Source organism: Corythoichthys intestinalis, chromosome 3 (genome assembly GCF_030265065.1).
Source record: "Corythoichthys intestinalis isolate RoL2023-P3 chromosome 3, ASM3026506v1, whole genome shotgun sequence".
In the NCBI taxonomy this organism is placed as follows: Eukaryota; Metazoa; Chordata; class Actinopteri; order Syngnathiformes; family Syngnathidae; genus Corythoichthys; species Corythoichthys intestinalis.
The window spans coordinates 19,731,455-20,019,812 of NC_080397.1; the positions used below are offsets into that span (position 1 = coordinate 19,731,455).

General features: G+C 39.4%; 3 protein-coding genes and 1 non-coding gene across 8 annotated transcripts; 1 reads left to right on the top strand and 3 right to left on the bottom strand.

The window, feature by feature from the left end:
* Positions 1 to 801: 801 nt before the first annotated feature.
* Positions 802 to 25,861, bottom strand: hsd17b3 (hydroxysteroid (17-beta) dehydrogenase 3). 5 transcript variants are annotated; one of them, XM_057833067.1, is made up of 12 exons: positions 23,969 to 25,581; positions 13,006 to 13,157; positions 12,888 to 12,934; positions 10,951 to 11,026; positions 10,760 to 10,867; positions 10,571 to 10,638; positions 8,082 to 8,126; positions 7,466 to 7,500; positions 6,490 to 6,571; positions 6,354 to 6,419; positions 1,412 to 1,561; positions 802 to 1,156 (listed from the first exon to the last, which is right to left on the bottom strand). In XM_057833067.1, the coding sequence occupies exons 2-12, from the start codon at positions 13,028 to 13,030 to the stop codon at positions 1,031 to 1,033; spliced, it is 828 nt and encodes a 275-aa protein (XP_057689050.1). In that variant the 5' UTR covers positions 13,031 to 13,157; positions 23,969 to 25,581; the 3' UTR covers positions 802 to 1,030. The 5 variants fall into 5 exon arrangements, with proteins under 5 accessions (XP_057689050.1, XP_057689051.1, XP_057689049.1 ...); XM_057833068.1 differs by lacking the exon at positions 23,969 to 25,581 and adding an exon at positions 19,369 to 23,962 and having other exon boundaries at positions 13,006 to 19,155; XM_057833066.1 differs by lacking the exon at positions 13,006 to 13,157 and having other exon boundaries at positions 25,432 to 25,861.
* Positions 25,862 to 32,639: 6,778 nt separating this feature from the next.
* On the bottom strand, positions 32,640 to 32,755 carry trnal-caa (transfer RNA leucine (anticodon CAA)). The gene is made up of 2 exons: positions 32,718 to 32,755; positions 32,640 to 32,685 (listed from the first exon to the last, which is right to left on the bottom strand). It is a non-coding gene; the product is annotated as a tRNA-Leu (tRNA).
* Positions 32,756 to 36,005: 3,250 nt separating this feature from the next.
* ipo11 (importin 11) lies at positions 36,006 to 230,580 on the top strand. The gene is made up of 30 exons (XM_057833064.1): positions 36,006 to 36,152; positions 46,495 to 46,644; positions 47,592 to 47,692; positions 54,841 to 54,913; positions 65,722 to 65,925; positions 69,826 to 69,958; positions 74,831 to 74,889; positions 81,693 to 81,741; positions 84,369 to 84,439; positions 84,527 to 84,719; positions 86,640 to 86,792; positions 89,480 to 89,523; positions 92,283 to 92,373; positions 95,826 to 95,873; positions 99,647 to 99,752; positions 113,518 to 113,644; positions 129,175 to 129,208; positions 136,183 to 136,223; positions 136,307 to 136,423; positions 137,942 to 138,055; positions 141,590 to 141,705; positions 142,340 to 142,416; positions 159,583 to 159,662; positions 160,085 to 160,165; positions 164,298 to 164,393; positions 165,453 to 165,566; positions 166,047 to 166,168; positions 174,114 to 174,209; positions 179,752 to 179,836; positions 229,953 to 230,580. Exons 2-30 carry the CDS (start codon positions 46,507 to 46,509, stop codon positions 230,115 to 230,117), a joined length of 2,928 nt encoding a protein of 975 aa, XP_057689047.1. The 5' UTR covers positions 36,006 to 36,152; positions 46,495 to 46,506; the 3' UTR covers positions 230,118 to 230,580.
* On the bottom strand, positions 202,893 to 204,807 carry LOC130914022 (uncharacterized). Its single transcript, XM_057833070.1, has 2 exons — positions 203,704 to 204,807; positions 202,893 to 203,258 (listed from the first exon to the last, which is right to left on the bottom strand). Exon 1 carries the CDS (start codon positions 204,769 to 204,771, stop codon positions 203,989 to 203,991), a length of 783 nt encoding a protein of 260 aa, XP_057689053.1. The 5' UTR covers positions 204,772 to 204,807; the 3' UTR covers positions 202,893 to 203,258; positions 203,704 to 203,988.
* Positions 230,581 to 288,358: the final 57,778 nt, after the last annotated feature.

The following is a 288,358-nucleotide window of genomic DNA, read 5'->3' on the forward strand; positions in this document are numbered from 1 at the left end:
CACTGTAGCTAGGTCATATCAAGCAAGCCAGCGGGGTCCACATTTAAGATGACGGTTTGGCAGAGAGCCATATGTGCTCATCAAAAGAGCCATATATGGCTTGCGAGACATAGGTTCCCGACCCCTGATCTAGTGGTATCTGTAGCAGACTAAAGGGTGTCAATTTCTCGTGCGTTTTTAATATTCAAGGGTTCAGTTATAACTCTAGTCGTCATTGGCAGTGATATACGTTTAATGAATTAGAAGTCAGAAGGTTGGATGTGAATGTTAATGTTTCAGTGCATTGATGGCGATGGGCCTCCAAGCTTGTTAAATTGTGAGGGCTGGAAATGAAAGTTCTTGACAGCCCTTTCAGTCCAAATGGATTTAATGTCTATTGCAGTCAATGGCAGCCAATGAGTTAACCACAATTAATGCTACCAATATGATACTCATGTAAAATAGCAAGCAACTGAAAGCTTAGCAGTTGATGAAAAGCATGAAAATGTGTAGGTAATCTTGTCAGATTTCTTCAAATGCAAAGTACTTTTTTATTCTATTTAATTGTTTTTTTCTCATTACCTTACCAATAAATCCAGCACATGATGGTTTCTGTGCCAGCACAGTTCTGATGGATTTGTTGTGTTTTGGTTCGAGTCTTGCTGGGTCAAAAACCAGCGTGCTAGCTTTCTTAGTAAGGAACTTCGGTTTATTCCAGTTTAAAAGAATGTTCATTAATACATTTTCCTTACAATTAACAAGGATTCAAATAATTAATTTTTTCACGTTTTACAGTTGACAGGTCCTAATTCCAGATTAATAATGAGGATGGATCAGGAATGACAACCTGTGTAAAATGTGTGTCAACTGTTAAAATGTGCGCACCATGGTGACCTCTTGTGGGACAAGCTGAAAGCTGCAACAGTTTGAAATAATTTCAAATGGGAAACATTTTTTAAACCTACAACAATCACTGACTGGGTCTGATTTTTGACATTGTGCAACACATGAACCACAAACTACATGGCGTTGTTATTGCAGTCATCTTCCTTTAAGCGTCCCTTATTACAGAGCTGCATCTCTTTTCTGCTTGCTGTCTTTCCACATAGTTCTGCAGGCCTTGAAATACAGCCTCAGTGTGGAGAATCTTGAGTGGGATACAGAGTAGTAACCAGCCCTGTGTGTGCACACATTAACAATACACAAATTAATTTTATGTACACTGCATCCAGAAAGTATTCACGACACTTTTTTCCACATTTTGCTATTTCACAGCTTTACCACGACCCCCCCCCAAATCAAACAAATTGTCAACAACAACAATAAAAATAAAAGTGTTGTAGATGGATATCAATTAATAGTGAAAATTATAAATGATTATCTATTTGTGAGGAGCTCTTGAATTTAACTCGCAAGAGTGAGTCTTCCTTACCAGGAACATGTGACAGATGCTGCCGTATGTTTTGTCCCCAGCTCGGATATACTGCAGCGAGCTCCTTACAAAGTCTCGTGGAGACAGCATGAATGCATTTATTTGCTGGTAGCCCACCATACGAGTGGACACCCCGAAGGGTGCCACTGCCTGAGAAAGCAAAAAAATAAAATAAAAAATAAATAAATAAAAAAACATGAGGTAAATGTGAAGCCGTCCCTATGCATTTTGTGAACTTAAAAGTTGGGTGGGAGATCATTTTAAGGTATTGCTGAATTTGGAATCATTTAACAAAAAACATAAACCAAACGTGGTCATAATTGGATCAGCGGTTGACAACGTTTAATACTCAAAGATCCATTTCTCATAGATTCCACAGAAAACAACACTTAGAGTCACATTCACTTATTGACAATTTGAAATTATTGTGTCAGTTCAATATATTTATGGCGGAAAACACTCCTATTACTTGAAATTCCGCTGTGAGACCCCCAATTTGGCCCGATTTCAAAATTGTCCAATATGCATTTGTGATACATCATTAAAAAGCTTAAAATCTCAGTTTTCTGTGGGAAGACAAATTTTGAACGGTAGGAATTAAAAAAAAAAAAAATTTTTTTAATTAAACAGCAAAACCCTATCTGTAGGTGAGAGCAAGCGTGAGCAAAATTACAGACGCAACGACTTTAACGAGATGTTTTTGCATACTTGCCTTGTTTCAATCCAAAAACTCCATGTAGCATGTATCGCCGAGTGTCAAGACACGGCTATGAATGGCCATAGCTGGATTTTTGGGGGATTTTTATGGGTGGAACATGGTCATATAACAAGGGTCGCGATGTTCTTTTTCATATACTTACCCTTTTAAATGTTTTTTTTTCCAGTTTTTCTTTGTTTGGATCGATTATTTATCATCTAACATATCGGAGAAAATGCGACAGTAACAAAAAAAAAAACAAACAAAAAAAACAATTAAGCGATAGTTATGAGGTAGATATCCGTGACTTTTTATACTGACACCATTTTTTTCATTGTGACATCATTTGTTTAAAAGTTTAAAATATGAGAGTGAATAATTTTTTTAAGTTTTTTTTTTTTTTTGATAACAAAATATTAAACATCAATTGATGATTCTAAGCTAAAAATGACAGACATTTTGAATAATAAATATAATTAATTACATTCGTTTTAGGGCTGGGTTGAAACAAAAGCGGTTGCACGACGTCTGTAAACGGGGGGGTTTCGGGGGTAAAACGTACAAATTAAAAATAGTTGATTTTAGCTTAGAATCATTAATCGATGTACAATATTTCGTTGAAAAAAATACTTTAAAAAAATTATTCACTCGCATATTTTAAACTTTTAAACAAATTACGTCACAATGAAAAAAATGGCGTCTATAAAAAAAAGTCACGGATATCTACCTCATAACTATCATTTAATTGTATTTTTTTTTTGTTACCGTCGTATTTTCCCCGATATGTTAGAATTCAGGGGTTTTCAACCCAGTCCTCAAGGCACACTGTGGGTCCTGGTTTTTGTTCCAGCCGATCCAGCAGAGACAGTTGAACCAATGAGGCTTCTGCTAAAACAAGCCACACCTGACTGCAATCAACTGATTGCACTTGTAAAACACCAGATTGGGGAAAAAGTGTTGTCATCTTGTTTGGTAAGAATGAAATCCTGCACCCACAGTGTGCCTTAGTGGAATAGGTTGGGGACCCCTGTGTTAGATGATAAATAAAAGATCCAAACAAAGAAAAATTGAAAAACAACATTTAAAAGGGTAAATATATAAAAAAGAAAATCTCGACCATTCCTTGACGTCTGCGATTTCTGCATCGCGACCCTTGTTTTATTACCATTTTTCACCCATGAAATACCCCAAAAATGCGCCTCTGGCCATTCACAGCTGTGTCTTGACGCTTGCTGACACGTGCTACATGGAGTTTTTGGATCGAAAAGAGGTAAGTACGCGATAATATCTTGCTAAAATCGTGGCGTCTTTAATTCTGCTCTTGCGTGCTCTCACCTCCAAATAGGATTTTGCTGTTTAAATTTATTTTAAAAAAATATATATATATATATTTATATATATACAGTGCCTTGCAAAAGTATTCGGCCCCCTTGAACCTTGCAACCTTTCGCCACATTTCAGGCTTCAAACATAAAGATATAAAATTTTAATTTTTTGTCAAGAATCAACAACAAGTGGGACACAATCGTGAAGTGGAACAAAATTTATTGGATAATTTAAACTTTTTTAACAAATAAAAAACTGAAAAGTGGGGCGTGCAATATTATTCGGCCCCCTTGCGTTAATACTTTGTAGCGCCACCTTTTGCTCCAGTTACAGCTGCAAGTCGCTTGGGGTATGTTTCTATCAGTTTTACACATCGAGAGACTGACATTCTTGCCCATTCTTCCTTGCAAAACAGCTCGAGCTCAGTGAGGTTGGATGGAGAGTGTTTGTGAACAGCAGTCTTCAGCTCTTTCCACAGATTCTCGATTGGATTCAGGTCTGGACTTTGACTTGGCCATTCTAACACCTGGATACGTTTATTTTTGAACCATTCCATTGTAGATTTGGCTTTATGTTTTGGATCATTGTCCTGTTGGACGATAAATCTCCGTCCCAGTCTCAGGTCTTGCGCAGATACCAACAGGTTTTCTTCCAGAATGTTCCTGTATTTGACTGCATCCATCTTCCCGTCAATTTTAACCATCTTCCCTGTCCCTGCTGAAGAAAAGCAGGCCCAAACCATGATGCTGCCACCACCATGTTTGACAGTGGGGATGGTGTGTTCAGGGTGATGAGCTGTGTTGCTTTTACGCCAAACATATTGTTTTGCATTGTGGCCAAAAAGTTCAATTTTGGTTTCATCTGACCAGAGCACCTTCTTCCACATGTTTGGTGTGTCTCCCAGGTGGCTTGTGGCAAACTTTAAACGAGACTTTTTATGGATATCTTTGAGAAATGGCTGTCTTCTTGCCACTCTTCCATAAAGGCCAGATTTGTGCAGTGTACGACTGATTGTTGTCCTATGGACAGACTCTCCCACCTCAGCTGTAGATCTCTGCAGTTCATCCAGAGTGATCATGGGCCTCTTGGCTGCATCTCTGATCAGTTTTCTCCTTGTTTGAGAAGAAAGTTTGGAAGGACGGCCGGGTCTTGGTAGATTTGCAGTGATCTGATGCTCCTTCCATTTCAATACGATGGCTTGCACAGTGCTCCTTGAGATGTTTAAAGCTTGGGAAATCTTTTTGTATCCAAATCCGGCTTTAAACTTCTCCACAACAGTATCTCGGACCTGCCTGGTGTGTTCCTTGGTTTTCATAATGCTCTCTGCACTTTAAACAGAACCCTGAGACTATCACAGAGCAGGTGCATTTATACGGAGACTTGATTACACACAGGTGGATTCTATTTATCATCATCGGTCATTTAGGACAACATTGGATCATTCAGAGATCCTCACTGAACTTCTGGAGTGAGTTTGCTGCACTGAAAGTAAAGGGGCCGAATAATATTGCACGCCCCACTTTTCAGTTTTTTATTTGTTAAAAAAGTTTAAATTATCCAATAAATGTTGTTCCACTTCACGATTGTGTCCCACTTGTTGTTGTTTCTTAACAAAAAAATTAAATTTCATATCTTTATGTTTGAAGCCTGAAATGTGGCGAAAGGTTGCAAGATTCAAGGGGGCCGAATACTTTTGCAAGGCACTGTATATATATATATTTAAATATATACTATGATGGCACTAAATGCGTTAGTAGACAGCCGCCATCTTAAAGCAGTAGACTTTTTAGGACGGCTCTGTTGTAGAGAACCTTCCTAGCGAACCTAAGTAACTTTTTATCTAAAATACTTCTAAATCGGCAAAATCTTGACTTGAATCTATCTTTAAATGATGAAACAGTTTTAAAACTTTCATATGTCGAAAGTAGAGAGAAGGGAACAAATGCAATAATGGGAGCAATTTTGACAACTTTTAACAGTTGATTCAGGGTAAAGGGTAAATTAGGGTAAAGAATTGGGCTCGGGCCAATTGTACCAAAAACCTTCACAAAAAACTTCACATAGTGTGGCCAATTTTTTTTTTTTTTTTTTTTGAGGGAAAAAAAAAAGAAGTAATTATCACCAATTACTTTGCCAAGTAACTAATTACTCTTACATTCAGGTAATTGAGTTACTAACGCAATTACTTTTTGGGAGAAGTAATTTGTAACTATAATTAATTACTTTTTTTCAGTAAGATTAACAACACTGACTGTACATATGTATATATACTGTACATATATATAAAAGGGTTTTGGTGCATTTTAGACATTACAATGTAGTTTAATTTCATTTTAGGAAGCAGAATAAGTGCTCACTTTTTAACAGTTATTCGCAAAACACTCACGCATGTAATGAATTCATCTACTATGTCAAGTCATGATTGCTACTTAGAAGGTGTGCCCACAAGTCTTTGCACCTGTGAATGGTACTCGGAAGGTGTACACACAAGTGGTGCAAAGACTTGTAGGTACAGCTTCCAAATGGTAACCACGACTTTACATTGTTGGTGTAATCATGACCTGCCTGAGTGTTCTGTTGATAAACTCTCGCAACGGCCAGCCTGCCTTGATATGCCTACAAAAGGGAAGCATGCACCAGATTTTAATCAAATATTAGTTTATTCAATATAAAACAGCCGCAATAGAGAGTTCAAAGAGCCTCGTGAGGCTCTGGAGCTGCAGGTTACCTACCCCTGGGTTGGATGTTGTGATGTTAGCCAAATAACAACAACTGTGTTAAAAAAATGATGGGATTGCTTTTTTTTTTTTTTTTTTTTTTTTTTTTTTTTTTTTAGGCATTCCTATGATGTTTTCCTATGTTTTTTATTTTTTTAAATTTTGTATCATGCTGCCTAAAGAGATTAGATGATCTTAGTACCTGTATAATAACACCTTTATCTTTGTATTCTGCCTGAAGACCTTGAGAAAACCTCTCCACAAAGATCTGAAAAGGTGATAAGTTAATTTAATTAACATTTTAGAAGCCAAAAATGTGATGGAAAGCGGATACTCACTTTAGATGCAGCGTACAGTGAGTACATTGGGAACGGAATGGAGGCAACACCAGATGCAATATTTAGTATCACCCCTTTTCTCCTACATACCACACACACACAAACTCAAAACACACCCTGAAACATGTGGTCACAGCAGCATAAAAAAAACTACTGCAATCAGTTCATGTTGAACAGTTGTTTATACTTTGTACTATCCTGCTATAATTTCAGAAATTGGCACATTCAACAACGCAAGTAAATTGGTATGTATTTTCACAAGACTTCAAGTGATAATGTGTCTCTTTGGCACATTCAACAACGCAAGTAAATTGGTGTGTATTTTCACAAGACTTCAAGTGATAATGTGTCTCTGTGGTTTAGTGAATTTTATCAAAGCTGACTAACAGTAACAAAAGTAAGCCATTATTATTATTTCCTTTAAAAATATTATCGGGTTGCTTTTTTTTTTTTTTTTTTTTTTTTTTTTTTTTTTTTTTTTTTAGCAAAAACAACAACTGCAAATAAAACCAGTTATATTTACGTATGCGAAAAAATGGTTAAAATGTATAAAATTCCCAGTAACTAATTGGCTGCCATTGTCTGCAGTAGACGACCAATAGATTTGAACTGGATGGCAGCAAATGGACAAACTAAATTGAAAGGATGGAAAGAGCCACATAATTGGACATCTATCATCATCATCGAAAGAGTTCAATAAAACTGTTAAAAATATATAAGTCGGTCATCTGTCATGTTAGAATAAAGCATCATATTAGAGAAGCCAGTTTCTCTCGGCTTTTGTCTTGTGTAAATTTCCACTAAATTATAAGCATGTTGTTATATGAATACCAATCCAAATTGTTATCATTATCATTGGGTCGGATCACAGAGGTGAATTCACGTGGAGTAAAACCCAGCGACATTTATCAGTGTTATTAACTACTTGTAATAATTGTTGTTTAATAATAATTTTGTTACGTCAAATGAAGGAAACCTGTTTTCCATGCCTGGGAGGATTATTTTGCACATCTGTTGTAAAAGAAAAACAGAAAAATATATTTCTGGGTAATGCAGAGTGTTATATAACAATAAATAAATAATTAGATGTGGAACCGCCAAAGTTATTAATGTCAAGTTAATAAATAAATATGACCTATAGTTTCATGATACATATTTTATTTACTGTACAGTACAGTAAAGCATATGTTTAACATCATATTTAGTAAGTATGAATAGAAATTTAAGACTGTATAATACTACATCAAATATAATATACAAATGTAATGTTGAGGGAACAGGAGGTTATTTGCAAAACAATGTTCCCATTTAATGGTATGGTGGTTACAAAAGTAAAAGGAGAGGGGAGTCTGGGCAAGGGCCACCACCACAAATGGCATTCTATATGAAGTGAATTTTCTTTTAATGTTAATTTAAAAATTGAATTTAAAATAAAAAACAAAACGAACATATTCAATGTTCCTGATTCAATCATGAAATAGTCGGGGGGAAATTAAACATATTTTTCCCCCCAGAAGATTCTGCTTAATTCCAAAATGTATCACTTTGGAACATTTAACTATGGAGGTTCCACTGAGAAAACAGGATCCTACCTTCACCATGGTTTTCACGTTGCAATTAATCACACTCATGATTATCTGAAAACCAAGATAAGAAGCATACTAATCATCTAATTAATCACACTCATGATTGTCTGAAAACCAAGATAACAAGCATACTAATCATCTAATTTCCAGGGGAGAAAATACTGTCCAATAGACTATTAAAGAGATAGGATTTGCAGCCCTCAGACCAAAAAATGTATATATATATTTTATTTATTCTAATTAATCAGCCTTGAGATCAAAACAATCGAAAAACCCTCTATCCCCACGAGGGTTGCGGGGTGCTAGAGCCTATCCCAGTTAACTACGGGCTAAGCCTGAACTGAATGCCAGTTAACTGCATGGCACATATAGACAAACATCCATTCACACTCACACCTATGGGGAATTTAGAGTATTCAGACAGCCTACCATGCAAGTATTTGGGATGTGGGAGGAAGCCGGGGTACCCGGACAAAACCCACACAGGCACAGGAAGAACATGCAAATGCCGCAAAGGAGAGCCAGAGTCGGGATTGAACCATTGATCTCAGAACTAGGAGGAGGACGTGCTCAACACTTTTCCACCATGGTGCCTCCCTACACCTACGCTCTGATACAAAAAAATCGGATATCAGGTTCCAAGGATCAATAGATATTGGCCCATGCTACATAGCTACCAAGTTTCATGAACATTAGTTCATGAATGACGTAAGAGTAGTGTCACATCTCCTCCCCCCTTACATAACATGTCCCAGAAATAAACACAAAAATACCTCCTGTTTTCCCCTCATTACTTATTACTTATAAATCCAATCTATCAGGCGGTCGCCTGTCGCGTGCAGGATAACGACGTTCAACAGTCACTTCCGATTTCCCACTTGTGGAAACAGGTTCCGATACCGTTTCAGGTTCCGTTTGTGCATTGGTTGAATTAGACACCATTACAGCGGGATTGTTTGGGTTTGACACATCCGGTAAGCTAGACATTTCTGGTATTTTTGGCACATCCGGTAAGCTAGACATTTCTGGTATAATTACACTGCTAGCATCATCACAATCAATAGATAGTTCTGGAGTAGTGTCTGATATTCCCAACATTTGATCCACATGGCGACGCCAAACACCATCAGCTGTCTGAACGGTGTAGGAAACAGGCCCAGTTTGAGCAATGATGGTGGCAGGGGCCCACTTTTCCTTACTCTGGTAACTCCAGGCCAGAACAGAGTCACCAGGTGCAAAAACTCGGTTCTTGGAATGCAGGTCTCTGTACTTGACTTGCTTCCGTTGATCCATTTGAACAATCTCGCTCAGGGTTGGTGGTTTCAGAAGATGCATGCCAGTTCGTATCTCTCGAGAAAACATGAGGCTCGCAGGCGATACTTTGGTAGTTGCATGCACAGATGTTCGGTATTTGAGGAGAAATTCGTGTAGTCTCTGATGGAGTGTACTTTGCCCTTGTGATGCTTTGAGAGCATGTTTGAGGGTCTGCACAAACCTCTCTGCCAAGCCATTGGTTGCCGGGTGATAGGGAGCCGACTTAATGTGTTGAACCCCATTGGCTTGCAGGAATTCAACAATTTCTTTTGACACAAATTGGGGCCCATTGTCTGACACGAGTTGTGCAGGGGCTCCGAAATGACTAAACATCTCCCCTAACTTCTCAATTGCCTTTTCCGATGTGGTTGATTTCATGATAGCTACCTCTGGCCACTTACTATGGGCATCGATAGCAACCAGAAACATTCGATTTTCAAAAGGCCCCGCAAAGTCAATATGAATGTGGTGCCAAGGGTCCTGAGGAAAATCCCAAGGATGAAGTGGGGCTGAAGGTGGATTGTTGTGAATCTTCTGGCAAGATGAACAACTTTTTACCGTCTCCTCGATCTGTTTATCTAATCCTGGCCACCAAAAATAACTTCTCGCCATTTCTTTCATTTTAACAATACCACTGTGACCTGCATGCAGTTGCGCAAGCATTTTAGCACGCAATGACTGTGGCACAATCACTCTCACTTTTGTGATGTACTTCCCTGATCTAAGTACATGTAAGGCCGAGACTTGAATGGAACAACACTTCTTTATTCAGTGTGCTTCTCATCATATATGTCACAGAGACATAACAGAGATTCCTTTTTATACTGTACTACCACACCCACAGGAAGTGCACACTATGGCAACAGCAGTGTGACATAAATATGTCACAAGTAGGACCTCAAAGTGAATGTCCACATGAACAACAACAACCCGCGTAGCGACTTGACAGGCCTTCAGCTTGTAACAAAGTTGAGCGAGAGCTTAAGAACTCACTTGGAGGTGGGGGCGTCAAAAATTACTGAAAGAATAATTTCCCTCTTTATAAACTTACAGTTAGCTTTCGTACCGAGATGAAGCAAATATGAAAAATATTTAGGGACAAACAACTGCACAAGTGTCACAAACGCTACTCATCCTGAGTTATATGATTTATAGATATAAATCTTTGGGCCACCACTAACCTGGTCCAGATCTTCTTCTTCAAGGAATCTGCGAGGGACAGTACTGGGCACCATGCCTACGTTGTTAACTGGCAAAAAATAACAAGAATCCAGTTTTGATTGAATGTGCTTGGTTGTGATTTTGCTCCAATGTACAGAATGTTCATTCTGTCTGAGCACATGATGTATAATAGACTCTGAGAGTAGTACCTAATACTCCAATGTCCAGGTACTTGAGCTGCTCCTCAATATCCGTGAAGATGTTGTCCTTCGTGAAGTCTGCCACTACCACTTTTACCATCCGATGTGTAGTTTCGCCTGTGTATGCAAACACAATAATCAGTGCACAAGGTAAAATGGTAGATTTAAAAATCGAGAAATAAAAAAAGTGTCATTCTTACTTATTTCCCTGGCCACCTTGTCCAAATTCACTTTTGTTCTGCTCATGATAACCACGTTCATCCCATGTTCAGCTAGCTAATAATAGCACAAAATACGGCTACAGTTAGAAAAAAAAACAAAAAACACAGTAATCTTTCTATATTTATACATGGTTTTGGTTCCATCTTGTAGCATCTTAAAGGGAACCTCGGACTTAAAGACTTATAGGCTTTAATAAGCCACAATTGTTCTCTTTTACTAAAATATGTTATTAGAAACACACATAAAATATTGCAATTGATTTAAAAATCTATCATATTTAGTACATGTTTTGACCTAAGGAGGGCACCATGTTTTGTGTGCGCAATGGACGCTCGGGGTGATGACGTAATTTGTCACTGTCATGAGACGAATCGATCGCATCGTTGCTTGCCTTGGTTTTTTACGCAGCGAGACGTCCAACACTTGCACATATAGGTTATAAGCGGTGAGTACTTACTGTTTGTGTTTTTATTGAGTCTTTTATTAGCTTTTTATTGGACTAAAATACTTTTTGCATGTGTTTCCCTCTCATACTTTTAAACATTGTGTTTTCTTGTGGAAGCTTTAAAGCAGCTTGTTGATCACATTAGTCACGCAGCATATTTAAACCACCCTTTTTTGATATTCCTATGTTGAAATATTTTCTTATGGCATCTGTAGTATGTTCTGTCTGTATGGTACACACGGTAGTACTTTTGGTGTCAAATTCATCTCTTGTTGGACGTTTTGCCGGTGCAGCACATTTTGGGTGAACAGCGTTTTTTTTCCCCCTACTCTCCTCTCGTCTCATCCCGTCTTTCCTGGTCATTTTGCTTTTGCTGCTCATTTTGTGAAATATAGACATTGCTGTCATGCTTATTAATGTTCCTCGCGGGTTCAAATTGAAAGGGTTAGCAGATGACATGTTTATGTCGCTAGTCATACTCTGGAAGGCCGGCAGCGTAACCATGTGACGACGACAATTTTACAAATTGTAATAAAACAGAAAAATCAAGAGGGGTTTCAATATCAAATTATTTTAACTCATAAAAACGTTTATCTTTTAAGAACTACAAGTCTTTCTATCCGTGGATCCCTTTAAGGTGTTTTGGAAAAATTACACAAATGCAAATAGATAGGGCTTTCAATAATGGGTGCCACATGAAAAAAATGTGAACAACATATGAATGGCGAAACACATATATATGTGAGAATTATCATTTCGTTGTCCATTACAATATAGTATGCACACTCAAATTTTTGGATCCAGGCAACATATTTGTCCAGGGACCGTCTCACAATCAAACTAACACGAAGAGGAGGTAACAAAAACGGCCGTGACAGCAGGCTGACAGGATCTCAAAACCGATGGTAACTGAGATAATGGGTGGAGTGCCGCAAGAGAAGGGTGTAAGTAAAACATAGCAAGTAACATAAGGTAGAGGATCACAAGTGAGGATCGGAAGAATTAAATCAAAGTAAGACCAACACGCATAGAGCGAAGAATGGCAACTTGCACGAGATTTCAACTTGACAATAGCGACTAGCAAGTCAAAATCTCGGCACCCTTCTTTTAGCTCACTCGCGTCTCGATACCCTGCTAATGAGTTGGGGCGAAGGTACGAGACGGGAGACTCTGCCCACCGCCACACACCTGGGCTCTGTAATACATGAAAAAACTAAACCAGTAGCACTGAACAGAATGTGACATAATTTTTAAGAAAAATGTAAAGATTTTGTTAGAAATAATCATGAGAATAATTTCACTAAAAAAGTGAATTTGTCAATTACTTGCCAGATCAAATAAATGTTATTTGATTAAAAAAAAAAAAAAAAAAAAAAAAAAAAAAACCTTACAAGAATAAAATAAAATGAAATACAGGATTAAAAAGTAAATATTACATTACTTGTTATGTTATGAAAACTAATTACTTACTGCAAAGGCGTATTGTCTTCCAATGCCCTCTGACGCACCCGTAACCACTGAAAAAACAACACAATGTCAAAGTGAAGGCTCACTGACTCATCATGTTTGGATAACGTTCGGTACTTACAGCATGTTCCTCTGATAAAGTTCATGCTGAGAATAAACAGGAACAACTCGCATACAACTGTTCACAACTCTCATGATCATCTTCTTCAGGACCAAATACTTACTGGATAGTAGATACCAGATTATCAGTAACGAAGGAGAGCTGGACTGTCACTGGAATAAAGTTTTTTTTTTTTTGGTTTTTAAATCATAATTTAGAAGAAAAACAATAAAAGAGTGAAATTGTCATAATTTGATAAGAATATGTATGTTCATATTTTCTCAGTTAAAACACACAAAAACAGCTTCAGCTACATCACCTAAAATTTGGGGGGTGGGATTTAAAGTTGAGTTGTCTGTTTTTAGGGTGTCCCACAGGACATTTGATATTTCTCAGGCCAAATGAATTATGTAAACACCATTTTAATAATGTTTTCATGATGTCTTAATCTAGGTATTTTGTCCATGAACAGGTTTCGAGATGATTCATAAGTGATTTTTTTGAATGGTAATAATAAGTATAATTAGCATTTTATCCCCTATTTTGATGTACTTTAAAGATATAATGCAAACATTTCAAAATAAGCTACATGTATAATTATGCCTTCTTAAAATAATTGTCTAAATCATTATTTTTCATTTTTGATAGCATTTTTAGGAAACAAAATCTTAACCAGTTGCTGAATTTTGGATATTTATGGAATTTTTTCCCCAAAATTTTTGGAGGGTGACAATATACAATATATTAAATGCATGACATCAAAAATTTCCAGAATTATTTCCACCTCATCTAAAAACCCTCTGTCTTTCGAGAGTCCCACAGGGTACATTTCTGAGTCCACATCTTAGTTCACAGGCATGCTTTGATCGGTTTATTAGCTAACAAAAAGCAAACAAATAAACCGTAGACCTGCAAGGTGCTCAACAGCATAGGGTGAATGTCACTTTTATTGTGTTACCACCATGGTAACACAATTAAAGAGCATTTCACCAGCTGGGCAACAGCAGAGGGGAGAGTAAGCTGAGATTCAAACTGCCAAGTCTTTCCTTAATGAATGCAACTGTCAAGTCTTTCCTAAATGGATGACCTATTGCCACTGCTAGCTAATGTGCCAGCCCATGATAAGTCAGTCACCTCACCAGTAGACGTGTAATAGATTGGAAATATCCCATGATTGATAAAATTCATATAAATGTTAATTAAAAAAACAGATGAAAAAAAAACGTGGTAAAATGTTAGTGTTAAAGAAGGGGTTGAAAACGGATTTTGAAATGGATAACATTATTAGCATTCATTGAAATCATTTTTAAAATAACTGAAACGATGTGAGACCTGCTCTCCTAGTTTAGCCTCAGTGAGAGAAGTGATCGGCGATCGACTAGTAGTGTCTGCTGAATGAAGGAAAAGGGAAAGCTCGCCACTTTGCCTCATTCTCCTTTGAACTATTGAAGGCAAAACATCGTGGTTTGAGTGTTCATTCTGATATCCCTATCCAGGTATGAAACACTGCACAAAGCACTTACATATACATTTGTAAATATTTCGTTTTGATATATATTTGTATTACTTTTCTGTGAATGTTAAAAATGCCACTTTTCTCTGTATTGTCTTTGCTAGTTCGCCAGTTAAGGGGTAAAATGGCCATCATTAACGGCCGATAAGGTCAATTGTTTGGTCGTTCGTGTTTATATTTATCTTCTTTGACATATTTTGCAACTTTGTATTACATGTCTAACAGAAGCTTGAGAGAAATTAACATGTTTATGATTTTTTTTTTGTCCGTAAAACGGACTATATGAAAAAGCCTTTGGGAAAGTGCACATTATTTAGAATGCTAATGATATATTTTTGATACGTTTTTCCTGTTTTCTTGGACATTTTATGTTAAATACAATTCTCCTTTGAGCTATTGAAGGCAAAACATCGTGGTTTGAGTGTTCATTCTGATATCCCTATCCAGGCTGCAACATTTTGGGGGCTCGTCCGGGATGGATGTGACAAGGACCTGCTATCTGGAATAGAAGTCCTGTTTTCATTCAACCCATTACACATCTACAGCCTGAGGGGTCCAGAACGTGTGGTGGTTTAACGCCTGCAGAAAGAAGCTTGCGATCTGAGGTTAACTACGAGTGCCAGGAGAGCCAAGGTGTCCAATCTGCAAAGAAGTTATTGCACCACATCAGCATTGGCCACGAGTTGGAGATTGAAATGGCGTCTATGGAGATTGAGGACTTGAAACTTCAAGTTGGTGGTGCTCTTTATACATTACCAAAGGACAGTTTAATTGAAATTTGTGATTTTCTATGTATTACTGGTCCTGAGCTTGAAATGGTGTCGGCAAAAAGTCGTCCGTCTATTGTAGCATATATAACAATGTATTTAGAGACAAAAGACTTCAGCGAACTTGAGGATGAGGGCATGGCAGAACTTTTGGCCCTAAATGATAAGGTTATTGAGCTACAACAACTTGCTAAAACACAAAAAAATGCAGCTTTGCGTGAACAACAGGTGGTGGTTGAAAAAGAGCAAACCAATCAACCTTTAGAGGAAATGCGCTTAGAAGAACAAATTAAGGAGTTACAGCTAGCATTAGCATTGTCACGGCTGGAGAAAACAAAGACTGACGACACCAAAAATACAGCCAGTGAGGAAAATGACAATATAAACCGTAATTATGCATCCGCTAGACAGATTCCACAGCCCCGGCTTTCATTGCAGTGGGGAAGAGAATTCAAAATATCAGGTCAAATTGGTGAGCCCGGCCAGAAAGATACTTACTTTTTTTAGTCTCGCACACCAAATTGAGCAAGGTATCAGCAAGGGATTTCCTGAACTAGAGATAATTGATGCAGTGATAAGGGCAATAGCACCAGGTTTACAACTTCGTAGCTATTTAGAAGGTAAAACCAACCTAACTTTACCTATATTAAGGAGAATTCTCAGATCTCACTATCAAGAAAAAGGTGCAACAGAATTATACAAACAACTCACGTCCGAAGTTCAAAGTAACAAGGAAACGGCACAAAATTTTCTGATACGTGCGTTAGATTTGAGGCAAAAGATTTTGTTTGCATCACAAGAAGCTGAGTCTGGTCTAAGATATGATCCCGTCCTCGTGCAAAGTATGTTTCTCCACACTGTCCTTACTGGTCTGCAAAGTGAAAGTGTTAAGAGTGATCTTCAGCCATACCTACAACAAACAACAACAAGTGATGAAGTACTATTCGAGAAACTTAATATTGCTTGTGCCAACGAAACAGAGAGACAAAATAAGAAGAAATTAATTTCCCAAATGCAATCAACCACTGTGCATTCAGTTCAGTCAACTGACACATCTACGGATAAAGAATGTAAAAATATAATATCAGAACGTTCAAGTAAAATTCAGTCTGATGTCCTAAATGAACTGAAGGAAATGCGCTCCGACATGGCCACATTGAAAAATTTAAGCGTTGAAGTGGCACAAATTAGAGAATCAATGCAACAATCAAACTCATTGCCAACACAGTGTCAGGCTTCACCTGTCGCCCAAGAATATGCCCCACCCTACATGTTCCAGCATCAACCACAAATGTACTGGCCTCCCAAAGGACCAGGGCAAAGAGGAGGGACGGCTCAATATCAACAGGGGTTTGCTCCACAGCGCCATCCGCCTGTGACAATTCGCTCACGTTCCAGAAAATGTATTGGCTGTCGACAGAATGGAAGTGAGAATTGCAACCATTGTTATAGGTGTGGCGGTGATGAACATTTTCTCGCAGGTTGCAAAATGAGGGTGGCGAGACAGGACCAGGACAGTTCTTTAAATGGAAGAGGGCTACCCCCAAGGGACAGAGAGTAGCCTGCAACAGATTGTCCCAACAATATTGCACTTATTGTGGTATTACTGGAAAAAAATCTAAGACTAAGAAAATGTGCCTCTTGTAATAAAACATATTACTGTTCCAAAACCTGTCAAGTTGAACATTGGCCAACACACAAAAAACAATGTGACGATCATCCACGTTCTAAGAAAAATGGCATCGCCAAGGAAGAGGATGACAAATCTCATATCATCTCTTTGGTAGGGAAACGATGTGTTGTTGAGTGCTACATACAAGGCCACAAGACTCATGCATTGTGGGATACGGGTTCTCAAGTGTGTATTGTTGATGAAAAGTGGAAAAGCGAGAACTTGCCTAAAGAAAAGCTCAGAGATATTTCTGAACTTCTTGATATGTCTGATGATTTTACAATTACAGTTGCTAATGGACAAAGTATGCCTTATGAAGGGTTCATTGAAGTCACTTTTGGATTAGTTGCAGAAGATGCCAATTTAAAAAAAATTATTGTTCCCATCCTGGGTTACAATGTCATTGAGCAGCTGGTAAAAACCTATACAGCAGAACAATTGGATACTGTAAGAAAAGAGCAATTCCACGAAACTTTAAAGACAGCTTTCCCCAGCCTCGAGAATGACTGTGTTCTAGCTTTTATCGACCTGGTGACCAGTGAACAATCGTGTGAGTATACTGTAAAGACAACTAAAGAGCGAACACTTGTCCCCAAGCACACCTCTGTTCGGATTGACTGTAAAGTGCAAAAAGAGCCATTTAAGGAGAACACAACACTTCTCTTTGAACCAGACATAAATCCAAAGTGGACTGAAGGTCTTGAATTCTGTGACACCCTAGTAACAGTCAGACGGGGTGTTAAACCTTATGTTGTTATTGATGTACAAAATCCAACTGATCACGACATTGAGTTATCAGGAAGAACTGTTGTGGGCACAGTGCAGCAAATCCAAGCTGTTCACCCAGCATCCATTTTGGAGAGGTCACCCATCGTCTCAGTGAGTCAAATAAGTGTAGATGCTGAACCAGTCGCGAAATGCTTATGGGATCCATCAATTGACTCAAACCATCTGCCAGAACTAGAGAGAGAAGTGGTAAAAAATATGCTCCGCGAAGAGCGCTCCTCTTTTTCTAAATCGGATGATGACATTGGGCAAATTGAGAAATTGAAATTGAGAATCTCCTTGAAAGATGTAGATCCAGTTGCACGGACCTGTCTGTCAGTACCAAAGCCTCTGTACAAAGAAATGAAAGAATACTTGCACAATCTCATTGTCCAAGGGTGGGTGAAGAAATCAAACTCATCTAACGCCTCACCAATTGTCTGTGTCAGAAAAAAAGATGGAGGTTTGCGTCTTTGTATAGATTACAGAGCATTAAATAAGAAGACACATCCTGACAGACAGCCAATTCCCCGTGTTCAAGACATCCTTGACAGTCTTGGTGGAAACTCATGGTTTTGCTTACTAGATCAAGGAAAGGCCTATCATCAAGGGTTCATGGATGAGGACAGTACACATTTAACAGCATTTGTGACTCCATGGGGCTTGTATGAATGGATAAGGATTCCATTTGGACTGATGAATGCACCTGCAGCCTTTCAACGCTGTATGGAAGAGTGTCTGGAGGAAGTACGAGACACCATCTGTGTCCCAGAGGTTGCGCTAGACATTTTCGTTGTCTGTCATTTTGACTGACAGGGTCATAAAAATCCGGTCATAATCTATTTTTACCAGTCACTGAAATTTTTAAAATGATAATGATGACATATTCAATAGTATTTAGTTTTCATTCATTTTTAATTTTGTAACGCTTGCTTGGCGGCGAAAAATTAGACACTGAAGTTGTATTTTTCTCCCTCTTTTTACTCTGCTTACCGCCAACAACACCAACAAAACAACTCCACTCCCAAAGAAAAAGAGGCAACCATATAGACCCCAATCACCAACGTCACACAATGATCTTAATTGTGGTTGTCAGCCCAAAATCTTCTAAATATATATTAAATGCATCTTACCAGATATAAAATGACTACTACATAGTCTGTGGTGATCGTTTGGTGCCCCGATTTCTTGTCGAATTACAGCAGTCCATCTCGCTCTCCTCTTCGGTAATTCCAGCTCCAATAGCATATATTTAAAAATGCTACCGTTCACAAGTTCGTAGTTGGATCACGGCGATCTCGGCGAACCACTGTCTGTCACAATTCCTGCCTCTCTCGGCCTCTCCCGGGAGTCGAGCTGTCATCATCATTGTGGAACGCAAACTATATATGTTCGATATATGTCCATCAACATACAAGTCAAGTTGTCTTCTCTTTTATAACAGCATTTCCCAGCTGTAAACAAACGAATAAAAACTTGTAACACTTGGATATATGCGGTGCATTCAAACACGATTAGCAACAGGCGGCTAGCAGCAGTAGCAGAAGCTAGTTGTTGTAAAAATGATTAAACTTCGTAATTACAATCATCATCGTAATATCAATAGCAAAGGCAACAAGTCGTTTCATGCGCCAGATTTTAGGTTTCGTATTTTTAGAGCACATTACCTTCCATAACAGCGGGGGCATGACTGCAGGAGCTGTCAGTTTTGTCCATCTCCTTATGACGAGTACGAGCACCCATGGTTTGGAAATCGACATGGTACGAAGCATGGAGGCCTTGGCTTGGTTCTCCACCCGCCTACATCAAAATAACATTCCCGGGATCTTGTATAAAGACCTTCCAACTTCGATTCCACCGCCATTGACTTCAATGGTAAACAGGCGGAAACGGAAGGGGAAGGAAGACATAAGGATCACGCGCTGGCACACCGGGTGCACCAATAAGAACCTCGCGTTGATGTGTCAATCACGGTGCCGCCGCCAGACCCCGGTTACACTACAATATTCTGACAGAATAGCCAACAACGTCATGCATTAAGAGAGACAATAGCTAATTAATGTGCCACCCTGTGGTCTGGGGTGTGAATTGCAACCTGTCAAAATGACTGACGGACTTCAGTTTTTTCCATCACCGTTTTAAAAAACCGGTCAACGACGGAAAATTTCCGGTTAACGCGACCCCTGCTGTGTCCCCTACTTGGATGACACGTTGGTATACAGTCAGTCATTCGACCACCATGTCACCCACGTCAGAAAGGTCCTCCAGCTGTTGAGAAAATACAGAGTCAAATTGAAACCCAGCAAATGTGAATTGTTTAAACATGAAGTTCGCTATCTTGGAAGGATTGTCTCAGCCGAAGGTAGCAAAATTGACCCAGCTGACACCATCGCTGTGAGAGGCTTGAAAGAAAAAAAACCAAGCACTGTTGGAGAGCTCCGAGCTGTTATGGGCTTGTTGAGCTATTATCGACAATACATCCAGGACTTTTCACGTATAGCGGGTCCACTTTATGACTTGCTGAAAGGAACAGAAGACGCTAATGCACCGCAAAACAGGGCAAGTATAAGACGTTCTACAGGAAAGAAAAAAGGAGTACCATCACAAAAACCAATTGACTGGACTGAGGATCATCAGCGCATACTGTCACAGTTAATAGATTGTCTAACTTGAGCCTCCAGTCCTTGGATTCCCAGACTTCTCACGGCCATTTATCCTGCACACGAATGCCTCAAATCAAGGTCTGGGAGCAGTTTTATACCAGCGACAAGACGACAAACTCCGCGTCATAGCATATGGTTCCCGAACACTGACTCGTGCTGAAAAAAATTATCATCTTCATTCAGGAAAGTTGGAATTCTTTGCATTAAAATGGGCCATCACAGAAAAATTCAGAGATTATCTGTTTTATGCACCAACTTTCACTGTGTTTACTGACAATAATCCACTTACATATATGTCATGTCAAGCGCAAAACTCAATGCCACAGGTTGCCGATGGGTAGCAGAACTGACAGACTTCCATTTTACCATTCGCTATCGTCCAGGGAAAGAAAATGTGGATGCCGACAGTCTGTCGAGAATGCCTGTAAATATTGAAGAAATGATGGAACAGTGCAAAGAGGAGCTATCATCAGACTGTGTGGCAGCGACAGCCTATGCTGTTCAGGTTCAAGACTCCAGTCCACCAGGAATTGGTCCAATACTAGCATCTCAGCATTGGTCAAAAGTGGACGAAGAAACACAAAAGCCTTTTTCAATGGCTGAAATCAAGCTAGCGCAACAAAACGACAAGGACATTGCTCCAATATTGCACTTCAAATTGGAAAACAAGAAACCTTTGGGACAAGAGTTCACAGCCCTTAGTTTCCACAGCAAATGCTTACTACGGGAATGGGAAAGACTACAAATTGATGAAAATGGCATTCTCCGTCGAAAGACAACAAACAGAACCCAGCTGGTGTTACCTGAACAGTACAAGAGCAAGGTATTGAAAGAATTACATGATGACATGGGCCATCAAGGCATCGATCGAACAACGTCATTGATCTGAGACAGATTCTTTTGGCCTTACATGCAAAAAGAAATAGAACATTATGTGGCAAGAACTTGTACATGTTTAAAACAAAAAACACCAAGTAAAGAAACAAGGGCACCGCTTACCAGCATTGTCACGACTCAACCGTTTGAACTTGTTTCAATTGACTTCCTCCGCTTGGACGAATGTAAGGGGGGATGTGAGTATATTCTTGTAATCGTTGACCACTTCACTCGTTTTGCCCAGGCTTATGACACCACCTCCAAGTCTGCTAAAGTAGTAGCTGATCGTATATTCAATGATTTTGCCCTGAAGTTTGGACTACCGGCGCGGATACACCATGATCAAGGGGGCGAATTTGAGAATCAGCTTTTTGCCCAGCTAAAGAAAAATTGTGGTGTACTTGGTTCGCGGACAACACCATATCATCCCCAAGGAAATGGTCAAGTTGAACGCTTTAACAGGACACTGCTTCAGATGCTGAGAACACTTACAGAAAAGCAAAAGACAAATTGGAAAGAATCATTGAACAAACTGATCTACGCCTATAATTGCACTTGATGTGAAGTCACAGGTTTTTCTCCCTTCTACCTGTTATTCGGAAGGTCACCAAGATTGCCAATTGATCTCGTATTTGGTCTCACAACTGAAGTAGGAAATGTAGACCACCGAACATACATGGAGAAATGGAAAAGAGAAATGCAGGAAGCAAACAAAATTGTCCAAGCAAATATAAAAAAATTAACTGAGAGGGGTAAAAGACACTATGATAGCAGAGTGAGAACATCTGTCTTGTGTCCTGGTGACAGTGTTCTGGTTCGGAATTTGACGCCTCGAGGAGGCACAGGAAAGCTTCGTAATCACTGGGAAGAGGATATCCATATTGTGATTCGTCAAGTTGGAGAAAATAACCCAGTGTATGAAATCAAACCTGAAAAGGGCAGAGGAAGAACAAGAACATTGCACCGAATCCTGTTATTACCATGTGATCATTTACCTTTGGAAATTCATCCGCAACCAGCACTTAAACAAAAGAAAAAGACAACCCTTGCAGAAGAAACAGACCAAGAGCAAGAGAGTGACGAAGATGAGTGTGAGTACTATTACAAGCCAGTAGTAGAGTATCAAGCACCCATTACAGACATGACTACTGAGCCAAATCGAGAGACACCAGCATTAGACACTGATGAACGTGGACCTAACACAAACACAGCTGAAAGACAACAAGATGATGTGTTTTTGAGAGATGAAAATCAGAGTGATTTTGAGCCACGGGTAGAGTTTCAAGAGGAAGTTCCGATATCGCTCCACAGAGGTTCAGGAAGAAACGAAGAACATAATTGTAGATACCCAAGAAGAGAAAGACGACCTCCTGAAATCCTCACCTATGACCGGCTGGTAACTCCATCATGCTGTAGCGCATCACACACAAGAAGAGAGCCTTACCAATACCCATCTTTGCAGTACAGAGAAGGTCAGTTGGTGACAGTGTAGACAAAGCCATTCCAAGCATACCAGCCTTACGATATGCGAGCGTATTGATTGATAGTTTATTTAGTGCCATTGTGTTTCAGAAAAATTCCCAGACAAAAACAACCGCTATTTTCTGCAGTTACAATTACTTGGAAAACGGTTCATTTTATTTCGTAAACTTATGATGTCCGGACGACATCTTTTTCTGCAGGGGAGTGTGTAATAGATTGGAAATATCCCATGATTGATAAAATTCATATGTATGTTAATTAAAAAGACAGATGAAAAAAAACGTGGTAAAATGTTAGTGTTAAAGAAGGGGTTAAAAACGGATTTTTAAATGGATAACATTATTAGCATTCATTGAAATCATTTTTAAAATAACTGAAACGATGTGAGACCTGCTCTCCTATTTTAGCCTCAGTGAGAAAAGTGATCGGCGATCGACTAGTAGTGTCTGCTGAATGAAGGAAAAGGGAAAGCTCGCCACTTTGCCTCATTCTCCTTTGAGCTATTGAAGGCAAAACATCGTGGTTTGAGTGTTCATTCTGGTACCCCTATCCAGGTATGAAACACTGCACAAACCACTTACATATACATTTGTAAATATTTCGTTTTGATATATATTTGTATTACTTTTCTGTGAATGTTAAAAATCCCACATTTCTCTGTATTGTCTTAGCTAGTTCGCCAGTTAAGGGGTAAAATGGCCGTCCTTAACGGCCGATAAGGTCAATTGTTTGGTCGTTCGTGTTTATATTTATCTTCTTTGACATATTTTGCAACTTTGTATTACATGTCTAACAGAAGCTTGAGAGAAATTAACATGTTTACGATTTTTTTTTTTTGTCTGTAAAACTGACTATATGAAAAAGCCTTTGGGAAAGTGCACATTATTTAGAATGCTAATGATATATTTTTGATACGTTTTTCCTGTTTTCTTGGACATTGTATGTTAAATACAATTCTCCTTTGAGCTATTGAAGGCAAAACATTGTAGTTTGAGTGTTCATTCTGATGTCCCTATCCAGGCTGCAACAGACGCAGGTGCAAAGGCGTAGGTTTGCATAGAGTAGAGACATAACACTACCAACTATTCAGGATGCTGAAATTGTCCCCACCAACTTTTAAGCAATCTTATTTGCATTACATAATGAGTTCAGTTATATAGGTAATTTAGATTATCTTCCCATATGTTGTAAGGATAGAACAGACCTTACCATTATTAAGTAATTATTTTCATAATTTCAGACTTACATTCATCCTTTTTCACTTGCTGAATGTGCCGGTCCATTGTTTTCCCGTCAAACGCACGTTTGATTGGCTGATGACTTGACCCCGCCCTCCCTTCCTGCCACACAGACACACACACACACAAACACTCACACATCCCTGACGGATTCATGTCGATACACATGCCGCCTACTCCACTGCCTTAGAAGGTGTTTTTTTAGGACAGCAGCAGCCACTGTAAGTAATGTAAAAGAGGTGGGGGAAACACCACTAATTTTGCTATTGAAAGTCCGACCTGCATCAGAGTTAGCATAACATTAAACTGTGTGAACTTGTTCACCTACAAAACTACTGCGGTCTGGCCAGCCTCCACAAGGAACAACAAGTCAAGCTAGCCATATCTCATTTGAATCATTGTTTGCATTATGTGCATTACGGTAATGCAATGTGATGGCTTCAGAGTGCAAGTCCCTTTATTATTTCAAAAAAAAAAAAAAAAAAAAAAAAAAAAGCGGTAGCTATCCAACAATGGGTCAAATTCTGGGGGAAACTGATATGAACATGAACTGACATGAAAAAAAAAATCTGTAAAATGAAATAACTCATCAGAATTTCATGAGAGTAATTTGGTTCAAGTTGAGCATTGATCATTTAGCCTATCAATTAATTAGCTTCATATTCGTGAGAAATGTAGCCCAGTAGACGCCCGTTCAATAATTTGTTTGGTCTTTTTAAAGTCCCGTCCCCAGCAAAAAGTTTACATGCAGGTTATGCTGTTATATCGTCCCTGCTAATGTTGAGACCAAACCTTGAGTAGGTAAGTGGTAGAGTGGGTCATCCAGTAACCAGAGGGAAAATGGTCCAAACCTTGGCTCGGGCTGACAGTCTGATATCGAACTGTCCTAGTGCAAGACACCGACCACTACATTGCTCTCAGTGGGCCTAGCTTCACATTTTTCACTGTTTTAAAAACAATGTTTTTTTTTTTTAAATGATGTGTTTTTGCTGATCGCCTTTCAGTCTTGGGGTCAACAGTAAGTTCAGGATGACGCAACAAAAATGACATAAGCTGTTGAGTGCCTTGGTCCTCTAGGCTGTTTTTTTTTTTTTTTAATGATTGTTTTTTTTTTTTAATTCAGCAAGGGCTATCATGACTCATAGTGTTATGAGACGTCAGACTGTGGATCAGTGAAAAGAATCCAAACCAATCCAGTCTTTATCAGAATTAGTTGCCAGTCATCACTGTAAGCTTCGCACAAAATATAAAGAAAATATGTAGCTACAGCTAAGTTCTGTTTAAAAATTAGTTCATGACCATTGTTTCTTTTTGTTTTGGTTTTGGCTGATACCTTGACACTCTACTCAGTTTTATGACCTTGTACGTACTTTATTGTCGGTAAACTTGATAGTAACACATACACACACCTACACCCCCACACTATATATACATACATACAAACACACACACACACACACAGCATGCTTACCTGCCCACTCTCCCATGGACAAAAAGAAAGACTTTGGCAGTGGAAACCACCTTTTCGGCAGAAGCATCCTACTAAAAAGGAACAGCTTTACTCCGTAGTAGATGACAACCACAGTACCAAGAGATGTGAAAAACCATTCCATTAAGCTCTTCATGCTTTCCCGGCACCTGAGGAACACTCTATTGTTTCCACCAGTGCTGCTTCAGCTGTAGATGTGTTCTGATCAGAATGCCGATGAGTGATCCAACTTAATAAATATAAACAGAAAGCTGACACTCCCTTTTAAGGAACAACACACTCACTCTCTGCCCTCCCTGTCCAGCAACTACTGAAAATATCATTACTTTCAGCCTATATAGCTTTAAATTGTGACTGTCGTTGGAACGAGTCTTAGCAGAGCGAGAGAGAGGAACAACTCGAAAAACTGCTTTTGTCATGCAATGGTGTGTGACTGAGGCATTGTGTACTAATACAAAGGTCGGTTGCTCACTGTTCATTTAGTTGATATAAAAAGGACTACACCTGCAGACATAAGTTTTGAGCCTTTTTGCCTTTAAGTTGAATGAGAAAAAGTCTCAAGCATTTAACCATGGGTCAAAAGGGTCATAGAATGAGACGTGGTTGCCTAAATATTTTATGAAGATTCATAAATACATATTGTTATGGCAGTTGTTATGCGGACCAAAATGCGACCCAGAAGTAGATGAAGAGTGGGGTGACATTTATTGAACAAATGCAAGTTGTAGGGTGGCTGGCGGCGGTAGTGAGTCAGTGAATGGCTGTGGCGGGTGGCTTTGTTCTGACAGGAGGCCTGGCTGGGTGGGTGTCCTGAAAACAAAGACAGAATTAGTAAAGCATTCAACAACGAGAGTCAAAACTACTGGCTTAGTTGGTCGATGTACCAATGTTGACAGGCAATCATTTGGCACCTGCTTGATGCCCAAGCCGGTCCTTAAAAGCAGTGGTGATTGCGGACGAGCTGCCAGTGTACTCCCAGGTCCGCCACACCACATCCAGCCTGCCAAGCTTGAACCAATGCCACAGGTCAAAACAGGAAGTGTTACAAAAATGAAAGCCCAAGTAAAGTGTGGGCAAGGACCACCACACATATACTGTTATCAACTTTGTTAAAATGTAATAAAATGGAAGAAAAAGAAAAAAGGGGCAAAAAAAATGTATCTTTTTTTGTGGTCTTCATCTCTGCTCGACAATGACATCAAACATGGGGTCATTATTTGAGCTACACGTAATTTATTATTATTATTGTTTTGTTTTTTTTGCTTCTACGTCACTGTGACTGCCACCTGCCGTCATAGCAAACTAACCTGTCATATACTGTATATTCCATATTTATTCCAAGTTATGCCATTGAGGATTGTGCACACCCAATAGCGTGCTGCACGAATGCTATTTTTAGACCGTGACGTCACCATCGTAACGCGGAAGTGGGACATTGTAGACATGTCCTCGCATACAATCCATGTTATTTCTGCTTTTTTTCTCCGGTAATCTTTCATAAAACAGCATGCCAATCAAACACTGCTGCTATGGAACTTGTAGAAAGGACTCTAGACATTACGACAAATGAAGGATGTTTTCTTCATACGTTTCCTGAAACCAAATCCTCGGAGGAAAAAATGTGAAGAATGGGTCAACCTGCGCGGATGTCCAAAAGACCGGTTTAACGCCAGCAAGGTGAAGCCATTCACATTTCATTTGCAGTAAACATTTTGTTGGGGGCCATGGTCCTACAGAGGACTAAGAGGTAAGCCATTTTTATATTTTTACTTATTGTTTAGCGTGGCGTTTTGCCGTGCTGCTTCTGTCTGACAATGAATGACCTGAAAAAAATTAAAATAGTATCTGACCGCCACTCTTATTACCTTTTTTGTTGTAAAGAAAAAACTTTCGTAAAGAGGAAGTGTAAATAAATTATAGAATTAAGACTTGTTCTTAATGAAAAAAAATTAAAAGTGTTCGTTGGCTGTCACTGAGTAGCATTTGCGATCGCTACACAAAAATAGCATTGTAAATTGCCCCCAAGAATGGTCAGAGACATCAGACAACCAGAGGATATAATATATAAAAAAAGAAAGGGCATATGGTAGTAGGGGATAGATTGCTGAAACAGGAGAATGTCAGTGGCGAAAGGCAATGCACACAAGAAAAAGGTCTGGATCAGGTCGGCTTTTTTTCCCGTTCTCTTTAACTGAACATTTGTATGTTCTTTCACATCTTTACCTGTGAATTTGGCACCATGGTTGACGCGCCTAGCAACAATTGCTAACGTCATGAATATTAATGGGCAAAAGTGATGCCATTGCGGTCCGCCAATGAAACACAAAACAGCACAGGATAAATCAGAAGTGAGGCCTAGACAGTGTTCTGAGAAAAAAATGTTGATCAATACCGAGACCAAAGAAAAAAATGAATAAAACAGTGAGGTTTACAGATCCCAACCTGGCAATCTATCATCATTTGTATCATTCTCAAATAGCGCTGTGGCAAGCTGTAGCCAGTCGTGTTTCTGCATGCAACAATTTAAACTAAGGAGTAAACATGATCAAAAAGACGCCACTCAGAGTGAATGCACAACTTTTGCATCTGTTATTTCTAATTATAATATTAAAGTGACATGTCAACTTAGTTTTTTCCAAGATGCCCTCTGCAAAAAAGGATTTCTAAAAATGAAAAACATCTTTTAGGAAATGTGTTGTTATTGAATGATTGATTGATTTCCAAATTAGAAAAAAAAATGCCCGGACAAAGACTTCTTAATAGGACTAGCTGTTAAAGATCCCTAATATTCAGGACATCAGTCGAATGTTGGAGATATCTTCTTGGGTGGAATTTGGCAATGATCATGTGGTGCCACCAGCCCACCACATTATCAGTTGTTTGCATCAAGCATCATTGAGTGTTTCGGTCACTTACAACAGGACACCCTCTGCCAAGGATAGCCCACAGGACGACCAGTGTGTTGCATGCGGTGGCACCACGCATTCATTTGGAAGCCCATGTTGCATCTTTACATTTCAGCCACAGCCAGTGACTGATCTGTTCTGCTGTAGTGGCAAGTTCTTTCATTGCCTTTTGTTGGGCCTGTCCTCTTACCCCTACTTCCTTCAAAAGCCTCGTGGTGGACGTGGTGGCTACAAAGCCTCTACAACCGACCTCAACTGGACACACCTTCACATTCCAGCCCCTCCTTTCTGCTTCATCTGCAAGGTCAGCATATCGCAACCTCTTCCATTCAAATGCTTGATCGAGGGCATCCTCCTATGGGACGGTCATTTCAATGATGAAGACACACCGGCAAAACTTGGAACAGAGAGACAAGACAAGAAAAAAATGTTTTATAAAATTTAATAGTTTCAGAGAATATGTATAGAAAAAATATTTAACAGCTAAAATCGAGCCAGAGTTACAGAAAAAGACACAACCGAGGTTTGGACAGATGTGGGTAGTAACGCTTTACATTTACGCCGTTAAATTTGCATGACTAACTTTTTGAGAAATACACTGTATGTACTTCTAAGAGTAGTTTTACTAATGCCCCTTTCCCACTGAAACTAGTGGGTCAACGCGCGTTTTTTCCAAGCCGGTGCAACCCACTACCAATTGGCATTTGGCAACCTTTCCCACTGACAAAAAAAAAAAGCCGTGTCTTTTTTTTTCTTTTCACCCGTCTAACCCCCCACCCCTCCTCAGCCGTGCGTAAGGTTACATGACGTCACCACGCTAAAAATGCGCGTCGACAAGTGCGACCGAATTCATTCAGTTCAAGGAAGTAAACAATGCAGAGCAACATGGAGGCCTCCTTTCCGTTTGTGTTCTCTGTTTTCATGCTTTTTACTGCCCTCAAAATGATCGAAATGCAGAAAAGGATCAACACTCTGCTTATGCTGAGGCAACGTAGGCGACGGGAATTCTTCTTCTTCTACTGGCTTTGTTATGAGCATCGACGTAACTACGGTTGTGGAGCGTGTTAAATGGGAGGCGACTGGCACGTTGTTAGGACGCATCATGTAAAAGCCTACGTCACCACGTAGATTAAGGTGTTGACTTTTGACCCGGGGTTTTGCTTTCACACTGCATAATGATCAGAGCCGAGGTGATTTTAACGCGGGTCGCTTTGCGGGTTGATTGACACGGGTCGAGGCGGGTCGCTGCACCTTTCCCACTGCCACCAAAAGCTGATTGTTAGTGGGTTGACATGGGTTTTTTGGCCAGTGGGAAAGGGGTATAAGTAATGCTTTTACTTTTACTTGAGTAGTTTTGTGCGGGGACAGTGCCTCTGGATTGGCAGACCGGCGTGGTGGTTCCCCTTTTTAAGAAGGGGGACCGGAGGGTGTGTTCCAATTATAGAGGGATCACACTCCTCAGCCTCCCCAGTAAAGTCTATTCAGGGGTGCTGGAGAGGAAGGCCCGTCGGGAAGTCGAATCTCAGATTCAGGAGGAGCAGTGTAGTTTTCGTCCCGGCCGTGGAACAGTGGACAAGCTCTACAACCTCGGCAGGATCCCTGTCCGACCGGTGTCAGAGTTTGGTCCGCATTGCCGGCAGTAAGTCGAATTCGTTCCCAATGAGGGTTGGACTCTGCCAAGGCTGCCCTATGTCACCAATTGTGTTCATAATTTTTATGGACAGAATTTCTAGGCGCAGCCGAAGCATTGATGGGGTCCGGTATGGTGACTTTAGCATTGCAGCTCTGCTTTTTGCAGATGATGTGGTGCTGTTGGCTTCATCAAGCCAGGACCTCCACCTCTCACTGGAGCGGTTCAGAAAAAGGTGGAGTTCCCTCTCCTGGTCGAGGATGAGATCCTGTCCCAAGTAGAGGAGTTCAAGTATATGGGGTCTTGTTCACAAGTGAGGGTCGGAGGGAGCGAGAGATCGACAGGTGGATCCGCATTACTGCAGACGCTGCACCGGTCTGTCGTGGTGAAGAAGGAGCTGAGCCGAAAGGCAAAGCTCTCGATTTACCAGTCGATCTACGTTCCTACTCTCACCTATGGTCACGAGCTGTTGGTCGTGGCCGAAAGAACAAAATCCCGGATACAAGCGGCCGAAATGACTTTTCTCCACAGGGTGTCCGGGTTTTCCCCTAAAGATAGGGTGAGATGCTTGGTCATGCGGGATGGACTCAGCATGGAGCCAGCTGAGGTGGCTCGGGCATCTGGTTCGGATGCCTCCTGGACGCCTCCCTGGAGAGGTGTTCCGGCCATGTCCCACGGGCGGGAGGCCCCGGGGACGACCAAGGACACGCTGGAGAGACTATGTCTCTCGACTGGCCTGGGAATGCTTTGGGATCCTGCCGGAGGAGCTGATTGCAGTAGCTGGGGAGGGGGATTTTGGCCTTCCCTTTTAAAGCTGCTGCCCCCGCGACCCGACCCCGGAGCAAGCGGAAGATGATGGATGGTTTGTGGAGAAGAAACTCTACTCTTACTCAGATACTTTGGTCTACAATAGACGTTACATTTTTCCTCTTTATTCTACAGATTACATTTTACTTCTATTTTTTTATGCCAGAGAACCCAACAGTGACTCAAACAGTTTCACCATTGAGACATGTCAATAATAATCACATGACTCCATTATACCACTCAGACTCAAGTCTGATTTATGCTTCTGCGTTCTGGTGACGGCGGAGCACGGCCGTCATTGCACATTCGAAGTTCTGAGTCAAGGGAACATGTTGCTCTGTAATTCACCGCCATGGCACTCGGGGAGTGTTCTTTGTATGTTTTTTTTGGGGATTCTTGTCGAATTCCTTTAGTTTTCCTCTGGTCATTGACAGTAATGGCAACGGAGATGGAACGTGTATTTTCACCTGCAGTTAATCAATATTTAGCAACAAATGTTGTCAATACAAATGTTGAAGCATAGGCGACACAGAAGACGTTTGCGAATGTTTGAAAACGGCGGTGTTGTTGTGCTGAACCGGAAACAACGTTCTGAACGGACCAATAACTCCTTTGACGTTCACGTCACGTGCGTTGACGTGACATGTAGTCAGGATTTTTTAGAGGTACACGTCACATCGGGCTACAGCGTTGGGTTGTAAATCGAGTCTGTGTTAACTGCGTAGGTCCGCCGTCACCACTACGCGGAAGCATGAATCAGCCTTCAAGCTTGCCGTCCTATGATCACTCCAGCCTTTTCAATCAAGTGGCATCTTTAAAGCACCGTAAAAAATGAAGTATTTAACAGAGAGCGCTGCTGTCAGCATGACTCAAATATTCATCTCTCTCCCAGTTTTTATTTGGCACCGACTGACCACGGAAAACCGGAGATATGAGCCTTTTAATTTCATAATAGGAAAAATCTTTTCTCCACTTGAGGGCACTCATGCTCTTTGAATGAATCATGCTTAATTTCTGTAAATTTTATTCTCTCACCTGAATTCAATGCTATTTTGTTGTTGTATTTCTTTGGCTTAATGTGGCTATGTAATATGTTATAGTACAGTATAATAATATTTCATATAGATAGCTTTGTGCTGAGAAAAAAAACATTGTTTAAAAAAAAAAATCAAACATATTAAGCAGTTATTCACAATGTTACTCATTACTTGAGTATTCTTTTCACCAAATACTTCTTTACTTGTACTCAAGGGCATATGTTTGCATAGGGACGGTAGGGACATAACACGACCAATTTTTTAGGATGCTAAAATTGTCCCCACCACCTTTTAAGCAACCCTATTTGCATTATATGATGAGTTCAGTGATATAGGGATTTTGGATTGTCTTCCAATGTGTTGTAAGGATAGAATTGATTATTAAGTGAATTATTTTCATTATGTTTATGTTTGCTAATAAAAACCAGACATTTATTTTGGAATTTTTAAAAATGTGTCTTTAGTAGTTTTTGAAAACAAGGGTTTGAATCGAACAGTGCCTGAACCAATGCACGTAAAAGTTAGTATCAGTCGATAAGGATTTATTTGGCATTGATCATTTAGCTTATCAATACATTTTCATGAGAAATGTGGCCCTGACTCCTGTTCACCCTATCTGTTTGGTCTTATTAATGTCCTGTCCCCAGCAAAAAGTGTACATGCAGGTAATGCTGTTATATCGTCCCTACCAATGTTGAGACCAAACCTACGCCCTTGGGATAAATAGACATGCCTCACGGTCATTCAAGTCGAAATGTTTACATTAAAGGTGTTTTGTGTCAAAACAGCACTATTGCTTAGTTAGAAAGTTGTCAGGAGTGGGATTTGAACCCACGCCTCCATTCGGAGACCAGAATGCCCAGCTCCAGTGTGTGGAAGGTATTGAACCTTGAGTCTGGCGCCTTAGACCGCTCGGCCATCCTGACATGGATGATAAATTTAAGTAGGGACGGTAGCAACATCACACCAACTTTTCAGGCTGCTCAATTTGTCCCCATCAACTTTTAAGCAACCTTATTTGCACTATATAAAAGGTTCAGTTATATAGGTAATTTAGATTGTCTTCCCATTTATTGTAATGATAGAAAAGACCCTACCAACAGGGCCGTTCCCGACCAATTTGGTGCCCTAGGCAACATATTTGTCTCCACCCCCCCCCCCCCCCCATTTTCACCACATATATTTAAACACACTGAAAAAGCTCGTTATCTCTTTGTAATTTACTATATAAAAAAAAGACAACGAACAAGTGCAGAAATGAAAAGAAAAATGCTCTAATAACTATTCAAAAGCACCAATAAAAAACACTTAAAAAACAATGGCATTAAATAAATTACAGTTGTTATTACAATATGATTAACACCCACCCACACAAACCTATATAAAGACACACAGAACACTTTAAAATGAAACTTTTTTTTCACCTTGACCTATAACCTTACTTACCTTGTCTTCACTGATGCAAAAGCATCTACTGCACTTTCATATGACAGTTGTTTTGGAAGGTGCACTTCTTTCCTGGACTTGGTGGGCTTGGACTTGGTGCTGATGTGGATAAGTTCGCTGTAAAAGATGGCACAGGATGGACAGAGGTAGAAGGAAAATATTTCAGAAGAGCATCTACAAAGAGAAGAAAGTGGAATGTTACATTATATTAGTCAAATAGCTTTTGATTGTGAAACCAGCATGAAATAACCATAATAGCGCCTAAATTCTTGCAGCCTACTGTACCTGTCTATTGGATCCGGTCACTATCTTTGATAGCCGTAGTTGAAAGAAAATAAATTCTTGAAGCACTGCAACTACACAGGACTATCCAATAATAATGAATTAAATAATATATCATAGCAAAAAAAAAAATAAAATAAAATAAATAAATGGAATATTTTTTTTACATGAACGTGATCGCCATTTTAATGAATTAATGACAAATTTAAAAACAAATGTTTGCATTTAAATCCATAGCACTTTTAGTCCCCCATACCACAGAACTTTGAAATTATTAATTGCATATTTAATGGTGTATTTATTTAATTAACCTTGGCACTTTTAGGCAAGGCAAATTTATTTGAAAAGAACAATTTAACACAAGGTAAAAGTGGTTCACATCACATGAAAGTAAGCAAGACAATTTTAGTCCCCCATAGACTTTGTCCAAATTTCTCAAAAATTGGAGGTGGAGTAAATTTAACTGAAACTAAACAACAGCTGGCTGAATACTGAAAATATTTCTAAAACAACAACCTTGCTAATGATACAGTATAATTTTGCTTTAGCACTAAGTCATATAAACTCTATGTAAATAACCGCTAGCTTGCAGTTGCGCTAAGTCTACGTCCTTATGCTGTTGAAAAAAATCATCACAACAAACCTCTGTTTTTCTTCACGTTTATGGTCTCTTTCTTTTTCTTCCGACGCAGAGGGCTTTTGTCTTTTCATGAAGTTGACTTGTCACCATAACGTTGCCCAATTGCGGAGGCTAAAAATAGCACCCTCAGGTAGCTCGCTCGTCTGCTGGGGGGTGAGGGAGACTAGGGTCTGTGGTGAAATTATCGCATCACAGGAAAAAGTGAAACGGGCAGAAGGCACACTAGAAAAATGATTTCATTAATATTTAAAGACTTATTATTAACAGTGTTGTTGTTCTTTTGTTTCATTGTTTTCTTTATTTTTTTGAATACTGCAATCATCAAATATTATTAGAATATTTTTCTTGACGCCCTTAGGACGCTGCTGCGCCCTTAGGCATATGCCTAAATCGCCTTATGGGCGGCACGGGTCTGCCTACCAATATTAAGTGAATTATTTTTCATAATGTTCAGACTTACATTAAGCCCTTTTTACTTACTGAATGTGCTGGTCCATCCTCCCCTTCAAACGAACATTTGGTTGGCTGATGACTTGAAGGCCCCCGTCCCACCACAAAGACACACACACACACACATACTCACACAGCCCCAACAGATTCATCTCAACAACATGCCGCCTCCTCCGCCCCCTTCAGAGAGGGATATGAGCAGTTTTTTTTTTTTTTTCTTTCTTCGGCCAGCAGCAGCCATTGTAAGTCATATAAAAAGATGTCAATCTTGTGGAAGTGGGGGAAACCCCACTAATTTTGCTCCTGAAAGTCTGACCAGCATCAGCGTTAGCATAACATTAAATTTGCATACTTGCAAAACCTCAGGCCAGCCTCTACAAGGAACAACGAAGTCAAGCTAGCCTTCCCTTATTTGGACCATTGTTTGCATCATGTGCATTACGATAATATCGTCCCCACCAATGTTGAGACCAAACCTACACCCTGGCTTGTACTTTTACTTGTACTTTTTTGGATGCCTACTTTTACTTGAGTAATATTATTTTGAAGTAACGCTACTCTTATTTAAGTAAAATTTTTGGCTACTCCACCCACCTCTGGGTTTGGATCTTTTGCGGTTGCTGCACCCAGGTTATGGTATAGTCTTCCCCCTGAAATCTGCACCACTACAAATTTGGGCCTTTTTAAATCTCGTTTAAAGACACACCTTTTTAGACTCGCCTTTTCCCAAGATTAGTTTAGCCTGGTTTTATTTCTTTAGGGTTTTTAATGTTTTCGGATTTTATCTGTTTTATTGTTTTATTTGCTGTCTGTCTTTAATCGCGATGCGTTGTTTCGTTTCTTTTTTTCTTCCTAATGTCATTGTATAATACTTTCCTGCCTTTTATTTACTCTGTGCCATGTTTGTCTTTGTTGTAAAGCACTGTGGGGACCTTTCGCGTTTTGTAAAGGGCTATATAAATAAATTTGATTTTGATTTGATTTGATTTGGATGATGTGATTATTCAGACGATAGTCAAACATTGCCACTACAGGACCCCAAATACCAAGATCAAACCTTTTGCGGGGAATTGATTTTTTCCAGGTACTTAAAACTTTTCTCACACTACATTCAAATTTAAGTATGAGAGGAGGGGAAAACACATATGGTAGTAATAAGCGATGTAGAGCCATATTTGTGGATATATTCCTGAAAATTAAATGTGTTTTCTTTATATCCTCAACCGTGTTTAGTCCAAGGTTGCTGTAGACTTCTGTTCTTTGGTTTTTAAGAATACACGTGTGTTTAAGCATGATTTGTAAACGAATGCTGAGCCCGGTGTTAATAATTCGGAAACCTGCCGCCTTGCTTTGCGGCTGACGTCATCAACGCGCGCCGGATTGTGTTGCTGGCGCCATTCTGACAAGCGTGTGATCCCCATCTCCCTTCCCCGAGTACCGCAGAACTCGGCTTTGCTTGCAATTAAACCTCTTCTCTCTTAATTCTTCTGCAGTCCCTCTTTAAGGTGAGTCTCTTTGCATTTCTCTTAGCTGCGTGTTGTGTTCTTTTAATCAAGGATAAAAACGTAATAGGCAGCTAAACAACCATCGCCCTCTGGTCTGCTATGGAATAAGTTTAGCTCTCTCGCTAGCCTTAAAGAGCATACGACACCAGAAAAAAAGTCTTAAATGGCATTATTATGTGAATTAGAATCATATTTTGAGACGATTCGACTATATACAACAATTTAGCAAAGCGCAGATGACGAGAAATTAGTCTTTTAATCTGCCGGTTAGCCACGCCTACAATTATAGGGCTTTAGCGTCCCCAACAGGTGGATGACGTCAGCGGTAGACTAGGCTCATCGGTTTTACTATTCAGCCCATTGAGGGGGAATTGTTCAGAACGAGGAAAACGAGACGAAGAGAGCTGCAAAATGTCATTGTTTCAGTCTCTCTACTCCCAATATTTTTACAGGATATTTTTTTTATCCAAGTATTTTCCCCAATAGCTATATAAATGGCTTGAGTAGGTCCAGTCAGCCCGTCGAGGGGGAACTATTCACAATGAGGAAAACGCGACGAAGAGAGCGGCAAAATGTCATTGTTTCTGTCTCTTTACTTCAATATTTTTACAGGATATTCTTTTTACCCAAGTACTTTCCCCAATTGCTAAATAAATGGCATGGTCATGACAAATAACTTGTGCTAAATGGAATATAAAATAATAAAAATCCATTTATTCAAGACGACATGGCAAAATTACTCCATAATGGTCAAAACAGTCGACTTTACCTTTACTGTCACACCTGCCGAACGATATTTTATGACACCTAAATCGGACATATCTCATTTCCCTTCCCCGGCTTCGGAGAATGTAAACAGACCAGAAGGAGTGACAGCTAGCCGACATGCTAACCCGAACCGAGGGATGTTTCAAAGTCTTCGAAGTGGAAAATCACACATAACTAGCCTGGATTATTTGACATGACGACCCGGTTGTTGAGTTTCTTTGCGGATCGGCAAACCGCCCGGCGGAGAGCAATTTACAGTTCGTTCCCTGGAGGAGGGTGGCTGGAATTGTTGTGTAGCTAACGTGCTAACAGCTAACTGCTAATGAGCGTGAGGATAGCTTTTTACATGCCTATCAATGTTCAAACGTAAGTAGTCCTTTATTTAAAGGAATTTTATAGTGTTTACTTTGTAATCACTGTATTCGTATTTGACATAATACAAAACAAGATGTTTACTCACTTCCTTGTAAGTCCAATGGTCCCACAGTAAATATCCACGGTGAATGGGAACCTTTTGAAACTCCAAAAAGGCACATACGCCTCTCCCGCATACAGAATGATTTTTCTGCAGCCGTTTGGCTGGCGTGATGCAAAAAATAAAAGTATTAATCCGCAAAATCAGCTGAATCCTTCGTCCTCATACACAACAGTACACTGTAGCGTGAAGAGGACGTCTTCTACCGTACACGTCACAGCGCCCTCCTCCTCAATGCGAGACCGAAGCCGGAAGTCACTCATTTTCCTGGCGCGGGATTCAAAAAACTAAATAAATATAGCGATCGCTTCCACATACATCCAAGCGGTCCATATCATTCAGGAGCATAAAATACCGCATGTATTATGAAATAAACATGCTTTTTCGTGTCACAAGCACTTTAAGGTTAGCCTTGGTGTTTACAATATTGTGTACAATTTGTCAAACTGTATTGCCTACCCAACGAGTAGCACCAATTGAGATCCCACACAAAACATTTGCGAATAACCTTCCGCTATGTGTATATCTTTACTGGTGATCAGGTTAATCGATGATGAAATATACAATTTACTTGAGTTACTTTTTAATTTGGGATGCATTACTCGGTAAAGCCAAATGGTTAGTTTTAAAGGAACGGAAATGGCAGGCCAGTGTTAGGAATAAATAAATACATGGGAAGCATGCTCGGACGCCTTATGTGCCATGACAAGCAGTGGCAGCGTTGACGCCCACATATTATAACTGCAGGGTTAATAGGATGGCATCTACATTTGAAAATGTATCGTATAAAAGATGAGCAACATAGTAGTCATTAGAGCTGGGAATCTTTGGGCACCTAACGATTCGATTACGATTACGATTCAGATGGTCCGATTCGATTCTAAAACGATTATTGATGCACCCCCCCCCCCTTTTTTTTTTTTTTTTTTTTTTTTAAATATTTTGTACATTTGTTCCAAAATTGTTCAAAAATACTCTCAGGCTAAACCAAACTACTATTTCAGTATCAAGTTAACATATAGCAGTAAACAAATATACAAAAATAACAGTAAATAAAAAACTCCAGTCCCCATTCTGTATCAGCAGCTTTAAACTACATTCAATTAATTTAATGTTGTGAATCAACCGTTAAAGTTGTTAAAATTGCTCCCGTTAATCCATAATTTCCCTTTTGTCAACTTTCGACATGTGAAAGTTTTAAAACTATTTTAAAGATAGATTCAAGTCAATATTTTACCGATTTAGGAGTATTTTAGATAAAAAGTTAATTAGGTTTGCTTGGAAGGTTCGCTACAACAGCCTTGCAGAGAAGTGTACTGCTTTAAGATGGCGGCCGTTTACTACGTCTGCATCTAGCTTTTTGTAGATGTGCTGCAAACGCTACCGCTACCGTAGTGCATCTAGTCTTATATAAATGATATCTACCGTAACATTACGTGGATGACGTACTTTTGTAGCAGCTTCAGGTATGTTGTTGTGTTTTTTTATCTCGTGGCATGAGTTGAGCTAGAGCCGTGAGTTGAGCATTGGCATTACCCGAGGGGCCGGGTAATGAGAAGCATGATGTTTAGCTACTCTCGCTCCGTTGCTCATTGACCGCGCGGCGCGCTGAGTGTGTTGTACTTCCGCTTTACTTGGCATATTTCAATAATCGGAATTTGGATGTTTGTGAATCGTTCTCGAATCTTCCACGGCCGAATCGCGAATAATCTAAGAGTCGGAAATTTTGCACACCTCTAGTAGTCATCGTGAAATACAATTAACAGAATAGGCAAGATAGGTGGAAATCTGTCAATCATTTCTTGGCTTGTTGGTCTTCTGGTATGTGCTTGATGAATGTGGTGGCAGGCGGATAGTATATAATACTATTGTCCTTAAATTATATCTCTCTGTACCAGTTATGTGTTTTTATAGTTGTATTTGTTTTGTTTATCCGCAATTCTGTGGAAGAGTCTGAGAAGCCCGGACTAAATCGGCTTAAAATTTGACATTCTGGGCACTTTCAACGCAAAAGATCATGCAAACCTGGTAAAATGGCAATCAATGTCATGAAAAATAATGTAACAAAAAAAAAAAAAAAAAAAAAAATCGAGTGCACCTACTAGTCCTTCCCAAAAAATTGGCATATTGTGATAAAGGTAATTATTTTCTGTAATGTACTGATAAACATTAGACTTTCATATATTTTACATTCATTACACACAACTGAAGTAGTTCAAGCCTTTTATTGTTTTGATATTGAGGCTAAAAGTCAAGAAAAACCAAAAATCTCTATCTAAAAAAAAAATAGCATATTTCATCCGACCAATACAAAAAAAGTGTTTTTTAATGCAAAGAAAGTCAACCTTCAACTAATTATATCATCTATGCACTCAATACTTGGTCGAAATGACTGCTTTAATGCGGTGTGGCATGGAGGCAATCAGCCTGTGGCACTGCTGAGGTGTTATGGGGGCCCAGCATGCTTCAGTAGCGGCCTTAAGCCCATCCACAGTGTTGGGTGTGGTGTCTCTCAACTTCCTCTTCACAATATCCCACAGATTCTCTATGGGGTTCAGGTCAGGAGAGTTGGCAGGCCAATTGAGCACAGTAATGCCATGGACAGTAAACCATTTACCAGTGATTTTGGCACTGTAGGCAGGTGCCAGGCCGTGCTGAAAAATGAAGTCTTCATCTCCATAAAGCTTTTCAGCAGATGGAAGCATGAAGTGCTCCAAAACTCCAGATAGCTACCTGCAGTGACCCTGCCCTTGATAAAACACAGTAGACTTCTGGTTGTGTGGCATTTCCTGCCACACTTTTTCCTTCCCACAGACTTCCCACTGAGGTGCCTTGATACAGCACTGTGGGAACAGCCTATTCGCTCAGAAATTTCTTTGTGTGTCTTAGCCTCTTGCTTGAGGGTGTCAATGATGGCCTTCTGGACAGCGGTCAGGTCGGCAGCCTTGCCCATGATTGCGGTTTTGAGTAATGAACCAGGCTGGGAGTTTTTAAAAGCCTCGGGAATTTTTCTCAGGGGTTTTGAGTTAATTTGTTGATTCAGATGATTAGGTTAGTAGCTTCTTTAGAGTACCTTTTCATGATATGCTAATTTTTTCGAGATAGGGATTTTTGTTTTTTCTTGACTTTTTTTTTTTTTGCCAAAATCACCAATATTAAAACAATATAAGGCTTGAACTACTTCAGTTGTGTGTAATGAATCTAAAATATATGAAAGTCTAATGTTTATCAGTACATTGCAGAAAATAATAAACGTCATTACAATATGCTAATTTTTTTAGAAGGACTAGTATGACATTAGCCAAAATGAGTGTGACCTTATAAAGCATGCCATTTCTGTTTGTTTTGAGTTGTTTGCAAAGTCGAACAGCTCTGAAAACAAGCCAGTACATATACAGAAAGGAGCAGAAGTGTTTGCACCCTTTGTGATTTTGAAGTTCACCCACTTTGAAAATAGGTAGAGGTCTGAAATTTCAATCATAGATGCATTTCCACTAGGGATGCAATGATACAGTTAAGTCACGGTTCGGTATGATTTTCCATACGAGGGACACGATTTTCAATTCGATTCAATACATTTAATGCTCTGAAACAAAAAAATACAAGTGTTATTTTAAAAAAAATGTTTTTTATTTTGCTAACAAGCAAAAATAACATTGCCATCATATAAACATGATTTTAGGGCATAATATTTATGTGCTCACTTACTGATCTGGAGAAATTTTGTATAAAAGTGCTGAGAACAATCTTTACTGTTTGTAAAGTGAGGCGGGGCACGCTGTTGATTGCTACAGCTCTCTTAGCAGCTAGGTTTACCACATGAGCAAAACATCCTATTGGTGGTCCAAGTCCATCTGTGTCACGTACTGAATTAACAATATTTGCAGCATTATCTATAGTCACTGGTATGGATTCATTTGGTCGGCATTTAGTCATGGCGGTTTTTAATTCATCGATGTAGTATATGGACTATGTGTCCCATGATCACTCTGGGCTCACTTAGCCAATGGCATGGGACTTGGGGGAATCTAACGCAGCACATCTAGTTTGGCTGCCGCGTGGCTGTGTACTTCAAATCATTGTCATGTTGGAAGATCCGGCCACGACTCGTCAAGTCTCTGACTGAGGGAGGGAGGTTGTGGCTCAAAATCTGATGATACATTTCACCATTCATCCTCTGCATTATACAGCACAGTCTCCATGTCCCCTTTGCCGAAAAGAAGCCCCAAAGCATGAGGATTCCACCCCCATACTTCACAGTGGGGATGGTGTTCTTGGGATAGTACTCATCCTTCTTTTCCCTCCACACACGATGAGTTTGCACCAAAAAGTTCTACTTTGGTCTCATCTGACAACATTATTTTCTCCCATGACCCCTCTGCATCATTGAGATGGTCCCTGGCAGACTTATGACGGGCCGTCACATATACCGGCTTCAACAGGGGAACCTTCTGAGCAATGCATGATTTTAAACCATTGCACCGTAGTGTTCTACTGACAGTAGCCTTTGAAACTGTGCATCCAGCTCACTCCAGGTCATTGACAAGCCCCTGTCGTGTAGTTCTAGGCTGAGCCCTCACTTTTCTCATCTTGAGTGATGCACCACGAGGCGAGATTTTACATAGAGCCCCCGTCTGAGGTAGATTATCAGCTATGTTTAGCCTTTTCCATTTTCTAAGAATTGCTGCAACTGCTGATTTATGCGCATCAAGCTGCTTTCCAATAGTCCCATAGCCTATTCCAGCTTTGTGGTGCTCAACAATTTTTTTTTCTCTGGTGCCTTTCAAAAGCTCTATGGTCTTGCCCATGGTAGCACTTGGATTATGACTGACTGTATGGTGCACAGGTGACAATATTGAGCTCAAACGGGTGGTGGGTGCGTTGTTACTCATGGGGTAAAGGTGGACTTTTGGTAAGGTAGACTGGCAACTCTTTGAGTGTCATAATTATTGCTGATTGTCAGTGGTACAAAATACAAATACTTATGAACCCCAGTAAATTACAAATAAATTATTGAAAAATCATACAATATGAGTTGTATTGAGGTCATTTTGTGTAAACATACTCTCTGAACACTTCCGCCTTCATCAGAGAGTCTCTGATGAAGGCGGAAGTGTTCGCTGAAACATGTGAGGTAATTAAAACAACCTATAACTATTGTCTGGGATAAAAGAAAAATTCAACCAATCATACAATATGAGTTCAGTTTTTTTTTATTTTTAAATTTTTTAAATAGATTTTCTCTATAAGTGGAAATACATCTATGATTGAAATTTCAGACCTCTACCTATTTTCTAAGTGGGTGAACTTGCAAAATCACAAGGGGTGCAAATAATTCTGCTCCTAACTGTATATGTACATACAGTACATATATGTGATTGTATATGAATATTTATATGTGTGTGTGCGCATATGTATGTATACGAATAAAGTAAATTATTATGCTATTAACAGTCCCAATGTTTGACCCTCTACATTGATTTGGCATAAGACTGGCAGTGCTCTCGTTAACAAGCACACCTATTCTATCAACTTAATCCTCTAGCTGTTCCTAATAGACCCATCCAGAGGGTTAATATTTAATGAACTAATTTATGTGACAAATGTTGATGCAAATGCCCTGGATACTTGTGCTGAATAAGGTTAAAGCAGAACATCTCTATCATTTTCGACTACTGGTCTGATGGTGGCAGTGTTGTTCAATTCATACTTACTTGCCAAACAAGCTTTAACAATTATTGGCACGAGGGGCTATTAAAATTGAATCTGTTTCCTCCATCTCATCTAGAAATGTTTCTACTTCATTTTGTTACTTTTCCTCAGTGTGGATGTTGTTCACCGAACTCATCCAAGCCTTCCTTAATGGACCTTGCTTTGCCGTGCTCTGAAAAGAAAATGACTTTCTCAGTACTCTTTGTTCACATTATGTGCGTCTACCTCAACCGGTCCAAGATCTTGCAGCCTGTTAATAGTCATTAATATTAAATGTTTGGAATTAACTGCCTGTCAACTGATCCTGACATCAGATTCTTCACTAAATGAGGCAGTGGAATAAAACATCAGCCACTCCAATATTAGTCACCTTCACACATTTTCACATGCTTCAAAAAGACATCTTTCCTAATAAGAACTAAAGTTCCATGATTGAAGTCGGCCTCTCTTGAAATGAACAGGGAAGGTGACACACTTATTGCATTTTAAGCTGAGTGCTTGTGGACCTGAGAGTCTTGAGCATAATTGAAAGCAGTAATTGAGACAATGACAATGCACTTGTTGAGGTTAACGGGTTGTTGTTGCTTTAAATTGGGGGCAAACATTTTAACAACTCAATTTTTTTCTATGATACATGTTGACTTCTAAGTCATTGCAATTTCAAAGCAATTTCTCCCTTAGGAAATAAAGTTATGTGCATTTTTGTTTGCTTGTTTGGTCTTTTCTGAAATCTTGCCAAACCTTTAATAAAAATGAACTGGTTGTTTTTAAATAGTCCATCCTTCCATCCATTCCGAATGTTCACTAATATGCATCTGTGTGTTGGTGCGCGATCGCGGGCATTGGCAATAGCAAGTTATAAGTTGGAAAGCCAGCCAGGTGTGGCTTGCCAACTCCCTGGGAAAAAAAAAGAAAAAAAAAAGGCCGGCCCGATACCAGTCATCGTTTAATAATTTTTTTGGGATGTGAAAAGTGATTTAAAAAATATATATTTATAGAACATTTTATTCAAAACTGAATTAGGTACATATTTGAGAGATATAAGCACATGAAAAACAAAATCAGCAATGTATTTTTAAAACAAAACAAACTAGAATAAAATTAACATCTGTCAAGCTAAATTTAAAAGTGTATAATTTAACCCTTAAGGTCCTAAGCCTTTTTGTGTGTGTGTTTTAGTGCTGCAACGATTAATCGATTAACTCGAGTATTCGATTAGAAAAAAAATATTCAAATGAAATTTTGTTGCCTCGAGTATTCGTTTAATTAAAGTGGCGTTGTAATGTTTTCTTTTGAAAGTGTTTACATTTAGTCTATTGATTAGGGTGGATACATTGCCCTCTGGTCTGCCTCATTTCACATGGCTGAATCCAACTGCTCCCTGTTAAGACCAACGTAAGCTAAGTTTTTCTTTGGGCTATTGTTTTTTAATGCGTTCGTAATTTAGTTTATATGTATATTTAGCTGTTTTTTGTGGGAATATGAGTCTGAACCATTTGTTAAGAGCATTGGGAAAAAAAATTAGCATTTTATAGCATTTAAGCTAGCGGACGTTTGCCATGTAAGTTAGCAAATTGTTCTTTTGTTGTACATAGATCCTCATTTATTTATTTTTAATACCGTTTGAGGCTCAGCTCAGATATTTTAATTTTTCATGTTCCTTTTCTGATTACTCGATTATTCGAACTAACTAGTTCATTGATTAATCGACTACTAAAATAATCGATAGCTGCAGCCCTAGTGTGTTTTTTGGCCTTTTTTTGATAATTTTTCAAAACATGCAAACAGTGTTGCTTTCGTCAACGATGACAATAACGAAAATATTTCGTCGACAAACTTTTTTTTTTTTTTTTTTTTTTAAATGACAATGACGAGCTAAAAATATGAGTTGGGAGCCAAAAACCTCACTGTCCGAACGTCATTTTTCATCTGACGAGATGAGAACGAAATGAAAATTTGCCATTGTTTCCGTCATAAGTTTACAATGTGTGACATTTTTTATTATCGTATGTGTAGTTAGCATGCATCGTAGCAGTGTTTGGTCGTATCACTCGTGTGATGTGCTGCACCCCAGCAATAATTTCCCAAATGATCACTCCTAATAAAATGAGAACAAAATTCACAGAACACAAAAATATAATACAAATAGTGAAAATACACAGAGAAGAACAAGAAAACAAATGATCATCATTTTTACTCAAGCTTCACTCAAACTTATTTCCCACACACTTATGTTTTCTTCCGTTTTATTCATTGCAAACAACAGAAGCTCCTCGACCAATGAGATGAGCTGGATTGTCATTGTTCCGTCAGCTCATTGGTCAGAAAGCAGGAGAGGCGGGGGAATGTGTTCCCCAGCATATTCTTGTAAAGCACCATACCAGTATTTGTTAGTTCTACAAATAAAACACTATTTTCGATTTTCATGATATTATGAGACAAAGTGCTTCCCTTGTAAGCTAAATACGGGACGCATACTTTTGTTTCTGAATACTGTACAATTCCGTTTTTCAGGGGGCGGTTGTCAACCCTACTTGCAGGATAATAGTTTGCCGACAATTGGATATAGCGTCTTTTTTGGGAGAAAAATCAGTGTGTCAATCAGAGCACGTTCATGTTGACTGTCTGTGCCTCCATTTGTCAGCAAGACCGACCGCAATGTTTAACTGGTCCACAATGAAATAGTTGGGCGAACAATGTGCCAGGCTGACTGTAATGGCTTTAGTACTCATGAACAGTCTGCAGCCAACTTTTCAATATAAGCCCTTGGCAAAGTGAAAGGAAGCGTCTGTTGATGGTGGGCTAATTGTATTTTACCTCTGTCCTAAAAGTCGAATACTGTGGCATACTGGCCCTGCCTCTCATTTTTGTAGTTGTTCTTTTTAGTAAAATCTGTCTGAAATACTGTACATTACACGACTGGGACTACACGGGCACAGCAGATTAGTAGATTAGGGGCAACTGATACACCTCCGAACCAAGCTATGTATTGCCCAACATACAGCAACAGGAGTAGGACTTAATGCAACATTTTCCTTTTTTTCCCCCCTGGACAAAATCTGTGTTAAGACAATTATTTAAGTGTTGACTCTTATGTATACAACACACCATCACAATAGCCTAGGAAATCGTGCGTACACCTGACATCACAAGCAATGTGAACTATTTAAAAAAAATTGCATTTAAATTAGGTCTGGCGTTTAAAAATGTCAGAATTTTTTTCTCTCCATGATTCTTTCTGGCTGGATGCACTGCAAAACCTTGTCTGTCCCTATAAATACTTTGAGCAACCATGAAGGTCATTTATAGTGTCAAGTGCAGTTGTCTGTCCATTTTAAAACATTTTTGATGACACCACTGAAACATCTACATCTGTCTTCTCTCCAGGCATATCCAACTATGGATATAGACGGTGCCAGTTCAGTGGTGCTGAAGACCTTAACTCAAGCAACCAGTCAGGACACAGCTGTGCTGAAGCCTGCGGAGGAGCAGCTCCGACAGTGGGAGACACAGCCGGGCTTCTATTCAGTCCTTCTGGTAGGCAGGATGTTAAAAATTATACTTAGGTCAATATTTTATTAATGTTTGTCGTTCTGGATATTTGACTTCACGAATAAAATGACTCAGTAGATGACGAAATCGGACATATTTTATTAGGTAGCCCCATCATTCTTGTGCTGCATTCAGAACAACGTTAAACAGACACATGACAATATATTGATCACGTGATGTCCATCGCCAAAAGCAGTTTTGTGCTCACACCAACCTACGTCGCCAAAAGTTGAAGTCACCCTGAACATCTTCTGGTTCACGTAACGTAAAAATAAGTAATATAACGACTTTAATCTCGCAATATTACTTGAATCCCTTAATATTACGCTGAAATCAGTTTTGTGTTCACACAGAATTCCCAGCTCCAAAATTCGAAGCCCATAAAACCAAATAACTTCCGGTTCATGTTTTGTGAAAATAAGCAACAAAACGACTTAAATCTCGTACTATTAGAATTTTTTTCTTGTTTTTTCTTGTTGCGCGATAATTCATCGTGCAACATCGTGGTGTGTGGCCTATCTGGTCAAGCTGGTGAGGCCGCCTGTTGTCCTTCTATGCGCGATTACATTGACTTTGGATGGGTATCCATTGCGCGAAGACCAATAAGGCGGCCGGTGTGAACACAGCATTAACCTTGCTGAAGTTATGGCCTTAATGGCAGATGTGTAGTACATTTCTGATGTTTATCTTTTTTTGGAAGATGCCCGATTCTGATCACAAGATATCCAATTCTCTTTATCTCTTTTGATGTGATTTAATTATTTCACCTAAATAATGCAGAGTATTCCCGCTTCTTGCCCAGCCAAATCAGATGAAGTTGTTTGTCGTGCTTTTGTAAAACCTTGATCTGGCTGAATCTTCTTTTTTTTCCAAAGGCACTTATTTTAGTTTGCCAACATTAGCTAATCACATGTATGGCTTCCTTCCTTTAGAACATCTTCAATAACCACATGCTGGATGTGAATGTCAGGTGGCTCGCAGTGCTTTACTTCAAAAACGGCATTGACAGATACTGGAGGAGGGTGGCCCCCCAGTAAGTACATGTTTTCACCTTTTAATGTCTCCCTTGGTATTGTCTCTTTGCAACAGTCTTTATTTTACTCATTTTATTGCTATTGCACTCGTGTTTGTTTTGGTTCCATTTTCCTGTAACAGCTCTCTTATGTGTATTGTGCCTTTATTACTGTCTTTATAGCTACAGCTTCTTTCTTCCTGTCCTCTCATATTATTTATACATCCCACTCTTTGTGTCTTCTTAACGCATACTGAAGTATGTGGCCTTTGTGCTTTTCCTGAGCCCCATGTGTCTCGGGCTACTTTATAAGATCACTTTTGTTGGATTCGAACTGAACATTAGTCCATAAACCCACAAGACAGTGGCAAGTTCGGGGTCTTCAATTTTGCCTCAGCAATCTTGGTCTATGGCCACTTTGTTTCTGTTTTTTTTTTCTCTAGTCACCTCCTTGACTTCTGTGAAGTTGCCCCCCACTAGATGCAAATTTATCTAAAAATTATGATTTTGTGAACCATTTGTGCTACGTTTGTGCTGCTATAGTTTGTGAGATATTTACAATTCTTTTATAGGTCAATCTCTGGTCAAATTGCCCCTCCATTTTGATTAAAAATACCGTTTGTGCGGTAAACATTTTTGTGTTTGCTGCAATGGTTTTGTAGATATTCTCGCCGCCCCCATTTAGTGTAAAATGGACCCAAAATAGTGCCATTCGTTTGTGCTAGTTTGTGCAGTAAAAATTTTCATTTGTGTTGTCAAGGTTTTGCAGTTATTGCAAATTATTTTATTCTGGGGGGGGGGGCACAGAGTGTTTCTGACATTATCCCTACAGAAAAAACACACACTGTAATATTGCTAAAACAGCGTTCGTTTGTGGTGGTGACGCCATATGTAAAAAATAAAAGGTGTAATATGTATTAAGCCATAGCAGTGCAAGTTTTTAACATGACAAACGAAAGGTAGCATTTCCGGGTTGAGTAGGAGTGAAGGGGGCGGGGGCTAAGTTGAAATCTTAATGACCTCAAAAAATTGTCATAACTGCAATTTCTGGCATCACTTCTGGTCCATTTGCAGTAAATGGAGGGGGGGGGCTGTGTGACGTCATCACTACAAGTTAAAAGCAGAATTTCTACAAAACCGTTGCAGCACACATAACAATGTTTACAGAACAAACAAAGCACAGACGATTGACACAATTTTTAGCCATTTTTAATCAAAATCGGGGGTATTTGACCTCTGATTGATCTATAGTAGAATTGTAAGTATCTCAAAAACGCATGATTAAAACTTTTCACAGCACAAACGTAGCACAAGCTATTGACATAATATTGACATAAATGTTGGGGGAGTAGCAACTTCACGGAGGTTCCTCCTTGTTTTCTCACCAAGCTTTTTGTTGAACACCTGTCAGTGGTTTATTGAAGTGACTTTCATTTTTTTGAGTGCCTTAAAACTCTTTTGGCCATGGTGTAATTTGATTACATTTGGGCTATTTGCTATGAATAAATTTTGGGGTTGAGCTATGCGCAAGATGCCACAATGAATGTAGTGTTGTTGTAAAATGTGCAGGCCATATTATTCAGCTTTTGTGCTCTGTTTGTAAGACTACGGCTACACTAGGAAGGATAAGTTTTTTGCTTTGTAATTCAGACAATATTATATACCTGTCCAGACTACGTTTAAGGTGCGTTTATGAACGCCACGCTCATGCAAGTGACGTCTGCATTTTCGAAGACTACGCCTGCGCAAGCCTCGTGTGAGACCTCATCGTCTATGCAGGTCACCTCTGAACCGGAAGCTTATACTTTGTGGGCGGTGTTCGATGTCTTCTCCGTACATATTCAAGCGTTAAATTTACAAGCTCTTTCAGTTGTAAAAAGAACAGAAAAGCCGTGTCTGTACCATTCGCCTCCATTGTGTATGATGCCATAATGCCACACAAAAAAATGGCGATGGTGCGCCCCAAGACGTAATTTCCGTTGGCTACGATTTTACATGGTGTAGTGAAAAATCGTCAAGTGTGGCCGGCGGCTGCACTAGACAAGGTATCCGGCGTTTAACACATTAGCTGGCTCCCTAGCCCGTGTAATAAAATATCCAGACAAGAGGTACATTAGTGTAGCCGACATGCCGTACAGTATAATAATCTGAACGTTTAAGGCCAATATCCGACGTAGCCTAAGAGTACCTGACAATACATTGTTGTCTTTTTCAATGCGACCTAAATCAAAGGTTGCAAAATTTAACATACCGTAATTTTCCAAATATAAGGCGCACCCGTGTATAACGCGCACCCCAAATTGACTTGTAAAATCTAGGGAAAATTATTGAACCCGTGTATAACGCGGACCCTAATTTTAGCACCAAAAAATACAAGAATACAAGAAAACAGAGCTCGTGTACAGATACAGAAATGTCATTTTACTGACTGGTGAAACACAGCACAAGCATAGCACATTGGTAGTTTAAAACATTACCGTAAACTGACAATATGTATGGTAATAATATGATCTGACAACTTCTTCAACTTACCAGAATCCAGGGGAAAACAAAACAGATGTGACTTTTCTTTTAAAGGCTGCTGTATAACTTGCTCATTTTATCATGATGAATAAATGTTTCTTCCATGGATTGATACGGTAAAATAAAAGTGGTGATTTAGGTCGGAAACCAGAAGAGCGCATCGCTGTTGACTAGAATGTAACAATAGGAACTATTGTTATTTGGATTTGAGTTTCCCGAGGGACAGATATAGTTGACGGACACAGAAAGTCTGTGTTGTGTCACGTTTGTCACGGTCCGAGTTGCGGAGCTGCAATAAACGTTGACTCAAATGAGTTTAAGAAACTAAATTCTGTGCTTTATGAAGAGTGAAAAAAGCAGAATTTAACACAGACGAAATCATTCGACCAATCAGATTGAAGTATTACCGTGTAGCGAGTTATAACAAAATTCATCGGGCGGAACTTATGTTGGCACGTTGTATAGTTCCCGGGGGGAGGTATTTTGTTGAGGGAACAGCAGGAAAGATGGTTATCTTCCGCGGGTTGCATGTGAGACAGACATTGCTACCGTATTTTGTTGCAGCCTAAGTGTCAATAAAGCAACGTGGATTAGCTCCGTTGTTTGATACTCCGCTTCCGACTCCTTCCCTAGCCCGCCACGACCGAAACAAAATGGTGACGTCACGTACCGTAATGGTCGGCAACGGAGCTACGCATACGTTTCATCAACACAACATTGCCGTGTCAATTAAAAAAAAAAAAAAAATCGGTCTTTTTGTAATATATATATATATGTATATGCTGCAACGATTAATCGAATAACTCGAGTATTTGATTAGAAAAAAATATTCGAATTAAATTTTGTTGCTTCGAGTATTCGTTTAATTAAAGTGGCGTTGTAATGGTTTATTTTGAAAGTGTTTGCATTTAGTTTTACTGATTAGAGTGACTGCACTGCCCTCTGGTCTGCCTCTTTTCACATGGCTTAATCCAACTGCTCCCTGTTAAGACCAACGTAAGCTAAGTTTTTGTTTGAGCTAATGTTTTATAATGCATTCATAGTTTAATTTATTGGTATATTTAGACGTTTTTTGTGGGAATATGTGTCTTAACTAGGGCTGTCAAAATTATCGCGTTAACGCGCGGTAATTAATTTTTTAAATTAATCACGTTAAAATATTTGACGCAATTAACGCACATGTCCCGCTCAGACAGTATTCTGCCTTTTGGTATGTTTTACAGCAAGGTTTTTTGTGCTGTCTAACAGCGAACTCTTGTGGTCGCTTTGCGACATGGTTTATTGCCTTCTTGCCAGTTCAATATGGCTGCACGACGTCTCGGGCTGACGCCTACGTTGTAATGTTGTGCTTATATGATCCTTGGACAAGATTTGTCCGTAAGTATGGTTGTTGTAAAGAATGTACATATTATGTTAGTAAGCGAAATGTTATATTTTTTGTATGAGACGCTTTTTGTTTATGTTTAATGAACCTGTATAGCGTGCTAAGCTAACGTTGTTGCTAATGCAATGCTTGTGTACTTTTTTTTTGTAGTTTTACTACGGTCTAAAGAGGACAATGTTTTGAGGCCATTAAATTAATAAATCAGATGAAAAAGGAAGAAATCTGATTATTAAGGCGTCGTTTACTAGCTGTCTAGCTTTGGAAAAAGTAGACGCTTCGGAGTGAGGACAGCATAGACAGATTTAAATGACAGTAGAGTGAAATGCCCACTACAGTCCTTATGTACCGTATGTTGAATGTATATATCCATCTTGTGTCTTATCTTTCCATTCCAACAATTTATTTTGCAGAATATATATATAATTTACAGAAAAATATGGCATATTTTAAAGATGGTTTGAATTGCGATTAATTGCGATTAATTACGATTAATTAATTTTTAAGCTGTAATTAACTCGATTAAAATTTTTAATCGTTTGACAGCCCTAGTCTTAACCATTTGTTTTGAGCATTGTAAAAAAAACAAAAAAAACAAAACAAGTTAGCATTTTATAGCATTCAAGCTAGCTGACTTTTTCTATGTAAGTTAGCCAATTGTTCTTTTATTGTACATAGATCCTCATTTTAAAAAAAACAATCGTTCGGTTCCGTTTGAGGCTCAGCTCAGGTATTTTAATTTTTCATGTTCCTTATCCGATTACTCGATTATTCGAACTAACTAGTCCACCAATTAATCGACTATTAAAATATTCGATAGCCGCAGCCCTAATTTTATATTTATATATATATATATATATATATATATTTTTTGTCTCCATCCCTGTACCCGTTTATAATGCGCACCATGATTTTACAATTTGATTCTGGGGGAAAAAAGTGCGCGTTATATTCGGAAAATTACGGTACATGACTTCAGCCCATAATGGCGTACTGCAAGCAACACCTCACTTTTGCTCATTAATATTCATGAGGTTAGCAGGTCAACCTCCTGTTTGTCCCCAATAGTAAATAAATAAAAATAGTGTACAAACAAGATGTTTACTGAGCTATATCTACCGATTCTGTCCAAAAATGATGTCCCTGGTGCCAAATTCACTGATAAAGATGTGGAAGAACATACAAATGTTCAGTTAAAGCGGTGGGCTCCAATCTATTCCACATAGGGCCGCAGTGGGTGCAGGATTTTGTTCCAACAAAGCAGCAGGACACATTTGCACCAATCTGGTGTTTTACAAGTGTAATCAGTTGATTCCAGCCAGGTGCAGCTTGTTTTAGCAGAAACCTCATTGGTTAAACTCTCTGTGCTTGATGGGTAGGAACAAAAACCAGGACCCACAGCGGCCCTTGAGGACGGTTTGGAAACCCCTGAGTTAAAGAGATGGCTTGAGTGTTGAGGGCTGAAAAAGACGAGAAAAAGAGCCGAGCCGGCCTCATCCAGAGTTAGCTTTTTCATCGACACCTTTTTCTTGTGTGCATTGCCTTACACCACTGACAATAACATTCTCCTGTTTCAATAATCTATCCTTTACCACCATATGCCCTGTCTATCTTATATATTGTATCCTCTGGTTGTCTTAAGTCTCTGACCGTTCTTGGGGGCAGTTTACATTGCTGTTTTTGTGTAGCGATCGCAAATGCTACCCAGTGACAGCCAACGAACACTTATAATTTTTTCATTAATAACAAAATCTTAATTCTATAATTTATTTACACTTCCGCCTTACAAAAGTTGTTTTTTTAACAACAGAAAAGGTAATAGTGGCAGTCAGATACCATTTTATTTTTTTTTCCAGGTCATTCATTATCAGACAGAAGCAGCACGGCAAAACGCCACGCTTAAAAATACGTGAAAATATCAAAACGGCTCACCTCTTCATCCCCTGAAGGACCATGGCCTCCAACAAAATGTTTACTGCATATAAAATGTGAATGGCTTCACCTGGCTGGCATTAAACTGGTCTTTTGGACGTTTGCGCAAGTTGATCCATTCTTCACATTTTTTCCTCCGAGTGTTTAGTTTTGGGAAACGTACAGTATGAAGAAAACATCCTTCATATGTTGTAATGTCTAAAGTCATTTCTACAAGTTCTACAGCAGCAATGTTTGATCGGCATGTTCTTTTTTTGAAAGACTACCAGAGAAAACAGAAATAATATTGGATTGTATGCGAGGGGGTGTCTATAATGTCCCACTTCCGCGTTACGATGGCAACATCACTGTCTAAAAATAGCATTCGTGCACTATACGCTGTATGGTATTCAAAATACAGGTCGTCCCCGGGTTACAATGTACCCGACTACTCAGTCAAAGCAACAGGTTTGAGAGCAACGTCTTGCTGCACGAGTAATATTCAAATTAAATTTGATAATCCTTTATCCACATCAGAACCAGAGCCACTCCTATTGATCTTTGATGAAAGTTACAGGCCTCTCATCTTTTTTAGTGGGAGAACTTGCACAATAGTTGGCTGGCTAAATACTTTTTTGCCCCACTGTATCACCCAGAATGTTGCAGTACTGCAATATTCAGTCTGACTGGCGACTCTCCATATGAAAACTAAACGCATCTAACTTGGCAGTTCATAATTTATTCCCTCATTTTTAATGTTGACTTGAACTCAACAGAGCCTAGAACCAAATGTTATTGTTGTTTTTTTTTTTTTTTTTTTTTTTTTTTTTTGGCTTGGTCTTTTTTTTATTTATTGTAAATGTCTTCAGCATATATTATAATGATAAAATGAATAATGAATAATTTAAATAATAATAATAAAAAAATGTATCATATAAACTGTGCATTGCATGTACAGTGTATCTGATTGGATACATTTGCTTTTTAAGGTGGGTGAGGTATCACATTTCTTATGTGCAGAGCTGGAAACTCATGTATCAAATATGATAAGTTTAGTGCTATAGTTAATGGTGGAGAGGATTGAAGTTTGACAGCTGGCTGGTCCTGTTGGATTACAATTTTTCCCGAGCAGCTTAGTTAAGGCATAGCTTCATATTTTTCTTGAGACTGGTAAATTTCAAATAATGTTAAAATTGTCCTAGAGTGTGGTTGTCTTACTGTCCTCACAGTGAAAAGGCTCAGATCTTACAGGAAGGATATCTTGGGGATTTAAAGTATGGTATTGTGTGGAGCTCTGTCAAACGGTATTTCTTTGTCTGAACGTACTGTGTTTCCTCTCTGCTTCTATTGCCAGTGCTTTATCAGAGGAGGAGAAGACCACTTTACGTGCTGGGCTCATCACAAACTTCAACGAGCCTGTCAATCAGGTTAGTGATTCTACTACAACTTGCTGAAATCCCACCTGCTCCACTGCTAGACTCCATCAAAGAAACTCTCCGAGACAATCTGTCAAACCCTAGCGCAACACCCTCATATTTGGTACATAGCTATTTCTTACTGGAGATTCGAAGTACCGTATTTTTCGGACTATAAGTTGCAGTTTTTTTCATAGTTTGGCTGGGGGTGCGACTTATACTCAGGAGCGACTTAAGTGTGAAATTATTAACACATTATTATATCATTTCACATGTTATTTTGGTGTTTTGGAGTGACACTGATGGTTTGGTAAACCTGTTAGTATGTTCTTTATGCTATAGTTATCTGAATAACTTTTAATAGCTACTGTATGTTACGTTAACATACCGGCCACATTCGCATTTCGTTGTTCATGCATCATGTAATGTTATCATACTGTACACTTATTCAGCATGTTGTTCTTTATTGTATTTTTATTTTAAATTGCCTTTCAAGATGGTATATCTGTTCTACGTGTTGGATTTTATCAGGTAAATTTCCCCCCAAAATGCGACTTATACTCCGGTGCAACTTATATGTTTTTTTTCCTCTTCGTTGGGCATTTTATGGCTGGTGTGACTTATACTCAGGTGCGACTTATAGTCCGAAAAATATGGTAACACACAACCACTACATCAGTCACCCGCTGTATCATGTGACTATTACACCAGTCACGTTTCATTTTGCGTTGCACTGCCACTGAGCTAATAACATGCTGCAAAATAAGAATAGACTGGTGGAAGAATTGTCGAGACCTCTTTCTTAAAGAGCATACGACACCAGAAAAAAAGTCTTAAATGGCATTATTATGTGAATTAGAATCATATTTTGAGACGATTCGACTATATACAACAATTTAGCAAAGCGCAGATGACGAGAAATTAGTCTTTTAATCTGCCGGTTAGCCACGCCTACAATTATAGGGCTTTAGCGTCCCCAACAGGTGGATGACGTCAGCGGTAGACTAGGCTCATCGGTTTTACTATTCAGCCCATTGAGGGGGAATTGTTCAGAACGAGGAAAACGAGACGAAGAGAGCTGCAAAATGTCATTGTTTCAGTCTCTCTACTCCCAATATTTTTACAGGATATTCTTTTTATCCAAGTATTTTCCCCAATAGCTATATAAATGGCTTGAGAAGGACCAGTCAGCCCGTCGAGGGGGAACTATTCACAATGAGGAAAACGCGACGAAGAGAGTGGCAAAATGTCATTGTTTCTGTCTCTTTACTTCAATATTTTTACAGGATATTCTTTTTATCCAAGTATTTTTCCCCAATAGCTATATAAATGGCTTGAGAAGGACCAGTCAGCCCGTCGAGGGGGAACTATTCACAATGAGGAAAACGCGACGAAGAGAGCGGCAAAATGTCATTGTTTCTGTCTCTTTACTTCAATATTTTTACAGGATATTCTTTTTACCCAAGTACTTTCCCCAATTGCTAAATAAATGGCATGGTCATGACAAATAACTTGTGCTAAATGGAATATAAAATAATAAAAATCCATTTATTCAAGACGACATGGCAAAATTACTCCATAATGGTCAAAACAGTCGACTTTACCTTTACTGTCACACCTGTCGAACGATATTTTATGACACCTAAATCGGACATATGTCATTTCCCTTCCCCGGCTTCGGAGAATGTAAACAGACCAGAAGGAGTGACAGCTAGCCGACATGCTAACCCGAACCGAAGGATGTTTCAAAGTCTTCGAAGTGGAAAATCACACATAACTAGCCTGGATTATTTGACATGACGACCCGGTTGTCGAGTTTCTTTGCGGATCGGCAAACCGCCCGGCGGAGAGCAATTTACAGTTCGTTCCCTGGAGGAGGGTGGCTGGAATTGTTGTGTAGCTAACGTGCTAACAGCTAACTGCTAATGAGCGTGAGGATAGCTTTTTACATGCCTATCAATGATCAAACGTAAGTAGTCCTTTATTTAAAGGAATTTTATAGTGTTTACTTTGTAATCACTGTATTCGTATTTGACATAATACAAAACAAGATGTTTACTCACTTCCTTGTAAGTCCAATGGTCCCACAGTAAATATCCACGGTGAATGGGAACCTTTTGAAACTCCAAAAAGGCGCATACTTCTCTCCCGCATACAGAATGATTTTTCTGCAGCCGTTTGGCTGGCGTGATGCGAAAAATAAAAGTATTAATCCGCAAAATCAGCTGAATCCTTCGTCCTCATACACAACAGTACACTGTAGCGTGAAGAGGATGTCTTCTACCGTACACGTCACAGCGCCCTCCTCCTCAATGCAAGACCGAAGCCGGAAGTCACTCATTTTCATGGCGCGGGATTCAAAAAACTAAATAAATATAGCGATCGCTTCCACACACATCCAAGCGGTCCATATCATTCAGGAGCATAAAATACCGCGTGTATTATGAAATAAACATGCTTTTTCGTGTCACAAGCACTTTAAGGAGGAGACAAATGAAATCCATGTGGGGTGCTTTGATTTAATTTAATTCGTTCCAGGACCTGGTTTGTAAATCGAAATGGTTGTATGTCGAGCGGGATTTTCCTATAGGAACACATTATAATTCGATTAATTGGTTCCACAGTAGGCCTGTCGCGATAACAAATTTTAGTGTGCGATAATTATTCTAATAAATTATTGCGATATGCGATATTATTGCGCCCCCCCCAATTTTTTTAAACCAATTTACAATAACACAGTGCGAATACAGTATATATTAATAGATCAAGTACACCCATTTAAACACGATAAATATTTACTCTTAAATTCAAATATACTTTTTAAGAAATCACAACTAAAAACAATAGACCCTGCCTCTTAAGTAAAAAGCAACAATATTGATACCGCACAGAAACACAGAATAAATAAAATGTGTTTTAAAAAAAAAAAAAATTGCACTTAATAACTTAAACATTTAGGAAAATGAAAACATTTCCCGTCATAGCTTCTGCAATGGTGTTCCATAGGGATGCAACGATACAGTTAAGTCATGGTTCGGTACGAATTTTGATATGGGGGTCACGATTTTCGATCCGATTCAATACATCTAATGCTCTGTAAAAAAAAAAAAAAAAACAATTGTATTTTTTGTTTCTTTTTTTTTTTTGCTAACGAGCAAAAATTAAATTGCCATCATATAAACATGCATTTTAGTGCATAATATTTAAGTGCTTACTTGTTACTGATATGAAAAAAAATTGTATAAAAGTGCTGAGAACAATCTTTACTGTTTGTAAAGTGAGGCAGGGCACACCGTTGATTGCTACTGCTTTCTTAGCAGCCAGGTTTACTACATGAGCAAGACATCCTATTTATGGTCCGAATCCATCTGTGTCATGTACTGAATTAACAATATTTGCAACATTATCTATAGTCACTGGTTGATTTGGCCTTCTTAACCTCATGTGACAAATGACAGTTTAGAATTCATCGATGTAGTATATGGACTACATGTCCCATAATCACTCTGGGCTCACGTAGCCAATGGCATGGGCCGTAGCACATCTAGTTTGCCATTTCATGATATCTAGTGTGTGCGCGCAACCGCGTATTAAAAAAGTTAGCAAGCGCCGCTGGAGTCACGTCTGCTCATTACTACACCAGCATATGACGGCTTTCATAAACAGGACGAGTCTGAAGCACAGCGCTCTTGATTTCATTCAGCTGTTCGTTGTCAAAGTGAGGTTATTCGTAGCAGCCAAGTCGGTAACAATGTTTTGGCGGACTTCGTTTTAAATATCCAGCGTTGTGCCGAAAAATAGCCGCCCCGCGTGAAATGTCACTCCTGACAGGAGCGCCCACACGTCAACAACACCGGCGCGCCATAGATGGTCCACAGTCACTCCGGAGCACTGACGCGGCCGGTATACGTTGAACAATAGGATATAATGGGAACGATTGGCTCTGGCGCTAGTTTTTGCCGGACCTGGAACGAAGATGCATTTTGCGCAGTTGGTAACGAACTTTTAACAGCACGTCTGCCGCACGTGCGCACACACGTGCACGTGAGGCGATTAATCGCAGCGGAAAAATTACCGCCTTCATTTTTATATATCGCGCGATAAATGGAATTATTGCATATTGCGACAGGCTTATTCCACAGCCCAAAAACCTACACTAAATCATTAAGAAATACTGCTGGTACAATTACACATAGCAAAACAAATAAATCAGAAATGCAAATCAGAATAATGTAATAATAATAATAATTATTACAGCTGGGGGACAAAATATCATCTGGCGAGATATCGCTATTCCCACTTTTTGAGACAGCGAATGATGCATTTAATACAATTCAACTGAGTAAAACACTCGAGCGAAATCCGAAAAGCTCTTCAGTTGCCCTTAGGAGGCCGCGCATAATTGGGGACATTGCAATACACAATGAATGGGTTGCCGCTGAACCCCTCACACTCGGCTGCTGCTAGTTTGAAACTGACTTAAAAAAAACCCCAACTCTTTCGCCAGTCGTGGCGGCTTTTATTTCAGTGTGGCGGCGCGCCACAATGTTTTGAATGTACGGGAACCCTGAATACTGAAGATACTTTTCATGTGCTGTGCTGGCCACAAGCCAACAAACTAGAGATGTCCTGATTCGATCACTATCCGTCCTGCTGCTTTTCTTGGTCGGCAGTGCCCCAGATTGCTTGTTAAAGTTAATGATGAGTGACAGCTGTTGATGCTTTGATATTGCCAGAGAAGCCTGGGAGCGCTACACTTTAAAGACACTGCATCGTTGAGCTTGTTTTAACACTTGCGGTAGTGTGAGTGGTGTTTATTGTGTGTGTGGGGGTGTGTGTGTTTGTAAGTAGGGTTGTTCCGATCATGTTTTTTTGCTCCCGATCCGATCCCGATCGTTTTAGTTTGAGTATCTGCCGATCCCGATATTTCCCGATCCGATTGCTTTTTTTTGCTCCTGATTCAATTCCAATCATTCCCGATAATTTTTCCCGATCACTTTGGACATCGTCTCCGTTTATCCGTACGACTGCTTCTTGTAGTTAGACTTCTGCCTTTTTTCCCCTTAGCCACGCTTAACGCTTAACCCCCTCTGCTTAAAATAAAGTTACACGACGTCACTTTCGTGTTCTTTTCGGTGCCACACTTTGTGAGTGCGACAATAAATGGCAGGGGAGGATGTTTGTTGTTATTATGAACCAATTTTTAAACCAAAACTAAAGACTCTGGATGAGTGTAAGACATTTTGTCTGTAACGTTAAATACAATTAGAACATGGTTTAATTAAAAAATATAAATATATTTAAAAAAGGCATGTCCGATATTTTTTTGCCGATTCCGATACTTTGAAAATGACGTGATCGATGCCGATTGATCGGGACATCTCTATTTGTAAGTGTTCTGAGCAGGATGAGCGGATTTGAGTGGACTGGCTCAATGAAGCATTTAATAAAGACAAGTCGTTTTCTACGTTGTTTAAAAATAATTCAGCGGGACAGTCACATGTTTAAAACTTTTTTTTTTCCTGTATCGGATCGGAACTCTGTATAAATTGTATAAAGTTTATAAATTGTGAAGTGTTTTAAATAGTTTTTTTCTATTTTGCACAGGAACAACAGTTACAACAGTTAATGCACTTTTCTATGTAAACAAATAAAAAATAAAAAAATAAAAATTAAAAATAAATGTCAAATGGCATGTAGTTTAATCGGAGATACATGCCTGTGTTTTTCTAAATTTTAAAAGGTAATATTTTGCCATATTTGAAGGATTGCCACGCAGGTATCGAGATACGGATCGGACGGTGGCACAGCGGTTCGTCCCACCCTTAATAATTATGTAACGAATCGGATTCTAATGTGGCCGTTGTGTTTGCATGCTGCTCCTGAACGCACTGTGTGACTGACAACAGAGTGAGAGAGGTGTGTAGTGTTGTGTTGAACAAGTTCTGAATTAAATGATTAAAAAACCGACAAAGCTAGCAACTTCCTTGCCGATGTTACAGCAATAGTAATTGTCACCTTAACTCATAAAGACTGGCGAATGTAGGTTGGAGGAGGACCGTCGAGATCGTATACATATTCCGGGTGTATTGTCAAGCCAGTTCACTGACGCGCACACCAAGCTCATATTTTTCTATCATTTCCATCTTGATTTAATTGCTGAGCGTCACCTTTTTCCTTTTTTCACCACTTGCACTAATCTGTTGATTTCTCTCACAAGAAAATTTGCCATGTGTTCATCTTGCGTGAAAACAATGCAATTGCGACGCTGTCATAAATCGTCGTATTTCGAGCATGTCGTCATATGTCGAGATAAATGACGAGTCAAATTTAACGTCTGATGTCGAAAGGATCGTATATCAGTGCGATTGCATGTCGAGGTATCACTGTATTACTATCTTTCTACAGACTTACTTTGAATATTTTTCATGATCCAATAGCTACTACGATTTACTCAATCTGCTCATTACTAAGGCTGGGCGATCTGTCAAAAACAGGATCACAATTATTTTTTTCTCATATTGTCCAATCTCGATTCTTTTCATAATTTCTTTCTTTTTTTTTAAAATTTAGATTGCTGTTTTTTTTTGTTTGTTTTTTTGTGTGTGTGTTTTTTTTTTTAATAAACTTGTTTCAAAGAATCTGCAACAAAAACATAAGCAATTAGAGAGCAGTTAAACATTTCACTCAAATATGAAGTAAATATTAACAAAAAAAAGCAGCAGCGAATACTCCTCTTGCAAACAAACACTTTTAATGGTTCATATTTGAAACTGTAGACAAAAAATACAAAGTCAAGAATAAAATAGACGAAATAAATATAAAAACTATAATACATTTTTCACTAATGCAAGAATGAAAAAAAAATAACGATGGCTTACAAATAAAGGTAATTTTTGGAGCTAATTATAATTAAAAGATAAGAACCTGCACCCTCAGGGCGTTTTCAATGTGTTTTTGAAGTGTTCCTCTATTTTTTGAGCAGTGTATGATGGGATGTTCAGGGAATTAAAGTTTCTGTGATCTTTTAGAGATATATACAGAGATTCTGATTGCAACCATTGAAGGGCTCTTTGAGAGACAGAATAGACAATCAGTCATTCAGAAATATTCTGGCTCTCCACTGGACACAGCTGGCAAGATGAAAGTAATTTGCACTCGTTGCCGACACTGTACGACTGCGCCACCTCTTGCTGTTTGAAAATAAAGTAAGGTTCCTGACCTCAGGCGTGGACAATGGACGTCTGCTAGTAAATTTCCGAGTGGCCTCTGAACTATGACGAAAAGTGTACTTTTAGAACTACGGTACTTTTTTCAACGTTTAACCACACTGGCAAAGAAATATGTCATTCGTAAAAACCATCCATTTTAATTTCAATTACCTACTGAAGGAAAAAGTCGTTTTTTTTTTTTTTGTTTTGTTTTGTTTTTCCCTTAACAGGTGCTTTTATTCCTATTTTCTCTAAATGAGATGGTTACAGATTTTTATTCCAGAAATTATTGTAATTTAAAAGGTTGTAAAATGAAATATAGTTCCATACTTTTTAATCTGAGTTTGCATTATTTGGCAGCGGTTTTAGAGGCCGACTAAATCTCACCGGCCTAAAACTTAACTAAAACGAAATTTCTAAGTTCAGTGATGGTTGCCTCTCTGTCGATTTTGTGTGTGTAAGTACTGACTACCAAGTGGGTATGTACTTAAACAATGATTTGTGTTTCTATGTAATGAGTTCTGAGTACTACTTTTTTCCTTCATTTTGAATCCTGTGGTTTATAGTCCACTGCTGCTTATTTGTTGATTTATTTGGGTGAATAGGTAACACTTTTTTTTGGCCGCGGCATCATAAAACCGTCATAATTATGACATGACACTATCATAGGCATTACTGAATACTTATGTCATTAGGTGTCATTCGGCAAATTATGTCACTCATTAATGCTCAGGACAGTGTCATGTCATAATTATGATTGTCTAATGACACTCTTATGGCGCCACTGTCAAATAAAGTGTTACCAAATACCTTAACTTGCAAATAATGAAACAATTGAAACAGTAACTGAAGAAATATTTATCACAGAACATGAATTTTGATTTTTATATACATCTTTAGCGCTGCAATGTATGCTAGGAGGCATGTTGGACGACAACACTTTTGAATGCAGGTGGCAGCAGAAGTTGACTGTCTCCCCCTAGGGAGCAGTGATGGCCAAATGAAGCTTCTTGAAGCAATGAATAAGCTGGTGGTTCATTTGGTCTTATGATGCAGCTGTCAAATAAAGTGTAACTGGTGAATATCTTTTGGTGTAAATATCCCATAATACTTTGAAAACAGCTGCGGCTTATATTCCAGTGCGGCTTATCAATGTTTTCGTGTCAAATTTGGAGGGTGGAGGCTCATAGTCGGGTGCGCCTTATATTGCAAGAATTACGGTAGTTTGTTTTGCTAGCTGTTTGCCCATCAAAGGCTATTCATTCATTCATTCATCTTTTGTACTGCTTATCCTCATGAGGATTGTGTTGGCACTGGAGCCTGTCCCACATTCAATCGAAAAACTCCGTAGATGTCATACTTGAGCAATGCCACACTTTTTTAAACCTATATTATGCATATAACATTGAAAAAAGTATAGGCCCCAATCACCAACGTCACACAATCACGTGATCACTGTATTTTGCCGCCATATTGTCCGTCATTTTGTGTCCGTATTGTCATTGACTGTAGTTTCTAAAGGTGGATTCACTTGCAAATTATGGAAGCCTCGGTGCTTTCAGACGCTGTAAACTCATTGGATGAGTTGCATAAAAGCCGTTATATGGAAAAGCTTCGGTCGATCCAGTCGCCAGATCCATATTTGATGCCCACACCGATGTTTCCTCCCGTCCGGTCCCGTCCCGTGCGTCAGAGCTCGTCCCGAGACCACATAATTTCCAATCATTCTCCAGTTTATGTCACAATGAGGAGTCGGGTACCCAAAATCGGCACCAGCCCGGATATAAACCGACATTTGGTCAGCTGAGCGTCACCGTTGTCACGATTGTAAAATGAAACTTGATCGACAACGGGCCGGTGTGTGTCGAAAAATAGATGCCCCACGTGAAATGTCCCCCCTGACGGGAGCGCTTATTTATAACGCTTTATTGACGTGAAAACATAAACAAATGTTTTCATGGGCGCATTACAGTAATGGATTTACGACTGTAAGACCAGTTTTAAATAATTAAATTACACGAAATATTAGTACTGTATTTTAGTAACAAATCGTGGACTGGGCCACATAACCATCTTTGAACAGAAATGTATTAGTCTACAGGTTTTCACGACCATATCCCAATGACAATCACACAGGTATGACATTTATTTGTTCGAGCAGAGTAAAATAATACATATTCACGGTACAAGAAAGTCGTTTCCGTGTGGGCGCTCCCGTCAGGGGGGACATTTCACGCAGGGCGGCTATTTTTCGGCACAACACCTGTTGTTGCGCTCACCTTCTTGCTGCGCCACCGTGGCGACGAGTTTCGTAGACTCCGTCTGATGATGTCTGCGATCGTGTTGGGATCACGACTATTAATATGTTTTTGGCGCTGTCTGACGGCTGTCGACACAAACGCATCATGGACCGAGATAAACAAACCGTGCCGCTTTTGAGATTCGCCCTTTTAACAATGGGCACACAATAACTACTAAAATGACCCTTTATCTTCTCTGTTACTGCAACCAACCGCCACACATGCCTTCACCATTTTGATTAAAAAATGTTAACGATTGTCAGGAAGGTCTTTGGGTTCGTTTACTAGACGGTGATTCCTAAGACAAGCAGAAAAACACGCAGTAATAGTAGGAATGTACGTAGCGGTAATATGTAAACACGATGAGCTGACGGACAATATGGCGGCACCAGTCAGGGGGGCGGAGTTGTGACGTCACGTGATTGGGGTCTATTGCTGCAATAATTCCTAAGGACCATAAGAGTGGTCAATAATGAATAATTAAAATTGCCTCAGTCTTCAGGCAACTGTAGCTGTAGTGACGCAGAAATAATTCAGAAATCAAGTGGTGTGCATCAGTCTGGCGGCACATGGAAGGTGGCCCTGAATAGTGGCTATCCATCCTGCTCTCTACAGCTTGTGTTTCCCTGAGGGATAGCCCTCTAACATCAGGGCTATTAGTGTCCATACGGCAGGCTGTTAATATGCTATTTAAAATCCATATGGCTTCACAGTCACATTCTATCCCTGCCAAATCAAAACCAGACTGCATGCCCAATGATTTATTTTTTCTTATCCTTAGTGAAAATGTTAAATTACAAAATGTGTTCATTGTTTACTGAAACAAATGTCTGCATGTAAGAAATGCAAGAAAAACTACCCCAAATTTAAACTCTAAACCAAGGCTTTTCCCCCCAGCTTTAACGCCTATAGCTTAAATAGCACGTGCTTTACTTTATGTATGGTACCTCCCCACCCCTTTTCCAATGGGTTGGTTTGTTGATTTTATATTAATTTTCCCAATCCACTTTTTAATTAAATCTGTTTCTGTTGATCTGCTCTGCTAAAATGCACACCCTCATCATGCTGAAAACACGTTTTAATACCTTACCTTTCAGCTTTCAAGTATGTATATTATGTGTGTATGCTGTTGCTCATGACATAATGACAAACAGACTCATGAAAACTCTATCTGGCACATACTCAATCATTTTTATTCATTTAATTTTTTATTTTCATTGCAGGTTTTTTTAAATTCACTCGAACATCCTTACTCTGCAGTCTATTTTGCCTATGGCCATTCTTTTTCCTGTGTGTGCTTTGCCAACAGATAGCAACCCAGATCGCGGTGCTGATAGCCAAGGTAGCCCGGCTAGACTGCCCCCGGCAATGGCCGGAGCTCATCCCCATTCTGCTGGAGTCTGTCAAGGGCCAGGATGGCCTGCAGCAACACAGAGCGCTGCTCACCTTCTATCACGTTACCAAAACACTCTCGTCAAAACGTTTGGCACAGGACAGGCGGCTGTTTCAAGACGTAAGTCATCCGTCACCTCATTTGTGTACAGATTTTGTATTTTTAATTGTGTGTGTGTGTTTTTTTTTTAATCATTACCTCTTCCTTTGCCAAATTTGTGGTTTGTTTTGATTTGGAATTTGCAGTACCATGTGTCACCGATAGGTGATGTTGTTTAGCTGACTTTAGATTAAAGATGTATGGAAGCATCATCAACTTGCTCATAAGTGTGTTGTTACATGCACAATTGATGGTGTCTGTTTTTGTCTCGGTGTACGGGTGTCTGCGTTTTTCTGTGTATGTTTATCCAAGTTTAATGCTATCCAGGCTTTTTAAGAACATAAGACTACAGCAAAAAGATGGACTTGAAGAATAAAACATGGCTTTAGGGCAAAGAAATGATCAAACAGACTAACGAGAACACCACTATATTCCCTCAGCTTTGAAAGCTTCCTACATATCCACATCCTTCTAATCTTTTCCAGATTTTCTGTCTTTTTTTACTTGAACTTTAGACATATACTTACCCCAGGCTGTGATTAGCACTGGATGCGAGTTTCTCTATGGGGTCTCCTTTCATTTATTGTTAAATATTTCTGTCATAGCATTTTTAATGTGCACCGTGATCACCTTGTAAAGGTGTTTGCCACATTTTTATTTGAAAGTTGGATTTTTCCAATTCCAGCTCATCAAGACTGTATTCAAGCCCATGCAATCCAAGAGAGGGTGCCAAGATACTGTATTAACTTGCCGGGGGCCATTCGACACTTTGTACTCTTGAATTTCGTGCATTTGCTAGCTTGTTCGTCTGCTGCCCTTGTTTTGAAATCCCCTACGTTGTGCTGGTATTTGAGTGTATATGTTTTGTTGTCTTATCGGCTCTCTGCCTACCCCTTAGGTTGGTATTATTGATCTCCATCCACCTACTGTCATGGACCCATTGTGTTATTCCACCTTTACTGTGATCGCGTGTATTTTTGCATTTCAAAAACCCTTGAACGCATCCTTCCGTTGTTTTATGCTTCGAGGTGCAACCTTGTTTCCGCAGTTGCGGACCCTAACATCAGCAACAAAATAAACGACACATATCCAAAGATGGACGATGGACTTCCTTCCTCAGCTCTACGATCCAGTAGCAATTAAATTCCGTTATGTTTTCAGTTCAATTTTGCCATTTCCAGCTTGCTATGTTAATTATTGCCATGTTTGTTTACAGCTTTTCGTCTTACTGCGAAGAAATGGGCCTGCCATGATATTTACATCATCAGCCATTGTGCTGTGACCCTGGAATCAAATGCATGCTTTCACACACGGAAAGTCCCGGACATAATACTAAGATGCGACCTGTTAAATGTCCGCGCAATCTCAGTGTCAGTCGACCGGGGAAATTGCTTTCACACACAAGGGCTACCCATTTAAATCCCAGGATCTTAACGATGTTCAGGTATATGTGAAATGGGCTTCGTACTTTAGTCACAAAAACGCCTCCTCTCCGCAGCTTTTCCTGCCAATCAGAGCCAACCTGTCAGTGTCATATGCACATGCGAAGTAGTGGTGATACAATCATACGTGTTATCTGTGTGGCTACTGGCTAACACTTTTATTGCTAACTGGTGTCAATTTTGGGGGGGGTACTAAGTACAAGTGATGTTGAGGTAACCGTGATGTGATGTAAGCTTTTACTTTGTTTTTTTACATCAAGAGTGTTAAATGAGTGTCAAATAAGGTAGACCCTTGTAATATTACCTTTCGTTTGAACGCACCCACTTTCCAAGTGATCAAAAGTACTGTGACAGACATTAAATTAAAGTGAATAACATTTCACATTTTGTGGCATTACCCTTATGCAACAACTTTATCGAGCCTGTGACCCATTGACTCACCAGGTGATTGCATTTGTCTTAGAAGTGCTGTTCCAGGCCTTTACTGCTGTTTCTTTGTTTTTGTTTGTTTCTGGGGGTTTCTCCCTTCATTCTCGTTTTCAGGAGGTAAAATGCATGTTCTTTTGTTGTAAGGTCAGCATTGACTTGGCCAATCCAAGACCATCCACTTTTCCCCCTCATAAAGTCCTTTGTTGTGGGGGTCACTTCAGTCTTGTTGCATGATGAAGCTTCTCATGATTAGTTGGATGCATTTTTTTTTTTTTTGTAAATTGCCTGATAAAATGGTTGTGTAGACATAAAAATTCCTTCTGCTGCTACTATCTTGAGTTACGTCAATGAAAACTAGTGAGTCCTATTTTGAATTTCATTGGTTTGAAATTTACATTCAAATGTAAAAGTGCACCTAAATAAATATTTTTTGTAATTTTTATGACTTTACGACGAGTTTAGTTTGTGACTGATGATGTACAAGTGGAACACCGTTGCAACCAACTTTCAAACCACATTCAAACGGGGTCTAGTAGTGATTAGTTACTCCTTTCAAATCTGAATTGATAGTTGATACTGATCAAAAATGGTGATTCTCTCATTTACAGCAGAGCTTCCATATTTCCCAGACTCTTGGTAACCAACCTGTTGAATAATAAATTAAACTGACCTTGGCCAAATGTTTGAGGTAACATTTTTTACTGCCACATAAGTTGAAATTCGGGGTGTAAATCGCCAATTTCGTGATAATACGATCCGATATCAATTCTTTATATAACGATATGATATTTTTCCATACCACTAAGTTTGCCACAATTCAATTTAGATTTAATCCAAGGTCTTTGATGGATTTAATATGATATCTACACAATGAGCACAATTACATTTCATCAAAGCCAATAAAAAAATCTAATTTTGACATTTTTTCCCCCAATTTTGTTGCTTGAAACATTTCAAACATTAAAATGAAGAAAAAAAAACACATACTTTTTACAATACAATGCATAAAAGACTGCATTGTTCGATGTTTTACATTTCAATCAATTGGATAGTTGCTTAACCAATCGATATATCATTTCAGATCATTGTATCCTTATACCCATCGTGGAAAGAGAGGTCAACCTCCGGAGAAAAACACTAAACTAGCATAAAACTTTGCCCTTTGGAGAAACTTAATTAAAAGAGAAATGTGTTGCAAGGTCATGTTTTCCAGAAATTAACCCATGTTGCTGTGTTTAAAAGCCTCTTTGTATCTACTTGGATTCTGCGTGTGTGTGTGTGTGTCTTACACAGTGCCCGAGTCCTACGCCATATTGAGTATGTGTGTAGCCTTTCATTAGTATGAAAATCAAAACCCAAAGCTCATTATTGTGCCCTGGCTGGCTGGCTGAGGTAGTGAGCTGCACGATGTACTGCACTGTTAAAAGGACCAGCAGTGCTTTTGTTTGCCTTTGATTGTATTATTTTGTTCTCCTGGAGTATTTGGCTTACCAGAGAAAATGTGATAGGTTTGGGGCCCAAATAATGTTATGGGAGGAAGGGAAATAACCAGTTCATTGAGACTTAAATTTGTGCTGTGACTCTTAAGTTCCTTATTTGCTTCCTACTTGTGTTGTTCTTCTATATATACTGGACTGTCTCAGGAAATTAGAATACACAATATTCTAATTTTTTGAGACAGTCCTGTGTATATATACAGGACTGTCTCAGGAAATTAGAATACACAATATTCTAATTTCCTGAGACAGTCAGGAAATTAGAATATTGTGTATTCTAATTTCCTGAGACAGTCCTGTATATATACACAGGACTGTCTCAAAAAATTAGAATATTGTGTATTCTAATTTTCTGAGACAGTCCAGTATATATATATATATATATTTTTTTAATAGCTATTGTAGCTTTTGGCATAGATGTTTTTTTTCCATGTGAATATTATTTGAAAATGGATTCACTTCTTGTGCTCACCGGCGTGTTTTTGAAAGTGTCTACTGGTCCAGAATGATTTGATCAGCATGTGATTGACTGTTTTGTGTGTGCGTGTTGGCAGCTGGCATCGGGCATTTACAGCTTTGCGTGTTCCCTGTGGAGCCACCACACGGACTGTTTCCTCCAGCAGATCTGTGCCCGCGATGAAACAACAGCGATGGCATCGCTAGAACGAACACTGCTGTCTCTTAAAGGTAGCTGACACAACACACCTGTAGCACTGTGCACTGGGAATCCCACTTTTTTAAATTCTAAAATGTTGCCATTATATCATATCATAATTATGTTTGATAGGATGGTCCAAAGGTATCATTTCCTTAAAATAATCTACTGTGTTCTATGACCCTATTCCCTACTAGGTGCTTAAAAAATGAGGCTTTAGTTATACCATCTTTAAATTTGAAAATACTAGTTTTTTCAAAATGTGCTCATCGCACAAAAACTCATGCATATGGACGAAATGCCTTTTCCCAATAAAGCAGAATATTTGCTTCCATAGTCCGTTTGTCATTAGTTTTCCTGTTTCACTACTGAGGGAACGCTGCTATTTGTTTTCCTCCACTAAGTAATATGCTTGCACCAATGGGAGTCTCCTTTTCAATTCTCTTCATCTACAACTCGGCACAGTCAACAAAGCATTCATCTACCTGCGTCTCAACAGTAGCTTTCCCAGCAACTACATTTTTAATATCGACCTACTCCTTTTACATAGTGCCCTGAATTTTCAAAAGGACCTAAGACCTTCCCAACAATCTCTCAATCTTGTGTTCATAAAACTCTTGCACTGAAAGAATTAATTTACGTTTAAGTGATGCATCTCGATTGAGAAACAAGTGGTGTACATTGGGGAGTAGGTCCTTCTAGCTTGTGATGGAAGTAGACAGTCTTCTTGAAATGTCAAGATGTACTTAGAGCACTTATTTTTTCAAAATCAATATTCTGGTAACTTGGGTTGTCCGAAAATGACTTTTTAACCTATATCCTGATATTGTCGAACTCCAAAAATCTGATGCCGATATCAAACCGATAGCTACCTATCCTGTCGTGGATTAAACATATTATGGATAGTTGTATTGTGATGCCCCAATGGATGCTTTAATAATGATTGATGTAACAACTTTAATATTTTCCAAATAAACATTCTTTGAAAAATAAGAGAACAATTGCCTATTTTGCACTGCTATATTTATTGTTGTAATCAAAATAGTGCAAACATCGTTTTTTTGTAGGGGTGCACGATATCAATTTTTGAAACTGATACCGATAACTTCCTGCTCCTTAAGGCCCATACCAATATGATAACATATAAAAAATATATAATTTTTCAAAGTATGTTCACCTGAGTTTGACCTGTAGGTCAAAAATACTAGTGGTGGATTCAGCATAGATTTGCCTTTGATCTAACCAGAATTTTCATGACGGCATGAGCATTATTATAATGAACAAAACAAAGACAAGAACCGTTTTGACTTCAAATAAAGTGCCCATATTAACTTTTTCAAATAAATATAATTTGAGTCAATCACAATCAATCATTCAGTATCCTTGACGATGTGTTCCCCTGAACAATAAAAGAACTAAAACAAACATAAACCCAACAGGTATTGTGCTTTGTCAGCAGATAAAACATTTGGTGCAACAGGAGAGGAGACTTCTGTTATCTTGGTCCATGAAACAACTTTCTTAACCTGGCAATTATAGGACAGCAAGCCTATCCATAACCAAAAGACCTCTCAATAACTTGTAAACATAACACTGTAAAATGCAAACATTTGCTAATTGCCATAGTAAGGTTCATCACTCAGTTATGGAAAAAAAAGGCCTCTAGAACAGTAACAAAACTTTGCATACTGGCCAAACAGGAGTGGGAACAAACGCACACATCCCAGTCCACCGACACATGCCAAAATTAATATTACAAGGCCCGATAATATATAATGTTAATGGATTTATTGGAATGACGTCATAATTTCTATTATCGGACCGATAATTATCAGACCGATGATTATCGTGCACCTCTAGTTTTTTGTGAATCAAGTGCAAATGTAAAGTGCCAATAAGGCACTTATTCTGTCCTCAATGTGTGTGTGGGTACACAAATCGACAGATAGCGAACAAGTCGGGTACTAAAGAGAAGTCAGTTTGAATAGCAACTGGTAGTACAGCTTGCAAGTAATGAAATAATGTAACCACATTTTACCACAAATGCAAACAAAACGAAATATACACATCTCCAATATACTAACCAGCGCTCATGAATATAAAACAAAGGAAGAATATAACTTACAAGTGATGCTTGTATCAGGCACAAACAACGTGGTGAGATTCCAAGAACTGCTACCTACAGATGTTAGCTCATCCATTTAGCTCTATTTGCCAAGAGCTCTCGTCGACATGATTGCGCCAGCAGGATGTGCTGGAACTTTTCAAAACTAATCATACCTAAGTGCCACCAGGGGGTGTCAAAACACAAAAAACGCAGGCAGGCAATAAGTGGTCATGACAGTAAGCCTGAACGATATATCGTTTAAACAGCGCCATCGCGATGTGTGCGTGCGCGATAGTCCCATGGCAAGGACGTGCGATAGTTTTTATTTTTTTTAATCCACGTACGCCCTGCTTTTTGCTCTGCAGAGCCTCACACCGTCCCTTTCCCAGCTCTTTGAACCTCACAGTCACTGCAGCACTTGCTTATTAAAGTTAACGATGCTGGTATCTTTGATCTGGCCAAAGAAGCGGACATCACAGCGCAGCAGCTGTCAATCATCGTTTAACTTGTTAAACAGTTTCTGCAAGGAAGCCGCTTTGGAATGTGTGTGTGTGTGTGTGTGTGTGTGGAGACGTTTGAGACATATAAATTAAATGCCAGAAGTGATCATGAGGAGTTTGTAATTTCTACATGTCCACCAAGAGTCACAGCTAAGGTAGATAAACAGAAGTATTTAATAAAGCCAAGCATTTTTCTACTACAGTACTTTATTCTTGTTCAAAAATGATTTGGTTGGACAGTTATGTTTAAAACTGATCATAATTATTACATTTGAAGTGTTTAAAACCATTTATTAATATATATAATATATATGTGTGTGTATATATATATATGTGTGTGTGTGTGTGTGTGTATATGTATATACATTTTAAAAAATCATACTTTGGGGGAAAAGTGAGAAAAAACATGCCTTATGTGTATCTCTTTCCAATGCTAAATCTGAATAAATACATTGAGCACACACACAAAAAAATTAAAATTTGGGGGGCGGGGTGCGCAACTTCGCGGTTTTTCACTTACCGCGGCGGGTTCTGGTCCCCATTAACCGCGAAAAACAAGGGATCACTGTACACTGGTCATTGTGAGTCATCCAAAGTCTTTCCAAACAGCTATTCAAGTCATCTAGTGAAAATTTCTTTTAACAAAAAAAAAAAAAAAAAAAAAAAGTGTGTATATACAGTGCTGCTCAAAAGTTTGTGAACCCCCTCAACATTTTGGAATTTTCTATTATTTCAACCTGATTTCCTAATCAATCAATTCAGTAGTTTTTTTTTGTTTTTTTAACAGTTGTGTTGTCGAGACTAAATTAAAAAGAGTTTTCATCAACTGATGTAGGTGCAAAATTGAACTGTTTGGTCACAACCAAAACCGCCATGTCTGGCGAAAAGTCAACACTGCATACCACCAAAAGAACCTTCTCCCAACAGTGAAGCATGGAGGTGGGAATGTCAAGATCTGGGCTTGCTTTTCATCCTCAGGACCTGGACAACTCCACATAGTCCAGGGAATCATGAATTCTGAGGAATATTGTCAAATCCTAGAACATAACCTGACGCCATCTGTTTTGAAGTTAAAGCTTGGCAGAAGGTGGATCATGCAACATGATAATGATCCAAAGCATTCCAGCAATACAACCAAGGAATGGCTGAAAAAGAAGAAGATTCGTGTTCTGGACTGGCCCAGTCAAAGTCTTGACCTAAATCCCATTGAAATGCTGTGGCGGGACCTGAAGCGAGCAGTTCATGCCAGACGCCCATCAAACCTCTCTCAACTGACTGCGTTCTGCAAGGAAGAATGGGCAAAAATCCCCCAAAGTAGATGTGAGAGGCTGATTAGTCACTACAGAAACCGTTTGGTTGAGGTAATCTCTGCAAAAGGAGGCGCAATATCCTATTAACTGAAGGGGTTCACATACTTTTGCACACATGATATCTGAGTTTTTCTTAAATCAACCACTTTTGTTAAATAAAGAATGACAATATAACTATTTCTTTTGTTTCAGTCCATTATTTGGAATGTCAGTATTGTGGATTTGGGTATAACTTAACATTTAATAAGGTTATTTTAGTTTTTTTTACAAAAAATCTGACCATCGCTGTGGGGTTCACAAACTTTCGAGCAGCACTGTATATATATATATAGTTTTTATTTAATATCGCATTATAATATCGCAAACCCCCCAAAAATCGCAGCAATAGTTTTTTCCAATATCGTTCAGGCCTACATGACAGTACTGCCATATGCATATTGGCCCAAAACTGATAATGAAAAACCTATGTTGAGGTTATCCGATATCATTTTAGAATGCTTTCTTCGGTCAATATTATCGGCTACCCGATAATATCGGACAACTGTACTGGAAACTTAATTTTTCCTTATCTAGAAAAAGCTAATACAATCGGTAGTTGTAAAACATTTTTGGGTGTGCATCAGTCATTTGCATCAATCATATTTTCACCTTTTGTGGCAGCACTTGTTCCCTGTAAAACTTTGAAAAATCAAGTTGTTTATACAGTGGGGAGAACAAGTATTTGATACACTGGCAATGGGTTTTCCCATTGGCAGTGTATCAAATACTTGTTCTCCCCACTGTACATTGGAACTTCTAATGACGAATAAAAATGTTCAAATTATAAAACACTGTCACTTACAAAACAGCTCTTGGGGTTGTGCAAATTGATCTTTTGTTCAGAGGGAAAAAATATCCTCAAATTCCAATTCCCAGGAAATCCTGAGTTCTACAGTATCATTAATAAATCATTCAGAATGTTACAAAATGTGTTTCCCCCCTCCTCAGTACTGCGCAAGCTGACGGTCCACGGATTCCAGGAACCACAGCAGAATATGGAAGTGATGGTGAGTCAATATCGTAACATTTTGTTCCATATTACATATTTTTCTTTTGTGCAAAAATGTGGACGACCGTTGTGATTTTGAAATGCCTGGAGCCATCTCAGTGTTCAAAGCGCCAAAAGTTGTTTTTTTCTCACCAACTGTCACCTTAGAAAAAAAAAAAAAAAAAAAAATCCGTGAAGTCCCTACCCCTCAGTTCTTTTTCTTTTTGCTGTCACGGCTCACAGTTGTATAAATGTGCAAATGTTGCATTTTTTTTAACTGGAGATGAACCACCTTCTATTTAGTCAGCATCTCCCCACGTATGCCATTGAAGTACAATACACCATGAAATTTGAAAAGTGGAGATGTCAAAATTTTACATGTTTTTGATGGTCATTCTTTCTTTTTTTGTAGCATTAAACCCAATTCACCCAAGCTCTCTTTCTACATCTCTTTGTACATTCTGCAAATAAGTATTTTTCTGATTTTAGTCAAGCTCAAGTAGATTGACGAGATCTCGAGGATTTTGTAGTTATGTGGAGATTAAGGACTTTAGGATTAAGGATCTGTTTTGTAGTTGTGACCAAAGAAAAACGATTTGACTGTTATCCATTCACTGCAATACGTGCACCTGCTTAAACGCAACTCATCGTAAATCATGCTTTTATAGCCCCCCACTCACCCGGCCCCTGGAGACCTGGGCCTGGGTACAGCTCAAACCTTTTGACGAATTTTAAACTGTTGTACTTTATGTGTCTGGGAGTGTTCTTAGGCCATGTCCACATGTAGCAGGGTTTTTTTATTTTATTTTTTTAAGTATTTTTCCCCATTCATCAAGAACAACACAAAAGTCGCAGGCAGTGACGTTTTGACTGTAAAAATGCAAACCTCCGGTTATTAATGTACACATGATGACCCATCAAACGCAGAATTCGCAAATCTTCACTTAGGTCGGAGTTTTTAAAAACCCTCGTTTTTAATGCCCAAAATGTGCGTTTGTGTGTGAAAAAGTTCTTTTTGCGAGGTAGCTATGTGTGGACATGGCCTAGATGGGTTTGATCTCTGTTGGCCGCCATTTAGTGCGGAAACTTCAATCGAAACTCTAAAAATTCGCATAGAAAATGCCAATTTTCACTTTTCCCCCTGAACAATGCTGTGCCTTGCTGCTCGATAAATCCATCAAGCATACATTGAAAAAAGAATGATGGGGAAGCTCTGATTTTGAGGTTTCTTCTCCGTTGATTTAACAAACCTTGGCCCCAAAAACCCAGCACAAGCAGTATGCACGCCAACGCCGGGCCATACTTCTAGTACTGTATAATCAAGACATCAAGTCATCTTTCATGAGGAATTTTAATACGTTAGAGGTTCGTCTTTTGTTGCCATTAACAGTATGATAAAAAAGAAGTGCTTTATTAAATTATTTGTTCTCATATCTTTGCCAATGTAATGGTTGTTTTTCTTTGAATTGATTCATCTATGCAATTATATGATCAAGTTTGTTGTTCTTCTACTGTATTTTATCTTTAAGCAGCCTTGGGGTACAGCGAAGATAAGGGCAGTTTACAAATGTGCTAACTTACTCAGTTTCAGGTGTATCTTTACTCATTTCCATCACGGATTTTCTATTTTATATATTGTGTATTTTAGTATACAGTAACAGTGAATCAACTTGTAGAGGCCAACGCTTTTTATTTTTTTATACACCGTATATATATCAGGGATAATTCCTCAGTCTGCAATAGCACGATTGAGTCAAGTTCTAGCTAGCAGGCACAAGGTCTTACAGCGGCTGTAACTCTAACATTAAAATGTCATTTGCCTCGAGCTGGTTATTCCAGCTCAGTGAGCAAGCATAACGGTTTTAATTAATATTTCATGTTCAGATTGAATTAACGTGTTGTGAATAGCTCAGAAAAAATCCTGATTTAGCTTGCATTGCCATTTTCCCATCACATATTTATTTGGCATCAATAGATTTCCTTCTATTTTCCATACTAAGAGTAGTGCAGAGAAAAAGTAACATTTATTGTCATTTTTCTGTTGTCATTTTGTCACAAGTTGCTCTGTATTTTTTATTTGACTAAATTTGTAGGCTTCATATTTTGTATTGTTATACTCGAGTCGATAATTCAACTTTCTGATACAAAGAAAGTGAAGCCTGATTTTTGTGCAGTCAAAATGGTGAAATTTTTTTGTAAAAGTGATCATTTGTGAGGAGTCAAAAGCATCTGTTGACATCACAGGGTGTAAATACACTACCGCCTTCCCTGTGGCTGAAAACACTTTTTTTATGCATGTAAAGTGAGTCACTTCAGATAGGGCCTTACACCAAAGTACTGCACAATTTTCTTCACAATTTATCATCTGTGGTTTCATGATGTTGTAAACTAAGCTCACGTCTGTTCCCTAAAAGCAAATCTGATTCTATCTTATCACATTGATCCAAAATACAGTGGGGCAAATAAGTATTTAGTCAATCACTAATTGTGCAAGTTCTGCCACTTGAAAATATTAGAGAGGCCTGTAATTGTCAAAATGGGTAAACCTCAACCATGAGAGACAGAATGTGGAAAAAAAACACAACAGAAAATCACATTGTTTGATTTTTAAAGAATTTATTTCCAAATTAGAGTGGAAAATAAGTATTTGGTCAATACCAAAAGTTCATCTCAATACTTTGTTATGTACCCTTTGTTTGCAATAACCAGGGTACCCGCGGGTTATTAAAAGTATTTAAAAAAGCATTAAATTTAGTTTTCCATTATTAAAGGTATTAAAAGTATTAAATTAGCTGTTGTAAGTCTGGAATTTTTTCACCGTGGTCTTAATTTTCAAGAACACCTCAGTGCAACCTAAATTATATCCGTGACAAAGTTTCTTTTTTTTTCTTTTTTCTTTTAAATCCATAACGAAGATGACGCATAGAATTTTGACGATGCACTGCACTACAAATCGAAATGCAACTCGTGCTTGCCAAACCACCACAACTGGCAAAACGGAGAATCCATCCACCTCTGCATCGGGAATGCGTCCGTTTGGCGGTGGAACGAAAACCCTGCAGGCAGAAGTATTGTGGAACACCAAAACAGACCACCATTCATGTACTTCAAATGAGTCCATTGGTGATCTGTTTCGGATATTACGTCATTTTTGGTCGGCATCGGCTGTCACAATGTTGGTTATATTGCGTTTTGTTCCAGAGGGAGCGTTCCCGATGTCTTAACTGTCTTTTGTAACGAATTTTCAGTTGGCAGAAAAAAAATTGCACATTTTCTTAATGTTTAAATAGTCTACATATTTGTATGACCATTATAAATGCATTTACACAATGAAATAATTCTGGAAAAGTTTGTTAAACATAATGTTGCTCAAATCGTGTTTTTTTTCCCCGGAGGGAGCATTCCCGACTTCGTAATTGCAGCCAATTTAAGCTCATCAAGACTTTAAGATAGATGTAAAATCGGGCCTAAAAAGTCCAGCCCGACCCGAACTGGTCCGCGGGTATTGAAGCCCGACCTGCGTTTTGTGTGATAACATTTGTGACGATGTCTGCATAAAAGCCTGTCTTTTATAACGAATTCTCAGTTGGCAGAAAAAAAACGCACATTTTCTTAATGTTTAAATAGACTACATATTTTTATGATCATTATAAATTTATTTACACAACAAAATATCGCTGGAAAAGTCTGTTAAATATAAATAAACTGATGCGGTTTTGCGGACTCGCAGAGGGTAAGATTAAAAAGGGCGTATAGGCACGCTCTGGCTCTGCAATGACCATACATTGCCTTCTTTTTTTTAATCCAAATTATTTATTTTATGACAAGTATTCCTTAGTTTGTCATTCATACATCGTTAATATATAGTTATTTCAAAAATTTAGCGAGAAAGAACCCTGGCCTGGCCCGATGTAATAATTGACATTTTAATTTTTGTCATGTTTTCAGTTTAATATAGCTGTTTCCAGCTTGCTATGTTTATAATTGCAATGTTTGTTTACCGCTTTTCCTCTTACTGCGAAGAGGGAGGAAGTTACATCGGCCGCCTCTATGATATTTAAGTCATCAGCCATCTGCTGTGACCCGGGAATTTAACGCCTGCTTTCACGCACACTGCTTCCCATGTCAGTCGACACGGGAAATTGTTTTCACACACAACTGCTGCACGGTTAAGTCCCGTGATATTCCCGTTGTTTTGGAGTATGTGATAGGGGCTCAAGTTACATCCAGATACTTTAGGTTGCAGTTTATGGGTCATACGAAGGCAGTGGACCTGTTTAAACATTTCGGTTTGCCTTTCGAATGAATGTGAATTTCGCCGTTTTAACTCGAGAGTTAGCCATGTTCGCTGGGGTCTTGGCAGGTGCACTAGCGGCTAGCCTGTTACAGAAGATGGCTGGTCTGAGTCCTGTCCTCCTCCTCTTTTTGTCCATAATTATTATGTGCGTGTGTATGTTTAAAAAAAATTCTGACAGACTTTATAATGTTACTTTAAATGTGTTTTAATTGCATCTTCAATATATGTGCATTCTTTTGTCAAACACACTTAGTAATTGAGGTTAAATTTGATGTTCAGTGCTTTATTTAATATGTTTCAATATGATCTAAATAATGGGTGCGAGAAAAGTATTAATTTTCAGTTGAAATGGCATTAAAAAAGGTCTTAAAAGTCTTGAATTTAGATTTATCAATCCTGGGGGGACCCTGATAACGGAGGCCAAACGTTTTCTGTAACTCTTCACAAGCTTTTCACACACTCTTGCTGGTATTTTGGCCCATTCCTCCATGCAGATCACCTCTAGAGCAGTGACGTTTCGGGGCTGTCGTTGGACAACACGGACTTTCAACTCCCTCCGCAGATTTTCTATGGGGTTGAGACCTGGAGACTGGCTAGGCCACTCTAGGACCTTGAATTGCTTCTTACGAAGCCATTCCTTTGTTGCCCTGGCTGTGTGTTTGGGATCATTGTCATGCTGAAAGTCCCAGCCACGTCTCATCTTCAATGCCCTTGCTGATGGAAGGAGATTTTCACTCAAAATCTCTCGATACATGGCCCCATTCATTCTTTCCTTTACACAGATCAGCCGTCCTGGTCCCTTTGTAGAAAAACAGCCCCAAAGCATGATGTTTCCTCCCCCATGCTTCACAGTGGGTATGGTGCAATTTAGTATTCTTTTTCCTTGAAACAAGAGAACCTGTGTTTCTACCAAAAAGTTCTATTTTGGTTTCATCTGACCATAACACATTCTCCCAGTCCTCTTCTAGATCATCCAAATGCTCTTTAGTGAACGGCAGACGGGCCTGGACGTGTACTTTCTTCAGCAGGGGGACACGTCTGGCAGTGCAGGATTTGAGTCCCTGGCGGCGCATTGTGTTACTGATAGTAGCCTTTGTTACTGTGGTCCTTGCTCTCTGTAGGTCACTCACTAGGTTCCCTCCGTGTGGTTCTGGGATTTTTGCTCCCCGTTCTTATCATTTTGACGCCAGGGGGTGAGGAGGGAGTTGAAAGTCCGTGTTGCCCAACGACAGCCCCAAAACATCACTGTTCTAGAGGAGATCTGCATGGAGGAATGGGCCAAAATACCAGCAGCAGTGCGTGAAAAACTTGTGAAGAGTTACAGAAAACATTTGGCCTCTGTTATTGCCAACAAAGGGTACATAACAAAGTATTGAGATGAACTATTGGTATAGACCAAATACTTATTTTCCACCATGATCGGCAAATAAATTCTTTAAAAATCAAATAATGTGATTTTCTGTTTTTTTTTTTTTCCCCCACATTCTGTCTCTCATGGTTGAGGTTTACCCATGTTGACAATTACAGGCCTCTCTAGTATTTTCAAGTGGAAGAACGTCACAATTAGTGGTTGACTAAATACTTATTTGCCCCACTGTACATGCACAACAGGGATTTATATTTGTTATTGAAAGGTATAATTTATCAGAACAAACCTCCCAAGGTAAGTGCTGTTATCTTATTTAAGTATGGTGTCTAATTTTTGTTTGACATTTCTTTATTTGTTATAAGGACCATTTTAGGTAGTATCATATTTTTGAATGTCGTAAAATAGAATACTACTACAAATTGGACTCGGCGACCAAATAAACCTCTTCTCTTGGGGAACGATATTCTATTGTGTCGTTATTATATGAAGTGTTTTACAATGTTTCTTTTATTGCATTATTCCTCGGCTTTCACAAAGTAATACCTTAAAGCACTTCTCTGCTTCCATTTGCAGTTAATAATAAGGATCTCAAAGTGTCATTTACTTTTCTTACGCTTGTGTATTCTACCCAAGCGGTTATCCTTTGTCAATATTGTCCTATTACAACTCCACCTAATGAAAAATGGATACGATTGCAATCTCTTTATCATTGCTCTCCTACTACATATTCCATCTGATCCTTTTTCTAGTCCATTTCATCCACCTAGCTCAACAAATAAATTGTGAATGTCATTTTCATCATCTCCAACTTCCTTCGTGAGCTTTTTTTGACTACTCTTTTCGGAGTATTCACGATGTGGCCGGCATTGTGTGCTATGTAAATGATTGATGATGGCACTATTGACCTCATTGCTCAACATTAACGTATATTATAACAAACTTGATTTCTATCTTCCCATTTTCCAAGTTTAGCTATGACTACTCCAGACATTGAAAAATTCATCCTCTTTCATCTGGTGTGAACCTTGGCACTGCTATTTACTCTGTCCTCCTGAGTGGAGAGGCAGGTGCAACTTAACTGTGCTCAACGAGTGTGTACCATAACTGCAGGAATGTGAGCAATTAAACCTTTTTTCTCCTCTTTTCCGGTTTTTAGGGTTTCCTGAATGCAGTGTTTGAAAGGCTAAAACAGTTCCTGGAATGCTGTAAGTAATTTGAGTTTTGTATCTCTGTGATCGGTTGTTGAATGAATGACATACTGAAACAGCTCCCAAGATTTTTTTTTTTTTTTTTTACCCTAAAATGCATTTAGCTGAAGATTCTGAGCAAAGAATTCGACCTATCTTTTATAAGGTTGTCATCACACGCCTACTCATTCCCTGCTATTGATAAGTGTACTCTTCAATTAAGAGTCCAAGAGTCACTGCCATCATCAATAAGAGGCATTGAGTATACTGTACTTATTGAATATGCTTTTCATAGGGATGGGTATGAGGCACCTGCACAGTTTAGATTAGGGGTGGGAACCTCTGGGTACCTCACAATACGATAAGATTCCCGGTACAAGGCTCAGGAGAACGATGATTTCACGATATGGCGATACAACAATTATCGATACATGAGTCAGGAAATCATTTTACGATATTCTACAATATAACTGATTAAATGGAAAAACAAGCTCTTTTCACCTTTCAGCTGTGAATTTAAATGAGTTTACCACTAGTAGACTTCCAATCCATTTGAACTTGGATTCCATCCCTCCCACTTCAAACAGATTGGACGTCAGTGGCCTTCATAGGCAGCCAATGAGTTAATTTTGCGACATTTCAGGCATTTGCTGTTGATTTTGCGACATTTCATGGTCACTTGTTGTTTTTTGAGGGCATTTATGGGTCTCTTTCTGATGTTTTTTGAGGGCATTTATGGGTCTCTTTCTGTTGATTTAGGGTTAAAGAACTGGTACGAATATCCCCAAATGAATAGGCAGTAAATCAAACTCAACATGAAGTTTTCTGTAAATGCCCTAAATTGAACAGAACGTGAACTGTAAATGCTGCGAAAATCGGAAGGAGTGGCTGCGAATGTTCAAGTCTGGACCGGTCCCAGTCTAAATGGATTGAGTGTCTAGTGCCGTCAATGGAAGCCTTTGAGGTAATAGAGACACTATTCTTGTGGAAGATTGTGGTAGCAACTTTTTTTTTTTAAACACTGACACCTTTTAAAAATTATATACCGTAATTTCCCGAATATAAGGCGCACCCGTGTATAACGTGCATCCCGAATTTACTTGTAAAATCTAGGGGAAATTATTGTACCCGTGTATATCGCGCACCCTAATTTTAGCACCAATAAATAGAAGAATACAAGAAAACAGAGCTCATGTACAGATACAGAAATGTCATTTTACTGACTGGTGAAACACAGCACAAGCATAGCACATTGGTAGTTCAAAACATTACCGTAAACTGACAATATGCACGGTAATAATATGATCTGACAACTTCTCCAACTTACCAAAATCCAGCAGAAAACAAAACAGATGTGACTTTTCTTTTCAAGGCTGCTGTATAACTTGATCGTTTCATCATGATGAATAAATATTTCTTCCATGGATTGATACGGTAAAATAAAAATGTGGCCCGAAGTCGGAAATCGGAACGAGCACATTGCTACTGTAACAAGAGGAACTATTGTTATTTGGGTTTCAGTTTCCTGAGGGACAGATATAGTTGACAGACACAGGAAGTCTGTGTTGTGTTATGTTTGTTATGGTCAGAGTTGCCGAGTTGTAATAAACGTTGACTCAAATGAGTTTAACAAACTAAATTCTGTGCTTTATGAAGAGTGAAAAAAGCAGAATTTAATACAGACGAAATCATTCAACCAATAAGAGTGAAGTATGACCGAAACAAAATGGTGACGTCATGTACTGTAATGGTCGGCAACGGATCGCTGCATACGTTTTCTTCAACACAACATGGCCATGTCAATTAAAAAAAAATCGGTCTTTATATATATATATATATATATATATATATATATAGTTCTGTTTCCATACCCGTGTATATTGCGCACCATGATTTTACAAGTGGATTTTGGGGAAAAAAGTGTGCGTTATATTCGAGAAATTACGGTATATCGATTCTTGGCAGGAGCTTATCGATAACCTTTTGGGATACAAAATATCAAGATATATCACCATTTCGATATTTTAGCAAACCCCTACTCTAGACTAGGCCCAACCGTTTATGACACAAGGTCTACTTTTCAGTTTACACTGAGATTTTCAGGCCGAACCAAAAGAAAGCTCCCATTTACAGATTTGCTTGCACATGCCCAGATCTTGATTTTGATCACCGTTCAAATGACGTCGCAAGTCCGCGTGAACATGATGTAGTATTCATGCCATGCAATAGTGGGCAGTGCAGTTTTAGGACAGCCAATGCACACACGTCCTTAACAACATCCTTCTCGGCTCAGGGCAGAAAACCAACATTATTTTTCAATTTAATACAAGAGGTGTAGTACTCACTGCTGAGTAGACTCCAGCGCTCACTCTCCGTATTTATTTGGCATGGGTTTTGTTTTACTAATATCGTATTAACACAACCTGTTTGTGGCCTGTGGGACTCCATCAGAGCATATTATTATGGAAGTTTTTTGGTTTTGATTGATGGAGTACGTTCCTCTAATTGGTGTTGCTTTTGGGGCAAACATGTTTAACACTGTGCTTACTGGTAAAAGTGTAACAACAGCATCACAATTTTTAATGAATAATTAAAACTCCAGCTGTTATTAACTAACATTGTCTTTTGATTGGTCACTATTTTAGGTCGACAAATTGGTCCAGGCAGTACATGCAGAGAAAAGCTGGAAAAGACAATCATACTCTACACTAAAGTTGTGAGCGGAGTTTCACATGATAAAAGAAGTCTATGCTGGATGTCATTTTTTAAAATCAACTAATTAATGTATTCATCTGTCACTTAGTTGTTGGATTTCTTGGAGTACCATCCCTGTGCATTTATACCTCTAATCCAGCGCTCACTGGAATTTTCTGTGAGCTACGTGTTCACGCCTGCCGGAGAAGGCATCACTTTTGAGCGCTTCATTGTCCAGTGCATGAACCTCACCAAGATTATTGTTAAAAACGACGCTTACAAACCTGCCAAGAACATTGAAGGTAGCGTATGAATTTATTTAAAATGTCTTTGATTTGTTTAATCAATACTTCTTCTCCTCACATTCTGCTTAATGCTGTTGTTGCGCTGTCAATGGTGATGGCCCGATTTGGAGTGCAACCTTTTACCATCATCAAACAATTATGGATAACATTTTAAGTAATATTTAACGTGTCATTAAACAGATTACATTCTTTAAATGTGAAATACTTTGAAATCAACCAAAAATGTAATACAACATTACATGACAACTTTGCATTTGATATCATGACAAACAAGCTAGCGATGTGTAAGGAAGCCCAAGTATCAATCCACATCTTTGGTCTGTGATCTTGTCAAACTTTCCGAACATGCACATAATTTTAATGTCATAACTTTGTTCACGAACTTGCACAATAATTTATCCAGATTTTTTAAAGAAAAATGACAAAAAGCCAAAGGAGAAACGGAAAGAAAAAAATACCTATATTTGAATATTTGGTTTTGGCTAACATACGTTCTGACCTAATGGCCTTTTTGTTACGATGGCATGACCGAATGATAGTTCCATGTCCATAACCTGTCCATTTAATGCATTGTTTTTTCCTAATATTTTTGGTGAAACCTCAAACTCTATGAGCTTTAATTCCTCTTATCACATAGTTTATACTGCAGTAAGTGGAGGTATTTTCCCTATTTTTCATTAACACGTCATTAACTATTTCATCAATACTAAGATTTGCACCAATTTTGTAAAACAGGCTCCACACATTTTTAGGTGTGGGTGATATACTTGAAAATACAAGCATAGCATTCAACAAATCACAAATATCTACATGGATAGCTGAGAGTCTCCTCTCCCAAACCAGGTAGTTGTTGTAGAACCAAGACTAACTTGCAAGAGCACGTCACATGAGTGATGTTCAAACACTACTATGATGCAGGATAACTACACGTTTGATAAGAAAATGTCACAAATTGTGAATTTATGACCGAAATTAAGGCGCATTTCAATCTTGTTCTCGTCTCGTGAGACAAAAACTGGCATTTCTGTCGTTATGAGTTAGTCTACCAAGACATGTTTTTAGCACGTCATTGACATGAAAAAAATGTTCGTCGACGAAATGACGAAAACAACTCTGCCACAGAGCATCCAAACTATTTATATATGGCAACAACACAAGCCTCGTTTTTTACCCCTCATCACAGTATTGGAGACCGAACTTGATGATGATGAGCATACATTGCATTACATACATGGATTTACAATTGGCAATAGTGAACAGGTGTAACATACATAATTATGGTCACCAATCGGGAGGTGGGGGGGGCTATTTGCACAATCTACTCTACAGGATAATTGAAAAAATGACTCAGAACACACCACACCACACCACACGGTAATAAGTTTTAGTCTTAAGAAAATCAGGTTTCGATTCAACTTAAGCTTATTGGCAGAAAGTGTAGGCTATTATGAAGTCAGACTGCGTTGAGTAGAACTTCAAGTTTGCTTTCGTGTTCCCACCTTGCAGATGGGGCAATATTGTAAGGCGCAAGGTTGAACAGCTTAAGGCAAGATCAAGCCTCGGATGACCAACCCTGCCATTGGCAGCAACAGGACTTATATTTTTTGCTCACCCTGTCAGTCATGTAGACAGACAGGAGGTCTCTTGTGTATTTGTCACTACGACAGGTCCCAAAGCTATATAGTTCTAATGAAAGTAAAAGGACTTTTTTCCCCCATTGGCTGACTGAACATATCTGTTAATCCAGTATTTGTCATTAGTATCTTTGGTAATGATGTTGGAAATGTTTATCTATTTATTTTAAATTGATAATATGATACAAAACAATATGATTATTGCTTTAATTCAGGATATGTTGCTTACTGGATTGAATATTTGAGTTGAACAGCTTTTTCTGGGTTGTCTTTGCCTTTGTAGACAGTAAACCAGAGAGTTTAGAGGCTCACAAGATTAAGACGGCTTTTTTCACACACCCCACCCTGACTGAGATCGGACGCCGGCTTGTCTCCCACTATTTCCTCCTTACAAAGGAGGAGCTTGCCATGTGGGAAGAGGATCCCGAGAGTTTTGGTAAATCTACAAAGTGATTTCTCAGATTATCTTGATTATTTACAAATTTAACATTGATTTTTTTTCTGAGCAGGAAGGATTAACCACTTCTGCTTTGTAAAATTTGCAAAACTTATCTAAAACAAAAGAAGCTACATCACAATCTTACTATTATGTTTTTGGATTGCGGTGGTCATTTTACATAGTGTGTGTCCTCAATGGGTGACAGGTAATATTGAACATTAAACGTAAAGTTTTAATAAAAGGTGGAGTGCAAACTGAATCGGTAACCCACAGCTTGTGCGACCTCAAAGTCAAAGACTTACGATGCCTTAAACTTAAATATGCCTAAAACATGATGCAGTCTATCACGCACACTGTCAGCAAGTCTCATTGAAATAAAGCTTAGTGAGCATCAAAAGGATATTCCAGTCTCACAAATCGGAACCAGTCAATCACAGAGCCCAGGAAGCTAACCCTTCACACTTTTGGGCAAATTGCTGTCTTCAATAAATCTAACATTTGTTATGTAATGTTAGTGGAAGCTGGAGTATCTGGAGGATAAGTGGGGCAAATAAGTATTTAGTCAACCACTAATTGTGAAAGTTCTCCCACTTGAAAATATTAGAGAGGCCTGTAATTGTCAACATGGGTAAACCTCAACCATGAGAGACAGAATGTGGGAAAAAAAACAGAAAATCACATTGTTTGATTTTTAAAGAATGTATTTGCAAATCATGGTAGAAAATAAGTATTGGGTCAATACCAAAAGTTCATCTCAGTACTTTGTTATGTACCCATTGTTGGCAATAACGGAGGCCAAACATTTTCTGTAACTCTTCACAAGCTTTTCACACACTGTTGCTGGAATATTGGCCCATTCTTCCATGCAGATCTCCTCTAGAGCAGTGATGTTTTGGGGCTTTGTTGGGCAACACTGACTTTCAACTCCCTCCACAGATTTTCTATGAGGTTGAGATCTGGAGACTGGCTAAGTCACTCCAGGACCTTGAAATGCTCCTCACAAAGCCACTCCTTTGTTGCCCTGGCTGTGTGTCTGGGATCATTGTCATGCTGAAAGACCCAGCCACGTCTCATCTTCAATGCCCTTGCTGATGGAAGGAAATTTTCACTCAAAATCTCTGGATACATTGCCCCATTCATTCTTTCCTTTACATAGATCAGACGTCCTGGTCCCTTTGCAGAAAAACAGCCCCAAAGCATGATGTTTCCACCCCCATGCTTCACAGTGGGCATGGTGTTCTTTGGATGCAATTCAGTATTCTTTCTCCTCCAAACACGAGAACCTGTGTTTCTACCAAAAAGTTCTATTTTGGTTTGATCTGACCATAACACATTCTCCCAGTCCTCTTCTGGATCATCCAAATGCTCTCTAGCGAACCGCAGACGGGCCTGGACGTGTACTTTCTTCAGCAGGGGGACATGTCTGGCAGTGGAGGATTTGAGTCCTTGGCGGCACATTGTGTTACTGATAGTGGCCTTTGTTACTGTGGTCCTAGCTCTCTGCAGGTCATTCACTAGGTCCCCCCGTGTGTTTCTGGGATTTTTGCTCACCGTTCTTATTATCATTTTGACGCCACGGGGTGAGATCTTGCATGGAGCCCCAGATCGAGGGAGATTATCAGTGGTCTTGTATGTCTTCCATTTTCTAATAATTGCTCCCACAATTGATTTCTTTACACCAAGCGTTTTACCTATTGGAGATTCAGTCTTCCCAGCCTGGTGCAGGTCTACAATTTTGTCTCTGGTTTCCTTCGACAGCTCTTTGGTCTTGGCCATAGTGGAGTTTGGAATGTGACTGACTGAGGTTGTGGACAGGTATCTTTTATACCGATAAAGAGTTAAAACAAGTGCCATGAATACAGGTAACGAGTGGAGCCTCGTTAGACCCCGTTATAAGAAGTTAGACCTCTTTGGGTTGTGGACAGGTGTCTTTTATACCGATAATGAGTTAAAACAGGTGCCATTAATACAGGTAATGAGTGGAGCCTCGTTAGACCTCGTTAAAAGAAGTTAGACCTCTTTGACAGCCAGAAATCTTGATTGTTTATAGGTGACCAAATACTTATTTTCCACTCTAATTTGCAAATAAATTCTTTAAAAATCAAACAATGTGATTTTCTGGTTTTTTTTGTTTTTGTTTTTTCCACATTGTCTCTTATGGTTGAGGTTTACCCATGTTGACAATTACAGGCCTCTCTAATCTTTTCAAATAGGACAACTTGCACAACTGTTTGTTGACTAAATACTTATTTGCCCCACTGTACACACAGGCATGGGTAGAACAAACTACAGAGGAAAGCTGGATTTTAGTTTTAATGACTGTTGTCCGCCTTTCAGTCAGACATCATCAACTAATAAGCAGTTTTAGGTATACTTTTAGCAGACATTAATTGTTAATTTTGTAATTTCTTTATCAGGACTTATAATGAATTGGTTAACTCGCTGGTTTGTCAAATATAAATCAGATAAAGAAAATGTGAAAATTAGAGGTTCTAATGCAATGGAATAGGTAAAAGATAGCGTTTGCAAGCCGTGTAGGATCTTTCTGGAAAGCCATATTGACCAATTTAACTTGGATTTGAGTTCAAATTTAGGATTGTCTGAGCAAAGTACAGAATTGTTTCAAATGAAAGCTTTATATGTAGTGAGTACTAAATAACTTGTTCTCACCCTCTACTCTGCAGCTGTTGAAGAAACAGGAGGTGACTCTTGGAAATACAGTTTGCGGGTGAGTAAAAACTCACTGATTATGAGACACACATAACTCGGCCGATTTCGTTTCTTTTACTTCATTGTATCACTAGTGTGCAGTACACACTTATCTCTCTAATCTGTGAACCATGAATTGCATATGTATTGGTTTGTGCTTCAGATGAGCACCTAGATATTGTCACAACTGTGTCCACTTTTAAAAAGTGTCATGCACCCTTGTGATAAAATGGCTGTTATAGTTTATCAGACAGTGACATTTTTTCCCACAAAAACTGTAGTCCTTGCATCAAATTTGATCTTAACATGTTGTTAAAAGAATTACTCAGGACAATTGACGTACGACGTCATGCAACCATTTCTCTGTTATCATGTATTCCGATGCCTCATTAGAGGTGACTTTTAACTGTCAGTAAACCGATGTGAATTTTGCCATTGGATTATTAAGACAGTCATGCACCCTGCTGATCTTAAAGCAGTGGTTCTTAACCTGGGTTTGATTGAACCCCAGGGTGAGTAAGTCTAAAGGGTTCAAGGCAAAGGTAAAGAAACACAGAGCCCTATTTTCGTACGCTGATTAAATCCAGGCAAAGTGGCTTTTTAGACCAGGTTTTGGAGTGGTTTACACCCAATTTACAGGCTTAATTCATTTCTTTTAACTGCTACTCCGCGATCTGATGGGAGGAGGAACTGGTTTGCTCAGTGGAAGGTTGACTTACACTTGGTATGAGGGAATACAACAGACCAATGGGCAGTGTGGGCTCAAATCTTGACCTGTTTATAAAAATGCTGTCAAAATGAGAAGAATTTTGTACGATAATTTGCTAAATTATTAGCTTGCTGTCTTATGTATATTGGTTTTGAATTTGAAAAATTGCTTTTATTATTATAGGGTTCGGTGAATCCACAATTAAAACTTGTGGGGTTTGGTACCTTAAGCAAGGTTAAGAAGCACGGTTTTGAAGGAATTGCAGTCTTGTTGATCATCTCAGCATAAATAATTTTGTTATTTTAAAAAAAAAAAAAAAAATCTATTTTTCTGCTCTTTAATAGTAGAGAAAAATGCTAATAAACGCCAACATTTCCAGGAAGCAGGCAAAATTGCTGCTGTTTTTTCAGAAGTGTTTTAGCCAATTAAATGAGAATATTTGAGATAGTCTGCCGTCCAAGGCTATTGCGATGGCAATGTGGCTTACATGCAAGTTGACACTTCTGTATAGCGGCGTGCCAGTCCATCAATTATTAGATTCATCGAGATTTGACACGTTACGATTCGATTACGATTTATAAATGTTCCAAAACGATTATTTGCCATAATAACTTAATGAGAGGAACACTACCACTGCCCGCGGAACGACACCTTAAGGAACACACAACGTGAGGATTGCGGCAACGGAAGTTACTGAGCGAGAGATTTACTCCTCAGCATTAAAAACTATTTGTTTTTTTAATTTTGGTTTTTATCAACATGGCAATAGGAAGGGCATTGACAAAGGTTACTCCATATGTAGAACATGTAAAACCAGGATTAAATACAGCGGTGACGCTACAAACATACCTGTGATCATCGTTAATACCGTGATAATCGTTCAATAATAGAATCGTAGCACCCTGAATCGTAATCAAATCGGATTGTAGGGAGCCTCTAATGGGACACACCTACTTCTATAGTCAATGCACACTGATTTGGCTCAAACAAAAACGATATATGAGGAGGAGAATGTTGTGTATTTTGTCCTACTCATCTTGCTCTTGGTTAGTCTATCTTGACATACTTTCATTTGTGGAGATCTGGGCTTCCCAATCTGTTGCTTGGCAGTTTAGCTACCGTTGTGCTAATAGTTTAATGCGTGGATTTTTACTTGGAAAAACGACCTAAAGAAGGCAGTGACATTATGTGAAAGTGTTCAGCTTTAGACTGTACGAAGAGAAAAATATAAGAAGCAAAGAAGAGCAATTAGCATGATGTGCTCCACAGTGTTCCAGTTCGCCTGACCAAAGGCTTCGTCCGCATCCAAAATGGGGAAAAAATAGAGGATAGTAACTTCAAACAATGTGCGTCTATTTTATTTTTGCTGCTCTATACCTATGTTCAAGTCCATCAGGGTTAACGTGCTATGCGCTAACAGTGCCTGCTAATGTTGCTAAAATTCTAAACAACAAACATCAGAATATTTGTAGCAGTATGTAACATGCACTGCCCGTCGCTCAAAAAAGTCACCACCAATAAAAGGGTCATACAGTCTTTATATATTGTTGAAGCGCCTTTCGCTTTAATTACAGCACACAATTGCTGTGGCATTGGTTCATAAGCTCCTGCCTTGTCAAAAGATTTATTTCCATCCAGTGTTGCAATAATTTATCTCCAAGATCTTGCATTGATTATGGTTGTCTGATATTTCTGTTCAACAAAAACTAAAATGTAATGTCTGATTTTCAATGGTTGGTTTTCATTATTAGTACTATATATATATATATATATATATATATATATATATATTTTTTTTTTTTAAACAATTTTCTTCTTTCTGGGATCAGTTTTCCCCTTCATTAGCAGAGGTGAAACTTTGAAGCATGTGTGTAGAATGACTTTCCATTAAGTATTGATGATGCATTGTATTGTACTGTATTCATCTCATTCTCACCTGTAATTCTATTTCTTTGTGATTAGCAAAAAAAAAAAAAAAAAAAATTGGATGGTGGGAATACTGTATAAAATATATGACTTTGGCAGCCATAATTTTATATTTTCCTAATTACCAATTCTCTCTGTGTTAGCCCTGTACAGAAGTTTTATTCTTGGATATCTTCCACAACTACAGCCAGACCTTGACACCGGTGCTCCTGGATATGGTTCAGAATCTCCAGGGTCAGTGGATTATATTTACAAGAGTAATTCCTTGTTAGAAATGTGCCAATGCCCCCCCCCGACCCCTTACTATTTATTTATTTGTTTTCCAAACCATAACATAACTTTTCTGTGGTGTACTAATGCCGTCTTATTTAATTTATTGCTGTACTAACATTATGTTAGGACTTTGTTAGCGAGAGTTTTCTAATATCACAAATAATTTCTTTACTGTATTTTTAAGGGTTAACTGATTAGATGCTGAGTTTCCCCCCCTACAGTACATAGACAGGACAGGTGCCCTTCCCTTGCTTGCCCCCATCCCACCAGCATTTCTTTTTATGCACCACCTGCCTGAACCTCTTTGGTTTCGGAATGAAGAAATTGTGGACTTGTCTATTTCAGACTTTCAAGCTCTGAAATGCAAGGTGCCCATGACATATACAGTACTGCTCACAAATATTTTTTCTTCTTGCCAAACTAGGCTTTTTCTTTGATATTGAGCTAACAAAACAAATAATTTGTATAAAGGTGAAAAACACTGCAAAGGCTCACAATAAAGCACTGAGCAAAGTAACTGGCCGTCATGCTGAGCAGAGTACAATGAGTCATACACCTCCACAAACGGCTGTGCTGTGGAGCGCAAAAGAAATGAATAGAACATTCAAACACTACGATTAGGTTCAAACATTGGCCCATATTTTTGTTTTGCTTGTGATTTACAAACTGAAAAGTTGCAACAAAGAGGCATTTTTAAATTGGTGTTCCAATCTACATATATTGTTATGGAAATAAATTAGCTGTTTTAAAGGTGAGCTTTAAAAGTTTGGGGGAAAACTCACATACAGTAGTCCAGCAAATACAATGCGCTTATCCTGTGGATTACTCAATGGAGGAATAATTCCACAAAAACAGCTAAGCAAGGAGTTGGCAACCCGTGGCTAAAGACGCCGCATGCGGCTCTTTGAACTGTCTTATGTGGCTGAATTTTCTTTTTGAAAAATGAATGTTTGATTTAACTTCTATTTAGTAGGCCAATCAAGTCAGGTTGACAGGTCATGAATTCACCAACTATGTACAGTCATGGTTGTCCCAGAATGTACACCCGCAAGTCTTTGCTCCGTTCACAGGCACAAAGGCTTGTCGGTAGAGCTTTAGGATGGCATCCATGACTTTATACAATTCACTTAAGCAGAATTTGCCAACTATATAAAGTCACGGTTGCAAATTGTCTTTGGACCATTCACAGGCGCTAAGACTTGTGGGTACACCTTCCGATTGGCAACTGTGACATCACATAGTTTGGGGAATTCATAACCTGCGTGAGTGACCTGTGAATAAAAGTGTTTAAAAAGTGAGCTCTGGTTTAATTTGGCTCTAATGAAATGGAGGCTATTCTCCCATGTAAAGTAAAATGTGCAACACAGAATATTCATTTATACTGTAGATATTGGTGTACTGTGAACAGTTGTGCTGATGCAATCTTGTCAAATGTCATGATATGTGTGCGGCTTCCAGTGTTGTCTTTTTCTATGGATACTGGGTCGAAATGGCTCTTTAAGTACCGTATTTTTCGAACTATAAGCCGCACCTGAGTATAAGTCGCACCAGCCATAAAATGCCCAACGAAAAGGGAAAAAAAAACATATAAGTCGCACCGGAGTATAAGTCGCATTTTGGGGGCATATTATCTCGATAAAATCCAACACATAGAACAGATATGTCATCTTGAAAGACAATTTGAAATAAAAATACAATAGAGAACAACATGCTGAATAAGTGTACAGTATGATAATGTTACATGATGCATGAACAACAAAATGCGAACGTGGCCGGTATGTTAACGTAACACAGCTATTAAGAGTTATTCAGCTAACTACAGCATAAAGAACAGGCTAACAAGTTTACCAAACCATCAGTGACACTCCACAACACCAACATAACATGTGGAATGATATAATAATGTGTTAATAATTTCACACATAAGTCGCTCCAGAGTATAAGTCGCACCCCCAGCCAAACTATGGGAAAAAAACAAACAAAACAAAAAAAGCGACTTATAGTCCAAAAAATACGGTAATAAAGGTCGCCGACACCTGTGCTAATTCAACTTTTGTCACAAAAATAATAGCATACTTAACAATTCATTAATTTTCAAATGGGCTATTAAGGCCATTCCAAAATTGTCTGTTTTTTCAATTTCAACAAACGCTACCTGATTTCACCTAATTGATGCAAACACTTTCTCTGTTCTGTGGAACACAGCCTTTGGGTCTCCTATATTGGATATAGTGGTCCTGGCAACTTATACATATTTTATAAGACAAAAAGCATGTAGGTTATTTCATGTTGCCATTAGTGGTATACTGTATGTAACATAGCTTTGGCAGCACCCTTGATTTCCCTTGTGACATTCATTTTCCGATTTAAAAAAAAAATTTTTTTTTGTACATTTATAACCACGCTAGTCTTCACGACTGGGTCGCACTCATACATACAGTATGCCTTTAGCCTCACGCTGGGGACAAGCTTTCTTTGTCAACATGTTTTTTTTTGTTTGTTTGGGTCTGAATTAACAGTATCATTGCAAAAGTACTTTGTTTTTGTAGGGTTTGCTTCCGGCTGCACTCTCAGGCTGCTCTCAGCTTCAAGTGACAGAGTGAAAATTGGTTCCACCAGAGCAAGAGCGACAGCAAATTATAAAATTCTATGGTTGAAGGGAGGCAGCTATTGATTTGAAATCTTGGTGCACCAAAACGAATAATAGAGGTAGAAAACATTGTGTCTAGATGTGACGGAAAAGAGATCACTGCCCAAAAATTGCAACTTCTTGTAATGTCATTTCAGAAGCCAATATTTTTTTTGTTTGCATTTTAATGTATTTATTATTATTGTTGAACGTCAGTATGTTCCCTTTAGGGAAACATTCTCAGACAATATGATTTCAACCAACACTATATTGTTGAGTGAGGTTTTTAAGACTTTTAAGACCTTTTTTTTTTTTTTTTTTATAAAATAAACCCACATTGATCAGTCATGTGCTCAATACTTACGATCACATTTGAGTGTAACATCAAGTTGGGCCAAGCGACAAACTCGGTGATTGCAAAAAGAAAAGCCTATGATGATCACTAAAGTTTGAAATGTTGATAGATGCAAATGAAGGTTTTAACAATTGTGTGAATTGTGTGGGTCTTCATTGGAAACGCAGTCTTAAGGCAAAACACTCCCGCTTTTGTCCACCGGCGTCGCTAAAATCAACTAAAACTGAAAAGTTACTAAGTGTTGCTTTAACTTTGATTAAAAAAGACAAGCAGAACATTATCAACAGTGACCTATTATTACAAAAAAATATATTCAATCACTTTATAGGCAGCATCAATTATACGTGCACAATTTTTTAGTCAAGTCTCCTGTCATCTTTTAAATGAAATGTATGTCATCTTTTAAATGTGTTGCATGTTTCGTTACAGGGCCAACCAATGTAGAAGATCCTGTTCAGTTGCTAATGAAAGACGCAGGTAAGTTAATCATCTTTCTGCTGCTCTAGATTGTACTTCCATGGAATGTCAGCGCTGCTGCTTGAAACGATTTTAGGTTTTGCGCTTGCAGAATTTTGTTTTTGTGAAAATACGTTTTGCCCTTTCAAAAGTTTAAGTGCAAACTCTGTAGCTCCCCACAAGTATGAACCTTACAACGGCAGTGCACTACTATGCACACTACTGTTAAATTGTGTTCACGCCTAAGTTTTAACTGCTAATTATTATTCATTCATATTTTTATATTCACATTCATATATAATTACCAGACCTCAGCGCTTGTCTGAAAAGGGTTTTATATACAGACGTCGTGGCTTTTTTGTGTCGGTGCTGCTACAGAACCACAATATGGGAAAAGTTGAGAAAAGGAACATGCATTGTTAAAGGTTACTAGCTTTTTGAAACTCATAAGAGACATTCATAAACATGTCAGAATGAGGAGACCTACAAATTGACTTCTTCCAAAGATTTATTTGCCTCGGTATTGTCTTTAATTGAAGTTCGGTGGGGGGAAAAAGTGCCATTTGCAGCGTTTCTGACTCCCTGACAGTTCCATTTACCTGTCTTGAATACGCCATCCCTGGCAGTGTTTCATTGATAACAATCCAAGCTCTTGCTTCAGCAGCTTCAGCCCATCTGTCTTGTCTTTCTCTTTGTGCTTGTGCTTGTGCTTGTGTCAGGATGAATGGGGGCAAATGTGACCGAGAGACGTGGAGTTGCTCAAGCTGCACTAGCCCCTTGCGTCCCACTTTTTTTTTTTTTTTTTTTAAATACCCCCGTATAGGCGTGTGCGCGCAGAGAACTGCTAACATCTAGTTTGGAGGACATTGTATTAACGACATGCTCCTTGAATAGCAAATGCCCTGCAGTCATCTGCTTCATAAATGCTTCACTGGCTGCATGATTTCACTGCTTCTATAAGGGGACGGCCCATATAGCTGCATCACAGCATTACTCGTAATTTGGCTCTACTATGATCAAATAATGATAAATTCCCATCCCACTGCAAAATTCCATCCATTTTGTCTAGTGCTTCCCTCATTAAGATAAGATAAGATGCAGCCTAGGTGAGCACACATAAGAAATTTAGATTCACGTTTTGGTGTGGTTTCAACTTTTTCAGTTTCTCTGACATAGCTCCTTGAAAAATTCTGTCCCTAAATTGCAATGTTTGGACCGGTTTAGCAGCACAATTGTCTCTTTTAGCATTAGCATGTATTTTGGTGGACCGCCGAAGCCTCTGCACATCAAGACTTAAAAGGCCACAAATTCCGCTGGCCGCTCTGCATTCGGCGTTTGTGTGGGGAGTGAAGTTTCTTGCGTACCATAAACTGGACTGCATTCAAGGCGGGCCAAGACAAATTTGACAGCTGCTACAATGATTGTGTAGAAACGCAGCCAACACGCATCAAGAGCCAACTTAAAAATAATATCCCAATAAGTACTGCTCAAACGTTGATACAATGCATAGTTTTTCATTTTAAAGTAGGCCCTTGCAGCGTCATCATTGTGATGACCGCCTTGACTCATTCATGCTGGCAGCTGACCTTTAATTGTCGTGGTACACAAATGCGCTGTTAGAGGAGAACTCTTGTTCGCATCTTATAATTTAGGTGAGCACCACTGGTAATGCCTACAATGCAAAGCCTTCAAGTTAAAACCAATAGACTTATTAGACGACAATTAAAAAGGCAATCGAGGGGCTGAATGTGAAATTAGAGCAAATTAATTGATGTTGCTAACTTGCTACACAGCAGGAGCTTTGCCTTTGTTGTGCATATTTTATTTTGGCTCAAGAAGTTAGCTGGTTACTTCATATAGTAAGGTTTTAGCTTTAGTTTTCACTTGTATTTATGTAATATGCGCGGCAGCGGTCTGTGGCCAGTGGTTGGGGTCTCTCGTTGTATAAAACTTACAATTAATGATATTCTTAAAATGGATCTTGTAGAACATTTTTTTTATTGCACATATTCTCGTTTATTAGTCTTTGTGCTCTCATCTTGGAGTTATTATACTTGTCCAAGTGAATGTTAAATTGCACTGTGGCATGTTAAAGGGAGAGACAACCATTATATCATTTACATCCCTGCAGAAAGTATCTTGTTTAATACAGTAAATTGAAAAAAACGAATTTCATTTTTCTGATGTGTAATAGTGGAGAAAAACATTAATAACATAGTTTTTCCAGGAAATGGCCACACTTAGTGCCAGCAGACTTTTCATCAGTGTCAGTCCTATTTTAGCCTGTCAAATGTGAGTAAACCAGACTGACCGTCATTCATCGTGACGCGAGTAATACCCATTGTCCCATGTGCGTCGTGGTCTCGTCTATCAGTGTTTACTGTATGCATGGGTATAACTTAACGTCACAGTCGTCACAGCAAAATTGTGTTCATTGTTTTTTTGCATTATCAGACGTCTAAGAAATTCACAAATTGTAAACTTTTGAATAATACTTTGTGCAACCTTCCTTCACAAGAACATTTATACCAGGTGTTGCCTGTGTCAATGAAATGCCGTTAAAAATATGAAATGATGTTAAGCACATCTAGGATTTGTAATGTGGTTTACTTCTATTACTTTGATGTTTTTCTTAGTTGGTTTATAGGTACAGTATCAGTATAGTTTTACATACAGTGTTGTCTGTTGGGTCCATGCTGCTGGAGCACATGCCGGCAATGTATTTCAGCCAAATTGCCTTTTCAGCTTCATTTTGACTTCGTTCACCATCTGTCGCTCATTTCTATACTACTGTTGCATTCTAGAGCTTTAATTTTGATATAAGAAATGTACATTTAGTGCATTAAATCTTGAAATTTTTATAGTTGGATGTATGAAAATTGTTTTTCTTTGGCTAATTTCCTTTATACGGAAGCGCAGAGCTGCCAATGTTAGTGAAACATTTCTCCCAGGGCTTTCCTGTTTTAACGTATTGCAAGCTCGTTTTAACACATTGCCTGCTCGTTTTAACGTATTGCCAGCTCGTATTAACGTATTGACAACTCGTTTTAATGTATTAACTTGTTTCAACCTATTGCTAACCTTGTTTTAACATATTAAGACATTCATGAATTTCAATTCAGTTTTTTTGAGACGTCATGTATTTTTTTTCTCAAACAGTGAATTAGCTTAAAGAATTTATAGATATTTTTTCTTTCAGCAAAACTGTAACAAAAGAAGGCAGTTACAGTGTGTGCAGTGTCATTTGTCCTCCACTATTTTATCGCTTAAGCCTTAAGTGAACTCAGGTTTGCTGTAGGTCAAAATATTTTTTAATGGCCAAAAAAAAAAAACGTGTCGTGATCAACCATTTTTGTTGTTGACATTCTCGTGGAATGCTTTGAGGTCACAACTGGTACCATCCGAGTGGGATAAGTCTGATTTCCCATCTTCCTCGAATGCAACATTTGTCTTGCACCTGCTGAGTACAACTGTGCATGGCCAAACCTTGAGGAACGATGGGAAAAGGTAATGTTTTTAGCATTTAGCCTTCGCCACTAACTAGTCATTGAAACCAGTTTGCCAATACATTGAAACGAGGTTGGCACTATGTTAAAACAAGGTTATCAGTATGTTAAAACGAAGTTTGCAATAGGTTAAAACGGGTTGTCAATGCGTTTAAACGAGAATGCCCCGGTAGAAATAGAAACACTGGTAGCTCTGCGCTTCCGTACCTTTAGGATTCGTGGACATGGAAAGAGGATTTATTGAATTTGCACTTACATCTTTTTTTTTTTTTTTTAATTTATCTGCAGTATACAACGCAGTGGGACTGGCTGCCTTTGAGCTATTTGACAACGTTGACTTTGACCAGTGGTTCAAGAATCAGCTTCTCGGGGAACTACAAGTCAGCGATCACAGGTGACAATTCAGTTTTAACTGTGGGGAGAAAAAAAAGTGCTTTGATACATACTCATTGGGAATTTACCCGATGAATGATTAAGATCTGTCCGAGACGGTAAACAAAAATCAAACAATGCACCCTTAGGAAGCTTTTTTGTCGGAACAAAATATAATGTGAATTCAGAAAAAGTTGGGACGCTGTACAATTTGTGTATAAAAACTGAATTCAATAATGTCAAAGTGTGAAATTTATAATGATCTCTGGACCGGGGGTCATATAAAAAAAAAGTTGTCAGATGAATCACAATTCTAAGAAGTTCTTTATGTAAAACTGGGATGCCGTGTCAGCCTTATTATGGATGCCGGTCCCTGTCACCCCACTTTGGTTTCTTTCATTTCTTCAGAATTGAAGGTAGATTAAATTTACCAATTGGTATTGCCGAGTGGCGTCTCCTAAATAGAAAACAATTGTGAATTCAATGGGGGAGGAGTTTTCTGTACTTAGCAAGGGCTCATTTTATCATCACATTTTCAGTAAGCCAGGGGGCAATAGCATGAAACAGGAACTGGTGCCCACAAAACATCTGGTTGGATTTGGCAGAACATGGCCGGTGTGATAACTAGCTGGATTAAAATTCATTGGTACCGTATATGATTCGGATAAAAAAATATATGTGCTTAGTACTAGAGGTGGGTCTTTGGGCACCTAACGATTCGATTTCGATTCAGAGACTAAGATTCGATTATAAATCAATTGTTGATGCAACCCCCCCCCCCCCCCCCCCCCCCAACTATTAGCTGCTTTTAACTCATTCACTCCCAGCCATTTTCACCAGAGCAAGGCCCTTCGCTCCCGGCCGTTTTTCTGGATTTTGACTGATTTTACAAAGCCCACAGAAAATTCTGTTCTATTGCTATATAAACATGGAACCCCCCAAAAGAAAGATTAGACTCTCTTCTTTCAGCAGAAAAAAGTAAGTTCATATCTTTTTCCATTCTTTAGAAATCAGCATTAGGAAATAGCTTAGTTTGAGCAATTTTCCAATTTCTGATGAAAAAATGGAGAAAATGAACTTTTTGTAAACGCATACATTTCAAACACAACTTTGATTTTAACAAAGCTATTTTTTGCATTAGTTACATCCCAAACATCTGAATAATGTTTTCCTTTTACAAAATACCATGAACAACCAGACAAATAGAGCTTTTGATAGCTAAGTAACAATTTATATACACATGACTACTGAGAGATGACGCTTTGTCGCCGATAGGACGCCGTTGTCGCCACGTCAGCCGTGTAAACTTTTCACTCATCATTGTCTGTCTCACAAAGATGGATTATTTTTGCGTCTCTGCGGGGTCTGCTCGGCGAGCCGCTTCACTGGGGGTCCCACTCGTTTTGCTCGGCCTTCCAGCGCCTGGCCTCCCAGGCGTCCTCTCAGTTGTTTTGTTCGGTCGGAGCGCTGGCAGTCATCATGCCGCCAGCGCTCTGACCATGCTGCTCGGCCGTTCGTTGCTGTTGAATCGGGTTGCGGTTCTTACAAAATGCGCTACTGCCCTCCAGTGGCCAGTTTTATTGCTTTAAAATGGGTTTAGAGCCTTGTTTTTTGTTTCTCAGATCGCAAGCTATAGATGGTTCTTGTAAGAAAAAAAAAAACGCAAAAGACATATAAATACGTTTTTGGGACAATGAAGCATTTAAAAATAGAACATATTTATACGTTTCTGGGAGCAAATGAGTGAATGTTTTGTACATTAGTTACAAAAATTGTACAAACATCCTCTCAGGCTTAAATAAACGACTATTTCAGTATCAAGTTAGCAATTCAAAACAGTAAATAAAATGTTCAAGTCCCCATTCTGTATCAGCAGCTTTAAACTACATTCAATTCATTTAATGTTGTGAATCAACCGTTAAAGTTGTTAAAATTGCTCTCGTTATGCCATAATTTCCCTTCTGTCTACCTTCGACATGTTAAAGTTTTAAAACTGGTTTCTTTAAATCATTTAAAATAGCTTCAAGTCAAGATTTGCTGATTTAGGAGTATTTTAGATAAAAAGTTAATTAGGTCCATTTGGAAGGGTCACTACAACAGCCTTCCAGGGAAGTCTACTGTTTTAAGATGACGGCAGTTTACTAACGCCTCAAGTGTGTCATTTCGCATCTAGTTTTCTATACATGTGCTGCTAACGCCGCCGAATCTGTCATTTCGCATCTAGTTCTTTATACATGTGATATCTACCGTAGCATTATGTGGGTTTAGTTTGTAGCGGCTGTCGGCAGCAGTCGGGTATTATTGTTTTCTTAATCTAGCGGCATGAGTTCAGTCAGAGCCGTGAGTTGAGCATTGTCATTACCCGGGTAATGACAAGCATGATGTTTACTCTCGGTCCGTTCCTCATTGCGTCCCAAAGACCGCGGCTGACTGTGTTTTAGTTCCGCTTTATTTGGTATATTTCAATAAAAGGAATTTGGTTATTGTGAATCGTTCTCGAATCTTCCACGGCCAAATCGTGAATAATCTCAGAATTGGAAATTTCGCGCACCTCTAGTGCTTACAAAACACGAAGGCCCAAAACAAGCCTGGAAATGGATATGGCCCATACATTTTAAAGCCGAGTGAAATTTGTTTCCATTTCAGCCCCATAACTTCAAAAGTGGAAAATACAGTATGAACAGAGAATCCCCTTTTAATTACAACATTCCATTGTACTTTTCAATAATGATGACGATGATGAAAATATTTCGTCAATGAACAATTTTTTCATGACAATTAAGCTTAAAACGATTAAGCTTAAAATGTGTCTTACTCTTGGGACACCAAAACATAACGAGACAAATGCCAATTTTTGTTTGATGAGGTGTGTGCCATTGTCTTATTGTTTTTGTAGTCACCCTGCATTGTAGCAGTGTTTGGTTATGTCATTCATGGGATGTGCTCCACCCTTTAAAGGAATCTTAAGCCATTCTTCTGTAAGAATACCCTCGAAGTAGACGTCTTAATTGAATCTCTAAAACTGACCATAAATGCTCAATAATGTTGTAGTCTGGGGATTTTGCCGGCCATACGAGATGCTCAACTTCATTAGAATGTTCCTCATGCCATTCTTTAACAATTATGTTCAATGATTATGCCAAAATGTTAGGTGTTTCTATTATTTTGTCCAACCCCTTTATATCTATAATAACTATTAGAACTAATAAGTATTTCTGTCAAAAAAAAACCTGATGAAAATTTAAAGGGCTGCCAAAGAAAACAATGCAACATTGCCTGTGCATTTTGAATGCAACCGTCTGAGGCTCGAACAAATGGATTCACTTTATTTCCTTTGATAACATTTTGATGTGTTGTGCTGGTTAGTTGCTGATTTTCTGTGAAAGTCTTTATAATCTTTTGTTTATTGAGAGCTATGCAACTATATCAACTTGATTTGACTTTATTTTAACTTTAGAACAATCTGAATCTTAGGACCTCCTATGTTCAGCTTCGGAGGTGCCTTGGTCACGTTTGACAACGTACATTGGGGAGAACAAGTATTTGATACACTGCCGATTTTGCTGGTTTTCCCACTTGCAAGCCATGTAGAGGTCTGTAATTTGTATCATAAGTTCTCTTCAACTGTGAGGGACAGAATCTAATACAAAAATCCAGAAAATCACATTGTATAATTTTTAAATAATAAATTTGTATTTAACTGCATCAAATTAGTATTTGATACATTACCAACTAGTAAATATTTCGGCTCTCAGTTCTTTTTTAAGAACCCCTCCTGTTCTCCACTCATTACCGGAAGTAACTGCACCTGTTTGAACTTGTTACCTGAATAAAAGACACCTGTTCACATGCTCAAACAAACAAACTCCAACCTCTCCACAATGGCCAAGACCAAAGAGCTGTGTAAGGACATCAGGGATAAAATAATAGACCTGCACAAGGCTGGGATGGGCTACAGGAATATAAGCAAGCAGATTGGTGAGAAGGTAACAACTGTTGGAGCCATTATTAGAAAATGGAAGAATTTCAAGTTGACGGTCAGTCTGCCTCGTTCTGGGGCTCCATGCAAGATCTCACCTCGTGGGGCATCACTGATCATGAGGAAGGTGAAGGATCAGCCCAGAACTACTAGGCAGGACCTGGTCAATGACTTGAAGAGAGCTGGAACCACAGTCTCGAAGAAAACCATCGGAAACACATTACGCCGTCATGGATTAAAATCCTACAGCGCACGCAAGGTCCCGCTGCTGAAGCCAGTGCATGTCCAGACACGTCTGAAGTTTGCCACTGACCATCTGGATGATCCTGAGGAGCAATGGGAGAAGGTCATGTGGTCAGATGAGACGAAAATTGAACTTCTTGGTCTAAACTCGGCTCGTCGTGTTTGGAGGATAAAGAAGGATGAGTACAACCCCAAGAACACCATCCCAACCGTGAAACATGGAGGAGGAAACATCATTTTTTGGGGCTGCTTCTCTGCCAAGGGTACAGGACGACTGCACCGTATTGAGGGGAAGATGGATGGGGCTATGTATCGCCAGATCTTGGCTGACAACCTCCTTCCTTCAATGAGAGCCCTGAAGATGGGTCGTGGCTGAGTCTTCCAGCATGACAACGACCCAAAGCACACAGCCAAGGCAACTAAAGAGTGGCTCCATAAGAAGCATCTTAAGGTCCTGGAGTGGCCTAGCCAGTCACCAGATCTGAACCCGATAGAAAATCTATGGAGGGAGCTGTGTTGCCCGGCAGCAGCCCCGAAACCTGAAGGCTCTGGAGAAGATCTGCATGGAGGAGTGGGCCACAATCTCTGCTGCAGTGTGTGCAAACCTTGTCAAGGACTACAGGAAACGTTTGGTATCTGTAATAGCAAACAAAGGTTTCTGTACCAAATATTAAGTTTGATTTTTGTGATGTATCAAATACTTATTTCATGCAATTAAATGCAAATTTATTATTTAAAAATCATACAACGTGATTTTCTGTTTTTTGTATTAGATTCCGTCCCTCACAGTTGAAGAGAACGTATGATACAAATTACAGACCTCTACATGCTTTGCAAGTGGGGAAACCAGCAAAATCGGCAGTGTATCAAATACTTGTTCTCCCCACTGTACGTGGTATTCTGTCACATTGATACATATGCATATAAACAAAATTTAGTTTAAATTTAAAAATAACTTAAAAACTTAAAAATAACTTTTTTCCCAGACATCTACAATGTTCATGATTTGCATATTTATCATTGTTATCAGACTAACTCCAGCTAATTGCCTGCTGACCTCTGTTTCGCTATTGATTCGAATCATCAGCACAGTTAGTATATACCAAATGCCTCATTAGTATCCAGCCGATATCTGGCAGGCAAAAAGCGCCTATGTCCACTCATTTACCCCCAGACTAGTGACAGAGCAGTAGGCGCAGAGATGCAGGCTCATCACACTCTCATATCAGCTGCAGGCTCAGGCAGTGAGCTGGGAGATGAGTGCATTTAAAAAAAGATGAGAAAGTTGGAGAGCGGCTGGTGTGAGTGATATGAAGAACAAAGGAGTGCCCTACAGGCACAAATGCCAGGGCAATCAAAGTACCAAGCCAGCAGCACTCCAGAAAGCAGCCACTCAGGTCGCTATGAGCACGTCAGTGAGCGGGCGTTCTGATGTCACAGTGAGACTGTTGCTCAGGTGCATCAGTTCATTTTAGTTTATTTAGCCAACGTTGGTGCTGACTCTTAAGGAGTTAGTATTCATTAACACCGCTTTTTTTTTTTTTTTAAACACTTGAATATTCCAGAAATAGTTAAAATAAATTGTTAACAATATTAAAAAGAAATCCATTTTAACAGCTTTTCTCATTCTGTAGTGGTTGGCAATCCTAGACAACTAATTACTGCAGTTTAAAATATTTTTGTCATTATGGGGGAAAATGTATTAAATTGCAATTGTAATATATGTTCAAAATGCATTTAGATTATTTTCCCAAAGCGTCAATCAGCCTACATCCTAATCAATGAAGAGGCAATTTCATATGTCATAAACCGTCTGCTGCTCTTTTTCTCTCGTGAGCTGAATCATGAATAGACTTTTTTTCAGGTTCTGCATGTTCTTTGAGTTATCTGAAGATCAAGTGCTCTGAATATGTATATTCTTCATATATATTAAAGGGGCCATTTTGAAAATAATCTTTGACGGGTTGATGAAGTCGCCCCTCCATAGCAATTAGAGGCTTATGCTAGTGCGTTCTTTTTTGTGCATCGATGTGTGTGTGCAGACTTCATACATTCACAGGGTGGCATGCGGGCTTCCCAGTGGTGTAGGTGAATATGCATTTACTGACATAGGAGGGAAAAACAACATTATCTACTGTATAGTCACTGTGTTGAGACTCACGCAAAATCCCCCATCTACTTGGCAGTATTTCAAAACAAACAATGGAGAAGTCTATTGGCCTCTGCCAACAGTCTGATTTAAAAAAGCTTTTCTGGCAGCTAGACCAGTTTTTAAATGTGCTCGTTGCTTAAAAGATGTAGTTGTAGAAGATTGAAAGCGTTACATACATATCTACCCTCAGAAAATCACTGCTTTTAGATAGTGGAACTTCCAATTGCTCCAAAGCTTGTACACATTTTTTTTCCTTCAGTTTTTGCCTTTTTGTAATGCCACCACTAAAGTACCATGTGACGTGAATGCCAAAAAGTCAAAGCATTTTAAAAAATAAATAAAGTACAATATTGCACTTTACCACAAGCGTAAACATTACTACTACTAGAAGTGGATGACCTTCTAAAATATCAGCAAGAGGTACAAGGAAAATGATAATTCAGGTAAAAGCCAACCCAACCATCACATCCAGGGATTTGCAAACCTGTCTTGCTGCATCTGAGACACATTTGCATGCTTTAACAATAAGAAGAAAACTCAATCAATTGCCACGTTTACATGGAGCCAAATATTCCAATTACAATCGGAATATTTGTTCAAACCGAATATATGTGTTCCATATAAACACCTCATTCGGAATGAACAGGCCCAAACCGAATGGAATTTCATTCCGATTCACAGGGGTGGAATATTCCTTTTCCCAAACCGATTAGAAGTAAAATTATATCATGTAAACAGGGAAGCGGAATGGTGTCTGGTTGCGTTCTTTCTGCACATGCTCCGTACTGACGTCGTGACGTCACTTTGTGACGTAAGTAACGTCACTTGCAACATGGCTTCCAAGCACAGCGCACCTAATTGGAGTCCGGCGGAAAGATTGTATTTAATTCAAACTTTAAAAGAATTGAATATAATTGCTCGCTTAGACGGGCGTAAAACGAGGAGCACTGAACTATTTAAAAAAGTTCACGAGAGGTTACACAAAGCCGTAATAGACCGGAGCGTTGACCAGATAAGAAACCGGTGGAAAACCGGCTACTACAAGGCAAAAGAGCAAAACAGCAGAAGCGGATACGACCCCTACAAACACAACAAGTGGGTTAAAGTTAAAACAGCAGCACTCCGACGATCGATCTCCATGTTTTGCAACGTGACGCTTTGTTTTGATTAATCTGCGCATGTCAGACGGCAGTTGTCAAACGTCCTTTCGGAATAAAGGCAGTCACATGTAAACGCTGGATCGGAATAGATGAAGTGACATGTAAACAGCTGATCTGAAATTTCCATTCGGAATGATTTGAATCGGTATGAATAAAAGTCAGCATGTAAACGTGGCTAATGAGGCTTTCACAGAAGGGTTGGTATCACAATCAAATTTTGGAGGAAAAAAGTACAAAGCATAGAAAAAGTTGATGCAGAGAATTGCAAGGAGGGGTGGGTTTTGAAGTTTTGAGTCTTTTGACACAGGAATAAAACATTTTGCCTGCCCACAAAACTTTCTGAATGCTGCAGAAAACCTCCAGCTGCTATGGGTCTTGCTAAACCTGTGGGCCACCATGCCCCAAACAGATGTCTGCTTGGACCAGGAGTGGGACAACGATGTGGCCAAATGCACATGCAAATGAGGGTCCAGGTGCACCATATGAAATTTGGAACTTATTCATCCACAGGATGGTCAATGTCCTAGGTTTTTTGTTCTAATCATTTTCACTGTCAGTGATGCTGCTCGTTAAAACCTACTTAGGTTTTTGCTTGAAAAACACTTTGATGAGGTTGGTTTTATCACAAACATGGTGATTGAATGATTGCCAATGCATTCATCCAAAGTACAAAGTCTGAATTAAATGTGTTGTAGGGCTGCAGCTATCGAATATTTTAGTAATCGAGTAATCAACTGAAAATTCTATCGATGAATCGAGTAATCGGATAAAACATTTTTTTTAGGTAAAGAGCAATTATAAGTATACATGAGGGAAAAAAAAACATTTAATCCAATGTTGAACCATTTTCAGTCAATCAATGTCTTTATTTTTGATGTACATTGTTGAAAACAGCCAGCAATTGCATCTCAGATGTGACTAGGGGAAAAAAATCGCTTTCACTCAAAAAACTTCTAGATCTTATATTAAAAAAAAAAAAAATTCTTGCCTAAAAATGTAATTACGCTTGATAACAAACATCACTTAAAAGCTAGGTGTTTTTCCCACGTGTTTCAATTGAATTTCCATTTGTGTCAAGCTATTTTTAAGTTCTAGTTAAGTTTTAAGTTAGTCTAAACTGTAAGTACTGATAGGATTTTGAGTTTTTGCAGTGTTCAAAATAAATGTATGATACCTGCTGTAATGGAGCACATTAGGGACCAGTGCTACTTGGTGTTTTATTCAGCAATGACTACTGAGCTAAAACTGACAGTTAGCTTTATTATGTTGTAATTTTACACCCTCATCACTCTACAGCGCTGTGTTTTTACAGATTAAGTAAAGCCTGTATGTAAGACACAACCACGCATCTACAGTGGTCATAATCAATAGAAACCTAGCCCTCCGAAGGGCTAACGTTACGTGAGCGAGTGACAGTAACATTATATTTATTAGCGCTGAGGAGTCTACTGCTTAAAGATGGCAGCTGTTTACTAACGCCATTCAGATGCGGCCGAGTCTGTCATTTTGCATCTAGTTCTAAATGCATGCGATATCTATGAGACGCATCGGACACTACCTGCTACCGCACTAGCATCATGCGGGCGTAGTTTTTAGCAACGTTGGCGTAGTTTGTAGCGGCTGTCGACTTCAGGACGGTTTGTTTTTTGTTTCTTTTATTGCTTCTTCCTCTACGCACGTGACGTCAGCGCGTTGTTCCGCATTAAAAGTAGTCCGGGCAAAACGTGATGCTTAGAGCTGGCAAAATTAAACGATTCCTCGAGGTGAATAAAATCACTCGGATCAGTTTTTTAACTCGAGTTACTCGAGTTGCTCGAATATTCGTTTCAGCTCTACTGTGTTGTAAATGTTCATGATTTCATGATTTTCATTAAATACATGTTCAAGTGCTGAGAATGTACAAAGTCGGAGAATCAGTCACTGATGAATTGCTGTCCGGAAAGGTTCTGTTAATGTTCATGTTTGGTAAAAGCGGAATAAATTAAGAAGTGAACATGGCCATCTTAAGATTTTAACTAGAAGCCCGATTGTAAAGGCAAGTCATAAGGTGAGATTTAGACATTTCTACTTGGGTAGCTTTGATTTCCTCATGTAAGGTATTCCAGAGGTCAGAGGCAGTGTTGGACGGCGTTAGAATATAACGGCATTACCAACGGCGTTATTTTCCTCAGTAGTGAGTAATCTAATTTATTACTTTTCTCATCTTGGCAACTGCGCTACCGTTGTTGAGGCGGAAAAGGCGAGCGTTACTATGCGTTACGATGTTGGTTGACTGCCGCGAAAAAGTCTGGAAAAAGACGGACTCACCGAGACGAGAGAGCAGAGCAGGAGTGGGGAGGAGGCAAGGGAGTGTGACGTCGTTGCAAACGCGATGCTACTATGCAAGGTGGCTCTAATAATACCTGACTGTAGCCGATACGCCCACATGATGCTTCGGTAAATATCACATATTTACAGAACTAGATGCAAATGACAGACACAGTGGCATTAGCAACATATTTAATAAAGAACTAGATGCGTTAATTAACAGCCGCCATCTTAAAGCAGTAGACTTCTCATGAAGGCTCTGTTGTAGAGAACTTTCCTAGCGAACCTAAGTCACTTTTAATCTAAAATGCTACTAAATCGGCAAAACTTAACTTAAATCTATCTTTAAATAATGAAACAGTTTTAAAACTTACACATGTCGAAAATAGATGGAGGGGAACTAATGCAATAACGGGAGCAATTTTAACAACTTAAACGATTAATTCACAACATTAAATGAATTCCACACATAGCAAAGGTTATGATCTAGTTATTATTATTATTGTCTTGTTATCGCAATAGCCCTGTTATCCCAAAAACCCCTTTGAACTTCAGATTGTGTGATCTTCAACATATTCCATTTTTTCAGGATTCAGAGACAAAACGTTTCCGGACATCCATTGTTTAATTTCAATTACACACACACCTCCAGAATGCTGCATTGGAGCGGGTTATGTAGTTTTAAAGGAAATGTATAGTTTGGTAGCATTAAAACAACAATGAAAAGGAATGTTGTACAGTGTACATATGGATTTATTTCGTTCCAAAACCTGGTTTTTAAGTCGAAATGGTCGTATGACAAGCGGGATTTTCCCATAAGAATACATTATCATTCGATTAATTCGTTCCACAGCCCAAAAACCTGCGCTAAATCCTTAATAAAAATACTACGGGTACAATTACTAATAGCAATTACACATAGCAAAACAAATTATAAACACAAATCGGAATAAGAATAAAAGGAAATTTTTAAAATATTTTATTGTCACCTTATAGAGACTGGCAAACAGTGGTGGGAAGAGACGGCGGGTGCATGTGTATACAGTGAGCCGTGTTCTAATTTAACAAATGCATTAAATAAGACACATGTAAAACAAATAATTCATGAAAAAATGACGCAGTGAGCCGCGTTGTCTAGCCAGTTCACTCACGCGCTCACCACGCTCATATTTTTCTATCATTTCCTTCTTAATTTCAATGGTAAGCATCACCTTTTTCCTTTTTTTTCCCCCCCTGCACTAACCTTTTTTCTGACCCATGTTGATTTGTCTCACAAGAAAATCCGCTGTGCATCCGTCTCATGGGAAAACAATGAACTTGCGACGCTGTCGTAAATCGTTGTATTTCTAGCATGTCGTCATATGTCGAAACATGTCGAGTCAAATTTTACGTCGGATTTAAAAAAGGATCACACGTCGAGGTACCACTATATTTGCAAATGATACTGCCTGGCGGCAGAATATAAATACTAAATAATGGAGGTCCAGGAACTGACCACTGTGGGACTCACATGTGACGTCACAATATTCAGAGGTTTCCGTAAATAAATTGGTTTAAAGGAGCTCTAGCAACAAGGTGTGATCAACGGTATCAAAGGTAGCGCTGAGGTTGAGCAGCAGTCGTCCCGATGGACTGTAATGCTAATAAAGAAACATTACATTTCTCTGGCGAGGGCCGTCTCAAGTCTAGTGATGAACTCAAGCGTGTTGACACATCATCATCATGATACAATGGGAGGGCAGAGCCAAATTAAAATGTCATCTTTTTTTTTTAACGAGAAAACTTACAGTATTTGTTTGTCCCAAAAATATCCATCAATAAGTGGCTTCGTTATAAAATCAATAAGGTTCAAATGGAGAGAACAAAATAGCGTCTCATAGTCCCACAATTACAGTAAATATTATCAAGGCTATGTTGACTTTATATATCCATTGTACATGCACTTGCGGTAATGTGCAATAAATGATCATTTGGCCCGCTCAGCCATTATGATTGCATTAAATGCCCTAACATGCCCATTAAAAGATCTCTTTTTATTAAGGGTGTAACGGTACATGTATTTGTATTGAACCGTTTCGGTTCGGGGTCCTCGGTTTGGAACGGAGGCGTACCGAACGAGTTTCTAACGTAATGTAACCCTTACTTTTTGAGGCTGTGAGTCGATCGGGTTACAGTTTCTTTGTGTAGATTATATTTACTCCGTCTTCTCTACTATAATGAGGACCAACACGGTAAGACAGTTAAGAAACGTCAACGGCGCGACAACGTGGCCGCCGCGAGAACGCATTGAAACGCGGGCGTTAAAGTCAATCAGCCAATGCACACCAGTTGCAGTGCGGCCGCGTGCTAGACACGTCCCAGAAGCGGCTCAACGCGACGCACGAGAACGGCAGAGTTGATTATTTGATGCGAGACCCGGCCCCTCTGCGTCAATACTACTACCAGTAGCTAGGATCGGACCGGAAGTCACTCGTGTAAAAATACGGTGGATCCGGTCGATTTTCAAACTAATATGCAATCGTAACCTACTTTTTGAGTCCATCAGATCTCTTGAGTGGTAGATCGGGGCACAGTAGACTTGTCTTTGTTGATTTACTGTTGTCTTCTCTGCTATAATAATAACCAACACGGCTCCGTGTTCAATACAAAATCCTCCTACCACAACAAAACAAGTAGGAACTAATATTCACATAGGAACTAAAGTTATACAACATAAAATATACAATATAAATGAATACTACATCACATTTATAAAATATAATCATATAATAAATTAAATAATAAAAATAATACACACATCCTGCTTACACAATTAAATTTATTAATTTCTGTATGGCACTTTAACTTGAGAAAATCCACCAATAAAGCTTTTGAAAACCGTTCATTAGAAAAAAAATCTTTCATCGAAGCATTGCATTTGTAAAATACATGTTAAAATCTTTGTCATTGGGGTTGCTTTTCTCTTTAGCACCAGACTTCTTTTTTCTTCTTTCTTTCATAAAGAAAGCTGACCAATACGCTGGGTCTGAAAGGCAAATTTTTGTAGGATTATCTTTAAATACCCACTACTTTTTGAGCAGAATTTTAGCTTTGTATAGGCTAATGTTCCTATTGTTGAAAGCACTAACGTGTTTAATAAACAACTAGCACATTTATATTTTGCATTTTGTTTTCTTACTGTACCGAAAATGAAACGAACCGTGATCTCAAAACCGAGGTACGTACCGAACCGAGATTTTTGTGTACCGTTACACCCCTACTTTTTATGGTATTTATTATTTATTGTGTATTTGATCCTAAATATGGTTGGCGGACAAGCAAGTTGCCATTGCCTGGGGCCCGGCCAATAAAGGCACCCCCCCCAAGTGTGTAATTTTATTTGGTAAATATTGTTATACTTGTGTAGCGCTGTTCCACCTTTCAAGGCTCTTTACACTGTCTCGCCATCCACCTACTGGTGACACAGCACCAGGAGCAAATGGGGTTCAGTATCTTGCTCAACGATGCTTATACGAGTTCAGCAGGGCAGAGAATCGAACCCACAACCTCTGGGTTGGGGGACTACTACACTACCACTGAGCCAATCTTTGAATTAATCTATTTTTTACTATTAAATGTTTTTCAATTAAAATGTTTTATATATGTGGTCTTCCAACTTTATTTTTTTTATGTGACCTTGTACATTGTTTAACTTCTTATTGTGCATTTTTATGCGAGAACCGTGCATGGGTGGGATGAGGGCCCTAGGGATTTCTTGTTCCGAGCCCTAAGAGACCCTAGGAACAGCACTGGGTAAAAATGGATATCTGGCATAAAGACAGTGTTAAAAATGATGTGTATCACTTACAGTCATGGACCATAATACACAAAAGCCTAAAATTGTTTCTTTTTGCTTTACAAGTCGATGTATAAAATGCGATTACTACAATTCCGTTGTTCTCTACAGGTACAAGCTGATTCGACGAAGAGTCATTTGGCTAATAGGCCAGTGGATATCAGTCAAATTTAGATCTGACCTTCGCCCTTTGCTCTACGAGGTCATCCTCAGTCTCATGCAGGATTCTGACTTGGTGGTAAGTCCTTCTACAGAAATCCAGCCTGACATCAAGCGAAACAGTTCCGTTTGACACTCCTTAGTCCAATTTCCATTATAAAGTCTTGAATAGAATTTTGCCTAGTTATTGCATGTGATTAAGGCGGGATGTGCTCTATATGGTGTTTTACTTAAACTGAGCAAAAAGTACCACGCATCCACAAAGTTGTCACCAATATTATTAATCTACAGATATCGCAACCAAATTAAGTTTTCATGTTAATGTAATGGACAATTTATTTGCAAAACAAATTCTAGCTCTATTTCACACAAGTAAACTACAGTATATAAAATCTCAAACAAAACATGAAAAATTGAATGGATCAAAAATAATATAAATGATAATTGCTGTCCCAGAGATGAGACAAATATTTACTAGAGATGTCCCGATTGATCGGGTCCGATCACGTCATTTTCAAAGTATCGGAATCGGCAAAAAAATATCGGACATGCCTTTTTAAAATATATATATATATTTTAAATAAATTGTTTTCTAATTGTATTTAAACTTACAGACAAAATGTCTTACACTCATCCAGAGTCTTTAGTTTTGGCTTAAACTAGGGCTATCAAATTTATCGTATTAACGGTGGTAATAACTTTTAAATATTTGACGCAATTAATGCATGCGCTGCACTACCCACTCACGCATTGTCGCGTCCAATCTATAATGGCACGTTTTACGTATACATAGAGTTAAAAGGCAACGTTAAATGAGTAGAGAGAATTTTGGCAGCCTTTGAAACTTTTTTTAATTGGCTAAAGCCTTACAATCCCTCTCTCAACAATCAGAAATATCGTGGGAAGCAATGTGGGGAAGAAAGGTAGTAGTTGATCTTTTTCTTAACACCCTATTTTAATTCCCAACGCAGAGAAGATATATCAATTGGTACCACTATGCACGGTCATGGTTGCACTTCCCATCATGCATTTGGGCAGAAGTTAAATGGCTACAGTATCATTTACTGAAAGCTCAACAAATACACTAGATGGTAATATTTAGTCACAATATACAAGGTCACATTTATCCTTTAAGAATTACAAGTTTTTCTATCCGTGGATCCCTCTCACAGAAAGAATGTTAATAATGTAAATGCCATCTTGAGGATTTATTGTCATAATAAACCAATACAGTACTTATGTACTGTATGTTGAATGTATATGTTCTTCCGAGTTTTATTCATTTTTTTCTTAATGGATTGCCAAAATGTATATGATCGGGAAAAATTATCGGGAATGATTAGAATTGAATCGGGAGCTAAAAAAAAGCAATCGGATCGGGAAATATCGGGATCGGCAGATACTCAAACTAAAACGATCGGGATTGGATTGGGAGCAAAAAAACATGATCGGAACAACCATAATATTTACCCTTACCAATTCTAATGGATTCTTTCCTGTTTGTGAACATGTTTGTCGCATAGTTTAGTTAGTCTTTAAGACAACTAGGAAAACCTAAAACTTAAAAAAGGCCACATTGGTTGAGTTGATTTATTTTTCAGGAATTTCCAATGCTAATTCCTTGTTTACTAAGACATGGCATTTTTTAGCACAAGTAGTCCATTCACATAAATGCATTGGCTCATTAGTTGTGCACTTGATTAAATCTTCTGCATTATGTGACAGAAATAATCACTTACAGTGCACTATTGAGCTGCATCTTGCATATGAGTCTTATTTAATTACCTCCCAAAGTTTGTTTTCATGATGTAATCATAACATCGCTGTGTATGGTGATTGCAATATTTAAACATACATTTTAAGATTATACTAATAAGGGAAATGAGAGCACAACTTTTATGAATTCTATGTGCCCATGAATGTTGCTTGGGGAAGAATTTGCAATGACATGAGTGAGCCAAAATATGTTAGCCCTTCCACTGAAACTAGTCACTTATCACTAGTCACGTAGTCAAAAATTGAATACGATAATTAGTAGGGGTCTGACAAAATATCGAAATGGTGATTGTATCACAAAAGGTTATCGAAATGCTCCTGCCAAGAATCGAGATATCGTTTTCAAAAGGTGTCAATGTCTAAACAAAAAAAATAAAAAGGAACCAACAAGTTGCTACCAAAATATTCCACCATAATAGTGTCTCAGTTAACTCTAAGGCTGCACTGACGGTGCATGACGCCAAATCAATTTAGACTGGGAACGTTCGTTCATTTGAAACCAGAGCATTCAGTCATTCTGTCCGATTTTCAGGGCATTTACAGGTCATTTCCTGTTGAGTTTGAGTCACAGCCTATTCATTTGGGTGATTCCCAGGTCACATCCTGTTCTGTTACTGAAAATAAACAGGAATTGACCCGTAAAATACCCTAAAATCAACGGGAAATAACTGAAAATCAACCGGTAAATGACCTTAAATAGCCCAAAATTACCTCATTGCCTAGAAATGGCTGCCACTGACGGCCATAGACGTTCAATCCGTTTTAAGTGGGAGGGATGGCAGCGAATGAACGAATTCATTCGCTGCCACCCTCCCAGTTCAAATGGATTGGACGTCTTCTTGTAATAAACTCATTCTAATTCACAGCAGAAGCTTGTTTTTCTGTTTTTTAGTTGTTTGTAGAATATTCTAGAATGATTTCCTGACCAGTGTCTCGATAATGGTTGTATCGCCATATCGTCAGACCATCGCTATCGTGAGCTTTGTATCGCAAATCGTATCGTATCGTGAGGTACCGAGAGTTTCCCCACTCCTAATAATTACATTTGTGGCTAGTCTGTGCTTTTGGTGCGTTTTCAAAACTGCAAAGATATTTCAAATTCGATTAGATTTGACGATGAAATCATATTTGCTCTCCTTCAACTTTGAGAAAATTTAAGATCATAAATAACTGAGACACATGATTTTAGCTGTTGTCTGTTGGAGAAACAAGACCGTTGTCAAAGAAATGTCCATACAAAGCAACACAGCTGACTGTTTTTGCTAATGAGGACAATGTTCTCCTGCTGCTTCTACATTATGGTTATGCATATAATATGCAAACTCTAAAGAGGATCTAGGTGTCATTTTTCTTTTTTCCCAAGCAGTTTGCATTCACACCGGGAGGCACAGATTTACTTTGAATTTGTGACTAAGCCAGCTTTGAAAATGTAAAGCCTTGACGATATAGGAAACATTTAATTACTTCGCCTCATCTGTAGGGGGCCTTTGAAGATGTGCAAAAATTAATGTATTCTTTAAGGAACTGAACTGTGATGCAGTTCTGAACAGTTGTTGCAGAGTATTACATGTAGCAAGAAATTTAATATGGTAGTTTAAGTGAAATACTTTGATTCTATTTTTTAAATAAATTAATTGAAGAAAGTATGAAGAAAATTATTCACGTGTGTTTGTAATTTGCAGTGCCAAAGCTTTAAAAACCAGTATTATATACTCACCTGCCACTTTCTTGGGCACACCTCTCAAACCTTTCTTTCAAGCAAATTTCTTATCAGCCAAACATTTGTCAGCCAGGAGAAGATTGGGTAGAGGGAGTGGCCCGGGAGTCATTGAAAGACCGGGCTTCTTCATTGACAGTGTTGGAAGCCGTTCTGCTGGCAAGAAATGTACCTGTACCTTGTTGGCCAGGAAAACAAACAAACAAACAAAAAACTGCATTTGTTTTGGACAATAATCATATAGTAAACAAAAACCCGGGCCCGTAATTAGCCTACGGTAAAATGATTACAATTGTGTAGTGATTTTGAAGTATCCCCTACATGTAGTGATTTTAATACAAACAGGTCATTGATACAATGAACTAGCGCAAGTAAACCAACTGTAACCAGATAAAAAATACACATGTAGGATTTTAATTCATTTTCCTAAATATTGGTACAGTAAAAATGCATGTCTTACTTTCACATGACAAACATAAAATGAAGAAATCCGAAGGTATTTACAACTGAGGAGGTCTATATACAGTGGGGCAAATAAGTATTTAGTCAACCACTAACTGCAAGTTCTCCCACTTGAAAATATTAGAGAGGCCTGTAATTGTCAACATGGTTAAACCTCAACCATGAGAGACAGCATGTGGGAAAAAAACAGAAAATCACATTGTTTGATTTTTAAAGAATTTATTTGCAAATCACGGTGGAAAATAAGTATTTGGTCAATACCAAAAGTTCATCTCAATACTTTGTTATTTACCCTTTGTTGGTAATAACGGAGGCCAAACGATTTCTGTAACTCTCCACAAGCTTGTCACACACTGTTGCTGGTATTTTGTCCCATTCCTCCATGCAGATCTCCTTTAGAGCAGTGATGTTTTGGGGCTGTCGTTGGGCAACACGGACTTTCAACTCCCTCCGCAGATTTTCTATGGGGTTGAGATCTGTAGACTGGCTAGGCCAATCCAGGAACTTGAAGTGCTTCTTACGAAGCCACTCCTTTGTTGCCCTGGCTGTGTCTTTGGGATCATTGTCATGCTGAAAGACCCAGCCACGTCTCATCTTCAATGCCTTGCTGATGGAAGGAGATTTCACTCAAAATCTTTCGATGCATGGCCCCATTCATTCTTTCCTTTACACAGATCAGTTGTCCTGGTCCCCTTGCAGAAAAACAGGCCAAAAGCATGATGTTTCCACCCCCATGCTTCTCAGTGGGTATGGTGCAATTCAGTATTCTTTTTCCTCCAAACACGAGAACCTGTGTTTCTACCAGAAAGTTCTATTTTGGTTTCATCTGACCATAGCACATTCTCCCAGTCCTTTTCGGGATCATTCAAATGCTCTCTAGCGAACCGCAGACGGGCCTGGACGTGTACTTTCTTCAGCAGGGGGACACGTCTGGCAGTGCAGGATTTGAGTCCCTGGTGGCGCATTGTGTTACTGATAGTAGCCTTTGTTACTGTGGTCCCAGCTCTCTTTAGGTCATTCACTAGGTCCCCCCGTGTGGTTCTGGGATTTTTGCTCACCGTTCTTGTTATCATTTTGACGCCACGGGGTGAGGAGGGAGTTGAAAGTTCGTATTGCCCCACGACAGCCCCAAAACATCACTGCTGTAGAGGAGATCTGCATGGAGGAATGGGCCAAAATACCAGCAACAGTGTGTGAAAGGCTTGTGAAGAGTTACAGAAAACGTTTGGCCTCCGTTATTGCCGACAAAGGGTACATAACAAAGTATTGAGATTAACTTTTGGTATAGACCAAATACTTATTTTCCACCGTGATTTGCAAATAATTTCTTTAAAAATCAAACAATGTGATTTACTTTTTTTTTTCCACATTCTGTCTCTCATGGTTGAGGTTTACCCATGTTGACAATTACAAGCCTTTCTAATATTTTCAAGTGGGAGAACTTGCACAATTAGTGGTGTTGAAATTCGCCCCCCCGGCCCAGACGCACCCGGGGACAGCACCAACCAAAACAAGTGCCGCTCGGCTGACGCTGCCCCGCGTGCGCCCGCCGGGAAGGCCGAATCTCGCGCGTCCTTTTATTTTAACCCTTTGTACTGACTCCATGTTTCAAAGCTTGAAGAACACTCACCGAAAACAGGTTGACAATTTATTCGCCGACAATGGTAAAAACAAGGCAAAAACAGACGACGGAGGGACAATTCTGGATCCAAAACAAGGCTATATGTTTCCGAGCAGAAAAAATCTGTCTTATCTCAGTGTCCAGTCTTTTTAAAGTCTTTGCTGACGCGGGTCATGTCGAAGGCGTGTCCGAAGGTGGGTCTGGGCGTTGCTTTTGGGTCTTCCCCTTGGTGGCCGGTTTTAGGCAGCTTAGGTTCGTGCGCGGATTGGGACGCCCGCTATCAACTTTGCTGTCCGGGCTGGTTGTACTTGTTTCAGGACAAAGCGCTTTGTCCTTGGAGTTTGCTGGGAGAGCTGATTGCACGAGTTGGTGCATCAATCTTGTGATAAGACGGCATTGTGTATCTCTTCTATTTCTTCTCATTAAACTATGGTGTGCTATTTATTTTATATTAGTAGTGTAGTCCTACCGTAAATATGAAAATGATACTATTTCCTGATTAATTAGATTACGTGTGTTAGAGTAATGCAAACAGTTAGACGGTGCCAACCTGTACCATATGTATGTGTTAGACTATATATGTGTTAGACTAATGCAAACAATTATATGGTGTGTGCGATGACGATATCTTTTCCCCTTTAGTGGTTGATTAAATACTTATTTGCCTCACAGTATATGCTATAATTTAGACAAGTTTAAGGTGAAGAAGGTCCTAAACGATTAATCGGTTATTAAAATAGTTGTTCGATTAATTTGCTAATTGATTAGTTGTCGATTAATTGTTGCACCTCTACACGGGTACGTTCATTTTAGGGTCCACTTATTTCACCACGGGAACATAACTATCCGTTGGTATGACCGCAGTTTTACGAGCCTCTTGTTTCTCCCGACACCAGACCACCGACCCATTGGTCCACTAGGGGAAATCCCCAGTACCCCCGTATGCCAGTCCACCCTTGGTGGCAGCATCTCAATGTATGCGCAAGGCGATCTGCTGCTCTTCAAACCGAGCATCAGAATAGGGAAGAAAGGTGATTTAAATGTCTTTAAATGTCTCATGGTTGTTGCTGCCATACGGGATGGTTTGAGTATTTCAGAAACTGCTGAGCTCCAAGGATTCTCGCACAGAACCAGCCCTAGAGTTTTCAGAGAATGGTCCGAAAAAGAGATAACATCCATTGAGCAGTAGTTTTGTGGGCAAAATTTTTTTGTTGATGCCAGAGGTTAATCAAGAATAGCCAGACTGGTTCATGCTGATAGCAAGTAAACAGTAATTCAAATAACCACTCTTAATAACCAATGTATGAATAAGAGCATCTCTGAATGTAGAACATGTCGAAACTTGAGGCACATACTGTAAGTTAAAGCAGCTGAACACCATACCGGGTGCCACACCTGGCAGCTAAGAATGGGGAACTGAGGCTACAATTTGCACAGGCTTACCCATATTGGACAGCAGATTGGAAAATGTTACTTGATTTGATGACTCTCGATTTCTGCTGCGACATTCAGACGATGGGGTCAAAATTTGGCGTCAGCAATTTGAAGGCATTTATTCATCCTTTCTTTTTCATCCACAGAATGCTTATTTTGTAATTGCTAATTCCACACAACATATCATAAATCTAATATTAAGCTTGAGAACGATAAACCGATACGACCGGATATCCGGTTTTACAGGTGAGAGATACAGCTGTATTGATAATAAAGTTACCATTCGACAGTAATTAGCCATTAAATATTCAATGAACCAATAGTAGAGATAGAATTCGGCTATCGCGACCACAAGAATCTGCTTCTAATGCCTAGTTCACTGCATTGCTTAATATGATAATAATTTAGCTTTTACTTCACATGCTGCGCTTGAGTCATTCACCACACAGCGCACTTAGATTGTGACCGCCGTCGTGGTTGCCTCAACTTCCCATTCATTTCGGCAGAACCCCTAGTAGTCGCAGTCATTACCTGATCGTCACAGGCGTGTCATAACAACGTGAGATCTAACGAAACCACTGTAACGCACGCTCCGTAGCGTTTTCTTCACAGCCCAAAACGAAACCAGTAGTGGCAACGAAGCAACATGCTAAAACAATGGACAGTTTGCGCACCACACCAGCGACATGCAGCGATTGATTTTCAACGCACCCAGGAAAACAAAAGTCGGACTTCGAAGTGACAAAGGCAGCCAGATCTGTTCGCATGGGACAGAGCTAGTTTGAAGCGGTACAGCGATCGTGAGTTTTTAACACTAAAAATCAACCCACTACAATGGTGGAAAGGGCGGCATATTGTTTCCACAAAACGCAGTGTACTTAAACATGAACATGTGGATCAGTTGATCTTCCTCAAGAAAAATCTGCCCTTCAAAAGAGAAATAGACAGTGATGAGGAATAAAAAAAATGTGGAAGCACAGGCATAAGTGAATGAGCATAATTTATTATTTTTATTTATGATAACACTAGCAGGTTTATTTTTTTTTTTCTAGAGCTGCTGCATATAATTATTTTTTTTTTTTTTACTTGTAAGATGTTTATGTTGAAAGTTTGCACTTAAATTACTTATTGTGTTCAAAACACCAGGAAATACAGTAATTAAATTACTGCACTTTATTGTTGTCTGTCACTGGTGTTATATTTTATTATCAATCCCATCTAACAAAATGACGGTCATATAGTAAGCTTTATTTTTTATTTTTTCATTAAAAAAAAAAAAAAAACAACATTGGTATGAAATTTTTTTGTTTAATTTAATCTTTAATCTTTTTTTTTTAATGTTTAAAATATTGTACGAACACACACAACAAATGTTTACTATCGTATCGTTTTCACTCTGTATCGAACCGTATTGAATCGCTCGGCCTTAAAAATGTATCTTTTTTTAATCGAATCGTAACCTGTGTATCTAGATACATATCAAATCTGCTTCATGCCAGAGATTCCCAACCCAATCTAATATCATAATATATCTAATCATCTGCGACTCGTTTCTTGACTGTGACAATGGGTTCACTGTACTCAAATGGCACCCAAAATCACCAAATCTCAATACAATAGCGCACCTTTTAGATGTGGTGGAATGGGGGATTTGCATCATGGATTTGCAGCAGACAAAATGCGTGATGCTATCATGTCAAATTCTGAGGATGTTTCCAATAACCTTGAACCGATGCCACGAAGAATTAGGGCACTTTTGAGGTTATAACCTGGTACTCGCAAGGTGTACCTAATAAAGTGGCCAGTAAATGTATAGTAACTGAATGTAATTCTTGTCAGATTTTAAAACATTTTAGAACCTTTCAGAGATTCAGAGAGTGTTGCCAAACCAATTTTCTCCTCATTTAATGTTTATTACTTTACAATCAGTACATTTTCCGCCTCACAGTTTGAGATTGATGAGTAATGTTATGCCAATTTTTCACTGAGGTGCTGAGTTGGGTTGTGCGTGTGTATGTTTTTCATGTTGCCAAATATCATCAAGTTGTCTTCACACTTTGCACAATAATTGAAATGCTTTGTAATACATTCAGTTTTAAACTGTTAAGGCCAGTGCTAACAGAACCAACGCACACTCATTGCAGGTCTAATATGGCAAATATTATGGCCAGCTGTTCACCAATTACAATTGTCATGTAGATATTTTTATACATGCTGTCTATGTTGATTATTTTTAGAAACTGTTTAATGGTAATTAAATTTTTCTCGTTTGTACCTGCCTAAAAATGGTGTTTCGCTCCCCAATGTATTATCCAAATTGAATTCAGTGGGTGTTACACAGTGAAAGATGTGGTCATATACTGTCTCTAAAAGCTCATTCCAAACCTTGTAAAACTACCTATATTGATTTAATAACATTTGTCATAAAAAAGAAATGCTGACTCATATGCTTGCCCAGACTCTATGCTGGTTGAAGAAAGTGCTACAAAGCACTGACTATAATGGACTTTTTAAGTCTCCCACCAATTTCTTCACTCGTTTACCTTTCTTAATTCCTGTCTTCCATCTGCTCACTCTTCCCCTGGGCGCCATTACCACCTCCATCACTCTTGCACGGCAAAATTGCACCCTTTGGATCTGAGAGTGGATGGCGGTGTGGCCTTTGAAAGTAGAAGCTACATTTAACTAGAAATATTTGCATAATATGCAAAATGTTCACATGTGCAAATTACCATTCTAGATAACATCTATGTTTTTTTTGGAGTATGGTATTTTTGTAACTGTATATTATAGTTTGAGATTATAGAGCTGAATCAAATGCTGTAGTATTTTTTACAGACTGAAGGACTGTCAATACGCCACTCAAAATCTTGTTGTCCTTGTGGACACTATCTTTGACGTCCAACTAAGCCTGTCGCGATATGCAATTAGCCAAATTATGGCACGGTAACTAAAAATGAGGGCGGTAATTTTCCTGACTGCGACTTATCGCCGTGTGTGTACGTGCATACACATGTGCGTGCATGTGCTCCTTGCACTTAGCACACGTGCGTGTTGATTACATATGAGATTCCAGTAGCTTTCACAGATGTTTATTGGCCAGCAACACGTCTGTTCAGACATACAAAATAAGGAAACACTCCTATATTAAATATTTTAAAACATTAGCATTGCTACATTGAGGCTAATGGAAAAAAGTCAATGTACTAACCCCTTTGTCTGCTATAAAACATTGACAGTCTTCTCCACAACGCAAAATTGTTGTTAAAAGGTGACACATCAAACATGAAAACTCGCTGGATTAAAAAATGTTCAAGCGATGCGAACAAAAGAATCTATTATTAATAAAGTTGCACCGATACCGATACCAGTATCGGCAGGGGGCGCCGATCCAGCCCGAATTGTTGGTATCGGTATCGACGAGTACCAACATTTAGGGCGCCAATACCATCTCCTGGCATCACTTGAACGCAAATGTACTGTCCTCCCCACGTGAGCTAACTTCCCAAGTCCTGTTGCATGACATCTGTATGTCTTTGTCTCGAAATTACCAAACGAAATGACTACTTGGTCTTCAATTTTAAGGATGTAACTACAACGCATTTCCGCGATGTTACGCTGCTCATCTAACATGGCATTCACAAACGATTAGCATGCGTAAGCTATTGCCTGCTAATATAGCGCCGATGGGATCAGAAAGGTTAAAACCGTGGGAGACTAAGCAAACTCAGTTTCATGATGAACAATGAGTGGCAAATTAAGAGCGCCGTACTTCAAACTCGTCCTGTTAATGAAAGTCGATTGTTATATGTGCTGTGCAGTAATGAGCAGAAGTGACTTCTGTGGCCAGACAACACTCAAGCGGCGCAGCGCACACTCTAGATATCATCAAATAGCAACCTAGATGTCCTATGTTAGATCCCATGCCAACTCTCGCGCGCACACACTAGATATCATCAAATAGCAACCTAGATGTGCTACATTAGATCCCATGCCATTAGCTGCGTGAGCCCAGAGCGACGCGTAGTCCATATACTACATTGATGAATTAGAAACCGCCATGACTGAATGGAAGTTAAGCAGGCCAAATCAATCCATACCAGTGACTATAGATAATGCTGCAAATACTGTTAATTCAGTACATGTTACAGATGGATTCGGCCCACAAATAGGATGTTTTGCTTTTATGGTAAATATAGCTGCTAAGAGAGCTGCAGCAATCAACAGTGTCCCCCACTTTACAAACAGTAAAGATTGTTCTCAGCACTTATATACAAAATTTCTTCAGATCAGTAAGAAGCAAGCACATAATTATATGCACTAAAATGCTTGTTTATATGATGTTATTTTTGCTTGTTAGCAAATAATAATAATAAGTTGTATTTTCTGTTTCAGAGCATTAAATGTATTGAATTGTATCGAAAATCGTACCGAACCATGACTTAACTGTGTCGTTGCATCCCTTATACGTACATATATATAAAGTACTGTGCAAACGTTTTAGGCAGGACACCTGCCTAAAACCTTTGCACAATACTGTGTATATATTTTTTTAATTATTAAATTTATTAGGATCATGGAAGCAGCCACTTGGGAAAAATATATACATACAGTATATCCTGTATATACATAATATAATAAAAATATACAGTACTGTGCAAAAGTTTTAGGCAGGACACCTGCCTAAAACCTTTGCACAGTACTGTATATATATTTTTTTAATCATTAAATTTATTAGGATCATGGAAGCAGCCACTTGGGAAAAATATATACATACAGTATATCCTGTATATTCATAATATAATAAAACTATACAGTACTGTGCAAAAGTTTTAGGCAGGACACCTGCCTAAAACCTTTGCACAGTACTGTATATATATTTTTTTAATCATTAAATTTATTAGGATCATGGAAGCAGCCACTTGGGAAAAATATATACATACAGTATATCCTGTATATTCATAATATAATAAAACTATATGTTTTTTGCTAACAGAGTGGTATCGGAATGGTATCGGTATTGGCCGATACTGCACAGCCAGGTATCTGTATCGGTATCGGGCCCAAAAAATGGTATGGGTGCAACACTAATTATTAATACAAAATGCCTGACGAAAAGTGCATTTTTTTTTTCTACTGAGTTTAAAGCTTACAGTTAGTGGCTTAGCAAACATACTTCTGGTGAACATTTCAAAATAAAAGCATGTCATGTTCAGATATCTGGAGGCGATTGCATATACTTCAGATTCTACGCTAAGAATAAATTTACAGGCATGAAAATCTCTCACCTTTCGGCGAAATTCGCCGTTTTGAAGTCAAAAAGGATGACCTACGTGAATCGTGTAGATCCGAGGAGAAAACTTTTAAGGGGGGCGGGGGGGTTCGGGTGTAGGCATGTGCCGGTTACCTTCACGGTTTACCATGCTATGAAAACGTGGCGGTTACAAAACCACTAAAATTTTCCGTCATACAGTAGTACGTATTCGTTATTTTTCATGTGTCGAAAATGCAGCCAGAAGTGGCTTGGCGCGGCAGCACTTACCCCTTCCTCTGTTTGATGGTGCGAATGTCAGTGACGCTATTCCAGCAAACCCAAAAAGAAACTCCAAACACAAGGCGTAAATTCTTCAATTTATTGATCTCTCAAATCGTGGTAACTGAAATATACCAAATGAATACATTTAAAACGTTGTACAATCGTATTTTTCCACGTGTGAGTCGCTTCAACAGTTTAGCTTCATGAAAAAGTTCGCCAAAAACAAAACACACATTTTCCTTTCAAATTCAATACACAAAGTTACTAAAAACTTACAAAGACGAATGATAGGCAAGGCTTAGTTAGGAGGGCAACTTCATTGAGGTTAATCACAGCCGCTGAGAGAGAATCAAGTTTGTATGTGGGGAGGAGAAAAAGAGCGTCAAAGATCGCTAATTGCGACAGATGATCTTGTCCTAAGAACAAATTCACGTTCGCTGGACGAGGTGAGGGCCCAATTTTTTTTTTTTTAGATGAATGCATTCGCCAGCATATTGAATTTGGTGAGTAATGGTTTTAATCGTTTTCATATTTTGCGGTATGACAAAGTTACTGCCGTTTGTCGCAGCTTGCGTTGAACACTGCCAGAGCGTCCAGTGAAAAAATAGCTCCCGTTAAGGTAGCGTCAAGCTTGTGTATTTAACGGTAATATAAAAGCAGTGTTGTCAGTAACGCGTTATGTGAGTAATGCGTAACTGTAATCTGATTACTTTCTTTCAGTAAAGAACAATCTAACGCGTTCATTTTTCTAAATCAGTAATCTGAGTAAAATTACTTTCCTTGATGCCTGTGCGTTACTATTTTGTTATTGCCCCATAATGTATGTAGAATGAAGAATACTGTAGTCATGGGAGTGACATCACATGTCACATTTTCTAATCAAGGATGGAAAAAAAAGGGTCACGTGTATTACCATGATGCGTGAGCCGTGAGCGCTGGGAGTTTGCGGCCAAAACAACACAGCCTTGCTTCCCCTCCAGGATGCAATGAAATAGGCAGGAGATATACTACAAACAGCTGCATTTGCACACTGGAAACACAGCCATTACGTCACATTTTTGTCCAGTAAAGATGACAAAAATATCTCCGTGCGCTGCGAACTTTGCGCTGGCTCAAAAAGACTGTCGACCGCTATAAGCATCCAATTCAAGCACCACTTGGAATTACAGCACAACAGGTAACACGAAAGCCAGGACTTTTTGATACTGCTCGTGCTCAATCCTCGGTTCAAGCTCAGTTGTTGTTGAAAGTTTTGAAAGCTTAGGTTTAAAGAAATTCTAAATATCCATCTTGCCTCCTCAGCTGTAGTTTTGGCTAAGCAATGCAAACGGCTGTCTCTAAGGTGCTGTAGTCACATGATCTGTTCGAAAAATAATTTGGACCCATTATGAAATAGTTTGAAGGATTCTTGTTCATTTCATTCATTTTTGTTGTTTATTTTATTGCTGTAAAACTTTTATAGACAACATTTTAATGGCCATATTCAATGGTCTTTATTTTAAAGGGGAAGTTCAGAATTTTTACATTAGGCTTAATCTTTGAGTTAGCCGGGGTTTAATTAGTCGTTGGAGTTGATTTGAACAAATTCTGTGCAGTTTGCCAGTTATTTGTTAGTTTCAGGGGTCCGGAGTGGCTAAGCTAGTGCGAGTCAATGGTGGTTGAAATCAACTCCTTCAACTAATTAAACCCCCGCTCGAATATTAAGCCTTATGTTAAAAATTAAAATGGTCAAATTCGCCACATGTAGACGTTTCGCCGACAGAGGACATTTTGGCAGAACGCCGGAACATATTTCCTCCACACCTTTCTCACCTTTTTAACCCCTGACCCATTTTCATGCCTGAATTTAGAATGACACCCACTATGAAAAATCTGATTTGCAATGATAATATGATGTAATAAATGATAATAATTTGGCTTCAAATTTGTTGGATGCGCACTTTGCAGGACAAGATGACAGTCATTTTGGATCAAATTAACACTTTTAATGGGCTCTAATTGGCATACAACAAAAATGACAGTGTGTTTCTCACCTATTTCATATTCTGCACCGAACTAGCTTTAAAATGACTCGTTATGCATTGTTTTTTTTTGTTTTTGTTTTTTTTTTATTTTGATAAATTTTAATATAGTTTGTGTTTTACTTAAGAATAGCAATTTATTGCATTTCAGTAGGTGATTTATTAGTATATATTGTCACTGTATTCATGGTTGAATAGTTTAAACAAAAACGGGCAATAATATCGCATATCGCAATAATTTATGAGACAATGTATCGCCTACTAAAATTTGTTATTGCGACAGGCCTACGTCCAACTCCTCTGTTATTCCTGAACAGATCGTCTTGATAACTTGGTACCTATGTAACATGGGCCAATATCTATTGATCCTTAAAGTTTCAGCCTGTCATGTGCTGTAGCACACTCGTGGCAATTTTGTTTTTTGTTGGTTTCTTTCTTTAGTCTTCGCTATTGAAATAAATTACAATACTATTGAAATCATAACACCATCCATCTTGTTGTCTTTAATGCTGAGTGCTACCAAAACCTGAAACTTCATTTTGAATGGGCTTGAAAAGTACTTTAATTTGACCTTGTTGAAAGTATAAACCCCCCCAAGACATGTCAACCTAGCTAATGGATTGCTGTCACATTTGCCTAGCCTATTAATATGATGAGAACTTTGTCTCCTTTACACATTTTTTAAACATCTTATTCAATGTCAAACGTAGTTGGTGACGACATCACTCTTAGCCTGTTAATATCTGGCATTTAGGGCTGTTCATCCATTGCATGTGCTGTAGCAACTTCTTATAACTGACCTCGTTCTGCACTTTTTTAGACAGCAAACGAGTTGAGAGCCTGAGACTACATCCACAACCAATTAGTTCTCATCTTTTTGCTTGAATTGCTTTAAGAAACCATTATTCAGCAATAAATTCCACACAATAAAGAGCAGTTTAAGTCCATCAATTAATTTATTATGGTGCAAATGCTAATAACTACTGTAGTTTAATCTGATGTACTCATTGTAATGTTTTTTTTTTTTTTTTTCTCTCTATAGGTGCGGATTGAGACAGCCACCACTCTGAAGCTCAATATCCTTGTTGTACAAACAAGTGCATTACTTTGAAGCCTAATATCCTTGTAGTACTTTTTTGGCTATTACTAAAACTAATTTTTAGAGTAATGTCTGACTTTTTCCCCCAATCAAAATATATCACAAATTCACATACAGTATAGTAAATTTAAAAGGGAAATCAAGTACCATATTTTATGCACTACAAGGCGCATCGGAATATAAAGTGCAGCTTCAATGAATAGCCTCTTTGAAAACTGTTTTCATGTATAGGGCGCACTGCATTTTAAGGCACAGTAGTAGTAGTAGTTGTTGGGGTTGCATTATGCTTCCAGTATTTGAAGTCGCGTTAAACAGAATGTCATGCAATGATGAACTAATATTGAGCCATATATAAGGTGCAGCGGATTATAAGGCTTTTGAGAAAATTGAATGCTTTTAGGGGCGCCTTATAGTGCGGGAAAATACGGTACTTGTCATATTTAAATTACTGGAACCTAGTGCAAATGAAAAATTATACTTTCTCTAAAACCTTATGCATCATCACTTATGTTAGAAATGTATACATACAATAATATGATGATTTTCGCCACTCACCTTGAATTACAAATATCAACTGTGCCGCATTTTAAGTCATCTATCCTAATTTTAGTAATGCAGCATCAGATTTAGCTAATAATGTACTACAGTAACACTTACTTGTGTATAAAACAAATAAAAAAATAATAACAGTAACACTTACTTGTGTATAAAACAAATGAAAAAAAAATACAATAGTATTGACAGTGTTAAAAGATTAAGAACAAATGATAAATGCAGTACAGGGATGCACTAATGCACCTTATAATCACATGTGCCTTTTGTATCAAAATAAACTCGTTCATTGATGGTGGGCCTTATGATCCAGTCCACTTTACAGTATGAAAAATAAGTTAATCATAATTTTTTTCAACTACATTTGGGTTACTCTCTCTATACGAGCGCATGTTCGTTTATCAATGCATGTGCAACAGAACCACGCAAGCGTTTCCTGTTTCTGTTGAAGTTTTGTTTGAAATATAGTGACATACAGTATATGTCTTAAAGGGGTTACAAAGGTCTTTATAAACCAATGATCATTTTCCACAATGGTAAAAACTAGGAACAGTGATGAACCTTCTCTTCAAAAATGATCATGGGAGCACAGCGACAACTCACCCAAGAGTTTATAAAGGAACCCAGCAGAGCATCTAAAATTAGTCATGAACAAATTACTTTGTATCGAACGTCAGGATTTTATGCTAGACCAGGGGTGCACAAGTCCGGTCCTCAAGAGCCCCTATCCAGCTTGTTTTCCATGTCTCCCTGCTCCAACACACCTGAATCAAATAATGAGGATCGTTGTCAGGCTCCTGCAAAGCTTGCTGATGAGCTGATCTTTGGATTCAGGTGTGTTAAAGGAGGGAGACATGGAAAACAAGCTGGATAGGGGCTCTCGAGGACCGGACTTTGGCACCCTTGTGCTAGACAGTTATTTGGTAAAAGTGAAAGGGGCTCAATAGAAATGAATATTCTGTTCCAGAATGTACAGTTTTGGACCGGCACATGGCAAAATGGAAGGATCTTAAAAATAATAGAAAGAAAAGAGAAATTTCACGAGTAAAATGTGGAAATAGGAAATGATTTTAATTAGGAAATTTCCAGAAATCCCCTTGATTTATACAGTAGAGATCTAAGGATAAAAAAAAGTTTACCGTCCTCATGAAATTAAAAAAATGTTCATATAAATTCAGTGGTCACTCTTTATCAGGGCTGTCAACAGACTTGCAGGGGGCACGGGGACAAGAGACCACTATAGGTCCCCCACACCACACCCCACCCCATTAATTTTCAAATTATTTAATTTGAGATGGACAGTTAAATTTAACAGACCGTAATGTGATGTGACACAATATAAACAAACAATTTGTTTGGAGTTTGCATGTTCTCCCCGTGCCTGCGTGGGTTTCCTCCGGGAACTCCGGTTTCCTCCCACATCCCAAAAACATGCATGGTAGGCTGATTGAACACTCTAAATTGTCCGTAGGTGTGAGTGTGTGCGTGAATGGTTGTGTGTCTCCTTGTGCCCTGCGATTGGCTGGCAACCAATTCAGGGTGTCCCCTGCCTACTGCCCGAAGTTAGTTGGGGTAGGCTCCAGCACCTCCGCGACCCTCGTGAGGAATAAGCGGCATGGAAAATGAATGAATGAATGAATTTCCATCTATTGTCCCGTGTAGGCTACAGTACAATACAACTGAGAGTGCTATGCTTGCCTGCTAAGCAAAAACAGTATAAATAAACATTTGTAGGGTTGCTATAATACACAGTGGGTTGTAAACTCCGATAAAAGATAAAACCAGCCGCCGGACCCGAGTCTGTTCAGCCTTGCGCACCTGCTCCCCATAGACTAACATATATCCCTGATCTCTCATCACCTTCTCTGTCTTCGGCTCAATGCGAACAGCATGTCCTGTCATACCGCAGCTCAATAGGCTACAAGTGGCCGGTGACTGACTGGAATCGGGCTTTGGTCACGGTGAGCGGGAATGTAAATGTTTAATGTCAGCGGCTGTTGTTCACTACCGACATCACCGTCCACAGCCAACTAGCCCTAATTCTCTGGCTTCTTGTCCCCCTTTTAAAAACGTCATAATTTTTTTCTCGTTCACCTCTATGATATTCATCTTCTCTTCTTTTCTATTCTTTTCTTTTCGTTTTGTTCTTTCTTTTCTTTTCTTCGCACCCGATTTATGACTACTCGCCATGTTTAGAGTTTATAACAATGACCGATTTTATTTCTCGCTTCAGGGCACGTACGTAATGTAGCCTTGAGTGCGCCAGAGCGGGGTCAAACCATTCGCTGCTAAGACAGGGGGGGACGTTGTGCAAAAAATGGAAAAAATATGTATTGAAATATTTAATATGTTAAACGTTTGTAAGCATATATCGAGTACAACATAATATTTAATAGACAATGATTTACATTCACATATTTCTTTTTTATTTAAAGTAAAATAAATTAGGGGTCATTCAGGGGTCCCTATAGTCCTGAGCCCCCTCCCAGTCGACGGGCTTGCTCTTTATCATGTTTTCGTCCGAAAGTGGAGTAAGTAATCGGATTTGAGACGATTTTTCCGGAATATTGCGATTGATATCCCATTCTAATTTGTGGTCTATTTATGATTAGGAGTTAGGACAATATTCTAAAAAAAAAACCCAAATTGGACAATTCGTCAATTATGCCCGGTTGATGACAGAGGTCATAGTAAGTCAAGCTGAGTAATTTAATGGATGGTAAATGGAGTTAAACCTGCATCGTGCCTTTAAGGCCCTCAAAGCGCTTCACAATATATCCTCATCTAGCTACTGGTGACGCAGCACAAGGACCAACGCAGAGTTAAATATCTTGCTCAAGGATACTTCGAGTTCAACAGGGCGGAGAATTAAACCCTCAATCTCTGGGTTGGGGAATGACTCCTCGACCATTGAGCCACCCCACCCCACGATACCAATTTCATCCAGATCGAACCACTATGGGCTGAGTTATACCCTTTTGAAGTTTCGAGATCAGCCTGCGGGCCCTCGAGATATGGTCCTCTGTAGCGTTGTGACAAAAATTATTTGACCGATACCCATCTGCCAGTACAAGAAATACGAGCGTATTGATAGCAAGCTCCTCAATCAATACAAAATCCGCCAGTAATCCAGAGATATATAAATTCTTGAGCTGTACCTCGACCGTAGCAAGGCTAGGAATTGGTTATCTGAAGCTTCACAGTTTTATTTTTTTGAAACACTGTGAGTGCTCACATACCAGCTTGTAGCAAGTAGCAAGGGAGAGACCGTAGTCGTGGACCAACTTAAAAAATGATTATAATAAAAAAGCCTTACTTATTACTGCTTCATTTTACATATGGTGTATCAGTTGGGCTGTTTTTTTTTTTTTTTTTTTTTTTTTTGTAAGATGGCCTGCTTGTTTCCAAGATTGTTGCGGCAGCCTCCTTGACTTGCTACCAAAACTTTGCTGTTTGCACACAAAAATATATCACCAACACGTTCAAAACTTCACCTTGAAATTTTGCATACCGTAATCAGTTTGAAATGTGTATTTATTTATTTTTTACTTGTTGTGTTTAAAGAACTTTGCGATAATCAGACCAACATATTGCACTTTTGTTACTTATTTGGCCCCAGCTACCAATTCATAAGGCGAAAATTTAGGCTGAAATGTTGCACTTCTTTCACGTGTTTCTTAGTAACTATAGTTACCATTTAAAACTATATTTGTGTTTACTTAGGCTATCGTTGACATTCGTATTTGATCCTAAACACTTAATCTTTAAAAAAAAAAATATATATATATATATATATATATATATATATATATATATATATATATATATACCGTATTTTTTGGACTATAAGTCGCACCTGAGTATAAGTCGCACCAGCCATAAAATGCCCAACGAAGAGGAAAAAACATCTATTAGTCGCACTGGAGTATAAGTCGCATTTTGGGGGGAAATTTACTTGATAAAATCAACACATAGAACCGATAGGTCATCTTGAAAGGCATAGAACAGCAAAGAACAACGTGCTGAATAAGTGTAAAGTATTATAATGTTACATGATGCATGAACAACGAAATGCGAAAGAGGCCGGTATGTTAATGTAACATAGCTATTAAGAGTTATTCAGATAACTATAGCATACAGAATAAGTTCACCAAACCATGAGTGTCACTCCAAAACACCAAAATAACATGTGAAATGATATAATAATGTGTTAATAATTTCACACATAAGTCGCTCCAGAATATAAATGCAGTGCAATGCAGTGGGGCAAATAAGTATTTAGTCAACCACCAATTGTGCAAGTTCTCCTACTTGAAAAGATTAGAGAGGCCTGTAATTGTCAACATGGGTAAACCTAAACCATGAGAGACAGAATGCGGGGGGAAAAAACAACAGAAAATCACATTGTTTGATTTTTAAATAATTTACTTCCAAATTAGAGTGGAAAATAAATATTTGGTCACCTACAAACAAGCAAGATTTCTGGCATTCCAAGAGGTCTAACTTCTTCTAATCGGGTCTAACGAGGCTTCACTCGTTACCTGTATTAATGGCACCTGTTTTAACTCATTATCGGTATAAAAGACACCTGTCAACAACCTCAGTCAGTCACACTCCAAACTTCACTATGACCAAGACCAAAGAGCTGTCGAAGGACACCAGAGACAAAATTGTAGACCTGCGCCAGGCTGGGAAGCCTGAATCTGCAATAGGTAAAACGCTTGGTGTAGAGAAATCAACCGTGGGAGCAATTATTAGAAAATGGAAAATCAACCGTGGGAGCAATTATTAGAAAATGGAAGACATACAAGACCACTTATAATCTCCCTCGATCTTTGGCTCCATGCAAGATCTCACCCCGTGGCGTCAAAAGGATAACAAGAACGGTGAGCAAAAATCCCATAACCAAACAGGGGGACCTAGTGGATGACCTACAGAGAGCTGGAACCACAGTAACAAAGGCTACTATCAGTAACACAATGCGCCTGCACTGCCAGACGTGTCCCCCTGCTGAAGAAAGTACACGTCCAGGCCCGTCTGCGGTTCGCTAGAGAGCATTTGGATGATCCAGAAGAGGACTGGGAGAATGTGTTATGGTCAGATGAAACCAAAAAAGAACATTTTGGTAGAAACACAAGTTCTCGTGTTTGGAGGAGAAAGAATACTGAATTGCATCCAAAGAACACCATACCCACTGTGAAGCATGGGTGTGGAAACATCATGCTTTGGAGCTGTTTTTCTGCAAAGGGACCAGGACGACTGATCTGTGTAAAGGAAAGAATGAATGGGGCCATGTATCGAGAGATTTTGAGTGAAAATCTCCTTCCATCAGCTAAGGCTTTGAAGATGAGATGTGGCTGGGTCTTTCAGCATGACAATGATCCCAAACATACAGCCAGGGAAACAAAGGAGTGGCTTCGTAAGAAGCACTTCAAGGTCCTGGAGTTGCCTAGCCAGTCTCCAGATCTCAACCCCTTAGAAAATCTGCGGAGGGAGTTGAAAGTCTGTGTTGCCCAATGACAGCCCCAAAACATCACTGCTGTAGAGGAGATCTGCATGGAGGAATGGGCCAAAATACCAGCAACAGTGTGTGAAAAGCTTGTGAAGAGTTACAGAAAATGTTTGGCCTCGGTTATTGCCAACAAAGGGTACATAACAAAGTATTGAGATGAACGCTTGGTATTGACCAAATACTTATTTTCCACCATGATTTGCAAATAAATTCTTTAAAAATCAAACAATGTGATTTTCTGTTTTTTTTTTTCACATTCTGTCTCATGTTTGAGGTTTACCCATGTTGACAATTACAGGCCTCTCTAATATTTTCAAGACTGAGGACAATTAGTGGTTGACTAAGTACTTATTTGCCCCACTGTATATGTCTAAGTCACACAGTCAGCTGTGTGCCGCTGAAGAATAGACTAAACCCTTCAGTTTAATGAATGTGACAATATCCCCTTCTATTTTGTTTATACTGTACTTCCAAACCTTTGAAGACACCAGGCTAACAGAAGCAACCAGAACCAGGTTACCAGCCTAACAAGCTGACTGTATAATTCAGCTCGGTCCGGCCTTCGACGTTGAAGATACTGAAAGAATGTAACAACCACAAAATTGGAGGAGTGTATAATTTATGAGGACACGGGGGGGAGGGGGATAAAGGGTGATTATGCAAAGGGCATAACAAACATAGGTGCGATTTGTACCTGGAAATTTGTGGCGGTTCAGTGATTATTGCAATGTGGTTCGACTGCCACTACTGGTACGTGGCTTTCTAGTGATAAACAGCAGTCATTTGATTAAATTTTAAGAGCACCAGCTTAATCTAATAAAATTCTTAAGGCATTTTTTTGCATGCCTTTATATCTACTGTTTTATTCGCTCTTAACTCACCACTACCTGTCGATGACTTTGAGTTCCGGACAGAGCAGTTCCTCCCTGTGAGTACTTGTTTTGCCTCCGTTTAAGGACTGCTGTTTAAATTTTGAAAATATTCACATGAACTCTTTACCACTCCTTACAGTACTTGGAATCCATCTTTGGGCTCCTCTTCCAGCTGTTGCAGCAGGTGACGGAGTGTGACACCAAAATGCAGGTGCTTCATGTCATCTCCTGTGTGATTGAAAGAGTAAACATACAGGTAATTTGTATGTCATTCACAAGTCTTACTGCGAAATTGCTTGCAGTTGCCAAGAATTTTTTTCAAGCAAAGAGAAATGTTTTTGATCGAAACCCAATGGTGCAGTCTATTTCTGTGTGGTTAAAACATCACTCAAAGTAATCACCTAAGGGGTCTCCACTAAGGAGCTCAATGATTTGTCACACCGACACTGGTAACAGCAATGATGTTAACCTTAGGTGGCGGTTGCATCCATGTCATTCCTCACTTAACCCTGCGGCTCAGATGCTCCTTGCACCACAGTGATTTATTTGAAAGACATACCAACATGATTATACATACCCGTACTGTATATATATATTTTTTTTCATTCATGAAGTTGCCCTTATCCATGGGTTTGCCAAGTCAAGAAAAAAAAACATCACCCTCATAATGACCTCCCTGGGCTCTTTTCATATCCACTTTAAGCACCTTCCATTAAACGATGCCTTGACTTCAATTTGTCACAGAAATGGCTTTCATCCGTGAGAACTGTCAGTCTGGTTAAGTCTTCCCCCAGTCCCTGACCCTGACTAAACCTCCTGAATCAGCGCAAGTCTTATTAACATTCTAACCCTGCTAGAAAGAGATTTGGCACCCACAAAGACTTTTGGAAGATTGAGAAAAATCCAGTTAGTACAGAAGATAATAAAAATAAATCAACTCATATTATCATTCTCACCTGTCAATTAAAAAGCAAGTTTGCAAGTTCGATATCTTTTACATATGTTTATCTCTGGCTCCATGTTTGTTGTCTGCTTCTATCTATTCCATCCTAATTACAGCTCCTTATAAAATTCTGTGATCAAGAAATCTCCATATGGGTTCTGTAGTCCGGTCACATACTGTAGCCATCACAACAAACATGAATGTCTAGTGCATGTTCTCACCCCAAAACATTTTTCCAAGGTAAAGCTGGGTTAGCTCTGCTCCAGGTGTTTTTCTTATTACCTGATTAACTATGCACATAGTTAATTCTGTATACGTATTGAATTGCGGTAATGAGAACACATTTCACTTGAGTTCACCTGCGGCCCCAACCACAATAAACACAACTTGGATACAATTATCCTACATATTAAAACTAGGACAAAATCATCTACTAGAGAATTAAGGTGCTTTTTGACTAACTGCATAAAACATAACATGCGTCAAGTTTTCTGGGTTTCCACTCATTGACGATGTGAATGTGACTTTGAATAATTGTCTCTGTGATTGGCTAGAAAGCAATCCTGGGTGTAATCTGCTCTTTGCTTGAGATCAGCTGGGATAGTTTCCAGTTCCTAGGCCCTGAACGTGAACGACCAGAATAGAAAATGGATGAATGATAGTTTTAGTCATGTTTTGCTGTGAAAGCAATATTTTTATTGCCATTCCCTACAAGTAATAGATGTGTAAAGAGAAGTGAACCATGTTGCTGGTTTATAGGCTTGTGTTTTGTCCTGCTGTTGTCTTACATTGTACAATATTTTCCCCACAATCCCCCACTCTCCTTTTTAGATCCGACCTTATGCAGGCTGCCTAGTGCAGTATCTGCCCCTGCTTTGGAAGCAATCTGAGGACCACAACATGCTGAGATGTGCCATACTCACCACTCTTATTCATCTTGTGCAGGTAGAATACAGTATGTTCCAAACCATCGCTAATATTGTTTGTGCCTCATATTTTCTTGCAATCCCTTTAAAATTTTTCTTCTTTGAATTAATTCCATTATATTATATTACTCAGATGACAGTTATACCATTGATCAGGTTGATGATATATGCTGCAAAATTTCATCTAATTTCTTACTTATGCTATACCGTCAATGTCATGCAGAGGTCATACAGGGACTTACCCAAGATACTGGCATATTTACACCCAGTTTGTCTTTTCACTTTATTGACAAAAGCCATCGTTGCTTTTTTCAAAACTTTATTTAAAAAAAAACAAAAAAACTTTAGCTTAAAAGTTGATTTAGGTAACCAACTTGTAAATAGGCACACACTGTCTGAACACTCTACTTAATGGTGGGTAATGAGCCGAGGAATCCTTATTAAACCTAAAACCATGTCCAAGAGTCAATCACTAAGGGGTGCCGAGTAAAGGCCAAGGCTGTACACCGCCTGTTACTTCTAAAGTCTTAGTAACAGGCATCTAAGGAAGCAATTCCCAATTAAAGACTGCATTTTGAGGAAATGTCAGAAAAATCATAACACTTGCCACATTTACATACAGACAATCTTAGTCTTGTGGTCAATATTCGAGTTTCGTTGAGGGTTGTCCTATAAATCAGTTGATGTGTCGCTTGTCATCACGAACAGAGAGCAAAATGACTCATAGCGTAATAACCGCATTCCTCCTAACACTGGGAACTCGTAACTTTTCGGTCATCAAATAAAATGGTGAAAAAAATCGTCCCAATCCCCCACCCCTCTAATATAATCCAGCCTTATTTTGTCTGTACAATGGCACAAAAACGAGTACCCAAACTTTTTATGACACTGTATTATGTTTTTAGTTTGTTTTCATCAAGAGCAGCAATTTAAATTGGCATTAAAACTATGTTTTGCGCTTACAGTATTTGGTTCATTTCCGAGCCGCTTTTCCACACAATTTTACAAATTGACAAAAGGCTACTTGTGGCTCAGTGATGCCCAATCTATCGAATTCAGTAAATTACCCCCTGAGGTGACAATGGGACTTTAATATCAATATTAATTTAAGAAAAAAATCCATATATACGCTGGAACTGACTATAAGGCGTATGTGTCCATTTCTTAAAATGGAATATTAACACAGAGAGGTTACACAGAAAAGATTGATCAAAAATAGATTTATTAACTCAATTAACATCAACACACTGAGTACATCTGCAAGGAGCAGCCTCTAGACGAAGCCACACACTACAAGTCACACTAATGTTTTCTGTGGCAGTGTGAAAATCCGAAAACATTTAACCTTTAAAAACATTTCACAACGTTTACAATGAAGAACAAATAAAATCCACTCATCTTCACCTCTGTGCTTTCAACAAATTAAATCCTATTCAATATCCCCATGGGAGGCTTTTTGTTTAATTCAGGGCTCATGGCTATCAGGTCTAGCATTAGCATAGCAGCTTTGTTGTAGCGCACTGTGGCTATCCGTCCTATTTGAATCGGTCAAAACAACCACGGCTAGCCTTAACCTGTTCTTCTTCTTCTGGCATCAAGCATCGGACGGAGCCTTTGTCACTAATATTATGAGTGCTGGTTGAAAACGGCTAATTGACGCTAGCATAGTATCCTTTCATCGTAGCAGGTGATGGATATCCATCCTTTTTAAAACTGTTATTAGTACCCTTATGGAGCATCAGCTCAAATATTACTGTAGTTGTCTACGATTATATTTATTTGAAGCTGCTGATCATTACAACAAATGATTTATGAGGAAAATCTTTTCATACAACTGTAGAGATGGGCTTATGAAATGCACATTGCTTTAAAAAAAAACATTCATTGGATCTCATTGAATGTACGGTAGTTTGCATGAGTTAAATTGATTAAATGTGCCTGAGACCAAGACATACAATGTGTACAGCAAATGCCACGACCTAGAAAACATTTACCAATTCTAAAACGATGTAATGTCCTAGCAAAAGAACGTTTTAGTCGGAGCTTCTGATCCAAATCCCTTTGCACAACGTATTAGGAATAAATGAGTCTGTGCTTTCGAGGCCTGAACGATATTGGAAAAAACTATCATTGGATTTTTGGGGGGTTTGCGATATATTGCGATATTAAAACTAGGAAGAATTTTCACCAGATAACTTGAGTAGCTCTGTTTGGGATAGGCCTGAACGATATTCGAAAAAACCAACATTGCGGCTCCACACTTACTTTTTGCATTGGTTGCACCTAACTTTTTTCTTAAGGTGCACCAGCACAAAATATTGGAGCACCCACATTTTCCATTGCCTAACCTGTAAAGTAATATTTTTCATCACTCTCCATCACATTCATGTAATTTCTTCATTCATTTATCTTATGAACCGCTTATCCTCACGTGGGTCGCCGGGTGCTGGACCTTATCACAGCTAACTCCAGGCAGAAGGCGGGGTACACAGGCAGGGTGGTAGCCAGTTGTAGGGCACAGATAGACACACAACCATTCACGCACACACTTACACCTACGGACAATTTGGAGTGTTCAATCAGCATACCATACACATTTTTTCGGGATGTGGCAGGAAAACCAACATAGGCATTGAAAGAACATGCAAACTCCGCACAGGAAGGACGGACCCGGAATTGCACCCACGATCCCAGAACTGTTAGGTGGACGTAATAACCACTGTCCCACCGTGCTGCCTTCATAATGTGAATTATTTTAAAATAAGAATAACATAGAAAAATGCTTGTATTTATTAAATGCTTCATTGAGTGCGTCCAATCACGCTTTGACGCTCGTGCTGCCAAGAACAGCGTCTCACTTGCACAATAAATGTGTCGGCACAGCACACTTCAGACTGGGTCGCAAGTTTCATGATCATAAACACATTTGTGCATTTGATCTTAGCGCCACTGATGCTTCTCTGGCCAGATCAAAGCTACAAACCTGTGGATCATCATTATCGTTTAGTACCAAACGCCAGCTGCGCTGGTGACCAACAAAAACAGTTTGGTCGCACTGCTTAGCAGGAGGGAGGGTAAGCGGCTGTGGCGCTGTACGAGCATTAAGCAGAAAAACATGAATATATACATTTTAATTAAAAACCCAATCCTTTTCACCCGATTCCGATCCATTGAAAACTGGTGCCATCAGCCCGATTTCTGATTGTGTGATCAGATCTGGGACAATCCCTTATTTATATAATGTTGTTTAATCCCGGTTTGCTGGATATAAACGGGATCCAAGATCTGCACACTTGCTGCTTTTATAAAGTAAAACAAAAGTTTGCATGATTACCAAAAAAAAAAAAAAAACAATTGCACGTCCCGCGATGTGACTATTGCGCATGCGCACATTGCGATGACGGTGTTCAAACGATATATTGTGCAAGCCTAGAGCTTTCTTTTATTGAACTTTACCTACACTTAACTCTTCGGTCAATGAAGAACGCCCATGAATTTGAAAGCCGTTTTTAAAGTCCTTAATTTGAATTGATTACTTCTATCTGTTTTTCAGGGCCTTGGTGCAGAGAGCAAGAATCTGTACCCCTTCCTTCTTCCTGTCATCCAGCTAAGCACAGATGTTTCCCAGCCACCTCATGTGTATTTGTTGGAGGATGGACTGGAGCTTTGGTATGTACCCTTACTATTTCGTTTATGGACTAATATACAGTATTTATTTCTGTGACTCGGTATTTGTAAAACCCACATTGATATCAATAATATTTGGCAAATTTTGTTGTCAGTTAATCTTTTGGATACATTTCAAAGCTTTTTTTCCCCAGACAATTTCTGTTGGATCTGGTTGAGTGTGAGTGGTAGATAATTTTTGCAGGTGTTTGCTTTTTTGCGCTCCTGTCATCTCTTGTCTTTTTAACTCTTGTCCTTAATCTCCCTCTTCTTTGTGTTGTTGCCGAGTACTGCAGGATTAGTGTGATGTGAGAGCTTGTGGCAAAAAGCACCCCGTTTCCGTCCTGTTCTTTTATCTTCTCAGATAAACAGCCCTGCTCAAAATATCCATTTGCTTTGTTTTCAGTGAGGTTGTCATCCAAGTCAGCTTTTATCTTCTGTCAACTTGCTTTCTTGATTTATATCAGTTATTTGTCATGTATCAAATCTCTGCTCGTATTCTCATAAATTTGGACTAAACGCGTCCGTCAAGGATGTTCAAGAGAGGCGGTTAATTTCTCCCGAGTTGGTTGTTGCTTTTGAGTATTTAAATGAACACCTTATCTCCTCCCCCCGGCCTGTCCTTCTCTTTATGCAGGTACGTGACTTTGGAGAACAGTCCAGCCATCACCCACGAGCTGCTAAGAATTTTCCAGAACATGTCAGCTCTACTGGGTGAGCCCCTCAGAGATTTGTTTCTGCTCTTTTAGTTCGGATTATCGCCCCCCTCTGTGTCAAACAACATCTAGGCATATTTCATGCCGCTGTTCATACAAGTGTTAGATACTAAAAAGTCTTCATGCATATGCATGCATACTGACAGGATGACAGATGTTTCCGCCGGCACTCCATGAGCTGGCATGGCGCAGCCCGTTGACACGTCACCTCACAAGGTCAAGGCTGAGCGACGCCACCAGATGCTGAAAAAATGTGCTGCATTACCAGCCACAAATTAAAAAAAAAAAAAAAAAAAAAGAATGTATTACATATACTCAATTTAATCCCTAAGGGGGAGCATTCACTTTTTACTGTGATTGTATGTGTTAGTAGTGTGCAATACGCCACAAAGAACCAATTCTCACACTGTCAAGGAAGAGATGAGTGATAAAGCAGCAGTATGGTGTAAAATGGTATTTTCTCATATAGTGGCTTGGGGCATATATCCCCTTCTATTATTAGGCTACTGTTAGGCTAATATTATTAATTTGTACAAATGCATTTTTATAACATATAATACTATTATTCCTCTTAGAGACTATTCCATGTAATTTATTGGAACATAAGTTCCACAATGGACCGGTCACCTGCCAATCATTCATTCTGAGGGTAAAGTTTTACAAACAGCCATTTACACTCGCATTTAGTTTAACTTTGAGCAACGAAATTTGTCATTTCAGGGTCAGCCTGACTAAAGGCTAGGTTGGCTTTTATCTGAAACATGTTCCTGCTTGGTACTTATCAAACTGTTCCGGTGTTCTTGAACCGGTACTTAAAAACAAACAATGAATTGGGATTTAAATGTCGTAAATCCAACTTTCAAAAGTCTTAAAAATTTTAACAGAAGTATGATTTTATGTTAGTTTGAAATGAAAAATAGATTTAGTAACACTGATCTATGTTTCAAAATCTTAACACTTGAAATAGTTGCTTTCCAAAACAAAACACACCGAATCGCTGCACAAATGATATAACTCCTGCACAGTGGCAGCTAGCGGCACGAACACTGTTTATTTTGTTATCTACAGTACGCTTTCTTTTATTGTGTGTTTCAGCTTCTGTTATTTCCGGGAGCGATATGGAGGCGATCTAGTTGTTTATCGCATGATTTCATAGAAGTTTAGCTAAACTTGGCGTTGTCGAAAAAAATTGAGCGAAAATCTTAACTTTGCAAGTCCTTTGCAAGAAATATTTTCTAAGAATAAAACCGAGACACTTAAGTGATGTTACTTTCTTATTCTATGTGTTTTTGACCTGGCTCCACTTCCAGTTTATCCATGCTCATTGTTGTGACTTTATTAAAATTATTACTATTTTTTTTAGTTTGATGTCAAGTTTGTCTTCCATTTAATTTCAAACAACATGAAAAAGTATTGAATTTCACTTTCTTTGAGCTGTCGGGACCCTGTGCTCTGACTAGCCTGGGTGTTATTACTTTACACGATAGCGGGCTGTAATGATCCTAAAACTGGCTCAACCGCATGCAGTTAGAACTGGTGGCAGCTTGAAGGTAAATGCATGACTAAGCACCCCCCTCCCCACCACACACATGCACACCAGGTAGATGTGTGTGGTGAGGAACCATATGGATATACTGCTTCTTCTGCACACTGGATTAGGCAGACTAATATGAACACTGATTTCGACTTATTGACTTACCAGAGCAATTGATCATTCACAGCATGGATTGGAATCAATTAGATTTAAGAGCAAAGGACAGACGGGACCAACCATAGATCTTAATCTTCTGCTCTGCAACGGCAGTGAGAAACATGCATCCTGTGAGCAGTTATAATTTAAAGTACAGTGGCACCTCTGCATACAAAGTTAATGTGTTCCAGGACCTTGTTTGTAAGTCGAAATGATTGTATGTCGAGCAGGATTTTCCCATAAGGATACATTATAATTCCATTAATTCGTTCCACAGCCCAAAAACTTAGACTAAATCCTTAATAAATACTGCCAGTACTATTACAAATGGTAATAACTAGAGTTGTTCCGATCATGTTTTTTTTTGCTCCCGATCCCGATCGATTGAGTGTTTGCCGATCCCAATATTTCCCGATCCGATTGCTTTTATTTTTGCTCCCGATTCAATTCCAATCATTCCCGATCATATACATTTTGGCAGTGCATTAAGAAAAAAATAAATAAAACTCGGACGAATATATACGTTCAACATACAGTACATAAGTGCTGTATTTGTTTATTATGACAATAAATCCTCAAAATGGGATTTACATTATTATCAAAATGGCATTTACATTATTAACATTCTTTCTGCGAGAGGGATCCAGGGATAGAAAGAGACTTAATATTGCCATCTAGTGTATTTGTTGAGCTTTCAGTAAATGATACTGTAGCAATGGCCAAATGCATGATGGGAAGTGGAACCATGACTGTGCGTGGTGCTACCAATTGATATATCTTCTCTGCGTTGGGAAATAACATAAGGTGTTAAGAAAAAGGTCAATTGCTACCTTGCTTCCCCACATTGCTTCCCATGATATTTCTAATCATAGGGAGAGGGATTGTAAGGCTTTAGCCAATCAAAGAAAAGGCTCCAAAAGCTGCCAAAATTCACTCTACTCATTACACGCTGCTTTTTATCTCTCTATATAGGTAAAATGGCGCCATTACAGATTGAGCGCGACAATGCGTGAGTGGGTCGTGCAGCACATGCATTAATTGTGTTAAATATTTTAACGTGATACATTTTTTTAAAAAATTAATTACCGCCGTTATCGGGATATAAATGATAACCCTACCTTAAGCCTAAACTAAAGACTCTGGATGAGTGTAACATATTATGTTTGTAACGTTAAATTCAATTAGAAAACAATTTAAAAAAAAAAAAAAAAAAATATATATATATATATATATATATATATATATATATTTTAAAAAGGCATGGCCGATATTTTTTTGCCGATTCCGATATTTTGAAAATGACGTGATCGGACCCGATCGATCGGGACATCTCTAGTAATAAGACATAGCAAAACAAATAAATTACGAATAAAAAAACAGCAATAATGTGATAATAATAATTCCTGTAATAATGTAACGAATCAGGTTCTAATGTGGCGGATGTGTTTTGCGAGCTGTACCTGAACGCACCGCGTGGCTGACGTGACAGAGAAAGGTTCAGTAGAGATTTTAGTTTCTCTTTTAATGTTCTCTTGTTGGCGTCAACTGCGTCGGACAGTAAGCGTGTTGTGTTGCACAAGTTCTGAAGTAAATGATTAAAAACCTGAGGAAGCTGGCGATTTCTTTGGCGATGTTACTATAATAACAATTTTCACCTTGACTTATAAAGACTGGTGAACGGAGGTCGGAGGAGGATCGTCGAGATCGTAGACATTCTAACGCCCGTATTATTGAGCCAGTTCACGGATGTGTGATTTTTCTATCATTCCCAGTGGTACGGGAAGTGGGTGTTGGGGTGTTTTTTTTTTGTTGTTGTTAAAAATAAATCAACAAAAAAAGATATTGAAACAATAGCGTATTTAACATTGGGGATTAAATATATATGTTGAAATTTTTTTTTTTTTTTTGGTAAGTACCGTAACATGATAACCTGACATCTTGCTTGCTACTGGGTCACGTTGGATAAGGGAATGGAATGGCTATTGAAATGGAAAAGTTGACTGTTGACAGCGGAGGCGTAAACATGGCCCAAAAAGGAGTTAGCGAAATTCTCAAAAATTCAATTCAAGGTCGAAAATGAAGATGATTATTATTGTTTATGACAGTGGCCAGCGAGGAAACGTTAGCTGCAGATTTAGATTGTGGAGGGAGAGCGTAAAATATTTTACATTGTAGCCATATTATTGTTTGTTATTGCTGTTGAGCTGCCACCCTGCAGAGCGCTGTTTGATATCCATGTGCAATTTATTTGAGTGTTTTGAAAAGGGGGTGTTAAACCAAGGCTTATTGGACCTTTTAGCCTTCAAATGTGTTCCTTCGTCATTGCGTCGTCTAGCTGCTGAGATTTGCATTATGATACACGGGCGATATTTCCAATACAAAAACTCCAACACACACTGTCAGTGAAATTGAACGCTGTCTGCATAGTAGCGTAGTTGTAGTACGTATCCAGCATGCGTGCGTAGGGCCATTGTGCACACCTTGTGTGGTAAAAAAAAGTGCAAGCATAAGAAATTTGGACTGAAACGGCTGTTTTTGGATGGGAAAACCAAAATAAGATACTCAGCACCTCCTGCTGTTAGCGACTTCTAGCGCTGCTGATCATTTCCATCTTTCCATCTTTACCATTTCAATGGTAAGCATCACCTTTTTTTCACCACCTGCACAAACTTTCTTGGAACCTGTGTTGATTTCTCTCACAAGAAAATCCGTTGGCGTCCGTCTTGCGGGAAAATATAGAAACTGCGGCACTGTCATAAATCGTTGTATTTCGAGCATGCAGTCCGATGTAGAAACAAATGGCGGGTCAAATTTTACGTTGCATGTTGAAAAGATCGTGTTTCGGAGCGATTGTATGTCGAGGTACCACTGTGTACCAAACAAATTCCTTTGCAATTCTAAAACCACATATTAAAGGCCCAGTAAACAACAAAACTAAACACGAATGTTAATGAGGCATAATAATAAACATTTGTTAGAGCATTGCATCATGTTAGAGCATTGCATCATATTTTTACCAATTGGTTTTGTATGGCCCTCAGAGGATTCCCACACCACCACCATAAAAGCTAAAAGTTTTTTCTTTTTTAAATTTATCTCATCAGCAATATGAAAGTGATTTCTTGATTGACAGTTAATCCCATGCCCTCCTAAATCAAGATCAAGCGTCAAAGAAAAAAGATTGTGACCTGCTTTTGTCAACTATGATTATCGATGCCTGACTTTTCTACAGAGATTTATCACATTTCTCTCTGTTCTGTCATTATGTGGATTTCTGCTTTCCCCACGGCTTTCACAGTTGGGAAAGCTATAAAAACTGTCAATTGCTAGTTGTCACACAAATGTACAGTATGGCAATTATGACGTCACACAGATAATACAGATTTTAAAAAATCAACCGATAATGCAATCCGATAATTCTATACTTGGTTTAGCCTCCAAATGTGCGCAACCAAGCAGTTTTCTCCAAATCTCCACTGCCGCCTGCTCAACCCCTCCCCTCTCTGAACCCCCTGTGGGAGGAGGGGTTGAGGAGTATGGCGTCATAAAGGAGGTGGTGTTAGCAGTGTTGAGGCGCTCTCACTAGCGTGCGTTGATTTTCACGTGTGTGAAATGAAATAAACGACGCTCTCGCCATCTACAAAACATGCACTGCAGAAGTTCCACAAGGCGTAAAGAAAGCGTCCTCCTTGAACACCACTAACCCAGGAGCCATTTAAAACTGCATTACAAAGATTTTTGGAACAAATACGAGGCTGCTGCTAGCGTGAATGCTAAAGCTATTGTAAACACAAATAAAGTATAAAGGAAGCTACGGGGCTTGTGACGATACAGAGACGCTGCGGTCCTCCCGGAGTCGGGTTGTTTGGAATGCAGCCCAAAGCGGGTGGTAAACTCCCATCTATGGCTAAACACCTCATGAGACCAATAATCGACAAGTAGCTGTCTTCCGACGTAGCCCGCCGGTCTGGCAGGCCGCCGCCACCGCCTCGCCCTTGGCGGGCAGAGCAGAGCCATGCACTGAATACGCCGCAGCGGGGCGGGCGGATATCCGGTCCGAACTTAGCTGCCGCCTCCACTCCAGTTCAAGACAGAGGCCTGGCGTGGGTGCTAATTTGGCAGCCGGACGGACTGAAGGGCACAGGCGGGAGGAAATTTCCGAAATGACCCGATAGCCAAACCCCTGTATGGAAAAAATAATCAGTTTATACGACCACGATTCTTCGTAAATGACATGCTGATCACATCAGTTTTACCACGGACATTTGGACAAGTGATGTCAAGTAAGCATGTTTATCATGATTGCACATTGGTTAGTTGATAATTGTAACATGCACCAAACCACACAAAGAAGTCATCCAGTCAGTAATGCATTCAGTACGCTTTAAATATATGACGTCTTAATCGGATAATTCTTCTTAAATCTAGTCAGATAACTTTCCCCATCCTGTTTGAGTGTTGAAGACTAGTTAACAGATGAAAGTGCCAGATTATTCCACTTACTTGAACTAAATATTGCCAGCTGTTCTTATTAAGCCCAAACATCTAAAAAAAAAAAAAAAAAAGGTATTTTTTCACCTAAATCAAGAAAAATTGCTTTCAAATAATGTTTTGAACCATACATATTCTTGAATAAAGAACATTTCTGACAAGTTTTTTTTTTTTTTTTTTTAGGATTATGTATAATAATTTATTGCTTAAAATAAGGTTTATTTTCAGCTGGCTATTTTTCTTCAAGAAATCTGAGTGAAATATTAATATTAATATTGCATATTAATAATAAATTAGTTAATTTCACTTATTTCCAATAGATTTACACTGAAAACAAGGGAATTTAACTAGTTTTAAGGAGTTGTGTTTTTGCTGTGTAGTAATGTTATACGTTAGGAATGGCTTACTTTAAAAGCCATTTTTGTGCAATTTAGGTATTTAATCTGTAAGTAATTGTTGCCAAAGGATTACCGTTACACAATGTCAGACAATCTGTCTTTATTTAGATGTTGGAATGTACTACTTGTTCACATTCGATGTTGAAAAAAAGAGCAATAATATTTTTGCACAGGAATATTTTCTGTTGTGTATACTTTCAAATTTTACATAAATCTTTTAAATTATCGGCTTGACATTATAGGTTATCGGTTGGAACCAGGAGCCATTTATCGGTTATCGGTATCGGTGAAAAATGCATTATCGTGCATCGCTAGTTTTTAGTCAACCACTAATTTTGCAAGTTCTCTCACTTGAAAATATTAGAGAGGCCTGTAATTGTCAACATGGGTAAACCTCAACAATGAGAGACAGAATGTGGGAGAAAAAAAAACAGAAAATGACAGTTTGATTTTTAAAGAATTTATTTGCAAATCATGGTGGAAAATAAGTATTTGGTCAATACCAAAAGTTGATCTCAATACTTTGTTATGTACCCTTTGTTGGCAATAACGGAGGCCAAACGTTTTCTGTAACTCTTCACGAGCTTTTCACATACTGTTGATGGTATTTTGGCCCATTCCTCCATGCAGATCTCCTCTAGAGTAGTGATGTTTTGGGGCTATCGTTGGGCAACACGGACTTTCAACTCCCTCCACAGATTTTTTTATGGTATTGAGATCTGGAGACTGGCTAGGCCACTCCAGGACCTTGAAATGCTCCTCACGAAGCCACTACTTTGTTGCCCTGGCTGTGTGTTTGGGATCATTGTCATGCTGAAAGACCCAGCCACGTCTCATCTTCAATGCCCTTGCTGATGGAAGGAGATTTTCACTCAAAATCTCTCGATACATTGCCCCAGTCTTTCTTTCCTTTTCACAGATTAGTCGTCCTGGTTCCTTTGCCGAAAAACAGCCCCAAAGCATGATGTTTCCACCCCCATGCTTCGCAGTGGGTATGGTGTTCTTCGGATGCAATTCAGTATTCTTTCTCCTCCAAACACGAGAACCTGTGTTTCTACCGAAAAGTTCTATTTTGGTTTCATCTGACCATAACACATTCTCCCAGTCCTCTTCTGGATCATCCGAATGGTCTCTAGCGAACCGCAGACGGGCCTGGATGTGTACTGGCTTCAGCAGGGGGACACGTCTAGCAGTGCAGGATTTGAGTCCCTGGCGGTGCATTGTGTTACTGATAGTAGCCTTTGTTACTGTGGTCCCAGTTCTCTGTAGGACTGTCATAGGACATAGGCATTAATGAATGCTTATGACGGATGTCATTTAGTGTTATCCAGCAAATGATCTCACTTTTGAACGGATGTAAATGATCCAAACTAGACATAAATGCAGTGACAAAATTTGGCCTTGTTTATTGAAATCGGTTAGAAAATAACGAAGTTAGAGGCCTTTACTTTGGTAGTGGCAAAAGTGGGTCACAAAGTCTGATCCAGAATCCCGTTGATTTCTGTTGCACTCGCTCACCAATTCTAGCACTATTTTTACAACATTTAAACCACCATTTATTTGTTATTACTTGACATAGAATCACAAATTAGCCTTAAAACTGGCATTAGATTAGATTTGATAATGTTATTTGTGGTCTTAAAAATGTCTTTAAAAGCCTTAAGTTTCATTTGTTGAAATCCGCAAAAACTCATAGGCTCCAGCTCACCTGCGATCCTCATGAGGGAAGAAGAATCATCATCTTGGTCATAAACTTTATATAGCAACATCTTTGTCTTGCTTTGTCTACTCAAAAGACTTTCACCCTTCACTTATTTCATCCAAAAATAGTTGATTTAAAGGAATTACCTAAGCAAACTTTACTTTTTAATCCATTAACGAGGGCAGACTTCCAATTGTTCTAATTTTGATGATGCACAGTAACGGAAGCAGGTCAGAAAAAAATTAGTACATATATTAAAACCCCCCCAAAAAAACTTAATTTTAATGTAGCAGAAAGTAAAATATGTTGGGTGGTTTTGTTGAAAGACAATTTTAAACCTGTGTTAACAAATATGTCCACTGAGTATTTAAAGAAGCAACTTTGCCTTTCTATTTTTTCCCAAGCTAGTCAGTTATCACATTTGGCTCCTTTTTATCGCAATATGCGGTGGTTCATTTAGTTTGCCCGTGGAGAGCAGTGCAGAGATGTGGGCTATAGAAAAAAGTCTGGCAGGATTGGTGTCGCAGCTTGCCAGGTATGTGGCCTGGCCTGCCTGATAAAAGCGCCCCACTTCATCACCGCTAAACTGAAGCAACAAATTCCCTAATTAGAATGTCAAGAGCCTTGCCTTGGCCTGACTTGAACACTTTTCTTTGTGTAATACTGCCTCATCACCACATGTCGGTCACATTTCAGCCGCGTGTGTGTAGCACCGACAAGAAATATACACATAAACAGCAGCAATTTCTATGTTGGAACGGTGTTAATCAGCATCATTATTTTTAAAATATTTATATTTGAATGTGAGGAGTAATATAATGCTTGAATTAAATGCAAGCAATACATTCTATCAGAGGTAGTCCACTCTGTATGGACCTGCGTGTCCAGCTCTAATTGCAATAACCACAAAAAGCAAATGACCACATCGCTCAAGGTTTTTGTATTTATTTATTATTTCGGATATCAAGCCTCCATCTACCTTACATTATAAAAGAAAAAAGTTCATTGGTACCTTCAGATACAAAAGCTTCAGTATACGAAAAATTCTTTTCACGAAAGGTATTAAGAAGCCTTTTCCGCTTATATTCTGAACATTTTCTCATCTTTTGAAAGATAATACGTCCATACTATAAAAGATATGTGATTCCCGCTCAGAGAAAATTTTAAAAGTCGCGCCATAAATGTGCCTACAGTGTCCTCGCCAAGACGTTGGTGCTCTAAGCTTGACAGCAAGCTAAACTCTGAAAGGATGATGCCAGAAGTCGTTGTATTTTGCTGCCTTTATTGAGCTGTTCCTGACATGAACGCTTTGCAGAGGGATTGACAGAAAAACACAGCTGTAGCTTTGCTCCATTCACCTTCTACCATCGCTTCTACCTAAAAATTACGTTCTATGAGAGCAGGATTGCGTGACGACTTTGGGCTTCCCTCTCGATGTCCGTGGTAAAATAGCGGAAAATTCCCATCTTTAATTGGCAGTGTGAAAGAACCTTTTTATACGGACTTGTCCGGAACGTCTGGGTCTTACCATGTGTAATTAATGGCCTGCTTTGACAGATAATCGCAGTTAATGTTCCTCTCAGCTTTTCGAGGTAAAATTGTGTCCATAAAAACTTAGATCATCAGAAACGATGCATAACATAATGGTGAATTTAATAACCTAATTTTTGACCTGCACACATTAGACAAACTCATTTAACTGGAAATGGACACTTAATGCATTCCGTTCATTAGCCAAGGTTGTCTCTCATTGTTTATGAACAAAAAAACTAAGAACGGTAAGTTTTTAGGTGTCTAAACGATGCGGCCTGAAGAAACTGGATATGAAGAACATTTCTGAGTTCAGAAAATGTATTTATTGATGAAGCTGAACATTTGTTTTCAACATGCATAGGAAAGTGAAAAATGATTATTTGTTGTTTTCATTGGACCGTTATCAATATGCTACCTATCAAGGAAATTTGTTTTGGACATGTGGTCATCTGTTCTCCGAAGTATTTGAGATGCCATCTTCAGCTGTTTTTGTAGACTGTCTTGTTCCTGATCAAAACAAGATGCCTGTCATGGTCATGCTTTTCTTGTTGTGAATCTTCAGTTCTGCTCTACTTCTGTTTTGAATCAAGAATTGTTTGCAAAATTTGTTTTCATCTCTGCATGCATGTTTGGTGTCTGTTTGGCCGGGATGGTTTCTGTTTGTTTCAGCTTAATGTGTTTTGTTGTCACAGTTCCACTTTTGCCGGTTTGAATATTCATGTGGTTTTGCTGACTAGAAAGCCTCAGGAATACACTGTGTGCCTCCACAGATGGCCGCATACATTATCTCTTTTTTTTATGTTTTGTTGTGTCTAGCGAAAGATTGAAGAATAAGCGTTTGATGCTGGTCATAGTACCTCAGTAGTCAATGACAAAACTTATTAGATACAGTTCAGGATGTCTGATCAACTCGAAGCAATAGGTTCTTACTTGTCCTTTCAGGTCCTCTAAACAGGTTTGTTTCCTACAGATGTGGAGCTTAGTGCATTTCTGGTTCGTATTAAGCTACTATTTAAAGCTGAGTAAGTTCTTTGTTGAGTTGGTCTTTGAGTCTTTAGTCACTCTTAGCTCTTTAAAAAAGGGTTACTCCAGGGCTGTAAGTCATAGATTACTCCAAAACAGAGTAATATCTTTTAAAACGTATGCCAGTTTTATTTTCCTGAGTGAAAAATACATATAATGAGCTAATTACTAAAAAATGGACCACGTTATTCCATATTCCATTCAATTCTATATTAATATTACAATTAATTTGTCCAGTTATTCATCAAACTGTCAATTTAAATAAAGATACACGATAATATCGGTCGCCGATAATTATCGGCCGATAATGGCAATTATGACGTCACACAGATAATCCAGATAATAAAAAAATTCAACCGATAATGCAATCCGATAATTATATACTTGATTTAGCCTCCAAATGTACACAACCGAAGAATTCAGCACGCCGCCTCCTCAACCCCTCCCCTCTCTGAAGCCCCTGAGGGAGGAGGGGTTGAGGAGGCGGAGTTACACGACAAGAAATAGTTGAATATTATGGCGGCTGTTACTAAAAAAACGACGCTCTCGCCATCTGCAGAACGTACCGCAGAAGTTCCAGGAGGCCGAAAGAAAGCGTCCTCATTCAAAACCACTAACCCAGCTTCCATTTAAAACTGCATCACAAAGATTTTTGGAACGAATACGAGGCTGCTGCTCGCGGGAATGCTAAAGCTATTGTAAACACTAAGTTAAACTACGGGGCTTGTGACGATACAGAGTCGGGTTGTTTGGGAAAGCAGCCCAAGGCGGGTGGTAAACTCGCATCTAAGGCTAAACACCGGCACGACTGGAGACCAATAGTCGGCAAGTAGCCGTCTTCCGACGGAGCCCGCCGCTCTGGCCGGTCCGGCAGGCCGCCGCCGCCTCGGTTCCCCGGCTTCAGGACCTCCGGCGGACCTCCGTTTCTCGAGCGTTCCCTCACGGCGTGCGAGCAGAGCCAGGTCCCGAATACGCCATGGCGAACCGGTGTTCTGTCAAATTTTGCTCCCTTATAAAATTTTGCTCCCAAAGCTTTTGTGGCGCTGAAAAAGCCCTCTTTTACATTCAGCTGGACTCTTAATGTTATCCAAAGGTGATAACTACACTAGATACATCATAAACATACATGTGCAACACCGTAAATTAATACTTAACGACACGGCGAAGTCGTTAACAGTGAGAGCGCGGGTTGCAGTTGCTGTGTGCAGCTAATATGGTAGGATGTGTCTGAGAACTTTTGTACATGACTTTACATGATCAAACCTAAGTAAATATTCCTTTCTTTAAAGAAAGTTTGTAGTGTTAACTTTGGAATAGCCGCATTCGCGGCCATTTTTAACGTTACGCGCATGCACAAAACCGCATGGTAGCATTTTTTGATGGGTTGCAAAATTTGTCAGAACACCGGCCGGTGCGGGCGGAATATCCGGTACGAACGTAGCCGCCGCCAAGACGAGACACGATTTTTTTTTTTTTTTTACCGAAATGACCCGAGAGCCAAAGCCCTGGATAAAAAAATAATGCAGTTTATACGACCACCATTCTTCATGAAAAACATGCCAATCACATTTTCACCACGTACATTTGGATAAGTGATGTCCAGTAAGCAAGCTTATCATGACGGCACAGCGGTTACATGATAATTTAAACATGGAGAAAACGAAGTCAGCCAGTCAATAATGCATTCAGTATGTAAAATGACGAGCAGTCAGATGACTTTGTAACGCTGCCTTTATTTTCGGCTTAACAAAACTCAGGCACAAAACAACACGCACGGAGATGCGAGCTCCAACTCCATCCAAATAAAACTGCCGTGTATCAGTTTAGCTGCTGTAAACCAAATGTCGTGAGTGCCCCAAATGTAAACAAAGCGCTGCAGGATGGGTACATGACATCTCGCTCTTTTGAGTTAATCATTTTCACAGTGTGCAACAAAGCATATAACATTAGCAATCACTTTTCAAATTAATTTAACTTATTTGTCTGCTCAATTACAGTCACAGTAGATAATCAAAACTTATTGGCACTTATTAACACTTACCAATTTAAATATGCACATTCCTGTTGTAATGAAGTAACAATAATATTCTGTAGCCACAAATATTATTCAAAATCTTTTGCTCTTCCAAGTTTTTTTTTTTTTTTGGATGAAGTATAATAATGTATTGCTTAAAATAAGGCTGTTAAGATTATTTTCAGCTAGCTATTTTTCTTCCATGAAATCTGAGCGAAATACACTTGAAGCGCTGGCAGATAATTTCCCTTATTTCCAATAGATTTACACTTAAAACTGACTAATTTTAAGGATGTATGTTTTGCAGTGTATTAATGTTATGTGTGTTAGGAATGGCTTACTTTTAAAGGCATTTTTATGCAACTTAGGTATTTACTCTAAGTAATTGTTGCCAAAAGTTTACCATTACACAATGTCAGACAATCTGTCATTATTTAGATGTTGGAATTGATGACTTGTTCATATTCTATGTTGAAAAAAAGAGCAATAAATTATATTTTTGCACAGTAATATTTTCTTTTGTGTATACTTTAAAATTTTACATAAATCTTTTAATAGAATTATCGGCTTGACATTATCGGTTATCGGTTGGAATGAGGAGGAAATTATCGGTTATCGGTATCGGTTGAAAAATGTATTATCGTGCATCACTAAATTTAAAGCTACCTTACATCACTTTCTCAACTATCTCCTTACCATTCCTTTTTTTCACTTTTGGCAATTAAATATAATCCCTGATTATTGTAGGTACTCAAGCCCTCTCTCAGTATCTGGTTTCTATCCACAGACAAAAACCCAAAATCAAATCCTCAAGCCCCAAGGCGATCACTACACTATTCACATACTTTTTCTTCCCCAAAATATATTGAAGTGTTATGCTGTTTAATTGGCACACGGTCTCAAGCATGATCTGATCTGTTCCCTCTTTGAGCTGGAACTCTGGAAAAATCTCACTATATGCTGTATGTTTACCAAAAAAATCTCCCCAAAAAAAGCTGATGTACTTTTCCATCGCTGTAGATTTCCCCCACGTCTTCCAGCTGAATTGTAACGCTCATTTTTCCACCTGTTTTTATATTCTGTCTAGCCCTTGTAGCTCTTATATTTCTTTTGATGTTTTCCCACATCTATGACCCATAGCAGAGTAGAATTCTCCACTGTACCCGAATACATTTGTTATACTCTTTTTCTACTCATACTTTTATTTGTGTTAGGTCTGTTGCAAATATTAATGCAAATCTTTCTCATTAGAAAGTGACAGAGCGTAGCTTGTCAATAAGAAAAAGATTGTGGAAAAAGATACTGACCACAAAAAAAACATAACCTGAAACTAATTAGGAATGACAATCATTGCACGGAGTTATAATAAAATATAAAGGTAAAGCTAAGATATGCTGTTTGAACTCTCTCGCATGTTTACCTTTTCACCCTTTCCATCTTGCTGCCTATGTGACTTTGCAGACTTGGTGTGTAGTATCCTCTCTTCTTGCAATGACTGTCAGCCGTGGAAGTGAAAGCTATTTCTTTTCGAACTCGAGCATTTGTGATTGTGGCCGTGTCATCTATTGTCACTTCACATTAAGTGTCTTTCTCACTTGCTGTATTGCTATTGTGCTTTATACAATGTATAAAAAATGCAGTTCTTTTTATGTGTGTCGCTGCACGTCAGTGGAGCAAAAATGTATTTTGTACTCCAAAAGAGAGGAAAGGTCTCATTTTTATTGTATGCACGCTTAAACTGTGAGGGACATATGTGAAAAAAAGGTAAGATTTTTCAACTATTTTAGGTATAATAATGTAGAAATTATATACTGTACTTGGTTAACAGCAACATTTCCACTCAATAATTTGTATAAAAATTCAAAGCACCGAATTTACCAATTTTTTCGTTGCATAAAAGAACACTTATTACTTTACGCTGCCAGCTGTTTATTTAATCAAGCAAACACTTTTTATTAACCCTAATACACTTACTTTTAAAATGCCTCCCATCTTTGTTTTGCTGGTGGTCTCGTTGTTTCTCGCAAGATTTCATACAAGTGTTACTGAACAACTGGCAAAAGTTGAAATTCTGTGAAAATCTTGACATTGCAGGACTTTTGCTAAAAAAAAAAAAAATCTTTTGTGGCAAGACTAACAGATGAGACGACGGATACGTTGACTTATTTCAACTGATAAGTTGACTTATTTCAACTTCAGCAACAACTAAACTTTTTCTTTCTCAGTTTTGGTTTGTTATCTAGTCCTTTAATATAATTTAAAAAGTCATTAGAAAGTCTTTAAAAGTCTTTAACTTGCCTTGAGTTATAGGAACCATGTGTATTGATTTCAATTTTATTGTGCTTCTTGTCCAATGACGATAAATGAATTCTAATTCTGAAAGCATGGTGTGTTTATAATGGACTAAATTGTCATCAGGTGTGGATGTGAGGGTGAATGTTTGTTAATAGTATGTGTCCTGCAATAGCGTACCGCACGTAACACGTCACCTTTGCTCATTAATATTCATGATGTTAGCAACTGTTGCAAGGAGGGTCAAGCTTGCGTTTGTCCCTCGTGCTAGATGCATGTAAATAGTATAAGAACGAGATGTTTACTGACCTAAACCTACCAATTCTGTCCGGAAAAAGATGTCCTTGGTGCCAAATTCACTGGTAAAGATGTGGAAGAACATACACATGTTCAGTTAAAGAGATGATAGAGTGTCGAGGGCTAAAAAAGACGTAAAAAAAGGGCCGACTTGATCCAGAGGTAGCTTTTTTTAACGATACCTTTTTCTTGTGTGCATTGCCTTATGCCACTGACAATGGTAAATGGTGTTATACTTGTATGACATTCTCCTGTTTCAGCAAGGTGTCCTTTACCACCATATGCCCTGTCTTTCTTTTGCGCTGACTGTTCTTAGGGGTAATTTATATTGCTATTTTTGTGTAGCGATCGCAAATGCTACCTAGTGACAATAATTAAATAATTTTAATTTTTTTCATTTATAACAAATCTTAATTCTATAATTTATTTGCACTTCCCATCTTACTAAGGTTTTTTTTTTTACAACAGAAAAGGTAACAACAGTGCCAATCAGATACCATTTGAATTTTTTTTTCAGGCATTCATTGTCAGATAGAAGCAGCATGGCAAAACACCACGCTAAAAAATAAGTAAAATTATCAAAATGGCTTACCTCTTCGTCTTCTGTAGGACCATAGCCCCCAACAAAATGTTTACTCCATATGAAGGTGAATGGATTCACCTTGCTGGCATTAAACTGGCCTTTTGGATGTCCGCACTAGTGATCCATTGTTCACATATTTTCCTCTGTGTTTTTGGCTTCGGGAAATATATGAAGAAAACATCCCTCATATGTCGTAATGTCTATAGTCATTTCTACGAGTTCCATAGCAGCAGTGTTTATTTGGCATGTTCTTTTTTGAAAGATTAGCGGCAGAAAACAAGCAGTACTAACATGGGTTGCATGCGAGGGCGCTTCTATGTTGACCCCCTTCCAGTTTACGATGGTGACGTCACGCAGCCTTGCGGTCTAAAAATAGCATTCGTGCGGTACACTATTGGCTGGAGGTCCAGGCGAAATCAGTCTCTGCTGAGAGCATCACAAATACGATTGAAATACAGTGGAAGATAAATGGATTTTAGCTGAATTTCCCACAGAGCCTTTTTATTTTTGGTAAATTAAATGAAGAATTATCAAAGGAAGTAATATTTTTCCCCAACTAAGCTTAAATGTCAAAAAACCTCTCCGGTAAAGGTCAATTAAACACTGGAGGTCAAGTATAATATGTCATTATTGCTTAATGAAGTTGTCAGGAGTCTTTAGTAATTAAAATGAGGTCATGGTTGATATTACTTCCTAGATTAATGCTGGCAGATGAGCAACCTCTCAGGAGCCTCATAAGCCCGAAGCTACACTGTTCATTTGCTCTTGTATATCAAGAAACATGTAATTAGAGAAGCTCATCCAGCTAATTTTCTAGTTTATCTTTGATGGTGAGACAGTTTTAATGTGATGTCTTTTCATGAGGTGGACATTGTGTAAATCAGCTTTCGTTGCACACCTAGTACCTTTTGCTGATCAATTGTAGTTGTTTTATCTCAATTTCCTCTAACATGGAACCTTAAATGCTGAACACTCCATGTGATATGAGTCCATACACTGCTTTCTCTAGCAAACTGAGCATTTAACAATCTATGCTAAGTTGTTTATTCATTAGACCCCGTGTCCTTCTGACTGCCATTTCCATTGCTGTCTGCATTGTCAGTCAGAGCTTTACAATTCATGTCTGCTCTTTTTTGTTCAGAGTTGAGCTCGGAGAACCTACGCACATGCTTCCAGATCGTGAATGCCTACCTATACCTGTCTCCAACAGAGTTCCTACAGGTGAGATACTATATACTCTCAGAGGGGCAAAACAGTGATGTGCAATGTAGCCTAAATTTGGTATCACACAATTTTTTCCCCCCATGAATCAACTTAGTTAAGAAGAGGGGGTCCCTCTTCCTGGTGCAGTGCCAGATATTGATGGATAGACTGTATTGCTATTATAGTGCTATTCTATGTTTGTGTATATTACTCTCTTTTTGCAGTGGGGGAGTTAGGTTATGGGATCTCATCATTTATTTTTAATTTAGCTATTTCTGTATGTAACAAATTTCCTGACAGGAAGTCTTTTTGAGGAAAATACGCAGTACTTGCCACTGCAGTATTTGCTGGTGTTTGCTGTAAATTAAGTTGATTCTTTGAAAGGTCAGCTTCTTAGTAGCTATTTACAATAGATGATTTATTTGTTTTTTCTTTTACAGAACTATGCTGAATCCTTGTGTAAGTCTTTCTGCGATCTGCTTAAAGACATCACGAATGAGGGCCAGGTCCAAGTGCTCAAGGTACTCTTTGTTCCTACTACACGGGGTCCTTGGTTTTTAATACTACCGACATGACATTGCAAGGTCAGGGACGTAATGCAATGTATTATTGCACAGCAGTTTAAGAATACATCATCACTTGACATAGAAATTATGCTACGCTTTACTGTTTTTCACAATATAATTTAGTACTTAATACATAATTGATTTATTTGTTATTGACTTATTATGACTTTATTAAGGCATTCAAATAGTTTTAGATTATGGAGTGTACTGTGGTACAACTATTAACTCAGTTGCTAACTGGGGACTCCCTGCATATCCTTTCCTGTGCAGCAGCTGGCAATACAGATAGTGCTGGTATTTCTTCTTCCACCAATATTCTCAATCTTTGTGCTATAGCTGCCCTTGTATGCATAGAGCATACTTGCATCAATCTGACGCTCCTTTGATCTGACTAAAAAAAACACCACAGCCCACACAATGGCACTTCACGATACTTGAGCACTCTCATTGACATCTTTCTATGACATGTTCAAAAGAATTCATAATAGCGACACAGACATAGTGTTTGTCTGTCCTTTTCCTTTGGTCATCCATTCAAATGTTAATTAATTGCAAAGTGTACAAGGAAATGCCATTAAAGATTCCTTTGGAGGTTTAATTGTGTGTAGACTAATGAGCGAGCAGGAGTGCTTATTTAGTGGATTCCTTTGAAGTCTTGAAAATCAACATAGCCGTGACTTTTAGAGCAGAAGTCTTTAGTAAGGAGTTGTCAAATTTTTATGCAAGTACATCCCGCTAATAACAAACATGAAGATTGAGTCTTCTCTAATTCTTAGTTTTGCTTTCAATTTAGCACTTAAACCAGTTCTGATTTATTTTTTGTATTTCATCCTTCTTATGGGCCATACTGAAATATCTTTAAAACTCTCTGTCCTGTCATACCATACAGCAGGGCACAACCTCAATTATAAGCTAAGATTTGGGTTTTCTGAATGATGCTTACTTACCTCCCAATGTCCACCTTGCCAACACCTTTTCTGTCATCAGATGTCTTTTTTTTGTTTTGTTTTTAATGTATCCATTAGTCGTGCAAAAATGAAGTGATACTTGTGGGGGGGGGGAAATCTGTACATTGTGGTAAACCAAAATATGAATCTCATACGTCATAATTGATATGTGATCAATATAATAATACTAATAAAAATACTACTACTGCTGCTACTACTTCAAATAATAATGATAATTTTTTTTTTTTTTTTTTAAAGAATACGTTCAACATTTTTTTTTTTTTAATTAAATAATCAGGAATTGTAGGAATCGGTATAAGAAAACCTCAAAACTTTTGGAATAGCAGAGAGTTACCTGTAGAAGTAATATACTTTAGGCTTTTCGAAATGAAAATTCTTATCAGAAACCAAAAACTGGGAGCCAAGGCCGGAAACCAAAAATCCAAAATAAACCATAATACCATATCATTTAAAAAAACAAATCTAGCCACACTGAGGCAGACTGCATGATCTTGACCAAAAACCAAATTGCAATTTTTCTGACAATTATTGCGATTGTGATTTGATTTGCAATTTTTATATTAAATATAGGGCTGTCAAAATTATCGCGTTAACGGGCGTTAATTAATTTTTTAAATTAATCACGTTAAAATATTTGATGCAATTAACGCATGCACTGAATGAGCCGCTCTCGCATTGCCTCAAACAGATTTCAATGACGCCGTTTATGGACATTAAGAGTCAAGAGAATGCCACCGGCCGCTTGGGGGCAGCGCAGCGCAGCGCCGTTCCATACTAATGTTATTCCTTCTAATAGTGGGAGAATTAGTAGTTGTGAGACGTTTATGCTGTTGCTTTGTGCTCCACACATATTTCGGTAAGTTTGCTTTCTTTTAGTGGCAATTATGTGTCTCTTGTTGTATTTTGGGTAAGATATGCTCAGAGATGTATCTGTTATAAAGGTGAGTGGACACAGGCGTTCTTTGGGCTGCGCCGTTTATTGGCATACGCTTCTGCAACTCCTTCACAACAAACAAGTATCATTTAGTGAAAGCACAACAAAAATAATATTGCTAGCTCTCAAAAAAAATAATGTTCACAAAAAGAAAAGCACTTCAGTCTGTAGTAATGAGGCCCTATTCTCACACAGCTAAACAACAATGCAAAGTGAACTGGCATTACTCAGAGTTTGGTCACTCAATTCTTATTATTGTTATTTTTATTTTTATTCTTATTATTATTATATTAACTATTACTTTTGATTGAAAATTGTACAAATTTTATTAAAACGAAAATATGAAGAGGGGTTTTAATATAAAATTACTATAACTTGTAACTATAACATTTATCTTTTATGAACTATAAGCAGTGTTGTTAATGTTACTGAAAAAAAGTAATTAATTATAGTTACAAATTACTTCTCCCAAAAAGTAATTGCGTTAGTAACTCAATTACCTGAATGTAAGAGTAATTAGTTACTTGGCAAAGTAATTGGTGATAATTACTTTTTTTTTTTTCTCAAAAAAAAAAAAAAAAAAAAAAAAAAAAAAAAAAAAACATTGGCCACACGATGGGAAGTTTTTTGTGAAGGTTTTTGGTACAATTGGCCCGAGCCCAATTCTTTACCCTAATTTACCCTTTACCCTGAACCAACTGTTAAAAGTTGTTAAAATTGCTCCCATTATTGCATTAGTTCCCTTCTCTCTACTTTCGACATATGTACGTTTTAAAACTGTTTCATCATTTAAAGATAGATTTAAGTCAAGATTTTGCCGATTTAGAAGTATTTTAGATGAAAAGTTACTTAGGTTCGCTGGGAAGGTTTTCTCCAACAGAGCCATTCTAAAAAATCTACTGCTTTAAGATGGCGGCTGTCTACTAACTCATTTAGTGCCATGTCTGTCATTTTGCATCTAGTTATATCTATGTACAGTACAAGGGATATCTACCATGTCTACCATATCTACCACAACATGTGGGCGTAGTTTGTAGGCTATCTGCTACAACATGTATTATTGGAGCTACCTAGCATCGCGTTTTCTCGGCGTCACAACTTTGCCTCCTACCTACTCCTGTTCTGCTCTGTCGTCTCGGTGAGTCCGTCTCCCTCAGACTGTTCGACCAATATAGTAACGCATAGTAACGCATGCCTTTCCGTCCTCAGTAACGGTAACGGCGTTGCCAAGATGAGAAAAGTAATTAATTAGATTACCCACTACTGAAAAAAATAACGCCGTTAGTAACGCCGTTATATTGTAACGCCGTTATTAACAACACTGACTATAAGTCTTACCATCCATGGATCACTTAAACAGAAAGAATGTTAATAATGCCATTTGTGGATTTATTGTTATAATAAACAAATACAGCACTTATGTACAGTATGTTGTATGTATATATATCCGTCTTGTGTCTTATCTTTCCATTCCAACAATAATTTACAGAAAAATATGGCATATTTTAGAGATGGTTTGAATTGCAATTAATTGCGATTAATTACGATTAATTAATTTTTAAGCTGTAATTAACTCAATTAAAAATTTTAATCGTTTGACAGCCCTAATTATATATTTTTAATTCATTCATTCATTTTCCATGCTGCTTATCCTTCCAAGAGTCGCGGGAGTGCTGGAGCCCCAAATTCTGAATAAAAGAAGTCATGAATAAAGGAAGTCATTACTTTTACAACATAGTCTTTTATTTGTTGACACACACAAGAAAACTATGTGACGGGGTCACTCCTCGAATTTTGACGGGGTGGCATTTGCCACAATGCTACTCTACACCACTATTGATTTAAAGCATCATCGATGCTCAGTTTGTGAAACCTTTATATAAACAAATGCTGTTTTCTTGTCAGATTTCGAGGATGCATCTTACAGACGGGCCCACCTTAGAAAATTAGTGTTAATTAATATTAGATTACCTTAATCTTTTTGTTATGAATTATTTTTAATTTTTGATTTGTTGATCTAAATAAGGATCCGGTCATGAGTCTCAAATCCCAGATATTATGCAAACTGTTTTTGTTTTTTTCATTGCCCCCTCAGTATGTACTGGATATTGATCTAAGCTTCTTAATTTTCCTATGATTTTGTGTCATGCTTTGTACTTCAACTTTGACTTCTGTGTTTCAACAGGTGGTAGAAATAGCATTAAAGGTTAGCCCCATAATCGGAGCTCACATGTTCCAGCCACTTTTGCAAGGCGTCCTCACAGGTGTAGTGAATGGCGAGGTGAGCTGTCCCTCTTCCCTCCTTATCTACACTGGTCCCATTCTTGTCCTGTTCTGACTCCCAAAAAGTGAGCTATGATATCATTCGGCAAAGTTAAGGGATATAGCTGGCCACTATACTCTTGTTTCTGTGGGTGTACTTTGCCTCCCACAGTACCTTATCAACCTGCTCAATATATCGCTTGAACATCACCATCACAATGTGTGCATGCGCAATAGTCCCATCGCAGGACGTGCAATTGTTTTTTTTTTTTTTTTTGTTTGTTTGTTTTGTTTGTTTGTTTGTTTGTTTTTCTTCATAGAAGCAGCAAGCCTTTATACAGGACAAATCTTGTTGCGTTGTCGTCTTCATTTTTCGCGTAGTTGAAGCCTTTTTCGACCCGCTCTTTAAGGCGGTGACGTTGAGGCTGCGATGCGCTCTAGTCAGACCCTAGGCCAAATTGGTCGTGTCGTACGTTGTGTTGGGCAGATCCCACTTGGACAGCTCTAAGCTGGGTGGTAATAATGGTGTCTGCTGAAGATGGCTGCGTCTCCTAAGGGACCACCGGTGACTTGACAGGATCTGTCTGCAGGATATTCATGAGAGCTTCCTCGGCGCGTCGCGCTAGTCGAACAACACTGACTGTTTTTGCTTTTTGGGCACTAGAGATGCAGTTCTGCTGTAAAATGTTTTGCAGAGTTTGCAGGCAAGCTGCTTTTATTTTTGTTGTTATGCTATGCTTTTACATGTTATACGATGCTTTTAAGTGGCCTGCTGTATCCCTTTTACATACAGCAATCATTCACAGATGAACTCCCTTAGCCTGGATTAAACTATATGATATGAATACAATGTGGGCATGGTGACCCAACCAAATGGAGCTATTCAAGTCATCTGGTGAAGATTCCTGTAGTTTTAATATCGCAATATGGATCGCAATATATCGCGGACCCCCAAAAAATCTCAATATAATTTTTTTCCACTATTGTTCCGTTCTAGTACATTATGTGTCAACAGATATTTAAAGAATGTCATGTACGTTTTACATTTTCTGTTGTCAGCTTTGTTTGTTTTGTGCAGAGATACCCAGTGGTGATGTCCACATACCTTGGCATCATTGGGCGCATCCTTTTGCAAAACTCAAGCTTCTTCTCATCTCTGCTCACTCAGTTGGCCACCGAATGTGGCCAGGAGGTGAGATTTGATGCGTTTCCTTCTTTTTGTGTCTTCTCAACAGTCTCTTGCAATGCGCGTTTAAAGACGTTGCCTCAAAATGCCTGTGAAAGTTGAAACTGGGCTCAAAGTGATGAGCCATGGAATTGCAAATGGTAGCATTTCCAGGCATTGACACAAAGCTCTAGTCCTTTTGTTCTGGAACTTTGAAATTGTTTTTGCGCCACCCAATTGGAAATGAATCACCTACTGTTTATAGTTTGGCCTTAATCTAAATGGATAAAAGGAAAGAATAGGCTGTTTGAAAAATCCCTCGGCTGTCACTCCACGGTGCCAAGCTTCTCTCTCTGAGACTTGCTGCTAAATGAGGCAGAGAAAGTAGGGAAGGTCAATTCTTATAAACAAGAAGATTAATTCAGGCACTCCCAAAGACTGTTAATTTCCATTCCCTTCTTTTAGCCCTGTTTTTAACTGCGCCTTCCCGTTTCTTTGCTTGATCAGATTGACCAATTGTTTGGTAGTGTGATTGAGATGTGGGTGGACCGCTTGGACAACATCACGCAGCCGGAAAGGAAGAAGCTTTCCTCTCTGGCCCTGCTTTCCCTCTTACCATCTGACAGCAGGTAAGATGCATCTGTCAGTCATTCACAGGCATTTGGAGATTTGCAGCCATCCCTTTTATTTGACTATTAGGCTGGTTTGAGTAGGAATAGATGCTGTACATTATCAGGCCTGTCAAATTTCCAGATGTAATATATTTGGTCACCAATAGGAAGTGTGACTGCGTCCTGCTTCAACAGATGTAGTAGTTGCCTTACTAAACAAATAGACTGAAGCTCACCGTATCGCTTTGTGTGTTTGGTTTCCTAATCCATTTGTGATGGTTGTGGAATCTTTGGGATGAGGCCGATTCGCTATGTATGTAGATACACGAGTTACGATTTGATACAACCACAAAATCTTTAAACCCGTAACGATTTGATTTCGATTCGGTTCAGTTTGGAAGTGATATGAATGCCTATGTAGTTCTTCTTTATTTATTTAACCAGACATCAATTATCAAGGATCCAGTTTAAAAAAAGATATTCCTGAGTGGCAATGTATAGGTTAAGCAGCAAATATCACTAGCTAATACTACGGAGCACTGACAAGGTTTTAAAAAAAACAACAAAAAAAAACTTTAAAGCAACACTTGGTAACTTCAGTTTTGGTTCATTTTAGTGATGTCGGTGGACAAAAGTGATTGTGTTTTGCCTTAAGGAAGACTGCGTTTCCCATGAGGACCAGCGCATACCCGCACAGTGTCGTTAAATCACCAGTCAATCACAAATTAATCTCCCGGTCGCCTGCAGATGGATTAAACAATATTTCTGTTTCCAGCGGTTAAGTGTAGATGAATATTAATAAGGTAATAAATCCAGTTGCAGCTAAACAATAGCATATGACGGTTAGCAACCGTCTGGCTTAGTGTGGCTAAAACGAGTTTGGTTCGGGGGTTCTCGTCAGCCGCGCCAATGTTTATTCTTGAGTATCCTAGTAGCCTCCTTTTTTTTTTTTTGTCCTTAGACAAACCTTTTTGTTGCTCTGCCATCTTTGCAGAATTCACATGAAAGCGTTCGCATGAACTTCCGTCTTTATAATGAATGGGGAAAGGAGGAAGTGACGTATGCTGTAAAGCTGTCAGCACATTTTTTTTTGTGCGGCAGGGTGCCTGCCATCCTCACAAAAGTTAATTAGTGCCGGTGAAAGCTATACAGACCCCCTCAATATATAAAAGAGGTGTCATTTAACTAGTTTTCAGTTGACATTATCACAAATGTTATGAAAATATTTTATAAAGGTTGAACTGTTACCTAGTGTTGCTTTAAAAAAAACTCGAATATAGATTTGTCTTTAAATTATTGGCGGATTTTGTATCGATTGAGAGCTTGCTATGAATACACGTGTATCTCTTGACTTCACGAACAGATATCCAGTTGAATTTTTTTCCTTCCACAACTCAACCATCTATACTAGGGGTGTCCCAAACGACTAATTTCCTCCCGATTAGTCAGCCGACTATTTTTACGATTAGTCGACTAATCTAATATTTTTTTTTTTTTTTACTACTTTAATAATGAAATTTTTGTTGAAGCTTATTACTTCACAAAAACATTTTGGAACACCTAAATTCTTTATTAACGTATAAATAAATAACATGAATCAATATAATAAATAATAATAATGAAATCAATAATAAATCACAAACAATGAGGTCAAATTATGCTGGCATTAACTAGTGCAAAAAAAATGTAAATGGAAGACTTCACTTCTTTAACAGGAGTCAAAACAATTCTTACTCTTTTTGTGGTATGTCATTGTCTGTATTGTTCTAAATGGTAAAATGAATTGCAATGTCCCGGACAAACATTTTCAGAATACTTTGTTTGAGTTCAGATGCTTTTTCTGGTGTGCATTCCGCATTTTGAGGGGAGGGGAAAACTGTTCAACTTTTGTTTGTTTTAACCTGAAAATAGATAAAGTAGAGTGAAATATTGAAATACTGAAATATTACAACTATTTTGAATGAGAGGCACACGACTCACAGTAACAAAAAATAAATATATAGTATTAATTTTATAGTATACTACTATATTTATATACACAATGATACTTTATAATATAAAGTAACTAACATTTGTACAGTCATGGATTACAGTAAGCAGGCCAGTGCTGTTTCCATATATATTTTTATTATATTATGTATATACAGGATGTATGTATATATTTTCCCCAAGTGGGAGCTTCCATGATCTTAATAAATTTAATAATAATAATTTTTAAAAATTATATAATTATATATACATTGATTATTTTATTAGATAAAAATGCACGTTGATACGACACACATAATGGTAACTTCCATTTTAAAAAATCGTTAGAAAGTTGTATGGACTTAGAATCCGCTGGCTTGTTGTTTCTTGCTGTCATCGAAAATTATACTTGGGTGACGCCGTTTCAAGTGTTCATTAATAGCAGACGTGCTACCGTGGTATTCGAGCTCAGTTTAGCAAAGAGTACACACAATGGCACCCTCCATATTTTCCTTGAAATTATTCCAGGCTCTGGCTATTCTGGTCTGCTTTTTGGGCTTTATGCCACTTTCACGTGTCACCAATTCTGCCCTTTTTGGTAATTGATGGTGTTTTCAACTCCTCGCCGTAGTGAGGAGTGGACCGGTGATTCACTTGGCTCGTTGTCGTCGGTTCGGCCCATTTCCTCCTCAGGAAGGCGGTGGCGTGCATAAAAACACCGAGAGGCGTCGGATGGCTCTTTCTGGATACTTTTATTGAACAAAGCAAAAACGTAGGGGCTGCAGCCACTGAACTCCGCGCTACCCGCGCACTTTCCCAACTCACCGATCTCACTCCCTCTCTCTCGCTCGCCCACTTTCTTCCTCTTTGCTCAATCTGATAATGCCGGTCACATTGAAATAACAGCGGTCCCCTTGGGGGTGCCAGTAACAACCGCTTGCATCGCGAGCGCCCGCCATTCTAAACTTTATCCTCATGTAATTTTTTTATTTAACCCGTCATTATCCGTCGACGGTATGTTTTGCCCGTCGACGCATTTACGTCATCGATGACGTCGACAACGTCGACTAGTCGGGACAGCTGTAATCTATACATTTGCAATTTTTTGAAAAGTGCTTTTTTGACAGAATGCATTACATATATAAGGTTGTGTTAATAGTTTTCTTTTTTTGAAGAAGAAGAAGAAGAAGAAACTTTAAGATTTTTTTTTTCCTTAAGGGCTTTCTCTTTTGCATAGTGATGCATTTTCTTTGGACGACTTTTGGACGACTGACATTTTCACAGTCTTGATTCTGTAATGTTAGACAGCCATGAAATCCTTTGTCACGCCCCCTTGCTTGCGCCGCATTGGCAATTGGAAATGACAGCCTTGGATGATCGGTAAATGCATGACAAATCAACTATCCCGCATACCATCACTGCTAAAATTGGAAGGGTTTCATATCTTTCTCCTCATTTCCCATTATGAATTTAATTATTTTGTCCTTTCTCCAAGAGTGACACAAAGTTGTCTAACTAAAGCTGAGAAGAGCAAAGGTTGATCAAGTTTTCCACAGGCTGTTGTCATTAGTTTGTATTTTGTCAGCTAGTAAGCACTAAATATTAAAACCTGAAATTGCAAACCAGACAGCATCCTTGTTAAGGCACTGTTTTGCCTCATTAAGATTGACGTGGCTGGCTGTTTAGTCTGACCTGTGGCCTATAGTTTTTATTATATTTCAAGTACTCTTTCAAAAAGCACTGTGCGCATCTGTGAGATTGTGGTCACTTTCTTGAAAGTTCATTAATAATCTTATGGTGTTTAATAAACATGATGTTCACCTGAAGAAAAAAAAGAACTGAGGTGCTTATGGTCAACAAAGTTAAGCTGAGAGTATTAAACTGGATAGATGATAGGGTATTACTTCAGCCAATTACAGTGAAACCACCTTATTTGAGCCCCTTTCACACATACCTAAACACCGTTAAAATCCTAGGATTTAAACAAAGCAATTTCCCAGGTAGACTGGGAAATGACAAGGACATTAACTGGGTCGTGTCCTAGTATAATGTCCGGGACTTTTCCAGGAAGCGGTATGTGTGAAAGCAGGCGGTAAATTCCCAGGTCACAGTGCGATGGCTCATGACGTAAATATCATGGCGGGTCGATCGTCATTTCCTCTGTCTTCGCAGTAAGACGAAAAGTGGTAAACAAAAATCGCAATTATCAACATAGCAAATTTGAAATAGCAAAATTAAACTGAAAGCATAACGAAATTATATTGCTACTTGATCATAGAGCCGAAGACGAAAGTCCATCATCCATCTTTGGAAATGTGTGATTTATTTTGTTGTTGATGCCGACCAAAACCGACATTATGTTCGGGTTTTAAATTGCGCCAGCTGCCCACCCCGCACAGACAGTTCCGAGTCGGCAATACGGTACAAGTCTGTGAAAGTGTCCAACCTACGTTATTCCCGGGATATCTCTCCATGTGTGAAAGCAATGACGCGGGTAAATCCCACGTCACCTTACACAGGAATTTACAGGGATATAAGTCTGAAAAGGGCTTTAGAAACTTGGGAATGTGTGCGTGTTTTTAAATTTCTTGTATATTTTAGGATGGCGGAGCCCAAACCTGTCCTTAAGTGCTGCTGTGGGTCTTGGTTTTTGTTCATACCGATCGAGCACAGACCGTTTAACCAACGAGGGTTCTGCTAAAACAAGCAGCAGCTGACTTGGATCAATTGATTTCACTTGTAAGACACCAGATTGGTGCAAAGGTCTGTTTTGTTGGAAAGAAATCCTGCACCCACTGCGGCCCGATGTGGAATAGTTTAGGGACCGCTGGTGGAGACTCATATATTTTACAGGTTTACTTTTCAAAACCTAGCAAGGAAAGGGATGGCCTCCCCCTGCGAGTTTTTCTATAGACCCCTTTATAGTTTTTGACACAGTTTCAAACAATATCAACATGCCTAGCTGTTGCGGCTTTGGGTGTAAGTAAAAATCTGATTGGAAAGGGTTAAAATTTTTCTCTATCCCAAGGGGAAACGGCCTTTTCAGAAACACCGAAGGAGCTTGTAACTGCAAGTTATAATGAAGACGTTTTCCATCTGATAAAGTTAGTTTTGGTGATCCTTGTTCACCACCAGCAAAGGGGTGTATAGGTTTGTCCTTGAATTACCCTGCACCGTATTATGGACTCGAATGCATTGACGAGTGTTCCCTCTAATACATTTGTGGAATGACTCGTAGTTCTTTCCACTGCTTTGCAGTCTGTATGATTGTGTTCATTGCGTTTGCTTAATGTAATGCTTTTGCACATGAGAAAATAGAACAACAGTAAGCAATACACATTTTTTTAACTCAAGGAGAACGATAAAACACAAAATGAGCACACTGTTGCTAGAGTTGCTTTGTGTCTATACATTAAGCCCAGAAACACAACACCACCGCCTGGCCTCGAGGACACTGTCACCACAATATGTAGTGTTCTCTCTATCTTGTATGTGTTTTCAGATGTCTTTCTAATGCGTATGCTTTCATAAATTTGTCTTGTTAACCGACATCACTTAGATACGCATTCCAATTAATTGCCTGTGCTTGTTGTTCCACCTATCAGTTAAGATTGTGTTCTTCAGCTAAAATCTTGAATGGAGGAAGCTAATTTGTGTGTGCATTTTTTTAATTGCTGTTGGCAAATGGATTAGACTGGTATAATGCCTTTCCACCTTCAAGGACCTTTGACAGTATCTTCGTTTAATTACTCATGACGCTTGCCTGGCACCGCCAGACTATTCTCCCTGTATTTTTCAAACACTGTGAGAGTAGTCTGGGACCCAGCCCATGCACGGCTTCTCGAGCAAACACAAAATCAACCGTCCAATCAGATTCGTTTATATGCGTGACGTATTCTTAAAGAGTAACGTCACGCTTGCGCAACGAAAGTCGTATCTACAACACGTACACGACTTTCTTTAACACAGATGGCAAACGGGAGAGCTGAGAATATGTTCCAATCCGCGGTAAATACAGTTTGAAATGACCAAAAACACATCGACACAAGTCATTGACAACAGCCAACCTGGCTCGCGCTAGCCATGTTGAATAAACTTTTCCATTCTCCGCTCACACTAGTTACTTGTCGCTTTAACAACGTCACGTCTGCCCGTCGCTGATTGGTCCACTCTGCTGTCTATTTGCTGTGCTCCGCCCTGGGAATTTGATCCGCCGGACGGTCGCCAGACTCAATCGCTGGAACAGCGGTGAGTCTGGTATACCAGGTAATCATGACGCAGCATCAGGAGTAACGTGGGGTTCAGTATTTTGCTCAAGGATACTTAGAATAGGTTACCAGGGTTGGGAATCAAACCCACAACCTCTGTGTTGTGGAACAACTACTCTTCCACGCTGCCCCACACATGAATGGTAAACATAATATCCAGAGTGAGAGTTACCTGTCTCGAACAGACCAGGAGAATCTCATTCAGGCTTTTATTTTCAGTAGACTTGACAATTGTAATTGTCTTCTTAATGATATTCCGCAAAAGGTCATTAGACAGCTGCAGCTCGCTCAGGACACTACAACTTGGGTTTTAATCAGAAAATAAAGATCTTTGCATAGTAGGTATTTGTTCTAAAGTCTTTTCACCGGCCAGACAGGTAAAGAATAGACCACTCTCTTAAGAGGCTATAAATCACAAAATATTTAAAGTCCTAAATTCATTTATTGCATGGAATATGAACCCATTAGTGCTCTGAGATTCATAGCGACACTCAGATAGTGGGAGTTTAAAGCAAACGGTGAGAAGCAGCATTTACTTTAGTTATGCAGTTCACAAATGGATTAAACGGCCAACAGAACCAAAGTCATCCCAAACTGTAAATAATTTAAAGTCCAGGTTAAATAACTTCTTTTTGCTCATGTATACTTTTGAGGACTTTCACAAACATTTTTCAAATAAATATTGAATCTTTGTATTGCATTATATGTTCTTTTAGTCATTTAGTCTTTTTTTGTTCAGTTTGCAAATATGCTTTCTTAAAATGCTGTGGACTTAATTATGTAAAGCATATTTCGTGAGTTACCTTGTGTATGAAATGTGCTGTAAAAATAAAGCTGCCTTTTCTTACCTAATTGGATGGGCTGTTTGCAAGAGTTATAAACGTGGTGGGAATTGCAATATTTAAAAGAAGATATTTATCTTTAGTTCCAATGCACTTTGCTACAGTGGCCAGCAATATGCAATACCTAGCAGTGGAATCCATTATTAGAAATGGAGGTGCCGTGATTGGAAAACTGCAAGAAAATGGCTGCAATGACTATTGACTTGTCAGTTTTATTACTCTGTTACATGCAGCTTTGTTTTCAGATTAAATTTCACTCATTTGAATGGAAAACACCATGCGCCATTTGCCGTTAGAAAAGTAATAATTGGAGAAAATGGATAAAATCAGAATGGGCGAATATGTTTAACTGAGTTGTGAAGTGGTCGTTAATTGGATATCAGTGCCAATGGTATTTACAGTATGAGGGCTTCCAATTCTAGTATTTTCAGTTAAACAAATTATTGAGTAATTTTAAAAAAATGGATACAGTATTTTAGCAAATATATTACGCAATCTATCAGACTCTCCAATCCTTCCAAAGGGTATGTGGCATTTGGAGCTGTTTTCTTTTTGTCATTGGTCTCTGCCTTCCTTGCTCTTTGAACTGTGATGTAGAGATGCCCTTTCAAGTGTTTACGTATGTCGCAAATAGAAGGGTTATTTTAACTGCCAGAATTGTCAATGGTGATGCCTTAAAAAAAAAGAAAAGTGCTAGGGCATTGATAGATGGAATCGGGCAACTTGTCTTTGGGCGGCCATGTGCATTTTTGACAGCCACTTAATCACTGGGAAGATTTAACAGATTGTGAGTTGTTAAAGTGCTACCCTCATTACTTTTACTGGATACAAGCTTTTTTTAAGTGTTATCAGTGACCATGACCCAATCATTCATGTGTTATCTAGTTTGATCCAGGACAAGTTTTGTGGCATTATCAACATCTGTGTGGAGACTTTGCATGACGTGATGACCGAAGATCCTGAGACGAGCACCTACAAAGAGTGAGTATGCATGTCCCTGTAGCTAATGAATTCACATAAGTTTTTAACCCATAAATTCATATATTTTTTTTTGTTCCAGTTTTAACCTTTTCCGAGATACACTATATTCATTGATGTCTGATTTTAGGTCGAGATATGTAAAAGATCACTCCTGACAAAAACGTGTGCCATCAAAATTACTCTGTTTGGGGTGTGTGGTTCGGTCTTGCACAAATAAGCCCCCTCATATTGAGGCCGGACTCGGGCACTTGTTTGAAAACACCAAATTTTTGGCCAGTATAGCTTCCTCATCATGGGCAGGAACCTGGCTGCATAGGAAGTATTATGCAAATTATCCCCAAAGGTACATCAGAGCAGGAGAAAGTTCAGAGCAACCTGCTCGGACTTTTGGAGATACAGAGAGCTAACAGTAGATTTAATTGGTTGTTTTACATCACAATTACTCATTGGGCAAGAAGTCCAGACGGCCAACAACTTTTATACAAGGAACACTGAACAATTTAATATCATGGAAGCAGCCCCCCCTTTAAGGGTAGTAATGAAATATTTTCAGATTTGCAATGTATTAATAAAGACAACTGAATTGTTCTTAGTTGTTGAAGATATTAAATCTTTGATTCAGAAGGCTTCTTCATTTAATTATTTAGGTGTCCTTTTATTTGTGTTAGGTAGATTTGTTCCTGGTGGTCAACAAAAGTGTTGTGTGCTGTCAGTGAAACATCAGTCTTTGATAACAATCAGATGTTCACCTATGTGGCAAAACAGCTCGTTTGGAACATCTAATTTTTGAATGAGAGGAGATAGGTAGAAGGGGTTGGACCGATTCATCAATGCTTCGCCTTTTGCCATGCCATCCCTCACAACATATGATGCCAAACCCAGCCAGGATTTAGAAAAGAATTTGACCACACACTTTAGAAGTGGAAGGAGTGATGGAAATTGTTCCAGCGCACAAGAGGTCTATGATTATTTGCCGCTGTTGTTTTCAATGACCCCTCCGCGAGTCATCATCTTATCGTGGCGGAGGGGTTTGCGTGTCCCAATGATCCTAGGTGCTATGTTGTCTGGGGCTTTATGCCCCTGGCAGGGTCACCCATGGCAAACAGGTCCTAGGTGAGGGACCAGACAAAGCATGGCTCAAAAAACCCCTTATGACGATAGAAAGAAATGGGATCAGTAATCTCTTGCCCGGACGCGGGTTAATGGGGCCCCCCTCTGGAGCCAGGCCTGTAGGCAGGGCAAGCGTCTGATGGCCGGGTCTAAATCCATGGGGTCCGGCCGGGCAGAGCTCGAAAAATCAACATAGTTCCCCCTTCCCATGGGCTCACCACCTGTGGCAGGGGCCAAAAAGGTCGCGTGCTTGGTGAGTTGGGCGGCAGCCAAAGGTGGAGGCCGACCCCCGGCTACAGAAGCTAACTTTTGGGATAAGGAGTGGCCGAAATCAGTTTCCTTTGCAGGGTGTCTGGGCTCTCCCTTAGATATAGGGTAAGAAGCTCAGTCATCCGGGAGGGACTCTGGGTCGAGCCGCTACTCCTCAGCGTTGAGAGGAGCCAGCTGAAGTGGCTCGGTTCGGATACCTCTTGGACGCTTCCCTGGGAAGGTGTTCTGGGCCACCGGCGAGAGGCCCAGAGGACGACCCAGGACACGCTGGAGCGACAATGTCTGTCGGCTGGCCTGGGAACGCCGTGGGATCCCACCAGATGAGTTGGTGAAGTAGCTGGGGGAGGGAAGTCTGGGGGTCTGTCCTAAAGCTGCTGCACCTGGCCCCAACCCCTGATCAAGCGATTGATAATGGATGGATGTTTTCAATGATGCCACCAATGTTCCCTCTAATTTTTCATGTGTCTGAGCAGACACACAAGATCCCTGAGCACACTGCGGACCACGGCGACCAACATCAAATGTGTAACCTTGGGCCACACATCAGTATCACGCCTGTTCAAAACCCTGGATCATAGCAAGTTATGTGGCTTATTAAATTAATGAAACTACAGCAGCAATTTTCATTAGTTTACTTTTAATATAATTGATTTGGCCCACATAAAAAGAAAAAGACAAAAATCTCGTTGTTCATGAGATGTGTACAATGCTATAAGTGAGAGTCCTGCTTTAACCGTAGGAAGAATCCTGCTTTAGCCTGGGTAAGGTCCAGTTGTGGCATAGATGAGTTAATAAATAAAACATAATGAACAACCACAATGGGAGTACAACAAACTCAAACATTATCTGTTCAGACAATAAGGACAGTCAAGATTCCTATTCTCAGTGTTTGAGCAGCTACACTGCAAAAACACACCTCTTTAACTCTTAAATACCTGCAATATGAAACAATTATCAGAGAATCCCAAAATTTGAAAAATAAGGTCCAAAGAATTGTCAAAATTCTGAATTAGTCTCAAAATCATGAAATTTTAGGTGTATAAAATGTGATACGTTTGGCAATAAAAGGTTAAAACTAATTAAATTCCCTTGTTTACAGTTTTCTTATCACTTATTTTGAGCAAAAAGTTAATAATCTTAAAATAAGCTTGTTTGCAGAAATTGAATACATATTGGTCAAAACATTATTTGAAAGCTTTTTTTTTCTTGATTTATGAGGGGAGGGAAAGGGGACACCGGGTGACTAGTGATGAAGGGACTAGACAACTAGATATTAACATTGGAAAATAGAAATAAAGTAAGACAAGTGGTAGGTAGAGTGAGAAATAGGAGATAGAACTCAGTGGCTGTACTTCCCCCAGCAATATAGCTTCTAGTGCAGCTTAGACTAAACTGTGAGTATACTCCGACTTCAACTAGCCTGACCATAAGCTTTGTCGAATAGGAACGTTTTTAATCTTATCTTAAATGTGCTGTCTCGGCTTCTTTAATATTAGCCGGAAGCTGATTCCATAAAACGGGCTTGGTGGCTAAAGGCTCTAGCTCCGACAGTACTTTTAGAAACCCTGGGAACTACCAGTAGACCTGCATTCTGAGAGCGGAGTGTTCTGTTGGGGCGGTATGGAACCAGAGCATGGGTGAGATAAGATGGCCCCAATCCATTAATGGTCTTAAATGTAAGAAGGAGGATTATAAATTTAATTCTAAACTCAAATGGTAATATTTACTTCAAGTGAGTGAAATACAGGACAGGTTCAAAATAATAATAATTATAAACAAAAAACACAGAAAAAAATTTCACTTAGTTTCACCGCTTGTTCTTCTGATTGCACAAACTCAGACAGCCATTCCATCTTAGAAGAACCGTATTTCTTTTTTACATTAGCTCGATGAGTGTAGTATCGCTGCCCGTTGCTTTTGCCATGATAAAGGGTATACAATTGCGTCTCAGCTGCACTGTTGTTAGCTAGCTAACCTGCACTGTGCGTATGCATAGGGCACATATGCACAACACTGTCAATGCTATGATTGACTGCGTAGCGTGAGTGAAGTGAACTCTATCTTATTATTGGCTAGACACCTGTTGCTCATTGAGTTACGGTGCAGAATGGTACGAAACACAATTTTGTTGGTCTAATTAACTAGATTATATCAGTTCTAAAATTCAATATTAATTAATAATGTAGCGCTTGCAAAGATTGGCAGCGGAATGTTGCTTCAGTATTTTAGCACAGGAATCTAGCTCTCCTTTCACCACTAACGGGAGCGTCGCGTTGCCGTATGGAACGCACCAATAAGAGTGTCACGCTTACACATTACAGTGGCGCCGACAGTTGTCCGAGTCGCGTTGCCGTATTGAACGCACAAATAAGAGCGTCATATTGCTTTATCGAACACACCAAGAGGAGTGTTCCTCTGACACACTACTGCGACGCTGACGGTAGTAGTGACGCTACAATACGTTTACAGTATGTTGAATTTTATTTCGTGCGTTGCATAGATTTTCTTGTGCGCGGATTATGTTCGAGCAGTGCGCGATTGCGCACGCACGCAGCTTAGAGGGAACATTGGATGCCACTGATTTGTCCACGTCAGGTTGACTTTCACCACCTTTTAGTCGACTCTCCCCAAAAATCTAAGATTGTTCAACCCCTAATAGGCAAATGAAGTGAGGCCTTAAGCTGGGTTCAGACCACTGGTGTTTTTGTCAACGATGACTAACAGCCCTACTTTCACATTTGAGGTTCATTCATTTTTACTCATCAGTTCCCGTGCCTGTGAGCGGGAGCTGTCCAGCATGGATGTGAATAATATAGCCTCTTGCCATCTCAAAAATTTGGCATCAAATGACTCCTTAACGTTTGTGTCGACAACTCAGTCACCACATAAATTCGTATTTGAAGTTATTTTTAAGCTCAGAACTACTTTGGCGCTGGAATAAACAATAAACAATTCTTCTGTTATTTTCTTTCAGTTTTGTTACTTCTAACTAACGTAACTTCCTTTTGCTATTTTATTCTCTTGTCCCATAACATTCTTCATCTTATCATTTCATGCAAACTAAAGTGGGAATTCAAGTAACATGATTCCGTAAAAAGGTTGAGAACAGAACAATCTTGCAGGCACTGGAAATGCAGAGATGGAACACAGACTTAACATCGCTGCATCTTTTCATTAAGCCATGATTGGCATGTACCTGTCCCACTCTCATGATAAGCACAAGCTTGAAAGTGTAAGACTGATGGGCTGAAGGAGGGAGAGCATAACCGGAAGGAGCACATTTTTGTCAAAGTCAATCAGTTGAAAAGAAATATCCCATGCGCATCAGCTTGATGTGGGAAGGGAATATACCGTCATCCTTTGAATGTTAATCTGCCTTCGAGTATGGCTCTGTTCTGTTTCACTGAGGCATAGATTCATTTCTAAGATACTAGCAGGCACACTTCTCCGTGCTGTCGATGTTGCTCTTTTCTTGCGCTAAATCTGCCAGAGCAAAATAAACTCAAAGCTTCAATAGAAAGGTTAGTTTTGATGGTTTTGTATCTAATTGCTAACACATTCAGCTGCTTTCTGTGCTATATAGCCGAGTGACATTTTTAGGTTTTTATGCAATAAGAATAAGAGTTGCATTGAAAATATGGTGGTTTTTTTGGGGGGGTGTTGAATTTGAGTTTTATTTTCTGTATTTGGAGAAAGAAAAAGAAGAATTCCAACATTTTGAGTGTCATTGCATGTCTTTCAATGAAAATGCATGGTTTTTTTTTTTTCGTCGGGAACTTGCACAGGTAAAATTAAAAGCAGTTTTTGTTCTTAGCTGAGCATTATTTTTCAGACAGATACACATTTTTTGCATTCATGAAAAATTACTGTGGATTCTTTGTATTTGAACCGTCTCAAGGACAATGCAACTTTCACCATCAAATGTGAGCGCAGTTTGGGGGGGATGCTGAAACCTCAGTATTATATTTTGGGTAATAAAGTTACAAGGACTCAAGACTCAGAAGGCTTCATGTGTTTTCCCTCAGCATTAAATTAACCAATATGAATCGCATTTGCAATTTGTGTTTGCGCGTGCATGCAAACTCTCTGTCCTGAAGTGGTTTCCTGTAGTGAAGTGTACGTATGGTTATTAATATTGAGTTGAATATTATTTTGTCTGCAGCTGCATGCTGATGAGCCACTTTGAGGAGCCCAAGCTGAGTGACGATGAGGAGCCGCCGACTGAGCAGGACAAGAGGAAGAAACTAGTCAGTCAAACACACACATACATACATCTAACCTTTTCTTTCACGATTCATTTGCGTCTTTGTATAATTTAATCATACACTTTACTAAAATGCTTCAATCAGGATTAATTTAAATGGACGACTGTAAATGGCAGTTGGGCAAGACACCCGTATACACGCCATAATGTATTTTATATCAGTTTTGGTCCACCTAAAATGGGCATAAAAAACAATCAATACATCCAGATGAAAAAAATGATTGTTGGTTAGTCTTTTTTAACTGAACATGCAAACTCCACACTGGAAGGCCAGAGCCCAGAATTGAACCCCATGATCTCAGAACTGTGCAGTGATTGTGCTACTCAGTCATCCACTGTGCAGCCTGCATAATTTTCTTAACTATTACATGCACATTTCATCGCTTGTTGCACAATAGTCCTATTTGTAAGGTTCTGAAATTGTCAGGGGTTCATACATTAATTGGCAAATTAACTTCTTAGGTGAGTTAGAATTTGACCAACACTCTCCACCATGCTGTATTTTGATACCTTGAGGCCAAGACAGCACCTAAAAATAGATCGACATTACCTTGCCATTGTCATGCTTCAAATGTGGAAGATGCCACTAAGCTTTTTATTGCAATTCATGATATAATTTGGACAATTTTATAACTAGGGATTAACTAAGGTTGGAATTTAGCTCTTGAAGAGCTGGTTTCTCTCTTCAGTATTCAGGGTTAGTGCTTACCTAACAATTCCACACCTTAAGGTTTAGTAGCTTCCAGAGTGCTGCATCATCACTTAAAGTTCAACTTCTAAAAGATGGCTTATTGTAACATGCTTTGATCACCTAATGTGAGCCTAGATGTTGAAAGAGAACTGATAAGCATCTTCTGCAAGAACTGAACACAAAGGCCCAGTGCAGTAAATAATGTGTGGGATTAGGTTTACTCTCCAATCCTCAACTGTGACTTTGTGGAAAAGGAACACTTGCTATCTCACAAATATAATTTTTATTAATAATGTTGTTTTTGCTCGGAAACAATCCCTAAACAAGACTGTATGTACTCAAAGTTCATTCTTGTGATGTTCGGTTGAGGAAGTACAACATATTTGTTTGGTTTTTTCCATGTTTTTTTCCCCCTGATCTTGGTCCATGTGTTCTTGCCAGGAAGTGTGTGTGTATGTACGTGCTTCCTTGTGAGTGCACTTATCACCTCATCCCAGACCCTGAATCCTTGCTTCAGGGAATAGTGGAAACTCAAAAGTAGCACCTCTCCCTGCTTGATAATGCTTGTGTGTGTTGAAGTCAATGTATGTGTGTCTGTGATGCACTTTGAGGAGAATGAGGAAAAAGCCAGGCCTCTGACATTTTTGTGGGACATTTTGACTCCTGCTCAACTTCTTTTGGATTTGTCGAGTATTTTTATTTTAATTTTAATTTTTTATTTTTTTTTATTTTATTTTTTTTTGCATGATGCCATTTATAATTATTTATAATTTGGACTCTAGATCTGAGGTACTTTACCAAACCTGAGGGGTTTGATCAGTGGGTCTCAGGGGTTTGGTGGATGTGCATGTGTCCACTCTCTAGTCACAAGAATTGCAAGGTACAATGCTGGTGTTTTTATTATTTGATTATTATTACTTTTTAAATGACATTAGAAATTTTCTCCGTAATATTTAGGGATATTGACATATATGGCAATATTTGGGTACCCTGAAATTCACCTCCTTTGTTAAGCAGCACGAAAGATGAATGAATGCATGTTCCACAAGGCCACCATTAGCTGCTTACATACTGTAGCTTTGCTAGCTGTGTAAAATAACCTTGGTGACCTCAGTACGCAACATACAGTGCTGCTCGAAAGTTTGTGAACCCCACAGCGATGGTCAGATTTTTTGTAAAAAAAACTAAAATAACCTTATTAAATGTTAAGTTATACCCAAATCCACAATACTGACATTCCAAATAATGGACTGAAACAAAAGAAATAGTTATTGTCATTCTTTATTTAACAAAAGTGGTTGATTTAAGAAAAACTCAGATATCATGTGTGCAAAAGTATGTGAACCCCTTCAGTTAATAGGATATTGCGCCTCCTTTTGCAGAGATTACCTCAACCAAACGGTTTCTGTAGTGACTAATCAGCCTCTCACATCTACTTTGGGGGATTTTTGCCCATTCTTCCTTGCAGAACGCAGTCAGTTGAGAGAGGTTTGATGGGCGTCTGGCATGAACTGCTCGCTTCAGGTCCCGCCACAGCATTTCAATGGGATTTAGGTCAGGACTTTGACTGGGCCAGTCCAGAACACGAATCTTCTTCTTTTTCAGCCATTCCTTGGTTGTATTGCTGGAATGCTTTGGATCATTATCATGTTGCATGATCCACCTTCTGCCAAGCTTTAACTTCAAAACAGATGGCGTCAGGTTATGTTCTAGGATTTGACAATATTCATCAGAATTCATGATTCCCTGGACTATGTGGAGTTGTCCAGGTCCTGAGGATGAAAAGCAAGCCCAGATCTTGACATTCCCACCTCCATGCTTCACTGTTGGGAGAAGGTTCTTTTGGTGGTATGCAGTGTTGACTTTTCGCCAGACATGGCGGTTTTGGTTGTGACCAAACAGTTCAATTTTGCACCTACATCAGTTGATGAAAACTCTTTTTAATTTAGTCTCGACAACACAACTGTTAAAAAAACAAAAAAAAACTACTGAATTGATTGATTAGGAAATCAGGTTGAAATAATAGAAAATTCCAAAATGTTGAGGGGGTTCACAAACTTTTGAGCAGCACTGTATAACTTTGTGATTGTCATTTGTGATTTGCTTTTTAATATTCCAATCTTCTGGTAATACTTCGAGCATAATATATATACAGTATAATACATACATACATACATATAATCTACAATCCAAAAATTATGGATGGTCAGTCAGTCGGTCTGTCTGAATTATTTAACATCATTAGGGCACACTAATACTAACATTTGCTGCTGTGGTGGTCAATTTTAAAAGTTGGTCGTGTGACTCCTTTGTAATACATCAGCCATTAACCGATGCCATTGATGGTCAGGATTTAACAAAGATGTAAGGAATAGCAATTCAAAAATGCATACGCTATCCTAAATGCACTTTGAATATGAAAACAGTCTGTGACAAATTCTAAACGAGATTGAACATATCATAGTTTGTAGTGAACTGATTTTGGGAATTGTCTAATGGTGCAAACTTGTGCCGAATCTAATCGACTGAACAAACTTTGCCCCTTTAATAAACAAGCTCCTTTCTGTTGTACGTCATATTGTAAAAAATTGATTCTATCATCGGCCTGACCCTAAAAACTCGGTTAATCAATTTAATTGTACATGTCTGCGATGCTTTTATTTTTGATGGATGACTTTGACGATTTGCTAATAGTTTACACTGACTAGTCTTCAATTAAAAGTTAGGGATTCAGTTCAGGGGTAGTTTTTCCAAGTCAGTGTGTGTGGACAAGTATTAAGTTCTACAATAGATTAGCCATAGTTGATTTTACATTTCACACTGAACTTCAACAGCTGACAATGTATGCATTCATCTGTTTTCTATAGTGATTCTCATTAGGGCCACAGTTGAGCTGGAACCTATCCCAGTTGAGTTTGTGCCAAATACAGAGTACAGTAAATTCTGGATTGGCCATCAGGCTTTAGTTTGGGAGATATCCATACTAGAGCTGAAACGAATACTCGAGCAACTCGAGTAACTCGAGTTTAAAAACTGATCCGAGTAATTTTATTCTTATTATTCTATTATTTTTTTATTCTAGTTACATCTGAGATGCAATTGTTGGCTGTTTTCAACAATATACATCGAAAATAAAGACATTGATTGACTGGAAATGGTTCAAGATTAGATGAAATGTCTTATTTTCTCATGTATATTTATAATTGGTCTTCACCTAAAAATATATTTGTTTTATCCGATTACTCGATTAATCGATAGAATTTTCAGTTGATTACTCGATTACTAAAATATTCGATAGCTGCAGCCCTAATCCATACCCACATTCACCTCAATGCAAATGTTATAGTCCTTGAGGAATGGGACATACATGTTTTTGGAGTTTGTAGGTTCAAGCATGGGGCGAGCAGGCAAAACAAAGTGAAGGGCCTGACTTGATTTGAGCGCTCTTAATTTGAAGCAGACATGCTAAAAACTACTCAACAGTACTCCTTGCAAATACTACATGCATATACTACTGCTAGATTTTGGTATTGGTACTGAATATGGGTTAAGATACTATTGTCCATCAAAATGCAGTAATCCAATAATACAGTTGTGGTCAAAAGTTTACATACACTTGTGAAGAACATAATGTCATGGCTCTCTTGAGTTTCCAGTTATTTCTACAACTCCGATTTTTCTCCGATAGAGTGATTGGAACAGATACTTCTTTGTCACAAAAAACATTCATGAAGTTTGGTTCTTTTATGACTTTATTATGGGTTAACAGAAAAAGTGATCAAATCTGCTGGGTCAAAAATATACATACAGCAACACGAATTAGCAATTTCTTGTGAGTGATTATTGACTTGAACAATCATTGACTTGAACAAGTCAGGAAAGTCACTTGGAGCCGTTTCAAAGCAGCTGCAGGTCCCAAGAGCAACAGTGCAAACAATTGTTTGTAAGTATAAAGTGCATGGCACTGTTTTGTCACTGCCACGATCAGGAAGAAAACGCAAGCTATCACCTGCTGCTGAGAGAAAATTGGTCACGAGGGTGAAGATTCAACCGAGAACCACCAAAAAGCAGATCTGCCAAGAATTAGAAGCTGCTGGAACACAGGTGTCAGTGTCCACAGTCAAGCGTGTTTTGCATCTCCATGGACTGAGAGGCTGCCGTGCAAGAAGGAAGCCCTTGCTCCAAAAGCGGCACCTTAAGGCTCGACTGAAGTTTGCTGCTGATCACATGGACAAAGATAAGACCTTCTGGAGGAAAGTTCTGTGGTCAAACGAAACAAAAATCGAGCTGTTTGGCCACAATGCCCAGCAGTATGTTTGGAGGAGAAAAGGTGAGGCCTTTAACCCCAAGTACACCATGCCTACCGTCAAGCACGGTGGTGGTAGTATTATGCTGTGGGGCTGTGTTGCTGCCAATGGAACTGGTGCTTTACAGAGAGTAAATGGGATAATGAAGAAGGAGGATTACCTTCAAATCCTTCAAGATAACCTAACGTCATCAGCCCGAAGATTGGGTCTTGGGCGCAGTTGGGTGTTCCAACAGGACAATGACCCCAAACACACATCAAAAGTGGTAATGGAATGGCTAAATCAGGCTAGAATTAAGGTTTTCGAATGGCCTTCCCAAAGTCCTGACTTAAACCCCATTGAGAACTTGTGGACAATGCTGAAGAAACAAGTCCATGTCAGAAAGCCATCAAATTTAACTGAACTGCACCAATTCTGTCAAGAGGAGTGGTCAAAGATTCAACCAGAAGCTTGCCAGAAGCTTGTGGATGGCTACCAAAAGCACCTAATTGAAGTGAAAATGGCCAAGGGCATGTTACCAAATATTAGTGCTGCTGTATGTATATTTTTGACCTAACAGATTTGATCTTTTTTCTGTTCACCCATAATAAAGGCATAAAAGAACCAAACTTCATGAATGTTTTTTGTGACAAAGAAGTATCTGTTCCAATCACTCTATCAGAGAAAAATCAGAGTTGTAGAAATAACTGGAAACTCAAGAAAGCCATGACATTATGTTCTTCACAAGTGTATACAAACTTTTGACCACAACTGTAGGTGTTGGTCAAAGAACAGACTGAGGTTTAATTAACAATTGTATTATTGATGCAATTCAATTTATTATACAGAAAAGGAAAACTGCAACTGAAGTGCATCGTACAGTCACACACGTACAGCATGTAACTTTTTGTGGACTTTAAAACTTCTAAGTAAAAATGCATATTAATGCAGTGTTTATTCCCAAAATAGAAAGCGGACCCAAAGGAGCTAAAAACACTTTTGCTTATCAAGGACTAAGTGCACTTAAAGCAGTTTTGTGGACATAAAAGGAGCAATTTACATTTGTAATGGATATTTTCAGTCAGTCTAACAGTGAAATTGTGCTTTGTAGAAAAGTTTAAAGGGGCTACTTTTAAAAGGGTCACCATTTAAGTTTGGGTAGTCTATTCAAATGAGCAATGTTTAACTGTCTGTTTGATGCCTGCATCCAAAGTTATCTCTTCCCTTTACTTGTGCCAAATAACAAATTTATACCAAAAGATAGTTCTGAAGGTGTGTATAAATGTTCAATCCTTTGCCTTCAGGGACAATAACAGCCTCTCTTATGCATTACTTTTATTATACCTTGGTTGTTTTACACCCTCATTCATCAAAATCCATTGAATTGTATTCAAACCCCAAATGTTATCCAGGCTGTTTTTTTAAGCAAAATTTTTGTCTCAATGTTCTAAGGCAAAAGTAGCATTTTACTACTTTCTGGATGGCAGAGAGTGAAATGAAAATCAAATGGCTGCAAAAAGCCTGAGGTGGCAGACAATCCCTTTAGCACATCTTCAAAATCTTTCGGTCCTTTTTGCATGTATTTTTTTCTATGTGAAACAAACTCGCAGGAATACACACGCATTACCGCCCCCCCCCCCATATATACATATAACTTATATATACTGTATATAATATATATATATATATATATGTATATATATTATATATATATATATTTAATACACATAGCGGGGGAGGGGGTGCTGCTGCATAACTTCATATGTTGCTCACACAATATAATTAACTATGTATATTTAAGTTTTTTTTGTTTTGTTTTGTTTTGTTTGTATTTTGTGGGGATGCCACGAGCTACTCACACTAGCGTTGTGATCGACGTAGTGGAGGACACCCCTGCTGTAGATGCACCTAAACACTTTTGATGTGTCCAGTCTGCCCTGTAGTGTGCTGCATTAGCAGCATGTCATTGTTGCCTTTGTACAGGACTCTCGTATTGTAATTGGTTTAAATAATGGTTTGCAGGTTTTGCAACTGCACTGGAGTTTCTGAATGTCATGCCCTACATTTTCTTGTTTGTTATTCTAACTTGTGGTTAGGTATTTTTACGTACCATCCTCCGAAATGGTAAATAGTTTACATGCCAAATACACACCGTTTATTAGAAGACATTTACTTGTCCTGAGAACAATGAAAACCCTTGGAATGCTGAGATGAATCATTTGTAGCCATTCTGATTAATGTGGCCACTTCTAATTAATGTGGTGATGGCACCTCCTGGTAGTGGAGATGATTTGTGTTGTATTGATACCGTGTTTTAATTGATTATGAGGACATTCTTTACCCAATCGCTTAAAAAATAGAAAATCTTTCTTCCGATCTTCCGATTTCTGACACACACAGGTTTGACAATCGTGCAAGTCATAGCCTCTGAGTAAAGCTGGATATCCACAATCTTGTTAATTATAGAGTTGGGGGAAAAATAATATTTAAGGATATTCTTAACTTTGATGAATGGTAACCTATTGGTTTTATTATGTTTTTAGTGATTAAATTAATTAGCATTCAGTCATTTTTGTCTGTTAAAATATGCATTTTGATATATAATAACAAAAGTGTGAAGCATGCATTTTTGAGGAGTGTTTTAACAATTTACCTCGCTGTAATTAATGTCTACTCATTTAACATTACTAGTCAAATGAAGGTGATAATTCAGATATGCAAATTCCAGGAAATGAACATAGCTTCATTTCCTTAACAGATCTTGGTGTTATTTTGACCATTTGCATCAACACTCACTTTAATGACCTTCGTTGTATGTTCCAGTGGCTCTGTAAATTATATATATTTACGATTACTTTGTTAGATTGTTAATTACAGTGACTTCGTAAAATTATTTTGCAAACAATTATAGCGTCTCTCAGAATGAAAACTCGAGAGTATTGTTTCCTGAATCCTCAGAATTGAAAGTGGCTTATTAAAACTTATCGAAAGGTTGTGTATCAGGATCACTTGTGTATAAATTTGAAATTAGGTTTTAAGAATCTTAGAATGTTTTATGAATTACTGTAGGATGGTGTACTTCAGGAGTTTTTTTTTTTTTTTTCAGTTCAACATATTTGATTTGTGAATACAGTAGGGCTGTCCCAAACGAGTAATTTTCTCCCGAATATTCAGCCAACTATTTTTATGATTTGTCAACTAATCTAATATTTTAATTAATTTATTTATTTGTTAAATTAATTTAGCAATGACTTTTTTTGTTGATGCTTATGAATTCACAAAAAAAATATTAAAGTACAAATAAACATGGAAATAACAATTATAAATCACAAATTAACAATGAGGTCAAATGCTGATAGCATTCACTAGTGCAATAGAATTGAATGTAAACAGATTCAGAACACTGACTTCACCTTTCCAACATGATTCAAAACAGTACTTAAATAAAAAAAAATCTAGCATTGATATTATAGTATACTATTACCGTATTTTTCGGAAGTCACAGTTTTTATTCATAGTTTGGCAGAGGGTGCGTCTTGTACTCTGGAGCGACTTACTAGTATGTGTGATTATTTACGGTCGGGCCGGACGTCTCTCTCGCTAACTTTAAAAAAAAAAAAAAAAAAACAGTATATTCATATATTTATACTAAAACGATGTATGGATGTATTTATAAAATAAATAATTTGGATAAAACAGAGAAGGCGCTGTGCATGCCTGCGCACGTGAACGCCGTGGCCCCGCTCTCTTTTCAATCTTCCCCTGGCGCCCTCCGCAAGTCCATCCTGGTATTTCCGTTTCGATATGCAGCAGCAGCTAAAACAAACTAAAGACAGGGGAATTGAAAAGCACAACAACTGTGGTAGGAGTGGGGTATGGAAAGGATTCAAATTGTTGAATATGCTATACAGAAACCTGTGTCGGCTTCGCTGAATGTAAGTGAATGTGGCACTTTGGTCTCATACGAGAAATATATTTAACAAACTTTTCCAGCGTTATTTCGTTGTATAAATGCATTTATAATGATCATAAAAATATGTAGACTATTTAAACATTGAGAAAACTTGCGTTTTTTTTCTGCCAACTCAAAGAGATTAAAATAAATGTCAAATCCACTATCCACCTGTTAGAAAAGACACACAAATATAAAAGATATAAACGTTTATTGATTATCCATCTTAGTCTTGTTTAACTGGGAGAATTTGTTACAAAAGACAGGCTTTAATTTGTTATCATTATGCATATATGCACGTGCAGGCATCGTCACAAATGTAATCACACAAAACGTAACCACGCATCGCATCCCCGCATTTCCTCCTTCTCCTAAGTCCTCACAAATAAAACATAGAATTTCTTTTTTTCGGGCTGGTGCCTACAATTAAAACATAAAATTTTGGTGGGTTTTCAGGCTCGGGCCTGCAAATAAACTTAATTGATCGACAGGCCGGTTCGGGCTTTAATACCCGCGGGCCGGTCGGGTCTTGCCGGATTTTTTAGGCCCGATCTAGATTCTAGCGTCATGTAATATTAGCATACTGTACACTTATTCAGCATGTTGTTCTCTATTGTATTTTTATTTTAAATTGCCTTTCAAGATGACATGTCTGTTCTTGGTGCTGGATTCTATCAAATAAAATTCCCCCCAAAATGCGACTTATACTCAGGTGTGACTTATAGTCCAAAAAATACAGTATATAAAATAGTATTATAATAATTATAAGAATTATTCATTGCCAATCAGATTTTTCATAAAGGGTGTCATTTTAAAGCTAGTCCAGAAAATACGCTATATATAATAGTGTTATAATAATTATAATAATTATTCATTGCCAATCAGATTTTTCATAAAGGGTGTCATTTTAAAGCTATTCTTGGTTAAGAATCTGAATTTTGAAGTATGTGGGATTAACTCCAGAAATTATTATTTATATGACGACAGTGATGTGCTTTTATTTTGCAATGTTCACTGGAAGTACGTTCACTAAACCGCTAACCGTAAGCTTTACACTCCGCAAAAAAAGCACTTTTCGTCATTGTGGTGTCAGTAATAAATGATGAGATTAATAGATTTTTTTTTTTTTCGTTTGTAAATGCTGTCAACCAGCGATTTTTCATGTTTGAAGTGTCACCTTTTAACCGCAAGTTTGCGTTTTGGAGAAGACTGCCAGTTTTATAGCAGGCTAAAGTATGTTGTCTTTTTTCCCCATTCGACTCAATGTAGCAATGCTAACGTTTACAGTGTAAGATATGTTTCCTTATTTTCTATGTTGAACTTTTAATTATACGGCGTGTCGTGTGAAAGGAACTGGAGTCTCATATGCCATCAACACGCACGCACAAATGTATGCACGCTCGGATGCACACACCGATAAAAGGAAGCCCTGAAAATTAGCGCCCTCATATTTATTTAACGTGCGATAAATGGACTCATTGCATTTCGTGACAGGCTTAGTAACTTCAATAAAACATGTCGTTAGTTAGTTAGTTAGTTAGTTAGATGGACTTACGATCTGCCAGCTTGTTGTCTCCTGTCGTCTTCCAGAATTACAACTGAGTGACGGCGCTTTCGGTTCTCATTCACGGCCGAGGTGCAGCTAAGCTTGTCATTGAAGAGACAGAACACAACAGTGTCCTCTCCTTTGTTTCGTTGAAATAAGTCAATGTTTTGGCCATTCTGGTGTGCTTTTTTGGCTTTGTGCCGCTTTCCCCGCTTGCATACCGAGCGTCCGACATTCTCAACTTTGCACGCATATATTTTTTTAACCTTTCATTAACCGTCAACGAGATGTTGTGCTCGTCGACGCATTTACGTCATCGATTACATCGACGTAGTCGACTAGTTGGGACAGCTCGAGAGTACAGCCGCCATTGTAAATAGTTGCTAAATTCATGACGTGTTAGTGGTAACAAGCCTGTATAAAAAGTCATCCTGACTTGTTCTGCTTACAAATGGGAAGTTAAATTTCATGAATGAATCTATTTTTTTTCCCTTTATACTTATGTGTTATGTGTGTGGATGTATTTTTGTTTGTATATATGGCGGAAAACACTCAGGTGACTTGAAGTTCCGCTCTGAGACCCCCAATTTGGCCAAGTTTCAAAATTGTCCATATGCATATGTGATACATCATTGGAAAGCTTAAAACCTTAATTTTCTGGGGGAAGAAACATTTTGAGGAGGAAGGTGTTTTTTTTTGTTTGTTTTGTTTTGTTTTGTTTTTTAAACAGCGAAACCGTATCTGGAGGTGAGAGCACGCGAGAGTAGAATTACAGACGCTATGACTTTAATGAGATATTATCGCATACTTACCTTGTTTCAATCCAAAAACTCCATGTAGCATGTATCACTGATTGTCAAGACACAGCTGTGAATAGCCACAGCTGGATTTTTGGGGGATTTTATGGGTGAAACACGGTAATATAACAAGGGTCATGATGCAGAAATCGCAGACATCAAGGAGTGGTCGAGATTTTCTTTTTCATATATTTACCCTTTTATACGTTTTTTTCAATTTTTCTTTGTTTGGATCGATTAATTATCATCTAACATATTGGAGAAAATGCGACAGTAACAAAAAAAAAAATACAATTAAGCGATAGTTATGAGGTAGATATCCCTAACTTTTTTACAGACGCCATTTTTTTCTTTGTGACATAATCTGTTAAAAGTTTAAAATATGTGAGTGAATAATTTTTTTTAAATCGTTTTTTTTTTTTTTTTTTTTTTTTTGTAAAACCAAATATGAGACATCAGTGAATGATTCTAAGCTAAAAACGACATTTTGAATAATAAATATCATGGCTGGGTTGAAACAAAAGTGGTTGCGCAACGTCTGTAAACAGGGTTTTCAGGGTAAAACGGACAAATTAAAAATAGTTTGGGGGCTTAATGCGCCATGAATCTGCTATGACAGCATATAGACATGTTGTTCTATCAACCACAACAGTTCTTTTGGCTTAAAATACAGCAGTTTATTTTAAAGAGGGTTGCAAGAGCAGAAACTGCTTTTTCAGTTTTGTCTGTGTTTTCCGCCATATACATATGTGTATGTATATTAATGCTGTCAGTTAACACGTTAATAACAGCGTTAATGCAAACCTCTTTTGACGCCGTCAATTTTTAAACACTGTATTATTCGTTATACCCCTTCCCACCCCCTGTAGTTTGGAGAGTGAGAAAATGGTTTTAGATTTCATTTTGGATTTTAATGGCCAAAATGGGACACATTGAGGCGGCGTGACAAGCGTGAACCTGCCTGGCAACTTGGCCCGATCTATTATGATCATTTTGGAGCATATTTGGATGAAAATACACTGATGAATCTCCTGGTGCCATGTGCAGCTCTCTGGCCGCCCAGGACCTCATTATATGCGGGCAAAAGCACACAGAGGATTCAGGAGCGAAATCCCTGTGTTAGGCGAAGCGTAACTTTGGCCTTTCAGCCTAAATTGTGGCACGTTAAGGCAGATTGTGGCATTTGGTGAGCTGCAATGCGTCGATTAATTGTGAATGATCGTGTGAAATAAAAGAATGTGAACCTCCAGCATGAAGTGTTCAGGCAGTTTGCGCTCCTCTCTTGGCCACTAAAGCTCACCATTTTTGGGCACAAGGGCACACTGAGGATCGGGGTGAAATCCATGTTCTCATGCGAATCGTGACTTTTACGTTTTAACCATAAATTTGGCACTTTGAGGTGGACTGACTGGCACAAACCCTGCTAAAATGCACAGATGATCTGTATAAATGCTTTGAAAGACAAGCGTTTTGGTGAGTAAAATCATTTTAAGTTTTCACATTTTTTTGTGAAATTTTTCATTTTATTTCATGAATAATATTAAACCGCTGATATGTTTCATTAAAGTATATAGTAAAGATACACGATAATATCGGTCACCGATAATTATCGGCCGATAATGGCAATTATGACGTCACACAGATAATCCAGATAATAAAAAAATTCAACCGATAATGCAATCCGATAATTATATACTTGATTTTGCCTCCAAATGTGCGCAACCAAAGAATTCAGCACGCCGCCTCCTCAACCCCTCCCCTCTCTGAAGCCCCTGAGGGAGGAGGGGTTGAGGAGGCGGAGTTACAAGACAAGAAGTAGTTGAATATTATGGCGGCTGTTACTAAAAAAAACGACGCTCTCGCCATCTGCGAAACATGTACCGTAGAAGTTCCACGAGGCAGAAAGAACGCGTCCTCATTCAAAACCACTAACCCAGCAGCCATTTAAAAATGCATCACAAAGAATTTTGGAACAAATACGAGGCTGCTGCTAGCAGGAATGCTAAAGCTATTGTAAACACTAAGTTAAACTACAGGGCTTGTGACGATACAGAGTCGGGCTGTTTGGGAATGCAGCCCAAGGCGGGTGGTAAATTCGCATCTAAGGCTAAACACCGGCACTACTGGAGACCGATAGTCGGCAAGTAGCCGTCTTCCGACGGAGCCCGCCGCTCTGGCCAGTCCGGCAGGCCGCCGCCGCCTCGCCATAGGCGGGACGGGCCGAGCCCGGTTCCCCGGCCTCTGGACCTCCGGCGAACACCCCGGTTTCTCGAGCGTTCCCCCACGGCGTGCGAGCAGAGCCAGGACCCGAATACGCCGCGGCGAACCGTCCGGGCCGGGCGGATTATCCGGTACGAATGTAGCTGCCGCCGCCGCCGAAACAAAACACGTTTTTTTTTTTTTTTTACCTTAATGACCCGAGAACCAAAGCCCTGGATAAAAGAAATAATGCAGTTTATTCGACCACCATTCTTCATGAAAAAGTGATGTCCGGTAAGCAAGCTTATCATGACGGCACAGTGGTTATAAGATAATTTAAACATGGAGAAAACGAAGTCAGCCAGTCAATAATGCATTCAGAATGTGAAATGACGAGCGGTCAGATGACTTTGTAATGCTGCCTTTATTTTCGGCTTAATAAAACTCAGGCACAAAACAACACGCACGCGGATGCGAGCTCCAACTCCGTCCAAATAGTACTGCCGTGTAACAGTTTAGCTGCTGTAACGCAAATGTTGTGAAAGCCGCAAATGTAAACAAAGCGCTCCAGAATGGGTACATGACATCTCGCTCTTTTGAGGTAATCATTTTCACAGTGTGCAACAAAGCATATAACATTAGCAATCACTTTTCAAATTATTTAACTTATTTCTCTGCTCAATTACAGTCACAGTAGATAATCAAATTCTTAAATCATATTCTGTAGCCACAAATATTATTCAAAATCTTTCCTCCTTCAAGTTTTTTTTTTAGGATTAAGTATAATAATGTATTGCTTAAAACAAGGCTGTTAAGATTATTTTCAGCTAGCTATTTTTCTTCCAAGAAATCTGAGAGAAATACACTTGAAGCGATCGCAGATAATTTCACTTATTGCCAATAGATTTATACTTAAAACTGACTAGTTTTAAGGAGGTGTGTTTTGCAGCGTATTAATGTTATATATGTTAGGAATGGCTTACTTTTAAACGCATTTTTGTGCAACTTAGGTATTTACTCTGTAAGTAATTGTTGCCAAAGGTTTACCATTACACAATGTCAGACAATCTGTCATTATTTAGATGTTTGAATTGACGACTTGTTCATACTTTATGTTGAAAAAAAGAGCAATAAATTATGTTTTTGCACAGTAATATTTTCTTTTGTGTATACTTTTAAATTTTACATAAATCTTTTAATAGAATTATCGGCTTGACATTATCGGTTATCGGTTGGAATGAGGAGGAAATTATCGGTTATCGGTGTCGGTTGAAAAATGCATTATCGTGCATCACTAGTATATAGAAATGTAAAGTATATAAAATCAAGATATATAACATACTAGTGTTATACACTCACCGGCCACCTTATTAGGTTGGACCCCCTTTTGCCTTCAGAACTGCCTCAATTCTTCGTGGCATAGATTCAACAAGGTGCTGGAAGCATTCCTCAGAGAGTTTGGTCCATATTGACATGATGGCATCACACAGTTGGTGCAGATTTGTCGGCTGCACATCCATGATGCGAATCAAAGATGCTGTATTGGATTGAGATCTGGTGACTGTGGAGGCCATTTGAGTACAGTGAACTCATTGTCATGTTCAAGAAACCAGTCTGAGATGATTCCAGCTTTATGACATGGCGCATTATCCTGCTGAAAGTAGCCATCAGAAGTTGGGTACATTGTGGTCATAAAGGATGGACATGTTCAGCAACAATACTCAGGTAGGCTGTGGCGTTCCAGCGATGCTCAATTGGTACCAAGTGGCCCAAAGAGTGGCAAGAAAATATTCCCCACACCATTACACCACCACCAGCAGCAGCCTGAACCGTTGATACAAGGCAGGATGGATCCATGCTTTCATGTTGTTGGCGCCAAATTCTCACCCTACCATCCGGATGTCGCAGCAGAAATCGAGACTCATCAGACCAGGCAACGTTTTTCCAATCTTCTATTGTCCAATTTCGATGAGCTTGTGCAAATTGTAGCCTGTTTCCTGTTTTTAGCTGAAAGGAGTGGCACCCGGCGTGGTCTTCAGCTGCTGTAGCCCATCTGCCTCAAAGTTCGACGTACTGTGCGTTCAGAGATGCTCTTCTGCCTACCTTGGTTGTAACGGGTGGTTATTTGAGTTAGTGTTGCCTTTCTATCAGCTCGAACCAGTCTGGCCATTCTCCTCTGACCTCTGGCATCAACAAGGCATTTCCGCCCACAGAACTGCCGCTCACTGGATATTTTTTCTCTTTCGGACCATTCTCTGTAAACCCTAGAGATGGTTGTGCATGAAAATCCTAGTAGATCAGCAGATATTCTGAAATACTCAGACCAGCCGTTCTGGCACCAACAACCATGCCACGTTCAAAGTAGGGCTGCAGCTATCGAATATTTTAGTAATCGAGTAATCGACTGAAAATTCTATCGATTAATCGAGTAATCGGATAAAACAAATATATTTTTAGGTGAAGAGCAATTATAAATATACATGAGAAAACAAGACATTTCATCTAATCTTGAACCATTTTCAGTCAATCAATGTCTTTATTTTCGATGTATATTGTTGAAAACAGCCAACAATTGCATCTCAGATGTAACTAGAATTAAAAAAAAAAAAAAGACAAATTCACTGCTTTCACTCAAAAAACCTTTAGATCTTATTAAAATATATATTTATTTATACCTAAAAATGCCATTACGCTTGATAACACACATCATTTAAAAGTTAGGATTTTTTCCCACCTGTTTCAATTGAATTTCTATTTGTGTCAAGCCATTTTTAAGTTCTAGTTAAGTTTTACGCTACTCTAAACTGTAAGTCCTGATAGGATTTTGTGTTTTTGCAGTGTTCAAGATAAATGTATGATACAGGCTGTATTGGAGCACATTAGGGACCAGTGCTACTTGGTGTTTTATCCAGCAATGACTACTAAGCTAAAATTGATAGTTAGCATTATTGAGTTTTTATTTTACACCCTTATCACTCCACAAAGCTATGTTATGTTAAAGCCTGTATGTAAGACACGTTAGCCACGCATCGAAAGTGGTCATAATTAATAGAAACCTAGCCCTCCGCAGGGCTAACGTTGCGTGAGCTAGTGACTCAGACAGTAACGTTAATCTTATTTTTTAGCGCTTAGCGCTCTTTATTAGTGCTTAGCGCTCTACTGCTTTAAGATGGCCGCTGTTTATTACCGCTGCCCAGACGCGGCCGAGTCTATCATATTGCATCTAGTTCAACATACATGTGATCTCTATGAGACTCCTCAGATGCTACCTGCTACCAACTTAACATCACGCGGGCTAGATTTTAGCAACGTCGGCGTAGTTTGGAGCGGCTGTCGGCTGCGGAAATGTTTTTTATATTTTTTTATTGCTTCTTCCTCTACGCACGTGACGTTGGCGCGTTGTCCCGCATTAAAAGTAGTCCGAGCGAAACGTGATGCTTAGAGCTGTCAAACGATTACTCGAGGTGAATAAAATTACTCCGATCAGTTTTTAAACTCGAGTTAATCGAGTTGCTCGAGTATTCGTTTCAGCTCTAGTTCAAAGTCACTCAAATCACCTTTCTTCCCCATACTGATGCTCTGTTTGAACTGCAGGAGGTGTCTTAAACCATGTCTACATGCCTAAATGCACTGAGTTGCCGCCATGTGATTGGCTGATTAGAAATTAAGTGTTAACGAGCAGTTGGACAGGTGTACCTAATAAAGTGGCCGGTGAGTGTATATTGTACCAAAAAACAAAATAAAATGGAAACTCCACACTCAGACTCTGGCTTGAACCCTTGATCTCAGAACTGTCAGCGGACGTGCTAACCAATCTTCCTTCGTGCCGCTCTTTTATTATAAGTTATTTAGGAAAAATGAATATTTACAAGTGTTAAGTTCCTAACTCCTGATTCTAATGACGCTTAAATTTAGTTTGACATTGATATACTTTTAAAAATTAAAATATATAATCATTTTTCCATTTGGAAAATTTAAAAAATGCAATTATCATGAGTTAACAATGGACTGCATGCGATTAACCTTTTAATCGAACCTCCGCCTCATCTCCGCTAGGCAAAAACTCTTTTATAACCCACTTATATAACCCACTTAAGACATACTTCTATTTCTGGTGCTTTTTTAATCGGCCAAACGCTAGTTGCTTTATTCTTGTACAGCATGTGCGCCATATATATGCTGCAGTTACACTTTAAGCTAGAGTTGACAGTCATGAGTAAAAAAGTGAAACCCCGTATAGTCCCTTTAAGTCATGATTATTCATTCCTGCTTTTTGTCATTTGCTTTTTTCCTCTCCCTGGGTTTCTTTTAATGAATCATTACCCTCTCAGCCATCCATCACTCCTTCTGAGATACATACTCATCCGAAATGACTTTTTATGCATTATGCATTCACACTGGGATACAGAAGGCATTTGTAATGAAGACGTTAGCTGGTTTGCTCGGTTATTACTCCCAATCTCAGCAGACCGCTAGTGTTAGCATAATGTGATTTCCTTGAATTACAGACCTCTGTGACTGACTATTCTACCTCAGCAGATAGAAAGATTCTCCATTCTCCTGCCGAAGGCATGCACAACCATGACAATGAGTTTCCATTTTGCCATCACAATTTGATCAATTCAGTTCCCACCCAGTGCAGCAAATTTGCCAATACTGAGTGCTGGTGTTTACCATCTTCTGTTAACAACGTCATCATGTTAACTTTAATTGCATTTTGATATACTAGAAAGACGACAATACCAACTGAGAGTATCCTTTTGACAAAGCTTTTTTTGTTTCTTTCATCCTCCAACAGTATGTGTTTTAGTCTCCCTTATATGTCATGTGTAAGAAGTAATTAATGCTGCCTTCTGCCACATGATCTCGTAATATTTCAACAAGGGAGCCACTTACCACAGGCAATGCAGTAATCATTTTGCCTCCACACTTGTGCTCGCCTTTAAGTTCTTATTCTTACCTCGCTCATGTCTTTATGGAGACATTTGTCTCACTGAGCTAATGTGAGTCATTAATATCTGATCTGACAAGTCAGTTGTTAAATTGATCCTAATACATCTTAATTACTAATGTGCCACGCATGGCTCTTTACAGTGCAAGCTAATCTCAGGCTGATTGTTTGCTCAAAGGACTTCAAAGTTAGTGTAATTGAAGTTGCACCTTGAGTTCAAAATTCCCACAGGATTGATAACGTATCCCTCATTTTCTGAAGAGGGAGTTTGACAAAGTACACCATCAGTCACTTTACTTTTAATAAGGACTTGCTAAGGAGAGATGAGAGACATGTTAATGAATTACTCACCTTGAATAATTGGCTGCAAAAACTGTTAGTCAGACATGAAAACATGGGATTGATTGATGTAGAGTTTTTTTTGGTTGGTTTGTTTGTTTTGTTTGTTTTTTAAACAAGTACTTGTAAGCACTAGAGAGTAGATACAAATACACCCCATTAGTTGCTGCAAAGAAACAACTTAGAAAACACATTTATTGACTCCCTCTAAACAATTTGCACACCCCGAAATAATTAAAAGGTCAACCATTCATGTTGTATCCAGAATGTGTTTTTAATCAAAGTAAGTCACCTTATTGAAATCTTTACCCATATCCAGGTCTCCCTCATGAAGCAAACATGCACCTCTCTTTAAATCTTAAGTTCTTGTCATTTTGAAACCGTCTCATACTCCTGCAAAATATAAATTTTTTTAGGTTTCACATGGTCTCACGCAAGCTGCAAATCAAGGTTTTCCCCATGTAATTGAAAGGAACACTGTTAATGGTGCAGTCTGTTTTTGATAATAACCAGCATTTACACCCTCTACCAATTCCTATTAGCAACACATATTCCAATTTGTGAAGCCTCATTTCGTGAGCAAATGACTGCAATCAAATTGTAATCCTCCCACTACATCAGACCATAAAAAGGCCCAGCAAGGCAATGAAGAGTGCTTTATACACTGTTGGACAGTCTGTCCTGTCCTGTCAGAACCTTCTTAAATATCTCACACTAAAACAAGCACCTCAGCGATCCATTAAGTCTCGGCATGGTCACTTAAGATAATGATTGTATTGATCTCTTTGGAAATTTTTATCAATGTCATATCGCTGTACAACAAAAAGTAGACGCTGACCAACCGTCTAGAAATGAAGTATTATAATGAGTACAAAGGACAAGTGAGGTTAATCTTTGAAAGTGAATCACATTATCTATTTATTAGTAGGGTTTTTAAATCAATCCTCATTTCATTCAAAGTATCGCACAAGAGGTTGTTCCTGAGACTGCACTTAATGGTATGACACCCGGTTATATTTCTGAAATGCTCACATAATATCACACAACGGGGTCACTCTGATCTTCATATATGGCCCTTCTAAATTTGCCTAATGTAAATAAAAATCAAGCGAAGGTGACGTTAGCCACAATGGGGCTGTTGAAATGTGCTACTGAACACAAATTAAGTTGAATTGAACAAAGAAAATTTTCCTTTACTGGGGGGCTTACATACTGTAAGTGTGTGTTATTTTAAAATCATGATATATACTGGAATCAGTTAAATGCACCTGTAAATCTTACATACCCTTGAATGTTTATCCAGATAAATGTTAAAATGCATAGATTTAAATGGCTGTAAGGCTTGTGTTTCCAGTGTCTGCCTCAAGTCGATCAGATTCTTTCAAGCAGCTGTGAGATAAGCTACTTGAACTTTGGAAAAGACAAAAGGTTATGGAAAAAGCTTATATTTACTGTTTTAATATGAACTGGGGGAATTTGTGATGCTTTTGATATCAACTGAAGGCCACAGCCAGGTAGACGAACAAAGATTTCAGCCAAAACTTTTGAAGTATTTAGCATGTAATGAGAAGAAAAACAATAATAATAAAAAAAATTAACCTGAAATACTGGAATGTCTGAAAAAAAATTGAGACTGTTTCAAGTTGGATAATAAGGAAGTACTTGTACATATGGCTGAGTTGTGAGTCAGGTACTTTTACTGTTAGCAATAAATAACATAGAAATAATCGTTGTTTTGCAGCTGTTTATTAAGATTATTTTCAGATAGCTACTTAATTAATTAGTAAATATAGTAATTTAGTATATAGTCATTTCCTGTCATGTTCCTGGGGAAGGTGGGATTTGCTTCATCACAATTTTTGCTTAGCTTCATCCATGCATCACCAGTGTTGTTTTCGTCAACAATGACGATAACGAAAATATTTCGTCGACGAACAATTTTTACATAACAATGACATCACGATGATGAGCTAAAAACGTGACTTGGGAGACCAGAACATAGCGAGACGAATGCCAGTTTTAGTCTGATGAGTTGACAATGAGACAAAAATTCGACATAGTATCTGTCATATGTTCACAATGCATGATATTTTCATATTGTATGTGGAGTGTGTTAGCTTGCATCGTAGCAGCGTTTGAGTCGCGTCACTCATGTGAGATGTGCTGCGCCTCCATTTCACTCTCCTCACCGGAGTTCAGGATGTGTCTAGAGCTAGGCTGTGCTTTATCTTGCTTGTTTGGAAACACTATAAGATTTGTTTTCTTATCTTGGCAAGAGAGAATATGCAATGCTGCTTTAGCTTTTAAAGGTCTGTGCTGAGTGATCATCAGATGCTTAATGTAAATATAACTCTGGCTTTAGACTTTTAAAAATTAAAAGGGCTCACCTAGCTCTGGTTTAGTTGTACGTATATACAGTATGTGATGATAATATAAAGAAGATATTTGTGTAGTTTGGTGGTGTGTGTGCAGGGAAGTGTTCCTGACAAAAATATCCATAATGTTCCTGAGAGGTATTATAGGAGTTAGCATGTCTGCACTTGTCACAAATTTTGCCACTGTGGGTAAACCTATTAGCTGAGCTCCACTAATGACACAGACTTCTCCTTAGTTGGATAAGCTGTCGCAGTTTTTTGAATGAGTCAATGTTTAGAAATAGAAAGTGATATAAAAACCGACTTAGGCTATGTATACAGTGGTATGAAAAATTATCTGAACCTTTTGGAATTTCTCACATTTCTGCAAAAAACATCAAAAGTGATGTGATCTGATCTGTCAAAATCACACAGATGTAAAAACTGTCTGCTTTAACTAAAACCATCCAAACATTTACAGGTTTTAACATTTTAATGAGGATTGCATGCAAACAATGGCAGACGAGGGAAAATAAGTGAACCTTCTGCCTAAGGAGACTTAAAGAGCAATTTAAACCAATTTTTACCAAACAATTTAAGTCAGGTGTGTGCCAAATCACTGATGAGTGGTTTAAAGCTGCCTTGCCCACTATAAAACACACACCTGGTAAGAACTGTCTTGATGAGAAGCATTGTCTGATGTGCATCATGGCTCGGTCAAAAGAGCTGTCTAAAGACCTGCGATCAAGGATTGTTGATTTTTGTAAAGCTGGGAAAGGATACAAAACCATCTCTAAAAGTCTGGATGTTCATCAATCGACAGTCAGAGAAGTTGTCTACAAATAGAGAGAAATTGGCACTGTTGCTCCTCTCCCAAGGAGAGGCCGTCCACCGAAGAAGACGGCAAGAGTTCAGCGCAGAATACTCAGAGAGGTAAAAAAAAAAAAGAACCCTAAAGTGTCTGCTAGACTTACAGAAATGACTGGCACAGTCCAATGTCTCTGTGCATACATCTATATTTAAAACAAGAATGGTGTTCATGGAAGCACTCCACAGAGGGAGCCACTGCTGCTGCTGCAAAAAAAAAAAAACATTGTTCTTGTTTGATGTTTGCGAAAAGGCACTTGGAAGTATTTTTTGGACTGAATAAACCAAAGTTGAATTGTTTAAGAGTAACACACACAATATCATGGGTGGGTGAAAAATGGAACCGTTCACCAAGATCAGCACCCAATCCCCACAATAAAGCATGGTGGAGGGAGCATCATGATTTGGGACTGTTTAGCTGACTCAGGGCCTGGACAACTTGCAATCATTAAAGGAAGAATGAATCCAATAGTTTTATCAGGATGTTTTGCATGAAAACCTGAGGCCGTCTGTCAGACAATTGAAGCTAAAAAGACGACAGATGCTACAACAAGACGTCGATCTAAAACACAGAAGTAAATGAACTTCAGAATGGTTTCAGAAGTTAAATAAAACAACAACAAAAAATACACATTCTGGAGTTGCCAAGTCAAAGTCCAGACTTGAACCCCATTGAGATGCTGTGGCATGACCTAAAGACAACGTTTCATGCCAAACGTCCCAGGAATCTGACTGAAATATAGCAGTTTTGTAGAGAAGAATGGGCCAAGATTAGTTCTGATCGATGTGCCAGACTGATCTGCAGCTACAGCAGTACTTCTCAAATGGTGGGGCGCGCCCCCCCAGGGGGGCGCAGAGCGATGCCAGGGGGGGCACGAGTGACCTCGGGGAACATGCTTTTATTTTTTTTATTTTTTTTGCTGTACTAGAATAAAGTGTACTTGCACATCCACTCCGTGGGTGGCAGTGGCGCTCTCATTTTCAAAGTGCGTGCAGTATTTTTGAAGTAAGCAAGAGCACACGGAAGAGACTCATGCAGAGCTGGACTCACGCAGCGACCCTGTTGGAGAGGCAGATTGTGGACTGTATAGGTTTCTGGTTCAATTTGGGTTATGGTCCGTTCGCCCCGGGGTGTCGGTCAGAACACAGGAGAAGGAGAGCGGAGTTGGTCTTTTCACCTTTAATCCAACTTGACAACAGATTGGCAACTATATACAGGCAGCAGGGTGGCAACAGGCAGAACTATTTACATAAATGGCACTTGTTTGAGGAGGAAGGACTAGCTGAGTGTGAGTGTGTTAAATTAGCTGCGTGCGAGGAGCTTGTATGTGTGTATGTGTGGAGCTTGGGTGTGTTGTGGATCCAATATGTGTGCGGGGAGGGAACTTGACTAGGCATATATATATATAGGTTGTGTGTGGTTCTAAAGGAGAGAAGAAATACAGTATATTAGTGCCAATGCAATAACAATACACATTGAGTGCAAATATAGTCACCAATACACGCATATCTTACTCGCAAAGTATTACTGAACACAAAGGTGGGGGCGAAATGCGCACGCACACCCGGAAGCACGCTTCGTGCACGTGCGGCCAACTTATCCACAAAGTAGCGAAACTAAACAGTTTTACACTCATTTGAATGTATATAATGTCCAAGAGATGCTTAACAAGCACATCCTCTCTTAGCATAAATGTGCGGCAAATATATAACGCAAACAACGCTCTCCTCGGCGCAGCAAGGACGAGCGGGACCGCGAGGACAAGCGGGCGCAATAACTACCCGCCGACGTAACTGTAAACACGAACGTCGCGCTGATAGCGGCTCTAACTTCACAAAACTTAATAACATGGAGGGAAAATACTCACGTTCATTCAATGACGCACACGGAATGCCTTTCCCTCACACACGTCTTTACAGGCGGCTGCACTCGTCTTAACTGGTGGCTGCACTCTTCCGAATGTGCACCTGGTGCTACTCGCGCCACTACGCTACTCTCAATCCCACAATGCACCGCGCGCGTGACGTAGTACAAAAACAGGAAGCGACGGTTACCATGGGAACGAACTAATAAACAGGAACCTTTCTAACAGCCGCCCCCGAATGTATGAAGTACATTCGCTCTTAAGAAAGGTGACCAGGTCTTTACAGTCTTACGCTGGATTCTTGTCGGCTGCATTGTCCTCCTCGTTGTCAGCTGAGACAGCTGGAAGTGTGACTAACCTGGCCACTGGTCGGGTGTACTCCTTGTCGCCGACCCTCACGACAGCAGAGCGTACCTGTCCATCGGCGCTTGGGTTGACACTGATGACGAGTCCCACTGGCCATGTCGCTCGAGGTGACTGCGGGTCCACCAGCAGCACGACAGCTCCATCGGTGATGTTGGCTCGCGTTGACTGCCACTTCTGACGAGTTTGCAGGCTGGGGAGGTAGTTCCTCAGGAAGCTGGACCAGAAGTGGTTCGCCAGGATTTGTGAGTGCTTCCAACGACGGCGGCTCAAGAGGGCAGTCTCTGGATACACAGTCTGAGGTAAGGAGCCATCCAGCCGCCCCATCAACAGGACGTTTGGAGTCACTGGGTCGGGATCGTGGAGACTGGATGAGACGTACCCCAGTGGCTTTGAATTGAGGATCCCTTCCACTTCGAGAAGCACGGTTCGTAGCACTTCCTCTGGGACTGGTTGGGCTCCCACTGTGGGATAGAGGGCAGCTTTCACCGACCGAATTTCCCTTTCCCACACTCCCCCGAAGTGTGGCGCTGCAGGAGGGTTGAAGTGGAAGCTGATCTTCTGCTTGGCTAGCTGCTCTTGAAGGTCTGGAGACATGGCAGCGAACGATTCTCTAAGCTCTCTTTCTCCGCCACGGAAGTTGGTTCCCTGGTCGGAATACAACTCTGCTGGCGTTCCACGACGTGCGATAAACCTTCTGAGGGCCATCAGGAACGAGTCGACGTCGAGTGTGTTCAGGAGATCCAAGTGCACAACCCTGGTTGTGAGACACTTGAATATTATACCCCACCTCTTCTCGATGCGTCTTCCCACTTTGACTTGGAAGGGCCCAAAGCAGTCCATTCCTGTCGAGAAGAAGGCTGGTTTGAAGAGTCGCAGTCGCGCCGGTGGTAGGTCAGCCATTTTGGGAATTGCAGGTTTGGCCTTCCAGCGGCGACATTCCGGACAGGAGTGCTGGTAGTGACGTACGGCTTCCCGACCTCTCAGGATCCAGTAGGAACGTCGTATTTCTGCGAAGACTCTCTCTGGTCCAGGATGATGCAGGCGACTGTCGTAGTCCTGAATGAGCAGTCTGGTAGAAGGGTGGCTTGCGTCCAACACGACTGGATGAACAGCTGATGGTTCCAAGCTCTCGGCGCGGCGTAACCGTCCTCCGACACAGATGAGCTGTCTTTCGCTGTCCATCTCCGGCGATAAGGTGATCAGTCTGCTGCAGGATGAGACAGGTTTGCCGACTTTTAGGAGTCTCACCTCATCTGGAAAACTCTCTTGTTGGGCTCGCTGGAGGATGAGCCCCTCTGCTTTGCGGTAATCTTCAGCGGTGGGATTGCTGCTCTGATCTGCCGCCCCGTGAAGCTCCTGCACTGTAGCTTCTAGCAGTGCCTGCCAAGTGTCGTGCTGCTCGGCCCATGCGGCGCTGGCTTTGGTCGCGATGGCACCACAGAAGGTAGACTTCCTCAGTTCTGAGACATCCTCGTTCTGGACTCCACTTGACAGGACTGGCCATTTTTCTGGTGGTTGAAGGAGGAATGGAGGACCTTGACTCCATCTGTTTGGCTTCACCAGCTCTTGTAGACTCTTGCCCCTTGTGATGTCATCAGCAGGGTTTCTCTCAGAATCTACGTAGCGCCAGGACTGGGGGCTAGTGAGTTCTTGGATTTCGGCCACTCTGGTGCCAACGAAGACCTTGAAGCGACAAGACTCGGACTGCAGCCATGCCAACACGGTAGTGGAGTCTGTCCAGAGGACTGTTTTGGCGACCTTGAGCGTGAGTTCTCTTTCAAGGAGCTTAGCCAGCTGTGCTCCTGCAACAGCTCCACACAGCTCCAACCTGGGCATGGAGAGCAGACGCTTGGGTGCAACTTTAGAGCGAGCAAGTAGGAAGGAAAGATGTACCTGACCTTGCTTGTCGATCGTCCTCAAGTATGCCACCGCACCGTAAGCTTGCTCTGAAGCGTCAGAGAACACATGGACCTCTCTGACGACGCTCGACTCATCTACTTCGGCTGGTAGATATGCTCGTGGTAGGCTGACTTGGGGAAGAAGGTGCAACTCTTGCTCCCAGCTGTTCCATGCTTGCAGGAGGTCTTGGGGAAGGAGTGGGTCATCCCAATCTCTGTGCTTCTCCCACAGACGTCGGACAAGCATCTTGGCTCGAGTCGTGTACGGGAGGAGGAATCCCAGAGGGTCATACTGACTGGCCAAGACCCGGTAGATGTTCCTCATTGTTGGGACGCCATACTCGATGGGTCGGTGCTTGTAGCTGAGAAGGTCTCTTTGACAATTCCAACTGAGTCCAAGTGTGGATTCAGTGGAGTCTGCTCGATCTTGGGCGAGCCAGAGCTCAAAACTCTCTGACCTGGCTTCTGGAGGTAGATGTTCAACGACGCTTGGCACGTTACTTGCCCACTGGCGTAGGTTGAATCCACCTTTTGCTAGAAGGTCTCGAAGTTTGTCTACCAGGTCTTTGGCCTCCGCCGGGGTAGGAAGGCTCTGCAGCAGGTTGTCCACGTAGAAGCACCTTTCGACGGAAAACTTCACGTCATCTTGCTGCTGACTGTTTTCGAAAACGTGACGTTGTAGGGCGAAGGTGGCGCAGCACGGACTGCAGGTGGTGCCAAATGGTAGGACTTGCCACTCCAGCACCTCTAGGGGCCCATCTGTGGTCACATCACGCCAGACAAACCGGAGCAGTGGACGGTCTTCAGGGAGGAGTCGAACTTGATGAAACATCCCCTTGATGTCGGCACTAAGGGCGACAGTGTGCTCGCGGAAGCGCAGCAGCACTCCCAGGAGTGAGGAGCCAAGGGTTGGCCCCGGCAGCAGTGAGTCATTCAGGCTCTGGCCTCGGAACCGATGCGAGCAGTTGAAGACGATTCGGTTCTTACCGTGATGACTCACCATGTGGTGCGGGATGTACCACTCTTCTCCCCCTTGGTTAACTTGGTCAGGACGAAGCTTTGAGACTGAGCCTGCGTACACCAACTTCTGAATTTCCGCGCTGTATGCCCGAGCGAACTCTGGGTCTTTAGCCAGCCGTCGTTCTGTACTTCGGAGACTTGGCAGAACGGCTTCTTTGGGGGCATAAAGCACAGGCATGTCTTTTTTTCTCAGAAGGGGTGTGGCATATCGAAGGATCCCTGCCACCTCCAAACGAATGGTCTTTTCCTCCAACAGCGCCACTGCCGCTTCATCTTGCTTGGACCTGGTTACGACTTTCTCACTTCTGAAAGGGAGTGTGTCTAGCTGCCACAGCCTTTCGACGTGCTTATACAGTTCTGCGTCGAGTGGCGACACTGATGTCAGTAGACACTGCTGTGGATGCAAGGACTGCTGGACAAACTTTGCTGGGCCTTGGAGTGCCCAGCCCAGTCTGGTGTGAATTGCAGCAGGCCCACCTGGTCGACCAAGTCGGACGGGTTCGATGGCGGTGATCAGGTGCGGATGATCGGACCCAATGAGGACTAGCGGGTTTGCGTTCTGGAAGGATGTGATTGGTATACCAGCTAGATGTGGGTACCTCTTCTGCAGCCTGTCCATCGGGTATGACTGGTCGGCCAGACCAAGGCGAGATGCGGTGAAAGCTTTGGAGACTCTGAAGCTGGTCTTGGGGTTGGCAACTGGAGAGATACGGAAAGACACGGAGGAGCCAGGGAGAGTTTGGACGTCTTGCCTGATTGTCCTCAGGGGAAGGTCCTCTCGGGTGCCTCGTAGACCGAGCTCTCGTGCAGCTGCTGAAAGGAGCATTGTTCTTTCGGACCCGTCGTCCAAGATGGCGTACGTGGATATGGTACGTTTGCCATGACGTAGGAGCACTTGGACACACTTCAATAAGACTCTGTGATCTTGTAGATGGCGATCGACGTACAATACCTCAGTGGCCGGGGTCCTTTGCCAGCCATCTTCACTGCTTGAGGGTTGCGATCGGCGGACGTTGACTTCATGAAGGACCTGTAGGTGCTTACCTTGACACAGGCCACAAGGCTTCTTCAGGTCACACTGTGCAGCTTGGTGAGGCCTAGCACAGCGCCAGCACCTCTTATTTGCCTTAATCCATTCTGTGAGTCTTTCTTTACTCAGCTTGGTGACTTCAGAGCACTGACTGAGGAAGTGCTCGTCGTTCTCACAGAAGGGGCAGTAATGCTTGTTTCTTCCCTTGTTCCTCTTGGCGGCCTCTGTTTTGACGTTGTCGTCTTCTGGGCCCTTGGATCCATGGAGGACGGTAACGGTTCTTGGTCGTTGGCGACTGTCGGACTTGACTGCATACCTCTCCCTTTGCCCTGTAGGTGGCTCATCGAAATCTTGACACCACGCTTCATGTTTCAGCCAATTAGCTAGTTCAAGGAGAGTGGGCACAGTACCTGGCTGTCGGCGGGTGCTTCGCCGGAAGTCTGCTCGTTGTTCTGGAGGAAGCTTGCCGAGCAGTCTTGCCACATGAGACCCACAGCGAAGTTCTGCTTCTCCGTCAGCGCCCAGTGTCTTCAGGAGACCGACCAAGGATTGCACGTGGAGGGCGAACCGCTCGAACGCTGCAATGTCACCACGGCGAACGTCTGGTGAGTCGAGGACGCTCGCTATCTTACTTAGGGCTATTTTGTGAGGTTGACCAAATTTCTCATTTAGCGCCAACAACGTGTCACTGTAGGGGGTAGGTGAGTTGAGATAGGAGTCCGCTATCAACTTTGCCTCTTCAAGCTTTAGGTGGTCAACGAGTATCTGGTACTTGAACAGCTCGGTTCCGTCCGTCGGCAATAGGTTCTCCAGCGCGATCTTTAGGCGTGCAAACTCACATGGGTCGCGGTGGCTGAAGTAGGGTATGGATGGGTGTGGCCCCCTGTAGGTCTGTTCAGTTCTGGCTACCATGCCGGAATGAAGTGGTACCGGGGCTTGCTGGCTCTGTCCATACCTCCACGGTGGCTGCTGCGGCGGAACTGCTGTTTGGCTGGGCCCTGATGGAACATAACTGGCTGCGTAGGATGGTGAGATCGAAGGCAGCTGTTGTGCATACGCAGGCTGATGCATATTCGGCAGCAGTCCGGGTGTATAGGGCGCGGCGTAGGGCGTAGCTCGGACTGGTGTGGGTTGGTAACTTGGCTGGAGAGGTGGTTGCTCCACAGACTGGTAAGGCTGCGCTGCCGGCGAACTGTAAATCCGGAGGTTGCTGCTAGCTTGCTGGGGCTGGAAGTGTGGAGGTGGCCTGACCTCTTGTGGTGACGCTTCGGCGTTGTTGGCTGCCATGGCGCGGCTCTTTAGCTGCTGGAGTTGTACGATTAGCTGGTCTAATCGCTCGGTTGTGGGCTGAGCCGACTGTTCTTCTCTGTCCGCTTGGTCGGGCCATGGTGGAGGTTCCGGCCAGTCCTCTTCATCTTCGACTTGAGGAGGAGTGGTTTCCCTCTGGTTTGGAGCCGAGTGCTGTGAAGCTCGCTGGAGACTTGACACGGCTTGAGCTAACTTGCGCATTTCTTCTTGAAGCGAGTTGAGTGCAGCTACGTCAACTTGTACAGCGTGCTGTGATTGCTGTAGCAAGCCGCTCTGAAGTTCTTCTCTTATCATGGTGCTTGACGAAACAGGATGAGGTGTAGGTGGCTCTCGACGGTTGGCCCTGGACGCTCTCGATAGATGCCTTGGGTGGGCTAGCTGTGTTTCCGGACTGTAACGCTGCCCTTCTGGGTTGTACAGGTCCACCTCGTGGAAATCAGCATCCCGCCGGTGGTACTTGTCGTGGTGAGGAGGGCTGGAACGGTGGGGGATCATCTCGTCCGATCGTTCCTCTTGAGATGGCCACACTAGCTCATGTTCCTGCCTGTCTCGCTGCCTGTGCCATGTATAATTGACCTCGTAGTCATCTAGGTGGGTTGGTGGACGTGTCCACCGCTTGGGCCGTGCTCCACTGGCTTCGAACTCCATCTTTTCCAAGGTAAACGGACCAATCCGGCTCGAAGGACCAAAATGTGTTGGAGAGGCAGATTGTGGACTGTATAGGTTTCTGGTTCAATTTGGGTTATGGTCCGTTCGCCCCGGGGTGTCGGTCAGAACACAGGAGAAGGAGAGCGGAGTTGGTCTTTTCACCTTTAATCCAACTTGACAACAGATTGGCAACTATATACAGGCAGCAGGGTGGCAACAGGCAGAACTATTTACATAAATGGCACTTGTTTGAGGAGGAAGGACTAGCTGAGTGTGAGTGTGTTAAATTAGCTGCGTGCGAGGAGCTTGTATGTGTGTATGTGTGGAGCTTGGGTGTGTTGTGGATCCAATATGTGTGCGGGGAGGGAACTTGACTAGGCATATATATATATAGGTTGTGTGTGGTTCTAAAGGAGAGAAGAAATACAGTATATTAGTGCCAATGCAATAACAATACACATTGAGTGCAAATATAGTCACCAATACACGCATATCTTACTCGCAAAGTATTACTGAACACAAAGGTGGGGGCGAAATGCGCACGCACACCCGGAAGCACGCTTCGTGCACGTGCGGCCAACTTATCCACAAAGTAGCGAAACTAAACAGTTTTACACTCATTTGAATGTATATAATGTCCAAGAGATGCTTAACAAGCACATCCTCTCTTAGCATAAATGTGCGGCAAATATATAACGCAAACAACGCTCTCCTCGGCGCAGCAAGGACGAGCGGGACCGCGAGGACAAGCGGGCGCAATAACTACCCGCCGACGTAACTGTAAACACGAACGTCGCGCTGATAGCGGCTCTAACTTCACAAAACTTAATAACATGGAGGGAAAATACTCACGTTCATTCAATGACGCACACGGAATGCCTTTCCCTCACACACGTCTTTACAGGCGGCTGCACTCGTCTTAACTGGTGGCTGCACTCTTCCGAATGTGCACCTGGTGCTACTCGCGCCACTACGCTACTCTCAATCCCACAATGCACCGCGCGCGTGACGTAGTACAAAAACAGGAAGCGACGGTTACCATGGGAACGAACTAATAAACAGGAACCTTTCTAACAGACCCACTGTCTTCTTCGGTTCTCACGTGTCCGGCCGAGAAGTGCCGTTTTCGGCTTGGGATCGTCACGACCACCGCCCTCACCTACGGTTCTACCTCGGCCGCCGAGAATGCGCTTTTTTGGGGCCGTTTGCCTTTGACTTTTAATATAGTGGGAAATGAGGAAAGACCACTGTTTACTGAGTCTAAAAATGATTATAGCGGAGAAGCCAAATCAGTTAAGACGCCACTTAAAGACATTCGACCTCAATCTCATTGATAAGCCGCTTGATTGTTTTTCAGCGAAAATGTGCCGAATATTGCCAATTGTCACAATCGTCCCGCTTTGTCAGTGTTATATCAGTAAACCAGTGAGCACTGTGGTGAATCAGCGAAAATAAAAACTTTGCTTCTGTCCAAAGACTCTCCCCCCCCCCCCCCCCCTTCTATTCAGTTTTGTTTTTCGGTCAAATGTTTTGGCACGTTGTCCTGAAGAGTAAATGTTTCTAATCAATTTGAATTTGTTATTATTTACTGATTTTATTACATTTTATTTTTCAGTATCAAATGGTCAAAAATGTACCTTGAGTGTATTTTTACAGTTTGGATGTGACTTTTTTTTTTTTTTTTTTTTTTTAACTTCAGGCAAATTGATGCACGTTAAGTCTTTTCTGTTACAAGCAACACAATGTTAAAAAAGTTATACTTTATTATAAGTTGATCTATGTTACTTTTTTTCTTTAATAGAAAAAAAAGGACACAATGTTAGGCTGAGGCGTACTTATAATAGTAATATAGACGAATGATACTATTTACAGTGGTGGCAGAGAGTTGGGGGGGGGCGCGAAACATTTACGTCTTCCTTGGGGGGGCGTAACAGAAAATAATTGAGAAGCACTGAGCTACAGGAAGCGTCTGGTTGAAGTTATTGCTTCCAAAGGGGCGGGGGGCACAAAATATTAAATGTGATGGTTCACCTACTTATTTTCCCCCTTCTTTCATTGTCTGCATACTATCCCAGGCATGCAAACTTGCCACCTTTCGGCGAAATTTCACCGTTTTGAAATCAAAATGGGTCATTCTTCTGAATCACGTAGCTCCTAGGAGAAAAAAAAAGGGGTGGGGGTGTGGGCTGTCAATGAGCGAGTGAAACCGTTGACTTCAAAACTGTAGTCCATGCTCAAAACTACACGATAATCCAATGACCTAGACCTATCACCGCCAGTCTTTTCTCGTGACAACAAATGACTGACAATAGTGAGAGACAGGAGCACAGTTATCACCAATCAGCAATGAGGAGGCGGAACCCCTCTCCGTCCCAGCTTCTCTGCCGGACCCGTTGGAAATTGCGGCAAGGTAAGGGATTAATGTCAAAAATTGTTAACTTCTTAAAGCTGAAAGTTTGAGTGATGACCTTTAATAGACTTCATAAATCATTCAATCGTGTCGTTCGATCAATTCCTGCGCTTGTAATGGTGTCTATAACACAAGTATTCGCTTAATTTCTTGATAACAGACTTCAGACAGTCCTCGATATTTCACCGCCTCGTAGAACGCAGTTACTCGATGTAGCTCTAACTGCGGAGGGGCTAACTAGCGCCTTTCACACAGGGCTTTGCTAGGATAGTTAGCGAACGTCAGTTGGGATCTGAATTGTCGCCGGTTGGTGTTGTGACGAGTTATTTAAGGCCCCTTTGTAAAGCGCTAGTTCACCATAAAAATAAATCACGAGCAATGAGGTAACTAGAGTGATGAACTAGTGCCTTCCATACAAGTCATGTTCAGGGCTTTGTTAGTAAAGTTCTGAATTGTCACCAGTTATTTTTGACAACGAGTTATTTAAGGCCCCTCTATACTCCGATAATTGCAGAAAGGGAAGAGTTTTGCCTTGTTGTGGAGGTCGTTTCATTTGTTTAGCCATCGAGAGTTTATCAAACCGGAGAGCTCCGCTACAGGTCGCATTTGAAAGTACCGCCATTCCCGCGCTGTTCGCACACCCCCCCGTTCATAAAACAGCCTACAGGTGTACTTCTGTTTATCCAGTATGATGCCCTATCAATCGAAGTTAAGGACCATGGGACTAATTGCTTTGGTTGAATGTAAATAAAATTATGATCACTACAGGTAATCCTTTTGAAGACTTTTAATTTTTTTATTCTATCTATCTATCTATCTATCTATCTATCTATCTATCTATCTATCTATCTATCTATCTATCTATCTATCTATCTATCTATCTATCTATCTATCTATCACATAATAGTTAAGTGGAATTTATACTGTACCTGTAAATTCATATTTTATGCTGTACAGCTGGTCTCTGCTTAATGCAAATGGGACATACTGTATATTTTATAATTTATATATTGTATAATTTGCTACTTAATGCGTCTTATATGTTCTGATTTCAGGATGAGAGATTTAGACTTGTATATGTTAAATTATTATGTACTGTGTTTAATTCGAGATGTCTCTGGTTGCACTATGAAATGCACTTTTCCGCACATGCCGTGTATCCATGTTACTTTGTCACCTTTTTCACCCCTAACCAGTTTGCATGCCTGTATCCTCATTAAAATATGAAAACCTATAAATGTTTGGGTGGTTTTAGTTAAAAGTTTTTTTTATCTGTAATTTTTACAAAGATCATATCACATTTGATGACGATTTTATGCAGAAATGTGAGAAAATTTCCAAAAGGTTCAGATACTTTTTATACCACTGTAAATGGGGCCTTTTAACCATATATCTTCTGCACCATCGTAATTCTTTTTATTTTCTTCTTCTGCTCTCAAGGCGTTTTCAAATCTTCCTTGTGTCCTTTCTATCTGATTTATCTCTTGAATCATTCAGTCTCATTTATCCTGAACTTTGTTGAGGGTTTTGAAGTTATTTGGTATTGGTCTCATCATTCCTCAATCCCTCTTTGTACGCCAGATTTTATTTAGCCCCACTTGTTTGCTTCTATTGTATTGTTTATGCTGGTATCACTATATTGATTTTTTGTTTTTCCCCCCTTTCATCACTTGTGCATGTTTTGCACCACTTTCTTGCCGCAGACCCACTTTGCTAAAGGGTAGAACACTTCTGATTTCATGTTCAGCATTAATCTTTTCCCTCCCCCAGTCTTTCTGCTGCTCTGACTCGCACTCACACACAAACCCAGTTTTTGTCTTTCCGCCAGTCAGTCATTGTGAATCTGATAACATGAATGAGCTGCTTGCTCATGTAAAGTTGCCTGAACAAGCTTCAGATTTGTATAGTATTTTTTGCGGTCAATCAGTCGAATTGCTCAATTTGAACATTGCCTAATTTCTGAAAAGTAATCAATAATAAACTGACATACAGCTCTTGGGAAATTTGTTTTGGAATATGACATTTGTGACACTTTGACATTGTATGTGCAATGCCATTACATCAGTGTGACTCAGTTCTACTATGCGGTTATGTTAGGGCTGGGCGATATGGCCTTAAGCACGTATCGCGGTAAATTGAGCAGATTTACCTCGATAACGATAAATGACGATAAATTCACCCAAGCGGACTGTTATATAATTTGAAAATCTGAATCAATGCATGAAATACAGATTAACCGTTTCTTGTTGATTTATTTACCAGCTTTCAATTTAATATGTTTAACAATCGTACATGCAGTCTAAACATTAAGTATACAAAAATTTATTGTAAACAATCAGAATTCACGTATGAACATTTATAACAGCTTGTATGGCTTGAACAGTGTACATTGTCAAAATCAATATGCCTGTGCAAACATGTCATTGTAATACAAATGACTTACAGCTTGAACAGTACACTTCAAAAAGACAACTTATTGTTAATGGCTGCTGTGACATATTTACTTAACACAAGTGTTTACTTCAAGGTTTCAGTTTTTTTTTCCCAGTGCATTTTTTAATACATGCGAGCACACATGAACCCCCACACAGAAACACACACATTAAAGCTGCATTGATCTAATGACACATAATTAAGCACATACAGAAAAATAGCTGGGGCCATTAAACAGTCATATTAATATTTTCACTGTTGGATTGTACTTTATGCTGAATGCTTTACTATCACAACAGCCATCTGGAATCACACATAGACAGAGATACACAATAACGTGACATACTAATTGCTAGATGCAGTCCGTGCCCAATCCACTCATTAAGTTCAGCTGTTTCGCCAAGGTTAGAGCCGCTATCCGACTCCATCACGTTTATTTGTAGCGTTAGCCACTAGCGTTAGCCTGTGGCTTGGCTACTAGTAGAAAGCATTGAAAGCATCCTCTTTGGGAATCGTGAGAACAAGGGAGGACAGCACGTGAAAGCCTGTCTGGATGCCGCCAAGAGTCTATTTAATGTCGGGTGAAAGTTTGGCGAACCTCCCTTAAGCCAAACTCCATCACGTTTGCTGTTAGCGTTAGCCGCTAGCGTTAGCCACAGGGCTCTTGTTTGTTTGGCTTCCTGATAACCACGTGACTCCATACGTAAGCACACTTTCTGCTTTCTTAAAGGGGAATGAACATTGCCGAACAACACAGGGTCAAAGCGGGATGAAAAGACTATATTTTCTTGTTTTATTAAATTTACAGTCATGGTCAAAGTTACGTCGGTCATCGTGAAGAATTTCGGTGCCAGTAAATTTTCGGTTTACCACCCTGCTCTAGGTCAGGGGTTCCCAACCTATTCCACTAAGGCACACTGTGGGTGCAGGATTTCATTCTTACCAAACAAGATGACAACACTTTTTCCCCAATCTGGTGTTTTACAAGTGCAATCAGTTGATTGCAGTCAGGTGTGGCTTGTTTTAGCAGAAGCCTCATTGGTTCAACTGTCTCTGCTGGATCGGCTGGAACAAAAACCAGGACCCACAGTGTGCCTTGAGGACTGGGTTGAAAACCCCTGCTCTAGGTTATGTAGTTATCAGGATTTCCTTACTGTATAAAAGATCTGAGTTAAGTCATTCTATCAGAAATGCTGATATATCCCAGTATAAAACTAATGAGGAGTTCCTTACTGTATAAAGCAAAAGATCTGAATTAAAAAACATTCTATCAAAAATGCCTGTATCACGTTATAAAAATGAAATACTGTAAATGACAACGTGTAATTCCAAAATGCAAAGCACATAAAGTAGTAGTTATGATTTAGTTTTTTTCCAAATGGAGAATGAGCAAATGTAGGGTTATTTTTGTCATTGTTCCAGAATGGGAACAATATTGTTCTCATTTGACCTATTCTGAGATTTAAATCATTTTATTGACTGATTGATTATATTTTATTGCCCGATGGATTTTATTGTCCCACCAAATGACATTGTCTATAATACCGTGTCTGCATATGAAAAAACATTTATACAGTATTTTAAATATAAAATGCAGTCTATCATTATGCAACATTTTATTGACTTTATTACTGCCTTAATCTTCTTTTAATTAACTTCATTCACATTCTATGAATTTAAGTTGTGATAGTTGAATTTAGTGCACTACCTAGTGTTCCTGGACATGAATGCTTTCCTCCTTGCCAAAAGACTGAAGTGTTGGCAACGTGTTTGAAAGGGTTCTCTGTATTGACTAATTGATCAGAATCATTACAAAGCACAGGCTCAATCTCCTCTTGTGAACCCTTGTGAGTCAGTCACTGTGAGTGACAACTGCCATATTTAGGATGACCTACATAAAGGATTTGACAAAATGTGTGTCAAGAATCGATAAAGCGGGTGATATGTTGCTCTTCATCAAATGTGACAGCTTAAGAGCTCTACTGCAGTCATGTCGCGCCGAGGCTTTACGGCTGGCCGGGGTCGCAGATGTCATGTCAAAAACTAGCAAATAGAATTAACATCTGCTTGCGTGTAATCCAGTCAACCCCACGCTGTCAGCAACGCTTTTCGTTTACGCTTGAATTCATTAGACAGCCTCACAGCTCATTAGCTCACGTGAGTGTGTATGTGACCCAGTATTCTCACTGTGTTCGCTACACATGTGGTAAATCTGTGTGGTGATTATCAGTAAATTTAATCTCTCTGTACTAATGAAGAATGTGGTTTTATGGTTGTCTCAACCTGTAAAATGTAACATCTCAAATCCCATCAGAGGATTTCTTCAAATTTCATTTACTGATTAGATTTATGGCCAAATGTCAAAGGCACCTGAATCTCAGTGTTTCATTTCTGTGAATGTAATATCACTAGAGGAATGTTTTTATCCTTTCTACATACATAGACCAACAGTGCAAAACATTAATCTAACACAAAAAGGGTTTGGAGGATATCTTTTTGTGAGGTTAGGTATTGCACCCGTCACCTTATCAAAGCATTATACGTACAATCAAGTTTCTGGAACACACACATCTATATACAAATTGAAAAGATTGATTGTGAAAAAAATGTAACATTGGAAAAAAGCATTCTAAAAAATATTTACAATAACCCAGTTCCATTTCTTCAGGCATGCCACTCCGTTTCGTTGTGGAACAAGACACTGGGCTACGTTACACAGCTCACACTACCAAGGGGTGTCATTTCTTCTTCCGCCCTTTGCGTTCTGCTATCACTATTCTCACTTGCCGACTCAGCCGAAGAAAATGACGACATATCTGGCCCATTCACTTCGAGTTGATGAAATGATGCATTTGCTTGCCCCAAATTTAGTTTTCTATTTATCTTGCACGTTTCAAGGAGTCGCTCGCTCATTCCATCCGGCTGTCGCTCGCTAGCTTGCCTCCCTCTTTTTAGATGGCGCCTCGCTCGGCAATACAGTGGTACTGCTACATACGAAGTTAATTCGTTCCAGGAGCTTGTTTGTAAGTCGAAATAGTCGGATGTGGAGCAGGATTTTCCCATAAGAACACTAAAACCTTAATAAATACTGCATATTGTCCGTCAGCTTATCGTGTTTACATATTAACGCTACGTACATTCCTCCTATTACTGTGTGTTTTTCTGCTTGTCGAAGGAATCACTGCCTACTAAACGAACCCAAAAACCTTCCTGACAATCGTTAACATTGATTAATCAAAATGGTGAAGGCATGTGTGGCGGTTGGTTGCAGTAACAGAGAAGATAAACGGTCATTTTAGTAGTTGCTGTGTGCCCATTGTTAAAAGGGCAAATCTCGAAAGCAGCACGGTTTGTTTTATCTCAGTCCATGATGCGTTTGTGTCGACAGCCGTTAGACAGCGGCGAAAACGTCAATATGATACCAACGCGATCTCAGACATCATCAGACGGAGACTACGAAGCTCGTCGCCACGGGCGCACAGCAAGAAGGTGAGGTGCCGAAAAATAGCCGCCCTACGTGAAATGTCCCCCCTGACGGGAGCACCCACACGGAAACGACTTTCTTATACCGTGAATATGTATTATTTTACTCTGCTTGAAGTAATAAATGGCATACCTGTGTGATTGTCATTGGGATATAGTCGTGAAAACCTGTGGACTAATACATTTATGTTCAAAGATGGTTATGTGGCCCAGTCCACGATTTGTTACTAAAATACAGTACTAATATTTTGTGTAATTTAATTATTTAAAACTGATCTTACAGTCGTAAATCCATTACTGTAATGCGTCCATGAAAACATTTGGTGTTTTCACGTCAATAAAGCGTTATAAATAAGCGCTCCCGTCAGGGGGGGACATTTCACGCGGGGCAGCTATTTTTCGGCACACACCGGCCCGTTGTCGATCAAGTTTCATTTTACAATCGTGACAACTGAGGCTCAGCTGACCAAATGTCGGTTTATATTCGGGCCAGTGCCGATTTTGGGTACCAGACTCCTCATCGTGACATAAACTGGAGTATGATTGGAAATTTTGTGGTCTCAGGACGAGCGCTGATGCACAGGACGGGACCGGACGGGAGGAAACATCGGTTTGGGCATCAAATATGGATCTGGCGAATGGATCGACCAAAGCTTTTCCAAAAACGGCTTTTATGCAACTCATCCAATGAGTTTACAGCGTCTGAAAGCACCGGGGCTTCCATAATTTGCAAGTGAATCCACCTTTAGAAACTACGATCAATAACAATACGGACACACAATGACTGACAATATGGCGGCACAATACAGCGATCACGTGATTGTGTGACGTTGGTGATTGGGGTCTATAGAGCAGGCAGGCATATTGAAGTGTCAAGAGGCACAGGCCAGATTGCGGCCGTTAACAAATTATTATTTCTCTGTGGCCCAGTAGCAAATATGCCAAGGCCCGGTGGTTGGTGATCACTGCTCTAGATAACCTTCTTTCACATCCCGAAATCCAGAAAATGTGACAGAAAAAAATGTTATAATTACAGTTAGGGTTGTTTGTTTTTTTTTGGGATACATTTTTTGATATCGTACCATGACGTATCATCGTGACCCTGGCATATCGAGGTGCATGTTATTGTTTTAGTGTATCATCCCATCCCTATTTCGCTCAATATCACACTTGCATCTTCTCTCACGTTGTATTGTTTGTTCGTGTTTGATATCTTGGCAGCGAATTGTGCTCGTTTTACCCAGATAAGGAGCTTCAATTGCTGTGATTGGCCCATGGCTCAACACATGGTGTCCAATTTTCTTTGCTTTACAGTGTAAGATCTGCGTTGTTAGTCCTCCACCATTATGTTTCCTTCAACTCATCTGTCTTTTCAGATTTTGACATTGCCTGAAGGTCCAATTTACATTTAAGTTTATTGTTGGGAAACAAGTTTTTTTTTGCATCCAATAGTTTTGGGGAATAATCTTTTTTTTAACCACATTAAATAGTTAGCTTTTCCACTTACAGTAAGCCTGTTTCAGTCGTTTGCATGAATTGATGCAATTGTATCCATTTTTTTTAAATATCGTTTTTCCCCTGCCAGACGTTGTGTGCTCCAACAAATTTTAGCAAGTTGGGATAATCAACAACAGCAAACAGACACATTTTGATTTATAAATGTGGTTGGTAGAGTTGAAGCACAAAATAATACACCATCACATGGTCAGTAAAATTGAGATTCATCACCAGGCACTCATGTCAATCAGGACACTTTTCAACAAAATTGTTTAGTTAAGGTACATTCGTTAAGTATACTTACATTGTTTTAGTCTAAAGAATGGCATGGTATCATGCCCCCCCCCCCCGACATTTCAGCCATTAAACGCTGCTCAAGTTGTCTTTGTCGTTAAGCTTCCCAAAACTCACAGGCAGAGTACTCAGTAGTCAGTAGGTTATGCTTGGCATATACTTTTCTCATTACGACACACCAGAAGCCACTCTTCAGAAGCTTGATTGCCCTGTAATAGCAGCAAACTAATGAGCAGTACAAGTGTCATGATTGGCAAGGGACCATGAGTTACCATTTACAATACTGTTGCTCTCCAGTGTTTCCAAATTATTCTTTGCATGCCCTTTCCCCCTGTTTATGGACGTCTCCAGCGAGGGCAAATCCAACTTTGGCTGATTAGGTCATTAAAGAGAGCTGCTTGCTGTTTGTATGGGTCTGTACACTGACCTAGTTCCAAACGCTAGGCTGACGAAGAAACAACACCAGCATAATTAGTGTGTTCAGTGGTAAAGAACAGACTCAGCCATAAAGCAAGAGACAATTATTATTCAAACAGTGGAAACTCTAAAGTTGGATTTAGAATCCAAACAATTCACCAGTGGTGCAATTTGGATTTCGAGCAACATCTTCTGGATATATAGGCCTACATTTGCCGAGGAATCGTAACTGTACTCTCTATCAGCAGGTACTCTAAACCAGGTGACTCAGAATCAGTTTGGGTGCAAAAAAAAAAAAAAAAAAAAAAAAACAGGATCAGGACATCCATATTTGGAGGTCTACCAGCTAGTCTACCATTAATGGAACAAATCTTCAATTCAATTTTGGAGGTTTCAATCTTTATATCTGTAATTCTAAGGCGCTCACATAAAATGTTACGGTCATCAAAGATTTGATGATCTGCCAGCACATTTTGCAATTGTTGGGGCATTGGTTTTTGTTAGCGATGCACGATAATACATTTCTCAACCGAAACCGATAACCGATGATTTCCTCCTCAATCCAGCCGGTAATAACCGATAATGTCAAGCCGGTAATTCAATTAAAAGATATATGTAAAATTTAAAAGTAAACAGAAGCGCAAAGATTACTTCGCAAAAATAGAATTCATTGCTCTTTTTTCCACATCAAATGTGAACAAATAGTAAATTCCAACATCTGACAGATTGTCTGACATTTGTGTAATGGTAAACTTTTGGCAACAATTACTTACAGAGTAAATACCTAAATTGAACAAAAATGCCTTTAAAAGTAAGCCATTCTTAACACATATAACATTACTGCACTGCAAAGACACACATCCTTAAAAGTAGTTAAATTCACTTGTTTTCAGTGTAAATCTACAGGAAATAAGTGAAATTATCTGCCAGTGCTTCAAGTAAATTTCGGTCAGATTTCTTGAAAGAAGAAAAATAGCTTGCTGAAAGTAAGCTTAACAGCCTTATTTTGAGCAATAATTAAATTTGATCCGCAAAAATACTTTGTCAGAAATGTTTTCTGTTGAAGAATCAGGCATGAAATTCACTCACCTTTCGGCGAAATTCGCCATTTTGAAGTCAAAAGGGGTCACATACGTGAATTCTGTAGATCCGAGGAGAAAATTTTAAAGGGGGTGGGGGGGTGGGGGGAGTCGTAATTCCAACTAACTAACGACATGTTTTATTGAAGTTGCTAAGCCTGTCGTGATATGCAATGAGTCCATTTGTCGGAAGGTAAATAAAAGTGGGGGCGATAATTTTCATGGTTACGTTTTATCACCGCTTGCGTGCATGCATACAATTGTGCATGCGTGTAGAGAACATATGAGACTCCAGTTCATTTTAAAGATGTTTATTGGTAATCAACACGCCGTAGAATTATAGTTCAGACATAAAAATTAAGGAAACACATGTATATTAAACACTGTAAATGTTAGCATTGTTAATTGAGACTAATGGGGAAAAAAGACAACCTACTTTAGCCTTCTATAAAACATAAAACAAAAATCTGAGTGATAACACAAGCAATGATGATAAGTGCTTTTTTTGTGGAGTGTGAAGCTGTTAGCGGTTTAGTGAACATATCAAAATAAAAGCATGCCACGTTCATATAATTAAAGATTTCTGGAGAGAATCCCCCATACTTGCGAATTAATACTAGAATATGTAAATACTATAATACTGCAGAATTCAGATTTTACACTAAGAATAGCTTTAAAATGACACCCTTTTTGGAAAAATATGATTGGCAATGAGTATTATAATTCTTATAATACTATTGTATATAGTAGTATACAATAATTATAATGCTAGATTTTTTTTTTAATTGTTTTGAATAATGTTAGAAAAGCAAAGTCGGTGTTATGAATCTGTTTACATTGCATTCTTTTGCACTAGTAAATGCTATCAACATTTGACCTCATTGTTTATGTGTGATTAATTGTTGTTATTTACATGTTTATTTGTGCTTTAATAAAGAATTTAAGTATTTTTGTGAATGAATAAGTGTCAACAAAAATTTCATTGCTAAATTTGTAAAAAGTCAACTAATCCTGAAAATAGTCAGCTGACCAACCGGGAGAAATTTTGTCGTTTGGGACAGCCCTACCGGAACATATTTCCTCCACATCCTTCTCACCTTTTTAACCCCTGACCCATTTTCATGCCTGAAGAATAGATGTGGTTCAAAACATTTGAACACATTTTTTTCTTGATTTAGGTGAAAAATGACCAATTTTTAGATGATCTTTAACATTCAAGATGGAGAAAATTATTTGACTACATTTAAGAGAAATCTAATTAAGAGGTTATAGATATGCAATGTACTGAATGCATTACTGACTGACTGAGTTGTGATGGAGCTTCCATGGTATCAAGCATTTCGTGTGATGTCACTCATGCATCAGAGGGAGGAGGGTTGAGGCGGCGGTACAGGATTGGACAAGTTGCGTCAATTGCGCACATTTGGAGGCTAAATCAAGTATATAATCATCTGTTGCATTTTTTTTTTTTTTTGATCCATGAATTGCCATTATCGGTAACCGATATTATCGTGCATCTTTAGTTCTTGTAATACAGTGATCCTTTGTTTTCGTGGTTAATGGGCGTCTCTACAACCTTCGTAGCCGAAGTTACATCCAAAAAACTAACAAAATGGATAAAATCCACCATTACCTCAAATAACTGACAAATTTTGAAGTGCAAATTGGTGAGGGATCTCTTTATACAGTATATTGTTTCTGTTTTTGTTTTCCGTTTCTTTCGACTCACAAAAATGTAACTTGAGCTGTTGTATTGGGTTTTTTTTCCCCCCTTAAAATTCATGTTTCCTTCATCTGAATTCACTGAAACATTATTTTCTAGTTCATGTTTTGCGTTGGGTATCAAAAGTGAAAATAGCAATTCATCATTGTAGCTTTCTTCCTCGCAGTTTGGGAGTCGGAAACACTGTAAGGTTATAGTTAGTGGTGGTTTTATCTACTAACACAGTTATTTTATGCTGCCATTCTTGTCAGGAATTAACTGGATCTGGCTTGCTAGAAAACTGGACAGAAATCTGGTTTGTGCTTCTTCTGGTTACATACTTTGTGCCTCCAGGTCTTGGAATTGACACTGATTAATAAGGGGACCTGAGCCAAGTGTGGTGAAAAAAGCTTCATCATAGCTAAATGACAAATTGTCTGTGGTCGACTGGCAGCAAATTCTTATGTCTTAACACATTGGTTTAGAGACGCTGATGTGCCATTTCACAGCTTCTCACTGTTAAATATGGTTGATGCAATTTGCGAACTACTGATTAAAGCAACACCTTAAGGTGTTCAAAATGGGACCACCTTGTGTATTTTAAGGAGTGGGTGTATTTTTTTTCCCAGTTTAAACATTTCCTGCTGTCCTCATAACATGACTGTAACCTGCTATTGACAAAATCCCCCAAGATAAAAAAAAATGTCACCAAACTAGTATACAGTAAGAATCACCTATCAAAAGCAAGCTTACTTGACCTTAATCGGTGCATCTCAATGCAGCTTTCTTTACTACTAGCACGACACCACTAGCAAATGAAATGTCTTACAAAATGGTCATCAAAAAATTAAAATGACTGCACTATAAAATGACTGCGCTAATGGTAATTTTATATGTAGAAAATGAATTTAGCAGTCGAATATCACTGTGTTTTACCATTTTATAGTTATTCTATCCAAACCAATGCAACAGGGAACACTCCCCCAGCAATTCTGGGTGTGACATCGTCATAACCAAAATTGATGATTATGTTGACAGCATGACAGAACTGTCACATGACAGCAACAGAATAGACAGCCTATGGTTAGTAAGCTGGCAGACTAAAAATCTGCAGCTCATTGTGGATTTGACATGAAGATTTTTTTCAGTGGTTGGGGTGAAGGCTTCTAAGAAAGCAAGATTGATTAGTATGTACTAGGCCTGCACAATATATCATTTGAACATCACCATCGCAATGTGTGCATGCGCAATAATAGTCCCATCGCAGGACATGCGATTGTTTTTTTGTTTTTTTTTTCCAAATCTAAACTTTTGTTTTACTTCATAAAAAGCAGAAATTGTGCGGCGACATGGCTTCCTGGTAGAGGTAAGATCGGGCCTAACAAATCCAGCCCAACCTGACCTTAGCCCGATCAATTAACTTAATTTACAGACCCGAGACCGAAACAAACACAAAATTTTATGTTTTTGTTAGGACTCCGGAGAATGAAGAAAGGGAGGGGATGCGTCAGTCAGACCTGGACAGAGCACTGCATAGGAAAAGGGACTGGTTGCGTTTTGTGTGATCACATTTGTGACAATGCCTCCGCATAATGATACAGGCATGAAAATCTCTCACCTTTCGGCGAAATTCGCCGTTTTGAAGTCAAAAAGGGCGACCTACGTGAATTGCGTAGATCCAAGGAGAAATTCTTTTTGGGGGGGGGGGGGGGGGTCGCAAGGTTTTATTTAATTATTATTATTATCATCATGTGATTAACTTAGTACGTAAACTGAGCATTTAAGAACACAGTCAGCAAATCCTTCTAGATGCTTCGCTGACGAGAACCAATCATCGGGCCAAGCTGCGTTCCATTATTCCAAACGCGCGCACTCCTTACTGTACATGGAGTGCTCGGAGAGCCTTCGGTTGCATTGCAAAGCAGCGAAATCAAAAAGCAGGCCTTATCCACATCGGGGCAGACCAGAGCGCAGCATACACACTTGCCTGTATTTGCCAGCAGATTGAATTTGGTGAGTAATGGTTTCAATCGTTTTCACGTTTTGCGATATAAAAAAATAACTACCATTCGTTGCAGCTTGCGTTGAACACTGCCAGAGCTAGCCAAATCTCCCATGAAAAAAAATAGCTCCCGTTAAATTGGCGTCAAGCTTGTGTATTTAGCGGTAATATAAACGAAGAAACACACTGTTGAGTCAAATTAAGCGGCATTCTCTCGGATGGAGGGGGCGCCTCACATCGCTCCCGTCGTCCGCCGGAGACGCGTTATTTTCGGCTTGGATTTGAGCTGACGGCCGGTGTCGGCACAACAGCGGCCCGACGAGTGGTGGGAATGAGTCCTGCTTCTTAAAGCTTTTCAGAAATACAGGGATCCCTCGTTTTTCGCGGTTAATGGGGACCAGAACCCGCCGCAATAAGTGAAAACCGCGAAGTAGCCCCCCCCCCACCCCCCATTTTTTTGTGCGTGTTCAATGCATTTATTCAGATTTTACATTGGAAAAAAGATACATACATACATACATAAGACATGTTTTTTCACTTTTTTTCACCAAAGTATCATTTATAAATGATTTTCAAGCACTTCAAAATGTAAGAATTATGATAAGTTTTAAACATGTTACTGCCCCACCGAATTATTTTTAAACAAGAATAAAGTAGTTAGAAAATGCTTGCCTTTATTAAAAGCTTCATAGTGAGTCTACTCAAACCCTCTCAGGCTTTGGTAAACGGTGATTGGCACATGTGCAAAGTTTTTCTTTTTATATATATTTTTTTGTTTGAAGCAACTTATTTGATTGAATAATAAAGGCACAAATGTCCTAGCCAAAATGTGGCCCAAACGCAAAACATTACTTAAATGGAAAAATTTGTTTCAATCAAGAAAAATAGTTTTCAAATGCTTTTTTTGTCTCAAATTTATTATTGCAATCAAAAACATTTTTTTTTATTGAAGCTACTTTTTGAGATTAAAAGTATATACTGTATTTTGATTGAAGCAACTTTGTTTTTGATAGAAGTAACTTTGTTTTTTGATTGAATAATAAAAACCCAAATCTAACTCCATCGTTATTGAGTGAGAAAGAAATTAATTACATGCGTCGTAGGGAAGGGAGTTTGAGGGATAAAAAAGGAGTTAGATGAGGCTGCTAAAGGCAGTGGATACCTCATCAGCTGGGTGAATAGCAGACCTGGTAAGAACAAGTTTGCAAGGATAGTCGGGTATTAAATCCAATTATAAACACAATTACAATGTTATTTTACTATAAGATTTTTATGTCATTGCTTTATTAATCATTAGGGGCTAGAGTTGTTAAGTATGGATAATAATGAAATAATAGTTTTAAGAAAACTGTGCTGTTGGTGGCTCAGTGACCATCTGATGTGGTTTGTTCTCAGATGAACAAGTTGAGGAAGGAAGTTTTGATGCAGACGTTGAAGGAAGAAAAGAGGCAGACTGACTGAGTCACAGCCAGAAAGTGTTGATGACAGTTTTGATTTCTATTCACTGTTGCCCCCTCCCAATTAAAGTATGTCACAGTCGCAGCCAATTATTATCTAAAGCTGGTTAAAATTTAAGTTATGTTGTTTTAAGGTGTATTAAATACTTGTTCATGTGCCCCTTTTGATCTACGAGCACCCACCCCTCCACCGGTCTCTGCATGGCCCTGCTGAAACACAGTGTGGGTCGACAGAGCTCAATATTTTGTTGGGGTGTACAATACAGTGTACTGGAACATATTTCCTCCACACCCTTCTCACCTTTTTAACCCCTGACCCATTTTCATGCCTGTGATAACAAATTAAAGCCTGTCTTATTGCAGATGTTTGATGATCATCATTTCTGCCTGTACAGTTTTTTAAATGCCTGCTTAGTGTCGAGGTACCAGTCTTTCTGCTCTCTTATGAGAGCAAAGCGTCACATTCATTACATTCAGCGAAGCTGACAGAGGTTTCTGTAGCATCTTCAACAATCATACGGAGCGGTATACGGAGCGGGAAATTAAAAAGAGGGCGGGGCCACGGCGTTCATGTGCGCAGGGTATGCTCTGACTCTGCGGCTCCTGTTTGCAATTACCATACAGCACAGGTGTGAAACCGATTCCAGAAAGGGCCTAGAGCAGGGGTGGGCAAACTATTCCACAAAGGGCCGCAGTGGGTGCGAGTTTTTGTTGCAACCCATTAAGAGGGCACCTTTTCACCAATCTGCTGTTTTACAAGTGCAATCAGTCGATTGCAGTCAGGTGCTTCTCATTTCTGCTGAAACCGTATAGGTTACACTATCTGTGCTGGGTCAGTTGGAACAAAGACCAGGACCCACTGCGGCCCTCGAGGACCGGTTTGCCCACCCCTGGCCTAGAGGGTGCTGGATTTTGTTCCAACCGATAACGCGCAGAGAGTTTAACCAATGAACTTCCTGCTGAAACGAGCAGCACCTGACAAAGTTTAACTGATTACACATGTAAAAGATCTAATTGGTGAAAAGGTGTCCTCTTCATTGGTTGGAAAGCAAACTTGCACCCATTAGGCCCTTTCTGGAATCGGTTTGACACCTGTGCCATACAGCATCTTCTCTGTTTTATCCAAATTGTTTATTTTATAACAAGTATTACTAGGCCTGTCGCGATAACAAATTTTAGTGTGCGATAATTATTCTCATAAATTATTGCGATATGTGATATTATTGCGCCCCCCCTCCCATTTTTTTAAAAAACAATTTACAATAACACAGTGAGAATATAGTATATATTAATAGATCAAGTATACCCATTTAAACCCGATAAATATTTACTCTTAAATTCAAAAATACTTTTTAAGAAATCACAACTAAAAACAATAGACCATGCCTCTTAAGTAAAAAACAACAATATTGTTACCGCACAGAAACACAGAATAAATGTGTTAAATTTTTTTTTTTTTTTAAATGCACTTAATAACTTAAGCATTTAGGCAAATGAAAACTTTTCCCGTCATAGCTTCTGCAGTGGTGTTCCATAGGGATGCAACGATACAGTTAAGTCACGGTTCGGTACGATTTTTGATACGGGGGACACGATTTTCGATTCGATTCAATACATTTAATGCTCTGTAAAAAAAACAAAATTTTTTTTTTTTTTTTTTTTTTTTTTTTTTTTTTTTTTGCTAACGAGCAAAAATTAAATTGCCATCATATAAACATTTAGTGCATAACATTTATGTGCTTACTTCTTACTGCTCTGAAAAAATTTTGTATAAAAGTGCTGAGAACAATCGTTACAGTTTGTAAAGTGAGGCAGGGTACACTGTTGACTGCTACAGCTCTCTGAGCAGCAAGGTTACTACATGAGCAAGACATCCTATTTGTGGTCCGAATCCATCTGTGTCACGTACTGAATTAACAATATTCGCAACATTATCTATAGTCACTGGTATGGATTGATTTGGCCTTCTTAACTTCTATTCAGTCATGACAGTTTAGAATTCATCGATGTAGTATATGGACTACGTGTCCCATAATCACTCTGGGCTCACGTAGCCAATGGCATGGGACGTAGCACATCTAGTTTGCCATTTCATGATATACTGTATAGTGTGTGGGCGCATTAAAAAAGTTAGCAAGCGCAGCTGAAGTCACGTCTGCTCATTACTACACAACACCAGCATATGTCATATGACAATCGACTTTCATAAACCGGACGAGTTAGAAGCACAGCGCTCTTAATTTCATTCAGCTGTTCATTGTCAAAGCGAGGTTGTTCGTAGCAGCCAAGTCGGTAACAATTTTTTTGGCGGACTTCGTTGTAAATATCCGGCGTTGTCCCGAAAAATAGCCGCCCCGCGTGAAATGTCACTCTTGACGGGAGCGCCCACACGTCAACAACACCGGCGCGCCGTAGATGGTCCACAGTCACTCCGGAGCACTGACGCTGCCGGTATACGTAGAACAATAGGATATAATGGGAACGATTGGCTCCGGCACTAGTTTTTGCCGGACCTGGAACGAAGATGCATTTTGCGCAGTTAGTAACGAGGAATCCGAACATTTAACAGCACGTCTGCTGCACGCACGTGCACGCGAGGCGATAAATCGCAGCGGAAAAATTACTGCCTTCATTTTTATTTATCGCGTGATAAATGGAATTATTGCATATTGTGACAGGCTTAAGTATTACTTAGTTTAACATCCATACATCGTTTTAGTGTACATAATATATACCTCTTCTTCCTGGATCCCTTTCATATTCACCAATCGTCATCATTCACAGTGGAAACCCCTCTATTAAACGCTATTATATGAATACAATGTGGTCATAATGAGTTAACCAAAGTCTTCCCAAGAAGATTCAAGTCATCTGGTGAAAATTCTTCGTTTTAATATCACAATATATATCGCAAACCCTCAAAAAGTCGCAATATCAGTGTTTTCCCCAATATCGTTCAGCCCTAGTATTTACTTTCGTTATTTCTGTCAATTTTAGGGATGGGTTTGTGTCAGAAAGATGGTCTGCCATCATTTTGCTATCCATAGCACCTTTATTTGTGTCCTGTAAAATAATGATTAGATTGCTTTATCTTTCTTGGAAGCAGGTTTTCAGCATCATGCCACAAAATTCAATTCAAAGTACGGGAAAAAAAAAAAAAAGGTTTTCCCTACTTTTACGTTCAAAAAATGTTTATGTTGTATTGCAGTTGGCCTTGGAGGACCCTGTGCACACTGTCTCGCTCCAGCAGTTCGTCTACGAGAAACTGAAGGCTCAGCAGATCCTCCTTGGTGACCAGGGCTTCAGCAGTCTCATGGAAAGTGTGGACACAGAGCTTGTAAGACAGCTCCAAGAGTTCCTGCAGGGCTTCTGAATCACATCCATGTCCTCCACTAGCCTATACAACTCACCTTTGCCATTTAATCCTCAATGCCTTCTTTCCTTTAAAGAAAAAAGACTAACCCTAATCCGAATCTTCCCAAACGCTGCCCATGTTCTCTGCCTTATCTATATCCAGAAATAGCTTTGTTCAACCAAACCTCACGTCCCGCCATTAACATTTTTTTTATTATAATAGCGTATTCATGTCTGTATTTACCTTTATTTTGCATCACCTCTTTTGAGCGTCCACTAATTTTTCAGCTTATAGTTTCTTCTGTTCTTGTGGTTTTGATTTGGAAAGAGTGGAGGTGTACTTATCAAAAACCATTTTCGAGCCAAGGACTATTGAACTGAATAATCTACAGACTGAAGCTGGAATGGGAATGAAAAGAAACCAGAAGGAATTTAAACAGTTTACAAAATCTATTCTTGAAAAAAAAAAAAAAAAAAAAATACTCACCCCCAAAATTACAAAAACACGTGTAACTTTTGTATGTACGTATGTAAAAATTGGACTGTATTATGCATGACTATTTTAGTTTTTTTTACTTTAATTCTTTCCCCTCCATATTTTAAAGTGTTTGTCTTAGCCAGACGTCAAGTTGAACTAACTACTGAGGGTTTTTTTTTTTGTTTGTCTTTAGTTTGGCTATAAAATAGGTGATTTTTCTATTTCCAAGCCATTGTCTTAAATGTGGATATATGTACATACATACTGCTGCTATTTGTGGACGTGTCAGAGCACTTTAATAACCAAAAATATTCTTTTCATCACAGCTATGTGTTCAACAAAAGACGGATGCCTTTACTTTAAAAAAAAAAAAAAAAACTATGAGAATAAATTGAACTTAGTGGTGGAACCATTATTCAGTACATTTTTAATTTCATTCAGTTTAAAGTTTTAAACTGTTTTTGAGTCCCAAATTGAAAGTGATGATCTCAAAATTGGAGTTCATGAGGGAGCTTCAAACTTTTTTCTTAAGATTCATAATTAAGGGAGATAATGATGGACTATATCGTTTCATCATCCTAGCTTTTGTTTTCCACCAGAAGTAGGTAAACATGCAGCCAGCTCCCAGGTAGAAGTCAGCCTCTTGGCCTTTATGCTGGAACACGAGATGCTTGTTATTGTTTAAAACTGTATTTCTTTATTTCCGTTACCACTAGAGGATTTCTTGCTTGTATTGTTGATATGACAACTTTGCACCACACAGTGGATATTTGCTTTTGGCTAACAAAAAAATCTTTATTCCTCCTTTAAACTTTCAATAAAATGAAGTAATAAGCCAAAACATAAAATGCTCCATGACTACGAAGACACTCGGGCAAGATTTGTTTACTGTGATTTCATCATCCAACTGCATCATCAAGGAGCCAAGTTTAGAGATTCATATTGTTTTTGTTTCCCTGCTGCTTTGTTGAGTTAGATGAGCCATGTGTAGCAGTCAACACATTATGATTTATATACAGTACTTTCACCTTCTGCCTCTCATGAAAACCAATACAGGTGCTGAATCTGAAAAGCTGCCATCGCAAAGATGACGACACTTTTGATTGACAGTGTCAGGGAGGTATTAATATAACAGTTTATTGTGGTGGGACTGAACTGAACTGCTTCAAACTGCCATTTCTGAAGCCTCTTTCTCAGAGATCATGTGAAATTGACTCATCAGTGAACAGTACTGTATGTGCCGCGTTTGGCTTTTTTACAAAACCTTGCCAAAGTGGCACATTGCTGATACAGGGAATGGTATATAAAATATATATACAGTAGAGAAACTGCGGCGACACGCAATCTCTTATCGCTCATCCATAATAAATGTGATACAGAAAAATTGCTGGTTCAACTTTAGCAGCCCATTCAATGTCATATGTAGTTTATGTACCACAGTGACGTGGAAAAATACATGCTTATAACATTTCCATCCAGTCATCTCCTGCTTATTTAGATTGAGTTGTGGGGGCTTCAGCAGAAAACAGCTCCAGTCAGCGTTGAAAATTGTGTTTTGATGAAGCCAACAGAACCACATCATCAACAAGAAGCAGAGATGCAATACAGAGTTTCTTGGCTGTACCAGAATTTCGAAGCCGTCTGGAAGTCGTTCTCCATGGCCTGGCTGATCCACGGGTTTTTGCCTCAGTGACCATTATAGCCGCGTTCCACTAGGCAGCTGCGATACGAGTCCCTCTTCAACTTGACAGTATCCCTTACCACCGGTGTCCAACAATGGGTTTGGGAAATGCCGTAAAGACGGACACAGAATACCTTACGGCCACAGCTCCGTTCGACCGCCATGACAATGGAAGCATGGAGCACGGTCTGCTCATATTCAATGTCACCTACCTCTCTCCCTGGACATGGACCAAGTTCTGCCAGGGTAAGAAGTCGAAGCTCCTTCTGACAGTGGACTTAGCCAGACGTTCCCAGCAGACCCTCACAAAACGTTTGAGTCTGCCAGGCTGAACTAGCCAGCCAACTCACCATTAAGTGGTGATCAGTTGATAGCTCCGTCCCTCTCTTTACGCCATGTCCAAGACACAGCTGGGCAAACTATTCCACGAAGGGCTGCAGTGGGTGGAGGTTTTTGTTGCAACTCATCAAGAGGACACTTTCTCACCAATCTGGTGTCTTACAAGTGCAATGAGTTGATTGCCTGTCAGGTGCTTCTTGATTCCCCGGGCCCCTCATTGGTTAAACTGCCTGTGCTGGATCAGTTGTAACAAAGACCAGGACCCACTGCCGTCTTTAATGACTGGTTTGCTCACTCTTCGTCTAAGACATGCAGCCACATTCTGATGACGTGATTACAAAGTCAATCATGGAACTGTGGCCTCAGGTGTCCTGGTGTGAAGTGCACATAGGGACGCCCTTATGCTTAAACATGGTGTTCATTTTTGATAATCTGCAACATGTGCAGAAGTCTAATAATAGAAGATCCACTCGGGTTCTGATCGGGGGCGGTTCCTCCAAATCATGACCATCCAGGTTTCGCTGTCATTGCCCACGTGAGCATTGAAGTCTCCAAGCAGAACGAGGGAGTCCCAAGAGGGGCTCTCCATCAACCCCTCCGAGGACTCCAAAAAGGGTGGGTAATCTGAACCACTGTTTGGTCCATAAGCATAAGTATCAGTCAGGGCCCAAAGGGAGAGGGAGGGCTACCCTTGTCCACGGTTGGGGGGCAATAATTATTCCCATACCTGCTTGGCAACCCCAGGGTTGAAGAGTAAAACTACTCCCAAGAGAAGTGGTACCAGACCCCAATCCGTGTGGGGAGGTGAGCCTGACTATATCTAGTCAGAACTTCTAAACCTTACGCACCAACTTGGGCTCCTTTCCTGCCAGAGGTGACATTCTACGTACCAAGACCCAGCTTCTGTAGACTGGGATCGGGCCACTGCCCAGCTGACTTGGCACCTGACCCCTTTAGCGCCCCCCTCCCCCACCCAGGTGGTGAGCCCATGCGAAGGGAAACCCACATTACTGCTTCAGGCTGTGCCCAGCTGGGCCTCAAGGATGCAGGCCACCATGCGTGGCTAAAGAGGGTGGCCCACAAACCCCTTGAGGCAGGGGTCCCCAACCTATTCCATAAAGGCCCGCTGTGGGTGCAGGATTTTGTTCCAGCCAAACAAGATGACACCTTTTCACCAATCTAGTGTTTTACAAGTGCAACCAGTTGACTGCAGTCAGCTGCTGCTTGTTTTAGCAGGAACCTCATTGGATCAACGGTCTGTGTTTGATCAGTTGGAACAAAAACCAGGTCCCACAGTGGGCGTTGAGGACCGGTTTGGAGACCCTTGCCTTGAGGGACACACAAACCCCTTCATCACAATAAGGTGACACTCATAGAGGAAGCTTTCAACATTTGGTCAAAAAAGGATTTGTGTATTCATACAACTGCAACTGAATGTTTTGGCAGTGGATTCATGTTGTATGGTCTTCGTTGCTTTAGATCAGGGGTGTCCAAACTTTTTGCAAAGGGGGCCAGATTTGGTGTGGTAAGAATGTGGGGGGCCGACCTTGGCTGACGTCCTTTACGTAGAACAATATATTTAAGCAAATTTTAGCAAGCCATTCAGTGTGTCACATTTGCTTGATTATTTTTTTCTCTTTCGACTCTCGGGCTCTTGCGAAATACTGCTGGTGTGACATTAAACTAGCTTCAAGTTGCTTCAATTTCTCGCTGCCTATCTTCCCTGTAATGTTGTCGTACATGTCAGCGTGTCTTGTTTGGTAATATCGCCTCATATTGAAACCTTTAAAAACAGCGACGTCACTTTGCAAATGAGGCAGACACAGTTGTTGCGTATTTTAGTGAAGAATTAGTCTAATTTCCACCTATCCCTGAAACGTCGGCCGTCACAGTCAACTTTCTTTTTTTTTTTTTTTTTTTTTTTGTTAATTGTCACCATTTTAGAAAATGGAAGTAATCGGTCACACGGAGTAATTTTGCTTAGCCCTTAAATACCTCCAACATGAAGCAATTATCAGAGAATCCCTAAATTTGAAAAATAAGGTCCTAATTAAACCTTTTTTTTCAAATTTGTAAAAAGAAAAGTCAAAATGAATATGTGTAACAAGCGCTCTATATCTATAACCCGTATATAAATCGTGTTTTTTTCTCATGGAACCTGCAGATGCATGTATTGACTTGCATCCATTTTTTTTTTTTTTTTCAAAACGAAATGTCAAAATTCTAAATTAGTCTCAAAATCATGGAATTTTAGTTGTATCAAATGTGATACATTTGTCAATAAAGGGTTAAAGTGCTGCTGCTTTTTAGTGGGTAAATGAAGGGCAGCATTTTGTGTGTAAGCTACTTCATATGCTGGTTGCAGTACTGCTGACCAATTCATTAAATCTGTGTTCGGGCCAGACGTTATTAATTTTATGACAGAAGCTGGGGGCCGGATGAAATTTGACCACGGGCCGCATTTGGCCCCCGGGCCGGACTTTGGACACGTCTGCTTTAGATGCTTTATAAACAAGGGTAGCTGTAGCTAAGAGGTGCACAAATTAATTTGCAATAATTTATGGGAACTGGCATACCAATAAAACTAACAATAGTTATTAATCTCTGCTTTCGCTTTGGGCAATTACAAGCCCTAATATGATTTTGTGATTGTGATGTCACGATTGTGATGCGCCTAAATTAACATGGTGTTTGGAGAAAAAAAAAAAAAAAGGTATTCTAGGAATACACCTTGACAGAATATAATAAATAGTTTTCCATAGAAGGTATTTACTTAAGACTCATTTGCCACTACTGATGGGAATAGGTGTACAGTCCATTTGAACCAGGAGGATTGCCCTGTCAATTCAAATTGGACATCTACTAGTGACAAACTAAGGCTATGCCCACACCTAGCAGTTCATTTATTTATTTTTTAAATCGGGGATCCAGCCCTAATACATAGGGGAAAAAATACGTCCATGCCAGCACAGGTTTGTAGAGAAAAAAGCTTCCACACCAAACCACATCCATTCATTTTTAAGTACATTCATAAGAATGTGCGAAAAATAATTGTCCATAACACCCCGATCCTTCGCATGTGTTCTTCAATATGAAGCACTTCAAGAGTTTGTAAATAAATGGAAGCAAAAAAAGCACCTGTCTAATTTATTAAAATGTTAACATTGGTCTCGTGTGACGTAGGGACAAAGTTTGTTGCAGTGAGTGACGTTTCCACAGTTAAATCTTTGGTTATCAGTGTCCACATGATGGCGCCAAAAATGCAGAATTCGCACATCTTCACTTTGGGCGCAGTTTTTAAGAACCCTCGTCTAAATGTGCGAGTGGAAGATGGGCCAAACTGTAGAAAAAGTTCTTGTTTTTGCCAAATACCCTGCTATGTGTAGACATGGCCTCAATTCACAGCAGAAGGATGTATGAAGCCAAATGCTTTGGCATTTCTCATTGTCAGTGGCACTGAGAGTTTAGAGCTAATGCGCATCTTTTGTGAAATAGAATAAGTCACGTCACAAGGTTAAAGTTGTATTTTTGAATTTTACTCATTAAAATATGAATTTCTTATCTCATTAAACCTGGACTTTATTATCATACGGTTTAATCATGGGAATACCTAATATCCACAACCTGCTTGAGGATCAGTGGCTCAGAAGGTGAATAAATGAATGAATACCTGGTATTATTCTTGCAAGACTGTGACCTGATTAGCCCAACAAAATATGACTTACAACAAAATATGCATGTAAAACTGTTTTTTTTTTTTTTTTTTTGTATAGCCACGTTTTTTAAAGCTTTCAACAATAATTCCCACAGCATTTTTAATATTCAGTGTAGATTTTTTTTAAAGGGTTCCTGGACCCCAAAAGTTTGAGAACAACAGGAGATTCCAACATGGATCATGTTTGTATTGCCGGTTTCTCACAAGGGCAAATTGGAAACAAAGCAAATGTATTGTCATTTTCAGTAAGAGTGTAACTGTTTGTGTTCTCTACCCGGATGATAAGGCACGGCCAGCTGCTATTGGCTCAGCCTCCACCAATTTGTCTTAGGATAGCTGATGTACTCCCAGTGGCTGGCCTCTTAAGTGATTTATGGAGTGCGAAGAGACTTAAGGAATTCCTCTCACATCTTCCAAGCCAGCACTTCTAGTTCCTCAGAGTCCTTTTTTTTTTTTTTTCTTGCAGTCTGCAGACCATAGACACTAGTCCTTCGAAGAGCCACAAGTACACTGTAAAAATTTTTATTTATAAATGTATAAATGTATTACTGTAACAAAATATTAATGAATTATTTGAATGAAGATGTGGAAAAAAAATTTGACAACTCCGCAAATTTGATTGATAAAAAATTGCTGACTATATTTAATTTCAATATGGGGAAAAATAATAATAATAAATCCGGTCTTCATGTAGGCCTGTCACCTGACTGCTCAAACGACGCCATGCTCAAGTGCCAAATGTGTACTTGTTGGCATAGCTTGTGAGGAGACCCAAATTCCAATCTCGCTTGAATTACTTTTAAATTCAAATCCAGTTTATTTCAATTTGCTTAACATACAACATGCATTTTTTTCTGTTCTGGATTTTTACCTTAAAGGGGAAGTTTATCATGCTTAATCTTTGAGTTAGGGGGGTTAATTAGTCAGTGGGGATGATTAAAAAAAAAAAAAATCCCTGCAGTTTGTTAGTTTATTATTTTCAGTGCTCCGGAGTGGCTAAGCTAACGCAAGTCAATTGTCCACCCCTAGCATGCCAATAAAACGACATATGCACGCAGCGGAGTCACCGATGACTCATGCACCCATTAGCGTTGGCTATTTTTTCCTGGATAAAGTTATTAAATCTTACCATTGCATGTCAATAACTGCAGTATGAACAGCAACATTAATAATTCATCTGCTTTTCAGAGAACAGGCTGCCTGGGCGAGCAGGGCGGAGGGATATCATATTTTGGCGCTGATTTCTTTTTTTTTGTTGTGTTAATATGGTTGGTGCGACATTGGCTGCATGGGATTTTTTAATATTGAGCTGCATTTTGAATGTATTTGACTTTGTTAGATCTGTTCATATCGCTTTTTATTGGCATAATAGGTGGGCTCTATTGACTTGAGTTTTTTTAGCCACTCTGGAGCCCTGAAAATAATAAAAAAAACTAACAAACTTATACGGATTTTCTCAAGTCAACTCCACAGACTAATTAAACCCCTCCTAACTCGAAGATTAAGCCTAATGTCAAAAATCCTGAACTTCCACTTTAAGTAACCCATAGCTTTGAGTTCAACAATGACATGTTTGCAAACTCTTTGACTGTAACACATGACTAGCCTTCACATTTAACACCACACATAAATGAGCAATAATTCCCTGCAAATCTGCAAGAACAAGGTCAAGTAGCAGCTGGCCCTGTTTTTACGCCGAGTTGGGCTTTTGCGCTATCAAGCTGAATGATGCAATTGACAACACTAACACTGTACTGTAAGGGCCACGTTGCTATTGACGCCATCCGACTTCGGCCTTTTAGCTTGTTTGAGGGCGCATTTCGTGTTCCCGCAGGGAAACTTTAATCTCATCCTTCGATGTTTTAAACCATTGACACACTAAGGGACATTTGTAAGTATTGGATACAGCACACGCACAACTAACAAGGCAGTAGTGTGTAATATGTGCACGTGAGTGCTGTTAACCTGAAATTGTCTTTTGAAAATGACCATTGAGACAATTGCCTGTCACAGTGAGTGAGTTTGTTGTTTTGGCAGCTGGACCATGTCAATGAAAGCAGGGTGAGTACCACTTTGTCTTTTTGGCTGTACTTTTCATATTGATTACTCATGTCGAAGGTAATTAGAGCTGGCTGAACTGCACTCTTCATGAGTTGATATGAAATACAGTTTAGTGGATATAAAAAGTCTCCACTTGAGTCTTCAGATGTCAGGATTTTTTGATGACTTAAAAAAAAAAAACATGCATAAAGCCTTTTTTCCACCATTACTGTAAAATATCATCTGTACAAGTTGGGGGAGGTGATTGATATCTTGGTTGCATGAATATATGCACTCATATATTAATACTTTTTTTTAAAGTCAGTGTTGGCTTTATATTACTCTACCAGATTTTCGGGGTCACGAGTCTTATCGGTATGGCATATTTTTATGTCTCAACATTTCACCCTCTTTGCAGAGTAATTTAAAATCTGTCAGATTGTGTGAGTGCCTCTAGTGCTCAGCCATTTTCAGATCACTACATGAATACTCAGTGGAAACGATCGGCATTTCTTCCTCTTTGAGTATGGATTTAGTTTTGAGTTCCAGGGGAACACCTAGCCACACTTCACTGCAAGTAAGTCTAGTGTTTATTTTTATATTCTTGGTTAAGAAAGGTTTAAAAGTAGGTCTGGTAACCCCAACAGAAGTTGATTAAAATTACCTAAAAAGTTTCTATTTTTCTTAATATAAAAGGCCATTAAATTATATTCTTGTGAATGCATTTCAATTATTTTGGATAACTTTTGACTTATGTTTTTTACAAGCATGTTTAGGCAAATGATGTGGATTGATGTGTGTTTTTTTATTGATTTTTTTTTTTTAATCGGGAAGAACTTTGTTAACATAGCAGAAAAAGAGGCTCAGAAATCCACAGCAGAAAAAAATTATGAACATGGTTACAGTGGTATGAAAAAGTATCTGAACCTTTTGTAATTCTCACATTTCTGCATAAAATCACCATCAAATGTGATCTGATCTTTGTCAAATTCACACAGATGTAAAAACTCTCCGCTTTAACTAAAACCACCTAAACATTTATAGGTTTTCATATTTTAATGAGGAGAGGGAAACATGCTAACAATGTCAGAAGGGGGGGGGGGGGGGGGGTAACTAAGTGAACCCTCTGCCTAAGGCAAGGTAAACATCAATTGAAACCAATTTTTACCAAACAATTTAAGTCAGGTGTGTGCCCAATCACTGATGATTGGTTTAAAGCTGCCCTGCCCACTATAAAATACACACCTGGTGAAAATTGTCTTGATGAGAAGCATTGTCTGATGTGCATCATGGCTCAGTGAAAAAGAGCTGTCTGAAGACCTGCAGTCGAGGATTGTTGATTTGTATAAAACTGGGAAAGCATGCAAAACCATCTCTAAAAGTCTTGATGTTCATCAATCGACAGTCAAAGAAGTTGTGTACAAAAGGACAGAGTTTGGCACTGTTGCTTCTCTCCCAAGGAGTAGTCGTCCACCAAAGATGACGCCAAGAGTTCAGCGCATAATACTCAGAGAGGTAAAAAAGAACCCTAGAGTGTCTGCTAAAGACGTACAGAAATCACTGGCACAGTCCAATATCTCCAATGCACACATCAACTATATGTAAAACTATGGCCAAGAATGGTGTTTATGGGAAGATTCCACGGAAAAAGCCATTGCTGTCTAAACAAAAAAAGCAAAAAAATCATTTATGCTCATTTAATGTTCGCAAAAAGACACTTGGACACTCCACAGAAGTTTTGGCAAAATATTTTGTGGACTGATGAAACCAAAGTTGAATTGTTTGGGGGTAACCAACAACGTCATGTGTGGAGGACAAATGGAACAGCTCACCAATATCAACACCTCATCCCCACCATGAAGCAAGGTGGAGGGAGCATCATGATTTGGGGCCGTTTTGCTACCTCAGAGCCTGGACAACTTGCAATTATTAATGGAAGAATGAATTCAAAAGTTTATCAGGATGTTTTGCAGGAAAACCTGAGGCCTTCTGTCAGGCAGTTGAAGCTAAAAAGAGGAGGGATGCAGCAACAAGACAATGATCCAAAACACAGAAGTAAATCAACTTTAGAATGGTTTCAGAGGAACAAAATAAACGTTTTTTGAGTGGCCAAATCAAAGTCCAGACTTAAATCCCTTTGAGATGCTGTGGCATGAACTAAAGACAGCAATTAACGCCAGACATCCCAGTAATCTGACTGAACTGCAGCAGTTATGTAGAGAATAATGGGCCAAGATTAGTCCTGATCGATGTGCTGGACTCATATGCAGCTACAGGAAGCGTCCGGTTGAAGTTATTGCTGCTAAAGGGGGGGCCACAAAATATTAAATGTGATGGTTCACTTACTTATTTTCCCCTTTCTGTCATTGTTTGCATACTATCCTCATTAAAATATGAAAACCTATAAATGTTTGGGTGGTTTTAGTTAAAGCAGACTGTTTTTTTTATCTGTGTGATTTTGACAAAGATCAGATCACATTTGATGATGATTTTATGCAGAAATGTGAGAAATTCCAAAAGGTTCAGATACTTTTTCATACCACTGTATGTGTTTTACTTTTTCATACCACTGTATATGTTTTGCCGACGCAGAGACCCCCCCCCCCCCCCCCCCCCCCAATATTTGTTGTCACATGTGAGTGTCAATTGGGTCACGTTTTGTTTCTTTTTTAGCCAAGTAATCCATATTTTAATAGATTATGAATAGGGTCCAGAGCAATCTATCCAAGCATCAAACAAAACAAACAAAAAAAACTTGTTCTGCAAAGAGTAAATATTAAGTGGGGTTACGTAAGCTAACCTCATTGATATGAACGGCATAAAATAAGGAAGGAATGACTTGATGCGAGACTGAATGCCAAATATTTCATAAAGCCTCTTCTTACTGCTGCTGTGAAAGTGAGGAAAATAAAATGTCAAAGTCATGAAGAGGGGAAAAGAAACAAAGCACAGAGATGTCTCGTTTACTTTTCCTCAACTTTTTTTTTTTCTGTAGCTGCTGGCAAAAACCACGTCCAGAAAATTGGAACAGGAGACTACGCTTGTGCAGTACTGTGGTGTTACTGTACAGCTTTCCAAATCTTTATTCTACTACCTTCATATTTTACCATAGAATGATTTGTCTTTTGATGTGGTCTTTAGCTTTGAGAAATACAGCTTTTTTCCACAAAATATATACAGTAGCACCACAATGAGGAAGAAAAAAAAACAGGGCAATTAATTTTTCTTTATGACAAATGTGCATATTCTACCTAATAACTATGCACTGAACACTTCTGCTTGATTAGAAGTCACTACTGAGAACATACTGTACATGCTCTCAAGTGAAGAGTAATTACATTTATCAGCGCAAAGTCTATTTCCAACATTATCCACAGGCAATATATTGAGCAAACCTTCTATTAAGTGGTTTAGTCTAAAGAAAATACTGTACATTACAGGGGTCAGCAACCTGTGGCTCATGATGTGGCACTCTGTGAAAGGTTTTTTGTGCACGACTTGTCCGAACCTAAACACATGTGGACAAATAGGCAGAAACCACAGGATGAGGGGCTAACCATTGATATGGGGACAATACGTCAGTCTGCTGTAGTTGCTCGGCGGACCAAAGTGCCTTCACGACGGCCGTGTTGGGAAACTCAATATTGACGTTCCCATCGGAGTTGATTGAAAAGTAAGTTTAATACAGTATTTATGATGTGGAATGTTGTATGTTTTGTTGCACAGACGTTTGTTTCATCTGCAGGAGTTAAATAATTTTAGAAAAACATAATTTAAAAGAATTGCCTGCTAAACAGTATTAGACTTAAAGCAGTAATGTGAAGTAATTTCTTCACATGCCAAATAGGGTCACAAGTAAAGTAATTAAACATTGTCCAACAAATAAAGCATGAAAAAATAATTTATATGTTGTATATTTGACAAAATAATCGCGTTTCCGAAGTTCGAGCCTGAAAGGGGACGAACCCGGAAGTGATACGTCACACCGGGAACGCGATGGCACCTCCATACATACGGCCGCCATACAAAGCCCTTCAAACAATGATTCAAACAGCGATATAAGCGATAGATCGAGCGCAAGGGAGGAGATCCAAGTTTTTGAAGAGTTGGAGCAAGAAGAGGAGCTTGGAATTTTATGTTGGACCTAACATGTATTAGCCAGACGCTAATCAGGATGCAAACAATGTGCCTAGACTACCTGACATGGAATGGATACAAGACCCATCGAGATTACAACATTGGTAAGATATAGGCTGTTATTATTTTCATGATTTGAAGATGCAGGCATTTGCACATAATTTTATGTTTTTGCCTATCCGATGACATTGTTAAAAAAATAATAATCAGACTTCATGTTCATTTTGGCAGATCCGGCAGCTCTCGTGCATATAAAATAATAATATAAAAACGTTGGGGGGAAAGAAGGAGATGAGTCGTTGTTATATCTTGACCGAGTGACCCACACGACACCTTTATTGGCTTTTACAACTTTACTCAACGTCTTGCCAAGTGACTCTGAACAACAACTTTTCTCTCTTTTAGTCAAGGAGTAAGGCACAAACAATAACACATCTAAATGACATGCGTACCCTCTACTAGTGAACTCCCGTATTACAACTAAATAATATCCACTATATCACAGTCGTCGATGGCTTTCTCCACTTTATTGTGGCAACAATAAGAAAACAAAGTGGCGTCTAATGGCGTGAGGAAATGTAGTTTTTTCACACAAGCGAACAGATTACAAAGCACCACTTCAGTGTTGTCCCGAGACTACATTTCCCATGATTCACTGTGTGACCTGCGCGCTCGCTGATTCGCTGCGAGATTGACTCAATGCCAACACGCTAAATTGTCACCTGTCAGCGGCTCTCGCGAAACAAACTAGAAGGCTATCAAGCGATCACCGTGAAAGAAACGCCGAACCGTACAAATGCAATGCAATGCTAGAAGCATGAAGGTGGAAATACATAATACAAATACAAATAAATGTGCACAAACTCACCGGCTGTGTGTGTCTCATACTGCAACGTGACCGTGAATTACCGCGACGCCAACCCGCTTATGTGCACATCCACACCCCTTTCCCAATTGACAGTGGATTAACCCTTTCGGAAAAGATCGTAGATGACGCACAATTTAAACACTCTTAACCTAGCGAACGCAACAACAACTATGATCGGGGATTGCCACGAGTTAACTTTCGGCTAACGTCGCTAGCTTATACTGTTCATTCCACAACAGTTGGCAGCTCTGCTTTGACAAAGTCATCAGTCATCTATCCAAAAATCACACTTACCTTTTGGCAAATCCTTGATCATAAACAGACCGGTTAAGGAAGCAGGCATCTTCGAAGTGTTTGCAGCAGAGAACACTACTCGATGATGGCATGAAATTCATTCGCTTCGTGCGAACGAAAGATGTCCATTTACGTGCCCTGCTATCCTTTGGCCACTCATACAACTTTTTGTTTGAGTGAGAACAAAACATCGCCACACACCGCCGTGGCATCTTACCGAGAAGCGGTGCAACAAACAATACTGTTCTATGGCGGACTTCCCTCGCTCTTCCCGGTGTGACGTAATTTCCGAAGATTGCCGAAGAAAAGCATTTTCGTTGTCAAGGGCGTTGCTACGGGTTAAACAAAGAATCTGGAAGGGTTGCGTTAAAAAAAAAAAAGAAAATATGCTTATAACTGTTTAGCCATTGATATTATTCAAAAACATGGTTGGCCAATCTTACTTCACATTACAGCTTTAAATCAGCCATGAAAGCAAAAGAAAAAGTTCCAAGCAGTATTTTTTCATTTTAAATGTATAGTGTTTGGTAAGCGTCCAGTATTTACTTTCCCCTGTGGGAAACCATCCAAATGGCTCTTTAGTGGAAAAGGTTGCCAACCCCTGATAACTGGCATTATGCTTTTAAAACATTCTTCCTCTTCCTCTCAAATTGAGTTTTTGCTTCAGTCACCAAGAAAAATGTCACTTGATGTCACTTTGATTTTTGTTTGTCCCAAACTCCCAATTTCTAAGCCGAGCACTGTTACAGGGCTTTCATTGGAACGGGAAAATTAGATATTGACCGAATCGTCAGCCCTCATTAAATTTGACAGGTCTTCATTCCATTTCATTCAAACCATTTATGGCTGCTGAGGTTCTGACTGGGTTTCACCCTGTAGGATGTGTGTTCAATTGATATTTTCATTTTTAAGTGAAGCAGTCTTATCAAGATTAGTAAATTGTCAAATGCATTTGTGACTACAATATCCAAAAGGGGTTAGCAATACTAGACACTTTTACAATGGTTTAAGTGGTATGGATCACTGATTACAAATGATATGTCACACTGCTGGTTATTACTACCTATGTTTTCGGACTATAAGGCGCACCTGATTATAAGCCAACACCCACCAAATTTGACACGAAAATGGCATTTGTTGATAGATAAGGTGCACTGGACTATAAGCCGCAGCGGTCCTCATTGTATTATGGGATTTTTAAACCAAAATATATTAACCGATAAAAATTTATTTGACAGTGACATCCTAAGACTAAGACAAAATGATCCACCATGGTTCATTGCTTCAAGAAGCTGTATATGGCTATCACTGCTTCCTTGGAGGCGACAATCAATCTTTGCTGCCACCTGCTGTCAACACTGTTGACATCCAACATGCCTCCTAGCATACATTGCAGTGCTACAGATGTAAATAACAATCATAATTACTCTGTCGTGTTCTGTGCTAATTATTTCTTCAGTTACTGCTCCACTGATTTCATTAATTGCTAGTTATGTGCTAATTATTTCTTCAGTTACTGTTACAGTTATTTCATTAATTGCTAGTTATGATACTTGGTAACACTTAATTTGACAGTGGAGCCATAAAACTGGCATAAGATCATTATAATTATGACATGACACTGGCATGAGTATTAATGAATGCTTATGACAGATGTCATTTTATTAGCCTGGTACCCCAGACTCACCGCTGTTCCAGGTATTGAGTCTGGCCACCATTAAGCGGATAAAATTTCCAGGGCAGAGCAAGCCACAGCAAACAGACAGCAGAGTGGACCAATCAGCGACGGGCGGGACGAGGGACTTGCGCGCGGAAGTAAACATACGAGGAGAGCGGAGTTTATTCAACATGGCTAGCGCGAGACAGACTGTTGTCAATGACTTGTGTCGATGTGTTTTTGGTCATTTAAAACTGATTTTACTGTGGATTGGAACATATTCTCGGCTCTCCCGTTCGCCATCTGTGTTGTAGAGACGACTTCCGACGCGGAAGAGTGACGTTGCTTGTTAAGAACACGTCACGCAATTAAACAAATCTGATTTGTCGATTGATTTTGTACTTGCTCGAGAGGCCGTTAATGGGCTGGGTCCCAGACTATACTCTCAGTGTTTGAAAAACACAGGGAGAACAGTCTGGCCGTGCCAGGCAATCATTTTATGTCATCCAGCAAATTATCTTACTTTTGAATGGATGTAAAAGATCCGAGCTGGACATACATTGAGTTACAGACAACATTTACCGGATGATACTTAATGACATCTGTCATAAGCATTCATTAATGCCCATGATAGTGTCATTTCATAATTATGACGTTATGGCGCACTCGCATTTGTTTGCATTTGGCAACAAACTGAAAACATGCATTTCAATATAAAAAAAGTCAATAATAAAATCAAACACACATTGCCAAAGCCAGAACACAAACATAGCTATTAAGAGTTATTCAGGGAACTATAGACCCTACTCACCTACGTCACAAAATGGGCGTGTCGCTGTTTCCGGCCGCCAAATTGTACCTCTTTTTCAGACCTATTCTCATTGTTTTCAATTAGTCGAGCAAGTTATAGAGCAATTCATGGAAGCCCCGGTGTTATCTGACGCTGTAAACTCATTGGATCCGTTGCATAAAAGGCGTTACGTGGAAAAGCTTCAGTTTATCCATTCGCCAGATCCGTATTTGATGCCTAAATCGATGTTTTTCGACCCGCTGGCTTCGCCTGACATCTGATATCCTGATATTTACAACTATCTTGTCCACACAAAATCAGCCTATTCTCACGAAAGTTTGAAAAACTTTAAGAGCTTGGAGGCTTATAAATGCTACGTTGCTGGTTGGGTGAAACAGGTCCTCGTACACGAAAATTTGGCAGGAATCTTGTGCTCGGAAGGTGAGTTACGAAATTTTCAATTCAAAATCTTTTGTTCTTGCTAACATCCACTGTCAAGTCTAATGTATTTCATATCATTTGTCAATGGAGCTAGGGCTTTTAATGTTTATACGGTTTAGCGATAGCACTCTCACTATATACATATATAATACGTAATAAATATGAAGTGCGATAGCACTACTCCAGATTGTCCCTAGTTGAATTTATTTTTTGGCTTTTGACCTCAATAGTGAAATTGTAAATTAATTGTATGACAACTGTCTGATTATCCCCTTATAATTATATATTTTCAGGTAGTTCATTCACAACGTCTGAGTGTATGTTGTCGGCGATTAGCCTAGCAATGATCTTAGTTGTGGTTGTCAGCCCAAAACCCTCTAAATATATATTAAATGCATCTTACCAGATATAAAATGACTACTACATAATCTGTGGTAGTCGTTTGGAGCCCAGTTTTCTCGTCGAATTGCAGCAGTCAATCTCGGTCTCCTCTTCGGGTCTCTCGGAATACGGTAAAAATTCAAATCTCTCCGTCTATCTTCTCTGTTTTTGCAACCGACCGCCACACACGACTTCACCATTTTGATTATTAATGTTAACGAGCAGAAAAACACGCCATAATAGGAGGAATTTACGAAGTGCTAATGCATTAACATGACTAGTATCCGGACAACATGGCGCGGGGGCGTGGCTGTGACGTCACGTGAGTAGGGTCTATAGCATAAAGAACATGCTAACAAGTTTACCAAACCATCAGTGTCACTCCAAAACACCAAAATAACATGTGAAATGATATGATAATGTGTTAGAAATTTCACACATAAGTCACACCTGAGTATAAGTCGCACCCCCAGCCAAACTATGGAAAAAAACTGCGACTTATAGTCCGAAAAATACGGTAGGTACTAAAGGTAAAAATAATAGGTTATGTTTGGCGCTTAATCTAAACACAAGTACACAGCTCTTCAATGTTCCCCTTTAACTTTTCATGTGTCTGAGCAGACACACAAGCTCCCTGAGCAAACTGCGGACCACAGTCAGCAACATCAGATGTGTACACTGTGGCCACACACCAGCCTGTTCAAAACCTTGGTTCATAGCAAGTTACATGGCTTATCCAAAGAATGAAATTACAGCAACAATTTTCATTAGTTTACTTTCAATATAACTGATTTGGCCAATTTAAAATGAAAAAGACAAAAATCTTGTTGGTCATGAGATGTGTACCATATGTGAGAGTCCTGCTTTAACCACAGGAAGAGTCCTACTTTGGCCTGGGTAAGGTTCAGTTATAGCAGTGCTTCTCAATTATTTTCTGTTACGCCCCCCCAAGGAAGACGTAAATGTTTCGCGCCCCCCCCCCCCAACTCTCTGCCGCCACTGTAAATAGTATCATTCGTCTATATTACTATTATAAGTACGCCTCAGCCTAACATTGTGTCCTTTTTTTTCTGTTAAAGAAAAAAAGTAACATAGATCAACTTATAATAAAGTATAACTTTTTTAACATTGTGTTGCTTGTAACAGAAAAGACTTAATGCGCATCAATTTGCCTGAAAAAAAAAAAAAAAAAATCAACTTATAATAAAGTATAACTTTTTTAACATTGTGTTGCTTGTAACAGAAAAGACTTAATGCGCATCAATTTGCCTGAAGTTAAAAAAAAAAAAAAAAAAAAAAAAGTCACATCCAAACTGTAAAAATACACTCAAGGTACATTTTTGACCATTTGATACTGAAAAATAAAATGTAATAAAATCAGTAAATAATAACAAATTCAAATTGATTAGAAACATTTACTCTTCAGGACAACATGCCAAAAAATTTGACCGAAAAAAAACAAAACTGAATAGAAGGGGGGGGAAAGGTCTCTGGACAGAAGGAAAGTTTTTATTTTCGCTGATTCACCACAGTGCTCACTGGTTTACTGATATAACACTGACAAAGCGGGACGATTGTGACAATTGGCAATATTCGGCACATTTTCGCTGAAAAACAATCAAGCGGTTTATCAATGAGATTGAGGTCTAATGTCTTTAAGTGGCGTCTTAACTGATTTGGCTTCTCCGCTATAATCATTTTTAGACTCAGTAAACAGTGGTCTTTCCTCATTTCCCACTATATTAAAAGTCAAAGGCAAACGGCCCGAAAAAAGCGCATTCTCGGCGGCCGAGGGAGAACCGTAGGTGAGGGCGGTGGTCGTGACGATCCCAAGCCGAAAACGGCACTTCTCGGCCGGACACGTGAGAAAGACAGTGGGTCGCTGCGTGAGTCCAGCTCTGCATGAGTCTCTTCCGTGTGCTCTTGCTTACTTCAAAAATACTGCACGCACTTTGAAAATGAGAGCGCCACTGCCACCCACGGAGTGGATGTGCAAGTACACTTTATTCTAGTACGGCAAAAAAAAAAAAAAAAGCATGTTCCCCGAGGTCACTCGCGCCCCCCCTGGCATCGCTCTGCGCCCCCCTGGGGGGGCGCGCCCCACCATTTGAGAAGTACTGAGTTATAGTATGGTTGAGTTAACATAATGAACAGCCACATTGGGAGTACAGTATGTCAAACTCCCACATTCAAACTGTTCCAGACAATAGGGACACTCAAGATTCCTGTTCTCTGTGTCTGAGCAGCTACACTGCAAAAACACATCCCCTCAAAACAAGCTAAATTCCCTTGTTTTCTGTGTAAATCTACTAGAAATACGTGAAATTATCTGCCAGTGCTTAAAGTACATTTCAGTCAGATTTCTTGAAATAGAAAAAATAGCTAGCTGAAAATAAGTTTAAGGACTTTAAAAAAGTTTGCTATTAAATCAGGAATAGATGTTTTTGCAAAACATTATTTAAAAGCAAATTTTTCTGGATTTAGGTGAAAAATAACCAACTTTTAGATGTATGGGCTTAATAAAAAGAAATAGTCAAATTTACTTAAAGTAAGTGGAATAATCCGACACATTCATCTGTTCACTAGTCTTTAACACTCAAAATATGATGGAGAATTTTTTTTTGACTAGATTTCAGAAATATAGTCTGATTAAGATGTTATAAATTTGCAGTGTACATGTCATCTGATATGCATTTAATCCAATTCTTCAAGTTTATACAAACTAAGAATTGGAAATTTTCGATAAAATGAGGATTGGGTCAGAATTTGCCACTTGCCAAATAACTGTGCATACAGTGTTTAACTGACTGAAATTAATGCCTGATATTGAATAATTTCTGTGGTACATTATACAGTTATAGTAGCTCAATCAGAATTTGGGTATTGTGACAATACAATATGGTATGAAAAACACATTTTAAAAGTGACTTTTTTTTCTCCTGAAATGCCACTGTATGGGTGTAGTATTGTCATATTTTTCCTTCCTCTTCAGGATGCCCTTCACAGCATTAAAACGTTTGAATATGATGACCACTTCAGTGCAGTTAACTAAATAACTGCCTATTTGGATGCCCTGTGGAGAAGCAACCATTAGATGACATCATATGCAATCACAACCGTTAATGGAAGGTAGCTTGCATTCGTTCTTTCACTTTGGAACGCAAACATCCTAATATCACAGCAGAAATAGGTTTTTTTCGTGTCCTTATTCCTAAGTGTTTTTTACAATCATCTTTTCCTGTGCGAATTATGACCTCAATTTCTTGCGCTTGGAAAAGGTCTGCTGCTCCTGTTGCTTTTTTTCCCCCTGTCAAGGTTACAGATTCAAGGTTGTGTGTGTGTGTCTTGGAAGAAAATCCCTGTAGGCTGTGAAAACAGGCCAGTCTGTCTGGCACCAACAAACAAAACTTCCTTCAAAGTCACCTAAATCACGATTAACTCACTTTTAGCTATCAGGAGATACATTACTGACAAAGTAGTACCTCTTTTCTTCAGTTGTTTGTATCACAAACAGAAGAACATGTGTCAGCGTTATCACCCGGTACCCTGACATGATCGTATTAACGGGCGGAATTCCGTAAATCTGGCCTAATCCCCACCGAAATTGAAAAAGAATCATTGATAAGCGGACAATGTACAAAAGAAAACGGATAAGACTTGCATTTAAAAAAATAAAAAGGCCGAAACATCCTCTTATCGGCAGCATTCCAAATCTAAAATGTCCTCTTATCAGTTATCTAAAGGCACTCAGGCCAATGCAAATAAAGAGGAACAATGGCCCATCAGGCCTGGGACAAAGAATTTGAAGGACAGAGAAGTTCTGAGTCTGTGTTTTCAGGGTGCACTCTGTTGTTTAAAAAGCAATTAAAGCTATTATAGCAGATAAATACTTCATTTAGATACATAGTGACCGGGTGGCCCGCTCTCAAATAGACGGCGGACCTTAATTAGCCCTAAATTGATGCCTCTTTCTTCCTCTACAAGGTTTTAGTATTTAGGCTGCAGTTTTTCAACTGGACTCCAGCCCCCCCACTCCACCCTCCCATGACCATGACATTATTTTAGCCTTGGGTCATTTAAAAACTTTTGCAGGATTGTGAAATGACATTACATAAATCTGGAATCCCTCCTTGATTAAAGATTTTTTTAGAACAAATAATATTACAGAAAAAAGACTTTTTGCAGCTCTAAGGAATGAGGCAAATATTGTCCTATGTTAAAAAATATATTTATATATAAATAAAGTTGAAATATCAATGTCATACATCCATATTCTATCAGATTTTCCTTAAAGCAGTGATCCCCAACCACCGGGCCGGGACCGGTACCGGTACCGGTCTGTGGCGCATTTGCTACTGGGCTGCAGAGAAATGATTAATAATTTGTTAACAACTGCAATCTGGCCTGTGCCTCTGGACCAGGCACGGAGTGGGTGATCGGGAGGACCGGGACAAATCCCGGTGGGCGGGTCGTAATATACATTTTTAATGAAGAGATCTCAGTTAAGCTCATCAATAACGGCATTAACACAACCCCCTTTGTGCGATAAATTATGGCCCTTCCAGCATCCCGTTGTATGGAATTCAAGACCCCGCGACGTCCTCCCAATGCCCCCAGCTCTGGGAGAGAGTAACATGTTGTTGATTTTATCCCTGTAAAATTTAAAGAGCATATGACAGGAGAAAAAAAGTCTTAAATAGCATTATTATGTGAATTAGAATCATATTTTGAGACGATTCGACTATATAGAACAATTTAGCAAAGCGCAGATGACGAGAAATTAGTCTCTTAATCTGCCGGTTAGCCACGCCTACCATTATAGGGCTCTAGCGTCCCCAACAGGTGGATGACGTCAGCGGGAGACTGGGCTCATCGGTTTTACTATTCAGCCCAGAGGTTGCGCTAGACATTTTCGTCGTCTGTCATTTTGACTGACAGGGTCATAAAAATCCGCTCATAATCTATTTTTACCCGTCACTTAAATTTTTAAAATGATAATGATGACATATTCAATAGTATTTAGTTTTCATTCATTTTTAATTAATATTGTAACGCTTGCTTGGCTGCCAAAAATTAGACACGGAAGTCGTATTTTTCTCCCTCTTTTTACTCTGCTTACTGCCAAAACACCAACAAAACAACAACTCCACCCCGAAAGAAAAAGAGGCAACTATATAGACACCAATCACCAACGTCACACAATGATCTTAATTGTGGTTGTCAGCCCAAAATCTTCTAAATATATATTAAATGCATCTTACCAGATATAAAATGACTACTACATAGTCTGTGGTGATCGTTTGGTGCCCAGATTTCTTGTCGAATTACAGCAGTCCATCTCGCTCTCCTCTTCGGGTCTCTCAGAATACGGTAGAACTTCAAGTCTCTCCGTCTATCTTCTCTGTTACTGCAACCAACCGCCACACACGCCTTCACCATTTTATCAATGTTAACGAGCAGAAAAACACGCCATAATAGGAGGAATTTACGAAGCGCTAATGCGAGTAGACGGACAACATGGCGCGGGGGCGTGGCTGTGACGTCACGTGAGTAGGGTCTATACACAGGTGGCAATCTAGTCCACCAATTGGATGACGCGCTGGCACACCTGGTGCACCAATAAGAACCTCGCGTTGATGTGTCAATCACGGTGCCGCCGCCAGACCCCGGTGACGCTACAATATTCTGACTGAATAGCCAACAACGTCGTGCATTAAGAGAGACAATAGCTAATTAATATGCTCACTCGCCACCCTGTGGTCTGGGGTGTGAATTGCAACCTGTCAAAATGACGGACGGACTTCAGTTTTTTCTGTCACCGTTTTAAAAAAACGGTCAACGACGGAAAATATTCGGTTAACGCGACCACTGATTCAGCCCATTGAGGGGGAATTATTCAGAACGAGGAAAACGTGACGAAGAGAGCCGCAAAATGTTATTGTTTCAGTCTCTCTATTCCAATATTTTTACAGGATATTCTTTTCATCCAAGTATTTTTCCACAATAGCTAAATAAATGGCTTGAGAAGGACCAGTCAGCCCTTTGAGTGGGAAGTATTCACAACGAGGAAAACGCGACGAAGAGAGCTGCGAAATGTCATTGTTTCTGTCTCTTTACTTCAATAATTTTACAGGATATTCTTTTTATCCAAGTATTTTCCCCAATTGCTAAATAAATGGCATGGTCATGACAAATAACAGTGTTGTGCTAAATGGAATATGAAATAATAAAAATGCACTTATTCAGGACGACATGGCAAAATTACTCCATAATGGTCAAAACTGTCGACTTCACCTTTACTGTCGCACCTCCCGAACGATATTTTATGACACCTAAATCGGACATATGTCATTTCCCTTCCCTGGCTTCGGAGAATGTAAACAAACCAAGAGGCGTGACAGCTAGCCGACATGCTAACCCGAACCGTGTGATGTTTCAAAGTCTTCAAAGCGGAAAATCACACAAAACTAGCCCAGATTATTTGACATGACGACTTGGTTATCGATTGTCTTTGTGGACCGGCAAACCGCCCGGCGGAGAGCAATTTATAGCTCGTTCCCCAGAGGAGGGCGGCTGCAGTTGTTGTGCAACTAACGTGCAGCTAATGTGCATGAGGAGAGCTTTTTACATGCCCATCAATGATCAAACGTAAGTAGTCCTTTATTTAAAGAAAGTTTGTAGTGTTTACTTTGTAATACTATTTTTTATAGTATTTGACATATCGTAATACAAAACAAGATGTTTTTTCACTTCCTCGTAAGTCCAATGGTCCCACAGTAGTAGGGCTTGTTTTGGCCAATATCCACGGTGAATGGGAACCTTTTGAAACTCCAAAAAGGCGCATACGCCTCTCCCTCATAAAGCAAGATTTTTCTGCAGCCGTTTGGCTGGTGTGATGCGAAAAATAAATGTATTAATCCGCAAAGTCAGCTGAATCCTTAGTCCTCATACACAACAGTACGGCTGTAAAGTGAAGAGGACGCCTTCAACCGTACACGTCACAGTGCCCTCCTCCTCAATGCAAGACCGAAGCCGGAAGTCACTCATTTTCATGGCGCAGGATTAAAAAAGCTAAATAAATATAGCGATCGCTTCCACACACATCCAAGTGGTCCATATCATTCAGGAGCATAAAATACCGCGTGTATTATGAAGTAAACATGCTTTTTCGTATTGCATGCACTTTAATTTTGGCTTCAAATGGCCAAAATGTGGCATGTTGAGGCAGTATGAGGAGCGTGAACCCGTGTGGCTGCTTCACGTGACCCATTATTATTGTTTTCAAGCATTTTTGGATGAAAGTACAGCGATGAACCTACCAGTGTGTTGGACAGCAGTTGTGGCCGCCAGAGACGCTCTATATGTGGGCATAAGCACATCGAGGCTCGGGGTGAAATCCCCTCTGCAGATGAAACATAACTGTCATTTTTAGACCAAAATGTGGCACTCTTGTCATTTATTACTGCAATGCACCGATACAGTGATGTGTGAATGAAAATGTAGAATGAAAGAATTTGAATGTTTTAGAGCACCACTAAAACCTCCAGCATGGAGGCTCCAGGCACTTCCTGCTTCTGTCGCGGCCGCCCGAAGCTCACTAATTTTGGGCCCGAAGACACGAAGGGTTGGGGTGAAATCCACGTTCTCAGGCAAAACATAACTTTGGTATTTTAACCCAAACTTTTGGCACTCTGAGGTTGACTGATGGACGCGAACTACCCTGAAATGCATAGATCAGGGGTCAGCAACCTTTTTGATGTGGAGTGCCACTTTAAAATTTTCTTGTCAATCAGTGTGCCACACCAAGGTTACTGACGCACATCCGAATTTTTATATCTGAGCTGTAATTTTACTCCAAACAAAACAACATGGACATACATTGAAATAGTATAACAACCATTCTTCCTTATCAAGTAACTAAAAAAATAAATGCATAATGTGGAAAAATGTCAAAACTTGAAAATAAGTGCAACAGTAATAACAGCTGTACAGCATCATCATCTTATGTAATCACATTACACCCCAGCAAGAAAAAGGGAACAGGTGTGATTCTCAGTGCAGGTTACACAGTACAGAGCGGGCTGTTTTAACCTTCAAAGTCAGAACAGTCGACTCTTACATTTGTCTTGTTCACTAGCAACTTAAAACAGTGAATTATATGCATAATTTTAGATTTATATTACAAATATAAAAGATGCCTACCTTCACTCATTCACTCCCAGCCATTTTCACCGGTACAACCCTCTTCGCATTGGCCGTTTTACTGGATTTTGACTGATTTTGAAAGGCCCACAGAAAATTCTGTTCTTTTGCTATATAAACATGGAACCCACCAAAAGAAAAATTAGACTCTCTTCTTTCAGCAGGAAAAAAAGTTAGTTCATATCTTTTTTCCATTCTTTAGAAATCAGCATTAGAAAAAAGCTTAGTTTGAGCAATTTTCCAATTTCTGATTAAAAAATTGAGCTTTTTGTGAAAGCATACATTTATAACATAACTTTGACTTTAACAAACCTATTTTTTGCTTTAGTTACATCCCAAACATCTGAATGATGTTTTTTTTTTTTTTTTTACAAAATAACAGAAACAACAAGACAAATAGAGCTTTTGATAGCAAAGTGATCATTTATTTACACATAACTAACTGAGAGATGACGCTGCTGTGGCTGTGACAGCCGGGGTAAACTTTTCCCTCATCGCCGCCGGTCTCATAAAGATGGATTTTTTAAAAGTCTTTCTTTTGTGGTGACCACTCGCCTGAGGATCTTGTGTTCCTGGGGAGGAACTCGTTTGGCCATGCGTGTTTCCGTGCGGGACACTGGACTGTGCGGGGGATGCGAGTTGCCGAGCACGGTGGCGCGGGCTCTACTCGGCGAGCAGCACGGACTCCACGGCATCGTCCGCTGCACTGGTGGTCCCGGTCATTCTGCTCAGTCGTCCAGCACCTGGGATCCCTGGCGTCTTCCCGGCTGTTCTGCTCTGTTTTCCGCCGCCTGGCATCCTGGACATCCATTCGGTTGTTTTCCGCTGGCGCCCCGGCCGTTCGTTCCGTTGAATCGGGTTGCGGGTCTTAAATACGTCTTCGGGACACTGAAACAATTAAAAATAGAATGTATTCATACGTTTTTGGGAGCAAATGAGTTAATATGATCTCTGGCACTGTTTTCCATGAATTTTCATGTTTTGTCTCGTAGTGGCGTTTGACAGTTGTGCGACACACAACGCACAAACAGAGCTAGCGGAGGTAACCAGCCAACCAGTTTTTACAGGCATCCCCAAGGGGCCGCTGTCCCCTAAAATATGACCGGCTTTCTAGCTAAGCATAGAAGAAGAAGTGGGCGTCTGGGTGAGGAAAACAGAGGCAGCGAAGCAAGGTGTTGAGAGAGAGTTGCACGGAGAGCGCCGTGAAAAGTGGCTGTGTCCCCCGCTAATTTTTATTTTGTTAATAAAAGTCTCCAGCAAAAAGCCATCCAACGCATCACTGTGTTTTTATACACATCGCCACCTCTCCGAAATAAGCACCGGACAAACCGACGACAACGAGCCACGTTAATCGTCAGTCCACTATGAAAGCACCGCAATTACCAAAAGTGCAGATTGGTAGCACAGTGTATTTCTGCCAGTGCTCTGATTGGTTGGCTTCGTGACACGTTAGTAGCCTGCGCTGAATTGAGCGCGCAGAGAAAAAAAAAAATTATTGCTCGTATATAACGCCATAGGCAGAGTGGGTGGGAGGGGCGCTCCCGTAAAGCCCCTAAGTAACAGGGTGCGCAACTGAAAATGTCTTAATTACAGGTAAAAAGGCACTTTTTTATTTTTTATTTTGCCATGCGCTATCGTGTCACTGGTTAACACTTCGCGTGCAAGTGCTGACACGCGTGTCATAGGTTGCCGACCCCTGGCATAGATGTTCGAACTCTATAAGTGCTTTGGGAGACAGCCGTTTTGGTGAGTGCAATCATTTTATCTTTCACAATTAATTTTGTGTCGTAAATAATATGAAACTAATGATAACCAATGATATATTACATTAAAGTATATACTGTACTCCCCGAAAAATTCAAATACAAGTGAAAGTTGTTTCATTTTGGCAATTTAACATAAAAGATTAAACCAACAAAATTGCATATGTCAATTTGCCAGCTTGAAAGCATGATTAGTATTACAGTATTTCAATACGGTAGGTCATGATATAAAGTCGGCCAGTCTGTGGAAATAAGTCCCACTCCGGCCCTGCTCTTGACACATCAATATGCCTGTCTACTCTATTGATCAACCCGAGTAGAGATTTGTGTACGTCAGCCACTAGTGGTTGGCCGCCATTACTGAAGTGTTTGCACACCTATAGCAGCCCAACGTCAGATAACGTAAACATTAACGTTAGGTGCTGCTGGCTGTGTGCTGGGGGTGGTGACATCTTTGGAGAGTTTTTCTCTTTTTACGGGGAAAAAGCCACTTGCTGAGCCAGATGTCCATTCTGCATAATATGTGGCTAAAAGCTAGTAAACGAGGCAACAAAAGCAAATACAATGAGAGCATCATGACTCGTGACAAAATGTATTTTAGAAGCCATGAAACTTTTCACACTGGTCCAAGGTGCTAAAAAGGTTGGGGACCACTTCCTGAAAGAACCTAACATGCATGTCTCTGAATGATGGAGGAAGCAGGAAAACCCGGCGAACAATGAGTCCTGAAACTTAAAGTATGAGGTATACATGCTTAACACTGGTTGGTTTACTAGTTTAGCTTGCTTTTTTTTTTTTTTTTTTTTTGTTAAACTGTGTCTATTGTTCCATTATGTATTAAGCTTCTTTTAATTATTGTTTCTTTTGGGGGACAAAAAAATGTCACAGGATGATTTTCTCATTCTGGACACTTTTTGTGCTGACACAAAGAAGAATCATGAGATCCTCTTTGATAACTTTTATCAGTAAAAGACAATATTTCCTGTATTTGTAGCTACCGATGAATTTCCCTTGAGCTTCATCTTATCTTCTGGCCTTAGACACAGGAGCCAGGGACCGTTGAATCAACACTGGAAATACAAATAAAAACTTTTTGGAAGATATAATTCACAATTCTGTGTGTGGGTGTGTGGGTGTTTGTGTGTTGAGGGAGGAACAATAAGCTCCAACACAGTGGCTATATCAAAAATCCACTTCATTAGTTTGTACCTGGCTGAATGCCAACCATTTAATGAGCATGTTAAAAGGCTTGTTTGCTAAGGATGTCGTGATAATTACACCGTCCACCTCCTGAGGTGTTGCTGGCGGAGTCACACAAGTATCAAATCTCCACTGAAAACGTTAGTTATGTTCTAGACTGTGCAGATAGTCGCCTCTCTCCCCTGGAGACTGATTGGTGTCGGACAGGCGAGAATTTTCCCACCAGCATTTGAACGAAATATTGCAGATGACAGCACGTCGTTCTCGTCAATTGATCTCTTGATTAGCTCTGGGGAAAAAGTGACTGACATTTTTTTTCAAGCAGTATGAAGCGCTGATTAAAAGGACATATATCAAACTGATTGTGGAACTAAGATTCCCTTACAAACTGGCTTTATAAATGGTTTACAAACACGATTGCTGAAAGGGGCTGGCGGCCCTATGTTTAATGCCATTGATTCACAATTTTTGCACTGCAAATTTACAATCAACTGAAATAATTTTCTCCATCTTGTTTTGAGTGTTAAAGACTAGTTAACAGATTAATGCGTCAGATGATTCAATTTACTTTATTTTACTTTATATTACTGATTACTAGGGTTGTCAAATTTATCGCTTTAACGGGCGGTAATTAATGTTTTAATTAATCACGTTAAAATATTTAAAGCATTTAACGCATGCGCGGAACGACCCACTTACGCATTGCCGCAAACAGACTACAATAGCGCCATTTTATGTATATTGAGAGCTAAGAGGCAGTGACAAGCGAGTGGAGTGGACACAGGCATTCACTGGGGCAGCGCTATCTATTGGCAAAAGCTTTGGCATCTCTTCCACAACAATAATAACTTATATGGCGAGCAACGTCGGGAAGAATGACAGGAGATTATTTTTTTCTTAACACCCTGTATTGAAACACAAGGCAGAGAAGATATAAGATTTGCAGCCACCACTGACAGTCATGGTTGCCCAACTTCCCATCATGCATTTGGGAGCAGAACAGTTAAGTCGCTACAGTATCATTTACTGAAAGCACAACAAAAATAATATTCTTACCTCTCAAAAAATATATATATATCAGAGGTTGCGCTAGACTATTTCGTTGTCTCTCATTTTAACTGACAGGGTCATAAAAATCCGGTCATTATCTATTTTTACATGTCATTTAAATTTTTAAAATGATAATAATGACATATTCAATAGTATTTAGTTTTCATTCATTTTTAATTAATATTGTAATGCTTGCTTGGCGGCGAAAAATTAGACACGGAAGTTGTGGTATTTTTCTCCCTCTTTTTACACTGCTTACCGCCAACAACACCAACAAAACCACAATTCCGCCCCCAAAGAAAAAGAGGCAACTTTATACACAGGCGGCAATCTAGTCCACCAATTGGATGACGCGCTGGCGCACCGGGTGCACCAATAAGAACCTCGCGTTGATGTGTCAATCACGGTGCCGCCGCCAGACCCCGGTGACGCTACAATATTCTGTCCGAACAAGCTTAACAGAATCCACACCGTGCCATCAAGCATATGAATATGTAACTTTTTCTCCGCAGTGACAAAAACAGCTGACTGTGGCCCAAGTAGGTAGGCTACATATGGAACAATGAAATTAACAGTTCACCTGCTGTGGCCTGAACGCAGTCTTCCTCCTGGTGCGCATGGACTTGAATTGCGTGCCCGCTTGTGCATAATCAGATGTCTCAAGTGGGATTCCTTCAGAGGCTATTGCCATGAGGTTTTGGACTTTTGCCTCGGACAGACGACTTTTTTCCGAGTAAGGTCAACGACGTCATGCATTAAGAGAGACAATAGCTAATTAATATGCTCACTCGCCACCCTGTGGTCTGGGGTGTGAATTGCAACCTGTCAAAATGACAGATGGACTTCAGTTTTTTCCGTCACCGTTTTAAAAAACCGGTCAACGACGGAAAACATTCGGTTAACACGACCCCTGATATATATATATATATATATATATATATATATATATATATATATATAATGTTCACAAAAAGAAAAGCGCTCAATGCAAAGAGAACTGGCATTCCCAATCAAAATAGCTATGCAAAAGAATACTCAGACTTTGGTCAAACTCTGTTCAAACATTTCGTTTAGCTCAACAAATACACCAGATGGAAATATTTAGTCACAATATACATTCATTATACATTATACAATATACATTCATATACTCACATTTATCTTTTAAGAATTACAAGTATTTCTATCCGTGGATCCCTTTCACAGAAAGAATGTTAATAATGTTAATGCCATCTTGTGGATTTATTGTTATAATAAACAAATACAGTACCTATGTACAGTAGGTTGAATATATATATCCGTCTTGTCTTATCTTTCCCTTCCAACAATAATTTACAGAAAAATATGGCATATTTTAGAGATGGTTTGAATTGCAATTAATTGCGATTAATTAATTTTAAAACTGAGATTAACTTGATTAAAAATTTTAATCGTTTGACAGCCCTACTATTTACACTAGGGGTGTTACAAAATGTCGAAATGGTGATATATCGTGATACTTTGTATCCCAAAAGGCTATCGATATGCTCCAGCAAGAATCGAGATATCATTTTAAAAAGGTGTCAATGTCTTTAAAAAAAAAAAAAAGGAACCAACAAGTTGCTACCAAAATCTTCCACCATTATAGTGTCTCAGTTAACTCTAAGGCTGCCTTGACGATGCTCGACACCCAATCCATTTAGACTGGGAACGTTCGTTCATTCGAAACCAGGGCATTCACAGTCATTCTGTCAGATTTTCAGGGCATTAAAAGGTCACTTGCTGTTCATTTTAGGGCATTTCCATGTCATTTCCTGTTGAGTAACTGCCTATTCATTTGGGTGATTCCCAGGTCTGTAACACAAAATGAACAGGAAGTGACCCATAAAATACCCCAAAATCAACAGGAAGTAACTGAAAATCAACAGGTAAATGACCTTAAATGGCCCAAAATTACCTCATTGCCTGGCATTGGTCGCTGCCACCTTCCCAGTTCAAATGGATTGGATGTCTAATAGTGATAAACTCATTCCAATTCACAGAAGAAGCTTGTTTTTCTGTTTATTAGTTGTTTTTAGAATATCCTAGAATGATTTCCTGACCAGTGTATCGATAATCATTGTATCACCATACCGTCAGATCATCGTTATTGTGAGCTTTGTATCGCAAACCGTATCGTATCGTAAGGTACCAAGAGGTTCCCACTCCTAATTTACACTTATTAAGCCCATACATCTAAAAATTGGTAATTTTTCACCTAAATCAGGAAAAGTTTGCTTTCAAATAATGCTTTGAGCAATATCTCTTCTTGAAATCAGAACATTTCGGCACTACAAAGATTTTTTTAAGAATAAATATACTAACTTAATGCTTAACTCATTCACTCCCAGCCATTTTGACCGGAGCAAGGATCTTCGCTTCTGCCGTTTTACTGGATTTTGACTGATTTTGCAAGGCCCACAGAAAATTCTGTTCTATTGCTATATAAACATGGAACCCACCAAAAGAAAGATTAGACTCTCTTCTTTCAGCAGGAAAAAAGTAAGTTCTTATCTTATCATATCAGCATTAGAAAATAGCTAAGTTTGAGCAATTTTCCAATTTCTGATGAAAAAACAGAGAAATTGAGTTTTTTGTGAAAGCATACATTTCAAACATTACTTTGACTTTAACACAGCTATTTTTTGCTTTAATTACATCCCAAACATCTGAATAATGGTTTCCTTTTACAAAATAACATAAACAACAAGACAAATAAAGCTTTTGATAGCAATGTAACAATTTATTTAAACATAACTAACTGAGAGATGACGCTGTTGTCGCCACGACAGCCGGGTAAACTTTTCCCTCATCGCCGCCTGTCTCATAAAGATGTTTTTTTTTAGTCTCTGTGGGGTCTGCTCGGCGAGCAGCACGAACCCAACGGCATCGTCCGCTGCACTGGTGGTCCCGGTCGTTCTGCTCGGTCGTCCAGCACCTGTCATCCCGGGCGTCCTCTAGGTTGTTCTCCATTCGCTCGTCTTCGACCGGGCGGTGTGGCCCGGCCGTTCGTTGCCGTTGATTGCGGGTCTTACCAAATGCGCTACTGCCATCCAGTGGCCAGTTTTATTGCTTTAAAATTGATTTTCAGCTTTGTGCTTTGGAGCTAAATTGAATCAGAACCCAAAGATGTCTCTTGTAAAAAAAAAAAAAAAAAAAAAAAAAAAAAATGTAAGAGACTTATAAATACGTCGTTGGGACACTGAAACAATTAAAAATAGAACGTATTTATACATTTTTGGGAGCAAAGCCTGCTGTCATCATAGAAGGGCAAGGTTGCGTTATATTGGTGTAATGGAGTCATGTGATCATTGGTGCAACGTCTCATTTGTAGATTCACTCTTGGCATCGCTAGCAAAAAAAGTAATCAATCTAATATGTAGAAAAAAGAGTGACTCTTGTGTAGCGTAGTAAGAGAAGTATTTTTTTCTTCACAAATCTACTCAAGTAAAAGTAAAAAGTATCGCTTAGTAAAAGTACTCTTAGAAGAACATTCTCAAAAAGTTAGTCATGTAAATGTAACGGAGTACATGTAACGTGTTACTACCCACTTCTGGGTATGAGGAAAGTGATTTACCCAGGAATGATCCCCATTCAATCTCAGGGCTCATCGTGACGAGCAGTAATTCATACTCACATTCACAGGTTCGGAAATATTTGGACATGGACACAATTATAATCCATTTGGCACTAAACACCTCTACAATGAGATTTAAAAAGAAACAGAATGTTCTCCAACTGCATATTTCCATCTTCAGGGAACAAAATTAATTGGATAATGGGCTGCTCAGCTGTTCCATGGCCAGGTGGGTATTTATGCCTGCCAATGGAACCGGTTCCGCTATAACCACTAGTCCCACTATTCTGCTCCATCTCAATCACTGCTGCTCAGATGTGAAATTCCACTCACAACTTTTTAATATCACAGACAGTGATGATCAACCACTAAGCAACCCTCTAAGAGCAAAAATGTCAGAAGACTCTCAACTCCTACTCACCCAGATAATTTTATTCTTTTAAGGTGAAATTAATGTTTGCCCTGCAGGTGCAGACACCTTGCTGAAATACCTGATTATGTTCCCCTTCAATTTAGAGTGAGGATTTTCACGTCGAGGAAAGGATTTGATGAGCGCTCGTCAAACAACGGCCCCCTCGGCTATGCGGCAACTTTTCATACATGCCATGCGCCGTGGTTGGCATCACACTTTCACACGATACAACTCATTATCCATGTGTTTCATGCATAACAAGGGATTACTGGGGTTGCTGGCATAATGTCCCCTCCAGAGGTGTTCTGGTTTTATGTTAGCCGCTTCATCCTACATGTTATGTGGAGGGAAAAAATGAGTAGTGTCTGGGAATGCATTAGTATATTTACCTTCTCAACACGCTTTCACATGAAATATTCCACAAAGATTGGCATTACCCACTGAACTATGACATTTGCAGTGATTTAACATTTTCATCACATTTATTGGTGCTGGGGGAACCAATTTTCAGAGTGCAACCAGGGGGGCGAGCCTGGCCCACATTCCAAATGTTAACTGAACTGCATGGTAGAGACACCTCATACTATAGACCCTACTCACCTACGTCACAAAATGACCTGTTGCTGTATCCGGCCGCCATATTGTCCGTATTTTTTTAGACTTATTCTCATTGTTTTCAATTAGTCGTGCAAGTTATAGAGCAATTCATGGAAGCGCCGGTGTTATCTGACGCTGTAAACTCATTGGATGCGTTGCATAAAAGGCGTTATGTGGAAAAGCTTCAGTTTATCCATTCGCCAGATCCATATTTGATGCCTAAATCGATGTTTTTCGACCCGCTGTCTTCGCCGTCTTTGCCTGACATCTGCTAGCTACCCTGATATTTACAACTATCTTGTCCACACAAAATCAGTCTATTCTCACGAAAGTTTGAAAAACTTTAAGAGCTTGGAGGCTTATAAATACTTCGTTGCTGGTTGGGTGAAACAGGTCCTCGTCCACGAAAATTCGGCAGGAATCTATCGTGTGCTCGGGAAGGTGAGTTACGAAATTTTCAATTCAAAATCTTTTGTTCTTGCTAACATCCACTGTCAAGTCTAATGTATTTCATGTCATTTGTCAATGGAGCTAGGGCTTTTAATGTTTATATGGTTTAGCGATAGCACTCTCACTACATACATATATAATATGTAATAAATATGAAGTGCGATAGCACTACTCCAGATTGTCCCTAGTTGAATGTATTTTTTGGCTTTTGACCTCAATAGTGAAATTGTAAATTAATTGTATGACAACTGTCTGATTATCCCCTTATAATTATATATTTTCAGGTAGTTCATTCACAACGTCTGAGTGTATGTTGTCGGCGATTAGCCTAGCAATGATCTTAATTGTGGTTGTCAGCCCAAAACCCTCTAAATATATATTAAATGCATCTTACCAGATATAAAATGACTACTACATAATCTGTGGTAGTCGTTTGGAGCCCAGTTTTCTCGTCGAATTGCAGCAGTCAATCTCGGTCTCCTCTCCGGGTCTCTCGGAATACGGTAAAACTTCAAGTCTCTCCGTCTATCTTCTCTGTTTTTGCAACCGACCGCCACACACGACTTCACCATTTTGATTATTAAGGTTAACGAGCAGAAAAACACGCCATAATAGGAGGAATTTACGAAGTGCTAATGCATTAACATGACGAGTATACGGACAACATGGCGCGGGGGCGTGGCTGTGACGTCACGTGAGTAGGGTCTATAGGATGGGATATCAGCCTGATATAAAAGGGCATTAATAACTTGCTGCCATCTCATGGGATATACTGTAGATGGCAAGAAACTATGTTGAAGTGGTTTGAGGAGATTCATGTTGTGCCTTGTCACCATCATCTTCAATACTTGCTCGTTTGTATTAGGACTTCTTCCCTCACTGTTGTTATCAAACTACAGTATTAATTGGAAACCAGTGTTTTTCAACTGGTGTGCGCAGCACACTTGTGTGCCATGAGGGATCATCAGGTGTGCCACGAGAAATTGTCCATTTTTGTTTTTTACGTCGTTGGGTGGAGTTCCAGTAGGAAGGAAGGAGTAGGTACAGTGGGGCCAATAAGTATTTAGTCAACCATTAATTGTGCAAGTTCTCCCACTTGAAAATATTAGAGAGGCCTGTAATTGTCAACATGGGTAAACATCAACCATGACAGACAGAATGTGGGGGAAAAAAAACAGAAAATCACATTGTTTGATTTTTAAAGAATTTATTTCCAAATTAAATTGGAAAATAATTATTTGGTCACCTACAAACAAGCAAGATTTTTGGCTGTCAAAGAGGTCTAACTTCTTCTAACGAGGTCTAACGAAGCTCCACTCGTTACCTGTATTAATGGCACCTGTGTTTAACTCATTATCGGTATAAAAGACACCTGTCCACAATCTCAGTCAGTCACACTCCAAACTCCACCAAAGAGCTGTCGAAGGACACAAGAGACAAAATTGTAGACCGGCACCAGGCTGGTAAGACTGAATCTGCAATAGGTAAAACACTTGGTGTAAAAAAGATCAACTGTGGGAGCAATTATTAGAAAATGGAAGACATACAAGACCACTGATAATCTCCCTCGATCTGGGGCTCCATGCAAGATCTCACCCAGTGGCGTCAAAATGATAACAAGAACGGTGAGCAAAAATCCCAGAACCACACGGTGGGACCTAGTGAATGGCCTACAGAGAGCTGGGACCACAGTAACAAAGGCTACTATCAGTAACACAATGCGCCGCCAGGGACTCAAATCCTGCACTGCCAGACGTGTCCCCCTGCTGAAGAAAGTACAGGTCCAGGCCCGTCTGCTAGAGACCATTTGGATGATCCAGAAGAGGACTGGGAGAATGTGTTAAGCTCAGATGAAACCAAAATAGAACTTTTTGGTAGAAACACAGGTTCTCGTGTTTGGAGGAGAAAGAATACTGAATTGCATTCGAAGAACACCATACCCACTGTGATGGATGGGGGTGGAAACATCATGCTTTGGGGCTGTTTTTCTGCAAAGGGACCAGGACCACTGATCTGTGTAAAGGAAAGAATGAATGGGGCCATGTATCGAGAGATTTTGAGTGAAAATCTCCTATCAGCAAGGGCATTGAAGATGAGACATGGCTGGGTCTTTAAGCATGACAATGATCCCAAACATACAGCCAGGGCAACAAAGGAGTGGCTTCGTTAGAAGCACTTCAAGGTCCTGGTGTGGCCTAGCCAGTCTCCAGATCTCAACGCCATAGAAAATCTGTGGAGGGAATTGAAAGTCCGTGTTGCCCAACGACAGCCCCAAAACATCACTGCTCTAGAGGAGATCTACATGGAGGAATGGGCCAAAATTCCAGCAACAGTGTGTGAAAAGCTTGTGAAGAGTTACATAAAACGTTTGGCCCCTGTTATTGCCAAAAAAGAGTTAGTATAAATATGGAGACATTATTTTATAATTAAATCTACTGTACAGAAAGTCATTATGGAACATTTTTTGTTTGTGGTGTGCCGCAAGATATTTTCCAGTGTAAAAATGTGCCGTGACTCAGAAAAGGCTGAAAAACACTGCAATAAACCATACAACCACATAACCTCATCTTTCATTCGTATTTGACACTAGCTGATGATAAGAAATCAAACTCCGTCAAGTTGTATGGATGCAGAGAATCATACAATTTCAGCCTTGAGGTCTCTAGGCTTGGTGATGTGACTAAATAGTCAGCAGCTACAGGAAATCTATGAATAAGTTTCCTGAGCGAAAATTAGGCGGCGCCATATTTGGCATTTTCTGATCCGGACTTCCAGTTTAGAAAGAACAACATGATTTGCGGTTGAAGTAGACAAAGTTTTAAACTGCCAAATTAAACCAGAGGAACCCACAGAATCTCCAAAAATGAATGCAGCACGACGTAGATGAGACTCGGGGACCTTCTGTGCTGTGCTTGGTTGTGTGAACTCCTGGAAGTGGCTGTATATATACTTGGGATTGGAATATTTTGAACAGCGTCCAGCTTCAAATCGCTAGTGTGGATCTATCTTGCCAAACGCCTTGAATCGAGCAGAACTTACAGTAAGTAAAGGATGTGGTTTAAAGTTAAAGGATCCACCTAAAATATTGCATGTTTGTTCTTATCATTTCGTTGATTGTTCATGGACAAAATTCTAATAATCTATGCAGCATGTGTTAACATGGGGTGTAGACTGATACGCCGGCCACTTGAGTTACCAAAATGAGGCGAAATTAAAAACAATGTTACAGTTGCCCAATGCAGAAGGGCTGACATGGATTTTGTTGTTACGAGGAAATACTATCAGGTAATTTTCATCTAGTTACTGTGGGTTATAGTTATGGTACTATATTATGAGCTCATCGCACATGTATATACAAACACAAATAGTATGTCATTCTTTTTTATAGCAGATATTGATCGCAATAAAACTTTTGGACAACATGTTTCCATTTCTTGTTTTATTTAAAACAATTGGTACATGTGCAAAACAGGTGAATAAATCACAATTGATCAATTTATTAGAAAAATATTAACAAAAGTGGAGCATAAATCGAGCCCTCCATCATCAAGGCAGAATGCACGTAGTCTCAATATACTGTATGTCCATCAACGTAAGTGTTCTTGTGAGGCACATCAAGTTGTCTTCCGTTGCCTAACAGCGTTTTCCACCTGTAAACAAACGAACAAAACGTGTAACACTTGAATTAGGGCTGTCCCAAATGACTAATTTTCTCCCGATTTGTCAGCCGACTATTTTTACGATTAGTCGACTGATCTAATACATATTGTCCGTCATTGTGTGTCCGTGTTGTCAATGCTCGTAGTTTCTAAAGGGGGGATTCACTTGCAAATTATGGAAGCCCCAGTACTTTCAGACGCTGTAAACTCATTGGATGAGTTGCATAAAAGTCGTTATTTGGAAAAGCTTCGGTCGATCCAGTCGCCAGATCCATATTTGCTCCCCAAACCGATGTTTCCTCCCGTCCGGTCCCGTCCCGTGCGTCAGAGCCCGTCCTGAGACCACAAAATTTCCAATCATACTCTAGTTTATGTCACGGTGAGGAGTCGGGTACCTTAAATCGGCACCGGCTGAATATAAACCGACATTTGGTCAGCTGAGCATCACTGTTGTCACGATTGTAAAATGAAACTTGATCGACAACGGGCTGGTGTGTGCCGAAAAATAGCTGCCCTGCGTGAAATGACCCCCCTGACGGGAGCGCTTATTTATAACGCTTTATTGATGTGAAAACATTAAATGTTTTCATGGCCGGATTACAGTAATGGATTTACGATTGTAAGATCAGTTTTAAATAATTACATTACACAAAATATTAGTACTGTATTTTAGTAACAAATCATGGACTGGGCCACATAACCATCTTTGAACAGATATGTATTAGTCTACAGGTTTTCACGACCATATTCCAATGACAATCACACAGGTATGACATTTATTAGTTCAAGCAGAGTAAAATAATACATATTCACGGTACAAGAAAGTCGTTTCCGTGTGGGCGCTCCCGTCAGGGGGGACATTTCACGCAGGGCGGCTATTTTTCGGCACAACACCTGTTGTTACGCTCACCTTCTTGCTGTGCGAAAGTGGCGACGAGCTTTGTAGTCTCCGTGTGATGATGTCTGCGATCATATTGATGTTTTCGCCACTGTCTGACGGCTGTCGACACAAACGCATCATGGACCAAGTTAAACAAACCGTGCTGCTTCAGAGATTTGCCCTTTTAACAATGGGCACACAGCAACTACTAAAATGACCGTTTATCTTCTTTGCTACGGCAACCAACCGCCACACATGCCTTCACCATTTTGATTAATCAACGTTAACGATTGTCAGGAAGGTTTTTGGGTTCGTTTACTAGGCGGTGAATCCTTAGACAAGCAGAAAAAAGCGCAGTAATAGGAGGAATGTACGTAGCGGTAATATGTAAACACAATAAGCTGATGGACAATATGGCGGCACCAGTCAAGGGGGCGGAGTTCTGACGTCACGTCATTGGGGTCAATACTAGTATATATACTGTATATATACAGTATATACTGTATATATATACATTTTTTTTTTTACTAATTTAGCAATGACATTTTTGTTGATGCTTATTTATTCACAAAAACACATTGGAACAATTAAATTCTTTATTAAAGTACAAATATGTAAATAACAATAATAAATCACAAATAATCAATAACGTTAAATGCTGATAGCATTTACTAGTGCAAAAGAATGGAATGTAAACAGATTCAGAACACTGACTACGCCTTTCCAACATGATTCAAAACAATTCTTAAATAAAATAAAAAAAAAATCTAGCATTAATATCATGGTACAGTATACTACTATATATAATAGTATTTGAATAATTATAATAATTATTCATTGCCAATCAGATTTTTCATAAAGTATTATTAGTGTACAATCTGAATTCTGAAGTATGTGGGATTAACTGCAGAACTCATTATTAATATGACGAACATGACGTTTTTTATTATGAAATGTTCACTGGAAGTACGTTCGCTAAACCATTAACCGTAAGCTTTACACTCCGCAAAAAAAAAAAAAAAAAAGAAAAACACTTTTTGTCATTGCATGTGTTGTCAGTTTAGATTTTTGTTGTTGTTGTTGTTGTTTTTTTTTTTTTGCAAATGCTGTTAACCGGCGATTTTTCATGTTTGAAGTGTCACCTTTTAACCTCAAGTTGTGTTTTGGAGACTGCCAATGTTTTATAGCGGTCTGTAGTAGGTTGTCTTTTTTTCCTCATTAGCTTCAATGTATAGCAATGCTAATGTTTACAGTGTTTAATGTAGGTGTGTTTCCTTATTTTATATGTCTGAACTTTAATTCTACAGCATGTTGATGACCAATAAACATCTGTGAAAGGAACTGGAGTCTCATATGCCATCAACACGCACGCACAAATGTATGCACGCACGCGGTGATAAAATGCAGCCGGGAAAATTACCGCCCTCATTTTTATGTACAGTGCGACAAATGGACTCATTGCATATCGTGACAGGCTTAACAACTTCAAAAAACATGACGTTAGTTAGTTAGATGGGCTTACGATCTGCCAGCTTGTTGTCTCTTGTCGTCTTCCAAAATTACAATTGAGTGACGGCGCTTTCGGTGTTCATTCATGGCCGAGGTGCAGCTAAGCTTGTCATTGAAGAGCAGCGTTGGGAGTAACTGCGTTATTTTTTCAGTAACGGGGTAATCTAACTAATTACTTTTTCCGCCGTTACAACGCCGTTACCGTTGCTGACGGTCAAAAGCGGTGCGTTACTTACTCTGAATAAATTGAAGAAACTACAAGCCGTGTCGAGTCGACTCTCTGCTCTGTTGACTTGTCATCTAAGACTTGGGGTGCGTTCAGGTTCGAGAATAGCGCACGTACTTCTGACTCCAAGCTGTTTGTCCCTGCTCATTCAATTAGACAATGCTTTCCAAAGTTTGGTAACGTTTCTGTGTTTGCTACACCTGATGCTAGCCACGTTCCCATCTTCCACTCTCAGCCAGCAATAATTCTGCTTCCATCTTGAGGACGGCTGACGCTTTGAAGGTGACGTGAATTGTCGGGAAACGAGCCTACCTGAATGCAGCCCCTCGAGAGATGCGATGGAAGTGATTGTGATTGGCTGAGGGTTAGAGTCATATGTCGTGGTAAGCCAATCAGAGCTGGTGATTTCACAAGCAAACAGGAACAGCGCACACACATGCAAAACATGCACAGGGTCGGGATGGCAGAGCATTCAGAAGAAAAATTGTCCTTTAAGAGGTGGAGATATAGACACTATTTCAAGTTTGTCGAAATTAAAGGAAAGAACCTGCATGTAATGTGTAATTTATGTCCCGGGCCAAAGCTTTTGTCGACATCTGTGGTAAGCAATTCAAATCTGCTGAAGCACCTAAGAAGTTAACTACCTGTCTGTTCTTCTCTATTCCACTGACTCGAATACTGCTCAGAAAATTTCAAATTCTTTGACATACAACAAGTTCTTTTTAAAGTAACGGAAATAGTTACTTTCCCTGGTAACTAGTTACTTTTACTATAGAGTAATTCAGTTACTAACTCAGTTACTTTTTGGAAGAAGTAGTGAGTAATGTAACTAATTACTTTTTTAAAGTAACGTGCCCAACACTGTTGAAGAGACAGGACACAACAGTGTACTCTCCTTTGTTTCGTTGAAATAAGTCAATGTTTTAGCCATTCTGGTGCGCTTTTTTGGCCTTGTGCAGCTTTCCCCGCTTGCATACCGAAAGTCCGACATTCTCAACTTTTCACACATATGTTTTTTTAACCCTTCATTAACCGTCAACGGGATGTTGTGCTTGTCGACGCATTAACGTCATCGATGAAGTCGACTACGTCTAGAAGTCGGGACAGCGCTAGAATTTATGCATTTAAAGTTAAAAACCTTTGAACAACTTGAAGAACATGAATGTTTTCCATTGTTTTATCGTTGAAACGAATGCAAAACTAATGATGTCTCAGCTGTGACGCAAAACAGAATTGTAGTCAAATTGAACACATTTGTACCTGTTATTGCTTTGTTGTGGCACTGTCTTGGTTCCACATCTGCCTTCATGAACACAAAATTGCCATATTCATGTATTAGGACACATTCGGAGTTTTTCAGGTCCCTGATTGCGTTTCCATCCACTGCCATTAAATCAATGAAATACAAAACTATTTTGGTTGAAGCAACTCTTAGCCATTTCTTTATGCTGTCCTCCCATGTCGCGATGAAGGCAGATGGATGCAAAAAAATGGTCTTTTTTGAGGGATTTTGATAATTAATTCCATACCACCTCCAATGTTGATTTGGTTAGAGAAAGTGTATAACAGACGTCGCGAGCAGAAATGCGGAAGCTAAGCGGAAGTACCACAGAAACTTGTCTATAAGCTAGAATTGTTACCTTACCTTTTTTTAATTTAAGTGGAATGAATGTTTTGTGAACTCTGACAGGGAGGGAACCGCAACAACTTTTCTTTTTACCTACTTTTCATGTTCTTAATGCTTCTGTGTTTCTTTTCTCAAGGAACGGACAACATTCCAATCACTTGTATCTTATCTTATATCCTCAAAAAATACTTGACCCTCCAAATATCACCATCATGACCCAGACCTACATTAAAGTTAGTTTTGTAGATGTTATCCTAAAAAAAAAGTTCTCAAGTTGTGCTAAAGGTTTGATTGAAATCTTATCACTAAAAGTTAAATTGCGCCTAAATAAATGCTTGAAAAGAAACATTTCTGAAGATTAAATGATAATCTATTGTACTTTGAAGTTTAAACCTGTTGAACTTTATTTAACTCATTGGCTGCCAGTGATGGCGATAAACGGGGATCGTTCACTGCTAGCCCCTCCTAGTCAAAATGGATCGGATTTCTATTGCTATCTGTTGCACTGAAGCATTGCTATTCATTGCACACCCTTCCAATTCAAATTGATTGGACATTTGGCACCGTCAGTGACAGACAATTATTTAATAATGATGTTAAGAACATGTTCTAAGCAGTGGACAATTGACTTAATTAGCAATGGGACAGTTCCGAAGAATTGTGCTCTTGATTAACATCTTTTCCATCTTCAGTTACCTTGATATTGTGATACACCACTGCTGCTACTCTCCGTCCCCAATGTAGCTCTCACCAAATAATCAAAGTACTATGTTTAACTACGTAAATAGATACTGTAGGGTTACTCTGAAATTCCTCAACTAAGATTAAATCCTTCCCCTCACCAGGAAAGCTCTTTTTGGACAGGTGAAGATCTGCTAGTAGCTTCTATGTACACCCACAAGAACACTCTGTTCCTTAGTTGCGCCTCCAGCATTACCAAAAGTACATCAGCAAGCAGCTCCTTACTCAGAGAACCGCCGACGTATTTTCTATTTTTTATAGAAGACTTTGGAAGTCTCTCTTTTGATGGAGCTTGGACGTCTTTTCAATCAATGCTGCTGGATGGCTATGGACTAACTCTATGGGAGAAGGGGGTGGGGTGTCCTCCAGCACAGTGAGCTCCTACTATGTTATTTCCATCTCATATATGCAATGCATTCTAACACTACTGCACTTACTTTGACATGCATTAGTGGTGATGTACTGTATCTTCTTAGTGGTAAAATCTTTCCTCTTGCACAGAATCCTAGCTGATCCTTGCATCTTGATTTTTTAATGCTTTTTCAATATTACAATAGACAGAATGTCAAATAAAAGTGCAAAAATATAGAGCCTACGTTGTAAAAAAAAATGTATAAAATATCCATCTTGTTTGGATGATGATTTGACACCGACAACCCACACAGAATTCTCACCTTATTGTTCGGTGCCCATGTGACTGCTGTAAACAAACAAGGTCTAATTATTGGACCTTCTGCCATCTGGTGGAAGATGAGAAGGCCTCCCTTCTGTTCATCATGATATGTCACTGGCATAGGTGGAGAAATAGAGTATGCATAGTATATATAGATATGAAAATGTGAAAAATGAGAAAATTATTGAAAAAACAAACGCCTATCCCACAAGGCACTTATACTGTGCCGTTCATCTGTATATATCAGGGATGGTTGTGCCAGTCAATCCACCTAAGTGGATATATATGTAATGATTATTTTTAGATCAATAAAGTAATAAAAAAATTTCTTCCTGCACAGCCGATGATCTCTCATGAAACAAAAAACAAATATAACGTCACTGACGAATTTAAATCGTCGGATGTATACTGTATGTATATGTACTAGGGCTGTCAAACGATTAAAATTTTTAATCATGTTAATCACAGTTTAAAAATTAATTAATCATAATTAATCGCAATTCAAACCATCTGTAAAATTCTCCATATTTTTCTGTAAATTATTGTTGGAATGGAAAGATAAGACACAAGACGGATATACAACATACATTCAACATACTGTACATAAGTACTGTATTTGTTTATTATAACAATAAATCAACAAGATAGCATTAATATTATTAACATTCTGTTAAAGCGATCCATGGATAGAAAGACTTGTAGTTCTTAAAAGATAAATGTTAGTTATAGAAATTTTATATTAAAACCCCTCTTAATGTTTTCATTTTAATAAAATTTGTAAAATTTTCAAACAAAAAATAAACTAGTAGCTCTCCATTGTTGATGTCAATAATTACACAATGCTCATGGATGGTGCTGAAACCCATAAAATCAGTCGCACCCAAGCGCCAGCAGACGGCGACAAAACACAAAGTAACACAAGTGACAAATGGACATGACACTGTCATTTTAATCAGTTTGAGCGGGGCATGTGCGTTAATTCCGTCAAATATTTTAACGTGATTAATTAAAAAAATTAATTACCGCCCATTAACGCGATAATTTTGACAGCCCTAATATGTACATATATATACAGTGGTACCGCGATATACGATCGCTTCGACACACGATCTTTTCGACATCCGACGAAAAATTTGACTCGCCATTTGTTTCTAGATCTGGCGATGTGCTTGAAATACGATGATCTATGACAGCATCACAGTTTTTTTGTTTTCCAGCAAGACAGAGGCACAGCAGATTTTCTTGTGAGAGAAATCAACATGGCTTCCAAGAATTTTAGTGCAGGTGGTGAAAAAGGGAAAAATGTGTGGCTTACCGTTAAAATGAAGATGGAAATGATAAAAAAAATTTGAGCGTGGGCTGCGCGTCCGTGAACTGGCTCGACAATACGGCCGTAGAATGTCTACAATCCCGACGGTCCTCCTCCGGTCTCCGTTCGCAAGTCATAATAAGTTAAGGTGCCAATTATTAGTTTTAAATTATTTTTAATTTAATTTTCTAATTATTATTTATTATTATTATTGTGGTTACATAATCAAAAAATCGCCGGCTTCGTCAGATTTTTGATAATTTTTTTCAGAACTTGTACAACACAACATGCCTACTGTCCGCCACAGTGGAACATCAAAAGTGAAGGTAAAAATTCCTCTCTCACGCTGTCAAGTCAGCCACGCGGTGCGTTCAGGTACACCACGCAAAACACATCCGCCACATTAGAACCCGATTCATTACATTATTACAGGTATTATTACTATTATTATTACAATTATTATATTATTATTCCGATTTTTATTCATAATTTATTTGTTTTGCTCTGTGTAATTGCTATTTGCTATACTGGACTGTCTCAGGAAATTAGAATACACAATATTCTAATTTTTTGAGACAGTCCTGTGTATATATACAGGACTGTCTCAGGAAATTAGAATACACAATATTCTAATTTCCTGACTGTCTCAGGAAATTAGAATATTGTGTATTCTAATTTCCTGAGACAGTCCTGTATATATACACAGGACTGTCTCAAAAAATTAGAATATTGTGTATTCTAATTTTCTGAGACAGTCCGGTAGTACTAGCAGCATTTATTAAGGATTTATTGTAGGTTTTCAGACTGTGGAACGAATTAATAGAATTATAATGTATTCTTATGGGAAAATCCTGCTCGACATACGACCATTTCGACTTACAAATAAGGTCCTAGAACGAATTAGCTTTGTATGTAGAGGTACCACTGTACATAGTACAATATATATGTATATAGCTTTATATACAGTATGTATGTGGACCTGGCATCCACAGTAATAGGGCGGTAGGTGGGTCCTACACATTTCTGTGTGGCAAGGCGGTGGCCTCTTGGCGTTCTCCTGCTTCCGCCTTCCTCTCTTTATTCTACCCGGACATTCTCCTTGGGCCCCGGTGTGCATTGCTTGCTGGGTTTCGCTCCCTCCAGGTGGGGATCCTGTCCTTCCTCGGGCCTAGTGGGCCGTGGGGTTCCAGCGGAATGCAGCGTCGGTTGTGGGTTGCGGCGGTGGCTGGTGGTCCAGGTGGGCAGAGATGGTGGGGTGAGCGTGGGGGGCAGTGGTGCGGCCCCTCATCCCTTCCCTGAGACCCGGTTAATGGGGGCGCGGAAGATCTGGGGGACCACACTGGGTCCCCGGGGGATGGCAGTGGCCCCTTTGCCGGAGCTGCTGGAGGAGGGATGGGCCACACTCGCTCACCCCTCCTGTTTGGCTGAGGCGGCGCCGGGGCCCTGGGGTGGCCCCCGCTCAGCATTTCAACTTTACTGCAGGACTATCACACGTCTGAGTAGATTTACGCTTGACTGGGTGCTATAAAACACACTCAAGTGAGAGTGTTGGTGCCAGGATTAGTGATCAGGCAGCATAGGAAAGGATGTCAGCATATCCGACCACACTTACATGTGATTTACATAATAGTGGGCTCCAAACCTCACTGCTGATTCGTGTACGCACCACCCCACCTAATCATGTCTCATTTTGGCTCACCTCCCCTCCTCTTTCTCCTTGGTTATCAGGCCCCCCAGGTGTCCAAGGGTAAATATAATTAGCTAACGATAGATCCACTATGTTCATAGGTAGCATAGGCGTATAATGTATTTCCTGTTGTTGTTTGTTCTTCTCTTCTTCTGTCTGCTTCCTTCCTTTCTGTGCTTCCATAACCCCTTCCTGCTGTCTCCTAATAATTAAAACACAATGAACAACCACAATGGGAGTATATCCAACTCCCATGTGGTACATTAAAACTTTTCAGACCATAAGGACACACAGATTCCTATTCTCCGTGTCTAAGCAGCTCAACAGGTCAGGTTATAAAAAAAAATATATATATATATACAATACAAATACAGGAACATTCTGGAAGAAAACCTGTTGGTATCTGCACAAGTCCTGAGACTGGGACGGAGATGTATCTTCCAACAGGACAATGATCCATAACATAAAGCCAAATCTACAATGGAATGGTTCAAAAATAAACGTATCCAGGTGTTAGAATGGCCAAGTCAAAGTCCAGACCTGAATCCAATCGAGAATCTGTGGAAAGAGCTGAAGACTGCTGTTCACAAACACTCTCCATCCAACCTCACTGAGCTCGAGCTGTTTTGCAAGGAAGAATGGGCAAGAATGTCAGTCTCTCGATGTGCAAAACTCATAGAAACATACCCCAAGCGACTTGCAGCTGTAATTGGAGCAAAAGGTGGCGCTACAAAGTATTAACGCAAGGGGGCCGAATAATATTGCACGCCCCACTTTTCAGTTTTTTATCTGTTAAAAAAGTTTAAATTATCCAATAAATTTTGTTCCACTTCACGATTGTGTCCCACTTGTTGTTGATTCTTGACAAAAAATAAAAATTTTATATCTTTATGTTTGAAGCCTGAAATGTGGCGAAAGGTTGCAAGGTTCAAGGGGGCCGAATACTTTTGCAAGGCACTGTATATACAAACATATATATACATATATATATATATGCATACATGTGCCACAAATATTTACAAAATGGCAGCTGTAAGATGGTGGGAGATGAAATTACAAATTATCATGCTTCCCTGGAGTGATAATAATATTTTTTCCACAATTAAGAGTGGATTAAAAATAAGCACAGAATCTCTAATTGGCATACTTGATTCATAGCGTATGCAAGTGTTCATTTTTGCTCAGCATGTCTCCCTGAGTAGGAAGAAGGACTTTAACTGGTGGGTGGGTGTACTCTTTTCAAAACAACCCAGTTGATATTGGCAACTGGAAATTAGTACATGCAACCAATAGAATTCAGTATCCCACGAAAAAGAGCACACCCCTTATAATTTTTGTGAGGATTTTATCATGTTTTCATGAAATCAAATGAAACTTTGCTGGTCCGCAATTTGTAAAATCATGTGAAAAATTACTGTCACCTCAAAAGAAATTCTCTTTGTAAACACTACATGCCGAAGGAGAAATATCCAGTTTAGGTACAATTTGGACTTTTCAGTTTGAGTACACTCATTTTTTATGTGTCTAGTCTAGGAAAAATGCTGTCGTTAAATACATAGAAATTGTGAAAGGTAGACCTACCAACGAGCTTCAGTAATGAGATGTATAATACCATACACCCGAAGCTCTTCTTTGTAGAGAGATGATTACATTTTTAAAAGGTTTCTCCCTACAATTTCCCACTTGAACACGTGAGGTGCTCTCTTCATACTGCAACTTTTATCTTCTCCACAACTGGTGCAAAATGGTGGCGCAGAGCCCCAACCCCCCAAAAGAAAGTTGTAAGATCTGCAGAAGGCTTCCATTGATCTCCTCATCCATCATGCATGGAGGCCTTCCCCTTAAATGTGCTAGCGAAGATCTCCACACTGGAGCTTCGGTTGCATCTGAGGCTTTTTCTACTTGAGTACCACATTTGGGGCTGGCTCAAATATTTAAGAAAACACCGCAAACCTCAGCAACAACCACACATGTTAAATGAATATTCATCTGAAAATTCTATAGAGTATTAAAAGAATTTCCTCCTTCCTCTGTGTCCTGTAAAAGAACTGGAATCCTAGTCTTTCTTGCATTATGTCACTCAAGTAACCTTTTTTTTTTTTCTTCAAAATTGTTGTTATTATTAATTTTATTGTTACTTTTATTCAACTTTGTTTTTCACAGCCCTGATAACTGTCATCATAGTCTTTTGAATGAAAATACTTATTAGTCTTAATAATGTTTTAGTCATTTCAAAATTTGTTAAGTCTTCATCTAGTTTTCTCCGACGAATGCTCAAAAATGTTTTTGTCTAGGTTTAGTCGTCGAATACTCAAAATGTTTTCGTCTTTAAATATTCAAAGTTTTTATTCTAAAACAAACAAACAAACAAACAAACAAACAAACAAACAAACAAACAAACAAACAAACAAACAAACAAACAAACAAACAAACAAAAGATTTCCAATGAAATGATGTCAAATGAAAATTGACAGACAAGTACAGGTTCTAGCCTTTCCAAATACTGGTTATGGAATATGCTGCTTAAATGCTCTTCCTGTAACATCACAGACTGAAGCTGGCTGCCTAAACAAGCTAAAATATTAGCCTGGACTCAGTGCTCCATTTACACAAAAAATGTGGAAAGAACTTATTACTTTTTTGATTTTTTATTATTATTACGGTATTATAACGGACTATGTGCTCTATGATATCTTAAAATGACATAAATATCGGCGTGGCTTTCAGGTGACGCTTCAGATAAGTAGTGGTGGATGAAGTACTCACTTTTTTTTTTTTTTATACTTAAAGGGATCCAAAGATTCAAATTCAATTCAAATTCACTTTATTTGTCCCCGAGGGGCAATTAAAAAGGCATAACCAGCAGCATTGCAGGACAAACACCCCGACAACAATATAAAAACATACATAAAGTGCTACAGTAAAAATATCAAGTAACTGTCAAATAAAAAGTGCTCTATGCATGATGTTAAACACTGGATAGAAAGACTTGTAGTACTTAAAAGATAAATGTTATTATGAGTTAAAATAATTTGATATTAAAACCCCTCTTGATGTCATCGTTTTTTTTTTTTTTTTTTTTTACAATTTGTAAAATTCGTTTAACTAGTAGGTCGCCATTGTTGTTGATGTCGCAGGGCGGTGACATCACTGGGTTATGCTGTCGGGCTTCCAGAGTATGACTCTAGCGACATAGACATGTCATCTGTTCAACCCTTTTCAATTTGAACTCGAGAGGAACAATAATGAGCATGACAGCACTGTTGATATTTCACAAAACGAGCAGCAAAAGCAAAATAACTGTTGAACTGTTTGCATTATTATTACACACTCGATATAATAAAAAAGACATTGAACCATAGTTTAATATCAGAATATAAGAATTATAATATAAGTTATAATACACAGACACACTCCTCACAAAGCAGGAGGCCAGCACTGAGTCATCAGTACATTCCATATCAGCCCTCGCCTGATAAGCAAAGGAAAAGACGCCGTCGACATCTGTTCGGTGGGGTCAAAACACCCCGGCCTACCAAAGCAACACCTGAGAACAAGAAGACCTAAGTTTGATAGCTGGCCGCCTCTCAGATGTCAAGGCAGGCCCAACCTCCCACCTCAGTTGCCTCATTAACCATGACCCAGCAACGGTGACACACAAACTAAACAGCCCAAACTGCGATAGATAATTATCCTAAACACACCCTTCTTCTGCCCACAGCCCACCCCGCGGGAGCCTTCAAAAGACTGAATGTTTAACTAATCGTTGTGATTTTTCTCGGGAACCTTTTGCTGACGTATGATAGGGTAACCTTGCCTCCCCGCTTGAGTCTATTTTCTATTTGCCTTGCTGTTTGATCACTGTCAACCTGAATAAATTGTCAACCTGTGCTTCGAAGCTTTTTTCTAGGTTTCAAAATGGAGTCAGTACAAGGGGTTAAAAATAATGTGAACGTGCAGAGTTTGGCCTTTTGGCCGTGATGTCGGAGTCTCGCTGGCCCCGGATTCGGCGGTTCGGCTGGCGCGATTCCGGCAGTCTGGCTAAAAGGTCAGATTCCTTCAGTAGGCATGAAAACAAAACTATTAATTCACAATGAGGAAAAAGAACGTAAGAAGAAAGTAACGTGTTACGCAGGCGACAATTTGAAAACTATTGGAGGAAAACCAAAGATACGTGCTGTAAAAAGTAGTGAAGTACCACTTCATATTTATACTCAAGTACTGATACACAAAAATGTACTTATGTACAGTAACAAAGTACTTTTACTTCATTAATTTCCACAACTGCAGATAAGTGCTTGGCTATTGTAGCCACCAAGTTTTTTGTGTGTGGTCACCGACAGGGGCAATGCGTTCCATTCTTTTTTCGATATGATTATATTTAAAACATGACCATACTGTATAGTCTTACGCCATTTCTAACTACCAAGCTTTGTTGCTCGGTTGCTGCCATTGTTATTCACCAGTCACCGGTGAAGGTGGGGCGCAGCGCGTCACACTAGTAACATGACCAAACACGGCGAGGATACAGGCTGAATAATTACATGACCAATAAGCAAATTTCATGCACTGTGAACATACGACAGAAACTACGTAGCCTTTTTATCTCTTCTCGTCAGACGAAAACTATTAATCGTCTTGTTGTGTTACAGTCATTCAAAACGCGTTATTAGCTCATCAATGTCATGAAAAAAAATGTTCTTAAACGAAATGTTTTCGTTAAGGATGAACATGACGAAACTATTTCACTGCTATTATTACTAATATTATCATTTTTATTGTGTTTGCAGTAATGCAAACCTTTTCTTACAGTCAAGAGGCTGTGGGTTAAATGTTGGCTCGTTGGTCATATGGTTCACAGTAGAGTAATTATTTTCCATGCTAAAGTTTGTTGGTTCGATCCCTCGCCCTGGTGAGGATGTCGAAGTATCTTTAAGAAAGCCGCTGAACCCCACATTGCTTTTGATACTGTGTTATCAGTAGGTGAATGAGGAGATGGTCTCAAAGCCCTTTGAGTACTTGAATGTAGAAAAGTGCTATACGAGTGAAAGCCCATTTACATGCAAACAGCCTGTTCTCCCTGTGCTTGTGTAGGTTTATTCATTTAGGGAATTCTAATGTGTGTAAGACTCTAAATTGGCTGAGGGAGTGGGAATCCAGTAGGATTTTTTTTGTGTGTGTGTGCGTGTACAGTATGTGCCCTGTGTTTGACTAGAACCATTCCAGGTTGCACAAAGCTGTAGCAAACTAACCATCATTTTTTAAAAAGACAAAGTAATAATTTAGTATTGTGTGCCTGTACAAATAAATCACGGCTACAACGTTTTTAAAGCCTCAAAGTGTCCACCAGTAAACCACTACATACATATATTTTTTCCAAACATATGAAATATTGCTTGGATGCTGTCAAGTCCTCCCTGACATACAGTATTTGACATCAACATTTCAGGCTGTGTTGACCTTGAGTTTTAGAAGAATCAGTGTGTTACAGTGAATGTCATGTAGTGATTCATTTGTCACCTGTCAGTCAAAGCCTGCTGTAATTCCAGTGCCATGTGTTGTATTGCACAATACAGTTGTTAGATTAATGGCAGCTGTGTATTACATAAAATATGCAGTCAGCTGTATAAGACAATTTCCTTTTTTTTTTTTTTTTTTTACACAAGGAGGAACATCAGTATTTAATATCAAATCAAGCAAATTAAATGAATTTAAATATGAGCAGGATACAATAGTCAGGTCCAGCTGTACATGTATAACATCAGCAAATATTCTGATGGGTACTTTTGAAGGCAAGCACGATGAATACACTTGTGTGCATTTTGCTTTTGCTTTGGCTTTTTGTGAGGACATTGTGGAAAAGGGTACTTATGATGCAACAAACTTGCCAACAAATCCAGCACTTTGAAGGTTAGTGTGAATTTGATAGTTTTCTTTTCTAAATGTGTAAACAGATGGTTCGCTTCTACAGTGTTATTTATATTTCATTTTTCAAATGATTTCCATTAATTTTCCAGGTGATAACACTCGTGAATGTGGCAGTAGTGGACAGTTTGGGAACTTTGAAGATAAACATACTGACAGTGGCCATCCATCTCCCCCAGTCGAAGGAATCTCCACTCGTTTATTTTCTGCAAACCAATCTATCTGTGTCTCGCAGTATCACACAAACACACACACCCACACGCACACACTGAAAACTCTCAAGATCGAAGATCATGACTCGCTATCAATCTTCGATGATGAATCAGGTCCTGGCATTCTTTATGTTCCTGCTGTGTGTGTCTGAGCAGGTGTGGTCACTGCTTAATTATGTAATATTCAGCAGCTTTTTAATCAGCAATCCACTTCTAAAATTAGGACGTTTTCCTACTCTGGAATTTCACAAACCCTTTTTCGAGTTTATATGTTTGTGCTTTGTAACTCAAAAATCCCACGTGACAAAAGACACCTAACCCTATGTTTTGTTCAGCCTCAACATAAATGCGTTGACTTGTTCGAGCCATGCTGGAGTCTCGTCTCATTATCATTGCCATCAGTTAGTCAGTTAGTTTGGTGGCAGCCCGATTGTATCATTCCGTAATCTGTCCACGTTTACAAACATGTTGCCAAATATTGTTGTGTAGATGCATAATTCTGTGTACCAGACAGTGGCATGGGAAGTGGGGTGCTGAGGGTGCTGCAGCACCCCCTGGTGTTGAGGTATGGGAAAAAGTGTTTTGGTAGATTTTTTTTTTTTTAAATAAAAAAATAAAACATATTGGATCAATAGCGTATTTAATTTTGAGAATTAAATATATATTTTGAAAATGGCTAAAGGCTTTTAACTAAGAACATGGTCACAACTTGACACTTTGCATGCAACCAGGTCACATTGGATAAGGTGCCATCCATCCATCCATCCATCCATCCATCCATCCATCCATCCATCCATCCATCCATCCATCCATCCATCCATCCATCCATCCATCCATCCATCCATCCATCCATCCATCCATCCATCCATCCATCCATCATCTTCCGCTTAGTTCGGGGTTGGGTCGCGGGGGCAGCAGCTTTAGCAGGGAAGTCCAGACTTCCCTCTCCCCAGCCACTTCAGCCAACTCCTCCGGCGGGATTCCAAGGCGTTCCCAGGCCAGCTGAGCGACATAGTCTCTCAAGTGTGTCCTGGGTCGTGCCCGGGGCCTCCCGCCGGTGGGACATGCCCGGAGCACCTCTCCAGGGAGGCGTCCAGGAAGCATCCGAACCACATGCCCCAGCCACCTCAACTGGCTCCTCCCAATGCGGAGGTGTAGCGGCTCGACACCAAGCCCGTCCCGGATGGACCGGGCTTCTCACCCTATCTCTAAGGGAGAGCCCGGACACCCTGCGGTGGAAACTCATTTCAGCCGCTTGTATCCGGGATCTCGTTATTTCGGTCACGACCCACAGCTCGTGACCATAGGTGAGGGTAGGAACGTAGATCGACCGGTAAATCGAACCTTCTTCACCACAACGGACCGGTGCAGTCCGCAGACGCTGCACTGATCCGCCTGTCAATCTCCAGCTCCCTCCTACCCTCACTCGTGAACAAGACCTCAAGATACTTGAACTCCTCCACTTGGGGCAGGATCTCATCCCCAACCCGGAGAGGGCATGCCACCCTTTTCCGGCTGAGGATCATGGTCTCGGATTTGGAGGTGCTGATCTTCATCCCAACCGCTTCACATTCGGCTGCGAACCGCCCCAGTGAGAGTTGGAGGTCACGGCTTGATGAAGCCAACAGCACCACATCATCTGCAAAAAGCACAGATGCAATGCTGAGGCCACCAAACCAGACACCCTCAACGCTTCGGCTCTGCCTAGAAATTCTGTCCATAAAAATTATGAACAGAATCGGTGACAAAGGGCAGCCTTGGTGGAGTCCAATCCTCACTGGGAACGAATTCGACTTACTGCCGGCAATGCGGATCAGACTCTGACACCGGTCGTACAGGGACCGAACAGACCTTACCAAGGGGCTCGGTACCCTGTACTCCCGGAGCACCCTCCACAGGGCTCCCCTTAGGCACACGGTCGAACGCCTTCTCCAAATCCACAAAACACATGTAGACTGGTTGAGTGAACTCCCATGCCCCCTCGAGGATCCTGCCAAGGGTGTAGAGCTAGTCTAAGGTGCTATTGGAACGGAAAAGTTAACTGTTGACAATGGAGGTGTTAACATGGCGCAAAAATGAATTAGCGATTTTTTTCTTCATAAAAAAGGCGAAATTTTGTAGAATTCAAATCGAAGTCAAAAATGAAAATGATTATGATAGTTTATAATAGTGCCCAGAAAGGAAAAGTTAGCTGCAGATTTAGACCGTGGAGAACTTCAAATTGTTTGCATTGTAGCCATTTTATTGTTTTTTATTTATTTATTTATTTATTTATTTTTTGCTGTTGAGCTGCCACCGTGCAGAGCGCTGTTGGCTTTTCGTGTGCAATTTATTTGAGTGTTGTGAAAAAATGGGTGTTAAACCGAGATTTATTGGACCTTTTAGATTTCAAATGTGTTTGTGTGTTATTGCTCCATCTAGCTGCGGGGATTTGCATTATAATACAGTGGTACCTCTACATATGATCGCTTCGACACACGAACTTTTCGACATCCGACGTAAAATTTGACTCGCCATTTGTTTCTACATCCGACGACATGCTCGAAATACGACGACAATGGCAGCACCGCAGACGAATGCACGGCGGATTTTCTTGTGTGACAAATCAACACAGGTTTCAGAAAAGGTTTGGTACAGGTGGTGAAACAAGGAAAAAGTTGATGCTTACCTTCGAAATGAAGATGCAAATGACAGAAAAATATGAGCGTGGGGTGGGCATCCGTGAAATGGCTCAACAATACATCTCCACGGTCCTCCTCCGACCATCGTTCGCCAGTCTTTATAAATTAAGCTGACAATTCTTATTGTCTCCAAAGAAATCGCCAGCTTCGCCACGTTTTCATCATTTCTTTTACAACTTATTCAACACAAAACGCCTGCTGTCTGCCGCAATTGATGGTGTTCTCAAGAGAACATTCAAAGTGAAAGTGAAACTCAAGCTCACCGGTCTGTCTCTGGCACGTGAGCCCCGCGGTGCGTTCAGGTACACAAATAAACGTCCGCCTTATTAGAACCCGATTCGTTACACTATTACAGGAATTACTGTATTATTATTCTTTTTATTACATTATTCCAATTTTGATTTATAATTTATTTGTTTTGCTACGTGTAATTGCCATTTGTAATAGCACCAGCAGTATTTTTTTAAGGATTTAGTGCAGGTTTTTGGGCTGTGGAACGAATTAATGGAATTATAATGTATTCCTATGGGAAAATCCTGCTCGACATACGACCATTTCGACTTACAAACAAGGTCCTGGAACGGATTAACTTCGTATGTAGAGGTACCACTGTACATGGGCGCTTTTACATGTATCCCATACAAAAACTCCAGCACAGTGTAGGTGAAAAAGAATGCTGTCTATCCACTAATTTTCCAGGTGATAACACTCGTGAATGTGGCAGTAGTGGACAGTTTGGGAACTTCGAAGACATACTGACAGTGGCAATACTTACAGTAGGAGAATGTAAACTATCCAACTATCTAAACCCTACCCCCCCCCCCCGCACGCTGTTCCTCTTTGACCTGGGTGTGTGGTGAGGAGTCCGAGGATACCTGGTGGTTAGAAACAAACGGTGTTACCATATTAAACTGTTTTTGAGTAAATAGTAAAAATTCTTACACCAGGTTTATTGTGGGGATTTAAAAAAAAAAAACATAATTAGTAATACAATAATTTTCTCTTATATAGTTATATTCTTTAAAAATCAAGTTCTTACCCTAGAGTGTCAAAATAATCGCAAAAATGGTGAGCAAAAACATATATGTCCAGGCCCCGTAACTTGACAATAATGACAATTTTCCAAGGTACTTCTGCTTTACTTCCTTACGTCTGCTCTCAAGTTCCGTTTGAGAATTTCTCCATCCCAAACAACAGTGGAGCTGGAGTAACATTACTCATCAAATGCCTTAAGAAAGACAATTTGGAAATACTGCATCCATCTAGCATCATCGCGACAGGCGAGGACAACATGTTCATGAAGGCAAACACATTCAAGCCATTTACCTTGTACCGCACTTTTCTTCATTAGGGTGACAGGTGAGCTGGAGTCTATTTCACCGAAACAAGCTACCTTCTGGAAAATTACAGTATATCTTTCCAATGTTGTGCAAGCACTGATTTTTTTTTGTTGAACTTATTTTCTTAAATTCCAAACAAAGCTTTCTCAAATTTGGTGCAAATTATTGAACAATAAAACACGGGTCGCAAACTGGTTCAATTGTGTTGTGTGGAAAATTGAGTTTTTAATGGTTCATAGACAAATGGTTCCTTTTTAAGACCTTGGCCTAACCATCGAGTGTGAAATTAAACAACCAAGTACTATAAATGTTTTATCAGCCGGTTGCTTCTGAAAATATGTTTGTGAGTGAGCTGTTCTCATCACCCTTAGGCTAATATCAACAATATTCAACTTTTGCATGGCCAACTTCAAGCACTTTTTAAGGACTTTCCAGATCAATTATCCAGTATTTCCATTTTTTCACCTTTTAAACAATATTCCAACATGTATATATGTATGTATATATGTACTGTATGTATACAGTTGTGGTCAAAAGTTTACATACACTTGTGAAGAACATAATGTCATGGCTCTCATGAGTTTCCAGTTATTTCTACAACCCTGATTTTTCTCTGATAGAGTGATTGGAACAGATACTTCTTTGTTACAAAAAACATTCATGAAGTTTGGTTCTTTTATGATTTTATTATGGGTGAACAGAAAAAAGTGATCAAATCTGCTGGGTCAAAAATATACATACAGCAGCGCTAATATTTGGTAACATGTCCCTTGGCCATTTTCACTTCAATTAGGCGCTTTTGGTAGCCATCCACAAGCTTCTGGCAAGCTTCTGGTTGAATTTTGACCACTCCTCTTGACAGAATTGGTGCAGTTCAGTTAAATTTGATGGCTTTCTGACATGGACTTGTTTCTTCAGCATTGTCCACAAGTTCTCAATGGGACTTTGGGAAGGCCATTCGAAAACCTTAATTCTAGCCTGATTTAGCCATTCCATTACCACTTTTGATGTGTGTTTGGGGTCATTGTCCTGTTGGAAAACCCAACTGCGCCCAAGACCCAATCTTCGTGGTGATGAGGTTAGGTTATCTTGAAGAATTTGAAGGTAATCCTCCTTCTTCATTATCCCATTTACTCTCTGTAAAGCACCAGTTCCATTGGCAGCAAAACAGCCCCACAGCATAATACTACCACCACCGTGCTTGACGGTAGGCATGGTGTACTTGGGGTTAAAGGCCTCACCTTTTCTCCTCCAAACATATTGCTGGGCATTGTGGCCAAACAGCTCGATTTTTGTTTCGTCTGACCACAGAACTTTCCTCCAGAAGGTCTTATCTTTGTCCATGTGATCAGCAGCAAACTTCAGTCGAGCCTTAAGGTGACGCTTTTGGAGCAAGGGCTTCCTTCTTGCACGGCAGCCTCTCAGTCCATGGAGATGCAAAACACGCTTGACTGTGGACACTGACATCTGTGTTCCAGCAGCTTCTAATTCTTGGCAGATCTGCTTTTTGGTGATTCTCGGATGAATCTTCACCCTCCTGACCAATTTTCTCTCAGCAGCAGGGGATAGCTCGCGTTTTCTTCCTGATCGTGGCAGTGACAAAACAGTGCCATGCACTTTATACTTACAAACAATTGTTTGCACTGTTGCTCTTGGGACCTGCGGCTGCTTTGAAATGGCTCCAAGTGACTTTCCTGACTT

Excerpts from the sequence above, each read along its gene's own strand:
- LOC130914022 (XM_057833070.1), bottom strand. The coding sequence starts at position 204,771 with ATGGCCCTCAGAAGGTTTATCGCACGTCGTGGAACGCCAGCAGAGTTG.
- ipo11 (XM_057833064.1), top strand. The coding sequence starts at position 46,507 with ATGGATATAGACGGTGCCAGTTCAGTGGTGCTGAAGACCTTAACTCAA. Across the intron at positions 84,720-86,639 it reads ACCTGCCAAGAACATTGAAG|ACAGTAAACCAGAGAGTTTA; the intron begins GTAGCGTATGAA and ends TTGCCTTTGTAG. Across the intron at positions 142,417-159,582 it reads GAACATGTCAGCTCTACTGG|AGTTGAGCTCGGAGAACCTA; the intron begins GTGAGCCCCTCA and ends TTTTTTGTTCAG.
- hsd17b3 (XM_057833065.1), bottom strand. The coding sequence starts at position 24,128 with ATGTGTATCGACATGAATCCGTCAGGGATGTGTGAGTGTTTGTGTGTG. Across the intron at positions 8,127-10,570 it reads AAGAAGAAGATCTGGACCAG|ATAATCATGAGTGTGATTAA; the intron begins GTTAGTGGTGGC and ends CTTGGTTTTCAG. Across the intron at positions 6,572-7,465 it reads CTCCCAGGCATGGAAAACAG|GAGAAAAGGGGTGATACTAA; the intron begins GTTTCCTTCATT and ends TGTGGTATGTAG.